A 263,402-nucleotide genomic window follows, 5' to 3' on the forward strand; every position below is an offset into this window, starting at 1 on the left:
TTTAAAATGGTACAACATTACTGTATAAAGCCATGGTATTTTCAGCCACTAGAGGACGCTATAGACCATTGAATTGCAGTTTCAGGCAAAGTATTTGTAACTGGCTTGTTGATGGGCCTTCAGTGTCATCACCTGTGAGCAACAGAAAGTTTGACACCGGATGCAAATGTTCAACAATTCCAAAAAAAAAACTGCTTCATGAATATGTGATTTTAATGAGATGTGTAGAAATCTTGCACGCTAAAATGCCAGAAAAAAGCATCTGGATTTTCCATATTTGGACACTTCTCCCAGGTTTGCACGGCTCTGTGCAGTGAGACCCTGATATATAGCTTAATGCATCAGTCCAGAACTCAACGCAGCAGCGGACGACACACACAGTGCAGGATGCTGGCAGAGGCCTGTTTGTTGCGTGCCTGCGTGCAAATCCAGCAGGCAGCGGTGAATACCAGCATATGCAGCTGGGATCAACTCAGCTCACCCTACATAGTAGGACTAGCTTATGTTCCTCTTTATTTAATTATTTCCCCAACTCTTTACCCAGGAAGCTTATGGCGTGCCTGTGCTGTAAATACAAAATGGCAATTAAAGTGGTTTGTAGAACAGGTGACCCTGGTAAGACTGAGGGATTAGGCTTTGAAACACTGGTGATGTGGAGTCGCCCGCTGAACCATCTGTGCACAATCCTCAACATACTCGCTTCTGGCAGCCGCTCACGCTGGTTAAGATGCACTGACACATTCTCAAGACAAAAGAGAACATCCTTGAGTTTGGACTCGCCACAGCTTTTGCTTTCGCCTTGTAAAACAGGCCTACAAGAGTTATGTGTGCTTACATGCTGGGTTTGTTTTCTGGAGTTTATTTGTTCTCCCTGAAAATAAGGTTTATTGCACCAAAACAGTAATTTAATGTTCATGACGATTTTCATTCTCTCTGATTTTACAGTTTAGACTTTAGATATGTAAATGACATCTGTTATGACTGGTGGAGTTTATCATCCAGCAACGAAGTACAAGTTGTTAATACTTTTATTAAGCAAGCATGCATTAAATTGATCAAAAGTGACAGTAAACACATTTATAATGTTACAAAAGATTCTATTTCAAATACATGCTTTCTATTCAAAGAATCCTGAAAAAAATGACCACAAAACATGAAGCAGCAACTGTTTTCAACACTGATAATAATAAAATATATTTCTTGAGCAGCAAATCATCATATTAGAATGATTTCTGAAGGATCATGTGACACTGAAGACTGGAGTAATGATACTGAAAATTCAGCTTTGATCACAGGATTAAAATAGAAAACTGTTTTAAATAGTAATAATATTTCACAATATTACTGTTTTTGCTGTGTTTTTGATCAAATGCAACCTTGGTGAGATTTACTTCAAATACATTAAAAAATCTTACTGACCTCAAACTGTTAAACGATAACGTACACTCTAAGAAATGCTGGGTTGTTTCAACCCAAATTTGGGTCAAATATGGACAAACCCAACCGTTGGGTTAAAAATTGAATTGGAAAAAAAATGAACTCAATGGCTGGGTTTGTCCATATTTGACCCAAATTTGGGTTGAAACAACCCAGCATTTTTTGGAGTATATACTGGGTTACTATGCTGGGTCAAAAACAGCCCAAGTTGGGTTGAAAATGGACAAACCCAGCAAATTGGGTTGGTTTAACTCAATGGTTGGGTTAAATGTTTGCCCAACCTGCTGGGTAGTTTTATTTAACTCAAATTTTGTTTAAAAATTACTGCCAAACATTTAACCCAACTGCTGGGTTAAAAAAACCCAATCGTTGGGTTTGTCCATTTTCAACCCAAATTGGGTTGTTTTTAACCCAGTATTTTTTAGATTGTATGTGTTTATGTTTCAATAACTATTGGACAGAAAGTTTTAAAATTCAAATTCAAGTCATGTCAGAGAGATTATATTTACAATATGATATGACACACTCTAAAATATACTGGGTTAAAAACAACCCAATTTGGGTTGAAAATGGGCAAACCCAGCAGTTGAGTTAAATGTTTGCCCAACCTGCTGGGTAGTTTTATATAACTCAAATATTGTTTAAAATGACTGTATTGCTTGTTTAAAATGATCCCAAAATATGTTGGAAATTAACATTTATTAATATGTTTAATAAATGAACATTAATAAGTTTAATGATTAACAATAAACATTCAAATTGCTTATTAATAAATGTTCACCTTTTGATTATTATTGTTACCTTTAGTAATTATGTGTCTGATTTTTAATTTCCAACCTATTTTGCATTAGTTATTTTTAAACAATTGTTGGGTTAACTAAAACTGCCCAGCACATTGTGCAAACATTTAACCCAACTGCTGGGTCTGTCCATTTTCAACCCATTCAACCCATTTTGGGCTGTTTTTAACCCAGCATTTTTTTTAGAATGCAGGGCTTGTGCAACAAAACTACATTTCCCATCAGTCTCTGTGGCAGCAGCAGAATGATAAAATACATATAGCATAAATTAAACACCTAATCTTCATACTTTGCACTTCATTTGGTGGCATGCTAAAAAGCATTCTGTGTTGTTAGCAAGTAAAAAGAGAAAACAAAATATAAAATTGCAGGAAAGAAACCAAAAAGAGAGGCCTTGGTAATGTCAGCAGAAAAAAGGAAAGTCGCTTCAGACTTAAAGTTTTTCTTTGGCATAACATGCACACATGAATCATGCACAGTAACTCCAAGAACATGCATTAAGGAAGTAAACAGAGTAAGTTTCATGTTGACTCTTAGTTTAACAGCAGTAATCTGTTTAAACAACTCTGCTTTTCTCTTCTCTGATTTACAACTCAACAAGCATATCATCAGACTGCAAAGACGCAACTTTTCAATTGAGCTTCAGTCATGGAGCGAAAAGGAAATGTGAGCAGATTGAAACTTCCACGTACAGTCTGTTTCCAGTTAACTGCGTGTGGACTTCAGGAAGAAGTGGAGGAAGCTCAAAATGGTGCGTCGCTGGCACTCTCGGAGGCCTCCCAGAGTCATGTCCCACAAACACAGAGCTTAAGAGGAGTAATGCAAAGCAGATTTACTGCAGAACAAATGAATAACAAGGGATGAGAACAAGTGTACTGGGCCTTTCATCTGGGTTTGGCAGCAAACGCACTCTTTCTTTCTGACATTTCCTTATTTCTTTCTGATTTAGCGATCTGGTATGTTCATACTCATCTGTCATGTGATCAACTGACTAATACAGGAGCACAAGGGCTCTTAGTGCAATTAAAGTAACATGCTTTATTATCTGCCGCCCTCCACCGCATGCAGCTGCGCTGCTGCCAGACCCTCTGCAGACTGCAGCTTTATCTAACGCTACACAGAGGTTTCCTCTCAAACCTGAGGGGCTTCTGGAATGTTACCACTGGGGATTCTTTAATACTGAGGATTTTTTCTTCCTTTAAAGAAGGCAACCAACAGATGCAAGAAGTCAGGGAATTCCACAAATTCTTGTTTGTCACTGAGTAATCCTGTTACCAGCCCTGTGAATATGAAACGGTGTAAACATGAAAATAAACACTTTCTTTTTTGCTTATTTATTTATTTTTTTCCGGAGGGGTGAGCATGCACAAGAAGGCCATGCTTCTTTGGGAGACAGACCTGTTGTGACATCCACATCAGATAGCGGAGAAATCTCCACAATGTTTGCTTTACAAGAACAGATTCAAATGTTGTACTGCATCTCAGGCTGCTAAAGTGCACAAGTGTTCATAACTTTTCAAATGCACATCATAAGTACATGTTTACATTTTCACATTTACAGCTCACTCATATGACATTTTTACTCATTGCAAACATAATGCTTGGGCATTTCCATGCACATCAAAATAGCGCACTAGATTTTCTTAACATATTTTCTCATTGCCGCCATAATGCCTGGGTATTCTGGGTAGTTACAGGGCATTTCTATGCATATTAAAAATGGTTGCTAGGGTGTTCTGGATGGTTGCTAGGGGGTTACTTACTTGCCCAGCCCACTCATATGTGCATATTTACATTTTCTGAACATATTTTCTCATTGCGGCCATAACTCACTTAAAAATGTTGGGTTAAAAATAATCCAACTATTAGGTTAGTACAGTACCTTCCCAACTGTGGGTCATTTTAACCCAATGCACTGAGTTAAAAAGGACCCAACATTTTTGGTAAATAACCCAACACAGGGACCCCATATGTGTGACCCAACGGTTTTTTACTGTATACCATGGCATTTCTATGCACATTCTAAATTGTTGCTGGATGGTTGCTAGGTGGTCAATTGCCCAATCATATGTACATATTTACATTTTCTTATATTTACTGATTGCAGCCATAATGATTGCGTGTACTGGGTGGTTACCAGGGCATTTCTATGCACAAATTGTTACTAGGGTGTTCTGGCTGGTTGCTAGGGTGGTTATTTAGTAGCCCTGGTCAAATTAGCCCACTCTCAGGGTTCATTTGACACAAAAAGGTTCTATTTGAAGAATCATTCATATACATAACACAAATGCTTTAGGATATACACACCAAAGTTTAATACTTAGAATATTAAACAATATTAATACACTCTAAAAATGCTGGGTTAAAAATAACCCAAGTTGGGTTGAAAATGGACAAACCCAGCGGTTGGGTTAAATGTTTGCCCGTAGTGCTGGGTAGTTTTATTTAACCAAATTATTGTTTAAAAATTACTATATTGCTCACTTAAAATTAACCCAAAATATGTTGGAAATTAACATTTATTAATATTTTTTTATAAATGAATATTTATTAATAAGTTTAATAAATAATGATTAAATAATAACCATTTATTAAATTGCTTATTAATAAATGTTCACCTTTTGATTATTATTGTTGCCTCTAGTAATTATGTGTCTGATTTTTAATTTCATTTTAAGTGAGCAATATAGTCATTTTTAATCAATAGCTGAGTTAATAAAACTACCCAGCAGGTTGGGTCAAACATTTAACCCAACTGCTGGGTCAAAACATCCCAATCGCTGGGTTTGTCCATATTTAACCCAATTTGGGTTGCTTTTAACCCAGCATTTTTAGAGTGTAGGCTTTTCATTTAAGGATGTTGAGGTCTGCTCAGACACCAGACAATAAAATGTGATTTTGTAACATAATCATGTAGCTTTTTTTAAAGCACAAATATTACATAATTCTTGAGGGTATTTAATAGATTTTTTTTATTACTGATGATTGACTTACAAACACTGCTTGTCAGTCTAAAAGCACCTGTAGTTGCTCACAATAATTTGTGGCATTGTGTCATTCATTGCCATTTACTGTTAAGAGCTTTGTCCATTTTCCTTTAAAGCAGTCAAAATCAGCTCAGATAAAATGCATTGCATTAATATCACACTTGTCCGTCTGTCCTGTGTATATGTTAATATGCCATTCTAACACACACACATGACATGATTTCAAATGCATGTGCTGCTTCCAGGCCATTCGGGTGCACGGAGATACGTGCGCGGCCTGTAGACTGTAATACTCCCGGTGGGATTTAAAGGTTCCACTCTCCTTTTGCTTTCATTAGATCATAATAACACACAGGGCCTATCTTCAAACACAGCATGCTGATGACATGCAGACCTGAAGCAGGGCCCTATGGGGGCCAGCGCTCCGAGGTGGGTGTAACAAATACGGGGGGATTATTAGAGTGTAGTGCGGCTGACGCTGGTGCCCACCAGCTGGGCCGATCCTCTCGGCTTATCTTCAGAAACGTGGCCCCTCCGGTTCAGCCAGCTTGAGGTGTAGAATATGCCAGGGCTTTTGCTTGAGCACCTATTTAACTGTTTAATGATTTTCTATTGATTTTTAGGGGCAAAAGAGAGTGGGATAATCCACAGCTACAGGGAGAACATGTCACTAATTGCACAAGAGTACATATCTACAAGTCGCCAGGAATATTTCTGTGATTTGTCACTTTATAAATAGAATCCTTATTAAAGTTTTATTGAAAAATTCACAGAAGAGGGAAATGCAAATGAGATCTCTTTAATATCTTAATCGTGAAGTTAAATAAAAGAGAAAAAATTGAGAATGTGGCTTCAGTTCCTGCTTCTCGGGTTCTTCTCTTGAGAAAGAACACCTCACAAATCTCACATCTCACATCTGGAGTCTCAAAAAGTGCTCAGATATATGAGATATCAATACAAACTCAAACATTTCTCAGCAAATTCCTCAAAGACTGATTATCTGAGCTTTTCTATCCACATCAATTAGTTGTGTTTGCTAAAACATGCATCAGACTTAGATCTAGAGCATTGCTGAGTGCCATATTTGATACATCAGGCTTTTATGGCTCTTATAGTATGATATAGTGAGAATATGAAGGGAAAAAACACTTTAATTTTATTCAGAGGCCCAAACTGAGCAAAAATATGCATTTTGGTGCAGTTCCTGATATTTATATGACGAAAAAATAAGATGAAATTCTGATAGCTTATATAAATTAATGAGATCTTTATAACTATAACAGACTACTTACATAAAATGCATATAAATATCAGTCATCACTCTATATCTCCCAATATGTCTTAGTAAGATGATATTTAAAGGCACAATATGGATTAAAATATCCAAAAGCCACTAGAACAGTGTTATATATTTTGTTGACTTGTGTATTTACATTATCCCAGATGTTTCCAAGAATGTTTAAATCCAGAGAAATAAGCAATTTTAACCAGAAAACGGGCCATGTCCGTGCGTCGCATATCAATGACATTATACCCGCGTTACCCTCGGTTTTCCAGTTTTATTTTGTAGAAACCATGGAAACACCAAAGATGCTTTAATATATTGTGTTTTATTAGACAAGGGAACAACTGTTTGGATACATTTATAGACAGAAACTAATCATTAGCCAGGTTTCCATCCAAGGATTTAAAGGTGCAATATGTAAAAATTTTGTCCAGTAGAGGTCGCTAGAGGCCTATTCAAAACAAAGGCGTAGCTTGATGACGCCAAGTTTGAGCGCGGAATCTTGGGTCTTTACCTCAACGGACGGTGCAAAAGAACAGGGATAGGACTCGGGAAGAAATCATGTTCATGGATGCGATTATTAACGTTATTGTAGTATGAAGCAGAGCAGGACCGAGTGTTGTGGGAGCTGAACGAGGCCGCTGGAGCGATTGCGCAACACACGCCTCACGAGCAGCGGAACTTTTATTATGCCACAGTCGCCGGCGCCACTTCCGCTTTTCTGGTCATGAGTATGAGGTAACACAGCTCTGTTTATTATATTAGATACATTTGAGAGTGTTTAAAAAATGATGTTATAACGTTACTCTGTGCGTTCGCTCTGCGGCTGCTGTGAGACACTTGTTTGAGACACACTGCAGTAAGCTAGATCGATTTTGAATATCATATTAAATGCTGGATGGCTTGTGTTGATAAATGGCATGCAATGCATTTTAAAACGTATTGAATGATGGAGAAAATTCTGTATTACTGTTACTAAAAATAAAGCTGCATCTGATTATGCTATGTTAGCTACTTCAAAATAGTGTCTTTCTCTGAGGCATGGTAAAGCATGGTACTCGCAAAAAATCAAGAAAATTAGGTTTAAACAATAAGACTAAACATGTTGAGCTATATAACAACAATTAGTTTTCTGTCTATAAATATATCAAAGCAGTTGTTGCCTTGTCTATTAAAAAGTGTAATATATTAAAGCGTCTTTGGTGTTTCCATGGTTTCTACAAAATAAAACCGGAAACTGAGGCAGACTGAGGGTTAATGCGGGTATGACGCAATTGACAGGCGACTCCTCACACGCCACGGAGCCTTGTTTAAAATTGCAATTTTCTCACGATTTACAAATAGTTGGAAACATTTGGGATATTGTAAGTACTCAAGTTAACAAAATATATAACACTGTCCTAGTGGTTTTTGGATATTTTACTGCAAAAATATTACATATTGCACCTTTAGAGGTTTAGCGCTTTAAAATGTTTAGCGACATAGCTGATGGAAATGCCATTTGTCGATAAAATTTCTCCAATGTCGACACAATCTTTTTCCATTTATTTTTAGCTAAATGTGGTGTCACATGACAGAATTAGCCTAAACTTGAAGCGTCCACACTTGTGTGTGTTGCTCCCGTTAGATCATAGTTCAACATCACAAGGATGAGGAAAATACTGAAAATCTCTGCAGCTTGACCAAAATAAGCAGGGTGTCTTTTAAATTAAGGAAGACTGTTGACTGTTGACTGCTGAGTTTTCAACGCTGACAAAAAGAAAGGTAAAATAAAATACAGAACTTCTGTATCTGAATAAATAAAAGTAATGTCATAAAATCATGAGTCTGTTTCGACTTCATGATCAAAAGCGGTTCTAGGCTACACGACAAATGAAAATCACAAACATGACACTTGTAAATAAAATCATTTTATAAGTACAATTTATTAATATAGAATTTTATCTCAAAAAACACGTTTTGTCTTATTTTTTGAATCTTGTTTTCTTGATTTTCCAGGCGAGTACCATGTATTTATCATGCTTCAGAGACAACACTATTTTGTCAAGTGGCTAACATAGCATAATCAAATGCAGCTTTATTTTAAGTAACAGTAATGCAGCATTCTCTCCATCATACAATATGTTTTAAAATCAATTGCATGTCATTTAACAAGCCATCCAGCATTTATTAATATGATATTCTAATATCAATCTAGCTTACTGCAGTGTGCAACAAGTGTCTCATAGCAGCTGACAAGCGAACGCACTGAGTAACATTACAACATCATTGTCAGCACACTTAAATGTATCTAATATGATAAACAGCACTGCGTTATCCCACATACGCTTGACCAGAAGAAGCGGAAGCAGCGTCTGAGGCATAATAAAAGTCCCGCTGCTTTTGAGGCGTGTGTTGCGCTCTTCTCTCATTAGCAATCGCTCCAGCGGACTCGTTAGGCGACCTCTAGTGGCAAAATATTACATATTGTGCCTTTAAATCTCCTGTTATGTGTAAATTTCAGCAATGTTTTTGTGTAGGGTCAAAATGCCCCCAGACATCACCGATTGGGTAAAAATGTGTACAGGCATTTTGAAAACTCTGTAACACAAGATATACATGTTTATGAATTCTTCTAATAAATACAATTAGCATATTTTTCAGAGATGTCAAAGCTGTTTTGGGGTCTGTAGTTTTTATTGTGGGGGGGGGGGCAAACATACAATGCAATTCAATGATGATTGAGATTGAAAGCAAAAAGACACATGAACCACGACCCAAATGGGGACGTTTTTACAATTATACCAAAAGGCCTGTGCCGTTTAAGTTCTGTCATGTGCCGTGGTGCTCATGTGGGTGATGCAGGTTCGAGTCTGGTGCGCGCTGCTTTCCGATCCAGAATTTCCTGCCACCAGTCCACTTTCTAAACAATAAAAGTGGCTTAAGGTCAAAAATAAAGACGGCTGACTTTGATGTGCTTCTGGATGGCTGTTGGAGACAGCTGTGTAAGGGATGTGGCAGGTGAGGCGAGCAGCTGCCGCCCCCATTGTCCTGAAATGAAGTGCATGACAGATCATGACATCACCCTCCCACACACAGACGCCCATCACACGATAGCTGTCTTCAGCCATGTAACACGCTGGCTCCTCTTGCTTTATGTTGTGCTAAGACTAATATAATTTGCTGTAAAACTCCCAACTTAAACACATATGGTGTGTATCAGCGGCCGCCCTCAACATGCCATTTCTTTCGGACTAAAATCTGTTGGCGTTTTCTTTCAGTCACGCTTGTGCTGATCTGATGGGGTGAGAGAGAGGATGGACAGAAATCATTCTGTTAATACTTGGCTACATTTACATGTTCATTCACAGCTGATTATGGCGGACAGACGGTAGTCTCACCCACTTGCTTATATTAAAATATAACTCATGCTGTGGTTTAAGTACAGTCAAGTACAAATTAAATGAACATGTAAAAATAGGCATCCTAAACCTTTACTTCAATAACACAACTGCTAGATCAGTGGTTCTCATTCTTTATTGACTCAAAGGCCCCTATACTCTAAGATATTTTATTACTGTGGTTTTCTTGTAATATAAAAGTCGTGGTAATCACCAAGTACTTTTTGTTAGGTAAAAATGTTCATTTCAATTCAATGCACTATATATATATATATATATATTCATATTACACCATATTATCGCCACAATAAACATTTAATTAAACAGTATCTTTTCTAAAATCCTCAACTATCATCCTCTAATTCTAATCCAAATGCTTTTAACTCAGTTGTAATGTATGTAGGCCTTTAATTAATGCTTCAGGGGTAAAAGTTAACTTTAAGCCTGGAGTATTAAATATTCCCTCGATCACATACATATATGCACACACAATATTGCTGATATCTTAATTACGTCTTCAAAAAGTAGAAAAGAAGAAAGAAAACTACTCTATATTTGGATTTCCACTTTAAAGACATGGACGATACACGTCCCCGATTGGAAATTTTCAATGCGGTGACAGAAGCCAGCTCACTGTCTCGAGCAGATAAGAGCCCAACCATCAGAACTAAAAAAAATAAACTCAGATGATCAGTGTCCTCCTCAAGCACACAGTGGGAGTGGATCAGAAACAAATGGAAGTCTTTGAATCTCGCTCTCTTTAATATCTCCCGCACTGTAACATCAGTAAGGTGACATTTCAGCGGCGCCATCAAGATCCAACACCAGCCTTGGCGCTTCAGCAATCAATTTTCCATGCATAATAGCCTGCTAGTGTGTACGACATGAATCAGGCCAGACCAGCCCTCTTCTCCACCCTCCTTTTTAAGAGGAGGACATTTACTCTGAAAAAAGAAAAGGTCTGATAAGGCAGAAAGCAGGGAACTTATATGGTAAAGAATGGACAGATATCAAAACTCTTTCTTTACCATCTTTTACATAAAAAAAAAATACTATGTGTCACTGAAAAACACTAACTTTAAAAAGGTTGGGGTCATGAAGATTTTGAAATGAATAGTTTTATTTATCAAGGATGCATTAAAAGTTCTAAAAATAAATGACAGTACAAAAGATTTCAAATAAATGCTGTTCTTTTTTAACTGAAAAACTATCAAAAAATCATGAAAAAGATATCATGACTTCCACAAAAATATGAAGCAGCACGACTGTTTTCAACTGATAATAATAAGAAATGTTTCTTCAAATCAGCATATTAGAATGATTTCTGAAGGATCATGTGACACTAAAGACTGGAGTAATAATGCTGAAAATTCAGCTTTCCATCATAGGAATAAATTACATTTTAAAGTATATTCAAGTAGAAAACAGCTAAATCGTAATAATATTTCACAATATTACTCTTTTAAATGTATTTTTACTGTATTTAAATGTCTACTAGTCTAGTTTACTCTAATGAGAGGTAGTTGACATTTAGTTGCGAAGTTACTTATAGTTAGTGGACCATCAAAATAAAGTGTAACCGAAGTAGGGCTGTAACGATTCCTCGATTAAATTCGAATACTCGATTTTAAAAAATCCTCAATTTCAGTTTGCCCGTGTCGAGTAACCGGTAAAATATCGGAAGTTGCGCTTTCCACGGACGAGAATCCATGAAACGCATCATTAGACCGTTTTCTAAGGCTGCACGATATTAAACCCGTTTAAAAATAAATAAATAAATAAATAAAACATAATGCTATTGTGACTTTACAAAGGCTGTGAATTAATTAAATAAATGTATGTGCTGCAGGTTTAATATGCGCTGTATTTATTTACATACGTGTAGGTTATCCACGTGCGTCTCATGCGACTCCATTCACAGTAAATGCTGCTTCTTGTGAACTGTTATTTACATGAGTGGCGCGTTTCAAACTCCATCTCTGCATATGCTGTGAGTTCGGATTGCTTTTAATGTTCATCTGGAAACGCAATGTGCGACATTTAATTAGATTTGTAAGGTAAGTTATCTATAAACCTTAGCAAACGCAGGAGAATACATTATACAGTATGTTTCTACTGTGCTAACTGCTCGTCGCGATTTCAAAATAAATGTTTGAGCCCTCGTTTAAGTCCACATGTTCTTGTTCAAGAAATTACAGTGGTTGTAGCATTTCTGTCGCAAAGAATGGCCAAATGTTAAAGATTAATTGGACAGTTGAAATAAATGTTGTAAGCCAATATTAAACAAGGATTAGATCACGTTTAGAGTGTAAAAACAATCGTCAGGCCACTGGCGCCCTCTGCAGGCATTTGTTATAATACATAAAGAACATTAGTTCAATATATTATGTATTTTGAGAGAGAAGGGTGAGGATGTGTGTGCCACTTTCACAAGATGTAATATAAGTTTCTGGTGTCCCCAGAATGTATCTGTGAAGTTTCAGCTCAAAATACCCCACAGATCATTTATAGCTTGTCAAATTTGCCCCTATTTGGGTGTGAGCAAAAACACGCCGTTTTTGTGTGTGTCCCTTTGAATGCAAATGAGCTGCTGCTCCCGGTCCCCTTTCCAGAAGAGGGCGGAGCTTTAACAGCTCACACTTCGTTTGCTCAACAACAACAAAGCTGGAGAATCTCACGCAGCCAAAATGAGGATTGTCAGTAACAGTGTTTATCCTTACATTGTTCAAACTGGAGTCGGACACTGATGGAGAGACTCAGGAAGAAGTTACAACTTTTAGAATGAAACTGGACATATCTGAATGGTTAGTGGATAAATTTATGTAGTTGCTGTGGAGTTGATTCAACTCATCGACTAGCATGTGCCGTCATGTTAATCTTTTGTGCAAATCCAGTGTTGAATTGACCCTCGTTTGTGAAGCAGTCCGGTGTAAAATGACGGCATGGTAACAACACTCTACTACAACAACTCTTCCTCTTCTCTAAAGCAGCCCAACACGGCCTCACCCCCTTTGTTGCATGTTCTCGGGGGTGGGGTTTATGTAAATTTTGGGGTTTGTGATGTCACCAACCCGGGAATAAGCTTGTTGTAGTCCCTACCAGCCATTTATTATAGTCTTTAAACAGTGAATTCTTTAAAAGAAAATATTTCCCTTTGCATTGATCTTTGAGCGTCGTAACTTTGATTGCAGATGTTGTTTATGCTCAAACAGCAACATTACACACTAACTAAAGTTAAACTGTGTTTTCTAAATGCTTTCTTACATGTCATATGTTTGGATTTTTATACGGTTGACCTGCTGGTCAGGTGAATTATGTCAGGGAGCGATGAAGACCAACCATCTATCAGCGGCATGTTTAACAAACAGAGCCACTCTTTCTCCTTATTTCCATCTGTATACTATCGCAGGGCTGTCAGCACACGGATTGGCCTGCGGTTCAGCGGATGAAAGGGGAAAGATCCTGTTGAGTGAATAATCTCTGCAGTTTACAGACAGAGGAGCTGGTGTCAGCTTGACAGAGTCTGGGTTGCACACAGGTTTGAGGATTCACACACAATCCCGTCGTCTCTTTAAGTTTGGACGGGTGAATGTGAAATCAATGGTACATCCATGTCAGAGATTGTTTGTGTGGGACTCACTGGCTCAGAAATGGAATAAAACTCACATTTTTTGCCTTAAAGAAAACAGAATGTGCTAAAGAAGGGTTGAACTTGCTTTTTTTTTAGTACAAACTTGTGTGGATCTCTGTATTGATTTAACATTTCTGAAGTTTAACAACTCTTGATGTCAAAGAACTATAGCTTTGCTAAAGGAATACAGTGAAGAATGCAAAACAACAAATATTAATAGTATTTTAAGGGACTACAACAGTGAATTTTCAACACTTTTAAGACAATTTTAAAATATATTAATTTAAAGAGTCTCAAATCAAAATCCAACTGCAAGTATGCCTGCAAGTAACATTAATAGTGACTCATTATTAGATAAAATTAGGGTGAGATTCATTGATTGACCTGCAGGTGGCACTATTACAAAATGTCAAATTTAAAACTTATCACATAGGTAAGAGAGAATTAAATGGGTAAAACTTTTTTAGATTATATTTGTGATATCACTAAACTTGGCTATCACTTCAAGACAACAATTAAAAATACAATTTGATTTTAACATGACACTAATGTGATACTGTAACATAAAAGCAGGCTACACAGCACCCACAAATATAGTATATTTTAATTAGACTAAACTTTTTATTGATAGCATAACCATTTGAAAAACCCTACTGTAAAAGCATAAATAAATCAATATTTTAAATATTTTAAATAAATCAATATCAGTATTTATTTTATAATATTGGAAGAATTATTGACAAAACCCATTGCAGCACCTCAGACGTCCTCTATTTAGCTATAATGAAACTTCTCAGTTAGACACGCTTGTCACACGTATTGCACAATGATCTCGCCAGCATTTTGCTGCGTGTTGTAAGTCTATTGACACCCTGGTGTGTGAAAGCAAAGTTCTAGAAGAGCTCAGAGCATCTCTCTCTCTCTCAGTAGGGTAGCAGTTTAAGCTTGGCTTCTCTCTAACCTGCCTCCACTTCATATGCAAAGGAGAGAGAAAAGCGCTACAGTCTTTGGCTAAAGCACTTTCCTCTTCAAATAACCTAAAGTGACAACAGCGGCAGGATCACGGCCAAGTGCGTGGTGCCACTCGGTGATGTATAATGCATTTAGCGTCCTCTGTGGCCTTGATTGTGCGCATTACGGGGGGAATCGAACAGGCGGCAAAACAAATGTTACTTTTCATTCTGTTTTACATAGTGGGAAAACACAAGTCTTTTAAGTTGCCCTCTCTCTTGCTTTCCGTGTTTCTGTCTATCTGTCGACAGAGAAGTGAATGAACAGAGGAGATTAAACCTGGTAAACATAGACAAACTGAGCTACTTCCGAATATAGTGGCCCCAAATGTGTTTGAACTAAACAATATATTGGCTAAATAAAACTATTTACAAATTTTTTGTTAATTAAAATAAAGTTGAAATACAATAAAATTAAAAATGTTGCCTCATAAATAAGTTTATAGGGCCGACACCATTTTTAACTAAAAACAGAAAACTTTTTAGGCTATGCGCTTTGGCCGTTCATTTACACGACAACAGAGTTTTGGGGGCCTGAAAATGCAAACTTTTGAAAACAGGTTTCAAAGTGCAAGTTTTTGAAAATGATACCATCTCCATTTAAACTACAAAAACACAAATTTGTGAAAACGGTGACGTCAAGCACGTGTATTACACGTTCAGTCTTTAGGTGTGTAGTGTGTCTTTACAAAGTGACATCGCCATCTACTGGCCTGGCAGCAGAATACATACATAATACTTTTTTAGTCGTTTTCTCTGAACCATGTGATCGGGATCGTTTTGACAACGTTGTCGTCTGTACATGAAAAACTCAAAGGAAAAACTTTTCCTTTTCAACTTAAAACGGAAAACCTTTTGAAAACGTTTTGGCCGTTCTTTTACAAATTTGTGAATGCGCATGCATATTATGTGTTGAAAATGATACTGTTATCATCTCCATGTAAATTATGTAAACTGTGACATCATGTGCATGTGCATTATGTGTGATTCTTTACAAAGTGACATCGCCAACTACTGGCCTGGCGGCAGAATACAACGTTTTTAGTTGTATTCGCGGATCCATATGAACAGGGATTGTTTTGACAGCGTTGTCATCTGTACCTGAAAAACGCGAAGGAAATCCTTTTTCTTTTCCACTAAAAACGGAAAACTTTTTTTTGCATTTTGGATGTTCTTTTACAAATTGGTGAAAACCGTGATGTCATGCGCATGCGTATTACATGATTTTCTTTACAAATGACATCTAACTACTAGCCAACTACTGGCCTTGCAGCAGAATACAGTGTTTTTAGTCATTTTCACGGATCTGTGTGAATGGGGATCGTTTTCACAACGTTGTAATCTGTACACAAAAAATGGAAAAGTTTATAGTACATCGTTTTGTGCAAATGTACCCCATAACTAAAACTGAAATATAAATAATTTAAACCCAAAAAAGATATATCTAAAAAAAGGAAAGCTAATTCGAAACATTGATAAAAACTATAATAATATATAAATAATACTAAAATAACACTGATTTAAGCTGCTCCTAAAAATCATGAATGTTATTGCATTAGCAAAATATCAAACAAAGTGTTATCTCTTTGTCTTGTTTATTGTTTAATCATTTCAATCTTTTTTTGTTTTTTTTAAAGTCGGCATGAAATGGAAGTTGTGATTGTCTTTTCTTCCCTATTGTGATGTATATCTGAGCGAAACAGCTTCTCGAATGAGAACAAATGTAGGGCGGGACTTGATTTTGTCCATGGGGAATTGATTGGATGGTTGTGGTTTGTTATTGGTCGATCTCATGTGAGTGACAGGTTGCCCCGCCCTCACGCCAGTAAACACGTCATCAGAGAAGAGATGCTGCAAGAGGGAGGGGGAAGTTATTTTGATTAAAGATTATGAGGGCACATGAAAAAAAAAGATAAATCATTTATAATAAATACTACAATATTCCATAAAAAGACATTTGATTTGATTTTTTTTTTTTTATCTAATGCAATGAAAATCAGTTTTAAGTCTCACTTAAATGCCAAAATACCATTTGGGCCACCATATACCATATATATCTTTGACCTAATGAGATGAAACATTCCTTACATCAATCCCGGACAGAATAGCCCTCACCAGTGCTGTTCCTCAGGGTCCCGCCCTCGGCAGTGTCTCTTAATAAATAAGCACCCCTGAAGGCCTGCAGGTAGCTCCCAGGACCACGCCAAATTAGGGCCTGTTTGGTTTGAGTTTTTTTTATTAGAGTGGATCGAGACTTAAGCTCCATAACGGTGCCGTAGTGATTCTCCCAGACAGAGGCCCCCTTCCCCCGCAGTACAGACCCTCGACGAGCCCATATCAAAACACTGGACCCTTTGAATCCTACAGCAAGAGCTCTCTGTCTCTCTCTGTCTTTATCCCACAATAGGAATCCAATATCTTGGAATTCAGTCATTTGCTTTATTATTAAGTGCATTTAGCCATTTTTATAATTGCTAAACCAATAGATCTTTTTTTTTTCTGAATTAAATGCGGAAGTGTTTTCCTATGCAAGGGTGTTCTGGGTGGTTTATAGATGCATATTGGCTCTCTATTATATTCCCTCCTTCATGTCTATGATATATATGTATATTGCTTTTGTTATATTTAGGAGAGAAAAAAACAACTTTTTATCATTTAGTCTACTGTTCAAAAGTTTAGCGTTGGTAGATTGTTTAATGTTTTTGAAAGAAGTCTCTTCTGCTCACCAAGGCTGCATTTATTTGATCAAATATAGAGTAAAATTGTTAAATATTATTACTGTTTTAAGTAACTGTTTTCTATGTTGATAGACTTTCAAATGTAATTTATTCCTGTGATCAAAGCTGAATTTTCAGCATCATTACTCCAGTCTTCAGTGTCACATGATTCTTCAGAAATCATTCTAATATGCTGATTTGCTGCTTAAGAAACATGATTATTATCAATGTTGAAAACAGTTGTGTTGCCTTATATTTTTGTGGAAACTGTGATACATTCCTCTTTCAGGATTCTTTGATGAATTGAAAGTTCAAGAACAGCATTTATTTGAAATAAAAAACTTTTGTATTTTGTAACTTTTGAATTTTAAATGTCTTTACTGCCACTTTTGATCAATTGAATGCATCCTTAATGAATAAAAGTATTCATTTCTTTCAAAAACTGACTCCAAACTGAACAGTTGTACATATTATTTTTCAAAATTAGCATGTTGCAATTGCTAATTTTAAGAATTAATAACAGTGATGCTTGATTTAGCACTAATAATTTGTACTCTACACACACACACACACACACACAGTAAGCTGACCAGACACACACACACACACACACTCACAAAAGAATGCGCAATAACATGCCTATGATTCGGGCCACGGGAGCTCATTGGGAACGGGCGGCGTTCCAGAAAGATCCATGTGGCCGCCCACTTCTTACATCACCGTGCCATTCTCATCACACTCACTAATGCTCTCAGCTGCCCCTCTGTGACATCATTTCCTGCCCCAGCTGGGTCTGTATGGTGACATAAACCTACAGCAGAACTTCCCCTCTCTTTTATAGCTTTAGATCAGGCTTTTATGGCAGAAACGGCGGACATGGGAAAACACAACATGTTGGCACTGGAGCCACAGATGAAGAAAGTAGAAAACACGAAAGATCCAGCTGTTAGATTTAAAACATCATGGGAAAATGCTTGTTCTCTCATGTCAAAGTAATTTACTGATTCCAAACAAAAATAAATTTTAGATTTATATCATCAGTTCCTGTTTCATATGTATATGTGTCACTATCATGAGCTGTGATGTCAAAAGTTCATTTCATACTCCAAATAGGGAATTGGTAAAAAATCTACAACAATATAATTTTTTTTTTTTTTAAGATTTATATGCATCTAAAATTTATTATATATATACTCTACTGCTCAAAGTATTGGTAAGATTTTTAAAAATGTTTTTGAAAGCCTCTTATGCTCACCAAGGCTTCATTTATTTGATCAAAAATACTTTTTATATGTTTTTAAAAGTAATTTATTCCTGTGATCAAAGCTTAATTTTCAGCATCATTACTCCAGTCTTCAGTGTCACATGATCCTTCAGAAATCATTATAATATGATGATTTGCTGCTAACATGATTATTAATGTTGAAAACAGTTGTGCTGCTTCATATTTTTGTGGAAATTGTTTTTCAGGATTCTTTAGGTTCAAAAGAAGAGCATTTATTTGAAACAGAAATCTTTTGCAACATTAAACATGTTTTTACTGTCACTTTTGTTTAATTTAGTGCATCCTTGGTGAATAAAAGTAATTTCATACCCCATAACTGAACCATGTTAACCCTTGATGTTTCTGATATAAGTGAGTATAAAGTGAGACCTTTTTTAGTTGGGATAAAGTTTCAGTCAGGGAATCCTCGTCTGAAGTCTCAAAACAAATATTTATCTTTCAAATTTAAGTCAGTTTAATTTGAGACCCATCTATAACATATTCTCATCTCAAGCGTGTTATGCAGCTCAGATAAACTAGTTGCCTCTTGATAGAACACAATTACCATCCAAGACAGACAAGTCGGCCACTTCACCCGAAGTTAGTAAACTTCACAATTTCCTTATTGTTCCACGGCATGAAAATAACTCCCTAACAGCCATACGTTTTCATTCTCCTGCCTCTGCGGAGGACTCGAAAATGAGACTTTATGTTTCATACACGCCGCATCTCAGTGGCTTCAATAATCCTGCAAATGAAATCGATTCTCTCTCTCCCTCTCACCAATTCAGATCCCAGCTGGGTTTCCCATATGTGGCCGTAATGAGGAACGGCAAAGTCAATCCCTTATATCGGCATACCTGCTAAAGCTCGGCCTCAGCAGAACATCCAATCCTTCTGTAATTACCCATAATGCAAACAGACGCACTGTGTCAGCCCCATATTTTTTTGAATAACGTCGTCTGTATTTCCATAAATATTGACGCATGGATTTAATGCAGTTCATTACATGCTTCTCAGAGGTGTGCTGTGTTATTCTAAAAAGAAAAGGAAAAAAAGTAGTGAATCCAAACAGTGTAGAAAGTAAACGAATAAACATGCACAAATCATTTGTTTCATCTCAAAATTCTAAGTGTAAATCTCAAGATAGAGTCAATAATGATTTTCTCAACATTTCAAATAGTTAATGGTGGTCTCCAAATGGGAAAAGAAACAGATTATCTGTGCGGTCTGCTGTGCGTTACCCAGAAATGGCTCGTTTCATGTGTATTCTGCCAACTGTGAACAACTGTGTCATTTTTTTGGCTGCTCCGGACACCCAAATTAGATTATGCCGGCCAACCCACACTTTAGCATCTCTACAGGTTTAAACTCCAGGAACAGAGACTTCACATGAAAAGCCCTTCCCACTCATTCATGTTCTCATTTCCTGTGTGTTCAGCAGGTGGAAGTGGTCAAACGCTCTAAAACACGACTGCTGTCTTTTGTTTCTATTAATCTGATCTTCAGTATTTAGTGTTTTACAGTTTTTAAAATTGCTAGGACACATCTCTCAAGGTCATTTTTTCAAAACTCTTCACACAGTTCTCCTAACCAACTTTCTCCTTTCCAACTTTTCATTCAAAATGCACTAAAACTACCAAAACACTTCATGTCTCAAATAATCTCATTATTCCATAACACTAGCAAATGTTTTCAGTCAACAAACACACTTTGTCAATCATAAAACACTGACCTAAAAAACACTCATATCAGGTAACATTATACAATGTTTTCTTTTGTAAAATATCTTTACAAAAGAATAAAACTCTCTACTGCTTATAATTCAGTGATATAGTGAGTGTGTGTGCGTGTGTGTGTAAGTGAATGTGTGTGAGTGAGTGTCTGTGAGTGAGTGTGTGTGTGTAAGTGAGTGTGTGAGTGAGTAAGTGTGTGTGTGTGAGGATGTGTGAGAGAGTGTGTGTCTGTGAGTGAGTGAGTGTGTGTGTGAGAGAGTGTGTACGTGCATGTGTGCATGTTTTTGTGACATATCAGGATGCAAATTTGTATAATGACATGGGTATGACATAGGTATTACAAGGAGAGGGTGACTTATGAGGACATTACCCCATGTCCCCATTTTTCAAAAGGCTTATAAATCATACAGAATGAGTTTTTTGAGAAAGTAAAAATGTGCACAGTTTCCTGTGATGGGTAGGTTTAGGGGTAGTGTAGGGGGATAGAAAATACGGTTTGAACAGTATAAAAACCCTTACGCCTATGGAATGTCCCCACAATTCACAAAAACAAACCTGTGTGTGAGTGTGAGTGTGTGTGTGTGTGTGTGCGTGTGTGCGCGAGTGCATGAGAGTGTGAGTGTGTGCGTGCATGAGTGTGTGTGTGTGTGTGTGTGCGTGCATGTGCGAGTGAGTGTGTGAGTGAGTGCGTGAGAGTGAGTGTGTGTGCGTGCATGAGTGTGTGTGTGTAAGTGAGTGTGTGAGAGAGTGTGTGTGTCTATGAGTGTGTGTTAGTGAGTGTGTGTGTGTGAGAGAGAGTGTGCGCGTGTGTGCGAGTGAGTGCGTGTGTGGGTGCGTGAGTGTGTGCGTGCGTGAGCGTGTGTGTGAGTGAGTGTGTGTGTGTGTGTGAGTGAGTATTTGTGAGTGAATGTGTGTGCATGTGCGTGAGTGTGTCTGTGTGTGCGTGCGTGCGTGCATGCGTGAGTGTGTGTGTGAGTGAGTCTGTGTGTGTGTGCTTATTTTACTGTGCCGTGTAAGTCCGTCAGCTCAGTGGTCTCAGGTGTGTGTTATCTCAGTGATCGTCCTCCACTCATCCGGTGCTCGACTCACTAAATGGCCTGATGCTGGATTGTGCTTTGAGAGGGAAAATCGATTAGGCTATTCGACCCCCTGTACATTTCACAGCACATTCTAAACATGATCGGGTCAATTAAAGCCTGCCAGTGAAGACCACTCTATATGCATTTCCCACAATGACCACCATCGTTCTGCAACACTAACTGCCACTTTTCCCCTTTCCAGCACTAAAGACGCCGCTAATGTGCCTCTCGGTGACAGGGTGAACGTTCCCTGTCCACTGCAGCCGGCATCCTGACAGCAAGGATGTGACAGCCCTAATGGAAGCTGATTACCGGGAGGCATCTATTAATTTACCCCTAATCACAACAAAGAGAGAGGCAGCACTTAACAGCTGTGAAATGGCAGCCGCTGTTCGGAAATGAAGCCAGAGGACAGGGGTTAGCGCTGGTGCCGTTATTACCTGCTGCTATTGTGCTGATCGTCAGTCCGGCTTAGCCGCCGGTAACTCTATAGGTTACATTTGCCATCCACTTTAACAGGGAGCTCTCAGTAAGCTGAGGGACGGTGGGAAAAAAGAACATAAAGGCGATTGGTTTGCACGCGGAGTGCCGGAGAGATTGTGATCCAGGTGAAAAGCTGACAGTAACAGGTTTAAGCTCTCCGGCTTTATTTGTGGAGGAGAAGGGATTGTCGCTCTGACCCGATTGCGAGTGCTTGACTTCCTATCCGTTTTGTTTGAGAACAAAGTATCCAGATGACCTTTGCCTAGCGAGGCTAAAGACAAGAAAATACTGTTAACAAGCACATGCCAATCCTCCTCTTAACTTAAAAGATAGTTTACCTACTAATGAAAATTCTGTCCTCATGTTGTTTAAAATGACACTTCTACTGTGGAACACAATGTTTTTGTTGCTCTTTAGTTTTTTGCATACCATGAATGAAGTGATGCAAGCTCCTAAAAGAAGAACAAAGCACAATAAATCATCATAACAGTATTGCATATGCCTGTATTCCAAATCTTCAATTGTCAAATAATAGCTTTGGATAAGGAAACAGTTTAAAATTTAAGTCGGTTTACAAATATCATTTACGCAGGCCTACATTTACATTTCAATTACTGTTGCTGTTGCCAAGATGCATTGCACCAGGTCTTACATCAATAATACTGGCAAATGATGGATATTTTGGCCAGATTTGGACATTATTATGACTAAATAAATTAACTGAATTTTCATGTTTGGATGAAGTATTTCTTTAAATTCCAAGATGGGCTGGTTATGGATCCACTATGATTCAAAAGTGTGGGGTCAGTAAGATTTTTAAATATTTTTGAATATCTTATACTTATCAAGGCTGCATTTATTTGATCAAAAATGCACTAATTATTATTACAATTTTAAATAACTGTTTTCTATTGGAATATATATTTTAAATGGTAATTAATTTACTCCAGTCTTCAGTGTCACACGATCCTTCAGAAATCATTCTAATATGCTGATTTGCTGCTCAAGAAACATGATTATCAATGTTGAAAACAGTTGTGCTGGTTTTGTGGAAACCATAATACATTGTTGTTTCAAGATTCTTTAATGAATAGAACAGTCTTTTCTGTCACTTTTGATCAATTTAATGCATCCTTGCTGAATAAAAGTATTTTCTTTCAAACTTTTGAACAGTGCTGTAGACCAGCTTGACCAGCGACAACCAAAATGAAAGCTTCTTAAATACATGGTAACCAGCAATATTGTGTTATTCAATATCAGTGTTGCCAAGTCCGTGGTTTTCCCATGGAATTGGCATACTTTATCACTGTTGCTGCAGGTTGTTTTTCATGTCCGTGGGTTGAAGAAACCACAAATAACATGATATTTAGCACCTGGAATGCAAATTTTACCAGGATTTTACCCCCCAGAACACGATTTTTAGCAGGGGACCCTCTCTGAAATACGATTGGGCTAGTTTTGGGCTAGTTTTGAGTAGCAATTGGGCAGGTTTTGTTGTGAAAACCTGGCAACCCTGTTCAATAGTTTGTTTAAAGCCAATTTTCTTTTTTCCACCAAACCTGTTGCTATCTGTGTTTCAATCGCGGTCTAAAGTACCGCAAAGAACAGTCCGGCGGCGTAGGACTGCCCACGACTTTTCAGTTCCTGCTGGATTTCGTTCTCTGCATATAAGTTTAAGCCTGAACGTCGTCGGTAGCCCATTGGTTGTATTTTTTAAACTCCATTGTTGATTCGAATAGCAAACAACTCTTACTGCACGCGCCGCAATAGACTTTAAAAAATGGTGGTTGAAATAAATTACGGCATGGAGTCAACCAATCAAAATGCTGCGTGAAATCAACCAATCAGCATGTTCAGCACCCAAGTCCCACCCCCGTAAGTTCCTGAACTTTGAAAAAGTACTACCTCATGAGCAGGGACTTTTTGAGGGGGAATTTTTACCCGAAACTTCATTTAGACCAGGGGTGTCCAAACTCGGAGTTTAGCTCCAACTTGCCTCAACACACCTGCTTGAAAGTTTCTAGTATGCCTAATTAGACCTTGATTAGCTGGTTCAGGTGTGTTTAATTGGGGTTGGAGCTAAACTCTGCAGGACAGTGGCCCTCCAGGACCGAGTTTGAACACCCCTGATTTAGACCCTGGTCCCTGCAGTCGAAACACACCGAGTACCACCCCAAAGTCCCTAGTTCCTGGGGAAAGTTACTGTGTTGGAAACGTGGCTTAAGTCTCACCCTTTAAAATAAAGGTTCCAAAAGGGGGGGTTTGCAGCGATGCTAAACAAGAGCCATTTTGGGTTCCTCAAAGAACCTTTCAGTCAACAGTTCTAAAAAGAACCATGTTTTTCTTAGTCTAAAGAACCCTAAAGAACCCTTTCTCACTATAAAGAACCTTTTGTGGAATGGAAAAATTCCAGGTTCTACATGGAACCATCAATGCCAATAAAGAAACTTTATTTTTAAGAGTGTAATCAGTGTAAGGAGCATCAGGCCAAGTTTGAGGTTATTAGCATGGCGTTACGTTTGTTGTGCCAGTGTCGTCTGTACTCCAGCCCTTCCCTAAAGGACACAATTACGGATCACAGGACATCTCTGCCGCTGTGTTTGTAGCATGCAGACACTGTTATACAGTGGCTAATAGGTTTTACGGGGCCTTTGGGAGCCCTCTTGTGCCAGCTATTGTGGAAGTCATGAGTTGTATGATCTTACAATTATAAAAATACACTAAACCAGCACAAGGCGGATTTCCCTTTCTCCTAATTATCTTCCTATTGTGTGTCACTTGGCCAAGGAGGGGCACTGATGCCATAAGCTGGAGAAAGAGAGAGAGAGAGAGAGAGAGAGAGAGAGAGAGAGACATCCATAGCCAGATTTGGCTAGTTGGCAGCGGCTTCCAGCCAGAGCACAGTTACCTTTTATTACAGTCATAATTAGAAACTCACGCTGCCAGCATCATGAAAAGAGGCTTTTGAAGTCATGCGCTCGCAGGGTGTCGGCTGGAACCAACCGGAGGCCCACAAAGTGTTCAATTAACAGAGGGAGCCAGAGCTCTGGGCAGCAATAATATGACAAACAAGCCAGAACATTCCGTTTGGCGTCATATGAATTAATCAGTCAAACAGCGGTGGACATGTTGGGCTTACAGACGTTTGATTCATTCCTGGGGACTGATGAGGCCCGTGATTAAATTAGGGAGCTCTTAACCAGCCCGTCGGAGGGGGGCAACAGAGAGGTGTTTGAAAGAGTTCAATACAGGCTGACAGGCAGATCGACTGGAAGGGTTCAGACCCCATTCAGCACCGCACTAATTACCTAATTACTGACACACATAACAGCTGCATCTGCTTGACCATACACACACACACACACACACTCACACTTATGCATGAAGGTAAATGCAATCTGTATTTGAATCTTGTTTGGTGATTATTAGGGTTTGATGATGACCTCATGCATTTAAAGGGATAGTGCACTCAAAATGTAAATTCTGTCATCATTTGGGCTACTCACCTTTGTGTCGTTCCAAACCTGTATGACTTTCTTCTCCTGCAAAACAGAAAAAAATGTTTCTTTTCCATCTTGACTAGCCAGGTTTATAACTAAAACTACTGAAACATTAATACACTCTAAAAAATGATTTGTTTCAACTCAAATTTGGTTGGGTTTGTCCATTTTTGACCCAAATTTGGGTTGAAACAACCCAGCATTTTTTTTTTTTTTTTTTACAGTGTATTAATTCAAATAAAGCAGAAATTAAACAAAATATAAATATTAGATGAAAAATTCAACGAAAATTAGAAATGTTGCATTGGCAACTAAGTGCAATAAGTTTAAGTTAAAGCACTAAAATGACTGAAAATTAACTCTAAAACTGAAATATAAAAACAAATTAAACCTAAATAGTAATATTTTAAAATAACAAAACAAATAAAAATGACAAAAGCACATAATAAAATTACTAAAAATGAAACTAAAATGAAAACTGAATTTTAAAGAAAGATTCTGAATGATCCGAAGAGATCCCTTGGGAAACTCCTCCTGACCCTGATGTAAATGCAAGTAATATATTTCGTTACCCAACATAAATCAATAAATGAGGAAAAGTGATCTTGGTTTAAATATCAGCTCCTCTCAGTCCAAAGGGCAAGTTCATTATTCAGCTCATTTACATTAATTATGCCTGTTTCATTCAGCATTGGGCTCAATTATGATTCTAAACATCATTGGTGTCATTTTGGAATCATTTTACTTGACCGTATCTAATTTCTAAACATCTGAGATCAATATTAACCAAAAAGAAGAAATTATAGTAATAAATTACAGTCCTTAATAATACCTTAAATATGGAATTGATTTCAGCCCTTAAAGGGACAGTTCACCCAAAAATGAAATTTTTTTTCATCATTTACTCACCCTCAAGTTGTTCCAAACCCGTACGAATTTCTTCCTTCTGTTGAACACAAAAGATGATATTTTAAAGAACCAGACAGTTGATGGCACCCATTGACTTCCATAGTATTTTTTTTCCTACTATGGAAGTCAATGGCTACCGTCAACTGCTTTGATTACCAAAGAAGCAAACTCATACAGGTTTGGAACAGTAAATGATGACAGCATTTTCATTTTTGAGTGAACTATCCCTTTAAGTTGAGAATATATTCACAACATAAATATTTATATTAATATTTAAAAATGACGTAATAATGGAGCATAATAGCCTAAACGTTTGGTGTGGTAAATCTTGTGTACACACTATCTATTGACAATGCCATTCTTGCAGATCCGGCGTACAAACACACTTTTGCCATCTATAATTGAACACGGGCAAATTTAAATAATAATTAATGTGATGATTTTTGCATTTCGAGGGCCTTTTGCTGTCACACACCCTTATGTGCTCACAAACACACACACAGTGATTTACCTTCGTGTGATGCTCCAAGCTCACTTGAGCGACCAATAAGCCACTTAAGCCTGGTTTCCATGGCAACCTCACACAGGCTTTTAACAGGCTGTTGCTTCACCATCCGTGTCTACTGTATTAATGAGATAATTACACGAGCATACATCCCGACTGCTGTTTAGAAACACTGGATAACGATGCCTATTTACATAAGTTAATTACGACAAACTGAGAAGTCAATGCCTCAGTTAGTTTGTGCCTTCGTAAAGCGCTCAACCTGAGTGAAGCCGAGAGTCTTGAATATTGAATAGCTGATTCATTTAATGCAGCTCTGATAAAGGAGTGTTAAGCATCTAAATGGGAAATTTGCCCTTTAGAATGTTCATTTAAATGTTGCTTTTTTTGGAATTATACAACGAAGAGTTCCAGTTCTAAACTCTGATTGGATGAAACATGTTAGAAGGTGTTTTAAAACAGCAAATAAATATTCGATAGACATGCACTACTGGTCAAAAGTTTGGAATCATTTTCTAATGTTTTTTGTCTCTTCTGCTCACCAAGACTGCATTTATTTGATCAAAAATACACTAAAAACTGTAAATATTATTACAATTTCAAATAACTCTTTTCTATTTGAAAATATAGTCAAATATAATTTATTCCCGTGATCAAAGCTGAATTTTCAGCATCATTACTCCAGTCTTTAGTGTCACATGATCCTTCAGAAATCATTCTAACATGCTGATTTGCTGCTCAAGAGATATTTCTGATTATTATCAAGGCTGAAAATAGTTCTATACCTTCTATATCAGAAACAGCTCTACAGAGCAGGGGGTCGAGGAACCTTCCCATGATGCCCCCATGCTGTGCACCCAAGCATTGCATCTACAGCGGTGAGAGGCGCTCCCCTGCTAAGTTTGAAAAGACCAATTTTCGGCTAATATGGAGGTCGTGACAGCGGCATAAAGGGCCTGGTAGGACATTATAGCGGCGGAATTGTAAATATTGGTTAGAGACAGACACAAATGGAGGGGCAGGCTGTGGGAAATTTCCATACAGCGCACTGTGGCACCACTGGTGGCCCACCGCGGCGGAATAGATTTTCCATTCTAGTGTGTCACATTAGATTTTCGGAGGTGCTGGGTGGCAGGTACATATCATTAGTAACACTTTAGCGTGGTAATGAACCTTTTTATTTATCCTCCACTCTCCTCATGAATGCATAAGGAGTCTCTCTGCCGCTGCCCCCCAGAGAGAGAGAGAAAAAGAGACAGACAGCACTCATGGCATTTTGAATGACTGCTTATAGTGAGCCAGTTGGGAACAGCTGAAGAGCTGCTAAAACACACAAATAATATACACTACATGCCATCACACACATCTTGGCCTTCATGCATATAGCACTGAATGATGAGTTACACACCAAACTTTAAAGTGACTCTATTATGCTTTTTCGAATATTACCTTTCATGCAGCTGTTTGTGAATGCATAAGGTCTGGAAAGTTTTAAAGATCAAAGTGCATGACAAATAAAATTATTGTCTCCTAAAAGAAAGAATCAATTCTGAACTGTTGAAACCGTTTCCTGTTACATACCCACGTATCAATGTAACAAATTTGCATATTGGTCTTCATTGGCTGCCTGCTAATGACACTCAAACACTGTAGTTGTAGCTGAAACTGGAAGAGTTTGGTTCATGTTGTCGACAAGTCGAGAAGACGCTGTTTTTTTCTGTGCTGTGAAGCCACATTGCATGTACTTCCAAAGGATGGGTGCTGAGGAAGATCTGGAGCTGAAATTCAGATATGGAAATGGACGTTTCGTTTCTGACCCATGCTGTGACACACATCTGACCAATCAGAGCAGAGAAGACCAATCACAACAGACTGGGCGTCTGACCAATCAGAGCAGAGTAGACTCGGAAAGGAGGGGTTTAGAGAGAATGAATCTTCAAATGAACTGTTTCAGACACTGTGAGAAATGTATATTATGAGAAGATGTGTTGGATGCATGTAAACCTACTGAGACTTTAAAACAAATTTAGGAGCCTTTAAAATACCATAATAGGGGCACTTTAAAAGTTGCACTGAAAAAAAAAATATATATTTTTAAGTTGTAAATAAAAAGATTATTGTAGTATGTTTCTGAAAAAAATACCATTTCAGTCTTTCTACTTCAAAATCGAAAATGTGTTACTTGTGTTTCTATGTAATTAATTGTGAAATGTACTAGCAATTTCTGCTGAAAAATTGTCACTGTAGGGTTAAGGATTTGTCAAAATCAAATCAGCAAGCTTAAAGGGATAGTTCACCCAAAAATGAAAATTTGATGTTTATCTGCTTACCCTCAGGGCATCCAAGATGTAGGTGACTTTGTTTCTTCAGTAGAACACAAATTATGATTTTTAACTCCAACCGTTGCGGTCTGTTAGTCATATAATGCATTGAAACGGTAACACCATCTATGAGAATAAAAAAAACATGCACAAACAAATCCAAATTAATCCCTGCGGCTCGTGACGACACATTGATGTCCTAAGACACAAAAAGATCGGTTTGTGCGAGAAACCAAACAATATTTATGTAATTTTTTACCTCTAATACACCACTATGTCCAGAACCGCACGGAAGTGATGTCGCGCACTCATTGAAGTATAGGCGCGGGACATCACTTCCGTTGTCAGAGCGCGTTCAGACCTCACCAACCGGATGCGCAAGGCAGTTGGACATAGTGGTGTACTAGGGGTAAAAAATTATATAAATACTGTTCGGTTTCTCGCACAAACCGATCGTTTCGTGTCTTAGGACATCAATGTGTCGTCATGAGCCGCAGGGTTTAATTTGGATTTGTTTGTGCATGCTTTTTTTATTTAATGCCGTTTCAATGCATTGACTGACAGACTGCAACGGTTGGAGTTAAAAATCATCATTTTTTTTGTTCTACTGAAGAAACAAAGTCACGTACATCTTGGATGCCCTGGTGGTAAGCAGATAAACATCAAATTTTCATTTTTGGGTTAACTATCCCTTTAAATTTACACTCTTAAATATAAAGGTTCCAAAAGAGGGTTTTCGTCGCAATGCAATAGAAGAACCACTTTGAGCCTCAAAAAGAACCTTTCAGTCAACAGTTCTTAAAAGAACCATTATTTTTCTTTTTGTGAAGAACATTCTAATAATCTAAAGAACCTTTATGCACTATAAAGAATCTTTTGTGTAATGGAAAGTTTCGTGGATGTTAAAGGTTCTTCATGGAACCATAGATGCACTTTTAAAAACAGGTTCTTTATTGGCGTCGATGGTTCAATGAAGAACATGGAACCTTTACATTGCACAAAAGATTATACCACTTTATCTTTAAGAGTGTGGGGTCATTTTTGAAATCTGATTGTTGTTTTGATGTGGACTTAAGAGTTCCTCGGTAAGCTATAATTTTAAACTAGCTCCCCAACACTGTTAACAACCACTGCAGCAATTTCACAAGCTTCAGATCCAGTAAAAATACCCCAAAACAACCAGGCCACAAGCAATCAACTGACCTCATTGTTGTGGGCAGATCACTGGCTAAATGCCCCCTGACAGCACTCAGGAGGACTGATGACCCCCTCTGTGTGGGTTTAAATGTGTGAATAGATCCCCTGCCTCAGCATCTCTGGAGAATCAGGCATATCACAGCCGTTACATGAGAGTCTGTCTGCCAACAGCTCACACACACACACACACACACACACACACACACACACACACACACACACACACAGGAATAGTTCACCCAAAAATGAAAATTCTGTCATCATTTACTCACACTAAAGTTGTTCCAAACATGTATGAATTTCTTTCTTCTTCTGAACACAAAAGAAGATATTTTGAAGAATACTGGTAACCAAACAGTTGATTTTTTTTCCATACTATGGAAGTCAATGAGGTCCATCAACTGTTTGGTTACTGACATTCCTCAAAATATCATCTTTTGTGTTCAACAGAAGAAAGAAATTCATACAGGTTTGTAACAACTTCAGGGTGAGTAAATGATGACAGAATTTTCATTTTTGGGTGAACTATCCCTTTAAATAATGAGGCAATATATCATCAATCCTTCTTCCAAAAGATGTTTTTGTCTTACCCTGATTCACTATAAGCCTTTTATTACTGTTTAAATTTTAGACCTGATGGAATGATTTTCAAGGGAAACTGCGTAACCATGTCTATTGAATATTTTATGAGCAGTAGGATAACCTCTCTCTCTTTTTCAGTTATGTGAAAGAACCATATTCATTTTTTTTTTTTTAAATGTAATCTAATCTATTAAAGCACATATGACCTGGCTTGAAAATACATTTCATACTACTAGTAGTTACTCCGCAACACTAGTTTCATTTCAACAGTCAAGCTCTTTCTCGCCATACTGATGTTTGTTACCCTGCTGTGGCTCTCAAAGGCCTCTCAGTTGCTCTCTCCTGTCCTGATGTTAGCATGGAGGTCAGCACCCCTCGCCCCTCCATCCTCAGCTATGAGTGCACTGGAGCGGCTCGGACTGCACTTCTCCGCCCGGTCAGGGCCTCTCCGTCACCCCGGCGTCCTGCCTGTTCATTTCCCTTTCATCTTCAGTGTGAAATTGTTGCCGGTGCGGCGCTGACCCCGGGCATTAAGAGGTCAGCTATTGAAATCTGATGTGCACCTCTGGACGACAGAATCTCCTTCACGAGGAGAAAAGAGGAGGGAGGGAGCCGAGCAGGATTTAATGGGCCCACTGTCCACATCACTGTCAGAGCGTTAGTCCATTTTGTCCAAGCATGTGATAAGGAAGAGGGGGAGAAGAGACAGAAACAGCTTCTGGAGATTCATCTCAGCAATGACTGGAGGAGCAATCAACTTCAATGGTTTACTACTGCTTGTTTTCTTTTTAGAAAATATAAAAAATAAAAATACACTCAGTAAATACAAAAGCAATCATACTCACACTCATATTGTTTCAAACTAGAGGAACACAAAAGGAGATATTAGGCAGAAGGTTTTATGCCACAGCTAATAAATCTCATTTCTGCTTTGTTAAACTTTAGTTACAGATCATAAGAACTCAAGGATCAAGGTTTGGCTTGTTAGCCCCTGCTGGTAGATTCTTGTAACTACATCATCTGGCTGCAAAAAGCATATTTTTTTCATTGATGGCCATTCAAAAATATCCGTTGGCATTGATGATTCCACGAAGAACCTTTAACATTCATGGAATCTTTCAATTAATTGCACAAAAGGTTCTTTATAGAGGAAAAAGGTTCTTTAGATTATTACAGTGATCTTTACAATGAGAAAAACGGTTCTTTTAAGAACTGTTCACTGAAAGGTTCTTTGGGGAACCAAAAAGTCGTTCTTCTATATGGTTCATCGCTGTGAAAAACCCCTTTTGTAAAAAAAAAAATCCCTTGTGTATTTTTAAAGAGTGAACTTAAATTTAAGTCTGTTTCACACACAGCTATTTCATGGATTGTGATATAGTGCAAAATGTTTTAAAGGGTGGTTAATCATGATTTCACTTTTTTATCTTTAGTTAGTGTGTAATGTTGCTGTTTGAGCATAAACAACATCTGCAAAGTTATAATGCTCAAAGGTCAGTGCAAAGGGAGATAGTTTCTTTTACAGAAATCGCTATAACAAAAGGCTGGTAGGGACTACAACGAGCTACTTCCTGGGTTGGTGACATCACTAACCCTAAAATTAACATAAACCCCGCCCCTGAGAACACGCAACGAAGGGGGTGAGGCCATGTTGGGCTGCTTTAGAGAAGAGGAAGAGTTGTTGTAGTAGAGTGTAGTTGTTGCCATGCCGTCATTTTACACCGGACTGCTTCACAAACGAGGGTCAATTCAACGCTGGATTTGCACAAAAGATTAACATGACGGCACATGCTAGTCGATGAGTTGAATCAACTCCACACCAACTACATAAATTTATCCACTAACCATTCAGAAACATCCTGTTTCATTCTAAAAGTTGTAACTTCTTCCTGAGTCTCTCCATCAGTGTCCGACTCCAGTTTGAACAATGTAAGGCTGAACACCGTTACTGACAATCCTCATTTTGGCTGCGTGAGATTCTCCAGCTTTGTTGTTGTTGAGCAACCGAAGCAAGAGCTGTTAAAGCTCTGCCCTCTTCTGGAAAGTGGGCTGGAACAGCAGCGCATTTGCATTTAAAGGGACACACACAAAAACAGCGTGTTTTTGCTCACACCCAAATAGGGGCAAATTTGACAAGCTATAATAAATGATCTGGGGGTATTTTGAGCTGAAACTTAGGTCTTAACTTAGCATAATAGGTCCCCTTTAAGATACTTTTATCATGTTTTTTGGTCGCAATATGCTTTCATTATATGGAAAAGAGCAACGTGAACATTCTTTCTAACATCTTTTTTTCCACTGAAAAAATAAACTCATATGGGTTTGAAATGACATGAGGATTAATAAATGATGACAAAAATGTTTTCGATTAACTATTCCTATAAACCCGGATGATGATGATGATGATGATGATGATGATGAGTGCCTTCCTGTACGGTTCTCTATACAATTTCATAAAACATGTTTGAAAAAACGAACCAAAGATGTCAGATAACGAATAAACATGAAGCACACACTAACAAATAAAAGAAAAGGAGAGAAAGAAAACGAGGCAGCAAGAAAGAAAGACTGGAGATCTTGCGATTTTGGGCCTGTTACTCTATAGATCTGCCTCGAGCGTACAGAAACTTATCTGCCGTCATCTGAAAGAACCTCTAAAGTTCAAAATCCAGGGAAAAGTCTGGCTCGCCTCCACAATTATTTATTTTCCAAAGGCTGTCCCTAATCACAAATAAATAAATGCTCAGACAGAAACGTTGAGAGAGAATGAGATATCAGGAGGAGAGGGTGTCTATCATAGCGGCAGATAACTGCTAGATATGATTGCCTTGATAAGAAACCATAATTTGGCTTTTAGAGATAGCCACAGGGGTTGCAGAGCCAGCTACACTGATTCAGTGTGTGTGTGTGTGTGTGTGTTTGCCTTCCTACACATTTTATCTTCCCCGTTGAAGAGCTTTTTATCTCTGATGATTTTCTCTCCTTTTTTATGTGTTTTTTTCTCCGCCAGAAGGTAAGATCACATACCCACAGAAGCCAAGAGTGGCATGTTTTAAAGCGATGGACAAAATACAAATATTTGAAAATGTATTTCATGGCAATTATGTCAAGTTTCATGGCCCTGGCGCTGCACTGAGCCACAGCCTGGATGCCTTAATTTGTATAGAAATTGTAATCATTTGTTCATTTCAAGGTGAAAATTGCATTTTTTAATTTAAATTGTATCCTGCGTGATAGGCTATTATCTAGAAAAATTGTCTCTGTGTATTGCGCTCTATGCCCAGGCGTTACGGCTGTTAGCAGCCCTCTTACGTTCAGAAGAGGCTTATGTGTGAATCCCGAACAAAACCCCGGTTTGTTCTTCCGTAAGGGCCTCCTCTGTCTGAGTTCATTTGCATTTTAGTTATTAATATTAATTAGTCTGCGAGCCAAGCTCACACAGATTTTTATATGTAAATCGAACCTGGCTTCACAGCGGCATTATCTTGGCGAACCATCTCTCAGATTCCCAACTTCAGTGGCCCTTTATTCTTGTGCTAACCGCTTATCTACAGAGCAGAGAGGTGTGCGAGCGTGTGTGCTCATGTGATGCGATCCGTGTGAAAAACAGAATGGGAAAAATAAATAATTCCGACGTGCATATGCGATACGTTCCGTGCTGAGACGTGCTCACGAGAAGTGGAGAACTTCTTCAAGCTCTGCTTTAGAAGTTGAAGATGCACTCGACTTCAACGAGGGGACAAAGTAAGACAGCGGCTGGTCTCCTGAAGACTTATCCCAATCCGCCCCGAGATGACAATGACACATTCAAAACAAATCGACTTGAAATATCTTACTTCGACTTGCTTTTGCAAATTTAAGGCCTTACATAAAAAGGCAATATTGGAAGATGTTCTTTCGGAGATCTCCCGCTGCCAAAGATGAGACTGAAATCCCAGCTTACAGGGGCCTCTGTCTGTGCAAAGCTGGAGTCAAAGTAGGACGTCAGACAGGCCGTGGCGCAGGTACATTATGTATCGCAGAATAATTACGGGATTTAGAGAATTACGGGTCTCCGTAAGTGCTTTCACTGTGACAGCCATGACAGTCGGAAACAGCGCAGCTCTCTTAAGACACATAAGCCTCAGAGAAGAACACCTCCAGTGTAATCTGACTGGATCAAGTCCTCTGTGGCTCTTTAAACCCTCATTTTCTTACATATATATGTAGATATAAAAAAGGCTCACGGCCAAGAAGTGTTCAAATGAAATCATGCTGATTTGTTGTTTTGTTTGCATCCATAGGCCTAGGTTAAAAAAATCACATATGAGATCTCTTTAGTATCCTAATTGTTTCGCCTAAATGGCAATTAGATTAAATGGAGAGCATATGGAGAGTTCCAGAAAAGATCTCAACAAGGTCTCAAAGGCCACATTTACACTGCAGGTCTTGATGCCAAGTTCCGATTTGTTGACTAGGCCTATATCCGATTTTTTTGACCACCAGCTCACATCTTTAAAAGAGACCCATTTCCGATATCTGCATTTATTGTACACTATACATGGCGAAACAACCCAAGGTAGACGAACTGACCCAGAAAAGCTTTGGTCGAAAAGGAAGTAAAAATGATGCAATAAGCAATGGATGCAGATGAAATGATAATACAAGCTTTTGCTTTCCACACCATCTTTAAAGGCCAGCAAAACATTGGTCTCTCAAGGCAGAGAAAAAAAGAGGAGAGCCCTTGTTGCAGCCTGGGCATTGCAAAGAGTGATCATGGTTGATGTCCACCTGAGTTGATGTCATTCGCCACCATCGCGTTTTCAATAATGTATGACTTGCATTGACAGGGGAAAATCTGATCTGTCCACTTACATTGCAGATGCAAATGCACATATCTGATTCATATCAGATTTATTTCCATATATGAATGAGGCCTGAAACTGATCTGAGAATATCGGAATCCATGTTCTTTTTTCCTGCTTACACATTTGTGGGTCATATCTGATCTGTGCCACATGCATGGGAGGAAAAAATACGAATTGGGTCACTTGAACCATGTAATGTAAATGCGGCCAAACTGTGCTCAGATTTGACAAGATACCAACCTCAACAATGACATTGTAAAAACAACACACTGTCCTGATTTACTCGAAAAATTGAGGCAAATTTTTGAGTAACCAATTTCAGTTTAGCCAATTTGACTTTACCTGTTATCGACATGCATCTTTAAGTAAAGCAAACACAATTTACTATTTAAACATGCTAAAAATACTCTGTGACAGAAACAAAACTCAATTGAACAAGCTCCAATAAACCTGTTAAAGCATCTCAAACAGTAATAAGAGCTTTTGACTGTTACTCTCACTAAACAAACCAAACAACAACAGACGCAGTGCTTCCTCAACTATTGCTCATCAAATATTATATCATAGCAATTTCAACCCGTCCTCAACCTAAGCACAAGTACCACTCTTCACCACAGTTGTAACCTCAAAAACTCCAACAAACTCTTCAAAATCCAACTTTAACTGGGAAAAAGTCAACGTTCATACTTGAATGAAACATAACTGAGAACTCAGGTCTCCTAAAAGTATGGAAGCACATCATGAAAACAAATGAAGTCTGTAATTAAAAGTCAGAGATTTTATTATGGACTCAAATCAAATTCTTCCAAGACTAAAGGCCCATTCACACCAAGAACGATAACTATAAAGATAACTATAACAATAACTATATTTGCGTCCACACCAATGAACGAAAACGGTCTGTTTATTCTAAACTCGCTGCGGTTTCAAAGTGTGTTTTCAAACATGTTTTTGCTCTTCTTGTTGCATTTACATGACTTTAACCAGCAGATGTCCTCAGCTATGTTTCGAGTGAATAGCTAGTGAAATCGATCTAATCTAACAGTGAATTAGCTGACGAAGTCAATATAGTGGAATAAAAACAATGCCTAGTCTTTTTCACTGCGACTTCAATGGAAGCAAGACAATATGTTGTCGAAACTAGCGGTGGATACCTGAGGTAATTTTATTTTACACTGTTTGCTAGCCTGGCATAATGATATCATCTCTGTTAATACTTATCACCATTTATTAGGGTATGGCTGATTGTTTTCCATATATCCATTTTCTTAAAAGTATCCTTGATAACAATCGGCCATACCCTCGGAATAAATGGTGATAACAGAGGTGGTTTGACTTGTCAAAAAGTGGTGGCTTTTTCTGGACCTCGGCGATTAACTTCTCCGCAATGTCGTCTGCCATTTTAAATGCACAAGCCCTTAAATTAGAACGGATTCTGATTGGCTGTCAGTGTTTTATCGTTCAACAGCTGGAAAAAAATCGTTCTGAAAGAGATCCCAACGATATTGTTTCTCTATATCGTTATTGTTATAGCTGTGGTGTGGACAGTGCTATTCTTTTATATTTATAAAATTACTTAAATTGAAGTCTATGAACTACATAAGAAATGTTTTGCTGTTGTTTGGTATATTTCGATGGCTCTTTTTCTCAACAACTCTGAAAGTGGGGCAATAATGGCTTCATTAAACTGTCCTTCACTCAGTTTGTTGGCTCTCGCTGGGCCAGGTCCATCAACCTCCTCATTCTCCATGCCTGTCCAGTCCTGCTTCCTCACCTCTAGCTTTCCTGAGCCCTCGCTCCCTTAAATGAGATCCAAATCTATCAGCCCTCCTCTCGCTGAGCGGCCAGCTCAGTCTATGCAGATGCCTCTCGCTGTGGGGCCTGCGTCCTGGGAGATAGGAGTCCACCGGCATCCTCCTCTCCGCGGCTCAAGAGTTTCATTTCCATCCCTCTGATCTAAACAAGCCCATTACCGGCAGGACACAAGCCCAGGCCCCTGGAGAAAGCTTGCGGCTAAGCCACCGTGGCTCATAGGCACCTTCAATGGCCATACGTCTGGTGTAGGGACCACATATACGGCCCGGCACTTTATCAGAACCTCTCCAGAGAAGCGAGGGGAATTGGCTCTTGTGGGTCTCGTTGAATCCTCCTCCTGTAGTCAATCAATTACAGGATCAAAAGGGGAGAGAGGAGAGGGTAACAAAGACGAGGACACACGGTCGACTGGGCGGTGCCTCGTGGAGGAAGAGAATTGAAGAAAGAGCAGTGACGGAAATGCCTGAGGATCGGTGTTAGAGCTGACGGGACAGCCAGAACACATGCTTTGGCTTAATCCAAAAGAGACTTGAAACATCTCACACATGCATCCAAGGGAGGTTGACGACGGAAACACAAAGCATATAGGATAAAGAGCACATTGTGAAAGACCATAACACAATGTGGCTGTCAAGAGGTTAAAACACCAGCTCAACCTATAGATTTATGCTCTGCAAAGCCATTGAAATGAATGGCACTAGCAACGTCAAGGTCATGGGTTCCATTCCCAGGGAATGCATGAACCGATCAAATGTATACCTTGAATGCAGTGTATGATGCGTTGGATAAAAGCATCTGCCAAATGCATAAAATGAAAAATGAATCACAGAGGTATGATGTTCTAGAAGGTACTTTGGAGATACTTTATGATTGCAGCTACAAATACTATAGATATGGGTTTACAACAAGGATAAAAAGTACACATTTTGTGCAATGAATTATTGGCTGCTGAGAGCATGAAACCATTAAAATTCGCCTCATGCCTCGTGTCATGTTAATAATTTTTCTATGTTGTTTTGCCTATGCATTATAATATTAATATGTCTTGAATATGTTTTATTTTAAGGACATTTTGTTTTGACTTTTGATTTATATTTTAATGAACAAAACTTGATCATTGTGCACACATGCATGAGTCAGAGCAAAGTATTATATAATAATATCTAAACTGGAAAAGGAATTTGATTTAGAAACAATTTTCACTCTGAAATAGTATTTTTCTGTAATACTCCAATAATCTGTTTTATTTGCAATTTCGAAAAACAACATGTGTTCTAAAAATCAGCTCAAAATATCAAACATGTTTGATATCCTTTGACTGGATGGAATCATAAAGCTAAAAAATTGCATTGTTAGTCTATCCCTCACAGCCTTATTTTCATTCCTGTCAAAAAATAATGCCTTTTAACTTGAACCTTACCTTTCGCTCTCCTGGGCGCCACAACAAAAATGGCTGCCCACTGCTCCAGGTGTGTGTGTTCACTACTTACTACTCCTAATGTGTGTGGACTATCTTGGATGGGTTAAATGCAGAGGACAAATTCCGAGTATGGGTTACCATATTTGGCCTTCACATGTCACTTTCACTTTCACTAAGGTCTGTTATGTGAAACTGTGACTGTGTGGTGATAAATAAAGATTCAAAAATGCATTATATTTAAGTTTATCAAAAAGAAACAATGGATGCATTGAGTTATCATCAACGTGATCAACTGAAATCACCTACAGTATGTGTAAAGTATCCGGTAGGTCAGTGTTAGGACAGCAGCAGCTGGTTTTGGTATCATGTGGTTTGGAATCTGCATCCATGCAATCAGCAAACCAGCAGTTCCTCTGTGACAGCGTGTCCAGCAGTCATTCTTCAGAACCTGCCACATGAGTACAGGCCAAACCAGACTACAGACAGACAGCCGTTCAGGAGGAATGTTATAGCTGGACAATGGTAGAATGAGTGACTTCCCAAAGCTGTGCACTAACTTAAGTTCCAGAGTCTATTCATGTGCACAAAGAATCTATTGAGAAAAAGGATTTTAAGTCATTTTAAGGTATTACAGATATGTTCTTGATGCACATGCTGTAGCAAATGGTATAGTATACTTTCTTTTTTCCCAATTCTAAGTAATAACATATATAGGTGCAGAAGATGAATTGGCATCCACCAAAAAAAAAAAAAAAAAAAAAAACTAGTAGATGATTTAAAGGATTAGTTCACTTCAGAATTGAAATTTCCTGAAAATGTACTCATCCAAGATGATTATGTCTTTCTTTCTTAAGTTGAAAAGAAATTTTTGAGGAAAACATTCTAGGATTCCAAATGCTCATCTTGCACTGCTCTGTGATGCGCCACACATTACGTAATCACGTTGGAAAAGTCACGCGTGACGTAGGCGGAAGCACCGATCCAGTGTCTACAAAGTGAACGTGCAAAGACCAAGTCAAACGCCCTTTACAAAAAAGGTAAAACAATGATGTTGGATGATTTTGAAGTTGGAGGAGAAAATGAGTTTTTTTTGCCCTACCTCCTACATCACACGTGACCTTTCCAACGTGATTACGTGATGCGTGGCACATCGCAGAACAGTGCAAGATGAGCATTTGTGGTTAAAAAGTATATACATTTTTATTTTGTTTTAGAAAATGACCGATCTTTTGCTAGATAAGACTCTTATTCCTCGTCTGGGATCGTGTAGAGCTCTTTGAAGCTGCACTGAAACTGAGATTTGGACCTTCAACCCGTTGGTCCCTTTTGAAGTCCACTATATCGAGAAAAATCCTGGAATGTTTTCCTCAAAAACCTTAATTTCTTCTTGACTGAAGAAAGAAAGACATGAACATCTTGGATGACATGGGGGTGAGTAAATTATCAGGTAATTTTAATTCTGAAGTGAACTAATCCTTTAAAGAACAGATCTAGGGGAACCTGATACTCTGATATTTTCTGAAAGGAATGGTGCAATCTTATATTTTCCAAAAGAACAGAGGGTGCAAACCTCATCAATTCATAGTTTTCACGTGACGTCACACAATGCCGACCTGGAGGGCAAAACAAGGCTTTCCTCCTCTGCCCACCAGTTATTTTTACCCGGTTTGTACTGACCTACCAATGTACTTACTTTAGTACTTTGACTCCTGGTTTTCATTGAGCATATTGGTCTCTTTATGTGGCTTTCCCTACAGTACTAAGTACTATGAAGTAAGACAGTGATGTTAAAAGACAAAGTTAAATATATACACCTTATTGATGATGCATACTATGTACAGGCAATCAGATGAACTCAAACGCAACGCACAAAGTTTCATGTTAAGCGGTTTCTCTTTGAAAACCATTATAAATCCTCCTGAGACCCAGACATAGACTTTTGTCCCCATTAGAGGACATTTTATTTATTTATTTTACTCATTTTTTCCTGTGTAGTTATACATTAATGACAGAACAGTATTCTGTTTTTAATTACATGTTGTCCCAAGAACACATTAATATGCAAATTAGATACAATGTATAGACATATTGTATAGAATGGGACTACTTATGGCCATGTTTACACACATATTGTATAAAGTAAAATAATATATCAAATTGTTCTATCTTTCATAACATATTTGAGAATCATCTTTATACAGTTTAATTAAAAAAATAGCCTGAAACCTAAAAATTGATTGATGAATGATTTTTTTGTTGTTTTTTCCTATAAGGGTCTTTTATTTTTTTTTAATAACTGAGTTTTTAGTGATTGAAAAACTGCAGCAGGTGATGTATATGGATCACAAGTGCCCAAAACTTGCATTTTGTTTTTGAGAGGAATATTCTTCTAAATATTCATGGTTTGAAACAGATGGAACAGGAGTCACGTGACTGAAAACTATGAATTTGATCATTATTACACGAAACAAAGAACTTTTGCATACAAATACACAATATTTATAGTAACATTATGCATAGACAATTTCAAAGTTGTCTTCAGTTCCAACAACAAAATGTTTTTGCATTCTATAAACATTTACCACATAAAAACACGGCAATATGCATATAATCTAGTACAGCTTTAAAAATGTTGTCAAACAAAATCAATAAATGGTACTTTGAAATAAAAGGCAAACTCTGGAACGGTTGATCCTTAAGTCAGTTTTAGATCTTTAATTGATAACATTTAAGCCAGTGTTACAGTAAAGACACCAACAGGCTGAAGGTAGTAAATACCAAATACAAGGTTCCCACTAAAGCTACTACTTCATACAGCAGAATAAATTATACCATGGTAACGTACACACATGCTGAAAGGAAATGGGAGGAAAGCATAAACACAAATGCTAACGAAAGCAGGTCCCCAGTTTGACGTCCCAGAGGGGCATGATGGATAATATTTTTAATATCCAAATGTTGATTAACAAAGGTGTTAGCCGTGGATGCTCTACACTAGAAGTCATTTCATTTTCATTGCTCGTTTGATGAAGATATCGACAGCTGAAAGTGAATGGGGCGGGGTTTGGGTCAGGTGGTTTCATTAAGAGTTCTCGTTTGCTCGAAGATTCGTTGAGGGATTCATTGAGTCAGTTGAAGCAGTCAGTTAGCACCAAACACTGCTGTGTTTCCCACAGTCCGTTAAATAAGCCATCAATCACTTCCATTGCAAGGTTTCGGCCTCCAAACGGTTCGAATGTCAATATTTCATCCTCACTATATGGATCCACGAATGTGCTCTTCCTTAAGCAGAGCAAATTTGAAGCAGAGAATCATAAGCAATACGATTCACATTCCATTTAATTTTAAGTGTGAATGTCTTTTATCGAGAGCTTCTCACATACACTTTGAATCCTAAGAAAAATGATACATAATAACTATTGAAACCAAAGAAACCAAAGCAGTAAATATAAACACAAAATTACAATATAAGACTTACAGATATCCCCTGCTTCATCTACCACACAACACCTTTCTGTTTTAGTATAAAACATATTCTTTATAAACAAACAATAAACGATCTGCTTCATCTACTGTACAATTCCATTTATGTGTCAAAATGTCACCTGCAAGTGCTACACAAATGTCGAAAGTTCACAACTTTTTTTGTACAAACTTGTGAATGCAAGAGATCTTAATTACAGGAGCCTTGGGTGTGTTTTTGTATCAGTTTGTAAAAGAGAAAATAAAAACCAGAGAGAAAATAAGAAAGCAAGAAAGATGTTGAGGAATGTTGTCAAAATTATACACTATACCGTTCAAAACTTTGGGGGCAGTTAGATTGTTTGTTTTGTTTTTTGAAAGGCGCTAATAATTTTATTCAGCAAAGATGCAATAAATTGATCAAAAGTGACGGTAAAGACATTTACAATTAATACAGTTCTTTTGAACTTTCTATTTGTCTGAAAACAAAATGTATCACGGTTTCCACCACAGCAGCATAAACTGTTTTCAACATTGATATGATAAAAAAATCACCAAATCAGCATTTCTGAAGGATCATGTGACACTGAAGACTGAAGTAATGATGCTGAAAATTCAGCTTTTGATCACAGGAATAAATTACATTTTAAAAGTTATTCAAATAGAAAACAGTTATTTAAAATTGTAATAATATTTACTGTTTTTACAAATAAATGCATCTTAAGAGACTTCTTTCAAAAACATTTAAAAAAAAAAATCACACCGAGCCCAAACTTTTGAACGGTACTGTACTTGGTCTAAATCAAAATCATAATATTCATGTTTGAAACAGCATCTCTTGACTTGATTTTTTGTCTTCTGTAGTTTGAGGGCAAAGTGTTGCTTCTCTCTAGAAAATAAACGAATTTAAAAAGTCACAATTGTTTTTCAAACAATGCTGTTTTCTTCCCCCCAGATGATCAGTATGGACAAAACGGGCATTTGAGGTGAAAGAAAAATGGCTGGTCCTCTAAAAGCACTGCTAATTCCCAGCAGAATGCCTAAAGCCAGACTTCCTACAGAGTGGCCAGGTTCGCATGGAATGTCAAGTTAAAAATGAAGGCGGAGAAGGTCAAACCGCTCGGGAATATTACGGCTCTTGGGGTGAGGGGAACCTGGAAAGTGGAAAACCAGCAGTCACACTTCCAACACACAAACTAGCCCACTGCTAGCATTTCACGTAAAAAACTTCGGGTTCAAATTAGTAAAAAATGCTACGTGTGGATCTTGAAACAACAAAACGTAAACAATAGTTACGATAATCATAATTACAACAACTGTAAGGGCAATCGTAATAACAATACCGATAGAAAACAAGCGAGATTATCCGTTGTAATGACACTGAGATTCATACACGACTATGCACAGCAAGGTGAAAGTACGTTTTGGAAATGGCTCGGAATGCGTTCTTGCTGTCCGTCGACGTGCTTGCGGCTGCTGTGTGGTCCTCTTGTCTGAGTTAGAGGTTCATGACAAGCCCAGAATCACAAGAACAGGTCACGTCAAATGGAATGGCAAGAGTTTGTCTTGAAAATCAGAGAGAAACCTCTCACACGCTTGTGCCTTCTGATGCGGTAAACAGCTCCACCTGGTCGAAGGAGGTGTGTGTACATCTGAGAGCGTTTGACTCAGTAAGCCTGTCCTGTCTCCACCTGCAGAAGTCCCAGCACCGCCGAATGATCGGCCAGCTTCATCCTCCTCTGAGTCGAGAGACTCACATTCTTGGCCAGATAGTCCACAGCGGCTGTAGGAAACGAAACACAGACACACTGGCATGAGCAGGAAGTTCCACATAAAAGCAATCTCACACCAATTTATGCATTAATAAAACACCACGAGCATACGGAAGGCCTTCATTTTGGTTCGTTTAAATGGTTTGTTTCAATGAATCGGTTCAAAAACTGATTCGAATGTCCATTGTTAAATACTGTGACTGTTGTTTTTTAAAATGGACAGAGACAAAATCACACAAACACATACAAAATTACAATGCTTTTCAATTTTAGTTACATATTGTTTATTTTTACCGTAAAAAGACCTGTTTATGCTCACAAAATGAAAAACAAACAGTGCAAAATTATGTTATTTATGGTTTTAACATGTTTAAATCCCAACACTGCAAAAAGAATGGTTGGTTTAACTTAAAAAAGTAAGTACCTGGATGCCTTAAAATTTTGAGTTCACTGAAATTGCAAATTTGAGTTAATACAATGAAGGCGATTGATTTAATCAACAGAAACTTAAAATATTATGTTATCTGAACCACATTAATTATCTAAGTTGATTTGACAAAACAAAAAATGTTTTGATAACAAATCATGAAAATATATATATATATTTTTTTTTACAGTGAATGCTTCATGAATCCAGAGTTATTTTAGTATTATTTATTTACTATTATAGTATGTATTAATATTTTGAATTAGTTTTTATTTTTGTATTTTAGTTTAAATTTTAATTATGTGCCTTCATTGTTTTTTTAGACTTCTATTTAGCTTTTTTTTTATTTGTTTTGTTTTAGTTTTAGTCATTTTATTACTTCAACTTATATCAGGTAGTCAGTACAAGTTTTTTAAGTTTAAGTTTTTCACCTAATATTTATATTTTATTTTATTTCAGCTTTATTTCAATTACGGAAAGCAATTTGAATTGCTTTAGTTAAAAATAACAACACTGGTTCAACTGAATCACTCAGATAGAACCGACTCATATGAATGATTCATTTGTAATTCAAACATCAAACATCACTGACACAATCCACCACATGTGTAGTACAACATTACACGTTTAACACAGTCATCGGTCACTTCTTTAAACTTCTGACTAGAGTGTTTACACAAATAAAGAGTAATGAAAGTTAATGCATACATTAAAATGGGCATTTAGTCATTCAAGGGCCAGAAAGATGGAGAACGCCTGGTGTCATTCATTCAGCTCTGTATATGTGTGTGTGTGTGTGTGTGTGTGTGTGTGTGTATGTGCCAGTCTTTATTACTCCAAGCGTTTGAGATTTCATGCTTCATACTCGCCTCATTTTCAGCAGCTCTCTCATCTGACTCATTAAACAGATCAGTCCTCTCAATCTCACTCATAATTAACCTGACATTCGCTCGTCAGATCTCTTCAATCAAGCCTCCTGCACCTTCTGATGGACCTGACACTACTTCACACACCCACACGTTTACCTAGTTATCTCACTGCAGACAAACCATAGACCTCTACTGTTTGTATTTAAATCTCATTATGACTTCAGACTAATCCAAACTAGCAGTCTACACCTTAAAAGAAAACTTTATGCTTTTTTAAATAACAAAAACTAACATTTTGAACCATTTTTACCTTTCAAGACATCTTCAAAGAGAGTTTTGTTAGATTTACTACCATTCAAAAGTTTGAACACAATTACTCAAGTTTATGTTCGACATATTCACAAACACACATCTAATAGCGGTAGATAGAAGCCAGTGACTTCTGTGACAACATCAGCCTCTGATTATGTTAATTTAATCAATCAATTCTTTCCTGTCCTGAAGCTCATGTGTGTGTGTGTGTGTGTGAGGTGACTAAAAGGACATTAGGACCCTAGGGGTGTAAAAGTGGGCTTTGAAGTGCCCGTTTCCCAGTCAAGGGAAGAGTACTGTGACTAACAGAGAAGCCCGGGGCTGATGCTGGGGTCTTTATCAGGAGCATGTGTCTGCCCTGCTCTGATGGGCAGAGGGGTCAGAGTGTCCTGAGATGGTCAGCGACGGGCACTGCTCACTCTCAGCGGCAGAGAGGAAATGGACAATAACTCAGCTAGGCATCAGTGTGATAAAACAATAATGGCTTCCCTACTGAAAAGATGGGCACGTGTTATGCTACAAAATACAGTAATATTGTGAAAAAATATTACAATTTATAAAACAAAATTTTTATTTGAATAGATTGTGAAATGTAATTTATTTCTGTGATGCAAAGCTGAATTTTCAGCATCATTACTCCAGTCTTCAGTGTCACATGATCCTTCAGAAATCATTCTAATATGATGATTTGCCACTCAGGAAACATTATAAACGTCTTTACGGTCTTGTTTGAGCAATTTATTGATTCTGTGCGGAATAAAAGCATACATTTCTTTCAAAAATAGTTACACAAGCAGTTTGAATTGTTGAGATAATTCTCAAATGTTCTACATTGCTTTTGCACCAAACACAAGCTATAAACTTAACTATAAAGTAGACCAATTAACGGTTTTCATTACTTTATCATTATCATATAATTTCATCTGTTAGGCCTTATCAGAGATACACTTTTCTTTAAAAGTTTGGGGGCAGGAGGATTTTTTTTTTTAAAGAAATTAATACATCTATTCATTAAGGATACAATAAATTGACACTGTGACACTGAAGACTGGAGTAATGATGCTGAAAATTCAGCTTTGATCACAGAAATAAATTATATTTTAAAATATATTCGGAATAGAAGACTATGGAAGCTTGTTTCCACCATGACTTTATTTCTCAGAATTCCAAAAAAAAAAAAGAAGTCAGAATTGCGAGATAAAAAGTTGCAATTACCTTTGTTTACTTTTTATTCAATGGCGGAAACAAGCTTCCATAGAACACAGTTATTTTAAATTGTAATAATATTTCACAACATTACTGTTTTAACTGTATTTTTGATCAAATAAATGCAGCCTTGATGAGCGTAAGAGACTTTTTTAAAAACATAAAAAATCTTACTGGCATTTACAACAACAGAGACATATAGACATATATACAGAGTGTATGATGGAGGGACGGTACGTACTCTGGCCGTACTGGCTGTACTGGTATCCAGCGGTGACGGGGTCCACGCTGTAGCTGGTGGCGCTGTATGTGGGGGGACAGTAGGACTGAGAGGAGGCCAGACTGTCCACACTCTTGATGGGGTCTGAACGTTGACTGCAGCTCGCTGAGATGGGGTTAGACGCCTCCAGACTGCCGTGGAGAGGAGAAATGGAGAAATCGTGCTGAGGCTGGGACGGGACGGCACTGGGGTTACTCAAAATACTCATCACCTAGAGAGACACAGAGACAGGTGTTTAGAGATGGATCTGCAGGTTTGGTCCACTAATTCTGCCCAACACTCTTAAAAATAAAGGTTCATTATTGCCATTGATGGTTCCATGAAGAATATTTATGCATACGCATTTCTATCAAGCAAAAGGTTTTTTATAGTTAGGGTCAGTAAATGGCGGGTACCGGTGTTTCGGCCAATCAACGTACACTTACGTCACTGGTAGTTCCTTGTTGTGCTGGGTTAGACCCTACTCTGAAGTAGGAGCTAATTTAGTCCCCCCAAAAAGGTGTTCCAATAACTAAAATCATTCCAGTTCCTGCAGTGTGAACGTGCCAAAGAGCAGGTACTTCCACCAATAGTTATAGGAACTATGAAAATGTTCTTCCGATGGGAAAGCCCCTCATGTAAAATGACCAATAAACAACAGTTAGCCTTTTATGCAACCATTAAACAGAAGAGTATTTAGTTGTGCTAAAGAATAACATCAGGTCATTCTCTGAGTGCAAACAGAGGGAAGGGACAGAGAATGAACTTGTGCCAGGCACAGAGCACAGCCAGCGTCCCAGAGTGATTAGCAGTGGCCAGAGAGAGTGATACAGCAAAAGAAAGAGACGGGGGAGCGAGGCCAGACCCATCAGACCCCAGCGGCAGTGCCAAACAGACCCCTGTACCGAGGCCTCCAGCACAACAAGCACTGAGGGAGAAGATAATCCCGCCCCCAGGCTCCAGAAACACCCCCACGCTCATGAATAATAATGAGCAGCGGCCTGAACAGAGCCAAGTACGTGATCTCCCATCCCTAACACACAGGCCCGGCTCTTAAACTAACATTAATGTGAGCTCAAGCTGCTTGTTTATCTGTTTGTAAATTGAGAAACAATACATTTACATTTACAGTTATTATCATTCATTGGCAAACTCAATCAATGACTACGTTTGAATAGTACCATATTACTTAAAGGCATATACTGTGCATATATATCTACTAATTTTCAGTATGCACTAGAAGACCAAATAAATTCATCAAAATGTGTATACAATCAGAATACACTGTACATAATGTATCCCACAATGCAATGCGCTTGACTTGACCCTTCATTCCTAGTGTGAGGAATGAACTGGAATCGATAACAACCATGATTTTAACCAGACACACACACACACACACACACACATATATATATATATATATAGTAATATTATAATAGTATATATATTACTACATATAGTAAACTAGTATTCCATTGCAAAGCAGTCAGTTTCATCAACTATATTCTAGCAATGCAACATAGAGCAAAAGGTCTGGTGAAAAGGCCATGCAAGAAAACGTATCATGTAAGAAATGCATAAGAGAGAAAGATGAAATAGTGTTTGGGGCTGGAGAAGTGTTTTCCAGGAAGCCCCACACATGGTCTTCCCTCACAGGCGACAGAAAGCATCCTTCCCAGCATCAGGTTCACGTTGCGTTCTCGATACGCTACGCTGCCCTTTGACTCCCTTTGGCTGCTAAACCAATTAGACCATCACGGCGCTGGTTAAACACACACAGACGTGACACACACAAACCCATACCCGTGTGAGTTTAAACACAGTTCACATGGCGACATTAGCACACCAAAGGAAAAAAATCAACCTGCAAAACTACGGCTTGTGCTCGGTGGCAATGCAGCGCACGCAAGCGGACAGGCAAAATTAATCATATTATGATAAATATTCCCTAAATGTCTCACAGGAAATATGGAACACTTGAGGCACCTCGGATGCATAACTCTGGTTAGTGGTTTCCTCATGCTAATTCTATCAGTATGGAAGCCCGTTCCACGCACATGTGACATGCATCCACATAAGTGGGAGATTCATTGCCGTGTCTTTATAAGAGACACATGAGATGTGGCCATATGGCTGGAAGATTCATACATTTCCTTATTATAGCAGATTAGTGAATGGAAAGCACAAGTAGCCCTTGTTGGTGGCCACACGAGGGGGCCGTGACGGCAGCTGCAGGGGTGGGAGAGATTTAGTCATCGGTTAATTGAAGCTTGATTACACTGCTTCCTTCTTTATATGCACATTAAATTAAAGCGGCAGACAATCAGGACTGACTCCTCTATCAGCGCTTCTAATTATAAATCACAAAATTCCAGCAGCGCTTCCTCAACAGAGCCGCATTGACCTCCTTTGGAGAGTGAATGAAGGGAAATCTCTGGACCTTTGTTGGAAAGATAGAGCGGTTATTTTTTATCACATTTTGTAATGTTACACTCCTCATTTCCTTACGATAAAATACTGGTATAATGCTGCATTGACATCACGTTGTAGAAACCATCCTAAATGTCTCATAATATAATTGGGGGTACATTTCACATTGCCAAAAAAGTATGCTTTCTCAATAAAATTACTATTGGTTTCAGTTTATATATTTAATCAGTTAACAAATCTGTTTTCACTCGTGAATTTGTCAACTATGTTACTGGACAAACTGTTTGCTACCACACACTCTAAAAAATGCTGTGTTAAAAACAACCCAAGTTGGGTTGAAAATGGACAAACCCAGCGGTTGGGTTAAATGTTTGCCTATAATGTGATGGGCAGTTTTATTTAACCCAACTATTATTTAAAAATTACTACATGGCTGGCTTAAAATGACACCAAAATTAAAAATCAGACACATAATTACTAGAGGTAACATTAATAATCAAGAGGTGAATATTTATTAATAAGCCATTTAATAAATGTTTATTGTTTAATTATTATTCATTAAACTTATTAATAAATGTCCATTTATTAAACATATTAATAAATGTTAATTTCCAACATACTTTGGATTTATTTAAAGTGAGCAATACAGTAATTTTTAAACAATAGTTGAGTTCAGTAAGACTACCCAACAGGTTGGGAAAACATTTAACCCAACCGCTGGGTTAAAACAACCCAATCATTGGGTTAAAACAACTCAGTCGCTGAGTTTGTCCATTTTCAACCCAACTTGGGTTGTTTTTAACCCAGCATTTTTTAGAGCGCACACAATTGCACCATTTTGAATTTCCATTGTGTTAAAGAAATGTGCTTAGTTGTATTGAATGCACATTTGCAGTGTATAGTACTTAGAATCTGTGTATATTTAAGTATATTTTAAAAAAGCTATACTTGCAAATAATATAATATTAATGAAATAAAAGGCCATTAAAGGGATAGTTCACCCAAAACTGTTCAGTTTAACACTTTCTTCAAAATATCTTCCTGTTCAACAGATCAAAGAAAATGATACAGATTTTGAACAACTTGAGGGTGAGTAAATGATGATAGAATTTTCATTTTTGGGTGAACTATCCCTTTAAGTATACTTAAGCTTTTATCAAAACAGTAGTTTACCATAAATGCTTGTCAGTACATGATACTTTAACCATATTTCAAAGACAATAGAAGTATTGTGACGGTTAGTAACATAGTTGACAGAACTTTTACATGCAGTCAAAACTTGTAAAATGACTCAATTACAAGTAAACACTGAACTTATCTTGAAGCAATCTCATAAGTGCCTGATTTGGAGCGCTACACAAAATAGTACTAGAAAAGCGGCTCCACTTGATTCCAAAGGAGTTTAACATTAGCATATCGCTAAGCTAACAGCGCAATACTTTGAACTGAACAAAATCTTAGAAAGAAGCATCGCACCACTACTTAACTTTTGGGATAGTCTTCTCAACTATATAATGACTTAAAATGCTGTCTAGGTATAGGCAGCTCAGTAGGATTTGGAACAAGGCTAATGATTCATTCATCATTTTGTGTCTAATATGTGTGAATGTTTATGCTATGTTATACTAAAAACAGCAAAAAGTAATATTTTTGGCATTATCTTTATAGCTAAGCTGTGTGTTTACTGCATTAAGAGCCCTCCAAAAAAGTCACTGGCAAAACATCTAGTATAACATAATGAAATATTTGCAGTTTATAGGTCGTATTTAGTGACAGCTACTTTTGAATGGACATCAATGAGGAAAGGTCTAGTTATTGTATCTACCAAAGGGACTATGCTAAACCTTGACTTCTAGGATTCAAACAAGCACTTTAAAATCAACTTAAAGGAGAGAAACTGACCAGTGGCACATTTACTGACCAATAGCATTTCATTTGTGTTGTTCAGCGTTTTAAACTGTTATAGTTCCACATTGTTCAGGGAAACCTTGACCTTGACGCACCTTGACCAGAAGAGGCGTAACCGCTGAACTTCGCTGCAGGGGAAAGATTAAGCTCAGCTGAGATTGTATTACAAATCTATCCAACCCAGAACATTAACGCAGCTAAATAAACAAAAATCAATATCATTCAGACTATTAATCTGATATGGGAGTGTGTGACATATCAGACTCGATGGCAAAACAAGCACCTCCGGCAAACGCTGGCTGATAATACAGCTCAGTGTAGTTCACCAACTAAATAAAATCTCATTTCACATACTTGAATTCCTTTCCCCCCCAAGAAAACTATACATTTCTTTCCTTTGTTTCGCTTTTCTCGTTTGTTGTGCGTCGTGTGCGCGGTAGATAATGGAAGTCAGGGCTCCAGTGTTTAAAGGACACAGCCCAGAGGCAATGCCTTCCTCTCTCCAAATAGATTACTCCATAAATAATAATAAAAAACTAATTAATTCTCCAACTTCTGAGACCCTCCAGCCTGAGGCGGCGCAAACCCAGAATTGTAAATTGATACAATGTGCATCCTTTCAGATAAACAAATAGTGCATGTGCAACACACTAAAAGGGATTCTTTCATACCACTCTAATTTCCTTAACAGTCAAATTATACTTTTTTTGTCTGCTTAAATGTACGACGAGTCCTTTCGTGTTTAGTCAAGCTCTGGAGAAACAGCTCGACAACTGCGGAGCTAAAAGGAATCTATCTGGTGCAGATGACAATGTTTCAAGAGGCAATTTTCCCAAAAGCCAAACATTAAGCTCGCGCTACAACTGCACATGCACTCAATTTGACATGTTCAACAGAAGAAAAGAAATAGTGCTGGAAACAAATTTGTATTGGAAAACGGGACTCTTACTTCCTCTATATTAAGTACTAAAAATATTCATTTGTCCTTATATAGAACCTTTTTGGAATGAAGTGTTCTTTAAAATTGAGTCAAGAACCCTATAGAACCTCATTAAATGAAATGAGTTTGTTTCACTCAAACAATAACGAAAGTTAATTGTAAATAATAGAAAAAAGTTGCGTGAACTCAAGATTTCATTGTAGTAAGCTGAACTTAATATGATTGAGTTGAGCTGCAGCAGATTTCTAATTCCCAGCATGCTTTGCATTAGACTGTATAAATAATTTTTGAAATTAAGTGTTATTTTGTGTGCTTTTGCACAAGATTAACATAGGGAGACATAAGTTAGTGTTTAATGTTGTGTTATGTTGGGATTTACAGGGGGTTCTGTTATGTTCCGTTATGTCACAAAAATTTTAGTTCTACTAACTTAAAAAATGAATTAGTTTACTCAAATGTTTTGAGTATTCTGAACTTATTGAGTTTTACAGTGTAAGAGTATACACACCCAAAGAATAACTTCCACAACGTCCAACAATAACTCAAATAATGTCATATTTAAAATAAGACATTAAATTAAAACAATTAAAGTATGACAAATATATTTTAGTGTCTCATTCTGACCTCTGTTATATTTGAAGTTATTCATTATTACAAATATGCACTTGTACTTTTTCTTTCACTGAGCTAAAAAATAGATATACAACATTTTAAAATTAAATGAACTTAATATGCTGCAGATAAATGAAGCAGCAGATCCAAAGAGAGCAATGCAGGGATGTCAGACAGATAGAGAGGATTTGAGGAGGGGGTTCGGGTGCAGAGAGTGAGAGAGACAGCGGGTTTTTAAGAGTACAAAGACTCCAGTAGGACTGTGTTTGCCTTAGGGCCAGCCTGCCAACAGAGCAGATAGCACAGGCCTCTGCACCCTCGCCAGGCTCTCGGCCAACACACACACACACACACACACACACACACACACACACACACACACACACACACTACTCTTAATCTAGCCCAGAGTGGATTAGAGAGTTCCTCTCACCACTAACTCCCCCCTACCCTAATGCCCTCCAGTGGTACCTTCAAGTTTAGTGCAGGTCAGGAGGGCAGACGGAGGGGAATAAGCCCACTCAGTGTGTGTAAGTTATCTGAGACTGACAGAATATCATCTCTTCCCTTCACAGATCTGTGCAACTGATAGTCGCCTGCACTGGAAATTGTGAGCGGTTTTTCACACTCCTGCTGTCGATTGTTTGTCTGTGTTTCAAAGGACAGTCCTGGGGCCAAGATTATGGCAAATAACGCTTTCTGCAATTTATCAACCCCTTCGACTGACACCCATTCAGGATTACTGCAGAGTAATGTAAAATAGAGCATCCTGGGAAATAATTCAGCAATCAATTTAGTACAATTATGAAACATATTTCAGGCACACCAATGTCAATATTTAGTTTAATACAGCAATTTTTTTAGACCAAGATATTGACTAAGGATAGACTGATAAATCGGTTAGTCCAATTCATTGACCAATATTTGGCAATTTTGATATTTTCGTCATCAGAAATGTTAATTCTTTCTCATGTCAGATGTCAAATGATAATACAAATTTTGTTTTAAAATATTTTTGAGATAAGTTTAAATAAATATTGAGTAATATTTATTTTAAATAAATGTAATTTTAAAATATTTTAAATATGAAATTTTAATAATATTTTTTAAATATTTAATACTTTATTATTGTACATTTTTAATACTTTATTATTGTATTTTTATTTAATTTTTCTTACTTTATTATTGTAAATAAATATTGAGTAACATGTATCTAAAATAATAAATACTGAGGAATAAATAATACTTTTATTGTAATATAAAAGTATTATTATAAAAATCAATGCTAACAATGTTAACAAAACATTTGTTAATATGAAATATCAAAATGCTTTTTAATATTAAATATGAAATATTTTTATTGGTAACCCTGCTTTATATAAAAACACATTCCATGTTAAATTATGTATGTACATTAAAATATGCTGGGTTAAAAACAACCCAAGTTGGGTTGAAAATGGACAAACCCAGCAATTGGGTTGTTTTAACCCAGCGGTTGGGTAAAAGTTTGCCCAACCTGCTGGGTAGTTTTATTTAACTCAAACATTGTTTAAATATGGCTGCTTAAAATTAACCCAAAATAGGTTGGAAATGAACATTATTAATATGTTTAATAAATGAACATTTATTATATCAATAAATGTTCACCTTTTGATTATTATTGTTGCCTCTAGTAAATATGTGTCTGATTTTTAATTTCCAACCTATTTTGGGTTCATTTTAAGCCAGCCATATAGTCATTTTTAAACAACATTTGAGTTAATAAACTGCCCAGCATGTTAGGCAAACATTTAACCCAACCGCTGGGTTTGTCCATTTTCAACCCAACTTGGGTTGTTTTTAACCCAGCATTTTTTACATTATATATATATATATATATATATATATAATCCACATGGATTGGCTGGTAATCAGATGCTTTTTAAACAAGACTATGGCTTAACCGCTCTCCTACACTTCCCATAGTGGTGCTCATCTGAGACAAAATGACTATTTAAAAATAACAGTGGTTGCATAAATTCAATTAGAGGCTTTTGGTCACGGTGGAAGAGGAGCGAGGGCCAATTAACCAGCCTGGGAGCCCTGAGCCAGCCTGACTGCTGACACAGAACAGATGACGGGGGCCGCTCGCTGTGTCACAGCCGTAATTGGCCAAAGCACATTAATCAAAACTGAAAAGAGGCTTCCGAATAGAGAAGAGAAAGAGAGGGAGAGATGAGGAAGAGAAAGGGGTGACAGAAATTGGGGAGAGGGGGTGAAAGTGAAATGAGAAAGATGGATAGAGAGAGGTGAGAAAATGAAGGAGTGGAATACAGACGAACCTCTTGCGACGAGTATACTGGGGAAAGATGCAATATGACACAACCTGTTACAATAAACTAAGCATTCTAGTTTCACAGTAGCTCTGTCCAAAACATAGTGAAGCTGCCTAAATAGTCAGCAGCCTTCTAAGACAGCATAACCAAAATGGAACATAATAAGTGACTGATTTGGAACACTCTTGATTTTCATTAGAGTTTTTTATATAAGCATTTTTCTAAGCTAATGAATGGATAGATGAAGTGACTCAGTGGGTAGCACTGTCGCCTCACAGCAAGAAAGTCGCCTGTTCGAGTCCCGGCCTTTCTGTGTGGAGTTTGCATGTTCTCCCTGTGTCTGTATGGGTTTCCTCTGGGTGCTCCGGTTTACCCCACAATCCAAAAACATGAATTAGAGATGCCAAATTGTCTGTAGGTGTGTATGTGAATCCCAAGCCATGTAATGGGAAGGGTTGGGGAAAGATCTAGTGACCTACCCCAGAAAAATCATTGCCAAGAAAATATTGTTTTATTGTTTCCACAGTGCATTCTGCGATCTTTGAATCTTTTGGAAGTCTTTTCGCAGAGAGTGCTCATGATTCTAGGTAGGCAGCTCACTAGGTTGGAACAGAGCTAGTTTGAAGCAGGGCGGCAGGTCCTCTGGAGGAGAAGGGAGCGTGTGATAATCGTGCTCAATTAGATTCTGATTGACACTGACAGAATCTGGGCACTGACATACAGGACACAGATGAAAGCCATTATCAGCTGCTGAAACAAGCTGTCACTCCTCAGAGGATGTTTACTGTACTAAATAGTGTGCATATGCTCTCTACCTCTCTCCTCTGGTCAGTCACACCTCACGTCAGCAAACACACTGACAGCCGCAGACAAACGCTTCTCAAAAAAGCATCTAATGTAGGCATGCATGATATACTGGAGATCATATCGGCCAGGATTAGTGTTTTAAAATTATCACTTGATTAGGCGACATTGGAAGCATACAAAATCAGGACTCATTTCAATTCAGTCAGCACACTATATCTGAACATATAAGCATGAATTTATATATATATGTACAGTACCGTTCAAAAGTTTGGAAAAATTACTATTTTTAATGTTTTTGAATGAAGTCTCTTATGCTCATTAAGGCTGCATTTATTTAATAATAAATACAGAAAAAACAATAATATTGTGAAATATTATTACAATTTAAAATGATGATTTTCTATTTTAATATACTTTAAAATATAATTTATTTCTGTGATGCAAAGCTGAATTTTCAGCATCATTACTCTAGTCTTCAGTGTCACATGATCCTTCAGCAATCATTCTAATATGCTGATTTGATACTCAGTTATTATCAATGTTGAAAACAGTTGTGTTGCTTAATATTTTTTTGGAACCTGTGATACTTTTTTCAGGATTCATTGATGAATAAAAGGTTAAAAAGAACAGCACTAACTAACTAACAATATAAATCTTTACTATCACTTTTTATCAATTTAACACATCCGTGCTGAATAAAAGTATTAATTTCTTTCAAAAAAAAAAAAGAAAGAAAAAAAATTACTGGCCCCAAACTTTTGAACGGTAGTGTATATTGTTACAAAAGATTTCTATTTTTAATAAATGCTGATATTTTTTTTTAACTTTTTATTCATCAAAGAATCCTGAAAAAGTATCACAGGTTATAAAATAATATTAAGCAGCACAACTGTTTCCAACATTGATAATAAATCAGCATATTACAATGATTTCTGAAGGATCATGTGACACTGAAGACTGGAGTAATGATGCTGAAAATTCAGCTTTGCATCACAGAAATAAATTATATTTTAAAGTATATTAAAATAGAAAACCATAATTTTAAACTGTAATAATATTTCACAATATTATTGTTTTTTATGTATTTATTATGAAATAAATGCAGCCTTAATGAGCATAAGAGACTTTGTTCAAAAACATTAAAAATAATAATGTTTCCAAACTTTTGACTGGTAGTGTATATATATTGCATATTGTATCGCTCAGAATTTATATATTTCTACAATGCATCTTTGATCTGGATTAGGGTTAGATCCGTTTTTGCAATTTTTGCATATTGCATAGCCCAGAATTTCTTTTTTCTATGCATTTTTTCCATATATAAGAGATAAACAGATAAATTCAAAAACTGATAGAATGTCAGAATAAGAGACTTTATCGCCATCGCCAGTAATAACAATAATGTTTGCACATTGTTTCACCCAAAAATTGTTTATATTAGCGAGTTTTGATCACAATAATAATTAATAGAATGTCACATTGGGCCAGAAATACATAATAGAATTCTCTCTGTTTGCTGGTGAAGTTCACATTCAGTCGCACAGATCATGGCCACATTCTATCAGCTAACTGAAGGTTAATATGCTTTCTGTTTGGTTGCACTGCAACGTGTGGAGGCACAATCGGCTATTCTCCTCACTGATATGCTTGAGTGAGTATGGGATGGATTCAGCCACCAGGAACAAGCAAAACCACACACACACACACACACACACACAGGAATGCACACCAAAGCTCCTCACTTTGCACTGTGCCTCAACTGAGAGAGAGAGAGAGAGAGAGAGAGAGAGAGAGAGAGAGAGAGAGAGAGAGAGAGCAAGGAGGTTTGTTTGCTAAAATCAGCAGGGGATCAGCACAGTGAAAAATGTCAGGTCAAATTGTTCTTGACAGTGTTAATATCTGCACCTCACAGCAATAATTACATGTAAATAAACAGCGAAATAGTGCTCAGCTGGAGTCTAAGAGGAAAGAACTGCTTGTGTGAGATAGCCAGCTGAGACTCCAACCACTTACACAGGCGCATTTTACAGAGAGTGAACGAACGAGAGAGGAAAAATAGAGAAACTCAACTCAAAAAACAAGCATCACAATTATTATTACTCATACTCAGAGTCAGTGATTTGAACAAACCCCAAATACTAAATATTAACCCTATAAAGCCTACTGTATCATATTTGATACATACATTTCTAATTTATCAACATGATCAAAACTTTGCTGCAAAACCTGTCGCACACAATCTACTACAGTCCTTCTTTACTGATTTTTATATAAGAATAACGTTTATATTGTTAGTAATATTTCAAGACGAACACTTAAATTTCAATATTATTTCACATGTCAGGATTTACAGAGTTAAACTTTGGTGCGTAACGTTTTGTCCTACATGATTACAGTTCAAATCATTTTCCCAAATCACTTTTCATGATCACACGCACAACTTTCATCTGGCGGATGATAAAATGGGTGAAAAACAACTTGCATTGAATGCACATGAGACAAAGACGACAGCTGTCCCGGCTCAGCCAGAGAGGGTCAGTCCGAAGACGACCCGAGACATCAGACAGCAGGTTGCCGGTCTTTCGGTGTAGACGTATATGGTTGGCATGGTGGGGTGGATGGGGGTTTGAGTTGGGTAAAGTTAGAGCAGCACTGCTCATTGGAGTATTAATCACATCAGTGCACCTGTCAGAGCGGCATGTGGAACTAACAAGACACACATTTCACAAGGACGACATCCAAAAAGCCAAGGGATACCGAGGGAGGCTTATCGATGTCTGTTTAACCCCACGGTGACCTCTCCGAGCAAAGGTTACCTGGCAAAAAATGCCTTCACCTGCTAATAGGTGTTAAAATCCACTTTTACAACAGTGGCAATAAATTGTAGCGGCAGCAGCCAAAAAGATACCAGACATGCCTCTGAACTTGATACGCTTAAGCGTTGTAAATAATGTTTTACTTATAGCTACAAAAGTTTTTGTACTCACCCTCATGTTGTCCTAAACCTGTATGAGTTTCTTTGTTCAGTTGAACACAAAAGAAGATACTTTAAAGAATGTTGATAAGCAAACAGTTGACGGAAACCATTGACTTCCATAGTAGGGGAAAAAAATATGGCTACCATCAACCGTCTGGTTACCAACATTGTTTAAAATATCTTCTTTTGTGTTCACAGAAGGAAGAAACTCGTACGGGTTTGGAACAACATGAGGGGGAGGAAATGGTGACAGAATTTTAATTTTGGGGTGAACTATCCCTTTAAAGTCCCACTGTAGTCAATAATGTTACTCATCTTTGATCACCAAAATGACATATTTAAATGTTTTTTCCTTGAAAAAAAATTCTTCATGCCTTAAAATAGCTTGAATGTAACTCTACACCCTTGCCTCATTTAGTATTCACAGTTCTATGAATATGCAAATTAGTCCCACCTCCACTCACACCAGTTCAGAGATCTGATTGACGTGATTGGTTACAAGGTAGTTTGTGACGTCAGAAACACCAGCGATTTCAAACTGTGTTTTTGAAACTGTCTTTAGATCACTGCAGTTTTAAAGAGAAAATACTCAGCAATGGTGTTGACGTATGAATTTACACATAGTTTGTCTTAAAGCATATTAAAAACACCAGATAGACATATAAACAACATTAAAAACATGATTTTCACCACAGAGGGACTTTAAGTCACCCTTAAAAATGGCTGAATGTCATTGCATTAAATATCAAAATGTGCTACAGGATCTTTTCTCTTCACTAACAAAATTTTTCTTCATCGTTTTTGCATAATGTCTTTTAATCAGCTGGTGTTTTGGTGATTTTTAGTGGATGTATGAAGTCAGTTCTCAAGTTTACACAGATGTAGTTCATCACAGCTATTAACATGATCCACTAACAAACACAAAGTCTTCATTTTCAACACTACATCAGCTGTTTTAGCATTTCAAATCAAGCAAGTTTGGTAGTTTATCTAATGCAATGACAGTAAGACATTGATAGAGGGACTTCAGTGCTCAAATACTTCTTTGGGTCACTATAAATCTGTTTTAATAGAAAACTTCAATTACACTATATGAAGTATAACAGATTTGGCTTGCGCTAAAACAATAACAATAAGTCGTTCTGCATGTTGTGGTCTCTAAGTAATTGACATAGAAGATACGATCGGTGCATTTGTGTGTGTGCGTGTGTGAGTATATGTGGCTATACGCTTTCCATTCTCCATATTATGGGCATTTCCAGTTGCGTGGGACACACGGCATGTGAATTGGTCTCAGTCGTTCCCTCCTTTAAATCCCTATCTCCTAGGATTTGCTGAAATTTATATTGGCTGCCTCTGCAAGATAAATGTAAATCGCATTCCCTTATATTTGCTATTTATCAGGATGCGGCAGCTCACTTTCGGCAGGGGAAAATATCTCTCACCCGCATACAAACAGCCTTGCATTTAAATAGCATTTTTATTGTCCGCCGTAGCCTTTCATCTGAACGGCGGGAAAAGCATCTTCCTCTCCAGGGGAAGGAGAGGGAGGGAAAAAGAGAGACCAACACAGAGTCGTCTTGAGCAGCCTTAAAGGAAGCGGTCGGGAAGGAAAAAGTGCAGCGAAATAAATAAATAAAGCGCAGAACTCTTTTTCTTTGAGATGAGAGAGTATGTCAGTATTGGACTCGACGGGTGACTGCTGGGAAGCCAAAGATGGAGGTTAAAGAACACAGACAGGCGTGGAGCATCCATGACCTGAACTCTTGAGAATGACCACCTCTGAAAACACCTGACAGTCTCTGCTGTGTGTTGCATCATACAAAGAGTCTTGAATTAGATGCCTAAACCTTTATACTCTTTTTTTGCATTTTATATACAGTAAATGTGAGAGGTCACCGTCTTACTGTCACGAAGTTTTGTGAGCGGCTCTGAGTGGTTTCTTTCTGGTCCAACTCAAAAGTCAAATATCAAGTGAAGGTTCCTCCTTCAATCTAAATCTATTTTTTTTTTTTTTTTTTTGGTATCATCCACCAAGCAGAAATTGTAAGTCTGACTGATTTGAGCATCTTTTATATTCAAAAGTTTAGGGTCGGTAAGATTTTTAAATGTTTTTTGAAGAAATCTCTTCTGCTCACCAAAGCTGCATTTATTTGATCAAAAATACAGTAAAAACAGTAATATTGTGAAATATTATTACAATTTAACAGCTTTCTTTTTGAATATATTTTAAAATGTAAATTATTCCTGTGATCAAAGCTGAATTTTCAGCATCATTACTCCAATCTTCAGTGTCACATGACCCTTCAGAAATAATTCTAATATGTTGATTTGCTGCTCAAGAAACATTTCTGATTATTATCATGTTGAAATGATTGATTATTATTATGTTGAAAACAATTGTGCTGCTTAGAAAGTTCAAAAGAACAGCATTTATTTGAAATAGAAATCTTTTGTAGCATTATGAATGTCTTTACTGTCACTTTTGATCCATTTAATGCATCCTTGCTGAATCAAAGTAGGCCTATTCATTTCTTTTAAATAAACAAATAACCTGACCCCAAACCTTTGAATGGTATATTATAGAGTTTAAGACTTAAAATGAATGATCTGAACAAATCCCAGTGCTAAGTATGAGAAACAGACCAAGTGATTCTATTCTTAGAAAAGAACGCTAAAAGTTCCATTTGGAGCCTAAAAGAGTTTCCCTCCACTTTAGAGCCTTTTTAGCTTCCACAAAGAACTTTTTAGTTTTTAGTTTATATGTGTGAATTCAGGTTGACTGGGACACTTTTTCCAAGTCATCTCAATGGCAAACGTGTCCCAATCACCCTGAATTCACCACTATACTGATGCTTTAAAGAATCCAGAAACCATCAGACTGACCTGAAGAACCTGTACAGTGAATGAAATTAATGAAATGTATAGAAACATATAGGCTCAAACTTAGTGCCCAAAAAAGGGTTTAGAAAAGATATTAGCCTTCAATCAGGTAGGTTTGACATTGGCACAATCACTTTCCATTGTCATAAGGCCTAAGACTATATTTACACACTCCCGTCTTCAGAGACGCCTGAATCCGTACCAAAACTACAGTTTTTTGTTGTTGTTTTTTTGCCTGTAGCGACGATTTTGGCTGTCTGATGTTCTTGGCAGCTGCCAAGCAGGTCTTGTTTTTTGGAAAGCCTCTTATAGGTCTTTTCCATTACTGCCAAATATAAACAGTATCTGTTTTAATATGGCTTCTAATTATTAAGTATCAATTCCCCCCTCTCGCAGCGAGAGTGCGCGGGGTGCGGATGAATGCCGCGCGCTCATCCGCTTTGATTCGTTCGTCGGGAGAGCGTGCCAGCTGACACGGTGCCCAGTCTGCGGCTTAATGCACAAGTTTTTAATAATGTGTGGGACTACATGCGTCTCCGCGGCTCATTGATATTCACGTGCCTAATGTCTTGTCAAAACTGCGAGGCGAGGGAGACGGCAAGAGAAGCGAGCACTTTAAATTTCTGAGGTAGGTTTCTTTCCTTTTTAGTCAACGCCAGCACAGGGTTCTTAAACGTAATTCATCCCCTTTTTTCTGAGAAGGACTAATGGAAGAGGGAGAGGGTTGAAGCTTCTCTGCGCTTATCTCTGTCTGACAGTCGCGAGCAGCGGTTGGCGAGGGCTGGTGTTAGCGCGCGATGCTGTGCGGTACGGTGCAGGCGAGCAGGCCCGGGGACAGGGATCAAAGGGAGGCTCGGGTGAGCGCCGTTTCTCTCTCTGATCCCTCCGGTGGTGAGACTCAACCCCGCTCGTGCGCTGCCGTGCGCACTCACCCATCCGTCCGTCCGTGAGCAGAAGAAACTCATTCCACAGCACAAACACACTCCCACGGCTCTCATTTACACACACACACACACACACACGCACGCACGCACATGTTAGGTATTCCTACCCCTAAACCTACCCATCACAGAAAACTTTCTGCATTTGTACATTTTCAAAAAACATAATTCTGTATGATTTATAAGCTGTTTTCCTCATGGGACAAAAAAAAACAAACAAACAAAAAAGGTCCCCACAAATGTCCCCTTTTGAGGACATTTGGTCCCCATATAACAGAGAGAATACCAGGTACACACACACGCGCACACACACACACACACACCAGCAACATCTGCTTTCTAATGTTGATAGGTCATTGACCAAAAAGGTTTTTAAAAGTGTAAAAGAAAACCTAATGGAGATATAATTCATTTTGAAGTTTTATTAAGTGTTAACAATGAGATTATGTGGTTTTTATAATCAATTAACACTGCTTCTGTCATTTTTTACAAGATGGACAAAATTTGTCACCAAAAAAGTAATTCGGTTTAACCAAAATTTCGGTTTTACCGAATGACACTTTTGGTTATACCGAATGACAGTATTTTCAAACAATGCTAACAGGCTGATATCTAGCTAGCTAGCAAAAGAACAATCAAACATTTTATATTTACTACAAGTTTTTAAAATATTACAGCATTTTCCATGTTTTGTAACGGTTGTACCGAATGACCTGATGTTTCGGGACATGCGTATGAGCAAGTGAAAACATTAATTTTTCAAATAGTTAAAAGAGAGTTAGTTACTTTGCTTCATGACCATGTAGCCCTTTGCAAGTGTCTGAATGATGTCACATCCTGTCACATGATATTGACCGCATGACTTGATCTAAAATGGTCCCTTTATATTGGTTACTCCGAATGACATCAATGAAATTAATTTTTCCGGACATTCTTTCTCATAACAAAGCAATGACTTCTACAAATTATTTTAATACCATTTTGCAATATGTTGATATATGATGTTATAAAATCATGCCAGAATAAAAATATATACATTTATTACATTTTAAGATATTTTAATCACACATGAAATGGCTGTATTGGCCTTTAGACAGTTATAAACCGAATGACCTTTTGACACTTGAAAATCTTTAAAATACTTTTATATGTAGCAAAATATAATTAAAACATTTTGGATTCAATAAAAGTGATCTAGTTGTACTACCTTATATACTTTGGATGTCATATCTTTGTTTTTTTTTATTATTAAGGCCTTTGGACAGACAAAAAAAAAAAAAAAAAAAAGACCTGTCACATCACTGACCCTGATACACACACAAAAAGTATTGGTCACACTTTATTTTAAGGCGTCTTTGTTACACTGTAATTATATATTTAAATATTGAGTAATATTACTTAACTAAATGTACTACATTGTTTGGATTATGCATAATTTGTAGTTATTACTTTTCAATCTTTAATCACAATGTACTTCTAAAAAACTACTGATAAAAGTAATACCATGTTTTTTGGACTAGTATTATGATAATGCCATGGTATTTTTATTGGATGTAAATATGTATATAAATATGGTCAGCGAAATTAATTCCAAGTAAGCCACAGTGGTAATTTTTTTATTTTGTAAGCATCCCCCACTCAAATAAATATTGAAATTCAATGTAATTTTCATAGGGAAACAATTACTTCTCAGCTGTCTGTGAGTCTGTAGAGCCATGCTGTTTCCTTCTCTCTCCCAGCAGGTGTCCCTGTCAGGCAGAGCAGTGGAATCCACCTCAAACGGCTCTGCCAAGGAACACATTTCCCAGGACCACTCTTAAAAACCCATTTATAGAGGCATAATAGCCAGCATGAGCACCTGACATCACGTTCAGTGTGGTCGAGCAGCTCTAGCTCCATCTCTGCCGCTACTGTTCTCTGCAGAGAAACAGGAAACTTCTGCTTTATTTTCTCTAGATAACATCAATTAGAGATTTTCTGCTTGGTTATAGGACATCGAGGCATATTAGCTATATCAGTAAGGATATTTGAAGGGTCATCGGGACAAAATATAAAATTATATAACTTGTTTGTAAAATAAACACAGCTGGAGATTTTTTTGTCTATTGGAAACTTGCATCTTCACATACTTTTGCATGACCTATACCAAAAAGGAAGGAAAGGAAAAAGAATGTTTTCCCCGTCATCTCCCAGAGTATATGTTCTTATCCATCACCTGCTGTGCGACAAAATGAAATGGGGCGATATGGCTCACCTTAACCCAAAAGCACACCTGTGGACCAGCCAACTAATGCCTAATAGAGCCCACCTGACACTGCATCACTCCCAGAGCAGCCTAAACTTCTAATCAAGGACTACGACAACAACAACCGCTGGTGGATGGCTTTTCTACTGGCTGGTAATGGGAAAATGTGCGCTGTCTGGATGGGTTACACCAAGACCTGTGCTGAGATCAGCAGGGGTCCATTACCGCCCGCCACTTGGCCACCACAACCCATTTACAGCCAATCGCCACATTTTGGTCAACCAGTAGCCCATCAAAAGTACACGTTAGGAGAAATAGGTCTTTCGTCTGAGCACATGCGCCTATCTCCGCCAGACAGGTGTTGTCTGCAAACTTCCAATATAAGGGAGTTATCTTTCATCTAAAAAATAAACTCATTTTATTTTAAAAAATAAGCTTTTTTGCCATTGTCACAGGAGGCAAGGTGACATCTGATGTTTTGGAAAGGGAAAAGGTTACCGGCAGTAACAGATCCACTTTCTTTTTATTGAACAACCAGCTTTATTTTACTAAACAACTACTGACATACGACCTCAAGTGCCTTAGTGCTTTTAAAACATATATACATAACTAGAAGTGAGTATTATACTATTAGGTATCATGTATATGTAATGGTTTCACTTTACATATACCATTACATACCATACATAACAAATGTATTGCTCATTGTTAGTTAATGCATTAACTACATTGTAAAAAATATGTTGTTCAGGTAACATAATATTTTGAGTTTCTGTTGATTAAACTAATCGCCTTCATTGTATCAACTCAAATTTTTCATTTTAATGAACTCAAAATTTTAAGGCAACCAGGTAATTTACTTTTTTAGGTTAAACTAACAATTCTTTTTACAGTGAATGTTAACTAATGGCACCTTATAGTAAAGTGTTACCTATATAATATATAATACCTAGTATATAGCATATTAGCCAAACTGTGAACAGAGTTAATCAAGGTTAGGGTCAGGGTAAGTGATGTCTGACCTCAGCAGATGCTCTCGCACCTTGTGAAACAGAGATGAGGATTTTCCATGTGAAAGCTGCTGTGGTTGTGCAGACAGTTTGAATTGTGCCTGAACTCTGTCTCTCCTGTCAGAAACTGCATTTATCTCCTCACAATGAGAGCTTGATGACTCTCCCATATGGGCGAGAGACGCACAGAGAGAGAAAGAGGGGATCTAGATCAGAAAAATTAAGAAATTTAAAGTGAATAATTAAATTTGAAATAATTAAAAACACTTTGTTTTGTCAATTTGCAATTATTATGACACCACTTTCTTCTAGCTGCTGTACAGCCAAAACAAACTTTGTTGCACGATTTTCAATTTATCACTGTAAAGCTGCTTTGAAACAATCTGTATAGTAAAAAGCGCTATATAAATAAAGGTGACTTGACTTGACAAATGTTTGATAATAAAAATGTTCTTGTTCATGCTAGCTCACAGTGCATTAACTAATGTTAACAGATGTCACTTTTGATCTTAAAAATGCATTAGTAAATGTTGAGATTTACATTAGTAAATGCTAATTAATTGTTAGTTCATGTTAACTAATGTAGTTAACTATTATTATAAAATGAAGCTTTATTGTAAAGTGTTACCAAACTATCAAACGATCAAAACAAGCATTCAATCTTTTTAGAGTTTGTATACAGAAATATAGTGTTAAAATTTTCAAAACATGGCCATTGTAGAAAATTGAAATCTATTTTTTCCTCTATTTAAATCCTGCCGACCTGATCCACGGCATTAGGCAAGAAACATTTACTATTTAGTAATAGAAAGTGTTTAAGCGCAGCTGAGAAGGAAGCAAGAGGCAAGCGTCTCCATCGCCTGTGTTAAATGCTCCCATTAATAGAAAAAAGACCTCCATGTCTGCTGGTATTTACGGAGGTTTGGAGCGAAGGCATTAGTGCTCAAAGCCCCTGTGCCACGATTAACAATCTCTCTCACTGTAAGACGCCCATGTTATCCTTCCGACGTTGTAGTTACGAGGGGAAAAGCTCTTTTTTGTCACCAAATCCTTAATTCTTTCTTCTCCGGAAAAAAAAGAGGGTAATACAGAGAATGTTTCTCAATCTGCTTTGAGAGAGCAGGGAAGAGAAAAGGAAACCCCCAATAAAACATGTGTGAACGAAAGGGTAATTGTGGACAAATGCAGCATTGAAATTCATTTTCAACTCTTTACACACCATTTCAATCTTATTTTATGCTTGTTAGCCACATCTTGTTGGTGAGGGTCGGCAAGACTGCCCAGTATTGATGGATAATTGTGTATAATTCACTCCTTACATGCGATTTGCATCAATACGCATTATTTTTTAATGCTGGGTATTTAAGATAGAGCCATTTCTGGAGAAACTCACCCTAAATACTCATTAATGGGGACCAAAGAGGATAACTGGGAAATTCTAGCAAGAACAGAACCACAACAATCCAGACATGACACAACAAGAGATCCCCAAAACAAAGCAATTTCAAGTCAAACGGCACCTACTCGCTCTCATGTACAAAAATACATATTCTCCAATGCTTTACAGGAAGAACAACTTAGCTGTGACATTAATGAACATGGACATGACCGTATTTACTTTCTTTTTCTGACATAGGCTGCACAGGGATTGTCCAGTAGCTAGACATTGTTTTAGCACACTTTTGATGATTCCCATCAAGTCCCATATTCCTGTACATCACATAACGAAAGTAAAATGAAAGCCATTTCATGCTGACTTTGAAGACTGGGTCCTGATATAAAAAAAAAATGGCAAAAATTTGGGAATGATTATCATAAAGTTTTCATGCATGAAGCAGGTGCTCTCTATTTAAAAGCTGACTTTAAACTTAATTAAGTTTAAGTGCCTGAAAGAGAAACTAAGCTGGGTTTGTGCCTTCATTTCTCCATATCAGTGCAAAAAATGATCTGTTTCCACACAAGAAGCTGATGCTAGCTTAATTCTACAACGTTCTTGATCTCTGAACCGTGCTGGCGTTCATTCAGCGTGCCTTTCATCATTCTCACACTGGAAAGAGGCCTCTGCACTAACCTGTGGCGAAAGGCCGTTGCTCACGGGATTCATGTGGTTGCTTGAAGCTGACGGGCTCATAAAAGTTTCTGAATAGCTGGAGAAGGTGTGGCGGTTGGATGAGAGGCCGTACGCAGAGCTACTGTCAGCCGAGAGCCCACCCTGATGCATGGAGGAAGGCGGCAGAGGCTGCGGCCGGTGCAACGTACTGCTGCCATCTGAGACACAAACACAGAGACCATGAGATTATCATCTAACATTAATAGTATATTTTTGGAACTGGCACTATGGTAAAACCATATTATTTTGGTTATGTACCATGGTATTAAATCTCTTATATTTACTCACTAGGGGTTGAACAACTTCAGATTTTTTTACTTGGACATTTATGTGATTATAGTCGAGCCATTGTTGAAAATGATGTCAGTAATGAACAAATAAGCCTGAACCCTCGAGCTGAGACTCAAACACAGGTTGCCTTGTGCACAGCTATGGCATATGACATAGCGCTACTCAGGCTATTGTTCTTAGCCTTTTTTTATCAGTTCTTTTGTCTTTGGGTCGTTATATTTCTCACAGATTTCTGCTCGTTCTAAATCATATACAGATAAAGCATAGCACAGGAAGGATTACATTTATATGAATGCATTAGTGAGAGAGTGATTGCGTGTGTGAATTAATTTTGCCTGGCAGCGTCTCTGGACTAATAATAAAGCTGTGGGTTTTAGTTACTAAGAAATATATGCTATATAACTTTTCAGTTTTTAAGCTATTTTATTGATAAATCACAGAACAGTGTTGACAATGTACATTTCTGCGCTACTGAATGTTTCTGTTGTGTGATGTGTGAGCTATACTGTATGTGTGTGCATGTTAGAATGCATTAGCGCATTAGTTTAGAACGGCATAACATAACATATATGTACAATAAGCTGTTTAAAATGTGCATTCACCCGATCGTTATTGAGCATCTAGATGGTATAATCAAACATATCTTGTGGAGCGCTCTTGGAGCATGCATTTATTTGTCATTTTAACTGTTGGATAAGGAGCGTAAAAGTGGACTTCAAAGATTTCTTATCCTGTTGCGCCCTCTATAGGTCATGATCAGCAACTAGTCGAAGTCAAGCTTAAAGCGTCATGAGCTCATATCTCGCAATTCTGACTTTATAACTCACAATTGCGAATTTATATATGCAATTCTGAGAAAATAACTTGCAATTGCGAGAAAAAGAGAGAATTGTGTGATTAGTCACAATTATTTTATTTTTTTATTCAGTATTGGAAACAAGCTTCCATAGTTTAATGCATCCTTGCAAAAAATGTAAATAAAAATCTTACTGACCACAAACTTTTGAACAGTAGTGTGTAGGGGCTGTGACAATAAATCGATTCATCCCAATTCGTGGATCTGAGATTATGAGATTTTCTGAATACATCGCGATTCTCTTTTGAATCGATTCTGAGCTTAATTTTTAACAGCAGATGGTGCTCTAGGCTAGTTTTTAACTGCACGCTTAAATGCTCATGAAGAAGAGAGCTCGTGCGTTCGGCTATGTACTTGCACCTCAGAATGCTTTTATGATGTGAGATTAATGTAAACACAGCCCACTGCAAAAACCCTTGTAATTCGTTTCAACCTTTTCGAACTTTATGAATTATTATTTCAGGTTTAAGTGGTGTGTGTAAGGAATTGGAAGCAAGCAGAGTACAGGTGTTTCTAAAGCACGCAGTGCCATCTGCTGTTAAAAACTAAGCTCAGAATCGAGAGAGAATCGCGATGCATTCGGAAAATCTCAGAATCGATCCAGAATCATTTCTCGATTCACGATTCAACGATTTATTGTCCCACCCCTAGTAGTGTGTATCTATAGAGCGTTATGGAATACTGTGTATTACCTTGCGAGAGAGTGGTGCTGGGATACGTTGACTCTGGAAGCTGATAGGTGGGTAAGGTTGGCATGCCGGTAGGCGGAAACCCTCCGGGCAACAAGTGGTTGAAAGCTGCCAGCTGATTTGCTCCTGCTTGTTTGCGCCACCGTGCTCTTCGGTTGCTAAACCAGACCTAATAAAATAACATGGAAGTACAATTTAGAAAAATAAACAAGACAGACAATTGTGCAAAGACGAATACTCGTTTTTTTAAACAAGTTTTAATCCACATAACGTAGTTGAAAGGGATCTTCCAGACAGGTTCATGGGCATGTGTGTGGCAGAGAGTGCGTCCTCATGGGAAACTGTCTCTTAGCTCGTGGTGAGGTCCCTGTTGTTCTAGTTAAGTGGCTAAAGCTGTGATCTGTATAAACAGGCCGCTTTGAGCTGCCATCGGAGACGAGAGGTCGTAAACAGGTCAGAGGTAGCCCACACATCTCCTCCACAGACATCTTGAGTATGTTTATCTACCTGTCGGACACTTTAAAGACTTTTCCTGCAGCAGTGTTGTCTGAAACACACATGGACAAGTACACACACATACATCTTTCACATTTAACCAACAGTACTGCTATTGTGTAAGCTACTTGTGTGGATGAACTGTTTGGCTTTACTAAATTAATGTAGATAAAGTAAATGAACAATTGATAAAAATCAAATGGTTTTGAGCTTCCCTAAAAAGCACTTTATGGACAAAAAGTTTTATTTAAAAGGGTCCTTGATTATGATTTCACTTTTTTAACTTTAGTTAGTGTGTAATGTTGCTGTTTGAGCATAAACAATATCTGCAAAGTTACGACACTCAAAGTTCAAGGCAAAGGGAGATATTTTCTTTTACAGAAATCGCTTTTTAAGGACTACAACAAACAGCTGGTAGGGACTACAACGGGACTATTAACATGACGGCACATGCTAGTCGATGAGTTGAATCAACTCCACTGCAACTACATAAATTTATCCACTAACCATTCAGAAACGTCCAGTTGCATTCTAAAAGTTGTAGCTTCTTCCTGAGTCTCTCCATCAGTGTCCGACTCTGGTTTGAACAATGTAAGGCTGAACACCGTTACTGACAATTCTCATTTTGGCTGCGTGAGATTCTCCAGCTTTGTTGTTGATGAGCAACCGAAGCACGAGCTGTTAAAGCTCCGCCCACTTCTGGAAAGGGGGCCGGGAGCAGCAGCTCATTTGCATTTAAAGGGACACACAAAAACGGCGTGTTTTTGCTCACACCCAAATCGCACCCTATCACAAACGGAGGAACTATTTTATTACTAGAGGCACTTAAATGGCCAAAAAAAAAAAAAAAAGTACTTTATACATTTTTTCAGAAGAAAATGGTTCTTGCCCATGCAGGGTGTTCTGGTTTATTGCTAGGTAGTTATTTGCCAATCCATGTCAAAAGTCCCAAACCAACAGATCCAAACAATGCACCAGAGAGTCACAGTGTTTACATTATTCAGGAAGTCAGTCTTCAAATGGTTTATTTATAATAGTTGTCTGCACATTATTTCTTTTAAATATTTTAACATTGAAAAAATGACACACTGTACCTTTAAGTCAGACCAAAATAAACTTCCATTCAAACCAGACTGACTTCAGACAGTGGTCTTAAAACGAGAACAATTTGCACATTTTAAACAGCTTCTCCTCCATCAAAACATGAATATAATTAGCGTCTCTGAAAGCAGCCTGCTCTATTTCACAGGAGCAAGACCGCGGCCCTGCGTATGTGAAAGGTTGGAGGACATTGATCTATGCCATGCACTGGCAATTCATCCGCGTTTAATACACTGTCAGGGCAGTTCATCTACCGTTGTGTTTAAAACGGGCCGGTCCATTGTGCGTCCAGATGAAAGGTGGGGACAAAGGCCTCTCAATACACCAGGCTGAAAAGTGTCCACAAAGAGTGGGCGTCCCTTTTTAAACGTGCCTTTAAGAGCTCCACTTTCATGGTACGCACACAAGGACACACTCTATTCTGATGCAACGACACCGTAGACACACTCTACAAAACACACTGGCCCTTTCTTACAAAGCGTTGCTTACATTGTCCATGTGCAAAACTGTCAGGCCACTAACAGCTAGCATCTCATTCAGATGAGTTCAATGGCTCGCCAACGTTTGATGGACTAAAGATGACTCTTACCCATCTGTCATGCGTCGGATTCGAATCTTTCTTTTTTGCACTCTCAAAAAGTGAAACCCCCACCCGACTGTCATCCTCTCAAAGGGTTTAGGAGGAGACGCTTCACCCCCTCTGTCTGTCTTGAGCCTAAACCTGGTGTTCCAGACAGATAAAGGATGGTCTTGCGTCCTGAAGAAACTCTGGAAATGCATGTGCTGGGATTCGAACGGATCTCCTACTGGGAATCGGACAAACTGTTTACGAAGAATGGAAGAACGCTGTGTCCTTCCCCCACAAACCAAAAAGTGTCCCGTTCTGCTGTGCCTCCTGACCCTTGACCTCTGAACCCCACGCTCTAGCCCTTCATCCTTTGACGGCATCTACCTTCTTTCTTCAGCCGCAAAGTGCAGACTCTTTCTTCTGTGACATCACAGAAGAACATTTTATTGTTCATAGCATTGTTTTTTTCATGCACTTGTCTATTTTGAGCCATTTTGTTTCCTCAACATGTCTTCTTTCAGACTAGTGGAACAAAAACATCCAAATGAACATTTTTTATCTTTATTTTACTACACTATCTCTTTGCATCTGTAGATTTCAATTACATTACATACCTTTCAAGGTTGTTCTCTCAAAATGAGTCATAAATCTCAACTTTTTTACAGATTGATTTATATAACATTTTATTACTATAAAAACATGGTGATTTTTTTTTCTGGCTGTTAATTTATGGAGTGGTAAAAACAGAAATCAAAAACTTTTAAAACTAATATGTCTGTCAACAAAATTAAACAAGATTTTTGAACCTGGCTTTATCCAATGATCAGATATCTGGTCTGGAAATGTATGAAAATGAGCGCATATTTAATTAGATAATGCTCATTTGCATATTTAAACATACCATTTCAGAAAACTTAAAGGGTTAGTTCACCCAAAAATGAAAATAATGTAATTTATTACTCACCCTCATGCCGTTCCACACCTGTAAGACCTTCGTTAATCTTCGGAACACAAATTGAGATATTTTTGTTGAAATCCGATGGCTCTGTGAGGCCTACATAGGGAGCAATGACATTTCCTTTCTCAAGATCCATAAAGGTACTAAAAACATATTTAAATCAGTTCATGTGAGTACAGTGGTTTAATATTAATATTATAAAGCGACGAGAATATTTTTGGTGCGCCAAAAAAAAAAAAAAAATAACAACTTATATAGTGATGGCCGATTTCAAAACACTGCTTCAGGAAGCTTCGGAGCGTAATGAATCAGCGTGTCGAATCAGCCAAAGTCACGTGATTTCAGCAGTTTGGCAGTTTGACACGCGATCCGAATCATGATTCGACACACTGATTCATTACGCTGCGAAGCTTCCTGAAGCAGTGTTTTGAAATCGGCCATCACTAAATAAGTTGTTATTTTGTTTTTTTGGCGCACCAAAAATATTCTCGTCGCTTTATAATATTAATATTGAACCACTGTACTCACATGAACTGATTTAAATATGTTTTGAGTACCTTTATGGATCTTGAGAGAGGAAATGTCATTGCTCCCTATGTAGGCCTCACGGAGCCATCGGATTTCAACAAAAATATCTCAATTTGTGTTCCGAAGATTAACAAAGGTGAGTGTGTGTCTTACGGGTGTGGAACGGCATGAGGGTGAGTAATAAATTACATTATTTTCATTTTTGGGTGAACTAACCCTTTAATACAAAACTATTGTCTTAATGTACTGTGATCAATTAATTGGGGAAAGTATGGTGATATCTATTAGTTATATATTTTTAAATATAAACTTAAATGTGTATTTTGGATGTTTTGGCTGTAGTACCTTGGCTTAAAAAAATCTTAAACTTTTTTCTTAAGAAGATTTTCAAGAATCCAGTCCCAGGAACATCTACTGAGAAAGTGAATTCAATCATGTTGACTTTAAGCAAAAGGTCATTTAATCTAATCAAAGTCTAAGAGGTTTTGTCTTCTACAGGAATATGTAAAAGCAAACTTTTATTGCATTAAATATTGGCTTGTTTCTTCTCTGGCTTTATGTTCGATCTCCTTTCCCACAGTGATCCTCACACATAAACTAATCTCTGCACATGCAAGACCACACAATCTGTAAGATGCATTATGCTTTGACAATTCATAAAGAGATTTCGGATGCATCGTTCTAAGAAAGCTTGCATCCCTGTGGCCAGCAGATCTTGTGGCTTTACCATGTGCTCGGCAAAGACTCTCGTCTGCCTTAATCACACCAGCAGCCTGTGAAGCATATCTGTCTAAGTGAATTTGCTGCTTTTGAAAGCAACGTGGCGTCACAGAGGTACACAAGTTAACTCTTATCAAGTTAAACATTATGCCTAAATAAATACAGTTCTGTTTTATAGCAGGCAGAGATGCGTCACCACAGTGCCTGGCTGAGATTATGTGCGAGTGTGTTTTCTGGGTCGCTCCAGTCGTACCCTCTGAGCTGGATTTGGAACCCAAACACAAAGTCACCTTGAACAGTCCCAGATTCCCCCTCTCGCTGTCTGCAATCCAGCCTAATTCCTCCACTGAGACGGTTTTCATCCAGCCCACACCAAAACCACATGAGGAAGAATTTCAGCGCCGTCCACTGACAGCGATTCTTAGCATGTGATGACGGGCGAGAGGGAGACTGCTGAAACAATGGGGCTGATACAGGATAAACAGTTTGAAATAGCGATAAATATATGAAAAAGTTTGGTTTATGCTGGGTTATGCATTTGAATACATTTGCACAAGCAGTGATTTAAAAGGATAGTTAAAAATGACTAATGACTAAAATTCTAATGACACACAAAAGAAGATATTTTGAGCGCTTTATACAATATATATCATTTCAAAGCAGCTTTACATTAATAAACAGGAAAATAATAGCGTTAATGCTGTAAAATTCACCAAAAATTATGAAACAAATTCAATTTCAGCGGTAAAGTAGCTCTGCAGAAGGCAATGGCGTCAGTATTCAGCTGAAATCAGTTCAATGTTGATTCAGTTCAGTTCAAGAACTGAACTGCAAAGTTAGTGTCATTATCAAGTGCAATCCAGTTTTGTTCTCCTCTGATAGCATTAGTGCAGTTAAACTGATAATATTACTGAATATTAATGGTCTTTTAAACCCCAATGTCAATGAAAGTCAGTGTTCTTTAAAAATGCTTCTTGTAGTTCTGCAGAAGAAAGTAAGTAACAGAGGTTTGAAATTAAATGTGGGTGAGTAAATAATGACAGAATTTTCCTTTTTGAGTGCACTACCCTTAATCAATCAATCCACCTCAAATCATGAAGTGTGTGCGAAGTTATGGTCTTATGTGTCTGGCTGATCATGTGTACATTTGTTTCAATCATTACGGTCTATAAACCCAAAAACAGAGCAGCGTCTGGGCTCAACGCTGTCCCTGTGTCCAATGCTGGTGTCTGTGGAGATTTGTGTTTACGGCACACACCTGTCACGGATAAACAGGATAAACCTGTGTGCACACGCACAATGTTTCTTATTCCTGTCTTTTACAGGATGTTTCCTGCACCGCAAGTCCCTTGTTTGTCCACTGTGTACACCAAAACACACACAAACACCTGTGCACTCAATAAGTCACCACAAACAGTCGCCCGTAAATCCAGGATAGACTTGGATACAACAACAGTCTCCTCTGAAATCTGTTTCTTCTTTAGGAAAATGTTGTTAAGGGATGCTTTTAAAAGGTTTCAGGCCGTTCACCTCGTGTTTCAAAGGAATAAACATTAAACAAGGGCGACATCTGTTTTTATACCAACAAATGCGATTCAGTCTAACAAGCAAAGTGTTGACTACATCAAACAATCATTTTTTTCTCTTTCTTCTGTGGCCTGCTTGAATTCTCTCGCTCTCTTTCTCTCTGTCTGGCGCTATGCTAATTAACATTACTGGGAACGCGAATTGCAAAAAGGAGACTGGGATTACTTAGATAAGAATCAACGAACACAAAGCGGCTAAAAGAAAGTCATTTAAATTCTAATAATACGAAACTGTTAGAACATTCTCACTGATGCATTGCAACAATTTTGCTCTCTACAGTCTTCATAAATCCTATTTATTCTTTTATGGTGCACAAGCTAAGACTCTCAGGAACAGAGTTGCCTTTTGGGCTGGATGGGATTTTCTTGCTCGCATTTTCCTGGTCTCAGGGTGCAAGGAATTGCTGGAATAATATATGGAATATTGCCACAAGTTTGCATGCAGTATGTATTATCAAAACTGTAGAGGAACCATAAAGAGACAACACCAAAACATAATGCCTTTACAAAGTAATATATTTATTTTTGCTAAATAAATATGCACTTTACATGCTAAATATCTTCAGCTATATCCTGGCCAACACCTCAAACTACACAGCCTCATTCCCTTCATAGTCTGCTAGCAGTTAGCATTAAAACGCTAGCATTAAAACCGACAACTCCCAGGTAGATAATGGCTAACTTCCTGCCAAATTGATTTCTACGCTTCATAAAAGGAAATGCTTTCACCTTATTAGATTCTACTAACTATAATAGCTGCATGCTAAATACGCACTGCTTGTGAAAGGGGATCTATGTTAGAAAGGAGGAACGCGAGCCAGCAGCACGGCTCTCTTATGACTGCTCACTGAAGTGAAGCCTGCCGTAGCCTCTTGAAAACTTCAGACTGAATTAAAACAGAATGCAATTCACTTAATCGTAGATGATTTATAACAATCACCAGCTTTTCTGCCTCTCTTCACTTTATCTATTGCTTTGTTTCACCTAACTTACACAAATTTGCTCCTTCTGCTAATGGTCTGAGCAGTGGCTTGGCTTCCTCAGATGTCACATGGCATTTATGTGGTGCTCATTCACGGAAGTAAAGCAGCAGGACTATGAAACCACAGGGAGAAAGACTCTGCTAGGCTACACAACCCTGTCACAACCCTTTAACATCCCAGCTACAATCACAGCAAACTGAAACCGATCCGGGTGAGATATAGTTTAGATTACCTGATTTGTCAGATAAAACCACAGAGGATCTGAGGAAGGTTGGTGTAGCTAGATGTGCTAAGGTATTGATAAAGATGGACAGGATGGAGATCTTCAAATAACAGGAAAATCTCATTTGTTGCTCATCTGATTATCTGTTGTCGGCATTTTAGAACAATTTAGGAATAACTTCATAACATTTATCAATACAACAAAAATGTTCTATATACTCTTTAATGGGGGTGAGCAAAATTTGGAATTGAATAATTGGCTTCCTTTTAATTCTTGGATGGAATGACAGGAAGAGGAATGTATTCAATTGAAATTCAAAGAAATTCGAAACAGGACACATTCTTCCACCCTGGTCATATAAAATTATTTTATTAAATATTAAAGTGGTAGTTCACCCAAAAATGAAATTTCTGTCATACTCACCCTTATGTCATTCCAAACCTGCAAGACCTTCGTTCACCTTCAGAACACAAATTAAGATATTTTTTGATGAAATATTTTTTATCTCCCATAGAAAGCAAAAAAATTACCACATTCAAGGTCCAGAGAAGTAGTAAAGACATCTTAAAATAGTCAACAAAACAAATAACGACTTTATTCAACAATTTTTCCTCTTCCCTGTCAGTCTCCTATGCATAAAGTGAATAAAATCGATATTTTAGTTCTGTTTTTTGCACACAAAAAGTATTCTCATTGCTTCATAACATTAAGGTTGAACCACTGTAGTCACGTTGACTATTTTAACAATGTCTTTACTACTTCTGTGGACCTTGAATGTGGTAATTTCATTGCTTTCAATGGGAGATAAAAAACCTCTCAGATTTCATCAAAAATATCTTAATTTGTGTTCTGAAGATGAGCAAAGGTCTTGCGGGTTTGGAACGACATGAGGGTGAGTACTTAATGAAAGAAATTTCATTTTTGAGTGAACTATCCCTTTAAGAAATATACAAACTAAATACAATCTAAATACAATTTAGATCTATTGATCTAACATACAAACCTTTAAACTTCAAGGGATTTTAACCTTTTTTTAAAACTTTCAATCACGGCTTTGCCAAGCAAATAGTTAAAAATTCTAGTACTAGTTAAATCTACTTCCTTACATTAAAATGGAATTCTGCTTCCTCTTTGCTACCTAAATTTGGAATTTAAAAGGCATTCTTAGTTTAGAATGGTGCAACCATTTTACTTGCCATATATATCGTTGCCCCAAGACTGCAGAAGGAGGGTTTTCTAACACGCTCTGGAGTTGATGATACAAGGGTGGAGAGGCCCCTCTTTTGGCCCCAGTCTCACCCCAGTGCCCTCTTCTCCACTCCCCACTACACTGACATCTGCCGGATAGGGTCTGCACAGCTGTGGCGGAGCAGGTCACCAGCCGGGCCAAAGGTCTGATCTCGCTCTGGCCTGGGAGGAATCTCTATACAGAAACCTGCCGACATACCCAAAGCCAAACCAGTGGGAACTTCTGCGAAACACCCCAAATGGTAACTGCATGAAGAACACTGCATCCTTGCCATGAAATAGCATGTCATATTTTATTAGAACACTTGAAAAAGTCTCTGCCAATACAGCTGCCATAAATTGGCATGTACGAGTCGTGGAATGTCTTGTTGGGTCTCATGCCAAACTCGGACACCTCGCTGAATTAGTGTTTTGGGTGGGTTAAACGCATCAAGCGCCCTTTAATGTCAGTCCAATGAGAGGTCAAAGTGTGAGCTACAATGAACTGCACTTTTATGAGTAAATCTACATGAGTACTCCACCAGACTGACTCCTTTAACAGTTAAACGTCAATGGCAAAACCACATGAAATCCCCATTTGGAGGGGGGCAGATTTGGGGAGGGGAAGAACTTTCACAATAGACTCCACAGAGAAATGGCACAATCCCTCCTCAACACTGGACCAAGCACCGAACAACATTGAAGACCTATGGCCATTATTTACCATGCTTAACCAGAGTCACTTTCTTAGGGTGACCTTTTCGGAAGATTCAGTTTGAGTTGACCTTTGGAGATTTTCAAAGTGTTCCAGAATTAGATTATGAGAAAAATTGCATTAACAAATTATATCCATGACTCGAATACCTCAGCTTTTCACATGATATCCCTTTAGCCCTATTATGTGAGAGGGAGGAGATGTGTCCTTTTCGTTATTTAGCCTTGTTCAAGGTTTTCTTCTGGTCCTATCTCTTGTCATTTGCATCAGTTACCATAAATACACTAAGCACCCCTGGAGATTCTTGCAGGCCAAGAAATGCACAAATGACCTACAAATATGGCTCATTCTTTGCCATAACATGCAGGAACACAAGACGCCTGGCTTTTCATTGACCAATTAGAAGTGTTTTTTCACACTCTTGTTCTTACGCTCATTATCAGCACTGCTAATATGGATCCTCCAAGAGTTCTAGTTTTTTAACTCTGGACTTTCCCTTTCACCCTTTCGAAATCCCCAAGACGCCGCTATCTTTTGCAATGCTGTTTAAGTAATAATGAATGCTTTTGCATACACCAGAGCTTAGCAGACATAAACCTACAATCAATGCAAATCGGTCTCCTAAATACATCATGTGTGAAATATTGCAAGAAAACAGGCATAGCATAAATCTCTCAACATTCTCCCAAGAGTGTGGAAGCAACCATTTAGACACATATGTCTTCTTCCTTGAATGCTAAGAGACAGACAAAGACATATGTTGAATCAGTTACCCTGCCTATTTGTAGGAACCTAAGTATAGGTCGTCGAGATCTACGGAGGACGACATGAGGATGAGAGTTTGGAGAAACCTAGACCCCTACCCCCATCTTGCCGAGTCTTTTACAAGTGCTTGATTGATTAATGTTGTTGTCAAGGAACAGAGTCCCCAGAGAGAACTAGAGGGATCCTTTCTGATATGTAGAGGGATTTACAAGTAGCGGCCAGCTTTTAAGTGCTGGGAAGCGATCGCCAGCCAAGGGAAGAGATGAGAAATCCATCAGGAATGCATTTTGTCTGTTCTTCTTTCTTCCCTTCTCTTTTTCCCCCATCCCTCTTTTTGTCTCCCACTAGCCCGGAGTGCAGCTGTTGCTATAATTCTACTGTATTTGCTTTGCGATGTTACATAAAACTACAGGGTTCGCAAACTGTCAGGAAGTGTCCCAAAGACTCGGGGTGAAAGTAATAGGGCTCCAACTGACATCTGACCAAGAGTGATGTACTCCCGGAGGTCAAACAATTAGTCTCTGCTGAGTAAATAAATATAACAAACGCCGCCAATAAACAGAGGGATCTGGATGACAGGAGAAGAACTGACACCAACAGGAGGTAAATCAGTACTCAAACGTAACACATTCAAGGTCAATTGCAAAACCGTCCATGGAAATCTGTGCAAGTGGGCATATCTCACCTGTACACGAGCCTCGGTCAGTTTGGTCCTCTGTGCGAGCTCCTCTCTGGTGTAGATGTCGGGGTAGTGTGTCCTCTCGAAGGCCTTCTCGAGCTCCTCCAGCTGCTCCGCCGTGAAGGTGGTACGGCTGCGTCTCTGTTTCCTCTTCAAGGGCAGGTCTGGCTCCGACTCCACATCTGAACCTTCGTCTGTACGGTTACCTGCATGCACAGTTTGGAAATAAGTCTTTTGAGTGGCTTCAAACATCAGCACCAAGTCACAGATGCTTTAAAAAACCGAGTTATTTTGAACAGCAATTGGAAAATTTCAGCTGTCGTCAAGCACCAGTATTGCAGCATGCCACATATTTGTCAACGGAAAATGATCCTGAAAGCCAAAGACCGGCTATCACGACGATATTAATGCTTCCGTTATCTCGACGTGTCAATGGAGCCCTAGATACCGTTTCATTGGGTCTTATTCATATGTGAGAAGTCTTCAGACACATAATCCTGCCACTGAGCCCTGGAGAGGCCTGGGGGACGTAACTGTGAGGGTTAGGGTAATCTACACCAGACACCTTGCTCTAGCACGTCCGCCTTATTCTCTCTGTAGCGGCCTGGGGCTAGCTCCTAAGAGCAAGTGTTTGAAATAAGAATGTATGAGACTTCTGGGCCATTGAATCCCTCCCTTTGTGTTTCGAGCTAGTGTTCAAAATATATTACAACATATTTTACATTACTTTTTTTTTCAGGCATGCAGTCAAAGACAAGTGCAGATCGCAGTTGGCAGTTTGCATTTTAGCCAGAGGAGTATTTCCCCGGCACAAAGACGAACACTACTACGACCGAGCCAAGAGAAGCGTTTGTAAGGAGAGATATGGAGTGTGTTAAGATATATTACTGAAATACATTACCATGATAATTGATTCTAAAATTGCATCATACTTTATTTGTGAGCCACCTCTGTATATCTATTCACAGCAGCAGAAAGCTCGTGAAAGGTCCTGTCACAAAAATCACACTTCTACATTTGCTTTCTTAAAACGCATGAGTGCTAACAAGCAGCGTAGCGTGAGTCTTGCTCCAGGCCCTTTGGTCTTGCATCATCCACGGGGGAAAGACAGAAAGAAGGGCTCCGAGCTCCTTCCCCCGCAACGCCACAGCTGCCACGGCGGAGACAAATCTCCTTTGAGCCATCGTGCGCGCTCTCTGCCCACTGCTGATCAGCAGGTTCCTGCACCCTGGACCACTTCACACGAGTTTTCCTGCATCTCCGTTTCCTTCTGCCAGACCAGAGCCTGATCATCTCTCTCAAACTCCCATCTGCCAGGCCTCTTCTACGGCTGATAGGCTGCCAGGAAAAGAGGTTACAAAAAGGCCTGTGGGAGTGCGAGAGTGTGTGTATATTAGTATGTGCATGGGCGTGCGAGTATGTCCGTGCGTATCGCCGAATGCAGTCTTCTCGGTGCATGTGCAAGTATTGGGTGCACTTGAAGCTGACAATAGAGGAAAAACAACCCCCTAACGCAATGCAACAATAATAATACTGCAGGCGTACGAGTCATTTTGTGCATGCATTCTTCTTGGTGCATGTCAGTTAAATACTTGCACAGTAGAAGCAGCAAAATTGCTAATTATCAGTAAAAAGAAATGTTAGTGCATACTTGTGTATCAAGAAATGCATTCATCCTGGTACATGTGGACGTGTAAATTATAAATATAAAAGACAAAATAAACTAGTGCACATGCATTCTTCTCGGTGCATGTGCAAGTATTGGGTGCACTTGAAATTGTCAATAGAGGAAAAACAACCCCCTAACGCAATGCAGCCATAACAATAAAAAGAAAGTAATTTTGTGCATGCGTTCTTTTTTGTTGCATGTTAGTGTAGGTGCACCACATAGAAGAAGCAAAACTGCAAATTATCAATAAAAAGAACCAAACTCTGGACGTACAAGTATGTTGGTGCATACTTGTGAATCAAGAAATGCATTCTTCCTGGTACTTGTGGATGTACATGGAAAATATAAGCATAAAAGACAAAACAAACTAGGGTTTTGTGTATTTATTTACACATGCGTTTTTCTTGATGCATGTGCAAGTATTTGGTGCAACTACATCAACAATAGAAGAAAAAAACCCTTCCGCAATGCATCCGCTTCAAGATGAACCAAACTGCTGCAGTCTCCAGACCGGCTCTGGAGTTTAATTAAACAAGGAATTAGCGGATTATATGGAGACTATCATTACAGACCACTCGAGCAGTCTTCACAGAATGTCTTTTTGTCTCCCCAAGCTCTGGCTCAATGATTCTCAATGGATTACATGCGACCGCAGGACATGAGTCCGCATTCATTAAATCAATTCCTCCATCTTCCCCCATTTAATAAAGATTGATTTTTTTTTACAACACTGCCTGGCACTCCAGCACATGAAAAAAAATCTTGAATATACAAAGTTGAATATGTACATATCCTGGATATCCCTTTGTTGGTTTTCATGAGGATGCGCCAGAGCGATTTGTTGCTAACACACCATGACAACACTTGAGACTGGCGCAGTGGTCTACGGATCACTTTCCAAAGTCACCTCGGCATCCTGAGGGGGAGGGAGAGACGTGCCGCTGTGATTTTTGTTTCATTGCACAGTTTCGCCACATGATTCATGAGGCAAGATTCTGTCAGCGTACCCTGCCCTCGCGTCTCTTTGTTTTCTTTCTGTCCACACGTTGGACACATCAAAGACTTTTTGCTTTTACTTACAAACGTACTGTAACCGTATCAAATCCCACCGCACGTCTTTTGTACTGAAATATTTTTGCAAAACACATGTAATCAATGGGCAAAACTCAGAAACAAAACTCAGGTTGTTGTTGCCGTCTCACAAGCTCTAGCTCAGCCGTCTTGCGAGCCCAAGACTGAAGGTCAACAGGCCCCCTGACAACAGCAAAGGATTATGGTAATGAAACAGATGCTGGCAGAGATAGAGCAGCGAGAGGGGCATGATACAGGCCTCATCTCTGTCCCGAAGAGATCCACTGATTGGGATGCTAGCTTTTATCAAGGGAACAGAAGCCCCAAATGGGTTCAGATAGGTTATGGCAGTCATGTAATGTAGCATACGGTCCCTGCTAGCTGCTAATGTGAGCGTGAAGGCTGATGGTTTAAGTGCAAAGTTAGATGGCTGAAAGTATATGAAACGCTTGTTATAAACTAAATTATCGCCATTATTTCATAATATATATGGCTTTCATTCCTTGTTTAAAATGCACTACATTTAACCACTGTAATTAGGGGTACAAAAAAAGCAGCAGTTAATTTGCACTTTAAGCCCAAGAAGATGTGAGGTCAATTCACAAGAACTCTTCCCTGTTTTAAAACAATAAGGTACATCCTGACTAATCCGCCACACAATAACCGAGCTGTAATTCTATTTGAGGGTTCTGGGGATATTGATAAAGTCCTCTGCTCATTTATCAGCCAATTAAAGCCTAATTATGTTCCATTCATTCTGTGCTGCAGCCTGAATGTTTTTCCTCCAGGGCCCAACGTGATCTTTAACAAAATGTTGACTTTGTGCCGAGTATTTAATTTGCAACAAAATCAGGTGCGTACAGATTGCTCTGCCGAATTTTAGATCGTATTTCATTTAAAAACCAAACCCTTGTGGAGCTGAGGGCTAGAGGCAGATAAACCGTTACAAGTAGGTTCTCTGCTTCTTGGATGCATGAATCACTAAAGCCAAATCTTATCCATTTAGGGCCCATTATCTGCAACAGTTAAGCCAACATACACATTTAGCTCAATCGTTTACGTTAGCTTACATTGGCTTAAAGGGATAGTTCACCCAGAAATGAAAATACTGTCATCATTTACTCACCCTCATGTTCCAAACCAGTATGCATTTCTTTCTTCTGAGGAACACAAAAGATATTAGACCTTTCATTGTATTGGAAAAAGAAATAATCTTTCAAAATATCTTCTTTTGTGTTTGATAGAAAAAGAAATGCAGACATGTTTTTCACATTTTGTGTGAACTATCCCATTAACAGTAATGTGACCATATCACAAAAGTCCTATCTATTTAACTGATGAATTAAAGACTACTGTATGAAATGATCTTGTCTATTCATTTTTCGTGCTTATATTTCCCATTTTAAGGAGCTTACATACACTTTTAAAAATAAAAGTGCCAAAAGGAAATTTTCGCAGCAATGCCATAGAAGAACCATTTTGGGCTCCTCAAAGAATCTTTCAGTGAACAGAAAAAGAATCATTTTAATAATCTAAAGAACCAATCAGAATCCAACTCCACAAAGAGGCTTGACCAACAGAGAGATTGCAAAGAGAAAACAGTTCATATGGTAATTGGCTAAATAAAAAATATAAACTAAATTATTTGGTCTGCTAAAAAGAGAGATGACACTAACTGGCTTTAAAACAACCCAAGTTGGGTTGAAAATGGACAAACCCAGCGACTGCGTTGTTTTAACCCAGCAGTTGGGTTATTTTATTTAACTCAACTATTGTTTAAAAATTACTCTATTGTTTGCTTAAAATGAAACCAAAGTATGTTGGAAATTAACATTTATTAATATCTTTAATAACTGAACATTTATTAATAAGTTTAATGAATAATAATTAAACAATAAACATTTATTAAATTGATTATTATTGTTGCTTAATTCTATGTCTGATTTTTTCATTTCCAACCTATTTTGGCTTAATTTTAAGTCAGCCATATAGTAATTTTCCTAAACAATAGATGGGTTAAATAAAACTGCACAGCACGTTGGTCAAACATTTAACCCAACTGCTGGGTTAAAACAACTCAGTTGCTGGGTTTGTCCATTTTCAGCCCAACTTGGGTTGTTTCTAACCCAGAGTGTACTTTACTCATTTAGTAGCATGGTCTGATACATCACTGTACCATGCTTTATAGTACCTTTTTGTAAGCGAAACACATTCATGGATTACTAACTGCTTAAAATCCCAAGCTAAAAACAGTCTCTTTGTCCTCATGATCTATCTATATCATTTTAATTATATCACCCAACAGCATCAAAAGTGATTTGCGCAGCTCATCTGAAAATAGAGTATGGTATATCATTACCAAACCTAAGATCCTAAAAGGATGTCAAAGATCCTTATAGGAAAAAAAAAAAAAAAGACAATTGAGAAGCACGATTGAGCCAGAATTCAAAGTGCAGCTTTTGACATCATCAGAATCCCAGGAATTAGTCAGGGATGGCGGATAATAAAAAGCCTCTATGACACAGTGAGAAGGAGGTAGAGGCGTCTCCAACCTCATCTGCTAAGATTGCCTTTGAATCAGTATTAGCTCAACATTACGGCAAAATTCTATGCAGCCTTTTTTTTTAATACCGTAACCAATGTCCTCAATATCAGCTGTACCTTGCAAACTACCCAAGACAGAGTGACAAAAACAGACAGGGCTTTTTGCAGTGCGGCATTAGCTCATAATGGCTCATTTTGAAAAGCATATTAGTTCCAGCATAATTACAATCAAGTCTTACGCTTGCTATTTTACAGGCATTCAATAGGACCAGCCTCGGAGCTGCAAATGACACCAGTTGAGTGTAACTGACAACACATCTTCCCCTTTTTTTTCCTTCGGCATCTTCCTAAACCCCCCACATTCCCACAGGACAAAAATAACTGCGTCCCTGCTTAATTTTTGTTTACATGTTTATTTTGTACATGCCTTTGTGAGAGTCACTGGAGCAATTATACTTTTTGTCACTCTAGGAGGAGGAGAGGGGAATCATAATGCGTAATGAGCCGAGTTTTCGCCGTGCGATCTGATTTGATATCTCTGACATCCATCTGCCTCTCTTTGCAATCTCTCTGGCTCGCGGCCTGAATATAAAACTCTGCGTGTTTCCTCAGGTCTGTTTAGGGATTGAACCTTTGATACTGGTGTGCCTACGGTGGGAGAGGGAGGTGGAGAACTGGGGGGTTCGCAGCGAGATCAAATAACTGACAGAAAAATTTGCATTGTTGAAGACAGAGCTGGAACGTACTTTTCCGGTCCTGCCCCCACAGGGTTAAGGCAATCTGACGAAATGTTGTTTAAAAAAAAGTCCATGAAAAGACTTGGATTAACAAATACATATCCTTATATATACACTATGATGCAATACTGCATGCAAGAGAATCCCTAAAGGAAGGGTTGCTCATTCTTAGTTCAGTTATCAATCAAGTTTCTCCTAAAATGTCTTAAAAAAAATCAATGCAAATGAGAGAATTGTTGACATACTTTAAGTGTATAGAGCTATATAAAATTAGTGTGTATGGCAGCTCAGATCATTTGGCCTTGGAAAAGTGAGAAATGTTCATATTGAGATCTCTGACCTTGATTGCAGGCTTTTGCATCTTGTAAAATTTGAACAGCATTGTTGAGATTTTTCTTTAGGAGAATTATTTGAGAAGCAGGAGATTTGCTCTCCAATGAACCTCATCTATGTCTAGAAGAAACAATTCTGATACTACAGACATATATAAGTTCGCTTTCTTACAGACAATACCAGAAAGAAACAATGCCAGTGTCATCAAGGGCGTTTACATGCATTTTTAGTTGGAATAAAACAATAAAGTATTTTAAAATGTCATGTACAGTAAAGTACAAGTTAGACTGACCGATCACCTCATATATATATATATATATATCTTGACATTATACACTTGCTTTTAAAATACAAATGAAACTATTTGACTACTCAAAAACGTGTAAATATACTCTACTGCCTTAAAGGATTATTTCATTTCAGAATTAAAATTTCCTGATAATTTACTTACCCCCATGTCATCCAAGATGTTCATGTCTTTCTTTCTTCAGTCGAAAAGAAATTAAGGTTTTTAAGGAAAACATTCCAGGATTTTTCTCCATATAGTGGACTTCAACAGGGACCAACGGGTTAAAGGTCCAAATTGCAGTTTCAGTGCAGCTTCAAAGGGCTCTACACGATCCCAGATGAGGAATAAGGGTCTTATCTAGAGAAACGATCCGTCATTTTCTAAAAAAAATAAGAATTTATATAAGTTTTAACCACAAATGCTCATCTTGCACTGCTCTGTGATGCGCCACACATTACGTAATCATGTTGGAAAGGTCACGCGTGATGTAAGTGGAAGTACCAATCCAGTGTCTACAAAGCGACTAAGTCAAACGGCCTTCACAAAAAAAAGGTAAAACAATGATGTCAGACGATTTTGAAGTTGGAGGAGAAAAAGTTTTTCGCCCCCTACCATGGTACTTAAGACCACGTCACACATGACCTTTCCAATGCGATTACGTAATGCGTGGCGCATCGTAGAGCAGTGCAAGACGAGCATTTGTTGTTAAAAAGTATATACATTTTTTTTTTTTTTGAAAATGGCCGATCATTTCTCTAGATAAGACCCTTATTCCTCGGCTGGGATCGGTAGAGCCCTTTGGAGCTGCATTGAAACCCACTGGTCCCTGCTGAAGTCCACTATATGGAGAAAAATCCTGGAATGTTTTCCTCAAAAACCTTTTTTTCTTTTCGACTGAAGAAAGAAAGACATAATCATCTTGGATGACATGGGGGTGAGTAAATTATCAGGAAATTTTAATTCTGAAATGAACTAATCCTTTAATGAGCCAAACACAACCAGATGCTAACATACAGTAACTCAAATTCTCTTGTTAACAATCCAACTTTCAATTACATATACAGCCCTGTTTCTAATGCTAAAGAGAATTTATACTTTTTCAGGCAGTCGAAAGTTGCTTCAAACTTCTGCTATTGGAGTTAAAAGTTAATATTTATGCAAGGTAGCCTATAAAAGTCAAGAATTCCACTTTGAGCTTTAGTTGAACAGTCTCTTGTGTCTCATTGCCATTGTCAAAAGCAGTCTCACAGGAACGTTCCTCTTTTGCTTCCCCTTTCACAACATTCGGGATAAAAATCACATCCTTTAGAAATGACGAGAGCGGCGGAGAGAAAGACGAGCCCAAAGAAAATAGACGAAAGGGAAAAAGAGCAAAAGGAGGGGAGGGTCTATAATCTTTGGCTCCCACAACAAACAATTAGACCTTTTTTTCTTTCAGAGAGGTTGAAAAAAAGAGATTTAAGAGAGGCGCAGAAGAAGCAGCTAAGGCGTTGGTCTTTTATAGCTCTTGTCATGTGGGTGAAGGCGCAGGGCGGCCATAGGAACACACGCCTAACGTCCAACAACAGGCTAGGCCCCGGGCCCCTTCGCGCTTTCAGCCTGCATAGACGCTGCACCTCAGGGGGCCATTAGAGCCTGAATAGGGCCCTGACAACCCTGCGTAGCTCAGTGGGGTATCGATAAATGCTGACATATTGACTCCCTATGCTCCAGTGCCAGGGGACAGGCGTGCCGAAATATGAGCGTGAAGGACTTGAATGGCGGGATTTTATACATAAACACTGACACAAATATACAGCGGGGTCCAAAAGTCTGAGACTGATAAAGAAACCTTTACTCTTTTGCATTAAGTTTTTTCGCTAATGTTTATCAGCATAACCATTTCAGTGAGGAGTCACATCATCTGTTTTATTATTAATTTACATTTGACTATTTTATTAGTGACTTAGTATATTCTTGTAAAAAGTACTCTACTAATCATTGCTTTATTTACAACCTTGAAAAACCTATTTCAGTCTTCCTAGCTTAAAAATTTCACATTTAATTTAACTGCAGTTTATTTGTAATTATTCGTGAAATTTACTAGCAATTTCAAATTTCGTCCTACACTATTATTTTTTCAGTGTAGTGCAGAACATTTTCTTTAAAGCAACTTTTCTTTGTTTTAAAACTTTCCTAAAACTTCCTAAATACTTTTGGTGCCCCTTTAAAAAAAATTGAGAAAAAGTTCTTGCAAACGTTGTCTTGGTTTCCACACTATTTTAGCGGTTGACATCGTAATTACATTTTGATTCATCAGAACTGTGGGGAGAAAAATTTTGAAAATAAGCCATTTATCATTATATACACAACGTAAAGAAAGCAACTACATATTTTCCACTTTACGGGACCTTTCTAGTCACAAATACTAAGAAATGTGAGTTACTAAAAACACAAAAATGACAGCTCAACTTATTGTTACTAAATGAAAATTGGTAACACTTTAGTATGGGGAACATACATATTAACTATGACTTTTCCCTCAATAAACTCCTAATTTACTGCTTATTAATAGTTAGTGAGGTCGTTGTTAAGTTTATGTATTGTAAGGATTAAGAATGTAGGATAAGGTCATGTAGAAAAAGGCATTAATATGTGCTTATAAGTACTAATAAACAGCCAATATTCTAGTAATATGCATGCAAATAAACAACTAGTTACCTGAAAATTACCTGAACAGGAAATCTGTAGTTTTCTTTATGAATTTATTTGCTGAATGAGGCATTTTGCATTTAGCGAATGAACAAATTCAAACTGACAAAAAGTAGTGTTACTTAGAACAATTTTTAAAACAATAGTTGAGAGAACTTAAAAATCTGAAGTTGCATAGAATTTTCACGACAATTCCCTTTTTGCACAGTCCAAGCAGAAATATTCTGAACGGAGTCCTTTTGAATTCCTGTCACCACAGGGAGCGAGAGAATTGAGAAATGGAGGATGCTTCCCTGAGCCGTTTTCTTGAGGGTCACCCTACCTACCTCTGTTCCGAGGGAGCGAGGCTTAGTTTTCTCTGCATCCTCCCTTTTTGCCAAAATGGGATTTCGTTTCCTGGGGTTAGGTCCCTGCTAATTAAGGTCACAGCTAAAGTAATGAAATTAAGAAGGACCACAAAGCAAAAAAGGGAACCCAAGGGGTCCGTGCCAACAGTGAAGAAGCCCCTTCAGAGGGCTGTGAAAGGAAAAAGCAATGCAGGAAATCAAATACTAACTCTGAGAAGCGTATGTTTATTTTATCCAGAATGTAAAAGGATGGAGTTTAGGTAGGAGACAGAATGCACTCAAAGGTTGAGATATGTGCCTGAAGGACGGCTTCGGAGTCAGGGCATATAATTCTTTCATCATAAAGTGGTTATATAGTACAGTCAAAACTCAGTGTGAGTTCACTCTGGAGGAGGATATCGCCATACTTTTCCTCCCAAAAGATATTATGGGGGGAAAAAAACTAATTTCCAAACCAATTGTTAATCTATTGAAAGATGCTATTCCTGGAAGGTACAAAACTTGCATGGATGACCCATAGGTTGCTTTTTCAAAGCTCAGGAGATCTCTGTTTCGTTTCATCAATGTATGCTAAAATTTCTTTTAGAAATCTCCAGAAAAAAAGTAAATTTTAACCATATTTTACAGATATAAAAAGTTATATAAATCAACACATAAACCGTCTGTAAAAAAAAACCTTCAGAATATAGATACACTCAAAAAATTCTGGGTTAAAAACAACCCAAGTTGGGTTAAAAATAGACAAACCCAGCAATTGGGTTGTTTTAACCCAGTGGTTGGGTTAAATGTTTGCCCAACCTGCTGGGTAGTTTTATTTAACTCAACTATTGTTTAAAAATTACTGTAATGCTTGCTTAAAATAAACCCAAAGTTTCTTCGAAGTTAACATGTATTAATATGTTTAATAAATGAACATTTATTAATAAGTTTAATGAATAATAATTAAACAAACATTAAATTGCTTATTAATAAATGTTCACCTTTTGATTTTTATTGTTGCCTCTACTAATTATGTGTCTGATTTTTAATTTCCAACCTATTTTGGTTCATTTTTTAAGCCAGCCATATAGTCATTTTTAAACAATAGTTAAGTTTAATAAAACTACCCAGCAGGTTGGGCAAACATTTAACCCAACTACTGGGTTAAAACAACCCAATCGTAAGGGGTTTGTCCATTTTCAACCCAACTTGGGTTGTTTTTAACCCAGCATTTTTTAGTGTGAAGGAATAAAACTGTAAACTTTGATATATATATACTATAAATTGAAGTGGAGATTTCTGACAGCCTTTAAAGAAATGTATTGTAATTGAAATCTACAGATGCAAATAGATATAGATGCAAAATGTGATATAAAATAAACACTGAAATGTGTATTTTGAATGTTTTCCTTCCAGTAACCTGAAATAGGACATGTGATGGAAGCCCAAAATCAATCCCAAAGTCCTACTTTTTTCTGCTTTTGATTCAGTGGATACTATGAAATTCCCAAGACATTCTTCAGGACATAAGGAGGTCTTTAACATTTCCTGTTTTTGGAGTTTACATCAGCGAACAGTCGCAGCAGCTGATGGTAAAGTCAGAGATCAGCACTCTATATTGTGTCTTCAGACCGTAAGGGCATTTCAAAATGAGAGTGTACATTCCCCTAGGGAGGGTCCGACAGGGGACGCCTTAAATAAACCCATTAGTTAAAAATGGAAGGCTTGGCTTTTTCCTTTGAAGTTACAGGGATTTCTCGCTCTTCGCTGTTCGCTCTCTCTAAGCTCACCGGTCAACGCTTGCGTATTTTTTAACTTGGTGGAAAGAAGAAACACATTTCTGATTTGCAACACTCTAGGAACGTGTTTATTGTCTTTCTGCACAGCCTTAAAAATGAGCGGCCACACGTTACATGAAAATAATGAAGAATCCATTTGCAAAGCAGGTCAAAAGCATAAAATGGGCGATGTTATGGCCGTAAGTAGCATGGGCTAATGGTGATTTTAAAGCAGTCGAGCATGGTGTGAATGGCTCTAATTCATCAGCTCTGCGACTGGGCACACGGCTCCAAACTTAATTAGTGTTGCACATTATGTGGGGCATTTTCTCCATTGTAATAAAATTAGAGAGAATGCTTGCTGTACTTTCTAACACGCCTTGCTGTAACGGGGGATGACAATAATCCGCCGGTGTCTGTGCCAACTGTCAAAAACTTTGACATCTATGGCAGACGGGGAGAAACGCGGGGGGGAATTTAGACATTTTTTTTAGACATTTAGCTCTATTATGATCCTGTGTTTTCTTCTAACATGGGTAGTGAAGAAACTCTTGAACACATAACAATAACAATTTCTCCCCCAATGTTATGTCTGTCACTGAACATGGCACACATTTCAAGCGAATCCCCTCTGATATATCAGTCAAGAAATCACAACGTGCCGAATGTTTTCATAAGCAGTGGTTGAATATAAATATACCACAAATATAACAGACCACACAGATCTTAAGAGACACCAGATCCAATCAAAACAAAGCCAAATTTTTAAATATGCTGCTTTGTTTATAAGGGTAAAAATGATCTGATGTTGACAGATGGAGGATGGGTAAAAAGATCTTTAGATGTTTATAACACTGATACATTTATATTTTATACAGCATCTTTTACAGACTTATTTACAACCCTAATTCTGCTTTATAGTATGAGTAAAATGGACCAAACTTTCACTGATGCTTCTCTGTTTTAAACAATGCAGCAAATTTAAAGACCTTTAGTTAAATAGAAACATGATGCAATGAGTTAAATCAGAAGGTCAATCATGTGTCATGCTTTCAAATCACACCAAATGACAAACAGACTATGCCAATAAATGACCAAAGTTATGCTTGCAGAAGCAAAATTACAAAAGAAAGAGAAAATGTCTCTTTTTCTAATCCTGTGAAAACAAATCCCATCAGTATCATCTGTTTTATCTGTTTTGTAATGAACATTTAAAGCTCTGCGTTCAATATCATCATAACCAGCAAGAAGCATTTTTTTTAAGCCAGACAATTTAATCAAAATCTTCACAATGTGCTTCACATAAAACCCTGGAGAAAGCAAGAGACACTTTTCCTTTCTATTTGTTTTCGGAGAGCTATCCTGAGTGTGTGACAAGAAAGGAGTCTAAAACAACCAATTAAAGCAAAATTGCCTTCACTCCAGGAAAAACATCGTGTCAAAACCCCATGGGAACTACTATAGAGCACTGAGCACACTTGTCCTTTCCAATGGCACGGTCAAGATCGACCAGACGAGCACAGATAGAAAGATGACTTTTGGAAACCTTGTTTTTCTTGTCAACACAAGCACTTACATGAGAATGCAACCCTGATGTCAACTCATTGCTTTACCAATATCTCCTCCCGCTTTTGAGTAAAAACTTTGTAAAATGAAAGAACACTTTCTTGACACCTGACTGAGACCGATTACCCCTATGATTACAGAATTTGTCCAATCTTAAAGTTTTCAAAAAGTCCTGTGCTTTAGAAAAGGCCATTGCAGTAGGGTGAATACACAACAGGAATATGAAAAATATGAGCTCTCTTTAATATGGCAATGAGATTACATGGAAAGCTAATGGAAGTTTTAGTACAAACTCATTTCTCATCACGTTTTGCAAGAATAAATGTGACCCTGGACCGCAAAACCAGTCATAAGTCACACGGGTATATTTGTAGCAATAGCCAACAATACATTGTATGGCTCAAAATGATACATTTTTCTTTTACGCCAAAAATCATTAGGATATTAAGTAAAGATCATGTTCCATGAAGATATTTTGTAAATTTCCTACTGTAAATATATCAAAAATGTATTTTTGTGAGTGGATATGCATTGCTAAGGACTTCATTTAGACAATTTTAAAGGCAATTTTCTCAATATTTTGATTTTTTTGCATCCTCAGATTCCAGATTTTTAAATAGTTGTATCCCGGACAAATATTGTCCTATCCTAACAAACCATACATCAGTGGAAAATTTATTTATTCTTTCACATGATGTATAAATCTCATTTTCAAAGAATTGACTGGTTATAACTGGTTTTGTGGTCCAGGGTCACAAATGATATGAGCTTCTATTCACATTTATTTTATAGCTGTATTGTATGTCAACAATTGACTTCTGTGTGTATATTTTAGGGAAACAAAGTTAATTGAAAATGTTTCTGAGCTATGAAAGTGCAAACTCTACAAAATAAATCTTTAAATGTATTCGCCCTACAAGTGTCATAAATGTGAATTCAAATAATCAGCTGAATATATCAAATACGCCTCTTATGATTTGCGCCCAAATTGGATTGCCAATATCTAATGTCAAGAACAACATCTCTAAGGAGAATGAAAATAATAATAATAATAATAATAATAATAAAAGAAAAAAATGGATACTTGAGATCCATCATGGCTTAGCCTAGAAAACTAACACATTATTGATCTTTTCTTGGGTTTCTTTCTCTCCTCTGTTTGTTTAGAAAAGCCTCATCCCCACTAATAGCTGTCTCAAAGCATAATCTCCCTCCTCCCCTCCATAACCTCTTCACGGTCCTCTTTTCATGGCATCTCACACAGTTAAAGTTAGCCGCCTCGCTGCAGTGAGGCTCCGAGAGCCAATTGTGTTGCTAATGTTGACACCTGCCAGAGCGGAGCAGAGCGAGGGTTGTTTGTGCTTTGCTGCAGCCTGATGCAGATCATCTCTAAACTGGGATCTCTTCAGCAAGATTACAAGTACTTTATGATCATCAACCACATGATTTATTCTACAGTCAGATGGAGAAAGAAGACATGGCAAGAAAAGTTGAAAGAAAGAGATCCAGAAAAGTCTGTATGGACTATCAGATTGTGGGGTTACAAACCAGACAATATTACTAAATGTGACTAAAAAGTTATTTGACATCAATATGCATGGGGGAAAAAAGAATTATTTAAACACAAGGAGTTTGTGTTTAAAAATGACATAAAATAAAGAATGTTTAACATTGTGCGCCATTTATATGTCAAATAAGAAAATGAGTAACGTGACTCTGTATATACCGTCAGATTTTCTTGCTTCTAATAAAGCAAAAGACGCTCTTTGAAACATCTCAAATCACACTGGAGAACATGATCATCAGGTTTTCTCATGTTGTGAATGCTGCCACACACTCTAAAAAATAATGTGTTGGCTCAACAACAAAAAAATTAACGCAACAGTTTGCATTAATTTTTTTGAGTTATGACAACTTTAAGTTAATTTACGTTCAACCAACAAGCTACACTGAGTTAATAACTTAAAAATTTGTAGCTTAAACACACTCAAAAAAATTAAGTCGCTCCAATAAATAACACTTAATTTCAACGTTTAGGGCCAGATTTACTAAACGAGCGCAATTCCACATATGCGCCGATGGGAGTGGCAAGTTTTGCGCGTGATCTACTGCTGACGGACAAAATAAAGAACACAGACACAGTCAAATCATTTACATAATGACCAACGCAATCTAACAAGAGCAGCGCAAAGTATCGTTGGGTTGCAAATAAGTAGAGCTGATGCTCATCAGCTGCGAGTTGACACAGGCACAACTTGTTACATGTAATATACGGATAATGTCTTCCCTCTGGCATTCCAAAGAAATTAATACGAGTGGAAAATGTTTTCTTCCTTCTACCACATGCTCTCTGCCCTCTGCGTGTCTCCTCCTAGCAGCAACAATTGCAGCTATGTTGCAAAATGGGTTAAGACATGCTTTTTTTGGGTGTTAAATAATGGCGCAAATACCAGTAAATTGACTAGCGCAAACATTAGTAAATCGTGATGATCAACATTATTATGTCAACAGAACTTAAAAGGTTTAATTAAAACAATAAATTAGAATTTATAACTTGCAGCCATGCATTTTTTTAAGTTGTGGTAACAGGTTCCCTGAATTACTTTTTAGAGTGCAGAAAACACTAAGGATAACTTGTGTAATTAAATAAGAAAACAGTGTAAAATAGATGCATTTCCACTAGTAGTCTCAAACTTTTGGACTCCACCTCATGTAAAACTTTCTTTGTACTGTCATCATGACAAACGTTTAAGCATCATAAAACTAAAATCTATTTCTGTTCATTCAAATTTACATGATGCACCAGTGTTTATCAGTACAATAATTGTCTATGACATTTAAGGCAGCTGTCTTCACTTACACTGACTTGGTACTCTTAAATAAACGTAAAGGTATAGCACAGCAAAACATTTCCAAAGGGCTGGAAGGAAAAACAGCTCTTCATCGCTTCCATCTCAGTGTGTTGGAGTGGGGATTCACCCCCAGTCCCTACAGATGTACATTAATGCAGACAACACACTGAGCCTGTCTCTTCCACAAGCCCTCTTCACCAAACAGGCTGCTGTCCAGCCCCATCGTGTCAGTTTGAAGCCCCCATTCAAAAGTATTCATGCATCTGCCTTGGAGGCACAATGGCCGCTAGTTTATAAACTGTCTGCCCGCGAGCCCAAAGGCTTTAGTCCACATTGTTTTCATACCCTTAATAAACTTTTTGAAGGAGTTCATCAACTGGCCTGAATAGCCTGTGCACTGAATCTCAAAACAGAAAATAACAGAGATCTTTTTTCTTCTGCTCTTTTCTTTCTTTTTTTCCTTTTTAGGAGCAGTTTCTCTGACAATGGAGAGAGAAGGCTGTTAGACATCAGAGGAGTCTTAGACCCAACACAAGAAAAAAAGGCAGCATTCAATTAAAAGAACAAAATGCTTTCCATAAAGGGGAAGGAGACAATTGATTTTTTTCCTCCATTCAAAAGTGAGAGGATGATCCGAGCATCACTTCATATCTTATTCCAAAGGAGAAAAACACACATTCAAATGCACACAAAGTGTGGGGATGCAAACAGAGAGTAAATATGTTCACAATGCACAAAGAACAGACTTCAAATCAACCTACAAGATCATTTCAAATATCATTAGCCTATAAAAAAAAATAGGATGCATAAACCATCACCATTCTACGCTTGTGAAATCTTTATTTATTTGTTCATTTTTCTAAGTGCTTCCTGTGACACCCGTTAGACAGGCAGGACAAATTTCAAAGAGGCAATAAATTTCAGTATTGGCTATAAGCCATTAATCCATTCTCATACCTTTAAAATGTGTGGAAAACTTAAAGGTCTTAAACGGGTGTCTTCTCTAATGAATTTCATCCCCAATTAGAACGGATCGCCAGAGTCCAAGTTGCGTCTCGCCTTTTCGCCTGTGGGGTCCGGAACGACTCCAAAAAATTCACAAACTTGCTAAATTAACAGGGCGAACACCCATGAAATGTAAGGCGCAAAACTCCGCCTTCCGTGCTCCGGTAGTAAAATAAACTATTTAAAAATAAAAATAATTATAAAAATGTTATTAATAAAATGAAGTAAAAGTAGTTATATAAACAATTGTAATTATTATATTTAAATATTTAAATATATAAACAATGACTAATAATAATAATAATACAGGAGAGAAAAGAAAATACTCAAATACATAATCGTTCGTGTCTGGTTGTGAAAGAAGCGTTTAATTAGATTTGACAAGTTCAGCGCGTTCGTTTCGGTCTCTGAAAGCCTGGTCAAGTTTGAGTTCCGAGTCAAACACGGTGTGCCGCCCTCAGTTTATCAAATAATAATAATAATAATAAAGCAATATATTATTAATAATGAACATGTAAGAAAAAATGCTACTTTATCAATAAATAATTTCATTGCAATAGTTACAACTAATACAGATAATTAGGCCTATACTTGTTCTTATTTTTTGGTTTATTTTGTTTTCGTTTTATTCATATTTCTTATGTGGATTTATATGTTGCTACGACTCCGTCTATCAGTGCGATTTCACGTTCGAATATACAATTCTATAAATATCACTTGTTGCTGAGATGACTTTCTCAGAGGTGATTCTGAGCTCTATAAGCTGCGCTTACTGAAGCGCGATGACCTGCCCGAGTGTGAGAGAGGTTACCGGTCACTGCCATTTACCGCATCCCGGGATCCTCTATTGTTCCTAAAAGCCACTTGAACGGATCTCTAAAACACCGACCAACGGGACTGAAACGCTCCATTAATTAAATCCACGCGCCCGCGCTGGAAAACAGTGCGTAAATGATTGCTAAGACAAATGCGTAAAATACAACGGAACAACAAATACAATTCTGCAATATCAACGATCCAGACTATTGAACAATTAGTGCACTGTTTTATATTCTCAAAAGCATAAACACATACATGTCAAAAAAAAAAAAAAAATGATGATGGCATATTCTTAAATTATATGCTCAGCAGGCATGCCTTCTGACACACCATTTGGCATAAATACCTCGTTTTTATCACATAATTAAGAATTTTTACACTGCACATAAGAATGTTGCGCTGTGATTCTGGAACACAAAACTATTGTGTGTTCTGAAGCACAATCCATATAATATCCATGTGTTACTGACTACAATACAACTGCAACGAAATAAAATATCTCTGTGAAATATTTTAGCAAATAAAACGCACGAATCTTAATGTGTTCAAACGACAGTAAAATTAACACGATTGCGCACTATATGTTTTGGATGCATTTTCAGACCCCCTCCTCTCTCACTCACACACACACTTTAATGAGGCCTGTGCTCATCCGTATCGCAGCTTGTGTGTGTCAAGTGTGACCCGCCCTCGCAAATCAAATGGCTAAAACGGAAATGACAATTTACATGTCAGAATCAATTGTGTATTTAAGCCCCCATTACAAACATTAACCAGATACGAACGCAGCAAATACAATATCCATTAGAACTGCTCGAACGGAGAGGGAATTACGCACAAAGATCCAAGCAGATATACAGTATTATGTGTGATTCATGTAGACCTATTACATTCGGGGTTCTTCAAAGCACTTAAAAAGTTGAAAAATGAAATCCTCTCTGGTTATTAGCAGGAGCAGATAATAGCGTTTATGTGCGTAAAAGTCTTCTGCGCACTCCAGAATTGTGAAAACCGCACCATTACACGAATTCTCTCAGATATAAGAGAGTGATATTTTCTCCATAACATCTGTGCAGAGATTTGCACCGTCCCAGATGGCAAACCGCATTTAATGAACAGTCAGGCAGACTTGTCAAGCTAATATGAAGTCGCTTTGTACTGCAGTAGTCTCAAGTGTTTCTGATAAGCAAAAGACATCCACGGATCAAAGATCATAAGCTTCTCAATTTCCCTTAACTGAGCCTGAGCCCTCATTCACATCATCTCTACCCGTTTTTGGTTATTTTTAAACATCTCTGCAACACATCAAAACTCAAATTCAGGCCGTGTCTCGAGTTCACAGGTCATCCGCAGTCTAAAAACGACATTGTTAACTGGACTATAATCCCTGATTACAGCCGAGTCAATAAAAGACACATTAAAATACCAGCCATTTTCCCATTCATCATAGCTGGATCACTAGCAATAATTATTAAGTACTGATTTTGTTCATTTCCTCACATATCATTAAATCTATATTCGTGCCATGGAGTGATAAGGTCAGTGTTGTGAATTGTTACAGGGGCTTTTAAGCTGTTACCTTTCCAAATACTGTCCTATCAAACCAAAGCGTCAAGACACAAATAGAAACAATTATACTAAAAAAAATAATACATTAAGAAACAATAGGCTGTATACAGTAATCATGTTATTTAACAGGATGTAAATTAGTAGTAGTAGTAGTAGAAGTATTTTGAATAAATAAATAAATAAATTCAAAAATGTACACATCTAATGCCCTAGGAGAAAAAACAACAACTTGTAAGTAAGTTGTTCTGGCTTTGAAAAAAAATGTCACGATCAACAATGCTTGAATCCAAATCATGGCCAATTGCATCTGGTTCGGTAAATTTGATTGGTTCTAGGAATTAGAACTGCCTTTATCTGGATTTTAAGTAATGAGCAGTGTAATGGCGAAATGGACGCAAGCGTCATAATCAGCAGCTGCAGTGTAATATTATTATGAGCTTATATCTGTTCTTTTAATACGCCTGTCAACAAAAAAAATGGTTAATACCAGAGTATAAAAAGAAAAAAAAAAATATATGTTTAGCACACACTCACACACACACACACACACATTATATATATATATATATATATATATATATATATATATATATATATATATATTAGTGTTCCTTTACGCATGAAACCCTGGAGTCTATACACTAAAGAAAATCCCTCGCCAGTCAAATTGTAGCGCTGTGTTGAGACAGGGTGACGGGAGAGAAGAGGTTAATCCGTGTTTAATGCAGTGATGGTCCACACTCTGATGGTTATGTTATCTCTGCCCAACATTTGGGTCTCCTACAATTTCAGCCCAGCCAAAATAGCTGCAAGAAAGTGCAGATGGAGTCACTCTCGACGCCTGAGGAGAAAAAATATTAATAGCTAAATAACTTCCCCTTACTTTCACTTAATCTTCCTCTCTCTCTCTCTCTCTCTCTCTCTCTCTGTGTCCCTGTAACATATTCTATTCCAGATGGATTTGTTTAAAATGTCTCCCTATGCTTCGCTTTCAGTGCGGCTTTAGGCTCGAAAGTATCTGCTTTATTTTCATATAAATGTAGGAAGAGAGAGAAAATGTCCTGCTGGTGCGCGTCTAACCGAAACTCTACTTTTCCAGAATACTATCGCCGTGATATATCATAGGAAAATATTGCGTTTTAAAAATATATATTTCTATTTATCGCTGAGTTCGTGAACAGTGCGTACAATAATAGGCATCAGACTGCGCAACGCTCACTGCCATCTCGCCTACAGGTTTTTGATCAGCATTATCCCATAACAACACTCCTAAACCCCTGACTGAAGTCTGTTTGATTAGTCTGGAAACCTCAGGTAATCCACAGATTTGCTGAAGTGTCCAGTGCCACTCTCACAGATGGACGCGTGGTCGCGTTTAACTGATGCTCCACCAGACAAAAAGAGCACCAGGTGAGCTGTCAGACGCGGGGCTGCAGGAGCCCATTAAAGACTAATTAAGTTTGGCAGGTTTGCGCTAACTCTGCTGTCGCTCATCATATTTTTTTATTTCCGTAACGAGGATGGCAGGTGCACAAGATTATTATTATTGTAATGGCCACTAAACCAAATGTGGAAGTCATAGTTAAGGCTATTAAGGTTAGGAGATCTGCTCAGGGTGGAGGCGATATAGACAGCATTTATGTCGTTTGTTTTTATTAAAAAAATATATGTCGTATGCCAAAAAAAAATCTACAAGATTTTTAATTAATACTGCGTAATCAGACTAACGCCTAATAAACACATGCCACTAAATAAATAAATAAAATGTTTGCATGGATTTTATATGCCCCAAAAAATTAAAAATGTAAGGTCTGACTTTTTTTTTATTAACTATAGATTCTCCACTTTGTAATTAATTTAAGAAATTACAAGCACATACAATAAGTAAATAAATAAATAAATAATGCATGTTAAATATACCAACACATTTACGAGATTACGAGAATAAATAAATAAATAAATGTTTGCATGTATTTTGTATGCCAAAAATTTCAACAAAAATGAAAATATGAGGTCTGACTTTTTTATTTAGTCTACTGTGCAAACAAATTAACACCTTATAAACACATGCATTAGATAAATAAATAAAATGTTTACATGTATTTAATATGCCCCAAAAAGTCAACAAAAATTGTGAGGTCTGACTTTTTTATTAACTAGATTGTCCACTGTTCAATTAATTTAAAGCCTTACAAACACATGCAATAAATAAATAAACAAATAATGCATTTTGTATACACCAACACGTTTACGAGATTCTTTCAATGTAATAAATAAATGATTGCATGTATTTTTCTATGCCAAAAAAGTCAACAAAATGAAAAATGTTCTGACTTTTTTATTTAGTCTACTGTGTAATCAAATTAAAACCTTATAAACACATGCATTAAATAAATAAATAAATAAAATGTTTGCATGTATTTTATGTGCCCCAAAAAGTCAACAAAAAATTTAAAAAAAGTGAGGTCTGACTTTTCTTTATTAACTAGATTGTCCACTGTTTAATTAAATACCTTACATGCAATAAATAAATAAATAAATAAATAAATAATGCATTTTGTATACAACAACACGTTTACGAGATTCATCAGTATAATAAATAAATAAATAAATAAATAAATAAATAAATGTTTACATGTATTTTGTATGCCAAAAATGTAAAAATGAAAAATATGAGGTCTGACTTTTTTTAAACACCTTATAAGCACATGCAAAAAAGTTTACACGAATCCATCAATGTAAACAAACAAACAAACAAACATAAATAAATAAATAAATAAATAAATAAATAACAGATCATATAAAATAAACAGCAAATCTCATGAATTTACGCCCTGGGCGAGTCACTGTGAGCCGTTTAGAGATGAAAGTGAAAAGAAATAAAGGGGCTCAGTTTAATCAGGGCTTAAAAGCTCTTCTACATTAGGTTTGCGCGCGAAACCCCGGCGAGAGGAGCTGCTGGAGGATCAGTATGTTTCTCACCGGTGCCTCCGAGCTATTACACTCCTCAGCGACACAGACGCCCATTCAACACACGGCAGCTCTAATAAGTCTTAACATTATTAAATGTTATCCGGATGGTAAATTTAAAGAATCCCTTCAAAGAATTTAACAGAGAATTCAGTGTTGTGCCGAAGATGAGACACTAAAAATGACAAATTTATGGAATCATTAACCCAGACATGACGCACTCATAAACATTCCCAACAAATTAACAACCACAACCAGTGGAGAGCAACAGAGAGTTATTTTTCATGCATTTGTTTAATAACGAATATTAATTTTGCCACGTGTATAAATGCATATAAAATATTTATAAATGAGCGTATAACTTTGGAATAATTTAAATATATAGATATTTTTATTTAGCAAATTAATTGATTTATCACTATCATTTTATAGCAATTAAAGAAACTCAATGCGTCAGATAGGCTATGCGTAAACGTAAAAGTTTCACGTTGTCTTAAACCAACTGCGCAGTTACGCACAACTAAACGCGCACAAAAGACGCCGTTTTGCACCATGAAATGTTGAGCTTACAATTCTAAACGCTCCTTCATATTACAAAACTATCTAGCAGCAGGGAGCACTGAATAATTTATCTGCCTTTCTTTTCTTACTACCCTTTGTACAAAGTTTTCCCCTCTTTTCTGGGATCTTTGAATGGGGGGTCACCGGTCCGGTTACTCTTTTTGCTGACCGGCTCCAGTGCTTTTTCTCTTTTTGTATCTCAGTCTAAAGGTTACAAAGGCTTAAAACGAGATTGTTCATAACCACGTTTAGAAAAAAGGCCAAAAACGTATTGTGACCTGTTATATATATATATATATATATATATATATAATACAAATATGACATTTTAGAATTATTATATTTCGAAATAAAATAGTATAGTAATATATACATATATATATATTTTTATATATATATGGCTTAAAAATTATATATATATATATATATATATATATATATATATATATATATATATATATATATATAAATGTAATAAAATTACATTTTCTCAAATATATGAAGCCTTGCGGTTGCTAGTTATGCAATTCAATTTGAAAAATTCAAATAATTATTTTCAGCTCACAATATTATGAAGATCATATATAATATAATATAATATAATATAATAATGCAAAATGTTGCCAAAACAAGTCACTGCACCGCGTCCACATGTCTCGCGTAATGTAGTTGCTTAAACTGACATCGATTCTCAAATGGGTCAAACTGTCAGTTGTCGTTTAGGGGGTCGTTAAAACGCGAGGGAAATGGAATGTGCCACACAAATTAATTTACCAGGCTAAATACCTGACGTCAGGGCTCACATAAATAATTGAGTAAGTACCGAACAGCTAGCAGCATGAATAATGAGAGCTATTTGTACCATTTTTTCCAAGGGGGCGCACAGATTCCCCCTGGCGAGAATGAAGGACTGCAGCATCTGTCCCTTTCAAATACCTACTTAATGAAATATCAATTGCAACAACAGCACCAATTATAGCACCAGTCCATCATGATCTGTCAGTACAACTGATCCACACCAGAGTTTTAATACACAACTTTTACGCATCTGTTCGCACACAGTGAGAAATGTAAAGGCCTCTGACCTTTGTCCCCGAGAATCCCATCGATGCTGTGCTTGGTTTTCTTTTCTCCGTCTTCATCTTTTTTATCACAGTCGTCATCGTCATCTTTCTTGCCAAAACGAGCTCTCAAAACCCGACTAATGGAGCTAACTATAAAGAGAGATGATAATCACTGTAACGCCCAGTAGGCTATAAAAATCACCACACTAATAATGTAATTGTGAATATTTTATAGAGATCAAATTTTTCATTTACTATATAGGTGTCAAAGCGCACTAAAATTCCAAATCCAAAATTCCAAATCGAATGTTAGAATTAAAATGTTCGTCCTCTAAATTGTCAGTAAGAAAGAAATGCTGCTTACCGGAAGAGGCCTCACCTGAAGGAACCGTGCCTCTGTCACACACCCCGTCCTTCAGCAACTTATCCCGGATTTCCCAGCTGAACATCCCTGGATTCTCGCGTTTGTATTCCTCAATTCTCTTTTCAACGTCGGGTGTTGCAACTTGCTTTAGTGTAGAACAAAAACAAATTGTCGAGGAGGAGAAAACACACAGGGGAAAGAAAGAAACGCGTGTTCTGTTTACTATAAAACATTCGAATTCCATATAGATTTAAGAACTAAACTCTCCGTTACGAAATCGTTCACTCACCCTGGGTTTACTTCCACCTATTGCTCCCGGGCGAATGGAACCGGTCTCCTGGTACCGACAGAGGATTTTGGACACGCATCCGTGTGAGACCCGCAGTTGTCTGGAGATCACGCAGGGTCGAATGCCGTGATGGGCCATTTCCACTATTTTGTGTCGAATGTGATTTGGCAGTGGCCTTCCGTTGATGAAAACTCCACCGAGTTGGTTCACGCGACCTTGACCCAGAGGCGTTGAGACTGCGGAAAAACATTCAGGCCCAAAAAAGGAAACAATATCATACTCTGTAAGATAAAGAAAGTGACATGTTTGTATAAGTAGCCTACTTTGTGATATGAATTACCTGAATGTACATTTGTTGAACAGCTTTAGTTGTAGTGAAATGTAAAGTGTCGTCAAAACACAATAGCACTCTTTACTTGTGGATAATTTTATCTCAGAGTCTTGAGGGGTAAATTCACAGAATTTATCACATGCTGTCATTCTGGTTAATCAGCTAATATCAAGAAGCTATTCATGCTTAATGTCTGTTTATCGGAGGATGCGAATAATGATTAATCAGAGCCTGCAGAATCAATCCAAAAAATCTCATCCTGTTCACACATTTTCTTTCCTGAAGAATCCCTCTCTACTATCAGCCTGATGTGCTACGAGAGGATGTAACACTTGAGGACACTAATTGCCATTCAAGAGGCACTTTAAACCTCGATTATTCCCAGTCATGCAACACAAATATTAGTGTGATGCTTTGAGCCAGCTCTCAGCTTTGTGTTTTATTTCCCTTCACTGCTGCGAGATACTTCTGCAAATCCCACAGATTGCAGGAGACGTGGGTTGGAAGGCTTTCTTCAAACTGCTCTTAAGCACGAATTCACTCGATCTCGGAAAGACGTTCCCATTTAATGCGCGAATAATACGTGAGGACCGGAACATTTTACTTATAATGCTGCAAAAATTAATAAATCATTGATTGAAGTATGAGCTTGCTATTTTTTAAAAATTTTGTTCGGTCATGTAAATTATTAAATTCGATTTAAATCGATAATTTCGTTCTTTTAACCATCACTGTCGCGTAAAAGAGTGTTAGACAAACTTAACTTATTCAAAATAAAATATTATCTATATATTTTTTTTTTAATTATAAAACATTCTGTCAGTATATGTGATTAAAAAATAATGTTTTTAAGAATAAGAATCAGAAGTTACCTTCTAATGGGAATCCGGTTCTGGGGTAGTTCTGGCCTGGCGCTGGCCGCATCATTCGAGGAACTGTTCCTGGTAAAGTAGCCATTCCAGCTACTCCCAAACAATTTAAACTCTCACTAATAAATTAAAGAAATCAATCACACAGAAAGCTCCAGTGTTGTTTGCGCCGTGGAAACAGTAACGGATCCAAAGAATTTAAAAAGCAATCCAAACACACACACTCACACACACACACACCAGTGGACAATGCCCAGTGTGCAGAAGAAAAACTCAAGATTTGTTCTTACAGTGAATACCCAAAAACAAGAGCAGAGTAAAGCATGAAATGTGCTCTGAAGCAAATATTAGTGAGATGATCTGCTAGTTTTGATTACAGCTCCTGTTTGCTGCCTGAGAGGAGTTTAAGTGGCCAACTTTGGCGCACATAGTGGGAGGAGGAAGCGCGCGCTGCGATAGGCTCTTCAGCACTCTTTTATTCGGCATGGAGAGAAAGGGTAATGCCCAAGACCTGCCGTCCAATCGGGTGCAACTTTGCAGAAAACACACACGCACACCATTCCCTCCCACTCTCTCTCTAAATCAACACAGGAAATGTTACAATGAGTTTTCATTCATCTCTCATTTGAACTGAAACGTCAGTTTAATGCGTTGGACTCTCTCTGTACTAGGGAGACACACACACACACACACACACACACACACACACACACACACACATTTAATATATTATTATCATATAAAGCTACTCTAGAAATAAAAAACGAACACATTTTTGTGCCATTGTAGTGGGAAAATCTGTGTGATCCATAAATGTGTGCATTATGTGCTTGACATTTGTGCATATATCATAACTTACTATTTTTTATTAATAGATTCATAGTGTGGAATTATGTTTATTGTCATTATTAAATAAGAGAAAGTGATTTTGAGTATACAGAAAAAGAGAAACACGAAGGATATCCATCAGTTTGCAGTGTTGTATCATGAAAAATCTGATTCTAATGCTATTTTTGTGTAAATAAAGAACAGAAGGAACAAGAGTGCATCGAAAACAAACTTCAGCACACTTACCTGAGATTGAGGTGATGATGATGTACAAGAAGACTTGGCCTGAAACAACTGACATATTCAATATAGATAGAATACTTCATATAGCATTGATGATACTAATAATAATGCATCTGATATACAACAAAAATAAAGGTTTTTCGATTCTGAAACCCTCTTCTTAACAAGAATTTTACCTGGATAGAGTTGTTCTTTAGAGATTGAAAAAAGCTATTGTTTCAAAGGTTCTTCAGGTCAGTGTTTTAGTTTTGAAACACCGTTAAAAAAAAAAAAAAAAAAAGAAGAAGAATTGTTGGTTTAACTTAAAAATTTTGAGTTCATTGACATTAAAAATTTGAGTTAATACAATAAAGGCGATTGATTTAATCAACAGAAACTCAAAATATTATGTTATCTGAACCACGTTAATTATCTAAGTTGATTTGACAAAAGAAAACATGTTGTGATAAATCATGTTTACAATGGATGCTTTTTTCTGAACAACTAGAAAATGTTCATAATGGTCGAAAAACCATTGTGACTCTTGCTGAAACTTTATTTTAACAGTACAAGTCGCTTTAGCTGTTTTTCCGCGAGATCTGTGAGTCACATATGCACATATGATAAAAATCCTCCAGAATCTTTAGGTTGAATGGCTGTGCGCGTGCTCAGCTCTGTGGGACCGCCGCGCGCTGAGATTGTGTGGAAATTGCCGTGGCGAACACTCCTGGTGGAAAGCAATTTCACAAATAATTTTTACAACAATTAGGGAGTGTGGCGGGGTGAAATGGCGATTTCACATGCAGATGTTCCGGTAGGGAAGGACCTGGCGCCCGGCAGCGGAGCTCTGACCCTCAGTGTCCGGGTGTGGTGAGCTGCGCGCGGGTCAGAGACGCACCGGTGATAGATGCAGCATATCGATAACTATCAATTACAATAAAACACAGAACTTTAGGATTTAGTCAAAATAAAAATAAAAAAATAAAAAAAGATATACTTTTAAAAAATTAAACAACTGCACACTAGCCTTTCTCTCTCACTACATCATTTTTGTTAAAATATTATGGGCTACTTGACTCTCCAAAGTGCATAGGCTACGTCCCGTTTTGAGATCATTTAAGGAAAGATGATCATAAAATAATGATTATTGAGGTTGTGTGTGTGTGTTATCTCGTTTTGATTATTGTAACTTTACACTGTTCCATTTGGAATAAGTAAAAGCAAAGATTTGCCGGTATAAAATGCTCAGATTTCTTTCCAGAGACACTCAAAAGTGATGTCATGGATAATGTTATGAAAACATGAAACTTTAAAGTTAATATCCGGTTGACTTGAGCGTGGATAATTTATAGGTAACCTTTGAGTCGATTATTTATAGAGAATATATTTCAGCTTTATATGTCTGCTTTTTATTTAAACATATTTGTCTAAATACCATCCTGGATTGTTCGTTAAAAGTGTACAAAAAAGATTTTTGTCTATCTGAACAAAAAAAACAAAAAAAAAAAAAAGCGTTATCTAGGTTTAAAAATCAATTTATATGGAAACATCATTGCAAATAAGTCCAAAGAATGTTAATTTAAAGAAAAACAATATAGGGTATGAAAAAAATAAAGAATATTTTTATTATCCACCGCATATAATGAATGGAGAGTATCGCCACTAGAACTACCTAAATACAGCTTAAAGAATGTGGATTAATTGTGCATTAATTATTTAACTATTCAAAACCTGAAATAAAGCAAAAACACCTGCACAACAGCCATTGACAATATTATTGGACTGAAGAGGAATTCACTCATGTGTAAATGAATGTGTGTCCACTAGCAGGCGATATAGGTTAACTATATATGTCACGTAAGATGCTGCAAATCTGTTTTTACATCCTTCTTGCAATGGAAACATTGCATAAGATCAACACATGAAGCATGATACTATTTGTTCACCTGGTTACTTACATTAGAGTGAAGCACCTTTCTTAAAGGCAAAAGCAAACCTGAAATCCTGAAATCAAACCAGAACAGACTCATTATCAAAGTTCTTGTTTAGCATTACTAAGGGTGTGCTTTGTGGTCATTTTTTTCAACTCCAGTAATCTTTGGTCTATGTTAAAGTTGTGTAACCTGTGCTGGATCTGTTGTGTGTGTGTATATAGACACTGGAGAAGCTCCAGACTTTGCTGCCAGGTTTGAGAAACACTGGGGAACCCTGTACACAAACCGCAGGCTGGTAGGCCTCTTCCTCTCTCCTTCACGCTGTCCACACTCCCCACGGACTCTTGTTAACTTGCTAAGGCATGCTCACATCTGCTGAGAATTATCACAATGTGTTATTGCTTCCCAAGCAGAATTATTTTATCAGACGAAGAGAGTGAAAGTGTGTTGAGTTGTGTGTGAACAGGGTCGCTGCTTGTTTAACTTCACAGTTTCTCTGGCTAGGAGAAATGACACGTGACATGCACAGAAATCACACATGAGGACATATTAAAATCTTAAAGAAGCAAGATTAAGCATCAAAAAACTAAAGTCAAAACAGATATTTCTACTGGTTATACCTTGAATTTAATAGCCTACTGTAAATTTACAGATAGTACCAATGTTGACTTAAAAAAACGTCACTTTAAATGAAAGAGAGTGGACCAAAAAGGTATGGTAAACTACAATATAAACACTAAACATTTGCTTTAGTTGATAATGCATACACTGTGAAAAATAATTTTCATGATTTGTTATCACAACTTTTTTTCTTTCATCAAATCAACTTAAATAATTAACGTGGTTCAGATAACATAATATTTTGAGTTTCTGTTAATTAAACCAATTGCCTTCATTGTATTAACTCAAATTTTTAATTTCAATGAACTCAAAATTTTAAGGCAACCAGCGACCTTACTTTTTTTAAGTTAAACCAACAATTCCTTTTTACAGCGTAACCAAAAAACAAACTAGTACATTTTTTCAAAAAACAATTTTAATTTTCTGTCAAAATTAGTGTACTTGTCCATGCAAAACCATGCAAATTTATGGCAGATATTGGCTGAAATTGCATACCTTCTTGAGTATGTACTTATTTTAAATAAGTAGAATGAATTCTGGTTGATTGGGACACTTTTCCCCAGTCATCTCAATAGCAAAAAGTGTCCCAATCAACCTGAATTCACCCTATAATTACTTTATGGCCGATCTATATAGTATGAATGTGTGTAGTATGAATGTAATGACACTCACCATTTTGTCACTGTCATGTGACCTACCAGCGTCACTTCACTGCCTTTCACAAATCCTCTCCAGTGGCCTCATGGGATAGTAAAGTGTCCATTGTATGCGCACTTCAGTGCTGCATCCAAAATCTACTACTACTTCCTGCGAGATTCTGAAGACACTTTACTGTCCCATGAGACCATGGGAGGGATTTGTGAATGGCAGTGAAGCGACGTAACTGATGCTGCAGGTCACATGATAATGACAATATGGAGAATGTAGGCCTACATCTGGATTACATTCATACTACACACATTCATACTATAGAACATGCTTTTTTAACAGTCACAAAGTAATTACATATTAAAAAAATAAGTACCTGCTCAAGTGAGTATGCGATTTTGGACGCATCCCAGAATCTTTCCAGAAGTAGTAGGTCATCCGGGTACTTTTTGCTTATGCTTTTGAATTTTCCAACTATATAGTAGGGAAATATGTGGTATTTTAGATGTAGCCATGGTCTCTTGATAAGTCCCTCCTTCAATCCCATGCTTTCATCCACTATAAGTTTGCTCACTTCTTGGTGAAAGGTAAAAACAAAAGTGAAGCCATTTGTGTTGCAACATGCATTAAGCATCACATCTCATGTTCACATCATTTTGAAGTTTCTCTTTTTTCCAAGTACAGTTTTGAAAAGTAGATGTTGCAATTCCTAAGCAAGCAGAGTTTATATGGAAGGCACAAGTATATACTTACATGCCTGGAAGCACATGCAGCTAGCTGGAGAATCCCCCCTCTGACAGGCTTTAGAGGAGGCGCAGTAGGAGGCCTGCTGGATTGCAGAGATGGATTGGAGTAGAGGAGAAGAACCCCTCATGTTTGAGGGGACTCCTTAAGGAACACAGGAATGTGGGGGCCGATCAAGGCGAGCTGCAGACGTCTTAGACACTTATTGGTAAACAGCAGGTGAAAAGATAGTCCTCTGCATTGCCAAAATGCCTTATCATCTAAAAGCAGACATGTCACCTGTCTTTGTCATTTAAATACAAACGAATCTTGCTTTAATATGTATAAATCTAAATGGAATGTCAGGGCGCTTCTTTAGACCATGATTAGAGTGAGCAATGAAAAAGTATAGCACATAAGTGATTGTAGAAATTCACCCGCAGAATCCAATATAGCTTTAAAAAGTCAAGAAGGCAATGCCCTGCACTAATAATCCTCAAAATGTGCAAAGACACGAAGCGCAGATATTGACCTATTGGCCCACAGCGACATTAAACTCTATCAAAAGCAACTTCCATTAACAGAAGAACAATTTAGCTTTGTCTGGTAGCTTTTTTTAGTACTATCATTCGTATCATAAAACAGCGTTTTATTTATTTATTTTCTTTTAAACATTTACACTGACTAAAATGACCTGAGATCAACCCAAGTGCATGTTTCCATTACAACATGCTGATGAATATTTTAATTACATTTTACCTTGCAAATGAAGTGGCAATTATGAATTCTGTCTCAAACATATTCCAGTGGCAGAAAGAAACTAACAATATGAAAAGCATGAAACATTTAGTTCAGTTTTAGTCATTCATTAACCATTTCAGTCGTATCTGACTCTTTGGGCCATCTCTCACCATACACGAGAGACTGTCCATGAATTTTCTTGGCGATGATTTTCCTGGGGTAGGTCGCCAGGTCTTTCCCCAATCCTCCCCATTACATGGCTTGGGATTCACGCACACACGTACGGACAATTTAGCATCTCCAGTTCACCTATACTGCATGTTTTTGGATTGTGGGAGAAACCAGAGCACCCAAAGGACACACGCAGACACAGGGAGAACATGAAAGATTCTGTGTACAATTTAGGTACTAATATGTACACCTTTGGTACCAATATGCACTATTTAGGTATTAGGTATTTAGTCTTAGGCCACCATTAGATGTTGTTTTAGCAATGATATAATGACCATATATAATTATTTCTCAGTCTCTTTATTAGAACATAACCAGAAAATACAGTAAATTTGTATGCAGTATTAAAAAAAAATTATAGGCTGAAGTGGCAAGTATTTAGTGACCTCCCCTTACACTTGAGCAATAGGAACCTTGGAATGGAAAAGAACTGGAAGGCCAAGAAAACTTTCAAAATCTGATGAGAAGTTTCTCAGAGTTTCTTCTTTGAGAAAATGAGTCCAGGAGACATGTGACAGGAGGTCACGCAAAAACTGATTTTTGCTTAAAGAAACAATTTTGTTCAGAAATTTTTTTACATTTTGTTTGTATCATAATAAAGAGACTGAAAAATTTATATGGATGGTCATTACCCTAATGACCCTAATATGGAGGGTCAATTTTTTAAAATTAAGATTGAATAAATAAGCTTTTCATTGATGTATGATTTGTTAGGATAGGACAATATTTGGTCGAGATACAACTCTTTGAAAATCTAGAATCTGAGGGTGCAAAAAAATCTAAATATTGAGAAAATCGCCTTTAAAGTCCTTAGCAATGCATATCCACTCACAAAAATACATTTTTGGTTTATTTACGGTAGGAAATTTACAAAATATCTTCATGGAACATGATCTTTACTTAATATCCTAATGATTTTTGGCATAAAGGAAAAATCGATAATTTTGACCCATACAATGTATTGTTGGCTATCACTACAAATATACCCGTGCGACTTATGACTGGTTTTGTGGTCCAGGGTCATATACATATATATATATATATATATATGCAAATTGTTGACCTAATGTTGTTTTTTAGGGTTATAAAAATATACTGTAGCAGGCAAATCTTCAGTAAAGGAGTCGTTGCTCTGCCCAGAACACCATGGAAATTAAACTGATATGAAGATCTATTGACCCATATTAAGATCCTGCTGGGTTCCTGATTACCCCTTTTGACATCCTTGTGTTGGGATAAAATTGCAATTTTCTTAAAAATGAACCCATTCTATTCAGTTTCTGATTTAAAAATCAAAACAAACAGTTTTATGATTTTTAAATAAGAAATGTTATAGTATAAAATGAGCAAGAAATAATCAAGTTAGAAAATCCTGCAGTATTTCTAGGTTAGTACTAAAAAAAATAGCAAATTTGTGACATTACAAAGAATATAAATATGAACATTTCACAAGCAGAATCAGATTTTTGAATCCACACTCGTGCATATACATACAGATGCTCTTTTCAGCTTTTTAATTTATTTGTCATTTAAATGTGAAGAATGCCTCAGATGTATTGCATTAGATTTATGTATGTTTTTGAAGAATACGACCTTGGTTTTCAACAAAACTGTCTTTGTGATCTCACAGAAACTTCAGACGAACAGACAGGCTATAGGGCCATATCCTCTTGCGTCCTGCGAACTGAAGTCTGACCTCTTGAACTTGCGCGCTCAAACAGGGTCTGGACACTCCAGAGTGTGATCAGGTCGCGACCCAGCAGGGAGGTCACAGTGAGTTAAGTATCCTTCTTAAACGTAGGGGTGAGAGCTCTTATCTTTAATGAAGTGTGACTATCCTGTGCTGCCACTGTCTGGCCTGACCGCCCTCTCAGCTAAAGGCACGTTATGAAGAGGAGCGGAGAGCTCATCTAATCTGCACAACTCAAAAAATAAAAGGCTTTTACATCCATAAAGCCCTTTAAAGTCAATGGGAATGATTTGTTTCCACCATCCTCCAGGACAAATCTACGTATATAAAGCCACTCGATCTGATCTGATCTGATCGTGGCATCTCTGGATTTTTGTGGTTTTGTCAAATTTACAGATTACAAATTGCTTGATGAAGGCCATTTACTAAAAATAAGATTACATCAAGAAACAAAATGAATTTAAAGTTGCAATGTTACAACTCTCAGATTGTTGCCATTATTAATGGATTAATAGAAATGGTTGGTTAAATAAACTTGCTATGCTATAAAGTGTAAAATCATGAGCACTTTGGTTTAGTTGATGGTTTAGTTGGTTTACATGTCATTAATGCATATTTAATATTTATTTGCCTAATTGCCTAAGAGTTCTGACAATGCTATAGAGTAAAAAATGCTGTATAACATAGTTTTTTGTTTGCACCCTCTGATATAGAAGTGTAGACTCATCTGTGATGCCTGCAAAACTAAAAAGGTTACAAACATTAATGTATAAGCTTATGTTTTGCTCTTAAATAAAAGAGTCATGAGACTCTTACAAACCTTAATGACATGTGATAAACATACCGACATGTCTCAATCAGTTAAGACATCCCTCTTATCACCAGAATGAAGGAAACTCTCTGTTTACCCATGATAAAAGTGGCAGGACCCATTTTGCATGCAGTCCGAATTAGTTTCAGTGAATCCGTCCACAAACCCATGACAGATAAAACAGATCATTTGATCCACGACACGTGAAGCCAAACTCTCTTCACCCTATGAGATAACAAATCACATGCACACACATAAAACAATCAAATCTGTAAAACCGACAGGTAACCCAGTGAATGCAGGTATATTATCAGTTATCCTTTAACTAGATATTCTTATTTCAGGTTTAAATCATCAAAGCAAAGCTCCAAAGGCTTTCAAAATAAGTGTATACACAATCAAGCTACTGAACACATTGTTCTGTTTGTGACAACTTGCCCCAGTAGCTGGTATCTTGTCACAGTAGGATCTATTAAATTATTAAAACAATTATGAAATACAAACAGCAAAAGTTTCCATACAAAATTAAGTAATCAACTGTATAAAATTACAAGAAAAATGCATGTGACAACTTGCCCCAACCACACCTTGCTAGATCAATCATTTGTTTAATATCTATCCTTATTATACACTGTATATGCATATACTGTTATATACAGTACTTTGATTTAATGCATGTCAAAGTGGCTTTACTGTGTTCACTTCACTCTAAAAAATAGCTGTAAAAAATTAAATGAATTTACACAGTAAAATACCGTTTTCCATCGAAACAGTAATATACTGTAAAAACAATGCATTATTTGTCATTTTCAAGAAAGTAGCCTATAGGTTATTTTCTACAAAATGACAAATATTACCCAGAATGCATTGTTTTTTTAATGGTATATTACCGTTTTAATGAAAACTGTATTTTCGTTTTTTTACAGCTATTTTGTTAAACTAACATTAACTATAACATGATGATACTGTAATTTTTGACTTAGGTGTTTGAATCCAACATATAAAACCACTACTAAAACAACAAAAACATTTGTGCATTTAGACGCTTGAGTCAAAATCTTATAGTTACTGAAATATAGTCCATAACCAGTTAGAAAAATAATGATTAAAACCTTTATGGTGAAATGGTGGCATATAATATGTCACTCATCTTGAGCTTGGATTGTATTAGTGATGGGCGTAATAAATTAGGTGGATTTGGTTATTTTCTATTCATTCTGGGGGATTTTTCCACTTAAAAAATAATTGCATTGATATTTGGTACAGAAACAGTGGATTAAAGGTGCAGTTCAGCTAAAAAGCATTTATTTATATACAATATCAGCAGATTTATGACGTATCTACAGTTTGCATCTCTGCTGGGGTCTCACTAGTGAATAACTGTTTAAGATTATCATCTTAAACAAATCATTTACCCCTAATTACAAAATATCTAAATGATTTGACACTGGCTCAACCACTTATATCCTTGTCATGTATAAACATACTACAGAGGGAATATCAAAATCTTGTTTCCTGCTTGTTGTTTTAAACAGACCTTGTCCTTAAGTGAGGAATTCTCTTTTTTTCTGGTGCGTTATCTGGTCATCCGAATAAGCTGGAAAGGACAGTCACGGATGATTATGGCCGTAAAAGCTTGTCTTATGGTCCACAGGAGCATGAGATCTTCACAAGAGCATCAGCCAAAAGTGAAAAGAATGGGAGTTTTCAGCTCAACTTTCTCTGCTGATCCACCATAAAAGATGCATTTGGTTTGCCCTGCATCTGTATCTGTTCATTCACATTTAAATACTTACTTCAATTTTACTGGACAAGTTTAATGATGATAAACTTTTAACAGTGACGTGGCAGTGCTCCATTAAAGTAAAGGACCAAGACCAACTTAGAGCTGATCTTTTCCATGATGCTGGTGTGATGCTACTTTAGTTGTTTGACAGCCAGAAAAGTGTGAAAACAATATACGTCTGAATAAATAAACTATTCGTATTTTCAAAAAGCAAAATACAAAACAGATCTTTGTAGAACAAAACTGCCACCTAGTGGCCGAACTTATCACATTCCATCTACGCATGAATATTAATGACGTTGTGTTGCGGTTGTATTACATTCCTAGAACGTACACACGTAACGTACTTAATATTCATAAGCAAAGCCTTCACAATAGTAGGATCGAGAAACACTCTTCCGGTCCGGGAGAAAAACATGTCGGCGCCCTTGCGAATGTCATGTTGACTGTCTTTATGTAGTATGCGTGTTCTAACGCTACCACAAACACGTTAAGCTTATATTTAATAATATTACAGACGTTTCTGCATGCAGTTACCGGATATATAAGGTATGTGTTTTTTTTTTTTAATGCGAAATATGGTTCATATAGGCTAACGCATGCTCTCATAAAGACTAAATTATTTTGTGTAAGACCTTATTTGTATGGCAAGTTGGTAATATGGTATTGCATAGAGTTTTATAAATATGTTCTATTTACTTATTGTATTTTGTTGTCAACAGAATCTGTCAATCATGGTCCATTTATGTAAGTACTCTTGAAGCCCCAATGCTAATGCTCTATTTTGGTCCTGGAGACTCCTAAATAACGCACATTTTGGATGTTTCCCTGTAAAATGTGGTCTTCAGGACCATTATTAAGTCTCACTGCTTAACTTCAGAATTAAAGCCTCATGTTTGTGACATAAAAAATTATGCATTATGTCTTTTGTCTTAGCATCTTTCCTGCTCAAGAAATATCATGGTGGGCATGTGGTCATCAGGCTGGCATTAGGAGGTGTCACTAACAGACCCTTCTACCGCATTGTGGCTGCTTATAATAAACGGGCGAGAGACAGTAAATATATCGAGCAGGTGGGATCATATGACCCTCTCCCGAACATTCACAATGAAAAACTTGTTGCCTTCAATTATGAAAGAATCAAGTACTGGATTGGATGCGGCGCCCATACGACAAAACCAGTGGCCAAACTTCTAGGTAAACAGGATTGGAATTATTACTCATTATTTCATTTAAAAACAATGCTTAGTGATTACAGCAAAAGGCACTGACACTGATCCTTTTTTTCTCTGAGCAGGATTGGCTGGATTTTTCCCACTGCATCCAATGACAATAACAGAAGCAGAGCGGAAACGAAAAGCCGCTTCGACAGAAGAAGTTGAAACAGAAAGTCAAGACCACGAGGAGCAATAAAACCAAAGAGGCACTGTAAACGTAAAATAAAATGTTAATGATTACTTTGCATCTCAATAGTGATGATTACCTCACATTGAGCTTTTGTTTTAACTTTTATGATGTATTATATTTTGAGGGTTTTGGCAACAAGCTTCATCACAGGTTTAAACTCCAGACATGATTCAAATTTCCTGGAAATGGAAACAGTTTGAAAGATAAATGAGGGCCTTAGACACTGAAAGTGAATTCTGTAATCATTAAGATTGAGAACCAACGATCAGCTAATAAAATTAATGAATGATCTGGCCTGGGGAATCTACACTGAGAGTTGAAATGAACATTCTTCCTTGTTTAATTTCAGGCCAATTTATCTCAACCTAATGTTTACACAATTGTGTAACTCCTTAATAGCAAGCAATGTACTGATGTATCTAACTGTATACACCCATGTTCTCGTATTAAATCATTTTTATAATTTGTCAGAGGACCCAAATTCTTTCTGAGGTCAGCTTATGAAATACAAGAGTGATAAATATGAGCTATATGCATTGTATATGTTTTTAAATAAGTCATCTGAAGTAATGCTTATTCTTTTGTCATACTGTATTAGTGAAAATGATTGATTTTGCTTGGCTCTGTAATTGCTGCAATATTGTTAAGTATGTACATACTGTTGAGACTATAATGTTACAGTGTAAATGTAGTGAATCTGATTGCTGTTTGAAAGATCAGATGCAATACAGTTTGAGTAATCAAGAATCTTATCTTTTATGAGAGTTGAAATGTTATATATTGCTTATTTCAATTTACCAATGGTGTGTTGAAGGTTTTATAGATGGGCTGTGCATTCTGTGTATAGTTATGTAACATCAGATTACACAAATGAATCAGAATGTTCTTTTTAGAAAATCACAACTAGGCGTTTATTTTTTAATGAATTTATATTTTACATTAGTGTTTCCTGTAGGGAAGGAGGTTCATATATGAAATCTATCAAGTAAAAGATTTCTCAGACTTCGCTATTAGAGCAGTGTTGTTGCTGTTAAGTAAAACTGTTCTCTGTATTGAAATAAAGCTGAAATATATATGAATATTAGATGGAAATCTTAAAATGAAAAAAGATGCTAATAAAGTTGAAGTACTAAAATTACTACAATGAAAACTCAAAAATATATTTTTAAAAACTAATAAAATTGACAAAAACATACAACTACTCAAACTAAAATAAAAATCTAAAAATAAATGATAATTCAAAATACTATAATAGTATTATTCTAAAATAACACTGGTATTGGCCATGCATGCAAAGTGATGAAAACCCCTTTTAAAGCAATACAAAATACTCTAAGAGTTGGTCTTCAACAAAAAGAAAAGAAACATTCATTTAAGGTCAGTCCACACCCTAAAAAAGACCACATGCATGTCCACATGGAACAAGGAAACAATCAGATTTACTTACGTCAACTCGCCGTTTTATAAAGCCATTGATGTCAGCTAGTCTGACTCAATATTTATGCAGTTTTGTTACTTATTGCTACAGTCTAAAATATAAATATCTCGTAAATACAACTGAAAGTAATAACAGTTCTCAATTTATCTGCAACACAGATGCAAGTGACAAATTAAATCACTACTTTAAAAAAGACCTTAAAAAACATGGTTTTGTATGGGAATTATTGGAAGATATAAGCAAAGCTTGACTTCACATGAAATGTGAAATTAAAAGCAATAAATACTAGTGTATCAAAACATTTGTTTATAATCATATCCACCACCCCCCTTATTTTTGTGACCAATGTGACAAAAAGGATGCTACCTTTTGGGAGACAATACACTTTCTACAAACTCTTATAAATTGAAATCCACAATTCAGAAACAAAAATAAGCACAGTACTGAAACTTACGCAAGAACATCAGTCAGTCTCACTGTTCCAATCTATTCCTAAAGTGTTCAGTGGTCTTCAGGTCTGGGCTTTGCTCAGGCCAGTCTAGTTCTTCCACACCAGACCACATTTTTCTTGCCACTGTCGCCTTTTGGCTTGCTTAGCTGGGGACAATTAATATTCAGCAATATTATTGACTTGAATGCACTGACACTATTGATGAAAACTGAACTGAGCTGGATGATGACATCACATTACATAACTGATGAACACACAGTTATCTAATCAAAGTGAATCAATACTGAAATACAAAGTTCTGTCATGAAAATCTAGGTGGCAAAGGCCAATAGGTCCTCAACCCAGTCTGATTGCCATCACATCATTCTCTATAGGGCACAGCTGATTGGTTCCTGCTGTAACAGTAGCCAATGAGCTCACTGCTCAACCTTCAAATACTTGGTCAGTATTTGCTGTAGCAGTTGCAGTTAGCTTTTCAGAAACCCTCCATCTTCCCCATCTTCTACCTCCAACATCTTAAGGCTAAAAGTAGCCCCTAACTTGCCGATTTAGGAGAAACTCTTAAAAATAATGAGTGTGTCAGTCCTTATTTTAGGACTCCTACATTTTTGCTCTAAGAGTATTTCACAAAGCCTAAGTCACTGAGACCAAATCACAAACAATCCTAATCCACCTAAAGATACGGTACACTATTGAGGCAATAGTGATAGAGCCTCAGGTGCTGAACCTTTTCTTCAAATGCAATACATATTTTGATTTATAGATTTGAAAATTTTTTTTATATATATAATAAGTGTATTTGGCGTGCTGTCCAAGGGGATCAAGGACTCCAAGCTTGGAATTTAGCCCAAACCCAGAGTTCTCCCCATATCCCCAGCCAAGAGTGAGGAATGGGGTGGCGAAGGGATGCAGAAAACCATGGAGGTAACTATAAGTGAGTCGGCTCCCATCTGTGTAAATATACCTCCACTCAAGCTGATAGACCGTTCGAACGCGCTCCTCCAAAACTTTGTTTATAAAACATAATTTGTCGCTTGAATTCTGCAATCTCTTGAGACACAGACATGTAAGAGGCTCACAATTAGCTGAACATAATAGTTTAATTAATTTTAAAACCTTTATTTGAATATGGCAACATTTTTATTAAAAAATCTTTTTAATTGAATATGGCAACATTTTTATTTTAAAACCCATCCATAGCATACCCAACCATACCCTTCCCTTTCTCTTAGCTTAAGACTTCTGTCTATTCCAATCTAATCAGATCTAAACAAAACATATCAACATTGTCATACCCATTACTATGCCAAACACTGCGAGAGTTGTCATAACAGAACTGATTTCAACTGAATAACCGTTTACTTTATAGAGCTGCTTTACACCAGATTTGAATTCTGTTTGCATCATTGAATCATTATTTTCCTGTTTATCACTGTAAAGCTGCTTTGAAACTATCTGGGATGCATTTCCCAAAAGCATTGTAATGGTCTCTACAATCAAATTAGCTCACTATGCTTTTGAGAAACGCAGCCCTGTGTTGAATAAAGAGCTATATATATATATATATATATATATATATATATATATATATATATACAGGTGACTTGACTTCAATTATTTCTGCAAAGGTGCATTGTCATGCTGGAATAGAAAGGTCCCATTCTCAAAACATTTTGTTGCAACTGTTGCAAGCAAGCAAGTTAAAGGCGAACAATTCAGGATGTCACTGTATGGTGTAACATTAGAAGTTTCAGTAACAAAACCTGTTATGGCAAAGGTAGTATATACTCTGCTGAAAAAAAAAAAAAAAAAACAAACAAACAAAAAAAAAAAAACATCTTAAACCAGCCCAAGCTGGCCTTAGCTAGTCTCTCAGACTGGTCTGTTGGCAGGTCAGAATGGGAACCAAATGATTGCTTAGCTTAACACCAGTTTGGCCAGGCTGGGAGAACATCTTAAACCAGCTAAGACCAGCAATCCAGCTTCGACTGGTTTAAGCAGTTTTTTTTAACCAGGGTATGTTTTTGTCTTTCTTGAAAATGCTTATTGGTAAAATTTACTGAGAATACAGAACACTTTAATCCATTGTTTGAGCTGAACTTCTGTGATGGATAAACACTGTAATGTCTTTAATACATCAATTATAGCACTCAAATTTAAAGGTGTTTCCTCCGTGGTATGCTTTCCATTTCAATTGAAATGCCCTTTGGTTTTAAGCAATCCATATGACTAATGATTTTCTCTATGACTCAAAAATTTTAGATAGCAAATAGGTGTGGAAGACATGACCATAGGTCAACATATTCTATGCCTATTGTAGAATCAGTGTTTTCCTGTGGTTGCCATATGAAATCGATTAACACACACTATTTATAGAGTGTCACAAGGAGGAATGAACCAGTGTGACTAACCTCAAGAATTACATTTCACACATAACTCGTTTTTTTTGGGGGGGTTTTTTTGGGGTTAATTTTTCTTGTGATAGACATGAATATCTCAAATCATGTGGCTGGTGAGGAGAGACCTTTTTTATGACTTTTTTTTCTAGCAGATGATAAAACGGGTGGAAAAATCTCATAGAGATACAATGAAGGAATGACGCAAGTCTGTACTGTATTTATGCAAAACCTAGCAACCTCATATCAACTGTTAACTGTTAAACTGATAAGTTTCTAAAGAGTGTAATATGATAGTGTGAAACAGTTGTTTAACACTTTGTTGCCTATTAGGCTATAACAAATAATTGTTGAAAGTAAAGCAAAGCATCAACTCAAAATGCAGCTCAAAATGCAGTCAACTAAATCTCCTGTCTGTTTAGTTTTGGAAAACAATTTATTTAGATCTAAGAAAGCCAAACTTTCAGGTAATCTTTGGCTTTGTTTTGAGTGATTTATTATTCACCTTTTAGAATTTATCATGACCTACAAAATGTTAGATAACAGTACAAGCAAAGGGTATTTTAAATTGAATTGCAATATATTAACTGGAATAGTTAATGATCTTAAAACTATGACATGTCATTGAATGTACAACTTAATCTTACCAGTTTCTTATCTTTTTTTTTTTTTTTTTTTGGCGGTTTCTCTTGTCTTTAAGTACCTATAAAGAGGAACAAGTAAAACTGAGAGCAAAATACAATATTTAAAAAGACAATGAAAAGAAGAAAGTTTCGTTTCTCTCTCTTAGGTTTATTGCAGTACAGCACGTCATACTGAAAACTCCTTGGAAAGGGCTTAACAGGTGAAGGTCATATAACTGTTCGGGCATTTCATAAGCACACGCGCTCCCACCCAGTGTGGTTTACAGAAGGCGTGAACTTACCTTTTTTAACACAAAACTGGCCATACTTGATTACATTTATTGCTTGCAGGGAACACGTACACATCATCTTCATAAGATTGATGTTGAAATTTAACTGAGGAGAAACGCTGATGGCAGGTGCATTTGGCTGACTACTGTCACATGAAAACTTCAGAGCAGATATTTTATAACTATTTATTCATTTTAAACAAACAACCATCTAACAGAAACAATCTCAACATGAATTTCTGGAAAAATACTTTCTTTATTGCCTCAATCCTGCTGGTACATTTCACAGTAACATCAGGTAAGTTTAAAAAACCTCTCATTATTTATTTATTTAACTAAATTGATTACTTAAAACCAAAATGTTGTTGGCGGGGGGGAAAAAGAATGTCAATAGCTGGTGGAAAACAGAAAAAGACAAAGCTAAGTAATTGCAGTAAAACAATCTGACTACATCTTCACATTTCATAGTTGACTCGAGAACATATAGTTATTTTGTGAATTTGTATTATATACAGAGCTGGGTAGATTACTTATGAATTGTAATCAGTTACTTATTACAAATTACATGACAAAATTTGTAATTTTGTCACTAATATAATTAATATAACACATTCTTGGTAATGTAATCTGACTACTTTTGGATTACATTTAGATTACTTTTGTGCTAACCCTTATTTGATGTCACATACTGTATATTGTAGGATAATCTTGTACTATTTTGACAGATACAAAGGAAAAATATATTCCAAAAAATATATTCTATTCACTAACAAGAGCCTCAACAGATTCTTTTTAAAGTGCAATGTATGGACAGTTAATACTTCAAAATACTAATGTACCTGTTAGTGTTTGCTGATAGTAACACTGAATAAAACAAAATCACATCTTATGATTTTAAAACATATTTACTTAAAATTAAGTACATTTAGAAAACAGCAACATTACAAAACCAAAAATTGAAAAACATGAAATTGCATTTTCACTGCTGCATCAAATATTTCATCTATATTTCATATATTATTATTATAATAATAATATTATTATTAGTAGTATTATATTATTATTATTTCATATATATATTTCATATATATTCATCTATATTTCATCTAGCCTATATTTCCCCCTCACTGCTGGAAAAACTCATCACACAACAAACGTATATAAGCGGCATGTTTATTTTGAAAAAAATATAAATGTTAAAAAAATGAAAAATTAGGAGAATCAGTGAATTGTGAACAACTTACTGCCATTGTGTAAATAATATGTAATCATGTAATCCATAAAAAAGTAACTGTAGTCTGATTACGAGTATTTAAAAAAAAAAGTAGTTTACTCTAATTACAAGTACTTGATTTTTGGAATCTGATTATGTAATCCAGATTACATGTAATCCGTTACTACCCAGCTCTGATTATATATCACAGGAGTTTGAATGATGTACTACATTTATCACAAATACAGGTTGTATAAGTAGTAGTTCACAACAAATTCTCCCATGTCTCCAAATTACAAATCATGCACTGAAATAAAAGTATCTTTGACAGGAATGCAGTGATAAAATTCTCATTTATTCAACATTTTTTTAGTCTAAATCAGGGGTGTCCAATCCTGCTTCTGGAGGGACAGTTTAGCTCCAACTAGCTCCAATACACTTGCCTGGAAGTTTCTAGTGAGTCTGAAGATCTTGAGTAGTTTTGTTTAATTAAGGTCGGAGCTAAACTCTGCAGGAAAGTGACCCTCCAGGAGAAGGTTTGGACACCCCTGGTCTGAATATTTAAAAATTTGCCTCAAACATCTTTCACAAATTAGCAGTCATTTGTTAAATTTATAATTTAATGAAGTTGGATGCATTTAAACTAATACACAAAGGTTGAAGTAATAAAATATTCAAGACACCCATGCTATTCTAACAGCGGTATGTAATGAATTTACTCACTGACAAAGCTCTATAACGCAAATTTAGTACACATACATATAGTAATGTTAGTCAATACAAAAAAAATATTAAAACACTAAGATTATGAAAGACAATAGTGACAAATACACTACCAGTCAAAAGTTTCATAATAAATACAGAAAAAACAATAACATTGTGAAATATTATTACAATTTAAAATTATGGTTTTCTATTTTAATATACTTTAAAATATAATTTATTTCTGTGATGCAAAGCTGAATTTTCAGCATCATTACTCCAGTCTTCAGTGTCACATGATCCTTCAGAAATCACTGTAATATGCTGATTTATTATCAATGTTGGTAACAGTTGTGCTGCGATACTTTTTCAGGATTCTTTGATGAATAAAAAGTTAAAAAATATCAGCATTTATTTAAAATAGAAATCTTTTGTAACAATATACACTACCGCTCAAAAGTTTGGGGTCAGTAATTTTTTTTCTTTTTTTGAAAGTAATTAATACTTTTATTCAGAACAGATGTGTTAAATTGATAAAAAGTGATAGTAAACATTTATATTGTTAGAAAAGATTTATATTTTGAATAAATGCTGTTCTTTTTAACCTTTTATTCATCAATGAATCCTAAAAAAAAGTATCACAGGTTCCAAAAAAATATTAAGCAACTGTTTTCAACATTGATAATAACTAAGTATCAAATCAGCATATTAGAATGATTGCTGAAGGATCATGTGACACTGAAGACTGAAGTAATGATGCTGAAAATTCAGCTTTGATCACAGGAAATAATTATATTTTAAAGTATATTAAAATAGAAAACCATAATTTTAAATTGTAATAATATTTCACATTATTATTGTTTTTCTGTATTTATTATGAAATAAATGCAGCCTTAATGAGCATAAGAGACTTCGTTCAAAAACATTAAAAATAGTAATGTTTCCAAACTTTTGACGGTAGTGTATGTGTGTATATATATATTGACCCTTTATATATATATATAATATATATATATATGGACGGGATCAGGGAAGATCCGCAAGCCAGGACTCGAACTTGGGTTGACCAAAGTGCGATGGCACTATATGTTGGCGCGTTGCCCATGAGGCTATCAGTGTCGACATCTTAAATGATATTTTTAGTAGTGAAAATTTTGCTAGCTATAATAGCTAATTCAGCAAACTAATTGGTAACACAATGCTTTGATAACATTAGCATAGCATTCTCCCTTTCAAGTGTCATGGCAAAGCATGCTGGGAAATAAATCCCAGCCCAGTTTCAGGTAAATTTAAGTTCGTCTAAATTAAAAGAAACAAGTTCATAAAACTCAAAACAATGAAATGATTCAGATTACTTCAAATATGTCAGTTTCATGAACTCAAAAGAAGAAGAAAGTTCTAAATACTCATAAAAGTTAATTTAACTGAACAAATTTGTTTTATTTGAGTTTCCCTATTCAAACCAATTAATTATTTTGAGCGTTAGAGTTTACAGTGTGGTAATGTATAAATTTTATATATATTTCTATTTTATATTCATTTATTTTATTTTTATAATAATTTCATGATTAGAACTGATAGAACGTAGTCAAATATATTTATTTTTATATTAATTCTATATTAACATGTTATTTATTTATTATTTTAATCTCACTTATATTGTACAGATGCCTCACATCCATGTCAGAGGTTGGCGTGTTACAAAAATTTTGCTTTCTTACTTCAAGAATGTACTGTAAGTAAAAAATAAGTGACATTGTTTGTATCCATATAGATTTTTTCCCTTCTGGAAACATTTTTTAGACTAACTCTTATCATGAGTGGTATATGGCACACATATGCGATTAGTTCCTTAAAGACGACCAAACTCCTTCAAGAGCCTCTTTAAAGCATGCCAGCATAATCAAACGCACCTGTCCAGAATGGGTCAGCAGACATAGCTTTACACAGCCCACATTTGAACATCCTAGTCAACACACATATTTGTGGATGTGGGTCTTTTGTGGATAGTAGTTGTTTTTACAGTTCTAAATAGGGCAGTTGGCTTACCAGAGCTGTTTTCTTTATTCATTTCAATACAAAATGATTCTGAATATGCCTCCAAACACATTCCCACTTTATAATGGCCTCTTTGTTGTATTTGTTTTGCTTTGTGGAATGGAGGTCTTGATTGCTTCAGGTGACAGGGTCAATGATATTAATAATTTTAAGGGAGTTTTTGTTGTTCTGGGCAGATACAGGATGTTGTCTGACATTCTGATTTGTATCCATGTGTGGCGGCTTCCTTTTCCGTGGGGATGTTGATCAAGATTTAGAGAGTGTATGATGGAATTCTTTGCCCATTTTGGAAAAGGGATTGTACTTGTCACCCTCTTTTTCTGAATGTCCACTTTTGTGTATACTTCAAACAACTCACATTGTGCCTTTATTTCACAAGTTCACACTTAAAATAATCAGATTGATTAAAAGCGTGCGTATATGGTGTGCTGTCCGAGGAGAGTGCTCTGAGCTCGGTATTTTGGCCCGAACCCAGAGTACTCCCCCCGTATTTCTGGTTAGGAAAGTAACCAGGCGAGTGTGAGGAGACTGGGGGATAGGTGGAGGGATGCTGAAAACTGAAAACTGTCCAGGAACATAGGTGAGTCGACTGCGTGTATATATATTAATATATAAATATAATCTATATAATAGCTGGCCTCCACTCATGCTGATTGGGCAGACATGTTGATTGCTTATTGATTGCTGACTGTTGATTGGACCAGATCATTTGAAACGTGTTCCTCACAACCTTTGTTAATAAAACATAATTAAAGCAATAGTTATAAATAAACTGATACAGAGTAAATGAGAGTAAGTAAATAAATGACAGAAATTTCATTTTTTGGGTGAACAGTCTTTTTAAAACATAAAAATACCAAATTCTATTGAATGAGAATTACTATATTACCCTCTACTTAAACCATCAATATGAGGCTTAAGGCCCGTTCACGCCAAGAACAATAACTATAAAGATAAATATAATGATAACTAATATATATAAGCATCCACACCAATGCAAGATAACATTCTGTTTACTGCCGTGATGTCGCCTGTCACTTTAAATGCTCTAGCTAGCCTCTTTATAAGCAGGATGGATTGTGATTGGCCTCTCAGTGTTTCCTTTGAAAGTGATTCCAATATATCTTTCCTCTGTGCCATTATTGTAATAGTTGTTGTGCAGACTCTATTCTTCTAAATTTTGAATGATTTTTAAAACTATATATTATTGTTATTATTATAGTCAGGGTGCTATTTGCCAGGGGGGATGGAGGGGATGGATGGATCTCTCCCTCCCCCCCCAATATTTTAAAAAATGGATTTAAATATTCCTTTGTTGAAGTGTTCATATATTGTTTCATTAAAGTACATAATTATTCTATAATTTGTTACTTTAAACAGCTGCACGAAATACCCACTGTGGTTTCGGGATTTATTTTCATGAATAATAAAAAAGTTTCAAAAACATCCCCCCCCCCACGCCCCCTGCTTTTATCACAAATCGCACACCTGATTTTTAATTATCAACCTGGTTTGAACGGGCCTCTATCCGAGCTTATTTGCTTTCTAATAAACGCCTACAGTAATGTGAGTTATGTGTGTGGGTTGATGTGTGAGTGTTGGGAGCACTGGGACTTCTTCCCCTACTTTCAGTGATTTTTTAGGGGAAATATGATAGATTGTGGGTCTTGCCTGCCATAAAATATAGAGATCACATTTGTGAACAGCAGAGCTTTTGATAAAGCTTTACTGCAACCATTGACCTTCTTGTCAACATTATTAAGCTCACAGGGCTTTGATTTTATGATGATTTTATTTTGGGTGCTTCAGATCAATCGTTCAGCCTTGTCTTGAAGTTTTTTCTCATACAGCAGCACCTAATTTATAGGGATCAGAGGGAGCCGAGCGGGACAATGGACTGGATGTCCTGTGGCGCCCTGAAATGTCTGAAATGGGATTCAGACAGGCTGTGAAGTGAAGCTATTGTGTTGATTCTGTTATAGTTACTCAATGTGTCGTGGAAAATATGTACAACGAAACCTAGTAGAAATTTCTCATGGTGTGCACTATAGGTGCTGATGTTCAGAGCCATTCTGAGACCCCCTACGGCCCAGGATCGAGTTCCAAACTGGATTTGTTTAATGATATATGCAGCATTGACCACAGTTTGACTGCAACCCTTGATGCATTGACCTCAAGTGAAACCATGAATGTGTTACTGAAAGAGGAAGGCACCTCTGAGAGCTGATTTGTGGTTTCTCTTCCAGCAGCTGAAGATTGGTTTCATTACAGTTTGTCTTTGGTCAACACTAAGGGGTTTTCTATCCGGTGTGGATTATATAAACACTGGCAATGTTAATTTAACACTAACAGTGGAGGTTTTACTGTGTGATGGCCCTGAAGCAAGAGTATTAATGTGTTGCGTGTTTTTCTGATAGTGAACAGATTAAACAATAAGCATCATGCCATTTATCAACAATCGGGCTTGTTGGCTGTCTGCTTTTTCCCCTCACCGTCTTATTCCTGCTGTACGACCTTTTTTTAAATCCCTCTCTCCAGACTCCTCTCCTGTTTTGCCCCTCAGCTAATTTTGGTCACTGTGTTCCCCACTGCATGAACCCTCATTGCATGTGAATGCAATCACTGTTGAATCAAGTGTGTGAGCTTAGCAATTGCTAATCGTAAGTGAGTTTAACATATTGATTCTGACATCCTGACCCAGGGTGATGTTGGGACAGAAGCAAGCATTGTCTGGTGTGGACGGCACAGGTGATTGACACTTGATCATTTGACTGTGAACTCCTGCTGATGGGCTGAGTGATTAACGAGCTCTGTAATTACCCTGCCAGATTGGATGAAGTAACTATTATCATCCCTTGGTAACTAAATACTCTTAACAGGACCCAATGCAAACAGGCATGAACAATTATCATGATGTACCCTGTTGAAGACTTTACGTTAATTTGGGTGTGTCCTGCTCTTTGGTGTGTCCTGCTCTCAATGAGATGTAGGCTTAGTTCTCCATTGAACACTGCTGTTTTGTAAACTGGTGCACAATGGAAAGGAAGGCGCAGAAGGCATACAATGCCTGAGCCGAAAACACTAATGTTGGGGAAATGCTTCGTCTACGTACATAAACATAGTTGTTCTCTCAGGCTGTTCATGTTCAGTCCAGCTGACTCCAAAGCATGTGACTTTTTTAAGTTTTGCTGCATGGAATACATCTTATTCAAAACTTCCCTTTCATCGGTACACCTCTTCCCCCCAACTAGATGCTCGCTGGAGAATTTCTGCTAGAAGCTGGTACAATTCTCTCAGTTCTCCATGGAGGAAAGTCTTTTAAGACTGAGAGAGTCATGTGGTTGGAAAAGTGAGTGGAGACATACAGAGTTTTCCCAAAAATATCGTCCTCCCTCCACTGGTTAGGGCATCATGACTAAGGAGATGTAACAGATGGCAGAAAGCTTTGGATGAAGTGGTTTAGAAACTGGATCTGAGATCCAATGCCAATTCAAATCACAATGATCAAACAAACTAAAGCAGTCTTAAGTAAGAGACTCATTTCCCTTCAATTTGTTGACATCCTGAGTAAAGATTCTCTCTGTATTTAAACCAAGGCCAGTGTATTTAAAGCACCTCACATCATGTTCACTGTCCTTGGGTTATTGTGATCAATACTAATACTATTCTGAATCTGCTCTATGAAATGTGATCTTATTTGGTCAAGCTTAGTGAATATAAGATTCACTGCTTGTTAGCAAACTCATCCTCCATTTTTGCAATCACATTAAAATTTCTCTTTGAGAAACTCACCAGTTTGTAAAACTTTTCCTTATGCTCCTAAATTTGCATGATGCAGCTCTACAAAACTTTCTGAAATGTGCCAATCCATCAAATACAGCTGTTTTAAAACCATTCAGTACTTTTTTTGTTTGTGAAGAGTGGAAGACTCTCGTCTTCCATTGGTTGTCAAACAGATAGCCCCACCCCAAAACCTGCTCTTGTCTGGCTAGTCAGGGTGTTCAAACAAACAGAACAATGTTTTGATAGTGGCACAGTGTTTACACTCTTTAGAGGAGTCAATCTGGAACAGGAGAAAGTATTTTTAAATGGCCCTTTAAATGAAGACGAGTATTTGGTCTGGCTTGGGGTTTGTTTTTCACAGCACAATCCTGCTTCCCAGACTTGTGTGGGTCAGAGTGGGATTTGTGGTCTGCTTTGACAATTAGCCAGTTCCACTGAACACAGAAGGCAGTGGGACCATGAGTCTGCGTGTGTTTTATTTGCACATGCTTAAGCCTGCAACTAACAGCAGTTTTTTTGTGCTCTGTGGGGTTTAATCTCTTGGCATGTTGACCATCATCTGCCCTGCTACAGAAAACCTGCTTCTGTTGCTCATAACGAGTTTAGTGCTACTATATGCTGTTAAAACAATGATGTTGAAATTCTGTTAGATCGCTATTTTTAAGGCCAATGACTTTTTACCCTTATCCTAGGTACCACCAAAAGTCCAGAGTTTTGTAACCTTAAAGAGTGTGATGGATTGTAGGGCGATAGAAGATCAGTTAAATACACAGGAGCTGAATCATTTAGGGCCTTATAGGGTAGTAGCAGTACTTTGTAATCGATACGGGACTTAATAGGTAACCAATGTAGAGATGATAAAATTGGTGTTATCGTATAATATTTTCTTGACCTGGTAAGAACTCTGGCAGCTGAATTTTGGACTAACTGTAGCTTGTTTGTTGAGGATGCAGGACAACCATCTAGTAATGCATTGCAGTAATCCAGTCATAAATGCATGAACTAGCTTTTCTGCTTCAGATAACATGTTCCATAGCTAAAGTGATGTTTCTGAGGTGGAAGAAGGCTGTTTTTGTAATATGTGAAATATGATTTTCGAAAGACAAGTTGCTGTGTAGTGTCTAATTTAACACTCAGGTCTTTAACTGTAGAGGATGAAGTAACAGTTCATCCTTCTAAATGCACATTGTATTCTAAGAGATTCTGTATATAGGTTTTTGGCCCAATTAGTACTACCTTAGTCTTACCTGAATTTAATAGAAGAAAATTACTGGTCATCCAGTATTTTATATCTTTAACACACTCTGTCAACTTGGATAATTTAGAGATTTCATCTGGTCGTGAGTATCATCGGCATAACAGTGGAAACTAATTCCGTGTTTTCTAATAATATTACCAAAGGCAGCATGTATATTGAAAATAGCAGAGGGCCTAACACTGACCCTTGCGGTACTCCATAATTTACTGACGTTAACTTGGATAATCACCCCTATAAATAAACAAAATGGTAACTGATAGGTATGATCTAAACCACCTTAATGCCTGTCCCTGATTTTTGAACAAAAACAAGTAAATCTCTTGTACACTTGTATTATCAACCTTTTGCATTATGAATGTGTAAATTTTTTTATTTTGCTAATGTTATAAAATATATTTGTTGCATTTGTGCAAAAAACGTTTCAATGTTTTTTCTGTCATGGGTGTGGTCCTGTATGATCCGGTCACTGTGACTTTCCTTTGGGGAAGTCTTTGGCTTCGTATTGTAATTCATGTACATGTCAATGGTTGCGACTCCACAGCCAGATGATAACATCTGGTTTTCACATGCTCCTTGACGCACATTGTTCTTCCTGTAGAACACACTCCAGAAGGATGTATGAGCACTTAAAAAAACACACTTGAAACATTGTCATTTCTATCAGTTAAGGTTGTTCTGCGGTTTACGGCACTCTGCCTGTCAAACATTTTGACTAGTGGTTTCAGGATATTAATTTCAATTCATTGGCTCAAGACTTCCTAACATCAACGCATCCCGAATGCATCCCAAAATTTCAGTAGTCACTCATCGTTTGTAGCCTACAGCAAGTTTCCTCACAAGACCTAACAGGGTCTGATAAAGAGAAGTCAATGTTAATGCAGTCTTTTGTGTACATGTACAGAGGAGCTTTTGTTCGTCTACAGACTTCATTGGGATTTAGGGTGACCCTCAGCAGATCGGTAGAGAATAGTAGTGCTCGAGTGCTCCTTTGTAAAGCCAAAGGCATAAAAGAATGGCTTGTTTGAAGGAGCGCTTTCCTGATGAACGGATACAAACCAGAGGCTGTGTTGATGTCTAAAGGTCGTCTCTAAGGAAGCAGCTGTACAGGGGAAACTCCTTCCCGAGCAGACACTCACTCTGAAGGGTTGAGCTACTGATGCACTCTGTGACACTGTATCTTACGGTTATCCTGAATATGGTTTTTGCAGAATTGCTGTGATTTTAATGCCCCTGTACTTTCTTCTCTTTCCTCACAGATGAGATTATGCAGCAGGAGATCAGGCCATTACTGGCTGTCGACATAATTGAACAACTTCACAGGCAATTTGCTCTTCTTTCAGGTGAGATATGAATGTCTATTTGCTTTTTAGGTTGGAATAAAAAGGCTTTTTTTTTTTTGTTTGTTTGTTTTCAAAAGCAATGCACTTCCCTACTCACTAGCCGTTGGTGATGTTTTGTTTTTGACCCTTTCTCAAACGTGGGTCAGGTTTCAGTGGTGGCGGTTAATTGATGCTAATGCTCACAAATCACATCATGTCAGTACAATTCCCAGCCCTCCATTTCCTCAGATGCTCATTAATGCATAAAACCAGAGAAAACAGACTTCTGCAGTCTCATTTTCCCATGATGAATAGAGAAATATCCAAGGGGTAATTGGTGATAGTTAATGAATTGAGAAAATTTACCAGCCATAAATATTTGTTGCTGGCCATGATGTTTTCCTTCATTAATGTCAAATAGCAGAAATCATTATTTCACTCAACATGAGACTGTCTCAGTCACTGAGTGAAATGAAATCTATCACAAAAACATGACTTTGTTTGTAATACCAATACCATGCACAATTTATCAATTCCATATTGATTATCTATATTGGTATTGGTTGATATTGGATATTTAAAGCTACAATATGTAGATTTTCGCCACTAGAGGTCGCCTATTCAAAACAAAGGTGTAGCTTGATGACGCCGAGTTTGAGCGCGGAATCTTGAGAGATGTCGTCTTCACCTCACAGCCGGTGGAAAAGAATCGGGATGGAACTCGGGCAGAAATCATGTTCATGGATGAGATTATTAATGTTACAGTAGTATGAAGCAGAGCAGGGCCGAGTGTTGTGAGAGCGCAATGAGGCTGCTGGAGCGATTGCTAATGAGAGATGAACGCGACACACGTCTCGAGAGCAGCAGAACTTTTATTATGCCACAATCGCCGCTTCCGCTTCTTCCGGTCAAGCATATGAGGTAACACAGCGCTGTTTATCATATTAGATACATTTGAGTGTGTTGAAAATGATGTTATAACGTTACTCTGTGCATTCGCTCGGTGGCTGTTGTGAGACACTTGTTGCACACTGCAGTAAGCTAGATTGATATTAGAATATCATATTAATAAATGCTGGATGGCTTGTGTTGATAAATGGCATGCAATTAATTTTAAAATGTATTGTATGATGGACAAAATGCTGTATTACTTAGCTACTTGACAAAATAGTGTTTTTCACTGAGCCATGGTACTCTCAGAAAATCAAGAAAACTAGATTTAAACAATAAGACTAAACGTGTTGAGCTATATAACAATAATTCGTTTTCTGTCTATAAATGTAACCAAACAGTTGTTCCCTTGTCTAATAAAACATGTAATATATTAAAGCATCTTTGGTGTTTCCATGGTTTCTACAAATTAAACCGGAAGCCGAGGGTAACACGGATATAACGGCATTGACAGGCGACTCCCGGACACGTCCCGGAGCCTTGGTTAAAATCACAATTTTCTCACAATTTATAAATAGTTGGAAACATTTGGGATATTGTAAGTACTCAACTGAACAAAATATATAACACTGGCCTAGTGGTTTTTGGATATTTTACTGAAAAAATCTTACATATTGTGCCTTTAATTGTGCATGCTTATTTCCACAATTTTTAAAATTAGATTTATCTTTGCTGTTAACTAATGTTCAATTAACGTTGATCTTTAAAAGCTTTTTAGATAAGTTAATGGCAAAGTTACAGTAAATGAAAATTTCAAAATTAATATCCATTCTACATGTTGTACAATTAATGCCTAATTCACCTGGTTAATTAATTTTTTTTAGTGTTTCATGTTTTATTTATATTTAGAAGGATGTTTGTATGCTTAATAATAAAAATATAGATTTAAAATGTTAATTTCTGCCGGTGAGGTTGTACTATAATTTTTTTAATACGTTTTTATTTATGTTAATTTACACAAAATGGTATAGCATTTTAATATTGGCCATTTATTGGATATCAGGCATAACCTGAAAATAACGAAAAATGTAATATTGCTGCATCCCTATAATACATTATAATACTGTAATACCATTACAGATCAACTAATATAATCATTATATGTAAAAGTGTTTAAATGACAAACTACATTTGCTTATATGTATTCGAGAATCTGAATATTAGATATTTCATGATATTGTTAGCAAATTTGTGAATATTTTGAATAAAAAGGATAAATGAGATAAAACTGATACATCAGTCATACAGCTCTACTGTGGCAAGCTTGACGAGTTTACCAGCTAATGCCTTTAACCACTAGGCTACGCCACCATCCTGCTTAATGTCACAGATGAAAATGGAACAATTAGGCAACCGCCAGATATGTAAACAGCTGGTGACAGATGTCTGCAACACATATAGAATGTATTTGACTCTACTTTTAATTAAAATGCAAAATGATTAATATTAACTAATAAAACAGCAGTGTTTACCACTTTCAGCACACAGCAAGCTCTCTCAAAACAGGGTGGAAAAACTTACACGCTGAACTGATGTAAGTGGGAGGGACATCGTAACTACAGACTCGCTGCTCCTTGGAGAGCTTTTTCATTCCTTCCCACCCCAGTCAGATCTCCTGAGGCCTGGCCTGCCTCCCTGTCTCCTCATCTGCCAAGAAGCCTGCACCAGCCATCAAAACTGCACCGGTTACGTAATGTTAAAAACAATCCCAGCATACTTTGTGCAATCTATTTAGCTGACTCCTCTTGTCTTGAGTGCTGCTTTCCGCTGAAAAGCATGTTGTCGTCCATTAGGCCTCTGTGAATCACAGGGGACGATCAGAAATTTAATAGAATAGACTTCAAATGTGTCTCATTCACTAGTAGTCTGAATTGAAGCATGAAACAAGAGCCTGTCTGTGCAAGTGAAACAAGCCGGAAAGACACACAGAAGTGTATACAGTATATACACACACAGATGATCCAAAACATTATGACCACCTACCTAATATGCTGTTGGTCCTCCTTGTGCTGCCAAAAACAGCGCCAACCCACTGAGGCAAGGTGTGCTGTTGGATCTGATGCCAAGATGTTAGGAGCACATCCAAAAAGTCCTGTAGGATGTGAGGTGGAGCCGCCGTGTCTCGAACTTGTGCAGCATGTTCCACAGATGCTCAATTGGATTGAGGTCTGGGGAATTTGGAGGCCAGGGCAACACCTTGAACACTTCATCATGTTCATCAAACTATTCCTCAACAATGTGTACAGTGTGGCAGGGGTGCATTATCCTGCTGAAAGAGGCCACTTCCACCAGGAAACTCCACTGTCATGAAGGGGTGTACCTGGTCTGCAACAATGTTTAGGTAGGTGGCACGTGTCAAATGTACGTCCACATGAATGGCCAGACCCAGGGTTTCCCAGCAGAACACTGACCAGAGCATCACACTCCCTCCATCGGCTTGTCGTCCCCCCACAGTGCATCCTGGTACCATCACTTTCCCAAGTAAACAGCACACACGTACGCGGCCGTCCACGTGTTTTAAAAGTAAACAGGACTCATCGGACCAGGCGACCTTCTTCCACTGCTCCAAGGTCCAGTTCATACGTTTACATACCAATTTCGACGATGGACAGGGTCAACATAGCCAGGGGTGGATCTAGAAAATTATTTATAGGGTGGCATGAGGTCTATGAGGGGTGGCAGCACCAAAGCAAGCACCCATGCATAGTTTTTGGAGATTCAATTGTGTTCACAAATATTGCATTACCACAAAATAATCATCTATACAGTTTAAAATTAAAAATAAATAACAAGATTTCAATATCCATCATTGCACCAAGTCAAGACACTATATGAAAAACATCAACAGATTATTATTTTGAGCTTGTATCACTAAAGGAGATGAGCAGTTTTATTTATATTTCATAGGCTACTTCGATGGTATAAATCATGTTTTAGTGCAAGTTAAAGAGCAACAAAAACTTTTGAATTTCCACAGTTTTGCAAACAATTTTTGAGTTTCTGTTATTAAAGGATTAGTTCACTTTCAAATGAAAATTAGCCCAAGCTTTACTCACTCTCAATCCATCCTAGGTGTATATGACTTTCTTCCTTCTGATGAATACAATCGGAGATATTTTAATATCCTGACGCATCCGAGCTTTATAATGGCAGTGAACAGGGGTCACGAGTATGAGCTGAAGAAAGTGCTTCCATATTCATATACCGCCTTCCGTATTCAACGTACGAAGAAAGTGTAAAACTCTTGCAGTTCAAAAGCTTACGCTACGCCTTCCCTAATCAACTTACGGAAACTTGAATACGGAAGGCTGTCTGGCGGAAGCTAGATATTTTTACTTCATAACTTGTTAAAATATGGGTATTTTTTTTTACACAAACGCATCGCTTTGCTTCAGAAGGCCTTTATTAACCCCCCGGAGCCTTGTGGAGTACGTTTATGATGGATGGAAGCACTTTCTTCAGCTCATACTCGTGACCCCTGTTCACTGCATTATAAAGCTTGGATGCGTCAGGATATTTATTAATATAACTCCGACTGTGTTCATCAGAAAGAAGAAACACCTAGGATGGCTTGAGGGTGAGTAAAGCTTGGGATAATTTTCATTTGAAAGTGAACTAATCCTTCAACAGCCACTGCTTAATAGTCCCATTAAAATTGATGTCAAAAATATCAACGGAAACATAGTTATTTCTAACCTAATTAAGGTGTGGAAACAAATTAAGGTACATTTGAATGTTCCAGATATATATCTGGATACTCCTATTTGTAATAATCATGCTTTTCTTCCGGGGTTGCATGACAAACTCTTTTTTCAGTGAAAACATATGGGTATTGTAACAATTCAGGATCTTTATAGGGAAGGTACTTTTTGTTCTTTTGAACATCTAAAACAATATTATGCTCTTGTTTCGGCACATTTTTTCCGTTATTTGCAAGTTAGAGACTTTGTTAGAAAGTATATTCCAGACTTTGAATTCCATTTTGGAGAGAATTGTCATAGTACACCCTGGTATGAGTGGTAATGTATCAAACTTTTACAAATTACTGCTAGAAAAAGTGAACAACAACACTCAGAAAATAAAACATGATTGGGAAAAGGAAATGGGTTTTGAATGGTGCCCCGCTATTAGAACTATTCTATACAGTTGTAACGCAGTGTTACAACGAACCCTATCTGCACAACTGGAATTTAAACCTGGTTAGTGTCTTCTGATATTTAGTTAAGCATTAAAGAACTATCTAAACTGCTAAACAACAGATAGGAGATTAAAATAATATCAGATTTGTCTAATTTTAAATAAAAACAAAAAATATACATGAAAAATTAGCGCAAGTAAGAAATTTACTTTTGCTATTGTTAAATATATGTTCAGTGATATCTTCCAAAGATTTTTGAATTTTGGCGCAATTTTTTTCTATATATATTGTCAGTATTTCTTCATGCTAGCGTGTGTGGAAGTATTTAAACCATGTGTGTTACAACTAACCCCGCGTTAGTTTGTGCCCCGTGCTCCCCTATATATATATATATATATATATATATATATACATACATACATACAGTTGCAAGAAAAAGTATGTGAACCCCTTGTAGAATCTGAGAAAATGTGAATAATTTTAACAAAATAAGAGATCATACAAAATGCATGTTATTTTTTATTTAGTACTGTCCCGAGTATGATATTTTACATAAAAGATGTTTACATAAAGTCCACAAGACAAAAAAAATAGCTGAATTTATTAAAATAACCACATTCAAAAGTTTGTGAACCACTGATTCTTAATACTGTGTGTGGTTACCTGGATGATCTATGACTGTTTTTTTGTTTTGTGATGGTTGTTCATGAGTCCCTTGTTTGTCCTGAGCAGTTAAACTGAGCTGTTCTTCAGAAAAATCCTCCAGGTCCTGCAGATTCTTCAATTTGAACCCTTTCCAGCAGTAACTGTATGTTTTTGAGATCCATCTTTTCACACTGAGGACAACTGAGGGACTCAAACATAACTATTAAAAAAGGTTCAAACATTCACTGACGCTCCAGAAGGAAACACAATGAACAGGATAGAGATGTCCCAATTTGTCTTATTTTGTTTAGATATCATTGTTTTTCATTTAGTACTGCCCTTCGGAAGCAACAAAAGATACTTGCATGTTTCCCGGAAGAAAAATTAAGTACAATTTACCTTGATATTCGAATTTAAAAAATGTTCACCCCCCGGCTCTTAATGCATTGTGTTTCCTTCTGAAGCATCAGTGAATGTTTGAACCTTTTTTAATAGTTGTGTTTGAGTCCCTCAGTTGTCCTCAGTGTGAAAAGATGAATCTCAAAATCATAAAGTCACTGCTGGAAATGGTTCAAATACACAAAAAATGCTTGAAAACTGAAGAATTTTCGGAATTTCCAGGAAATGACACACAGTATTAAGAACCAATGGTTCACAAACTTATGAATGGGGTTATTTTAATAAATTCAGCTATTTTTTTTGTCTTGTAAACTTTATGTAAACATCTTTTATGTAAAATATCTTATTCAGGACAGTACTAAATAAAAAATAACATGCATTTTGTACACTGTAAAAAATAAATGTGATTTTAACAGTAAAATATTGTAAAAACGCTACGGAAAAAAATTGTAAATAGGTTAACAGTAAGTTCCAGTACTATATACAGGGAAAAACTGTAAAAGCTCTTACCAGACATTTTATGTAATTTTCACAGTAAAATGCTGTAAATTTTAAAAAAGAACAAATCAATGTATAATTTACAGTCAAAAACTGTAAACTGATATTCCCACAATTCCCTGTGTGACACTCCACATTTGAATGTATTTTGTTTAAAAAAATCATGTTTCTTAATAGTTTTTGTTATCAGTTATGTACATTAGGGTTTTATGTTACATCTTCTGTTGTTTAATGAATGTTTATTGCATTATGTAAGTGTTGTGGGTTACCATGATGGTGTTTTGCGTTTGCGTGAATGACTCTTTGCACCCTCTTTACATTAGTATATACTTCAGCCAGTGGAAAAGCTATTTGTGATGAACTCTGATTCTTCATGTGGCTTTCTCTTTTATCACCTGCATTATTATGGTGGTTGTCAGTATATGTTAAAGGTACAAAACAGATTTTAGTAGTAGTGTGCATTGTTGAGTTTACTTGTTTACATTCAAATTGTCTTGTTTGTAAATTACAGTGTTATACTGTAAAATTGACAGTTTGTTCTGTAAATGTGTTTACAGTTTTTCTGTATTTTTTACAAAATTATTCTGGCAACCACAGCTGCCAAAATTATTTTGTAAAAACTACGGAATATTTTTTACAGTGTGGCCAAAAGTGATGTCTGTAGAAAATGTTTTAAAGATCTTGTAAGTATATATGTCTAACTGACAAAGTCAAACTGTTAAACCACAAACTAGGTCAATGTAAGATGGAGGCTGTGGCGGATGTGGGCTGAGGGATATGTGTGCTTTGTAAATATAAATGTAAAAGAAACAGGCACTACTTTTAAAACATCACCTATACATCATCCGAGTGAGAAGTTGTGGCATCTAAAGTCTAAAAATGGATGAACATGTGACCTCTGAGTGGATCTGCCTCATTACTGCAAACAAACACATCTTTCTCCAGAATTCCCCTCAAGAATGAACACAATGCACTAGAAGAATCCCTGTTAAATAAGGCAATTACATATTCACACTGACATGGACAGTGGAGAATATTTTGCTAAAATTATTTTAATTATTTAAAAATTATATTATAATCTCTTATCAGAGTAATTCTGGAGATACGTCAGGCTTTGTGATCCTATAGCAGGGGTCTTTAATGTTTGATCTCACTTTTTTTTTGTAAAAATATGACAATATATGTTAAAAGTAACAAAATATTTTCCCCCTCACTTTAGATTTTCTCCAAATAGACAGAAAACATCATACAATTACAGAAACCCCTGATTGATAACATATATGTGCTTATAATTCTTATAAAAAGGATTAGTTAAATAATGTCATTTATTACTCACCCTCATGTCGTTTTACACCCGTAAGACCTTCGTTCATCTTTGGAACACAAATTAAGATATTTTTGATAAAATCCAATGGCTAAGTGAGGCCTCTATTGCCAGCAATGTCAATGAACCACTCAAGATCCAGAAAGGTACTAAAGACATATTTAAACAGTTCATGTTTTCATGAGTACAGTGGTTCAACCTTAATATTTTAAAGCGATCAGTGGTTCGGAGCACCAAAGTCACGTGATTTCAGTAAACGAGGCTTCGTTTACACGATCCAAACCACCGATTCAAAACAAAAAATTCGTAATACTTCAAAGCAGTGTTTTGAAATCGGCCATCACTAGATATTGTTGAATAAAGTCGTTATTTTGTTATTATTTTCATTTTTTTTCCCATTTGACATTATTTTCATTTTTAGGTGAACTAACCCTTTAAAGGTGCAGTAAGTGATTTCTGAGAAATGGTGCCGATGTTTGAAATCACCAAAAAACACGCCCACACCCAAAAGGATCACACCCCCATCCTGTTAGCTCCGCCACCAAATTCACGAACACGCCATGCAACACAGGCGCCTCCCCCATCATGAGAAAAATGGCAAAATATTAATCAAAACATAAATATTTCATTGTTCCTTACATATTAAATTATTAAGTAAAATTAAAATGTAACACGCAAGTATATGACTCAAATGTACTTCAATAATAATTAATTTAATGGTTTTGCAGTGTAAGCAGCATATGTAAATATATGCAAGCATGAAAATGTATCAATTTTATGTTATAAGTTACAAGATTCGTAACCAGTTTAATTTTATTCGGGTCTTTTTTAGTCTGATTTGTTAACAAGCTAACAAACATTTTTAAAACAGTATGTAGTCAGATAATAATTTATGGGTGTGTCAGAACTCAATAGAAATCTCTGATTCCACTCCGATTCCACTGTCGCCCCCTTGTGGAGTTGAGGTTCTTATTTTCTGAAAATCAAATGAATATATTAATCAAAAATGTAAATATATGAAGTCAAATGTAGAATGGTGTGATGAATACTTAAGAATTATTTTGAGGATAATGCCAGATGTATGTCCCATGAATGAATTAAACAGAAATGAAAGAAGTATATTTGAAAGCTAGTGTGAGAAAAAAATGTAGGTCATGGTTTGAATCTCTTCACACCTGATTTCTACAGCATGCATCTTCACACAATGCACATACTAGTTTCTGTTTAAATGTGAGAAAAAAAAAAAAAAGACTTGGTATGTAAACTCACACCTTAGGGCTCATCGAGATGCTCAAACAAATGTTGTTTGAAAAGACAAATGTTTTTAAAGTACCACCGAGTGCCATTTAATGTTAAACCTTCTTTTTCTCATGTTTAATAACTATGAATTAACTAGGCGCTAATTATTTGCAGGAGGAAGAGGAAAAGATGGATCTCCTATCATCACCTTCCCAGAGTTCTCAGGTTTTAATGAGGTGACAGACGAAGATTTCGTTAATGTTGTCACATACCTGACCAGCATACCAAGGTAAAACCTCATTTATCTTTTATCTTTAGGTTTATTGTGATAAAAAGTCACACTGAGAATGTTTTTCAAAATGTGTAGTGAAACCAACTGTAAATAGAGGCAAATTGCAATACTTTGAAATGTTTGATTTCTGTCTAATGGTTGTGGTTCCAATGCCCGACTAGTCTGTATCTGTTCTTCATCCTTCAGCATGGATGCTGCTAGCATCGGCTTCATCATCATCCTGGACCGCAGGAAGGACAAATGGAACTCAGCAATCACTTCTCTGGCACGGATAGCGGTTTGTACAGGCTCTTGCTGAAGCCTTCAAGTTAGAACAGCTCTTCAACATGATGTTTACAGATCTCAGTGCAGTTCAGAGCAAAAAGAACAAGATGTACAGTATACAGGCCTATCATTTAAAAACACGCTAAAGGTTTAAAGGGTTAGTTCACCCAAAAATAAAAATTCTGTCATTTATTACTCACCCTCGTGCCGTTTTACACCCGTAAGACCTTCGTTGATCTTCGGAACACAAATTAAGATATTTTTGTTTAAATCCGATGGCTCCGTGAGGCCTACATAGGGAGCAATGACACATCATGATTCGGATCGCGTGTCAAACCGCCAAACTGCTGAAATCACGTGACTTTGGCGCTCCGAAATGCGGATTCGACACGCTGATTCATAACGCTCCGAAGCTTCCTGAAGCAGTGTTTTGAAATCGGCCATCACTAAATAAGTCGTTATTTATTTATTTATTTTTTTTTTGCCGCACCAAAAATATTCTCGTCGCTTTATAATATTAATATTGAACCACTGTACTCATATGAACTGATTTAAATATGTTTTTAGTACCTTTATGGATCCTGAGAGAGGAAATGTCATTGCTCCCTATGTAGGCCTCACAAGCCATCGGATTTAAACAAAAATATCTCAATTTGCGTTCTGAAGATTAACGAAGGCCTTACGGGTGTAAAACGGCATGAGGGTGAGTAATAAATGACAGAATTTTCATTTTTGGGTGAACTAACCCTTTAAATAACAAGTCAACATTTCATCAGCACTTCCTCGAATATGTATTTTTGTTTTACCCTGATTTACTAGTATTCACTGGTAAGCCTATTATGAGTGTTTATATTTTGGACCAAGCAGGATGGTTTTCGCTGAAAATTGTGTAAATTGTGTCTTAAATTTTATAAATTAAATTGAAAATGTTTGACGTGTTCATGTGGTTTCACAAGGTATAGTTAATGCCACAGCATTTTTAGCAAAAGGAAATGAGTCAAACTTTTATTTTTACTTACATGTTTCATTTCCTTTCATGATTAAAAGGGCTCCTTCCCAGGAAATCTGCAGCTTGTTCTGGTTCTCAAACCTTCACGCCTCCTCCAGAGGGCCATTGCTGATGTCAGTATGCGGTTACATAGGGATGATTTCAAATTGAAGGTACCGGTAAGCATGCTTCTGTCTGTCTGGACCCTCAGCATGCCCGTTCATTCGCCATATAACGCGCATGGCTCCTCTGGAGTGTTTGTAACCATGATCACTCATCCACTAAATTATTAACACAGCTGGACACCCTGTTGTTTTATGCATGTCTGAAAGGGTGTTAACCTACAGATTGTGTGCAGAATGTCTATCACTGGTGTAACAGCTCTTTAGCGGGTGTACAGTGTACAAAACATACAGCGAGAAACAAGTACTGCATTGTGCATTGAGGATATGCTTTCTCGCTGCTTGTCGTTGAAGCCGTGGCAATGTGTGAATTCAGTAAATGCCACTCACCCACAACCATATAATCTTGTGTGTGAGATTTTAATCTGCATGCAAATTCCTGTGACGTTGAGGAAATTTGCACTGTACATTTCACATGTCATCTGCAGATTCATTAGACAGTTCATTCATCATTTACAGAAATATTTCAGATTTAGGTCCAGTTCTGAAATGCTTATTTTCTTCTAAAAAGCAAAAATCTGGGTTACAGTAAGGTATTTACAAGATCGCGTCTGTTTGCAGTGCCAATAGCGACAGTTGAATATTTTCTTAATTTTAATTTTAAATACACACTATTTCAAGCTGATATGTGATTTGTTAAAAGGCGGAATCAAACTCGGGTTGGTCCGTCGTGTCAAAAGCTAATGCCATTTCCATACCACTGATTCCATTGTCAGCAGGATTTCTTTTGTCTGGCTCAATCAGACAGTGGTGGGTGGAGTTAGTGTAAATAACCTCTGCCAACAAGGTGGGCTATTTGCACTTGGTGTAAATAGACACTCCGTATTTTACAACTGACGTGAATAGGGTTGGTTCATATGTAAGCAATAAGGTACAACAGGCTGTGCTGTATCGTGAATAAGTCACGGCTGAAGGGTGTTGTTAGGCACGACGCGAAGCGGAGTGTCTGCAACCCCTTCAGCCATGACTTATTCATGATACAGCACTAGCCTCGAGTATCTTATTGCTTTTATAAAACGGTTACCACACAATACAAATATTAAAGCCAGAAATATGTATCAATGCAACTTTCATGAAGTAAACTTTTTCTAAAAGCCATCCTTCCGCCAGAAAAAATAGTCCCTGACCGTGAACAGCAACAGAAGTTACATTTTCACACCATTAGATGGCGGCAAAGACTGTCTTTATGAGTGTGTCAGTCAGTAGCGAAAACTTTTACATTGAAAAGACTGAATTGTTTTGAAAATGGAACAAGACGCAACTGACAAATGCTGTGACTAGCTCTGTCAGTCACGGAAAACCCCTTAACTGTTAAAAGGACAAGATAATACATCAGACATTTAAACAGATTTTTTATTATGAACATAGGACTGACCTGAAGGAAAATGCTAAATCTGAATGCAGGTAATAAACTCGCTCACTCGATCTCTTTCTCACGATATTCTTTACATAATACAGTAAGCTTCAATGAACAATATCAATTGAGAACAAACAGTTTACATTGCTAAGAGTGGTTGCTAAGGGTGTTGCGTACTGATACACAGAACCGTTGGGTGAAGCGGTCATAGCCGTGTTTTATCGTGAATAAAAAACAGATATTGACCAATCAGAATCAAGAACAGGAACTAATCATTTTATAATAGTTAAAATAAAAAATAAAAATATGGGTATTTTATATGAGTGATTTAAATGTGATGACATGGTTTTAGTGTGAAAAATTGCTTATTAAGATTTTTTTGTGTGAAGTTATATCCAATTTTACTGCTTTGTTGCCATAATAATGTAACACCATAAACTCTTAAATCCAAGAATGACTGTAAAAATGATGTAAACAGTTTTACAGCTCAAATAATACACATTTTAACAGAAGAATAAAATTATAAGCCTCACAGTTATGCTTTTAAACCTCTAAAAACTGTCCCCAAAACTTCAGAGGCAGAATTTTCTTTTACCCTTCCCCCACAGCTGTTTTTCACCATATATGTTCTGTAAAATGTTTGCACACACATGCATACCGGCAGCCAACCACAGGTTCTGAAAATATTAGTTCCTGTGAAAATGGTTTGAGGTTGTGGCAGTATACCAACTCTGCTCAACATAACTGACTGTTAACAACAGCAACTTTTGTCTTTAAAGTATTGTAGAAGAAAAAATAGTTTCTGTTCCCCAAAAGTTACAAAAAAGTCACTTTCATATATATATATATATATGTGTGTGTGTGTGTATGTTGTGTGTGTGTATATATATATATGTTTGTTCTTTTCTTTTATCTTGTAGATAGTTATGCTAAATTCCCTGTCAGACTTGCACGGCTACATTGACAAAGGCCAGCTGACCTGTGACCTGGGGGGAACCCTGGACTATTGCCACAGTCAATGGATTCACCATCGCACAGTGAGAAGTTGTTTTTTAATAAATAAAGCCTTAATTAACTTATTTAATTAAGTTTTATTTTTAAATGAAATGTTGTGTCCTAGGCCGTTGAGAACTTTGCGTTAACAGTGAAGAGCACAGCACAGATGCTGCAGCAGTTTGGAATTGACCTGGCAGAAACTGAACTTCCCAATGATGTGCAGTGCACTAAAGATTTGCTTATCACACACACCGAAAAACACGATAAGCTCAAGGTAGCCATTCACATTTATGGAACAGTGGTTCATGTTGTTCTAATGTTGTCATATGATTTGTTTAATCCATGTTGTTATAATTCTGTCCTTTATTTTATTGCTTGTATCTGTGAGATCGGTCCATTATCTTTTATCGGTTCATTGACTTTCAGTGAACAGTTTCTGACATAATGGAGCAGCAAAACATCATCTGTATTTATCTTGATTTACCTGTATTTTGCCTGTATTTTGCATATATACAGGTTCATTCAGTATTCATATGCCACATTCCTTCTTTCTGTACAGGATGAGCTAAAATTGGCCGTAAAACAAGGAAATACCCTGCTGTCCTGTATCAAAGACCAGGCCAGCAAAACCGAGAGCCGCATTTTGAACCCAGATGAGGTAGAGAACCAAACAACTGTTGAAAGGTGTGTAAAAAGATTTTGCCACACACAAAATGTTACAGCATTAATGATGATAGCTGAATCAGAATTATGATGTAACACATTTCTGGGCTGCTACGTGACATTCCTACTTGACAGCAAAACAGAATGTTCACTTTGTAAGGGATTTTAACCATCAGAAATGCAAATAGAGATATGGATGACGTCAGCCAAAAAGGAAAGTTCCAGAACATTCTGATGAAAGATCATGAGCATTTTTAACTTGCACCATGAATTATTCACAGTATAACCAAGAACATTAAAGGGTTAGTTCACCAAAAAATGAGAATTCTGTCATTAATTACTCACCCTCATATCGTTCCAAACCCGTATGACCTTCGTTCATCTTTGGAACACAATATTAAGATATTTTTGATGAAATCCAAGAGCTGTCTGACTCCTCCATAGACTGCAATTTAACCACCACTTTCAAGTTCCAGAAAGGTACTAAAGACATCATTAAAATAGTCCACGTGACTGCAGTGGTTCAACTTTAATGTTATGAAGCGACGAGAATACCTTTTGTGCACAAAAACTAAACAAAAATAACGACTTTATTCAACAACATCTTTTCTCTGTCATTCTCCTACGCTTTTTACGTCCAGCGCTTCCAGGTTCTACGTCAGAATGCCGACTCGTTATTGGCCGCCGCTGTTCACGTGAGCAGTACGACACATTCGACTAATGACTCAGCGTTCTGACGTAGAACCTGGAAGCGCTGAACGTAAACAGCGTATGAGAATGACACAGAATAGAAGATTTCAACAATGTCTTTAGTCCCTTTCTGGACCTTGAAAGTGGTGGTTAAATGGCTGTCTATTGAGGAATCAAAAATCTTAATTTGTGTTCCGAAGATGGACGAAGGTCTTACGGGTGTGGAATGAGATGAGGGTGAATAATTAATGACAGAATTTTCATTTTTTGGGTGAACTAACCCTTTAAAGTAAAAATAATGTTGATTTTTATATATATATATATATATATATATATATATATATATATACAGTATCTCACAGAAGTGAGTACACCCCTCACATTTTTGTAAATATTTTATATCTTTTCATGTGACAACACTGAACAAATAACACTTTGCTACAATGTAAAGTAGTGAGTGTACAGCTTGTATAACAGTGTAAATTTGCTGTCCCCTCAAAATAACTCAACACACAGCCATTAATGTCTAAACCGCTGGCTACAAAAGTGAGTACACCACTAAGTGAAAATGTCCAAATTGGGCCCAATTAGCCATTTCTCTCCCCAGTGTCATGTGACTCGTTAGTGTTACAAGGTCTCAGGTGTGAATGGGGAGCAGGTGTGTTGAATTTGGTGTTATCGCTCTCACTTGCTGTGTTCGAAATCACCCCCTATACCCTCATTCACTATTCCCTACATTACTCCACTAATATAGTCCACTTGAAGGAGTGAATGAAACGAGTGAGTGAATTCGGACACTGAGTGCGCCGGAAGGGCTGCCGATTTCGCATAGTTTGTGCTACTGTTTAATAATCTTTTGAAATGTAGCAAACTGGCAGCTCCAGTAGTATTTAATATTTATGTTGAACTAGCATGTTTAAACCTTTTAAACGATTTAATGATTAATTAAAATATGATAATGCTGGACCAGCGCGGTTTGGAAAATGAATGGATGATTGATTCAGCTGCGGGCGCCATCTCCTGGCGAGACGCGTTAATTCATTCAGCGCGCGACTCTCACAGTGCATTATGGGTATTCTTTAGCCGTTGAGCGTGCATCGGTTGTACACTCGTTATTGCAGTGCATTGTGGGATTGAATGAGTGCACTCAACATCATCCACTATGGTTTCGGACACCACTACAAATGGCTGTCTCCTCAAATAGTGCCCTATTTAAGGGTATAGGGGGCGATTTCGGACACAGCCACTCTCTAATACTTGTCACTGGAAGTTCAACATGGCACCTCATGGCAAAGAACTCTCTGAGGATCTGAAAAAAAGAATTGTTGCTCTACATAAAGATGGCGTAGGCTATAAGAAGATTGCCAAGACCCTGAAACTGAGCTGCAGCACGGTGGCCAAGACCATACAGCGGTTTAACAGGACAGGTTCCACTCAGAACAGGCCTCGCCATGGTCGACCAAAGAAGTTGAGTGCACGTGCTCAGCGTCATATCCAGAGGTTATGTTTGGGAAATAGACGTATGAGTGCTGCCAGCATTGCTGCAGAGGTCGAAGGGGTGGGGGGTCAGCCTGTCAGTGCTCAGACCATACGCCGCACACTGCATCAAATTGGTCTGCATGGCTGTCGTCCCAGAAGGAAGCCTCTTCTAAAGATGATGCACAAGAAAGCCTGCAAACAGTTTGCTGAAGACAAGCAGACTAAGGACATGGATTACTGGAACCATGTCCTGTGGTCCGATGAGACCAAGATAAACTTATTTGGTTCAGATGGTATCAAGCGTGTGTGGAGTACAAAGACAAGTGTGTCTTGCCTACAGTCAAGCATGGTGGTGGGAGTGTCATGGTCTGGGGCTGCATGAGTGCTGCATGTCGGCACTGGGGAGCTATAGTTTATTGAGGGAACCACGAATGCCACCATGTACTGTGACATACTGAAGCAGAGCATGATCCTCTCCCTTTGGAGACTGGGCCGCAGGGCAGTATTCCAACATGATAACGACCCCAAACACACCTCTAAGATGACCACTGCCTTGCTAAAGAATGTCTCCAGACCTAAACCCTATTGAGCATCTGTGGGGCATCCTCAAACGGAAGGTTGAGGAGCGCAAGGTCTCTAACATCCTCCAGCTCCGTGATGTCGTCATGGAGGAGTGGAAGAGGACACCAGTGGCAACCTGTGAAGCTCTGGTGAACTCCATGCCCAAGAGGGTTAAGGCAGTGCTGGAAAATAATGGTGGCCACACAAAATATTGACACTTTGGGCCCAATTTGGACATTTTCACTTAGGGGTGCACTCACTTTTGTGGCCAGCAGTTTAGACATTAATGGCTGTGTGTTGAGTTATTTTGAGGGGGCAGCAAATTTACACTGTTATACAAGCTGTACACTCACTACTCTAAATTGTAGCAAAGTGTCATTTCTTCAGTGTTGTCACATGAAAAGATATTTACAAAAATGTGAGGGGTGTACTCACTTCTGTGAGATACTGTATATATGTGTGTGTATATATATATATATATATATATATATAGTGCCATTTCCTCCATTTTAGCTGCTCTATTAGCAGGTGTTGGACTTGTGTAGTTCTTGTTACAGTTCTGTTATTATTCTTTAAAGCCTAGTATCATCTAACCTTCCTCTGTGAAATCTAATTCACTCTAGTTCCTCTGAAATACTCACTGTAAAAGCATTTGTTTGTTTGTCTCAGGTTGTTAGCGCAGCTCGATGAGACGGAGAATGCGTTTGAACAGTTCTGGTCGAAGCATCACCTCAAATTAGAGCAGTGTTTACAGTTACGGCACTTTGAGCAGGACTTTAGAGAGGTACGGTGCAATGGATGTGCTCAAATGAAGTCTCTGTGAACTTAATAGGCAGCCATTATACCAAATATCACCTGTAGCGGTTGTCCAGTCAATCAAGTTGAAATTGGTCTGTTTTATCCATTGACATCAGGTGAAAGTTTCTCTGGACGGCCTGATGGAAGCCTTATTGGGGCTGTCCGACACCGGGGACTGTGTGGCTCGAGTCGATCACCTACTGGGGGATCTGAAAACCTTGGAGGACAAAGCTCAGGTCAAAATCTTTTGAATCTAAGACCAGACCTGATATGCAAAGCATCCCATTCAGTTCAACAGAATAGAGGGCTCAACAATTGTTTTTTGCTGGTTAAACCAGTAGTTTACATTTGTATTTTTTCCAATCACTGGCCCCACCACAAAGAAAGACAGAAAGACAGAAAGAAAGAAAGAAAGAAAGAAAGAAAGAAAGAACAAATAAATAAAATAGATAATACACACATAATACAATCTGTATTGTATAAAGCACTATATATGAAGGTGACTTGGCTTGACTACTGTAACAATACTGCAAGTCAAGTGGCAATAAAAGTCAAGATAGCACTGTACATTGTTTGTATTCTGTTAAGATTTATTGTGTTTACTGATCTCTACAGGAGTCCTTGGAGAAAGCTCAGCTTCACGCTCAGCATGGGGACCAGCTCATTCAAAGTAACCATTACGCCGTAGACTCCATCCGCCCAAAGTGTGTCGAACTGCGTCGGATCTGCGATGACTTCAGCAATGAGGCAAAAAAGAAACGTGACATTCTAACCAAATCACTTGAAATCCACAAAAGAATTGACGAGGTTTGTGAAACAACTCACATGTGGTCAAATTACTACAAAGGCACCTTAATATTGAGTTTTCAAATGGGATGATTGAGTCGAATGGGTGATTTTGAGAGATGACTGAGAAAACTTAAACTTAAATACATGGGGAGGGTAATGAAGGAAAAACAGAACAGGTGTGTAAATTAATTAGAAACTATGGAAACTAATAAGCACAGCGAACTCAGGGAAACCAGAACAGGGAAAACAGAACCAAAACACAATGAAACTGCATAGACATAGAACTACATGTTACAGAAATAATGAGTGCAAGATTGGTTGACCATTTGGCCAAAAATGATGTCTGGTATGTTTTGAAAAAATGTGAAACGTATACATTAGTTTTACACTCCAAGTACTTCACAACATGCAAAAAGTGTGAATAAAGTGCGAAGAAGCCAATTTTCCTAGGTCGGACATCACTTCTGGCCACTACTGTATGTTATAAAATTAATTTAAAAAAATATTTTTATTATAAAAAGTAATACAAAAAATAATATCAACATTATTACAGCAGAGCTATCTTTTTTCATTTCATGTTTTGGGGTTTAGTGGTTAAAATAAAACAAATTAGATAACCTGCACAGTTCACAGTTTTCTGTGATTAAATGGGGTCCATTAATGTGCATCTATGTTTGTATGTTGGCAGGTGATCCAGTGGTGTGAGAGTGGAGTGTATCTGTTGGCCTCTCAGGCTGTAGACAGATGCCAGACCCAGGAAGGTGCAGAAGCAGCACTGAAGGACATCGAGAGGTACATGAAAACAGCCAAAGATCAGCAGCTCAGTCATCTCAAAGACCTCAGCAACCAGTATGAGATCGCCCTCTCAGAGCTGGTCAAGGTACAAATCCAAAAGTTTGTTTGTTTGTGTATATAAATATATATATATATATATATATATATATATAACATAAATCATATTATCATCATAACAACTTGATTGATGTCCTGTTGCTATAATGACGGCAGCAGCAGCACTTATGCCTTGACTCTCATTATTCAATGACTGACCTAAAAGTAGTACTAAAAAATATTAAACATTTTCTTATATATTAAATAATGTTCCTTCAGTGTTTCAAGCCTAAGGGCCACATTTACTAACAGCTTGCACCAGCGCAAACCCCCTTTGGCATTAAAAAACTACTGTCTGGATTTAATAAAGACACGCAGTGGAAAATTGGAGCTGAAAAGATGTGGACTGAGTTGTTTTTGCGGCTGACCTTATTGCATATGCATTTGTAGGAGTTTCCCTTTCAGACACTAAATTTATGGGAGGAAAGTATTTAAATGAATCACGCAACGCGATTTACTAATGTTTGCGCTAGTCAATTTACTGGTATTTGCGCCATTATTTAACGCCCCAAAAAAGCATGTCTTAATCCATTTTGTGACATAGATGCAGTTGTTGTGGAGTTTGGGTTCCTTGCCGCTGTCGCCTCTGGCTTGCTTAGTTGGGGACACTTGACTTGACATTTGATATTCAACAGTGCTTTGATCTGCCTGCATTGACACTATTCTTTAAGAGCTGCTGTGCAGCCAAACAATGTACCAGTTATCAATGTAAAGCTGCTTTGACACAATCTACATTGTAAAAAGCGCTATATAAATAAAGGTGACTTGACTTGACTTGACTTGACTTGACTGTGTAATGCTCAGAGAAATTGCAGACACCCCAAGAACTACACCTCAGACTCTACAGGCTTCAGTTAACATGTTAAATGATAAAGTTCAAGACAGAACAATTAGAAAAAGACCAGACAATATGGCGAGTTTAGAAAGGTTTCCAGGAGGAAGCCTCTTATCGCTAAAAAAAAAAAAAAAATGGCAGCACAGCTTAGGCTTGCAAAGTTGCTTCTGAACAAACCATAAAACTTCTAGAACAATGCCTTTTGGACAGATGAGACCAAAGTGGATATGTTTGGCCATAATGCACAGTGCCAAGTTTGGGTGAAAACAGAGCATATCAGCACAAACACCTCATAGCAAAAGTCAAGCATGCTGGTGGAGGGGTGATGATTTTGGCCTTGTTTTGTAGCCACAGGACCTGGGCACCTCACAGTCATTGAGTTGACCATGAACTCCTCTGTATTCCAAAGTATTCTAGAGTCAAATGTGAGGCCATCCGTCTGACAGCTAAAGCTTGGTCAAAATTGGGTCATGCAACAGGACAATGATCCAAAGATCACAAGCAAATCTACAGCAGAATGACTGAAAAAGTAAAGAATCAATGTGTTGCAATGGCCCAGTGAAGTCCAAACCTCAACTCGACTGAAATTCTGTGGTGAGAACTATGCATAAATAAATGCCCACAAACCTCAATAAACTGAAGCAACATTGTAAAGAAGAGTAGGCCAAAATTACTCCAGAACGATGTGAGAGACTGATAAAGTCATGCAGAAAATGATTACTTTATGTTATTGCTGCTAACATGGTGTGATATGTCATGTGTTGTTGTTCCTCTGAGGTTTTATTTTCCAAATTTTAAGACCCGCCAAGCACTAGATGATTTTTTAATATGTCCTGATACAGAAAACCATGGAATTCAATAGAGTGTCCTAACTTTTTCACATGACTGTATATATATATGTACGTGTTTGATTACAGATTACGTGTAACAAGCTGCGCCTGTGTCAACACGCACCTGATGAGCATCAGCTCTACTTATCTGTGACCTAACGCTAATTTGCACTGCTCTTGGTAGATTGCGTTGGTCATTATGTAAATGATGTGACTGCGTCTTTGTTCTTTAATTTGCGCGTCAACAGTAGATATCACGCGCAAAACTTGCCACTCCCATCGGCGCATTTGTGGAATTGCGTTTTCACGCTAATTTGCCCCGTTTAGTAAACCTGGTCCTAAAACTGTTTATACAGTTTTAAACTACATTTTGATTTTTATATTTTAAATTAGGTTTCAGACTTCTGGAGCTCACTGTAGCTTTAATGATTCCATTCATCTGCTCCTGATTAATAAGTGAAATAAACCTTTTATCTCTTAAATCTTTAATCTTTTCCTATGCAGAGCAAAACCCAAACTGCACTTAAAAGGCTGGATGACGTTCAAGAGATGTTTGAGAAAAGACATGCAAGTCTGAAAAAGCTGTCTGCAAAGCAAGCAAGGCCGGTGCAACCTGTTGCACCTCGACCAGAATCATCACCAAAACGCACTTCGCCTAAAATCCCGCATTCTACTCCACCTGGTGAGTTTAAAAGAAACCAGGTGTATGTTGACAGACTACACCACCAGCGGTTAGTGGTATTTGTTTTTCTTACCACACTTTTTTTCCCTTCTTTTTTCTCCAGAAGTGTGTTCTCATTTCAGGTTGATAAACTTTCAGTTTGAGTGCAGTTTTGTTAAATGTTAAATGTACCAGTGCTCATATTTATGCAAATATACTGATGTTTCTGACAGGAAAACATTAAAGTTATGCTTTGTATCCTGAATTATTTAAGTGGAAAATATGAAGGTTTTCCAGCTTGTTTAATTCTGTTCCAAACTCTACAGCATCAAATCGCAAAGCTGCAGATAACTCCTGCGCCAATAAGCAGCCCAGTGACGCAGAGCTGGCAAAAAGGAAAAATATTCGCAAAGCCAAAGGTGGCATCAAGGTACATCAGTCTTTCTCAGCCACAAGGTCATGTCTGAAATAAATGAAAGTTTTTAAAAACATCTAAAAGTTGTATAAAAAACGTTTTAGCCTGGGATTAGTTCTGGTTACATATTGTTTCTATAGTCTGTTTTAGACATTCTACTAACTTTAAGTAACTTTTCAACTACATGTCAACTAGCTGTTATAGAGTATTAGTAGAGTTAGGGTAAGGGTTTGTAGAATAAGTTGACATGTAGTTGCAAAATTACTTATAGATAGTAGCAGTGTTACTGTAAAAAAAATTCCGCTGTGCTGTGGTTTCCAGAACTGACAACTGTGGTTTCCAGAATAATTCTGTAAAAAAAAAAAAATACAGTAAAAATGTAAACATATTTACAAAAAATTTAGCATTTTAAAAATGTAATTAACAAAAACCAGTAAATGCATCAGCCCTTTTCTGCTGAATTAGCAAGGCCAAGTTGCTACTAAAATCTGTTTTGTACTTTTAACGTACACTGACAGTGCTAAAGAGAGAAGCCGCACGATGAATCAAAAGCCGCTTTTCCACCGTCGGGCCGAACGGTTCTTAGAATGATAAGGAACGGTTCCAGTTGTGTCTCCACCTGAGCCTGGTTCAGCACGGCACGATTACAACCCGTTCTGGGCCCGGAATTCTCTGAATCGTGCTGGTAGTTGCGTTACCAAGGCAATGACAGACCTTGGCCATTATCAGCCCCACAGTGAAAAATGAAACCATAACCATACTAGCTGCCCCGGATCAGCACGGAATGGAACGGTTACGCAATGAGAACCGTTCGGCCCAATGGTGGAAAAGAAGATCAGAAGTAGCTTTTCCACAAATTGAGTAATACAATGCAAAACTAATGCAATAAACAATAATGTAACAACATAAGATGTAACATAAAACCCCAATGTACTGTACATAACTGATAAGAAAAACCTAAGAAGAAACATAATTATTAAAATTAAAAACCATTAAAATGTGTCACACAGAGATTTGTGGGAATGTCAGTTTGTGGTTTTCAACTACATGTCAACTACTTCTTCCTTTTAAAAATTGATCTTTAACATGCAGTTTTCTGTCTTTCTGTGGTTTCTCACAGATTGAAGTCATGCATGAAGGAGGCCAAGGGGGGTCGAGTCATGTTCTCATAAACAATGAAACTGAAGAGTCGCTTTCAAACAGACGCAGGTAAGAATATGTCTTTTGAGAAAGAGCGTCTCACACTACACAAGAGATTTCCAGGCAAAATCACAAAAAGGTGTGGAGCGGTGTCAGAAATTATCTTTATGAAAAGGACAACACTGTATTTACCTACTGGAATTGATTTTCAGGGACTTCATTTTATAGCTAGATTAAAATGTGTCATTTTTGAAATAAAAAATGGCAGAATCTTTTTTTCTGGCTAATGATAATTTCACAGCTATCATGTTATGTACAATTCAATTACACATAATTAAATAATATTTTCCCATATTTCATGTATTACTGTACAACTTTTTCGAAATTACAACTTGATTGAAAACGATGCACAATAAAAAAATATCCTGTTCCCAAGTAATATTTACCTTTATTTGGCTTTATTTTCTTTACAAGGTCTTCATTGACACTGTTGTCTCCTTAGTAACCATGTAGACTAATGTTTGAACACTTTTGACATCACTTTTGACATAAACGTGCCTATAGATGACACATTCAACAACACTTATATTTCTGACAATGGCCTATTGTGTTTTAATTGGTCTAAATCTTTTTAAATTAGAAACTACACCACCAAAGCAGTGATTCACATACTAACGGTTTCTGTTGACACACAGATTAACTAGTTTGTCAACTACTATCTTATATCTCAGTGGTTTTTTTTTCTCACCGCTCTGCATTGTTCAAACCTGCCGTTGCTGGGTCTCATGATTGTTTTCAAACACTGATATTCCTCACGATGTGCTTGACGTGGTCTCTTTTGTAATTTGCACTACCATGACTACAGTTTCTAATTTCACAACAGATTAAATTTAGAATTTTTATATTGCTTTTAGGCTTGCTGCTTCTTCTGCTTTTTACTTTTTTTATTTTGACACTTACACCAACTTTTTTAGTGTGTTGTTGGTGAATTTGTTTATTTGTACCATCCTTTTTGAGTTGTGAAAACTCAAAAAGAACAGTGCAGTGCATTTTCGTCTTGTAAAAGTGTGAGGACACACAAACAGGTTTATTAATTAATTAATTAATTAAGTTATTTTTAAAAGAAAAATGGCAACATACTCTTTCATGTGCATACTGATGTCTTTAAAATCAACATGAGTCTTCTTGAGAAGCTATTGTGGCAGTAGCCTATTTCTGTTCTGGTAAGTAAGAGATAGATCAGGGGTACACTATGTAACTTTTGGTGCTCTAGCAGTTAATAAACAAAACTGCATGTGTCTTGCATAAGGACATTGTAGCCTGAGCTACTTCTCTCTGCTTATGTATATGACGAGTCACGCAGGTACTGGGCTGCTCCGCAGCGGTTGTTGTCCCGTCCAATCTAAAATAGTCAGATTATAAACACTTATTATAGGCATACCGTAGTAATTCAGGGTAAGTACGGTGACTGAGAGAGCTCAGTGCCCTACAACTGAAGAAAACAAATGCAAATAGAAAAAACACCAGCAAATTAAGAAAATATCTTCATCAGTTGGACAACGCTTGTCCTATAAATACTCACAATGCAACCAAATACAGAAACGGACTACAAATACTCACAAAGCAATCAAATATAGAAATGTGCTGCAAAACTCACAACGCAATCAAATACAAAAATGCACTGCAAATACTCAACGTAACTGAATACAGAAACGTGCTGCTAATACTCACAACACAACCAAATGCAGAAATGTGCTGCAAATACTCACAACGCAACCAAATACAGAAACATGCAGCAAATACAATGCAACCAAATACAGAAATGTGTTGCAAATACTCACAATGCAACTAAATACAGAAACGTACTATAAATACAATGCAACCAAATACAGAAATGTGCTGCAAGTACTCACAATGCAATCAAATACAGAAACATGCTACAAATACAACGCAACCAAATACAGAAATGTGCTGCAAATACTCACAATGCAACCAAATACAGAAACATGATGCAAATACTCACAATGCAACTGAATACAGAAACGTGCTGCTAATACTCACAACATAACCAAATACAGAAATGTGCTGCAAATACTCACAATGCAATCAAATACAGAAACGTGCTACAAATACAACGCAACCAAATACAGAAATGTGCTGCAAATACTCACAACGCAACCAAATACAGAAACATGATGCAAATACTCACAATGCAACCAAATACAGAAACGTGCTACAAATACAATGGAACCAAATACAGAAATGTGCTGCAAAGACTCACTACGCAACCAAATACAGAAACATGCTGCAAATACTCACAATGCAACCAAATACAGAAACGTGCTACAAATACAATGGAACCAAATACAGAAATGTGCTACAAATACAATGCAACCAAATACAGAAATGTGCTGCAAATACTCACAATGCAACTAAATACATAAACGTACTACAAATACAACGCAACCAAATACAGAAATGTGCTGCAAATACTCACAATGCAACCAAATACAGAAACGTGCTACAAATACAATGCAACCAAATACAGAAACGTGCTGCAAATACTCACAATGCAACTAAATACATAAACGTACTACAAATACAACGCAACCAAATACAGAAATGTGCTGCAAATACTCACAATGCAATCAAATACAGAAACGTGCTACAAATACAACACAACCAAATACAGAAATGTGCTGCAAATACTCACAATGCAACTAAATACAGAAACGTACTACAAATATAATGCAACCAAATACAGAAATGTGCTGCAAATACTCACAATGCAACCAAATACAGAAACATGATGCAAATACTCACAATGCAACTGAATACAGAAACGTGCTGCTAATATTCACAACATAACCAAATACAGAAATGTGCTGCAAATACTCACAATGCAATCAAATACAGAAACATGCTACAAATACAATGCAACCAAATACAGAAATGTGCTGCAAATACTCACAACGCAACCAAATACAGAAACATGCTGCAAATACTCACAATGCAACCAAATACAGAAAAGTGCTACAAATACAATGGAACCAAATACAGAAACGTGCTACAAATACAGTGCAACTAAATACAGAAATGTGCTGCAAATACTCACAATGCAACTAAATACATAAACGTACTACAAATACAACGCAACCAAATACAGAAATGTGCTGCAAATACTCACAATGCAATCAAATACAGAAACGTGCTACAAATACAACACAACCAAATACAGAAAAGTGCTGCAAATACTCACAATGCAGCCAAATACAGAAACGTGCTACAAATACAATGGAACCAAATACAGAAACGTGCTACAAGTACAATGCAACCAAATACAGAAATGTGCTGCAAATACTCACAATGCAACTAAATACAGAAACATGCTGCAAATACTCACAATGCAACCAAATACAGAAACATGCTGCAAATACTCACAATGCAACCAAATACAGAAACGTGCTATAAATACAATGGAACCAAATACAGAAACGTGCTACAAGTACAATGCAACCAAATACAGAAATGTGCTGCAAATACTCACAATGCAATTGAATACAGAAACGTGCTGCTAATACTCACAACATAACCAAATACAGAAATGTGCTGCAAATACTCACAATGCAATCAAATACAGATATGTACTACAAATACAACACAATCAAATACAGAAATGTGCTGCAAATACTCACAACGCAACCAAATACAGAAATGTGCTGCAAATGCTCACAATGCAAAAAATTAAGAAACATGCTACAAATACAACACAACCAAATACAGAAATGTGCTGCAAATACTTACAATGCACCCAAATACAGAAATGCACTGCAAAAACATGCTGCAAATACTCACAACGCAACCAAATGCGCTTCTTATCTATTCTAAGTATGCTTAGAGTACATATCTCACCCACCCATATATCTGCTCATCAGTAAGGGTGTAAGCAACTCAAATACTGTGATGAAGCATGTAGCACTGTCTGATCACTTCTTTTGACAAGTCAGCATTTCCTATCACTGAAACCAGATATGCAGTCAAAAAGGTGATGATACACAAGGCAAATTTTTGAGCAATGTTGCTGAGCGATGTTGCTTGGGCACTTTCCCATTGAGAATTGGCAACAAATTTCAATCCGGATACTTTAGATCAAAATTTGTTGCCCATTCTCAATGGGAAAGTGTCAAAGCAACATCGCTTGCCAACATTGCCTGGCAACATTGCTCAAAAAGCTGCCCTGTGTATCATCACCTTAACATTCTCTTCATAAATGCTATATCCATGACATCAAGTCAACATCCAACATCTGTTGATGTTGATATTCATTACCAGGGTAGATTATGAGTTTCCAATGGACTTCTTATTGGCCTTCCCAAAAAACTATTAGACATTTGTAGCTCATACAAATTGCTGCTGCCAGGCTCTTGACCAAAACCAGAAAAACTCAACATCACCATTTCTTAGGTCATTATACTGGCTTCCGGTTTTATTGAGGCTTAATTTTAAAGTACTTTTAATTGTATACAAATCCCGTAATGGCCCTAAATACATGGCAGATATGTTGGTAGAATACAAACCAAATAGTGCTCTCAGATTGCAAGGGTCAAGCCAGTTAATAACACCTAGGGTAAATGTTCATCAATGTTGTACATTTAAAGGAGTTCCTTTAGTCCCATAGTATGTATTTGCATACAAATGTGTTTGCATGCAAATAGATTGAACAAAGAAGAAATTACTTGTTACTGACTTTAGTACAGTTGATTCTCATTGAGCTAAGCAACATACAAAATAGTCTTTAAGAGTCTTTAAGACTCAACATACAAAATAGTCTTTAAGAGTCTTTAAGACTCAACATACAAAACAGTCTTTAAGAGTCTTTAAGACTCAACATACAAAATAGTCTTTATATACTCTTCAACAGTGGCGTGCACAGACCTCCGCGAGAGCAGGGGCGCAATCGCGTTCCCGGGGGGGAGAAATGGAAACGCGGGGGCACCGCGATGCAACCGCAAAGGGCACTTTCACTTTCGCGATCAAATGAGGCGTGAGATCTTCCCCCACATTGGACACTTTTAAATCTAGCCTAAAGACTCATTTATTTTCTTTAGCTTATGATGTTGCCTGAATTATATAAGGGGTTTTTGAGTGGTTTATGGCCTATCTTGCATGCTTTATATTTTATCTTATGTATTCGTTTATTATCTTTTATCTTTTGTGTAAAATTGTACAGCACTTTGGTACAACACACGTTGTTTTTAAATGTGCTTGAAAGTAATTTGAAAGTAACTTTCTCTCCCTATTCCAACCACATCTCTTCCCTGATGATGTGTTTTCAGTGCGAGGGTAGTAAAACCTGCAAAAATTGCATAAAATAGCAAACCACAAGAAACAACTTTTTTTTATTATTTTTTTTTTATCACAACTGTAAAACAGTCCCAGTTAATGCACCAAAAATTATTAATCAAGTCTCAACACAAATGTATTGACTCTTTCCCCATCATTGCCAGAATTTTCACTGTCATATAGTAGGGGGCGCAATTACGCATCTTCTGAAAAAATACAGAATCTCCGGGTCTAAAAAAAAAAAGTGAAGAAGCAGAAACAAGCAATAGAAACAATGGGTATAAATAAATTATAAAAAAAAAAAAAGAAAAAGAAAAAGAAAGAAACAATAGGTGTGTTCGACATCGGCTGCGGCTGGATGTAACCGATTGGCGAGAGTAACCGCTTGCAGTCGGGGAGGAGCTGAAAACTGAGACGTGAAGTCGGACACTTTCTGTGAGTGACGCTCATGCTGTGTTTGCATACTTTATCACAGCTGAAGTGAAATAAATGCAATATTTGTCAAATACAGACATTTTCATTTTATACTTTATGCACTGCTTAATACAGCGTCTGTTTGTACAAGAATAAAGTTCAACAAGCCTCTATAGGCTACTACTATTAATGAAGTGGGGTCTACATGTTTTTATTAGTTTTATTTTGATAAACATGACGCAATATAATATCGCGACTACATGAAAAGAGGTTTTACTCTAAAAAAAAAAATGCAGATATGTGAGCATTAGTGGAACTGAAGGTGTCAGAATAAACACAAAACACACATGATCGTTGTCATGCGGTAGATTCGGCCAATCGTGGAACAGCTGTGTCGTCATCAGCCTGAGTCCTCCGTCTACTCTCAAATCGCTCTCACGGTACTTAGATGCTATAAGTCACAGTCATGTGGTCGGCACTGTCTCAAGTCGGACAAAATTTCTAACCGGCATGCATTGCTTTACGCCGATCGGTCTGCGCAGCACTGCATGAATTCGAACAAGCCTTCTGCTTACACATATGTAAGCTAATGCTATCATCAAACAGCATATAAATCAAAATTACCTAGCATTACTGAATGAAATGTCGAACCCAGGAAGAACTATAGGACTGTGCAAGCATTGGGGGTGTTGATGGACTCGATCTACTCGATATATATAATGTGCAGGTAGAGACAGAAATGTCGAAGAGAGTCAAACTGCTTTAAAAATGATTGAAATGAACACTTTAATTGATTTTTATTTCAGAATTATAGTGGGGAAATAAAAACATGGCAATCTACATTTATGGCATTATTTTTTGCAAAGACTGAAGCATATTGAAGCAACATAACTCATTCTTCTTGTAGCAACATTTTACTGTAATTCTTATTCTCCGTGGAGATTCTCCTTATATTCTGTAATACAGTAATTTCACATTTACAGTGTCAAGAATTGTTGTGCATGTGATGAGATTTGAGGGTAAATTTATCATCATAATAATGTCAATATGCAATAACTCTTAATAAGTTTTGCTTTATTGAAGCAAAATATAACTTGTTAAAAGTCTCTTTTACCAGTAGCACCATTTTTATCATCTGTTCTATCATCAAAATGCCCTCTTGCTGTTTGAAAGCTTTAAGCAGAAGCATATGACAATTTCAACATCGAAGATATGAAATGATTCCATAAAAGAAATCAAGACATTAGTTATTAGTTTTCTAATAACATGCCACAGTGAAACATCTTATCTCTCAGTATCTTATAAAGTTTTACTTCGTTATGATGGTGCAATACATAGAAACTGAAAATAACATTGTTAAAACTGAAATTGAGATCTCACAAAAACATGTCCAAGCCTATTTCACCCTACAAAAAAAAAAAAAAAGGGAAATGGCTATTATAGGACCATAAATATATTTTCTTTGCCTTTTGAAATTATTTTCATTATGATAAACAGAAATTATTAATTTTATTAAATATTAATATTGGTTTTAATAATATTAATTAATTTAATATTATTATTCATTTCATATATATATATATGTAATTCTTATGTTATTTTTCATAACTATAACTGAAAATTAAAAATACTGCATTTTTTAAAAAGCATACAGTAAAATGACTAACATTTTTTTTTAAATTGAAATATAAATACTATTTAAATATTATATCATAATTTATCTCACATTACAAAGGCGAGGAAAATTTTTTTTTTAACTATGATAATTGGTGGGGAAAATCTTAATGGTTTTAAAACCATTTAACTCTATTTATTTTTAGTTTTTATTTATTAATTCTTTTTTTTTTTTAAGTGAAATATGACCTTGACATGTTATGTGAGATTCAAGCCATGAGTTTGTTTGTTACATTGTACAAAAAAACAATAAAAATAAATAAAAAAGCAGGTGCTAAACAAAAGCTTACAACATACAGCTTTTACCTTTATTAGGTCACAATATTTAACATTTAAAGCAAAAGTAAACAACAACAAAAAAATCAAATACTGCTCGGACTTCACAGAGCTCACAGTGCATTATGTAAATGCGGCCATGCATGAATACGTGCTTGTAAAGTACGGCTTACAAAGCAGCGTCATTTTCACAGCTGTACAATACAGTTTCCCCACCAATCCAGACGAAATACGTTCTACCTGTGGGGCGGTCGCAACCTTCCACAGATACCTGATATCTTCCTCGTGTCCATGAGAGGTGATCATTTTTTCATAGATGCACGGGTGATAGGGCGTTTTCCCCTCCCCCGAGAAGTAAACATGTTCCTGAGGCGAGACTCCCGCTGCAATGGCACAGATACCCATGAAGACATCATCAATATGCATAGAGGCGTTAAGAGACAGCATGGCCTGATAGATTTTGGCTGCTACGTCGCCAGAGACCACATACCCAGCCCCAGCGGTGTAATCTGGGTAGGATGACCACTGGTACATGTCAAAGGACATGTAGTACTTGCTGTCCCTCCGGCGAATGGGAGGCGCCCCCCTGTGCACATGGCCGACCCAGAGGTTGCGCACATCCTGTCTTCTGAGGTCCTGAAGGTAGTGCACCAGATTGGGTAAGTGAATGAAGACATCGTCATCCGCAGTCATGAGGAAGTGGGCATGGGCACAGTTCTCATGCGTCCAGCGGAACTGAAGCAACAGTTTCACAGTAAGGTTGTGGAATGTGTCAAGGAAGTCCTGCTGAATCAGGTCACCGTGGTTCATGTGCTCCCTGTGCAATTGCTTCTGCAATTCTTTCTGCAGAAACTTATTAGTGGATACAGCAGGGTGAGCTCCCATAGCAAACACTACCTTCACGGTAACACCCAGCTTGTGATTTATGTAGGACTCGTTGCCCCAGGTGGAGCGAATGGCCTGCCGTCTTTTGAAGTTTGCTGGAGAGGACTTCACAAAGAGTAGTAGCAGCACGTCTTTGTCTTTACAAATGTCCTTGTTGTTTAGCAAATATGGGAAATTTCCAAACCTAGCGGCTTCCTCTGGGCTGACGCTGAGGCTCTTGTTGATAAAGTCATAGCTGTTGATCAGGTAGCGGTAGGAGTATGACTTCACGTGGCTCACAACATGGTGGTCCACCTGGTCCCAGCAAACCATGAGGATTGACATCACACAGCACATTGAGACAAGCTGTAGAAAATGCCATTTTTTCACCCTTCTGCAATTCATGAACATTCTGCTAAGCTGCGCACACCTTCAAACCCTCTCTCTTGTCAAGTCCAATAATGCAAACCCGATTTACTGCTCTCTGTGATTTTCCAGCAATGAGTTTGCCTGAGTTCCATTGTAGTCATCTCAGTGCCAACCAGAAGCATTAACCCAAAACATTTTCCTTTTAGTGTCTTTTTTCTTGCACTTCTTTTTACAAAAACTTTCAGTCCTTATTTGTTTTCGAAGTGAAGACAATCTGCTGTATTTCATTGATGCCACATTTGTGTTCTGTAAAAAAAAAAGAAGAATGATTATTTCAAAAGTCTATATGCAGGGATTGCATATAATCATTATTTAAGCTGCATAAACCTTTATTGTAGCGATTTATGTAGATAACTTTATTGAATTGACTCTTGATTGTCTGCATAGAATTTGCATAGATGATTTGGCATGTTTTAATTGATTAATAATAATAATAATAATAATATGTAAATAGTTCATTAATAATAAATTAATATATACATATTTTATATTCCATTTAAATTACTATATATACTATATATATTTTTATGTTTTTGAAAGAAGTCTCTTATTCTCACCAAGGCTGCATTTATTTGGTCAAAAATACACTAAAACCAGTAATATTATTAAATATTATTAAAATGTATAATATAATATAATATAATATATTGTCAAAACTGTGATGAATGTATTTTTTCAGGTTTCTTTGATAAATAGAAAGCACAAAAGAACAGCATTTATTTGAAATAGAAATATTTGGTAACACTTTATAATAACTGCACACTATGAAGCATCAGTTAAGCATTAGTAAACAGTCAATTCATCATTTATAAAGAATTAATAGACATTAATAAGCAGTTTATAAATACACCTATAAATGCTTTGTTCTTGATTTATAAGCATATCTATAATGTGTTTAATAATTGTATTTTCATACTTTGTTAATGATCAATTTAGCATTTCTAAATTAAGTATTACATTATTTACAAACCAGTTATTTAGGAGTTGTCAGTGGTTCATAAGATCAGTTATAAAGTGTAAGTAAATGATTAATAAACTATTTAAACATACACTTATACATCTTATTATTTAGACATATAGTAATAGTTACTCAGTGTGTTAATAAATGCTTTATTAATACATATTCCTACTGTAATTCATGATTAATTCAGGCAGTTATAAAATATTTAGAAGTGGTCAGTTAACTATTGTTGTGAGCTCATCTAAAGTGAGGACTATTCATGCCTCATAAAGCTTTACAAAGAAGATTTAAAGGCTCAGTGATCTTCTGCACTGCTGTTCTCTAATGTTTTAAAGTTAGTACTGAGGTAGTTTTGACACTGTGAAATATTTTATTACATTATTAATGTTTTATAAAAACATTATTTGTTGTATTTTGGCACTCCTGTAATCCAGTGTTGGCACTGGTAAAATTTTATTCAGCAATGTTTACACTTTACAGAAATGTATTTTTATATCAGACTGCAAAAGCTTAGTTTCATTTTACTGCACAGTTATGTTTTCTGGAGGAGTACAGGGATTTTTACTTTCTGTGAAATTGCAGAGGTTTACCTTTAATTTTATATCTAGTTACCCATCGTAAAGTTTCATTTTTTTCCTTGAAATAAATATTTCTATGTTCTGTATCCTTTAAATCTTCTTTGTAAAGCTTTATGAGGCATGAATAGTCCTCACTTTAGATGAGCTCACAACAATAGTTAACTGACAACTACTAAATGTTTTATAACTACCCGAATTAATCATAAATTACAGTAGGAATATGCATTAATAAAGCATTAACACACTGAGTAACTATTACTATATGTCTAAATAATAAGATGCATAAATTTAAATTGTTTATTATTCATTTACTTACACTTCCTAAATGATCTTATGAACCACTGACAACTCCTAAATAACTGGTTTGTAAATAATGTAATACTTAATTTAGAAATTATAAATTGATCATTAATAAAGTATGAAAATACATTTATTAAACACATTATAGATATGCTTATAAATCAAGAACAAAGCATTTATAGGTGTATTTATAACTGCTTACTAATGTCTATTAATGCTTTATAAATGATGAGCTAACTATTTACTAATGCTTAACTAATGCTTCATAGCATGAGTTATTCTAAAGTGTTCCCAAATATTTTTCAGTAATGTAAGTCTTTTCTGTGCCTTTTGATCAATTTAATACATCCTAGCTGAATAAAATTATTGTACTGAATAACCCCATACATTTAAACGCTGTGTGTGTGTGTGTGTGTGTATATATATACATATATATATATATATATATATATATAATATACAGTCAAACCAAAATGTATTCAGACACCTTGAACATTTCATTCATTAATACAGTTTATTCACTACAGTTTAAAAAAATGGTAATAAAATATGACAAGAGTTAAACTGTGTCAGAAAAAATTACTCTTAATTATGTCAGATAACACTTGGCAAAACATGGTCAGGTCAAAGTGTCTGAATAGTTTTTGGTTCCAAATTTTTATCAATTTTACTGGTAGTCCACTGTATGAAGACTTTTTTGGGTATAATATGTCACAGTTTACTTTATTTTGCTATCCTCGCTTACATAAATGAACTATAGTGTCCTGCACCCACTTGTAAAAATATATAAAAAATGTCTAAATAATTTTTGGTTTGACTGTGTGTGTGTGTATATATATATATGTGTATGTATATATATATATATATATATATATATATATATATATATATATATATATATATTACTGTTGCGATACATGTTTAGCCAATTTTTTTTTGGCAGCCACCTACTCAAGCCACGGTATTTGCTTTCAAAACAACATTCCTCTCTAACAAATGCTGCCTGTTTCCACCATTTGTTCAGCAAGAGCTGATTCAAAAACTTGAACATGTGAGGGGACTTGCCGAATCGATCTTGTGATTGAAAGCAATCGTCAACTCAGCGCAACCTTAAATAAAAGAAGGCTTTAAACCACCGAACACGCTGATCTGCTGAGTGCTGTACAAAACATTCACAACCACGAAAAGATCATTACAGCAGCAAATCTACTCAGAGGCACGACAACAATGAAGGTCATATCACACACCCAAAACTCCCGAGTGCCAGGATCATTTGTCAGACTAGATTACCGGCTTACACCAGCTGGGCTGTGCATTTATTTAGTTTCGCAAATAGTCTACATGACCGTCTATTCCATTTTTTCTTCATTTTTTCCCCAAACTTGCCTAAGAATGAAACACATCAGCTCTTTGTGCGTAATCAATGATTACAGCAGTACAGTTATACAATAAAAAGAATTATTCATGGAGATTTCAACACATTTCTGATTCACCACCTTCACATTCAATCATTTCAACACTGATTTGTGCTTTTTGTACATGCTCTTTGTACATGCTTTTTGTACATGCTCTTTGTGCTTTTTGTACATGCTCTTTGTACATAAAAAGTAGCTGCATTTAATTTTCATAACCTGTTCAACTTGTCTATTTAATATGTAAATTTTTAATCAGTATTTACTTATCTTAAAAAGTTCTGCCCACTTTATCTCAGTGATTACTAAGTAATTACTGTAGAAAATAAAACATTAGCATTACTTGAATTTTTTTTATAGATTAAATGTCATTAATATAATCAAGATACTCCCAAAGAGACTCTTTGGAAAAACACCCCAAGCTAAACTTAATTATAGTACCTCAGATAATCATGTGATTGACAGCATATTTAAAAGACTAAAATGATTTCCCTAGAAAAAAGGCTTGGCACTCTTTCGTTTTTCCGTCTATCAAATGAAATACTCAAACCTAACAGTTACAGTGTAAATTTAGCACAAGATCTCTAACGCTTGACATACCAATGGAAAGACATTTTGTACTTTGCTTCCAGAAGTTAAATCTCTTGGGTGTTTTCTGCAAGAACTCTGAGCAGAAACCCTGTAATGAACTTAAAATATAAACGACTTACCATTGAGACAGTGGCCCATCCATGATGTAGTAAAACATGCAAAAGTCTTTGTTTTAAAGCCCAGGACTTCAGTTGTATTGTTACAGCAAGATTGAAAGCAGAAGTGTGTACCTACAAGAGGAGTTTGCATTTGAGCGGGAGTGTTTTCTGATGTGTGGGAGGGGACAAGTACATCCCTCTTTTTAAACATTGGCCAACTTTATCATATGAACAAACTGTGAAAAGGGAGACTTCTTTGACTGGAACATGAAATTTGGGTCATCTGATTCACATAAGCAAGGCTGCACCTCAGCACAATAAATGCAATTCATCAGCCATGGTCTGAGTTAGAGGAGAACTACACAAAATAAGATAAAATAAAATCTGATACCTTGAGGGTCTTGGAAGTGTTGGAGGTGGAGGTGGTATATCATCTAGCATTTTAGGGGAAGTTAACAAAATGTGTTGACATTGAGAGTATAGACACGGTTAGTTACTGAATTTCACCAACAAACTAGTGTCGACTCTTGACACAAAGACGGAAACTGAGCTGCCCTTTTGTTTGTTAGCATGTCAATGCCCCAAATTTGCAAAATGCCAAATAGTTTAAGTGGAACAGCCATCATCAGATATTTTTAGCTTATTTTCTGTTATTAAAAAAATATTTTACCAACCTTAATTAACGTTATGGCTTTCTGAGAGTGTTGTTCTGAAGCATCCATCAAAAAACACCAATGTGCTGACCTTTATATGACCAAATACTGATGGATTTTTCATCTTTCTCAACAGCCACATAATGAATGAATTGATTGAGACGGAGAGGCTGTACGTGGAAGAGCTGCAGAGCATCATAGAGGTACATACATGCATGTGAAAATAAGAAAGGAAACAGTAAATGATCATGTTGTTTTCTAGCACATCAAAAATACATAAACTACCATTCAAAAGTTTAGGGTCAGTATATTATTTATTTATAGAGAAATTAACACTTTTATTCAGAAAGAATGCATAAAATTGATCAAAAGTGACATTAAAGGCATTTACATTGTTACAAAAGTTTTCTATTTCAAATAAATGCTGTTTTTTAAACTTTCATAAAAAATTCCTGAAAAAAAGATTCACGGTTTCCACAAAAATATTAAGCAGCACAACTGTTTTCAACATTGATAATAATTAGAACTGTTTCTTGAGATCCAAATCAGCAAATTGAATGATGTCTGAAGGATCATGTAACACTGACTGGAGTAATGGTGATGACAATTCAGCTTTAGCTACTATCGCATGAATACATTTTTCCATTTCAATATATTATAATCAGTGCTGTCATATCGATTAATCGCAATTAATCGCATCTAACATAAAGCTTGTTTACATAATATACGTGTATATATTATTACATTTATATATATGTGTGTGTCTGTGTGTGTATATATACATACACCCACACACACACACACATAAATAACTTGAGAGGTATAAATTACTTAAGAGGCCTTATCAATCACTTTATTTTTTTAGGTTGTTTTAATTACTCAATATCTCACACAGACCTGTTATAAATCACTTAAAATTATGTAGTTTTTTTGTAAATAATAAATGACTCAATCTCTCACAGATCTCATACAAATCACTAAAAATAATTTGAGTCCTAGTACTTGTGATTTGTCAGAATAATAAGAAAACATTTGCTAAGAGCACAAGTGTTCAAATACTGTAAATGTTGTATGTGAAAGCAAGTTAAATCAGTTTAAAATTTGTTGTGAAGTGCTGAAATGTGTGACAACTGTTGTGGTTGTGTTTATTTTTGTGTCTGTGGCTACAGGGATATGCAGCTGCACTGGATGACCCCGAGCTGATCTACCTGATCCCACCGTCTTTGGAAAACAAGAAGGAAGTACTCTTTGGCAATCTGCCAGAAATCTACGAATTTCACCAGAAGTAAGGAAACTGATTTTCTGACCCATGCTGGAATATCCATCTTAAGGAAATGATATTTGATTTTAACCTGTCAGAACAAGTCATGTTGCTTGTCCAAGATAATCTGCCAGCTTGAACATGAAACCAGCCGCCATGTTCCAAAACACATCTAAACAGCTTGAGCTGGAATTTCCAGCACCCCTTTCCTTTTGTCAAACCCTCCCCCAATGTGCTCCCACATTCCTGGAATGACTCTTAGGACAACTGGTTAGGTTAGTTTCTTTTCTTGAGGTTAAACTCCACACCCATTCAAGGAATTAGTTTTAACCACACTTTTTTGTATGTAATGAGTAAAAGAGAACAACAAAGTGTCTGGGTTGGGGGTAGGGGCTTGGATTGTATTGTAAAGTCATTGTTGCTAATAATCTATAGGGGTTACCAGGTCCGTTGTTCTGCTGGCCTCACGCTAGCGATTATTCTTCTAGAGTTCATTGTCTCCTACATGGCATTGAGTTACAGCGAAGACCAGGGATGACAATAACACCCCCCCAAGCTGTGTTGTGTGCCTCTCCATATGCCGTTTCCCAGCACCTGTTTCTACTGCGTCAATCAGGTGGAAATAAACATGGCACAGCATTGCCCATCATAGCTGTAGCCTTGGTTTTGTGCTTTTACAGTCACTGAAACACAACCTGTCATCATGTTAGTAATGAAAAGTCAGACTTCTCCAAAGGCTTTTGTCTTTGTTGTTGATATTGGATGTTCTGTATTGATTTGTTTTTACAGGGATGAAACGCATATAGGTTTTGCTTAAATAATCATACAAAGAACGACAGAGGGATAGTTCACCCAAAAATGAAAATTCTGTCAATATTTATTCATCCCAGTGTCATTCCTCACCTTTCTGAAAATGAATGGTGACCAAAAATGAGACTTTATGATTATATTATATTATATTTTATATTACAAAATTATAAACGCAACACTTTTGTTTTTGCTCCCATTTTTCATGAGATGAACTCAAAGATCTAAGACTTTTTCTATGTACACAAAAGGCCTATTTCTCTCAAATATTGTTCACAAATCTGTCTAAATCTGTGTTAGTGAGCACTTCTCCTTTGCTGAGATAATCCATCCACCTCACAGGTGTGGCATATCAAGATGCTGATTAGACAGCATGATTATTACACAGGTGTGCCTTAGGCTGGCCACAATAAAAGGCCACTCTAAAATGTGCAGTTTTACTGTATTGGGGGGGTCCCCCCAATACAGTAGAACTGTAATATGACACATCTCCTTCGCATAGAGTTGATCAGGTTGTTGATTGTGGCCTGTGGAATGTTGGTCTATTCCTCTTCAATGGCTGTGCGAAGTTGCTGGATATTGGCAGGAACTGGAACACGCTGTTGTATACGCCGATCCAGAGCATCCCAAACATGCTCAATGGGTGACATGTCCGGTGAGCATGCTGGCCATGCAAGAACTGGGATGTTTTCAGCTTCAAGGAATTGTGTACAGATCCTTGCAACATGGGGCCGTGCATTATCATGCTGCAACATGAGGTGATGGTCGTGGATGAATGGCACAACGATGGGCCTCAGGATCTCGTCACGGTATCTCCGTGCATTCAAAATGCCATCAATAAAATGCACCTGTGTTCGTTGTCCATAACATATGCCTGCCCATACCATAACCCCACCACCACCATGGGCCACTCGATCCACAACGTTGACATCAGCAAACCCCTCACCCACACAACGACATACACGCTGTCTGCCATCTGCCCTGTACAGTGAAAACCGGGATTCATCCGTGAAGAGAACACCTCTCCAAAGTGCCAGACGCCATCGAATGTGAGCATTTGCCCACTCAAGTCGGTTACGACGAAGAACTGCAGTCAGGTCGAGACCCCGATGAGGACGACGAGCATGCAGATGAGCTTCCCTGAGACAGTTTCTGACAGTTTGTGCAGAAATTCTTTGGTTATGCAAACCGATTGTTGCAGCAGCTGGACGTGGAGGTGATGCTGGACGTGGAGGTCCTGGGCCGGTGTGGTTACACGTGGTCTGTGTTTGTGAGGCCGGGTGGATGTACTGCCAAATTCTCTGAAACGCCTTTGGAGACGGCTTATGGTAGAGAAATGAACATTCAATTCACGGACAACAGCTCTGGTGGACATTCCTGCAGTCAACATGCCAATTGCACACTCCCTCAAAACTTGCGACATCGGTGGCATTGTGCTGTGTGATAAAACTGCACATTTTAGAGTGGCCTTTTATTGTGGCCAGCCTAAGGCACACCTGTGCAATAATCATGCTGTCTAATCAGCATCTTGATATGCCACACCTGTGAGGTGGATGGATTATCTCGGCAAAGGAGAAATGCTCACTAACACAGATTTAGACAGATTTGAGAACAATATTTGAGAGAAATAGGCCTTTTGTGTACATAGAAAAAGTCTTAGATCTTTGAGTTCAGCTCATGAAAAATGGGGGCAAAAACAAAAGTGTTGTGTTGTATAATTTTGTTCTGTGTATATTATATTATATCTACTTTTATGGTGCTTCTTTGTGAGTTTTGCAGCAGTGAGAACTTTCTGCCTTCATTGCTTTTCATTGAAAGAAAAAGCCTAATGCATTTAGAAAAACATGGAGTGTTCTTTTTCTACGCAGTTTCCCTGCCAGCTGACCGCTCAATTCCATTAGCTTCTTTATTTTGTTTCTGTCCTCATTTTTTCCATCTATTGTTTTGACAGGACATTTCTTAGAGAGCTGGAAAATTCTGCAGAAAAGCCAGAGTTGGTAGGAGTATGCTTTTTAAAGCGGGTGAGTGACATCATGGAAATGTGGTTTGAGAAACAGTACAACTACAGTATGTGAAATGGGATCCTAACACTTGTCTTTTGCTGTCTTACAGAAGGAAGAGTTACAGATTTATGAGAAATATTGTCAGAATAAGCCACGCTCTGAGGCTCTGTGGCGGCAGTGTGGGGACAGTATGTTCTTTCAGGTGATGCCTATATATACATTATTCAAAAGTTTGGATTTGGAAAGATTTTCCCCAAAAATTATAGTTGTACAATGTGTGAGTGAAGTCAGTAAAGGCCTATTCACACCAAGAACGATTACTATAAAGATAATTATAATGTCAAAGATATTTTTGAGTCCACACCAATGAACAATAACGGTCTGTTCATTCTAAGCTCACGCGCTGCGGTGTGTCCAACATGTTTTTGCTGTTCTTGTTTCATTTACGCGGCTTTAACCAGCAGATGTCCTCAGCATGCTATATTTCAAGTGAATAGCTAGTGTAAACGGTCTAATCTAAGGCTCTGTCCACACGAACATGGGCAGGGGCGGATCTAGAAAATTATTTATAGGGTGGCAAAGGGGTGGCATGAGGTCAATGAGGGGTGGCAACACCAAAGCAAGCGCCCATGCATAGTTTTTGAAGATTTATGGCCTGACATACACAATTGTGTTCACAAATATTGCATTACCACAAAGTAATCATCCATACTGTTTAAAATTAAAAATAAAGATTTCAACAAGATTTCAATATCCATCATGGCACCAAGTCAAGACACAATATGAGTCTTAACTTGTATCACTAAAGGAGATGAGCAGTTTTATTAATATTACATAGGCTACTTCGATGGTATAAATCACGTTTAATAGGCCTGTCACAATAATCAGTATATCGGCTTATCGCACAATACATGACCTCAATCATTTTTGGTGACGCAATATATCGTCCATTATGTTTACATGATAATGAATGTCACCAATATTTTGCCGATCATGCTGTCATCTGCAGTTCCTACACAGAGCAGTCATTGACAGGTGAAAAAAAGGCATTATTTGAGGCGTTATAGTGTTTTGCTGACAACTACAGACAGTTTGAAAGAACAAGTGCAAATGTTCTCCACTTCAAAGCCACAATCTACTGTTCTGGTGCAAATATATATGTCACAATGCACACTAACAGCAGTTGAGAGTGCAGAGTTCATTTTCAAAGAGAATGCATTTTTTGCATTCCACTGCAGTTTTTCAATTGTATTTTCTATGTAAACAGACACGTTTGACCGTTATGCTCGCATCTTTTGCAGCATCACATGCTGCATCATAATCATGTGGTGCTTAAGTTAAAAGAAGTTAAACTTTTAAAAAAAGCAAGCCTCTAGAAAATAATTTTAGCAGCAGATATGGCCTTGAGACATCTGTGCCTTTGTTCATACTGACATCTGACTGCTAAGTAGGGTTTGTGTTTTCAGCAAATTTCATTTTTTTTTTTTTTTAACTTGTTACTTTGCAAATTTTTAGAAAATATTTACCATTTATTAAAGTTTTTTATTTTGGATATTACATTTTTTGATCCTTCATTTCCATGATCTAAATAATTAAATGGTTGTTGTTTTTTGAAAGTGTCTAGGCCTACTTGATTTATTACGCTGTTATATTATGATTATATATTCAGTGGCATAAAACGGTCTTGAAATGACAATAATATCGTTTATCGCAATTATTTCTGGAACAATATATCGAACAACAAAAAGTAGTTATTGTATCAGGCCTATATTTTAGTGTAAGTTAAAGAGCAAAAAAAACTTTTGAATTTCCACAGTTTGCAAACAATTTTTGAGTTTCTGTTATTAAAGGATTAGTTCACTTTCAAATGAAAATTAGCCCAAGCTTTACTCACCCTCAAGCCATTCTAGGTGTATATGACTTCCTTCTTTCTGATGAACACAATCAGAGTTATATTAATAAATATCCCAACGCATCCAAGCTTTATAATGGCAGTGAACAGGGGTCACGAGTATGAGCTGAAGAAAGTGTTTCCATATTCATATACCACCTTCTGTATTCAACTTACGAAGAAAGTGTAAAACTCTTGCAGTTCAAAACACTTACGCTACGTCCTACGCCTTCCCTATTCAACTTACGGAAAAAGTGTAACTGACGCAACGTCAGTTTACACTTTCTTCGTAACTTGAATATGGAAGGCAGTCTAGCGGAAGCTAGATATTTTACTTCATAACTTGTTAAATATGGATTTTTTTTTTTTTTTTTACACAAACGCATCACTTTGCTTCAGAAGGCCTTTATTAACCCCCCAGAGCTGTGTGGAATATGTTTATGATGGATGGATTTTTCTGCCACCCCGTGTCACCCCGGTAGATCCGCCCCTGAACACGGGTATTTTCAAAACCGCAGCTTTTTCTATGCGGTTTGGCCGTTAGTCCACACACGCAAACGCAGTAACCGGTAACTGAAATCGAACTTTTTTTGAAAACTCCGGCCAGGGTGAAGATTTTTAGAAACTCCGGTTACAGCGTTGTCGCGTAGACTGTGCAATCGGAGATTTTGGCCAGTGACATTGGAGTGCACGCTGTTATTTCCTTTTTTTGACATCTTTTTTTGTCTCCTTTGTTTACCTGAGGCGAGTTTATGCAATGAAGGACATAGCCAAAATATTGCTGCTAATAGCTGTGCTAACAGGGCTTATAACATGTATAAATACATGCACAATTCTCGCATTATATTGCGGAACAGATGGTCAGAATGCAATACTACGCCCTGACTGGAAACATTCTAAAACGCTTAACGTGAAAAAGCTTAACGTGGCTTTGTTTACTAAGACAGTGTTATTAGCAAACCAAACTTAGCAAACACCTTAGCATAGGCTACTATGTACAGAAAAGCAGATGAGCTCATAATATGAATGCAATACGTTTAATTACACGCTAAGCATTTTCCTCCCATAAAGAAAACGCTTAACGTGACATTAAAAGTCCAAACTTAGTAAACACTATACTAATAAAGCATACTATACAGAAAAATTGGTTTGTGCAGAATTTGATTTTTTAATATCACTTAGCAGGCTACATTAAGTGACTTTAAGTGTTTTCTTTATAACGGTTTACTATGTTAGGAAAACGCTTAACATGTAATTAAACACATTTGCGTTCATATTATGGGCTCATCTGCTTTGCTATACATAGTACGGTTTATTAGTGTGATGTTGTCACAGTCACGTCTCGTTCCGTTTGTTTTGATCGTCTTGTGCTTCTTTGTTTTCAGTTCCTGCCATTCACCATGGATAGCTGTTTGTCATTTGCATTGTGTATTTAAGTTCCTGTTCTGTTCAGTGTCCGGTATTGTTGTATGTTACTCCTGTTTGCTGTTGCCTGTGCTTCCATTCCTTGAGATTAAACTACGTTGTAGGACTTGTATCTACTGTCCTTGTCTTCCTTGGAGTATACCTGTAACAGATGTTTACTGAGTTTGGTATTTTAATATCACTATCATTAAGCCAAGTTAAGCATTTTTCACGTTATAAGTTTTAGAATGTCCCAGTCATGGCTTATGACAATGTTTTTTTGTTTCGTTTTTTTACTTTGAATTAATATGTCACATTGTATTGCTCTGGTTCATAGAATTAATAATAATAATAATAATAATAGTAATAAAATGCTTAATAAAATGACAGTGGCCTACCTGAACCAGTAATAAACTTTTTTCCAGGCTTCTGATTGACCAATATGGATTTTGACAGCGTTTCATAGCGTGTTTTTGCATTTTCATGTGGACAGAGATTTTTTTTAAAACCGTGCTTGTGTGGACGCATTTTTTTTTAAAAACGAAGGAGGAGCAACGTTTATAAAAAATACCCGTGTACATGTGGACTAGGCCTAACAGTGAATTTACCTGACAAAATCAATATAGAGGAATAAAAATACCTTTTTCACTGCAACTTCAAAGGAAGCAAGACAATGTTGTCGAAACTAGTGCTGGATACCTGGAGTAATTTTATGGTACACTGTTTGCTAGCCTAGCATAGGCTAATGATCTCATCGTTAATACTTCCCACTATTTATTCCGAGGGTACGACCGATTGTTTTCCATCCATTTTCTTTAAAATATTTTCATTAAAGGGCTTTTTTCTGGACCTCTGTGATTAACTTCTCCGCAATGCCGTCTGCCATTTTAAATGCGCTAGCCCTTAAATTAGAATGGATTCTGATTGGCTGTCAGTGTTTTGTCGTTCAACAGCTGGAAAAAAAACATTGTTCTGAAAGTGATCCCAACGATATCGTTCCTCTGATTTGTTATCGTTATAGCTGTGGTGTGGACAGTGCTATTCTTTTATACTTAGTATGATTTTTAGAACTGTATCTTTATTGTTATCTTTATAGCTATCGTTCTTGGTGTGAACGATAAGTTAAGTTTTAGTCCAATGTGATAACATTAAACTAACATTTAGGAAAATCTGAAATGGACATAAACACAACATAAGGATTAATGATTTTCTATTCTTTTTTTAATACAGGAGTGTCAGAAAAGGTTGGACCACAAGCTTTCTTTAGATGCGTATCTGCTAAAGCCTGTGCAGAGAATCACCAAGTACCAACTGATGTTAAAGGTAAGTCTTTCAATCTTGTACTAGTTTGTTTGTATATTAAGGTGATGACCTCTCAATTGTCTTTTACTGTTCATAAAAAAATTAAACTTAAAATTAAACTAATACACTAACCCTGAACTTTTATCTATTTTACATGTAAAATGAGTCCTTCTAGGAACCACAAAAGGCACAATACTGGATATGGGGATTATTTGTGTTTTGATAGTTATGTCACTGAACCGTTTTTTTTCTGCTCATTTTACAGGAGATGTTGAAGTGCAGTAAGAACTCAGAGGGCACCGCTGAGCTGGAGGAAGCTCTGGCCACAATGCTAGACATTATCAAATCAGTCAATGACTCCATGCATCAGATTGCCATCACTGGTTTTGAGGTTTTTGCACATTAGATTATTTTTATTTCAACAGTTTACATGTTGAGCAGATATAGCATGTGAGGGTCAATATTTGGCCCTTATGAAGCCTCTTTTCTGTGTGCTAATGTAAATCTGGTGTGTGATTTTTGTTTGTGCCTGTTATATGCTTGTGTCTTTCAGGGCAATCTGAATGATTTGGGAAAACTGCTCATGCAGGGCTCGTTTAACGTTTGGACAGACCATAAGAAAGGTCACAGTAAAGTGAAAGACTTGGCACGCTTCAAACCCATGCAGAGACATCTCTTCCTCTACCACAAAATCCTTTTGTTCTGCAAGAAACGTGAGGAGACGTCTGATGGTCATGAGAAATCCCCTTCCTACAGTTTCAAGCACTCATTAAAGGTGGGACAGACACCATCACTGACTGTCAGATCAAAAGCAAAGTATCTGCATCTCAAAGACAAAGTAGCAAAATGGTTTACATCTGGCTGTACAGAATGAGCCTTATTTACTCTGAAGGCATATTTTGCTGTTTAACTTTATGTTTTGTAGTAACTTCCAATTTGCTGCAATGTGTTACCTCAAGATAGATCAATGGTTAAAGATACGCGTTAACTTAATTAATTAGTTATGGGAAAAATAACGCGTTAAAATTATTAACGCACCCACCCAGCCCCAGACCTACTTAGTTCATCTTACATTTCATAATGTTGATTGGTGACGAACATGAAGCAGGGCAACAATTCACTGCGTGATGAAGCCTTTATGCAGTTATATGCTCCTAAAATGAAAAAAAAAAAAAAAAAAGAAAAAAATGGTGAAAAAAATGATCAATGTTGTGCTTTTTTCAGATGAGCTCAGTGGGAATCACAGAAAATGTAAAGGGAGACATCAAGAAGTTTGAAATCTGGTACAATGGCAGAGAGGAAGTTTACATCGTTCAGGTACTGACTAATGGCACAGGAACACTGTGACACAAAATTGTGCTTTGAGTATATGCAGTGGGACCCCTGCAGAAAAGTCCAGCATTGCTGGAGGTATGATTTGCATTCTGGGAGCAGTATGGGATGATAGTTGCTGGTCTCCAACATGGGTAGCGGGAGTTTAGCTCAGTTTTGCTTGAGAACAGCATGATTATGGTGGTCCACTGCAGCTAGAACAGCACTTTGCCACCTCTAACTAGCATAAACCAGCCTGGATCAACATGAGATCCATGCCTGGATTTTTCAGCAGGGTAGTCTGTAACAATGTAAAAAAAAAAAAAGGTTTCTGGTGACCAAATGTGAGTCTGTTATTATATTATATGGTGTCTGTTGTGGCTGTGTTTTATTGTGAACGGTCCTGGGTAATCTGTAGATGCCCTGCCAGCCTAATTGTTTTATCTATCTATGTTGTTGTCGAATTGCATCCTGTTGTTCCATGTCTTGGCCATGAGAGGGAACTGTTGTCCCATAGCAGGAAGGTTCCCACTGTCATAGCATATGTATTTTCCTGTATTCTCTGTCAGGCTCCTTCCATGGAAGTGAAGAACACATGGGTGTCAGAGATCCGCAAAGTCTTAACAAGCCAGCTGGAGGCCTGCCGAGGTATTTCTGAGCAAACATTCCTAAACCTCATCACACAACCCTAGTCTGGTAAAAACAGAACTTTAACTAACTTGATGCAAATTATCCAGGAAGAAACATGATCCAACTAACATGTATAACCAAAATTAATTGTAAACTCACAATGACAAACTTAAATAAACTCACCCTCTAAACTCATATTTTTTTCTTTTTGCATCCTTACCCTGTATAACCTGTTTCTTCAGTGCTTAGAAACCCAAAGAGAGCATGTGATGTGGGTCTATCTGATAGAGAAGACATGATGTTATCTAAAGTTTTCCGTTTTCATTGTTGATTAGTAAAGGTAGTGAAATCGACATCAAAGACCAAACAAATCCTGAGGTGTTTTCTGTGGTATCGCTTTGTGCTGCCTGAATACAGTACGTGAACATTGACTAGCCTCTGTATGACCCCTCTCTCCCTCTCTCTATTATTGAACAGAAGCCAGTCAACTCCATCAGAAGATTACAGAGAACATCTACCATGCTCCCATGAGGTACGTTTTGCGAATTTGTTTGTGTGCGGTCATACATAAAAAATATAGATAACATTTCAAAACAAATTATGCTAATCTGCAAACAAATGATGCTCAACCTTTTCTGACAACTAGAAAAAAAAAAAAAAAAAAAAAAAAGTAAACCTCAAGTAAACCTGCATGAATTTCTTTCTTATGTTGAATATAAAGGAAGATATTTTGAAGAATGTTGGTAACCAAACAGTTACTGGTCCACATTGACTTCCATAGTATAAAAAAAAAGAAAAGAAAATATCTTCTTTTGTGTTCAGCACAAGAAAGAAATTAATGCAGGTTTAAAACTACTTTAATTTTTGGGTGAACTATCCTTTTAAATCATTCTAATATGCTGATTTGGTGCTCAAGAAACATTTCTTATTATTAGTGTTGAAAACAGTTGTGCTATACACACATACACACACACACACACACACACACACACATATTTATATATATATATATATGTATATATGTGTGTATGTATGTATGTGTGTGTATATATATATATATATATATATATATATTATAAACGCACACATTATGAGGATTTTTAAAAAATCTTTTTTGAACTTGAAAAGTGCTTGTGCTTGCCTCTTTCTTTAAAAAAATGACACTTGGTTTGCTATTTGGTTATTTAATGCATTGACATTCATACATTTTTGTTTGGTTTATGTGTTGAAATACTGTATAATACATATGCATATTCTTATGACATTTTCTTCTGATTTTCACCATTGTGTTCAGCTGACTTTGCTTGTATTTACAGAAATATGCGCAAAACAGCTCTCCGACAGTCGGATTCTTCTAGTCCTGAAACAGGCTACAGACGTGACACAGGCCCAAATATGCGTCAGAAACGAGGTGAGAGGCCTTATAAATCTCATACCCAAACAGCGCAAACCTACCAGTTCTCTAACCAATCAGCACTATTCGTCCTTCAGAGCCTGCAGCGGTCAACAAGCACTCCGGATTTGTGGTCATTTGTAGAGATAATCTATTTATCACGGAGTGTTGTCTGTCTTCCTTTCTCCTGCTTACTTTTTAACCATTTAGTGCATTTTCTTTAATTAGGACATTATCTCTAATCTCTGCTGTAATGGCTGTAAAATTGCCAGTGGGTAATTGGTTACTGGTAAGCACTTCAAAGCTTCATTCCCCTTGGCGAGGTGATTTGAGATGAAGCTCAGTTAAAATGCGGTTAACATCTGCATGAGTGTGATGAATCTTCCAATCTTCAGTTGGTCTGACCTGGACTGCTCCCATGTACCTCACCTGTGTTTGTAGATGGAGGCGTGGTTTTGGGTAAATATCGCTCAGTTTGGTCTTGCCGTCCTGTCAGGTTGCAGATTTTGAATGAGTAAAGTATTGTGACAGGTGTTTAGTTCCTCTGAGGATAGAAGTCCTCTGTGTGCTGACCCAGCGCCCCTGACAAACCCAGCCTGGAGGCAGTGCTGTGTTCAACTGCAGCGGAGGATTACGAGTCTCTGACCTGAGCTGGAGATGTTTTACACTCATAAATCACAGACTGTGGTTCCCCTATGCTTTTCCCCCCCTTTTTTTTTAAAGCCAGTGCCAATGCAATATCTACAGAGCATAATACAATATAGTGCAGATATTATACAATTTATTGACACAAATTAACACTTATTTACTCAGAAATTCTACATATTTTTTATATTATTATCTGTCTCAATATTTACTAAACATTTTTTGTTACCTATGGTACTTCAGGCTGTGAAGATAAAGGGGTCTGGTTTGGGGGTCTTATTGACTCCAGACTTTTAAATGGTAGTGCATATGGTTTAGTTTAGTTGTATTTTGGCCAAAATATTTGATTAGTCATGAAACCAATTTTTCATGAAAAATGAAAAAAAAAAAAAAAAAAAATCATCAGAGCATTTCTCACCTCTGACCTATTTTGAGCCCAGATTGGTAATTTCACATAAAATATGTGTCTTCTGCTGTATGTTTGTGTACCGTATGGCATAATTTATACATGTAGAATGAGATCTTGAATCTTGATTTGTTTCCATGGAGGTCAAATACCTTTGACAACGCTATCGGTTATCTACAGTGTGTTGCGTTGTATTATTCACTTAATTAGTTCACTTTCAAATGAAAATTACCCCAAGCTTTACTCACCCTCAAGCCATCCTAGGGTGTATATGACTTTCTTCTTTCTGATGAACACAATCGGAGAAATATTAATAAATATCCTGACGCATCTGAGCTTTATAATGGCAGTGAGCGGGATCGGTGAGTATGAGCTGAAGAAAGTGTCTCCATCCACATCTATCCATCATAAACATACACGGCTCCGGGGGGATAGTAAAGGCCTTCTGAAGCAAAGCGATGCGTTTGTGTAAAAAAATCCATATTTAACAAGTTATGAAGTAAAATATCTAGCTTCCGCTAGACCACCTTCCATATGTGAAATATGAGTGGATGTGGATGGAGACACTTTCTTCAGCTCATTCTCATTGATCCCGCTCAGTGCCAATATAAAGCTCGGATGCGTCAGGATATTAATTAATATTTCTCAGATTGTGCTCATCAGAAAGAAGAATGTCATATACATCAAGGATAGCTTGAGGGTGAGTAAAGCTTGGGGTAATTTTCATTTGAAAGTGAACTAATCCTTTAATAAGCTTTTTGTTTGCAATTAAAAGATATATGCGTTTGTATATAAGAGGAGACGCAACACCTAATATCACCTGAAAGGGTTAGACAGCATATTTGAGCTAAAAGTTTTTTTATTTCATGACAGATCCTTCTTGCTCTTGTTTCCCTGCTGTTATTTATTTCCTACCTGCTTCTTTAACCGCACTCCTCCCCTCCTCTCCTTTTATAGCTGACGCTTCAGCCAGCCTCGGCTCAGAGCGATCTGCTCTTGCTAGAAAGCGTTTCACCTTACAGGGCCTGTCAAACCGCAGGTCTCTTCCCGCAGGTAACGGCACAGCATCATGGCTCATCTCTATTTGGACTCATCTGTCATCTCATTCTGATGTGTGCCTGTTGTCCCTGTTGTTAAAATTCACTGTCATCACTCTCTGTCAGCTGTCTCTGAGATCACTTATTGCCTTTTTTCTGAAGTGAGTGACTTCTGAAAGGAATGTGGGAACCTTAAGAGCTTTGTCATCGTAGAACATTTAAATTCTCAGAGGAATCTGAATTGTGTGCAAAGCAGGTCAGCCTCTGCTGAAGACAACAGAAGAACTAAGATACTTCAAGCTCAAGCAGACGTCATAGTGTAGTGTTACACTGAGCTTACACTATTCTCTTGACATTTTCAAAACAGTGTTGGCATTTTTGAGTAGGATGTTTCATAGGTGCCATTGACTTAAATTGTGAATCTATCTATCTATCTGTCTGTCTGTCTGTCAAATCTTTGTCAAGTCAGCATCAAGTTTTGTAAAATTACAATTTCAATTTATTTTAATTCTACATCTTCCAAATACATTCATTGTCATTCTCTGCTATCCTTTTTACTTCCTTTTGTGTTTAAATACACATCTGACTTCTCACCATCGCTTTATTTTAGTAGATAGGAAAGTACAGAGAGAGATCAACAGGAAAGTAATGATAGAGAGAGCAGGAAACAGTATTAAGCAATGATGTGAGGCTTGAACTCTACCATCCATATGAGAACCCACTCAACATGTCAGAGAATGTGCACTAACGTCCATCCTCCTTAAATGTGGCTTTTACAAATGAACCCCCGTCTCTCATTTCACCAACTTCATCCTGTTTTCTCTTAAATCAGACCAACTTTTAACCATACCTGCCTTTCACTTCAGAACCCGCACCTAAGGAGACTGAAGTCACACGGCGCTTTTCTTTAGCCTCAACCGTCAGCTCCGCCTCTGCACCACGCACTAAAGGTACAAAAACTGCTTGTGTGGTTTTACTTGCGTGCATGTTCACATCTTCATCATGGCACCTGTTAGTGGGTGGGATATATTAGGCAGCAAGTGAACATTTTGTCCTCAAAGTTGATGTGTTAGAAGCAGGAAAAATGGGCAAGCGTAAGAAATTTGAGTGAGTTTGACAAGGGCCAAACTGTGATGGCTAGATGACTGGGTCAGAGCGTCTCCAAAACTGCAGCTCTTGTGGGGTGTTCCCGGTCTGCAGTGGTCAGTATCTATCAAAAGAGGTCCAATGAAGGAACAGTGGTGAACCGGTGGCAGGGTCATGGGCGGCCAAGGCTCACTGATGCACGTGGGGAGCAAAGGGTGGCCCGTGTGGTCCGATCCAACAGACGAGCTACTGTAGCTCAAATTGCTAAAGAAGTTAATGCTGGTTCTGATAGAAAGGTGTCAGAATACACAGTGCATCGCAGTTTGTTGTGTATGGGGCTGCATAGCTGCAGACCAGTCAGGGTGCCCATGCTGACCCCTGTCCACTGCCGAAAGTGCCAACAGTGGGCACATGAGCATCAGAACTGGACCATCAAGCAATGGAAGATGGTGGCCTGGTCTGATGAATCATGTTTTATATCAAGTGGATGTCCGAGTATGTGTGCGTTGCTTACCTGGGAAACACATGGCACCAGGATGCACTATGGGACAAAGGCAAGCCGGCGGAGGCAGTGTGATGCTTTGGGCAATGTTCTGCTGGGAAATCTTGAGTCCTGCCATCCATGTGGATGTTACATTGACATGTACCACCTACCTAAGCATTGTTGCAGACCATGTACATCCTTTCATGGAAACGGAATTCCCTGGTGGCCGTGGCCTCTTTCAGCAGGATAATGCACCCTGCCACAAAGCAAAAATGGTTCAGGAATGGTTTAAGCAGCACAACAACGAGTTTGAGGTGTTGACTTGGCCTCCAAATTCCCCAGATCTCAATCCAATTGAGCATCTTTGGGATGTGTTGAACAAACAAGTCCGATCCATGGATCACAATACCAAAATTTCCAAAAAAAAAACAGTTCCAGTTTCGGTGAAATTTGCTGATTCTTAATACCACAGTAAAAATGTATTATAAAGAATACACACTTTTTTTTCACAGATATTAAATTAAAGTAAGCAAGGCGATATAGACTTAATTTGTCAATTAAATATGTAATTTATTTAGCTAATTGGCTCTTTACTATTAATTTTTCATTGAATTATTAAACATTTAAAAAAATACTAAATTTAATGGATCAGTGGTAATTTTCTCTTTTTCTTGTCAGTATTGTTATTTGATTCATATATACACTACGGGGGCAGTCGTAGTAATATATTTTTAAATGTAATTTGAATTGAATTTTCAGCATAATTACTCCCGTCTTCAGTGTCACTTGTTCCTTCAGAAATCATAATATGCTGATTTGATGCTCAGGAAACAGTTGTGCTGCTTAATAATTTTGTGGAAACTGTGATAAATTTTATTAGGATTCTTTGTTGAATAGAAAGTTAAAAAGAACAGCATTTGTTTAACATAGAAATCTTTTTTTAACATGATAAAAGTCTTTATTGTCACTTTTGACCAATTTAATGCTAAATAAAAAAATACTTTAGGTACTGACCCCAAATCTTACATGCAAGCATTTACAAGAAAGCAGCCACTTGTCAGTCAAAGAGCTCTTCAGATTTAGGCAGTATTCAACTCTACCGATACTACTACAGGTCCAGCCCGCAGAGGGGGGGGGGGGGGCTGTCCCACCTATTCAGTGGCCTCTGGCCCACCCTGAAAGCCCTGTAGCCCACCTAATACCTCCTTAGAACTGAAACTAGGCTTTCTACACAGAAACTGGCAGTGTTACATTTTAGGTATTTTACTATCAACCTTTGACATCCCAAGCTTCTTCATTGCACCTCGTATAAAATGTTTGAAATGCATAGAATCAAACTGTGCACTTTGTAGCAAATTAATCCCCTAAAAAACATGAAGAGACAGCTGCAGTGAATAATAAATACTGACTCTTGATAAGCTGACATTTGGGATGTGGCATGACATTTAACAGTGAAGCCCCGCTGTGCAGCTCTGAGAATTTAGATGCACATGAGCCTTTTGTTTCTTGTGGCCCCATTATTCTCTTTTATTGTGATGAAAGCATTGCAACTGGAGGGCAATAATGAAAAATTATTGTGATTATTAATCTTGGATGGATAGGTTGAAAGAATGTGATAGATGAGCTGGACTTCTTTTCTAAAAGAAATGCATGTTTGTGCTTAGTTCCTCTCTCCGCTAGCCTTAAGAGCAAGAGGCATCAGATCAAGAGCGACCCTACACCATTTGGCTATGAAGGTACCACATGGAAAGCACGGCATGTTGCATGCTGAAAATTGTCCTTGTAAGATGTTTTTTGGTTTGTTTTTATTCATTTATTGTTTATAGTAAGTGGCAAGATGGTTTTTATTTAAAGCGACAGGACACTATTTGCCAGGAAAGATGTTCTGGAAAAATTACCATGCAAGTTTGTGAACTTACAAAATCTTTTCAGTTTCAGGGTCACCTCTATTGGGACCTTTTGGTTTACATCCATTAACAGGGCTCTAAAAAAGTTTATAATGTTAATGTATACTTTCTAATTTTTAAATATAAAATGTATTTTTTATATTTTCTTATATACTTATATATTATCTATTACCAGGCCTCAATAGAAAAAAAAAAATTAGATTAAATTTAAAATATATTATAATGAATGACATTTTATTTTTTACATGCATTTATCATTTTATAAGTTGTATTATTATTATTATTATTAATAATAAAATCATTTTAATTCATACTTTTTAATTTAAAATATATTTGTACATGTATTTCTTACGTTAATATTTATTTGAACTTTTTTCTTTTTTTTCCATTGAAGTTTTCTTTACTAAAAAATGCAAGAACAGTTTGAAATTATACATTTATTATAATTATACAAGAAACTCCAAAAAAGCCATAAATACATTGAACACTTTTATTAAAAAAAAATGGCAAACATGGCCAAACATTACTGATTTGTAATTTCCAAGCGATGCTTACAGATGCTACCAACTCAGTTTTGAAAAAGCCTTATCTGTTGTTGAGCCTGCATTAATCTTGTAGATTTCATGCTTGTTTTTTTTTTTTTATCTATTCTGATTTCAAGTGTTTATGCTTGTGCTGTGGTGTTGTGGTGGTGGTTTTCAGCTCATGTCAAGTGTGTATCATCCTCCAAATCCATAGTCTCTCTCTTTTTTTGTGCTCTATATCTGATAAGGTTGTGTTTAAATTTCGATGGTTGCAAAAGACTTCCTGTTGTTGTTTTTTTTGCATGATAATGTGAGGTTTTGCTTCACATGCAGTTCTACCATTATAGAGATCATGTTTGATAAAACAGTGAATTTTCTCACAGACACCATGCGAGGTGCACATCCCACTGAGAGCAAAAGTAAAGGTACCGTCGGTACCAAGCCCGCTGTGCCGAGGTCTGCGTCTCAACCAGGTAATCATGTGAAAAAAGGCAGCGATATGCCAGTCATATTGGGTTCTCTCGGGTGTTTTCGTCTATTTTCATTCCTCATTCGATGCCTGACAGTGACAGAAAAAGTCAGAGTTATTTTCATTGAGTGCTTCAACATCTTGTCTACCTTTAACAGAAGATTTTTCCGGAAAACTCAAGCACTAGACTATTCCCTTTGCGTCATCTCTCATAAATTTTTTTACTGAATGATATTAACTCTTGTGTACTATTTTCCAGGATGGAGTCAACGGCGTCTGCCGTCAATGGATGCTGAGGATTTTGAGACCATTCCTTCTAGTGCTGAAGAACTCTCCATTTCCTCAGATGGAGAAGATGAAGGACATAACAAAAACGTAAATGTCTTCATCCTCATTTTGTCCACATATCTCACCTTACTCTCATTTCATCGCTCATGTCAATAATAATAATAATAATAGGTATTATTAATACTTTTGCAATTTCATTTCAAAATTGATTTTTACATTTATTTATTAAGTATTTTAAATCATTTTAAAACATCATTTACTATTTACTCTCAGTGTTGGGGTTAACTCATTATAAGTAACTTGAGTTACATAATCAGATTACTTTTTCAAGTAACTAGTGTGATGGAATTTTTAATTAATCATAACTAACATTTCTTTTTCTATGCAGGAATAACATTTATATGCTTTTGAAACCTAAAGGTCCACAACATTTGGGCCTAAGTCAGTGTGTGTCTGAATCATGTCCAAATATAAGAAAAGTGGAAATGAAACTTAGGGACAGCTAGACAACTATCTAAATATAATAGCCCCATGATATTGAGTAACCAGTGAACTAATAAACACATGATTTGGGCAGATCTTGCTTTATCTAGTAACATGAGGGTTTGACATATGAAGAAACAATCATATTGTAGAATGCTTTACCATGCTCCTATCCTATATAAACTGTTGTATTCTTTTTGCTGGTGGGATTCTCTGTGATTGATACGAGGTCCTCCGGCCGTGATTAAAGCATATTCTAAGGCATAGTCTGGAGTCTGTTTGGTTTTGGTTTTTAGGCTGCACAGCAGACTAGGCACTAGAGAATCTTATTTCTATACTCAAGTGATAGTGTTTAGTGGAGCACTAAAGATCTTATTACCAGGTGATAGTGCTCAAACAGACCGAGACGTCGGCCGACTCGAACAGGTATTGAAGTATGCTTAGTAGAGTATAAATTCATAGGTGTCTGGGACACCCGGTTTAACTTTAAGTCAGGTGCGTAGGAGAAAATCTACCACACTAGTAAAGTAACAATTTACTTTTTCAATTTACAACAAAATATCAAAGTTACTTTTTCAAATAAGTAACGCAAGTTACATTTTCACTTTTATTGACTGACAGCTCTCCTGTCCCCACGTTAGTTCAAGACTAAATGTGAACATGCATTTACTCATCTCACTTGCACGAAGACATTCAGTATTCTTCAAAATGAATAAAAACAGTGAAATGCAATCTCAGAATTGTATGCAAACCTGTAATAATGAACTATATTAAATTACACAAATATACTTTATGTATTTAATCTCACTTTATTAACCAATGTCTGACATTCAATGATCTAATTCAACCTTACTAATAAGCAAAAATGACCTTAGATTAGATTTAGATAAAAGAGTGTTGAACTTCCATCTCCTGTATCCTATTCTTCTTTAATCCAGAATGGCAGCACAGCTGAAAGGTTTGTTTGAGCTGCGCCCTCTACTGTACAGTCATAAATATGCATTTCCTTCAGCCTGAGACTTATTCATTTCATTTTGGTCTGAAAGGGTTTTAACATTTGCCAAAAATAGAACTTTTTTGTTGTTTTTAAAAAACAAAGAAGCAAGCCCAGCCCAGGTGAGAAAAAGTAATGTAAAAGTAATGTAAGGAATTACTTTTCATAAAAAGTAACTTAGTAATGCAGTTACTTTTTTAGGGAGTAAAGCAATATTGTAATGCATTAACTTTTAAAAGTAACTTTCCCCAACACTGTTTACTATTTCACACACATTAAATATTAAAGTAGAATATTATGTTTTCTTTTTAATAAATTGGCAAGAATACCCGTAGTTTAAAATTATGCCGTTTAAAAAAAGGCAAAAAAGACATTTTGAAAAAAGTCCAATGTCATCCTTTTCAAAATATCTACCACAGAAGAAAGAGAGAGAATAGGTTTGGAATGGCATTAGTTTGAGTAAATGATGACCAAATTTTCACCTTTGGTTTACCCGTCCCTTTAAAAGTAAAAAAAAGAGAGATTTTTTATTTTTATTTATTTATTTTTTTTGCTGAATTTAAGCAAGCTCAGATAAAAGATAGCAACATTTTACAATTAGTAGAAAGGAGGCCAGATTATGTTTGACTTTTAAACACCCAGAGGAGTTTCTCTGTGTTTAATCCTCCTGCCTGATGAATGAGGAATCTAGATCTGCTTTAAGTGAGGCTTGATAACAGCTATGCAGCAAAAAGTCATTCAGAACCTCTTTAATGGTGGCTAGAGGGAATTAAAGTGCACATACATGGTTCCTACCACCAGAGGGCATCATTGAATAAACAACAGATAAGATTTCTAAGACAAGATTGACTAAACACAGACCCCTGCATGAATCTTAATTTTCCTGCCCATTACCTCCCAGTTCCAGGAAACCCAAAAACTGGTGCCATGACCCTGAAATAAATTATGCACCTCTTTGTCTCTCTCTTAAGGGGGATAATGAGCGCTATCAGGTGCAGCTGACGTACGAGTCAGGTACCGCTCAGGATCTTTCCGTGGAGGCGGGGGAGTTAGTACAATTCCTAGAAGAGTCGGAGAATGGCCACTGGTGAGTAATGAGTGAAGTCGCCATCCAGATATATTCCTGCAGGCGTCACATGCTGCAGTCAATATAGAGGGCTTCACTAAAAACCTGACAATCACTAATGAAACTCACACATAGCTCACTTTGTTTGAGATCTCATTGTTGGTTCTCTTAATATCATTATTCTAAGTTTTGCTTTAAATACCCCACACAATTAAAATAAGTGTTTCATAAAAATTTTATCAGAATCAGTAATTTGTTGATTTATTCAACAAAGCCATTCTCTAGAAATTAGAAATTGGGTTAATGACATTTCTTGTGTCATTTTGTTTATTTTTTTAAAAAATACATTAAACATTTAATTGACTTAATATACCTATTTTATGATAAGCTTCATTTTAATTTCAATAGTAAAATTATTTTTTGTCAGGGTGATAAAACTGCCCTGATGTTAATGAAGAAAAAAAAGGGAAAAACGCTCTTTTGAATGAATGAGTAATATACTTGAAGAGAAAAAATATTGCAAAAAATACATCTTATTAATATTTTAAAAACCCAAAAGGCATGTATATATAATTAAGATGAGTTGAGTACATTCACGTGTGCAATATGTTATGTTATTGCACCAAATGACATTTTCAGAGTTGCTAAATTGAAACTTCTTGAAAATGGTAGGTGAAACCAACATTTCTAAGTGCATTTCTAAGAAATTGGCATGTGTTATTTGCAATATATTTTTTCTTCATTATTATTTTTTCTTTTCTCTTATTTGTCATTTAACCAGTTGCCTTAAAAAGCCGAGATGAAAGAGAGGTTTCACAGGGGTCTAATGCACCTCATTTTGGGGATGATGAAATACCACCTAATCTAACATTCCTAAACTAAAATGAAAAAGCCAGCCATACTCTAAAGTATCTCATACATATTTAATCTTGAAAACTGTCTCCAGTCATTTTTCTGCTTTGTAAAGTGTTTCAAAGTTTTCTTTGCTCACCAATCAACCCCCTCAAACCCTTCATAAGAAGTTTTCAGGCTTTCATGGATGTGGATGTTTTGACATTGTGCAGTGATGAGCCAAAGTTAAGGTAGCTTGAGCCACAGGATGCTTTAGAGTTTGCTCAGTTGTGTCAGGAGGAGTGTATGCAATACACAGCCAAGAAACTTGTGGATGGGCTGTACTGTCTACATTGATACTGATCGCCAATATCACAACATAATCCCAATAAAACTTAAAGCTTTATCCTAAAAAGTTCAGCTTTCACTGTGCACTCTTATTAAACTTGACCCAAACAGGACATGTTCTGCTGTATTATCCATGTTGGTCCTGGAAAATGATCAAGATTCAAGCTCCTAGAAATCAGGGATTAAACATTTATTTCAGTCGACATGCTAATAATTTAATTTACTACGGGCTCTACAGTATTTAGAACATTAGTGACTCTTACTATGTAATTGCTTGTATTGTACAATTTCTAACAACAGGTAATAGTTATGAAGCTCCCAAGGGAACATGGTAATGGAAAAAACTCAATTATATTTAAAAAGTTATTTAAAAAGTAAAAAAAGTTGTGTGTTCCCCCAAGAAACTTTGCGTTTGCACACAAAAGCATTAAAATAAAGGCTGTGTCTGAAATTGCCCTCTAATAGGGCACCATTTAAGGGGACAGCCATGTGTAGTGGTGTATGAAATGATTGCGGATGTTATTGAGTGCACTCATTAATCCCATAATGCACTGCAATAACAAGTGTATAACTTCCTCCCATCTCAATTTTCCCATGACCATGTCCCTTTATGGGTTCCGTAAAAAATGAATAAAACCTAACTGAATGAATGTAGGTGCACAACACATTAAAATTTTTTTAAATACAATGAAATTCAAGCCCAAAGTATAGTTCACTTTTTACGCGTACACGAGGGTCAGCGTACAACGCACGTGACGCGAATTTCGTCATCAGAAGACTTGTACGCGCAGGTCCCACATGCGCATTAAATTTTTTTTGTAGTAATTAGTTTATCCACTAGGTGGCAACCATGCCCTGGGGGCGTCGATTCACAAGGTAGTCAAATAAAAATGCATGCATGGAGGCCTACATAGACGAGAGATTGTGCGAAGTGGTTAGAAAGTACCCTCATTTGTACAACTCTAGCATGAAAGAATACAAAGATGTTTACATGGGTTGTAACTCGTGGCGAGAGATTGCTCAAAACTGCGAATGCTTCGAACACCTATGTATTCGTACGAGTCAAATGAAGTATACTTTCCAATCTGTGCGTTCGACTGTGCACGTACACTAGTGAACGTGTAAAAAAACGAAGTGGACTTAAAGGAACACTCCACTTTTTTTGAAATTTTTTTGAAATTTACCATTTTGGAATCCATTCAGCCGATCTCCGGGTCTGGCGGTACCACTTTTAGCATAGCTTAGCATAGTTCATTGAATCTGATTAGACTGTTAGCATCTCGCTCAAAAATGACCAAAGAGTTTCAATATTTTTCCTATTTAAAACTTGACTCTTCTGTAGTTACATTGTGTACTAAAACCGACGGAAAATGAAAAGTTGCGATTTTCTAGGCCGATATGCCTAGGAACTATACTCTCATTCTGGCGTAATAATCAAGGAACTTTACTGCCGTACCATGGGTGCAGAAGGCGCAATGATATTACGCAGCGCCTGTGACGCCCTGATTGCACAGGGAGCGTGCCTTGCAACCATGGAGACAGTGAACTAAATAGGAAAAATTTTAAATAGGAAAAATATCGAAACTCTTTGGTCATTTTTGAACGAGATGCTAACGGTCTAATCAGATTCAATGAACTATGCTAAAAGTGGTACTGCCAGACCCGGAGATCGGCTGAATGGATTCGAAAACGGTAAAACTCAACTGTTTAACTCTAGGGGAGTTGGAAAATGAGCCTATTTACAAAAAAAGTGGAGTGTTCCTTTAATGCTGCCTTCACAAGCTATCGGAAATTTGATAATTCCCACTTCTGAAGTCATGATTACGAGCTCATCTCATTCAAGTTTCGAAATGGGAGGGCGTTCATGTGCAATTTTACCTAGGAAACTTGTATTTATAATAATTCCGAGAGCACGTGAAGGCAGCATAAGCCACAAAACCACGAAAATGCTCCTGACCACAAGGGGGCAGTGTCAACTTGGAAAATTAAGATTTTCACAGTCAATGTTATGGATTTAAGTTAACTAAATATATGTTTTAGGTCAGACGTTCGTCCTGCTGGATTAGATTAGCATATATTGTCCTCCAATTCTACAGCAACTCCTGGCTAGTAGTCGCCTGCATTTATGTTGTGTTGTGGCTTAATTTCATTGTGTTTTGAACTTTTTTGATAAGAACATTAGCTGTGTCTCATTTTGAAGGCTGCGTCCTCCGGAGGTCACATTTGTTGGCTGCATACGTCATTGAGGCTGCTTCATTTCAGTAAACTGACCACTACATTAAGAAATTACAACAATTTATGCTTCACTAGGAATAATGGTCAATTTTATAATGGTTACTGTTCTGAAATGAAACATCCTTTATGATGGCCGACAAATGCGACACATTTGAAATGAAACACAGCTGTTGTTTGCTGTTATGGGCCACCATATATAACAGGTCCACCAAACCTCTTTCGTCGTTTGAATGAAAATTCCGAGGAGTCAGCCAATCATATTGACCCCTTGTTGAGCTCCAGGTTCTCTAGCACAAATCTGTATGTTCGTGCTGCCGTTGAAGATGAACACTGTCTCTCATGTTCTAGGCTAGTCAAGAACCTTAGAACTCAGAAGACAGGACTGGTGCCACCCACTGTCCTGCAGTCCACAGCAGAGGAAGTAGACCTATACAGTAACTCTGGTACCGCACACCAATCCCAGGAAGAGCAGCAGAAGGGCATGACTGACATTACCACTCTGGACACATTTAGTTCAGACTGATGGTCCCCATAAAATTCATTCACAGATATTTGACACATATTGTATGAGGATTACATTTTTTGTGGCGATGCATTAGATGATGCACTTTGAGCTCTCATGTCACTCAGTCCCTTCTTGCTGTAACACATATCTTACATGTGAATGCACACAAGACACCACCGTGAAACATACCGGCTGTAATTTAAGATCTAGGTCAGTGGACGGCAAGACTGGCGGAGGCACCTGTATGCATTCTGCTTTTTTTTTTAAAGAGGTGTGCATGACATCACCTCCACAGGCATGCACTTCATTCTATGAAACCCTGGCGTGCTCACAACGCCACTTTTGTTCTTGTTTATCTGTTTTTTTCAAACTTTTGCTACTAATAACAAGGGGCTGCATATTCCCTTAAAGCTTTGACTAAGAGCAGAGGCAGCTCTGGACTCAACTGTAAGGATTTTTGTCCTGTTAAAGGGTTAGTTCACCCAAAAATGAAATTTCTGTCATTAAGGACTCATCCTCATGTTGTCCCGCACCTGTAAGACCTTCGTTCATCTTCAGAACACAAACTAAGATTTTTTTGATGAAATCCGAGGGTTTCTGAACCACACATATGCAGCATCTTTGTTGGGTGAACTAACCCTTTAACACTGACCACAACATATATACATACAGTAAACATACAGTAAAAACGGTAATAATGTGAGATATTATTACAATTTAAAATAACTGTTTTCTATTTTAATATATTTAAAAATATATTGATTAAAACAATCACTTTTGGTCAATATAATGCATCTTTGCTGAATGAAGGTAATAATTTAGGTTTAATAAAAAAAAAATGTACTGACCCCAAATTTTTGAACGATAGTACATGTATATATGCCAATAATATTATTACATTTTATGTATTATATATTTTGCTAAATATAATTGTATAATTTTAATATATAAATAATACATTTAAAATGTAGAAATGAAAATACATAAATTTAGTAATGTTACACAAATGTGATAATCTATAAAAGTAAATATATTTAAATATAATAGATATAAAATAATAAATAAGATAATAAATAAAATAATATAATAAAACTGTGTGTGTATATACACATGACATTTATATACATTTATATATTTACACACACATATATATATATATATATATATATATATATTTACTAACAATTAATGTCATAAATCAGAGGACTATATATATATATATATATACACACAAACACACACACACACACACTGACAAAAATAATGTAATTTATGTATATATTATATATATAAGATAATAAATAAAATAATATAATAATATAATAAAAGTGTGTGTATATATACACATGAAAGTTTTAAATATAATATAATATAATATTTCTATAATATAATATGTATCATCATAATAATATATAATATAATAATATGTAACATTATATATACATACATACATATATTTACTAACAATTAATGTCATAAATCATAGGACTGTATATATATATATATATATATATATATATATGACATTAATTATTAGTATATTTATGTGTATTATGTATGTATATTGGGAAAATTACTTTTGTATTAATGTATTATGTATTTTATCATATTACATTATATTAAAATATAGTTTTATTTGAATAAAAACTAACATTTTCTTTATGACAAAAATATTTTATTGCTTCATCCTTATCATCCTATAGATTCATCCTTATTGTTGAGTCCTACAGCTGTTTTGGGCTGAATATATACACTGAAGTCTCTGTATGCTTTTCATGTTGCGCTTCAAGCTTCTTCACCTGTGCTCACGAGCAGGAACAAAACTGCCTCATCCCATTTCAAAAGACGTAAAGCACAGCAATAACTCTGAAGGTTTGCGTCTTTGTCATGTCTTTTCTGTTTTCTTGTTTGTATGGATCTTGTCCTTGCTATGATCGAGTGCTATTGCAAGGTCTGGTTTTGTTTGCACCTGTTTCCTGTTGCTGTAGATGAAAAGACTGTACAGTACGTTACTTAACTCACCTTTTTTTTAATTTTAGATATTTTCAGTGACCTCTGCACCGCTGCCCTCACCGATACAGAGGACGCAGACGACAGCACCTGGCCGTGTCCCGCTCAGGACAGCAGATTTGCATGCTGAACGTGCCGTGATGTGTCCTCGCTTTCCGTAGTGCCATGCTTATACATCATACTCGACAACAGCTCGATATCTTTTGTAATACTACACAGACATCTGCTCCGCTGAAGGAATAAGTAAACTCTGCTGCTATATGACCGTTTTGATGAGAAAGACTGACCAGAACAGATTCCAGTCTTTTCTGGCCTTCTCCAGAGCTGATGTGACATTGACAACATTCTGCAATCGTGAGTCAGAAATTCAACATGCAGCCTTCGTGCGTTCACTCTGCTGTGCCTTAACAGCAAATGCAGGGGTATTTGAAGGGAAATATCTGGATACAATCGCAACAGACTTCTGTGAACACCAGACATTGTGTGGTATGATATCTGCACCGAGATGGCCATCTGACAACACTGAGAGGAAGAGACTCTAGACCGTTCCGTCCTGCTGAAACTTCTACTGAAATGCTTAAATATACTTGATTGTTTTGTTGTTTATTTCTTATTTGCTTATGAGACTGTTGGTCAGAAACACAGCACTTTTGATGAATTAATATTCTTTAATGTACAATATTTATACTCTCTTTTATATTCTGACATGAAAGCCATCTGTAAAGTTTCGTTCCTCTGCTGTTTGGAAAGCTGAATATCTTTAATCCTCTTCACATATTTGCCTCTACTTGATATATTCATCTCTATCATGGTGTGGTTGTACATAAAAAAATCTTGAAACATAGTTTAAATGTGTAATATTTACAGATTTTTTTATATTTCAGATGATTGTTGTAGCATAAATATTCCAGCTTTGCTGTTATTTTACAGTACTGCTCGTGAATGTTGTCAGTTTGTGCTAAAAAAATAACAGAATCCAATACAGAAATCATATGTACTGTATCCTTCCTGCTATGACATGAAGAACCAGACAATAGTTTGACAGTGAATGTAGTAATGATGCCAAATGTTTCATCTCATAACCGTAAATATCCACATATGATTGTGATTTAAATATAATTAGTGGTTTGATTACTTTCCATATCAACCTGATCTTACTGGTTTGCTTTATTTGTTTGTATGTAAATATCTAAGCACAAAGATTTGATATTGAATGCCGACGTAATTCTTGGTAGTATCATCATTCTGTGTTCATATACATATGTGAATATTTTGCTTTTACAGCTTCCCTATGGATAATATTACAGCTGATGTGAATATGTATTACATGACTCTGTACATTTTCAAATCCATAATGAAATACATTCATTACAAAACCATATATGACTTTTCATACGGAGACTATGAAACCTCAACCAACAAACAAGTTAGATAGATAGAAATGCCAGGAACTTCCGCTTGAAAACTGTTCCATCAGACTGTTTTTTGGTTGTAATTGGAAGCTTTATTTTTAAGAGAAGTGCACGTCTGAGAGAAGGGCAGCGAGGAGAGAGAGGGACAGGCAAGATTCGCTTGGCTTTGTTCTACAGAGGGTGCTTTCAAACTCCCAAAAACTCCTGAGGGGCAGCAGGAGAGTAAAGCAGAAGAGAGAGTGGAGAGAGTGGGACACAAAGACCCAGAGAGATGTGACGAGAATTGAAACCGAATTTTAAAAAAGTGCACTCGAGCAGCCTTCACTTTGTCCTTCGGTTTGGCTTCAGGTGTCTAAAGATTTTGAAGACACCTGGCAGTCTATTTATCATGAGTCGTTCCCGCCCGAAACCAGGCCGGGCAGAAGAAAATGAGACTTCTGTCAGCAGGAAAGGGGCTGCTCTTTTGGACGAGAGGAGGGCAGGCTGAGTCTCAGTGCACTGTTTGAAAGGCAGTTAATGGGGCGAGATCACATCAAGACCGCAGGATGATAGATTTTATTTCTATAACATAGCTTTTGGACAAAAGAGTTAACATTTAGGTTATTAATGAATGTGAAACTTTGCATTCGCTTATTTTCATACCTTGTCAGGGGCGCGCGAAGATGTTTTAGGTTGGGGGTGCAAATAAACAAATAAAAAGTAGGCTATAAAACGTTTTTTTTTTTTTTTTTCAGTAGCCTACATCCGAGATTTCCATGTTACACTTTTAAGTTACATGTCGCCTAGCCCTAGCCACCTACAGATCCCAGCATAAACGGTGATACATTATAATATTTGTTATTAAAGTATTAACAACATTCAGAAACATAAAAGCAAGCATATGCAGTGCTGCGCGTATGATTTGGCATGGCAGAATGCGCGCAACGAGCATTTCTTTATAATCACTAAAAAGATGAAAGTTCGTCGCGATCTCACAACGCTTCAATAACTGCACAATGATTCTTTAATAATAATGTCTACACTTTTTTAATCAGGATGCATTCAGCGCTGAACAAAAACTCCGGCGCTTTGAGCGGTGAGTGGATCATAACGTCTTATTGCGTTCCAGAAATCAACAGATTTGTCTGTGATTGGCTACACTGCTCAACGCTGCAAAACACGTCATTGGAAACTCCGCCTATGCTTGAGCCCGTAAAGCGTTTTTATTATATCTTATTTGTTCTTAAAAAACAACAGCAGCAACAACATTTTTATAGCCCATTTAAAGTGTTTATTACAAACAAATTATGAAATGATAAAAATGAATAAATTTCAGTTGCATTTACTGTCCTGTGAAAACAGGGGGTGCTGCAGCACCTCCAGCACCGCCACTTCCCTTGTCTTCTTGATTTAGTTTATTTACTATGGTAACCATAGTTTACATTAAAATACAAATGTTACTACAGTTAGTTGATACTAAAAAACCATAGGCTAATAAATTAATATGGGATTTTCCAGTATGGGTGTGCATTTTTTTAAAAAAATAGGCTAGTATAATATAGGCTAATTCTTTTACAATCCCAATTAAAATCTTATAAAGTTTTTTTCACGGAAATTATGTTTAGCACGGTAAAGTTTGTAAGGCTAAACAGACATTTGTCTGTGAAGCTAAACAATGATTTTCATTGTTTTATTGATTAACACATTACTTTTAGTTCGCCACTTTCTTTGTGTTTTTAAGAATTACATTGCAGTTTTATGTTTTACACCGGTATCTTGTGTTTTATTCAGAAGCGATTTAATTAAACAATTTTGTCTCACTGTATCACGGACCGAGCTGCTCACTCCACAGCGCGCATCGCCGTTTGAATTCAAAAGCCAATCACAGGCGCCGCTTCAGAACTTCCGACGAGCTCTTCACTCTCAGCCAATCGGCGTTAGGCTCTCATGTTTGCTTGCTTTTTTGAATTCAGAGAGTGAGTTGAGCAGAGCCACCTATCAAATGAGCGTATACAATGGGATTAAAATTTCAGCTAAACTTATTTTCGTAACTTAATCGTATTATTTTGCACTTTGGGCAAACTTTACGTGTCATTGCGACGACAGCGGTGTTTATGTTTGCAAGCGTTAGTTTTAATCAATAGTTTGGCTAACATAAACTCAGATTGCTCAGCTGGTTCGGCAACCAGCTGAACTCTCAGTGTTTCTTCATTCATCAGAACATTTTCCAGCACAAATCTGGTCTAGAGCTTTATACGGTAAGTTTTCATCATATATCTGCTTAAAGCTAAATACAAGGCTTCGTTTAAGAAGAAAATCTTTTGTTTAGAAGTTAGCTAGCCACCCCTATGCTAGCGCATGTCATTGAAGTGCATTGCAGCTGCCAATCAGCTGTCACAGCATTACTCTCAAAAAAAGCTGTCAGATCTTTACAAAATGTGATACTTTAGTTCATTACCTATTAAAATGCATATATGTGCTATGTTTTGTTACTCATTTGAGGGAGTTAATGAACTACAACAACAGCATTTTATTACTGTAATGCTGCATTCAGAATAATTACCCATTAAGTTTATGCAGCTGTTAAGCTGAATTTTTTTTTAGTTGATTCATTTTAAGAAGATTTATTTTAGTGTTTGTATGTATGTATGGGGGTGTGTGTGTGTGTGTGTGTGTGTGTGTGTGTGAAATAGATAGACAGATAGATAGATTCTCATCTTCCTTTTATACTTCATTCCCTCATAGAAGCTCGACTGTTTGTCTCTCTTTTTTTCTTGCCTGTGCCGCCCTTGTTCACTACTTTCTCTCTGGCCTCCAGCTCTTGATATTCTGGACAGGACTGGGTCGCCACCCCTTGTCACAGCGCCATGGCTGACAGCAGCATAGTTACTTTAGGGCCGGGCCGCAGCCTGCTGGTGGACTCCTCCGTTTATGACTCCCGGATGGCCGAGACCACAAAGGAGCAATTTTTCATGGGTCTACACGCAGACGAGACAGAGGGTAAGTGAACCGCTCTCTTTCTCGGTCAACCTTATATCAACTGACATTTCTGTAGGGTGGACCGTTTTACTGCGCACAAACATAACAACAGAGGTTATTTTCTCCCAGTCTATTTGGTCTATTTCCATAGAGATTCACCTTTGCCTATGGTCTTTTTTCTTTTTCAGATGTATTGCCCAGAGTTGAGACCAGGGTGGTGTTGGTGGGGGAGGCCGGCAACATCGCAGAACTTGAGAAAGCCCTTCAGGTACTGTAGAAGAGAGTGAAGCTATTCATATAGATTGATTTCACTGTGGACATACACAGATGCAAAATGAGACTCATTAATGAGATGCAATAATTTAGAATGGTCTGATTTATTTTAGGTTCAGTGTGAGTTCTGAATCTGATGGCGGAAAAAAAAAAAAAAAAAAAAAGTTTGAAGATCTTCTAATCTGGTTAAAAGTAATCAGTTCGTTAACAGGAAGTCATTTTGTGTTGGCCAGCTTAGTGCCAAGTACTGTGCACGAAAGATAAACATTACATTTTTCCGTTTGCCTGACTGAAACCATTTTTGACTGAATTTTAAGATAGTCCTGAAATTAAAAATAAAATTTAAAAGGATAGTTCACCCAAAAATGAAAATTATCCCATAATTTACTCCCTATATGGATTACTTTTATGATGGATGGATGCGCTTTTTTGGGCTTCAAATAAAATGGTACCATTCACTCCCATTATAAAGCTTGGAAGAGGCAAGATCATTTTAATATAACTCTGATTGTGTTTGGCTGAAAGAAGAAAGACATATACACCTAGAATGGCTTGAAGGTGAGTAAATTATGATCATTTAAATTTTTCAGTAATTTTAATTCAGATACACGTGTGTCCTTGACTGATTTAAAGTCTGAGCAACAAATGTAGTACACTTACTTGTATACTTACATGTACACTACTGCTCAAAGTTTTGTGGTTGGTCAAATTTTTGAAAGAAGTATATTGTAAAATATAATTTATTCATGTGATGAATTTTCAGAAATCCTGAAGGATATATAAACATTTCATTATTATTATTATTATTATTATTATTAATGATTATTTCATTATCAATGTTGAAAACCGTTGTGCTACGTAATATGTTTTTGTGGGTTCTTTGATGTATAGAAAGTTCAAAATAGTTCAGTTTATTTGTAACATTATAAATGTATTTTCTGTTACTTTTGATAAATTTAATGTGTCCTTGCTGAATAAAGGTATTCATTTCCTTAAAACAAAATTTCACTGACCCCAAATTTTTGAACAGTAATTTCATTTTAGCATATGTGTTTTTCCTTGGTGACTTGGAAATGCTTCAACCAGGGTCCAAATGAAAGGGTTAGTTCACCCAAAAATAAAAATTATCCCATGATTTACTCACCCTCAAGCCATTCCAGGTGTATATGACTATCTTCTTTCAGACAAACACAATCAGAGATATATTTAAAAAATATCCTTAGTCCTCCAAGGTTTATAATGGTTGTGAATAGGGGGCCGTGTTTTGAAGTAAAAAATAATCCATCCATAAAAAAAAAAAAGGTAATCCATACGACTCCAGTGGGTCAATAAAGGCAGGTTCTGAAGTGAAACGATGTGTTTTTATAAGAAAAAAATCCATATTTAAAACTTTATAAATTCAAATAATTAGCTTCCGGCAGACGACTGTACGCAGAATGCGCAAGTCGATTTGCGGCGGAAGAGTATCCTTTGACCTGACGCACAACGTAATGACGAACGCAGAGGATAGAGCAAAACAAATCACTGGTCATGGATTATAAGTCTAAAACGATCATTTTTAAAGAGAAGCAAGGCATTTTATTTCTAAAGCACATTTAAAATAGCTTCTGCTGACTAAAGTGCTGTACAATCTTACAACACAAAAAGACTGCAATACAATAAAGTACATAGACTGACAGGAAAACACACTGATTCACAACATTACATTAATTCAAAAGCCAGAGAAAAAAAAGATATGTCTTCAGTGAGGTTTTAAAACCATCAACATTGGAAGACAGCCTAATGTGAACCGGCAAATCATTCCACAAACGTGGAGCGGCAACCGAAAAGGCACAATCACCTTTTAACTTCAAACGAGACCGGGGCACAGTCAGCATCAACTTGTTTGTGGACCTTAAAGGCCTAGAACATTGCCGGTGGAGAAGATCAGTAATATATTGTGGAGCCTGGCCATTTAACCCCTTATACACATGCAATAAAACCTTAAATTTCACACGATATTCAACCGGCAACCAATGAAGTGAAGCCAAGACAGGCGAGATATGTTCCCTCTTACTAGTTCCAGTAAGAAGCCTGGCGGCAGCATTTTGTACTAGTTGCAGGCGGGAAGGAGAGGATTTAGCCACACCTAGGTATACAGTAATCCAGCCTGGAGGATATAAAAGCATGGATTACTGTTTCCAAGTCCTTAACTGATAAAAACGGTTTCAATTTAGCGATGGATCTAAGATGGTAAAAGCTATTCTTCACCACTAAATTTATTTGTTTGTTAAATTTAAGGCTGTTATCAAAAATCACTCCAAAATTTTTTGCATAAGGATGGGAATTCACAGATAAAGGACCCAGTTGGTTATTTACCTGTGTAACAGCAGCTGGTGGTCCAAAAACTACAATTTCAGTTTTTGAATCGTTCAGTGTTAAAAAATTGGCTGCCAGCCAGCATCTTACCTCCGCAAGACAGTTCAATAAAGCGTGTACATAATAATTATTTGTTTGAACCGCGAGAGGTGTCTAAGCTTACAATACTCCTACATCCTGCGTCATACATCGCGTCAGAGGATTACTCATTTGGCACAAGTCGACTCGCGCATTATGCGTACGGTCGTCCGCCAGAACCTAGTTATTTTAATTTATAAAGTTTTAAATATGTGTATTTTTCTTACAAAAACGCATCGCTTGGCTTCAGAAGGCCTTTATTAACACTCAAGTCGTATGGATTACCTTTTTTTTTTAATAGATGGATGCATTCTTTTTTATTTCAAAACACGGTCCCCCCGTTCACAACCATTATAAACCTTGGAGGACTAAGGATATTTTTAAATATATCTCTGATTGTGTTCATCTGAAAGAAAATAGTCATATACATCTAGGATGGCTTGACGGTGAGTAAATCATGGGATAATTTTCATTTTTGGGTGAACTATCCCTTTAATGTTTTTGGCACCTTCTAATGGTAGAATAGTATTAAAATTAATGCATTTTTTTTTATCTTAAAATATTTCCTTATGTCTCTATGACAATGGAATGTTTTTGCTATTTAATTAAAATATATATTAATAATATTATCATTATTATTATTATTATTATTATTATTATTATTATTATTATTATTATGCATCCAAGGTGATTGTGTCACTTACAGCATCTTATACAAGAAAACAAAAATGTAAAGACATGTAGTGATTTTGTTGATTATATTTTAATTTGGTTGCTTAATAACGTCACGGTGAAATTCTGGAGAAACGCCACTAGATCCCAGATTAACAGATGGTAAATTTTCTAATGAGATCAAATTTAAGATGCCTGAGTTGAAACATTAGTATATAGTAGACATTCCCCTGGTTTCACAGACAAGGCTTAAGCCTAGTCTCAGAATAAAATGCATGTTTGAGCAATGACATTCTGCCAATTTTTTTTGCCCTGTCTGTGAAACCAGGCCATAAAGTCTTTGTTTTGAATCATGCAGTGTCTGCTTGAGCCGTTTGAGCCCAAGACAGATGTAGAATTTAGCCAAGTCTGTCAGTGGTTTGTACAGTACCTTTGAGAACAGTGTTTTCACTGATTCTGTACTGGACTCAATGGTGATGAACATATTACTCAGCATTCTTGCACTGAGATGTGGTATGTCGCGGTTGGGAGTTGATGGACGAAAGGTTATGAATGTTATGAATGTCATTTGCTCTAACAGCTGTGTTTGGAGGGAATGCAGGGTAATGATGGGACATTTAGGCTCAGAGCTTGATAAATGATAAAGCTGGAATGTTTGTGGATTCAGGATGAAAACTTCTCATGTAGTGCTTGGGGGAGGAAGGGGATGTTCCTGAAAGTCTCCTTTCTTTGCCCTTGACATGATGTGAGAGGACTTAAGATGTTGTTGCTTCTTTTAGTAATCTATTCTCCCTGCCCTTACGCAACTTATTAACGTAGCAGAACTTCCTCCTAGACTGTGCTTGACATTTGTTTGAAGTTCTCATCTCGATTCTGACAATGTTGTAAGGCCCTCCTGCGTCCTGCCTGGGAAATTTATCAGCTTTGGGTTGCCAGGTTGACATCAATTCTTCATTTTTACAGGCCATCACAATAATGGAAGTCCCAGTGGTAAAGATTAAAGAAGGGCAGCCGGGCACAGAGGCGCGTGAGAAATTGATAAAATCTATAGTCAATATGGTACGTCTCGGGACCCAGAATCTTTGCATGCTTGAGAGCACTGGGGGATTTGCAGCATGGTGTTTTAAGGGGGGATTTGGTGTGGCACTGCACTGTCTAATATCAAACTCACTCACACGGTGGTCTGGACTGGAAGTTCTAACATTGTGATCTAACAACTTGTTCTGTGTTTGTCCAACAGGTGGTCTTTAATCCATTGAATTAAGAATTAATTCAATCAATTATGTAATCAACCCTTTTGTGATTAACCCCTTTTTTTAGTGTCATTAAATTGTTTCTTTTAATCTTAATTTCTGAAAGTAAATCCCAAATGACAAGAATAATAGAAGTTTCTGCAGATCTCCCCTCAGTTCCCTTTAAAAATGTAAAGGGCTGTTCACACCGAACACATGCTTTTGTATTGTTGGTGGTACAATAATTTTATATATAATATAAATTGTATATAATTTATATCTAACAATAATTAATTTATGATGTTGAAAACAGTTCAAAAATGAAAATAGAAAGTTAAAGGGTTAGTTCAACTAAAAATGAAAAATCTGTCATTAAATAATTACTCACCCTCATGTCGCTCCAAACCCGTAAGACCTTTGTTCATCTTCGGAACACAAATTAAGATATTTTTGTTAAAGTCCGAGAGCTATATGACTCCTCCAAAGACAGCAATTTAACCACCACTTTCAAGGTCCAGAAAGGTACTAAAGACATTGTTAAAATAGTCAAGGTGACTGCAGTGGTTCAACCTGAATTTTATGAAGCGACGAGAATACTTTTTGTGCGCAAAAACAAAACAAAAATAACGACTTTATTCAACAATATCTTCTCTTCTGTGTCATTCGCATATGCTGTTTATGTTCAGCGCTTCTGTGTTCTACGTCAGAACGCTGACTTAGTCTTGGCCGACTGTTTTTTTTTTATAACAGCGGAAACAACTTAAAATACATTTTGGTCATACAGATAAGAGTAATACATCATTCGAAACTAATTTTATTTGCGTAAACTCACAATAACAAGAAAACGTTGTGCCTTTGCAAAATAAAGAAAACAAAGAGGGCGCGCTCTCTGCCGTCTCAGTCTCCCTGAACTGGAGCACGTCACAAAAATGAACCAAAACTCGGCGTATAGGCTACTTGCCACGCAGACACGAGAAACATGTCTATAGAAATGTCTAGTTTTAAACAAACCAATTAAAATCGAAAAGAAATACTCTCTACTTATGTAATCCGTATGAAATGTGCATTTCCCTCTATAGGTGCGTTCACTATACTGCGGAGATGGCGAGGCAGCATCATCAACTTTATCTTTGCAACCGACAATGAGTCTTGCCATCCCCCCCCCCCAAGCTTTATGCGTATGCTTGAGCGCGGAATAGGCTATATTACGCCTATATATTAAAGGCTCATTATGTTTAGTATTCTCCCCAGTATATATTTAAGTAATTAAATTAATATAAACGTGTGATTAGTCGACTAATGGTTTAAATAACTAATAGTCGACTAGAAAAATCTTTAGTCAGGGGCAGCCCTAGTAATACAGGGTGCACGGAGGTATGGAAATACATATGTTGACAGGCAGGTAGGACATCCTGTCATTGCATTCTGAATTCAGTGATTGAACATACAATTTTTTTTATCCTGAGACTGTTTTTTTTTTTTTTTTTTTTTTATATATATATTTAGACCACTTCTTTTATTGATTTCTATCAGGATGTGAAGAGAGTTTCAACCAGTATAACAAAAAGTGAAAAAGGTTTTTTTTAATGAAAAAAAAAAAATTTGCCTACCCTACCTTAAAAAATTTCAAGTGAGTGCATGATAATGGCAAAAAATATATAAAACAGGCATAAATTAGCATGTACAAGTAAATATCCTATATTGGCCAAGGCCGATCGATTGTTCGTTTGTGTAAGACACCATGTGAAGTAGAAAAACGGATCTCCTGCATTCTTTTTTTAGTATTATTGTGTCTAGCTGTCCTGTGTGAACTGCCCTTGACACCTGTTTTTATATCCACGAAATCTACATGTGACAGATGACTCCTGTCTTTCTCCAGTGTGTCATCTGTCAGAACACTTTAACATCTTTGAGATCCCTTATACTAAAGGAGAGATCTCTTTGCATTTGAGGAAATGCGGATCACAATCCCACTGATGTTTATTGATATTGTTTTCATTTTCAATGTGTCATTTTTATTTCAGTTATGAATTTTCCTCTATCCCATTAGGATATAAACACCCCCTGTATCAAGACTGACAATGTCAGAGATTTTGGTGATGGCGAGAATTGCGAGTTCGAGAATGTGTTTGTGTTGAAAGACTTCCAGGCTCCTGAATACAGCTTCCTATACAAGAATGACAGCCGTATCCTGGGGCCTCCTGCCGTGATGCACTGCGCCAGCAAGGGAGAGGTAAGACCTGAAATAAAACAACACAAGCAAACACAGAATCACAGCTATCTACTGGGTTTTTTCCTCCCCGAGGCGGTGAAATAGTTTGATACTGCTATAGCACCTGCTCGCCGTCACGGGTTGAGTAAAAGCCTGTTGAAATAAAGTTGTTCTTCCAACTGAAACGGATTCGTAAGCAGCTTTGATTGCTTCTGTAAAGCCTGAAAAATGTTGCAGGCTTATCTGAGTGTACGCAGGAGTGTCTGCTTGACTCCTTCAGATATTCCAGAGCAAAACCAACACTTGGCTGGCTAGCGATCGGTACCGGACAGAAAGATTAAGTCTGACGCATACTATAATATAGATATGACTGTGACACTCAAGTTAGAAATGAGGGCTTGTCTTATTTTTGTTAAATCTTGTGGTACACAGCTTAGCTGCCACAGTACACACTCCATAGGCTTACTACCCGAGTGGGCACACAGAAATGTATAAATCTAGAAATACATTTATAAAAATATAAATGTAAATACAATGAATAACATTTAAAATGTATTATAAATGATTGATGAATAATAATAGTAAATATTAGTGAACAATTAATAACTTGTTATAATAAAATATTTATTTTTTATTGTATATAATGTTTGTCTATATGTAAGTGTCTTAAAGGGTTAGTTCACCCAAAAATGAAAATAATATCATTTATTACTCACCCTCATGCCGTTCCACACCCGTAAGACCTTTGTTCATCTTCGAAACAGAAATTAAGATATTTTTGTTGAAATCTGATGGCTCAATGAGGCCTGCATAGCCAGCAATGACATTTCCTCTCTCAAGATCCATTAATGTACTAAAAACATATTTAAATCAGTTCATGTGAGTACAGTGGTTCAATATTAATATTATAAAGCGACGAGAATATTTTTGGTGCGCCAAAAAAACAAAATAACGAATTATATAGTGATGGCCGATTTCAAAACACTGCTTCATGAAGCTTCAGAGCGTTATGAATCAGTGTATCGAATCAGCGGTTCGGAGCGCCAAAGTCACGTGATTTTAGTAGTTTGACACGTGATCCGAATCATGATTCGACACGCTGATTCATAACGCTCCAAAGCTTCATGAAGCAGTGTTTTGAAATCGCCCATCACTATATAAGTTATTTTGTTTTTTTGGCGCACCAAAAATATTCTCGTCGCTTTATAATATTAATATTGAACCACTGTACTCATATGAACTGATTTAAATATGTTTTTAGTACATTAATGGATCTTGAGAGAGGAAATGTCATTGCTGGTTATGGAGGCCTCACTGAGCCATCGGATTTCAACAAAAATATCTTAATTTGTGTTCTGAAGATGAACGAAGGTCTTACGGGTGTGGAACGCCATGAGGGTGAGTAATAAATGATATTATTTTCATTTTTGGGTGAACTAACCCTTTAATATTATGATTGACAAAAAATGCTTGTTGTGGCGTAGTCCTGATCTGGTGATTTCTCAGTCTGTTTTTAGTATGCATACTCAGATTTGTGATTTGATTTTATTTATATTAATGATGTTTTCCATCTTTCTGATTCTCCACGCCCTCTTTCGTAGCCTTTGCCATTCTCCTCCAGGCCTCTCTACTGTATGACCATGCTCAACTTGTCTCTCTGCTTTACCGGATTCCGTAAAAAAGACGAAGTGGTGAGTTTTGCTTGTCTGCTCATCTGACTCAAAAACATACCATAATGTCACTGTCAGATTATTTGCTCCAACTAACTGTTTTTCTACAGGTTACCCTGGTAAATCTCGTCCATCACATGGGGGGTACCATCCGAAAAGACTTTGACAGCGCTAAAGTTTCACACCTCATCGCCCATTCAACCCATGGTGAAAAGTACAGGGTATGTATCCACCCCATCCACACACACACACACACACACACTATATATATATATATATAATATAATTCAGCCCCACTTATTTTTATCTATACTGAATCATCAGGGGGAAAAACAGATTTTCAGGTGTGAAATCCTTTTATGGTTCTGACTCACCCTACTGTAATTGCCGTATTTATGATTGCTGCCACAGATCAAATCATATACACCAGTGTAAATATGAGTCAAAAACATGGCTCTGTGTTCTAGAGTAGTAAAATATATGCATACAATGTACACATTGATCAATATACAAAAAAAGTACAGTGTAGATATACTTGCAATACACAGATGTTCAAAATGCGTAAAGTACTTTTTGATATTGTGGACAGTAATGAAAATTCTGATTTTCAGAGGTGGCATAATGTTTGGGGTCAGTAAGATTTTTCTTTTTAAGAAATTAATACTTCAGCAGGGAAACATTAAATTGATCAAAAATGACCAAAAATATGTATATAAAGATATTCTCTTGCTGCCTAAAGGTGATGATACACAAGGCAACTTTTTGAGCAGTGTTGCTGAGCAATGTTGCTGGGCAATGTTGCCGTCAATGGGCAACCTGGTGAGATACAGGGCAACTAATTAGGGCAATGGACAGTTGGCAGCAACCAATCAGAGTGGAGAAAATCTATTGCCAACCCAATAAATACTTTATTAAAAACACTTGTTAGGCGCTTTATTTCAACTTTTCAAATATTTTCTTCGTTTTTATTAAATATAAATGCCTTTCCGATCTGATTTGTGATAGGAAAAAGGAGAAGAGCGAGTCTGGCAAAAAGGCGGATTCGAACCTGTGTCGATCGCGTCAAAAGCTACTTTCACGTGCCATACGCCCTACAGCCTACGCCACTACAGACGTTAAACATAGCGTGTCTTTTTAGTTTTTAACTGAAAACATTCAATGGCTAACTTACAGCCTACGCACATTAAATTGGACACCTGTTGGTATTTTAAGCATTAAATGAGGTAAATTGCCTGTTTTGGGTTGACACATGACAGCTTACCTGCGTAAAAAGAAATAAGTTCACGCTCCTTTTCTTCGCGCCACTGCCACTGAGAGGCCGCCATCTTGTTGAATTTTTTTCTGAAATCTCCAAGCTGGTCACGTGATCGACTGCTAGTATTCTGATTGTAGGATCTCAAAAAATTGCTCACCAATCTAAAGTATCCAGATAGAAATGTGTTGCTCATTCTCAGTGGGAAAGTGCTCAAGCAACATTGCTCGGCAACATTGCTCAAAAAGTTGCCCTGTGTATCATCACCTTAAGTCTGTGGTTCTTGACCAGAATAATCAAAATTATGGCCTGAAAATCAGGTGATGTAATACTGGTTAAATTTGCTCTCATCTTCAAATCCCAGAAACCTTTGCAGTCTTGCATTGTTTAGGAAAAGTCAATCACCCAGACTGTTAAATGCATTGATCTTTATTCTCTTTATTTCCTTTATTAATCACATATTAATTTTTAAAAATCAACCTCAGTAAAGAGACTAGATAAATGTCTTTTTGTTCATTGATGGCTATTTCCTGATGGCTCCTCAAACTCCAGGTGTGCTCTCCGTAACGTGGTCCACTGTCTGCTTTTGACGTGTCTGCGTTATTTAGAGAGGGTTTGATTAAAACAGTTCTCATGTATCTCTCCTCACAGCGTGCTGAATTGGGCTGAATCATTCATTAGTCTCTTGCATAATGCATCGAGCAGGCTTTGGTGAGGGGATCTCTTCCCCTCTGATGCTATTCACTGCTTTTTCTCTTTTTTTTTTTTTTTTTTTTTTTCTAGTTGGCAGTGTGCATGGGCACACCCATACTCACCCCTGAGTGGATACGCAAGGCATGGGAGCACAGAGATGACATGTAAGATTGTGTGTGTGTGTGTGTGTGAGTGAGAGAGAGGCACAAAACTACCCCCTGTGTCAATCCCCCTCACTGTGTGAGTGTAGAGGAGTAAAAACTGTGAATGATGAGGCCAAAAAGTCCAGCCACTGGTGCGCAAACCAGACGAACCCTCCCTGCTTCCATATTAAAAGTGGTTTCCAGTGCACTTGGGTTTTGACATTTTCCACACATGTATTGAACATTAAACCTGACCTTTCACATTAATGACCTGCCTCTCTGGCTGGATGTTGCCTCAAATGGTCTTTTTTTTTCTTCTTCTCCGTACTGTCCCCTCTGCACCCGTAAGACTTAATGGAGATAGACTTAAAGCCAATATGAAATCAAAATTGACCTTGTACTGTCTTAATACATGTTTCTGTTCTTATTGTTCAGAAGGGGATAATCTTTCATCAAAATATAATTTGTTCTTCCTTTGAAATGACACTCCTTTTTTTAACAGTGTTACCTTAATTGCACAGGCTAGTAGTTAATGTTAGACAAGAGGGCTGCAAGAGCAAAGGCAGCGGGGGCCCCAATAAGTCTTAGATTATTCCAATTTAGTTAAATGAATATAATCCAATTTAATTGCTGGTAGCACTTCAGTTTGGGGGACCAATTTTCACTATTACCTAGTTGCTTATTAGCTTGCATATTGGCTGTTTATTATTACTTATAAAGTACATTTTAATTCCTTAATCTGCATTAACGTATTCTACATCCCTCAATCCTACCCCTTACCTAAACTTAACCACTATAACAAGTACCTTACTATTAGTATGCTGTAAATTTATTAGTTTGAGGCAAAAGTCATAGCTAATAGTGAATGTGTTCCCCAAACTAAAGTGTAACTCAAATGCTAATGCACTAAAAGTAAAGATGTATAACATCATCAAACTAACATCATAGTTTTAGTTTATTTTTATTACAACAAAAATACCAGATCTTACATACAGTAGGAAGGCCTTTGAATATTGGCTTGGATAAAGATGGGCCTTGGAGTCAAAAAGTTTGGGAAACACTGTTCTAGGGGGTCCACCGAAAGTTTCAGTTGCAAAAAAAAGGTCAGATTTACGAAATGGATTTTTTAGGGCCGTCAAAGTTACGTTCATCGAACATGGGTAGAGAAAAGATAAACATTATATAAAATCAGTATTTTTAATTATTTGCTTTGACTTCTGTACCGTAACAATTTAACTAATTATTTATGTGCAAACAGCTCATTTTATATTAATAATTATTAATAAAAATATGAATTAATAATATTACAGTTTACGAATGTATAAAGTATAAATGCGACTGTGAACATGAAAATGCATTGTTTTAGATTTTTCGAAGTGGCTCTGTTGCAAAGGGGTCAAACTGTTTAAAAGCCTTTTTTTAATTAATTAATTAATTTATTTTTATAAGGCTGCTGTATTTTAAATTAGCAATATTAACACTAATACTGAATGATAGATTTGAAAAAGAACCGTCAAGATGTTCTTGATGGTGAACTGGACTTAGTAATTCATATCCTGGTCCAGGTCTGGCTCTATTCTGATGTTGAATGCCCACTTCTACAATTCAGTCTTCAAATATCCTATCTGATAATGGAAGTCAAATGTGTTGAACTTTAATTTAATTCGCACAGACAGAATTATAACTATTTTAACTATAAAACCTGCCCATCTTTAATAGTCAAAAGTGTCTTCTAAAACTCCCAAAAGCATCTTTACACTTCTTTTTGTAGCATATGTTGGTGTTGTGGTGTCTGATTGCTGTTTTTTTGGGGGGGGATTTAGTAATTTCCACGCAAGCAACGAGGAGTTCCGCACAGAGTTTAAAGTCCCTCCATTCCAGGACTGCGTGTTGAGCTTTCTGGGATTCTCTGAGGAGGAGAAAATTAACATGGAGGAGAGGACTCAGAAACACGGTACTGAACTCTCACGCATCTGTGTCTATTCTGAAACAACAAATCTAAAACGTTTCATGTTTTCAAATGTCACACAACTCAAATAATCCTCGATTAACCAAACCTTTTCATTCTGGTGTATCCAAGACGTTGACCCCAGGATATGTCTCTGTATTTTATTGCTAGACCTTCTCTGTTAAAGCCTGACTTCTGCTTGAGGGGGATTTTTAAAGGAGCTTGTACTGTTTGTTTTGTTCAGGTGGACGGGTCCAGGCGGTGGGTGATGAAAGGTGCACTCACTTGGTAGTTGAGGAGAACTCCATTAAAGAACTGCCCTTTACTCCCTCGAAAAGACTCTATGTTGTGAAGCAGGAGGTATGAACTTGACTTAACATCTCACAAGCACATGCTGGGCTTTGTATGGGTCCTTAGTAATAGTGTGTGAAAATACACTCTGTTATTTATTTTACGCTGTTTACTGTCTGTAGTCCTTTATCAAGTATGTTGCGAGAAGTGGGAATCTTTTTTTTGGCACACGTTAAGGGTTTTAGTAACTCAGTTACAATCATAAATGCCTCAATATTTATTTAAACGTGTTAATAAATGGTTTAGTGGAGGTGTTTTAAATGAATGCATCTTAATTTACTTCTCATTCTGTGTCTTTCTGCAGTGGTTTTGGGGCAGTATACAAATGGACGCCCGTGCTGGGGAATCTATGTACTCTTATGAAAAGGTGAGGAAACCTTTAAAATATCAGCAGTTGTTTTTATTTGTTCTTATTTGTTTTCTCTTTTAAAGGATTTTTTTGTTGTTGTTTTTTTTGGTTGGAGATTAACATATAAACCTTTCAACGCAAACCTTACAATTAGTTCTAAAGTGATAGTATGTGCTTTTTGTTTGATTTCAGGTTAATAAAAAAAAAAAATTCCATAAATTAATTAGGGAAGCACCAATGTATTGGCCGATAAAAGCAATTATTTTCACTAATGTTTAAAAAGAGCCAATGATTAGAGGCGATTATATCCTGTCAATCAAAACAGGCGGAAAAACGTGTTAGACTGCAACTGGTACTGTGTGTGAAGAAAATGTCTCGTGTTGAATTTAGGGCTGTCGAAGTTAGAGTGACAATAGCGCATTAACAGTTAATGCCTTAAAGCAGACTCTATTTGACCCAATCACCCGTGGTGAGCTGCAGCTATCTGTATCGTTGGAGAAATTTAGTATTGTGCATCTCTAAAGTTAATTGAATAAACTACACCACCCACAATCCTTAATCTTCATCCACCAATCGGAGAAACCACGCCCACAGCCTTAGAAAGGCTACTTCATTTGACTTGTACACATACACAGGAGTTCGACGCATGTGCAGTTTTGAGCAATCTCTCGCCACGAGTTACAACCCATGTAAACATCTTTGTATTCTTTCATGCCAGAGTTGTACAAATGAGGGTACTTTCTAACCTCTTCGCACAATTTCTCATCTGTAGGCCTCCATTGTCGCTGTAGCTTGCATGTGTTCCAGTCTGTTCTGTTTATGCAGGTTTTCTTTGACTACCTTGTGAACTGACGCCCCCAGGGCACGGTTGCCACCTTGTGGATAAACTGATTACTGTTACGATACCGCTTGGTCTGTTGGGTTGGTCTCTAAAAAAAAATAAAATGAGCATGCGTGACCTGTGCGTACAAGTACGCGTGGTTACAAAAATCCGGTGGTCGGCGTACAGTATGCGCATACTTTTCGGCACACGCATTGTACGCTGACCCTCGCGTACCCTGTAAAAAGTGAACTATACTTTGGGCTTAAGCTTCCGACGACAACTTTAGTTTTTATCAAAAAAACAAAATAAAATTCCCTGAAAGTTTGAGTTAAAATAGTTTATAAGAACACAATTATAAGCTGTTCATAGTCCCATTTAGCCACTTGTTAGCAACATCCTTTTTCAAGACAATTAAAAGCTTTAAAAAGTGAGAATTGGATTTCACTTATGTTTTTTTTATGTCGTAAAATAAAACATGAAAATATCTTATTTCAGGCATTTAACCAAAAACCTATTTAAAAACCCCATTGACTTAAGGACGATAAATCCAGAAGTCCTAAAATGCTAACTAGTTTCAGAGTTTCGACCTACATATCTTATCTCTGCAGCACTTTATACTGCCAAAATTGTGATCAAATTTCATGATGCATTGCATCATTTAATAAAGAACTGTGATTGATTGAATTTACATCTTCATTAAAGTGCAGTGCACTTATATATGTTGTCACCGTGTCTTCCTCTCAGCCGGAGAGTCCTGCGATGAAGAAAGCCGTGTCTCTGCTGTCTCTCACAACACCCAACAGTGGCAGGAAACGTCGACGTCTCAGAGAAACATTGGCTCAGCTCACCAAAGAAACAGAGATTTCTCCCTTCCCACCACGCAAGAGGCCCTCGGCTGAGCACTCCCTCTCCATGGGCTCCCTGCTGGACATCTCCAACACACCCGACACATGCAAATCCAGCGGAGGTGAAATGAATGATCTGGCATGTCATGTGACTAAAGCAGCTAAAAAATATAACGCTTCCCCTGTCTTCCACTAGTTAGACACATGGATAGAAGATTGTTTAACATTCAGTTGAAGAAAACATTGCCCTGTTTGGTTGTCTGAAAAGTTTGCAAAGTTCCCATTGCATTATGTAAGAGTTCTATTCCAGAACTCTCCAGGCTTTGATCTCTGAGGTCCATGGTGATCCCAGGCAGGGCTGAGATGAACCAGAAGCGTGGTCAGGGTCTGTTTTAGATGAGTGAGGCCACTGTCTTTTGCAGAACTCAGGTGCAGGAGGAGCAGCGGTAGGCGGAGGAGTGCCAGACAGCGTAGATCAGAGCAAGTGTGGCCACTGCAGCGTACAAGTACTCCTGTGTGCAGACAGGAAAACCAGAGAGGTGAAATTCATATGGCTTTAGCCCAGGGTGTAGGATGAATTTAAACGTCTACTGACGATATTAATGTAGATCTTTTCACTAAATGGAGAAAAGGTGGTGGCTTAAATTGATCAAATTTATCTATTATTCTTAGTATTGATTCAAAACACATTCTGTTTATTATTATTTACTTTAAAGTAATGCACAAGGTTGAGTATAATTTAGGATGTGTTCACACTTGTTCAGTTCTCTTGTTGTTGTTTTTTGGTCCAGATCAAAAAAGAAAATGATACCTTTAATTCTGGTTCGCTTAGCATTCACACTGTCATTTTAAAGACCAAACCTAAAGATTCAACAACAACAACAAAAAAAAAAAATGCTTTTAAGGCGGATATTTTGCGATGGAACTTACCGAACAACCAAAATGATGCTTTGTCCTGGGCTAAATGCTCTTGTTGTATTTGCGTACATTTGATGGTATGTTTACCAGCTGAGAACTCATGAAGAGCTTAAAAATGTGTAACAGACTCAAACACACGTTGCACACAAACAAAGATCTGCTGCAAGAATACGGCGGTTCTGATGCCTGTACCGAACTGTAATGAGCAACAAGTCTCCCATGACGAGAAGAACCAGGTAAACCTTGAGCATTCGGTCCTTTTTAGGATCGTATCTTGTGGCATCAAGTCCTGTTTTAATGGAATCGGAATGCGCATCTTATTGAATCCACGGTTCATGGAAATGAAAGTGGAAAAATGGAACCAGTTCTCGATACTCAACCCTACGTCTCGGTCCTGCTTGTTTGGTACACACCAGGGTTCGGATGGCAGCGTTCACTCTTATTCAAATGAACCGCTCTAACAGAGCAATAGAACCAGAGTTCCTTTTAATTGAACTAAACCTGCCAAGTGTGAGCACACCCTTTTAGGGCATTTTCAGACCAGTAGATCGTTTGCTTCTTTCCAGAACAGGCACTTAATTTATTTCAATGTTGCATTTACTTTTTGGTTCACTTTCACAAGGCAATATTTCAAAGCATACCAAAATGTGTTTAAGCAAGTCACATGTGGGTAAAACTGTCCTCTTTTTGGTTAGAGTTTCCTCTGTGTCATCTATCAAGATGGATTGACAAGTTCACTCCACAAGCTTATTGTTGCTTTATCTGTAGCCGTCAAGACACGTGCAAACACTTGTATATCAGTTGGTAATGATGGCTATATATATATATAATATAATATTATGTAATATTATGATACCACTTGATTTGTTGTTCTGTTGGGTTGGTCCTTTTTTTTTTTTTTTTTTTTTTGTAATTTCTACCATTTCACCAAAGAGAACAGCAAAAATGACTAAAATTAAAAAATCATTTAATTATTACACCACCTGTACTTAAACAGATAGTCCACCCAAAAACTTTAATTCAGTCATCAATTACTCTATCTCATATCGTTCCAAACCTGTATGCTTTTCTTTCTTCTCCTGATCACCAGTCAATACAATGGAAGTCAATGGGAACCAAAATTGTTTAGTTTACAATATTGTCTTTTGTGTTCCACAGAAGAAAGAAAATCATGCAGGTTTGGAACGATATACAGTAAGGGTGAGTAAATGACAGAGAATTTACATTTGAGTGGATTACCCCTTTTACATGAATATAATTTGATTCAAAACAAGTGAACTTAATTTGGATTAACTGATACAATGGTGCATTTTACGCTTTACTTTGTGTCCCTGATTGATTGATTATTTTAATTCCTATTGAACATGGTACATTTTATTTGATTCCTCAATTTTGTACTTAAAACTATATTTTTAACTCTTGATTTCATATATTAATTCCTATAGACTTTTTTTTTTTTTTCTTCAACTCAACATCAAATATATTTCGACAAAGAGGATGAAACATATCAGAGGATGAGAAGTAACAGTGTGTGATTCATAGTGGCTCACCCCTGCATGTCTGCTTATGTGTTTCAGAGAATGCCAAACCCCCCAAAAGCTCAACTCCCGCCCTTCCCAAGCAGTCAGCACGATGGCAGGTCTCCAAGGAGCTCTACCAGACTGAGAGCAACTACGTTGATATCCTGGCCACGGTCCTGCAGGTTTGTGTTCAGTGTACAGTGTGTTCTCTTTCTCCTTCTTACTCACACACACATAGGAAAGTGGCAATCCACAGTACCTGGCTGTGGTCTTATCAAACTGAACCAGTGCCTCTGACCAGTAGGGGGGAAAATGAATTAGATTTGGGCACCAATGCCATGGGCATTTGAGCTTTGCTTTGCACCCCTACATGTGGAGCTCATACAACACACACATGCACGCACACTTGTCTGCTTGCATAGTAAATGCCACATCAAATGCCCGCAATCAGAACCCAGCAAATTTCACTGAACAGTGGACTCAGATCATCAGGCAACACTGAATAGCCTGACCTTTCCATTGTGGTCCACTGGATCTTTATTAAGTTTATGGAGTAGCTGTCAAGTAGAGGTCCTCATAGGACTGATTTTTCCAGTTTCATTCCACTCTCGCAGAACTGCACATTGTTTCCGTATTGAATGTTCAACAGCTTATTAAATTAAAAATGTTTTTTTTTTTATTATTAATTATATATTTAATTATTTTTATAGTTTTATATAACATTATATTGTTTTTATGAATGTATTTATGCACTACTGTTCAAATGTTCAGTAGATTTTTATTAAAGAAATTAAATTATGCTTTTTCAGCAAGGATGCAAAAAAAGAAACAAATCAAAAGTGACAGTAAAGACATTTATAATGTTACAAAATATTTCTTTCTTTTTTTTTTTTAAGGCTGTTATTTTGAACTTTCTATTAATAAAAAATATCCTAAAAAAATGGTTGAGGAAAATTCAGCTTTGCCATCACAGAAATAAATTGAATATATTTTACAACTTTATTTAAATACGTTATTTTAAATAGTGATACTATGTCACAATATTATCAGTGTTTTTACTGTATTTTTAATTAAATAAATGCAGCTTTAGCAAGCATAAGAGACATATTTAAAAAAAAAAACATTTTAAAAATCTCAAACTTTTGAATGGTAGTGTATAAACTGCAGTTTTAGGGTTTATTTTAAAATGATGTCAGAAGACTGAAAAATATTGAAAACTATCACCCCACTCTGCTATAAGTCTGCTCACTTTGGCTGACATCTCTTAGAAATAGCACCCTCTCATGCCTACAAATCAGAGGTTTAGTCTAGTGCTGCAACAAATCTAATCGGGTCCTTTAGTGATCCTGCAGGAATGCAGACTTCTACTGTCAAGTCCTGCTGCATTAGTGAGTGTCTCTGGATCCTTCCTGGCTTCCTGATCTAATTTTCCTTTATTCATCGGTTCTTTCAGCTCTTCAAATACCCACTGGAGAAAGAGGGGCAGGTGGGCGGCCCCATTCTAGCTCAGGAAGAGATCAAGACCATCTTTGGCAGTATTCCAGACATCTATGATGTGCACACGAGAATAAAGGTAGGCAATAACCTTTCCAAAACGCTGAGCAAAGGCTATGTTGAACGTGTTAGCTGATGAATGTGCTTTGACAGGCGGATCTCGAGGAGTTAGTGATGAACTGGTCTGAAGAGAGGAGCGTTGGAGACATTATCCTGAAATATGTGAGTGTGATGAAGCTTTGAACTCGACCTCCTCCGGCGTGAAGCTCGTAACGCAGTCAAAGACTGAATGGCAGCTTTTGTGATCTCTCTTTATTTTTTAAAATTCTCTCAGTCTAGAGAGCTGGTGAAGGCCTACCCACCGTTTGTCAACTTCTTTGAGATGAGCAAAGAGACCATAGTGAGATGTGAGAGACAGAAGCCAAGGTTTCATGCGTTCCTGAAGGTACTGTTGTCTCTCTTTATTGTTTGTGAGGGCTTTTATATTCTAATGAAATTGATATATTGGGCAGACCTTCTTTTTTCTCTTTTCTTTTTTTAACAAAGCCCTCAGGGTGCCAATTCTCTGATCTTTTTAGCGTTACCAGTAAAAGTACAGTCAAAATCTACTCTATATTTAAGTGGTTTTGTATGGCCATTTTTTGTGAAGGCCATTAATCTTCTTTCATTTTGTTATCCAGATTAATCAGTCTAAACCCGAGTGTGGCCGTCAGACTCTCGTTGAGCTTTTGATTCGCCCAGTGCAGAGACTGCCAAGCGTCGCCCTCCTGCTGAACGGTAACGCATGAATATGGCTGTCGGCATGATGCAAGTGAAAGTCACACAAACAGCTGTTTCTTTTTAGTAAATCTGACTGAATCCATGATTTAAACAGTTTAAAGACACTTTGGAGTTTGTCTTTGTTTCATAAATTGTTTTTCCACTACATGGAAAAACAAGATTGTTGGTCAACCTCAGAAAATCCAAACATTATTCTATAAGCGGTTTATGTTTCACCTCTGTATCCTGACACAAGAAAACAAGATTTGTGGATTTTGTTCTTTGTAGATATAAAGAAACATACATCAGATGACAACCCAGATAAAGTGACACTTGAAAAGGCCATCGAGTCTCTCAAGGAAGTGATGACGTGAGTCCTGTGATTAACACCTAAAATTTTCGTTATAATAAATTATTTAAATGTTGAAATTAACATTAATTTTGATTAATAAATGTTGTAGAAATATTGTTAATTCTTAATTCATGTTAAATGAAGTAGTTAACTAATAATGAAACCTTGTTGTAAAGTGTTACCATTATCTTTTTCAGCCAAAACTATTTTAGTGAGCTGAAATCAATGACTGAAACAGTGACGTTTTTCTCTAGCTTTCTCTTTCTCTTTCTCTTTATTTTCAGACACATAAATGAGGATAAAAGGAAAACGGAGGGACAGAAGCAGATATTTGATGTTGTTTATGAGGTGGATGGCTGCCCTGTGAGTAGTACTTTTCTGGGAATAGTTCAACCATAATTCTGTCATTTACTTGCCTTCAAACAAGTAGAGATATATTCCAAGTCTTCTAAAGCTTTGAGTCAACAGATTGCAATGAAAGGCGTTATTTGCTGAAAATCGCAGCCCTCCGTCACAGCTCTCAAATAACTTCTCTTCATTTTCACATTCCCAACCAACACAACTGAAGTCACCATATTATGACCAAGGGATTTTTCTCGCTCTTTTAAAATAAGAGTATGATGTAAGCACACTCCAACATTCACCAAGGAAATCTCCCCCGCCGGTCCACTCAGATGATAAAAACTATAAAATCGGGTCATTCAGAAATCATCACAGTGTTGAGGTCAGAACCATGAGCACACTGAAACCATCCATTTACACCCAAATAAAAAAAAAATTAAACAATTTTTGCATAGCCAATGGTAGGAAATGTCTTTTACATATAGATGTTAAAGTTCCTCTATTATGCTCTTTTGGACATTACCTTTCATGTAGTGTGTAATATAGCTGTTTGTGAATGTAAAAGGTCTGCAAGTTTCAGAAATCAAAGTACACAATAAATGGAGTTATTGTCTCCCAAATGTAACAACTGATTCTGAACTGCCTGAAACGAGTCATCAGTAATTCCAGTCTTACATCCTGCATGAACATATATAGGTTTGTAACAAATTTGCATAATGCCAGCCTGTGGTCTTCATTGGCTACTCACGAATGACGTCTCCTTTGACCTGCCGTCAAACACTGTAGCTCTAGCTGAGAGTTTGGTTTGTGTAGTCGACACATAAAGAAGACTGTTTTTTGTGCTGCAAAAGCAAATCCACTGTGCATACACTAAAAAATGATTTGGACTTGAAATGATATGGTAAAACCGATACTATCAGTACTGTTTGTATCAATGTGCTGAGGAAGCCTCCGGAGCTGAAATTCAGATGTGAAAATGGGTGTTTTGTTTCCAACTTGCGCTGTAAGGTCATACACAAGACGCTGCAAAAGACGTGAGCGCAATGGTTAAAGACATCCATCTAGCTCGTTTTTACATTGAAAAACAATGGAGCAATAGCGCAGTGAAATGGAAAAAATGCGTTGTGTGTGAATTCCCCCTAAGCGGTAGACTAGTCACAACAGACTGGGCCGTCTGACCAATCAGAACAGAGTAGGCTCTCAGAAAGGAGGGGTTTAGAGAGACCCGATCTTTATTGATCGGTTTTAGACACTGTGAGAAAATAGGTGATGCTGCAAATATATATTATGAGAAAATAGAGTGTTCTTTTTTTTATTTTTTTTTATCTTAGATGCATGTAAAACTATTGTAGGAGACCTCTAAAACAATATTAGGAACATAAATTGCACAATATAAGGACACTTTAAAGCAAAATTTTAAATTTTAAAGGTACAGTAACAAACTATCTGTTTCTAAATGCCAGAGAAGGGCGCTAATTGTCTTGTAAAACTAAATGAACCATTTTTGTTGCTATAACCTTGACTAACATTTATAAGTGGACTTCGAGAAACAAATTAAGTGTGAAGCTGTATTGTTGGCTGCTGTTCTTCTTTCTGTGGTGGGAGATGCAGCCATGCTGTCTGAAACTTCCTCTCACCACTAAATCGATCAGAGTGAGTCAGCTCATGTTGTCTCCTGTCAGACTCGCCCAAGAACAGCTGCGTCTAGAGACGGGACTGCCAAACCAATGATTGCCCCCAGATGGGGGTGCTTTTCCTGGATCAGTTTGGTTTTTGTAGCTCATGGGAACTGAAGCAGCATGGACATGCCTGAGTCTGATCCAGGAACAGCACTCAGAGGAATCTGAGAATATAAGCCTGCAGGCTCAGAGACAGGAAATGCAGCATGTTCATCAGGCGCTCTGATTGATTGAACAAAATTCTGCACACCAATCACTTATAATTAATTAATTTACTGAAAAGGTTGTAAATGTGTTTGAGAAGGAAACTGATTTTTGTGTATGTGTTTGTGTGCACCTGCAGGCCAATCTGTTGTCGTCACACCGGAGTCTGGTTCACAGGGTGGAGACCATCGCTCTGGGTGACAAACCCTGCGATCGGGGAGAACATGTCACACTCTTTCTTTTCAACGACTGTTTGGAGGTAAAGCTTAGTTTTTCCATGTCACTCCACCTTAACTGCTCTTCTGAATGTGTTTATGGAAATATTACAGATAGGCAGATCTCCCCCCTCTTTTCTTCATTATGAAGGTTCCCAAAAGCAGCGCCACTATATGAAAGACATCAGTCTTGATTTCTGGTCTTGTTTTTAATTTAAAAAAAAGCCTTATGATGTCAAACTACTAGCTAGATTTTCACTATATTGTTATTATTACACCCACATTTCATTTGAATAAACAAATTGATAAAAAGTGAATGTCAAGTATCAGAATGACTTTGGAGCTATTCAGTTTTGTGAATCCATTAGGTGTTATTTATTATTATTATTTTTGTGTGCGTGTATCTGGATCTTTTTGCTAATTTTCATGAAATGTTTTTATGAAATGCACCTCTTCTATGATAAGCATGTTCTTCTGAATGAAAATACTGTTTGATTATTTGAAATTCTCTGGGAAGTGTAATTATTATGTAATTTCCCATTTAAAATGCAGAAATTTGGGGTGTTGTTTTTTTTTTTTTTCTTAAAATAAGTAGAATTGTTTTCCAAATCAAAGTCAGTGTGGCATTTACCAACATGCAGTTTTTTCCATTTTAGTTAAAAACAACAAAGTCTCAACAAAAACTAGTATATCAACTAGTATAACACACTATTCATGATTCAAGTATAAATATAATTCATATACTCGCGTGTATTCAAAGCGACAGGAAAATGTTGCTTCTTGCTTTACACCATTTTTTTTTTTTTTTAATTCAATCAGAACTTTTGATAAATGTATTTTTGTACCTATTCTGAATATTTTTGTACCTTTCTGAGAAACGTGCTTTTAAACTTAGTTCAAGTTCAAATACCAACAAGAATAGACCTTTTCAAACACTTTTTCATTTTATTACTTTAAAAATAAGTATAATATATATGTATATTAAAATAAAATAATAATAATATTAAAATTAAATAAATAAAATTAAGGGAGGATATGTATAAAATATCCTCCCTAAATTTTCTCCCTTTCTCTTCTCTAAAATTTCAGCAACCTCAACAATTGTTTGTTCAGTTTACGGGTGAGCGGTACCGTTGAAGAAAGAAATGTGTATAATTTATGCGTGTGCAATCTGTGCTTGCTGACTCGACTCTGGCCTGTTTCTCCAATTAGTGAGGGGATGCATTTAAGCACTGTGGAGGGGTTTGCTCGTGTGTGCCGGCACAGGGCTGTGGTCCTCTTCGCCCAATGCTACTGTAGCTCTGGCCTGGTAATGAGAGCAGGGAGAAGGGAAAACTCTGAGTGATCAATTATTCATTTTAGGAAGTCCTCTGTATGCGTATCTGCCACACCAATCTGCACTACACATTTCGGCTCCTCTAAAGCACCTGAAGGACTCCCCACTGTTCCAGAAGAGAACATTTTACATTCCTGCATTACATTCCTTAGCGTTTAATATATATATGTGTGTGTGTGTGTGTGTGTGTGTGCTTTTTCCTTCTGCGTCTTCATATTCAGATCGCCAGGAAGAGACACAAGGTGATAACCACGTTCCGGAGTCCATTGGGTCAGACACGGCCGCCCGCCCAGCTCAAACACATAGCCCTGATGCCCCTGTCCCAGATCAGAAGAGTCCTTGACATCCAAGACACAGAGGGTGAGGGGACCACCTGGCATTCTGCATCCTACCAAGTGCACTCATGCATATTTTAGTTTTCTGTGTTCTGAATTAGCACCCTGGAGAGGGAGGTTAAGTCTGGTATGTGTAAAGTGTGTCAATTCACTGTAGAGCTGGCTGATGTAGTTAAAAATTAATTGTATTTTGGTCTAAAACATCTTCCAAAGGACACTAAAACCTTAATCTGATTTACTTTCACAAACATAGCAATATATAAAATAGTTTTATTAAAACATTTCATGAACATTTTAGGTGAGGATGTAAACAAACATTGAACAAGAGTTTTGATTTGATTCTTTGAAACCAGTTTAGATAAATGAATTAAACTTACCAGCTCTTTTGTTATTGTCTAAAGCAGACACGCTATTAAAAACATGTCTTGACACTTTTATGCCAAACAAGGAAATGGAAGGATCACAAAACTAATCTAATTCTGTGGTCTTTAGGAAATTCAATGGCCATAAAACGCACATAAAATATTTGCAATATTCACAGCATTATTTTATATTGCCAGCAGAATCATTGTGAATATTCAATAGATCACCCAGCCCTACTTTACTGGATTTTGATGAGCTAAAGACACAGTAAGGCCATAATTTTACACCGTAATAGCACATTATTGATGATCACCACATTCTGGAGCCTGGAAATTTCTGAGATTCAAATCTGTGCGTCCACAAGAGCAGCTCCTCGTACTGGAACCCATTTCATGTTTCAAATGAACTAATTTCCCAGTAGTCCACTCCCATCACTGAATAAAATGAACTCCTGCCCTACATTGATTCCCACTGAATATTGTTTCGCTTGGAAAGACGACAAGTTAAAGACGTTAAATGTGTTGTGAGTGTTGTTTTTTTTCATGTTTTCTTTAACCAATCAACATAAAAAAAAAAAATTTTAGATAGGGTTGGGGCATTGCATTACCATGAAAATGGCACATCACAATTTTTTTTCCTTTTGTTGGAAATTCAACAAATTCAACAAATGTTTTATAACCATGTAGTAATAGGCATTACAAAGAAAAGTTAGTTCATTTCATTTGCTTTATCTTTTTTGCACGCAAACAAAATGTAAGTGATAAATTACAGCCAGATGGTCATTATCAAAAAATAAACTCTGATAGGATAATTGATCAAAAGCCTGTCTCATATCATCCTGAAGGATCATACCGCCCAGCCTTAGTTCTAGGTCACATCCCTGATCTTACATTTTTTGCGTGTGTTTTTGTGTTTATCTCTCTTAGATTGTCAGAACGCCTTTGCCCTCGTGGTACGTCCTCCTACAGAACAGGAGAATTTGTTATTCAGTTTCCAGTTGACGGCCGAAGACACCCTCAAATCTGCCTGGCTCAAAACTCTCTGTCGACAAGTGGCCAACACGATTTGCCGAGCTGATGCGGTGAGTGGACACACACACACATATAGAAACATGGCCATTTCCTCCTTAGATCATCCCCCTCAGGCCTGGAACAGAACTCAATTATTTATTTTATTAGCTCTGCTTTCTTTTTATTGTAGCTATAAATTAGGAGGTTTGTGTGGGCCTTTTGGTATTGGCTAATCCTATTAGATGCTCCTGTGTGGTTAAACTGGGAGGCAGATTAATGTAATTAAGAGTGGAATTGTACTTGAACTTTACACTTCAGACACAGACATCTTTATCTTCATGCTGCAGAAACGCAGGTCCCGCCCAGGCCGTCCACCACGGCACATGTAATTGGTGCAGGCGGACAGATGCATGTATTTCCCTTTATAATTAAACATCCAGACCAAACCCTGCGGCTAAGTGCAGTTTGATCTGGCCTGCAGTTCTCCCATCGACCATGAGGTGGCGACCTATCCACACGTCACTGCGTGAAATGCGGCCTCATTCACTCTCTGCTCCTCTGAATATCAAGAAGCCCCAGCTGTTTGGAAAGCTGAACAGTGATGCTTCTCTTTGCATTTTGACAAGCCAGCAGTATTGCTGTGTATTTACGTAATTTTCCGTGTCTTAAACAGGAAGATCTTATTCAGAGCACTGATCCTGACTCCGTCCAAGTGAGCACAAAGGACATGGACAGCACGCTCAGCCGAGCGTCCAGGGCCATCAAAAAGACGTCAAAGAAGGTAGAGAGAGGAACCTAAAACTATTGAAAACGATGACATGACGCGCATGCAAATTTGGTCTTGCTGTCAATGTTCTGGATGCTTTCTTGAGAATGACATCATAAAGTAACTATTCTTAACCCAGTGCCTTGTAGAAAACACAGACAAATTGTGCAATTTTGTGTGTTTAGGTCACAAGAGCGTTTTCTTTCACTAAAACGCCCAAGCGTGTGCTTCAGAGGGCATTTATGGCCAATGGTACCCCAGATGAGAGGAGTCCTGGCCCAGATGCCGATCACATGGGGCGAATGTCCAGCAGCTCCACACTGGCTGTGAGTCCACACACACACTTTCTCTTTCTTTCTTTTTCTTCTCACAAATCTATTGAAGTAACATACGAATGAAAGACGCACAACCGGGTCGATAATGCATCAATAACGCACTCACTTTAAAGGCCTATTCACACCATCATCATGTTCAGAAAAACATGCACAACAACATGATGCATCTATAGTATGTGCTCCTTGAAGGCTAATTCACTCTAAGAATAAAGCAAAAAAAAAAAAAAAAATTGTTTTTGTAGCTTGACAGCCCTGGTGCCTATTTTTTGGGGGGGTGGGGTATGGGTGAGATTTTTTTCAGCTGGTGCATTTATTTAAACAAATACAGTAAAAAAAAAAAAAAAAAAAAAAAAAAATACATATATTGTGAAATATTATTTCAGTTTAAACATTCTATTATTTCAGTTTAAACATTATATTAATATTTGGTGATCAAGAAGCTGTTCTTATTAGTGTTAAAAAGTTGTGCTGCTTTTGGAATCAGTGATCCTTTTTTTTTCCCCCAGTATTCTTTAAATAGAAAGTTCAAAAGAATGGTATTCATTTAGAATGTAATTGTCTTCACTGTCACTTTTGATCAATTTAATTAATTCTTGTTGAATAAAGGCTGAAATACAGTACACGACTTTTGCTCAGATTTTTGCCCCAATTTCTAGATGAGTTGACAGTAGTTGCCGAAAGTCTAAACCAGTCTGCATATTTTGGGCAGTTGGAGTTGAAAAATTTCACAGAAAATCGCATTGTGTATGATGGGCACAGACTTTGATTTTATTACCATCAGACTGATTCAATCCAGTCAGAGGATATTGATATTTTGACCAGAATTAGAACACGTATCGTATTGTATGTAAAATACAGTACAAATACAATAATACAAAAAAAATAAATAAATAAAATTTTTAAGATAAACCATTCACCTCTAACTCTGAACTCCCGTTGTAATCTGTAGAATCCATACTAACTACCAGAGCTGGGTAGATTACTTATGAATTGTAATCAGTTACTGATTACAAATGACATGACAAAATTTGTAATCAGTAATATAATCTCTTAGATTACACATTTTTGGTAACGTAATCTGAATACTTTTGGATTACATTTTGATTACTTTTGTGCTAACCCGTATTTGATGTCACATATATTGTAGGATAATCTTGTATTTTGACAGATGCAAAGAAAAAAAAAATATTCTATTCACCAACAAGAGCCTCAACAGATTCTTTTTAAAGTGCAATGTATGGACAGTTAATACTTCAAAATACTAACACTAATGTACCTGTTAGTGTTTGCTGATAGTAACACTGAATAAAACAAAATCACATCTTATGATTTTAAAACATATTTATTTAAAATTAAGTAAATTTAGAAAACAGAAACATTACAAAAACAAATATTCTTGTTGTTGCTGATTTCTGTGCACGATTCCACACCCCTCCCATGAAAAAACTCGAATCACGAACGTATATAAGCAGCAGGTTTATTATGAAAAAAAATATAAACGCTAAACAAAAATCAACTTACTGCCATTGTGTAAATAATATGTAATCATGTAATCCATAAAAAAGTAACTGTAGTCTGATTACGAGTATTTTAAAAAGTAGTTTACTCTAATTACAAATACTTGATTTTTGGAATCTGATTACGTAATCCAGATTACATGTAATCCGTTACTACCCAGCTCTGCTGACTACGTCTACCAGCCCAAGACTGCATTCAAATGCACTTGGCTAGTTTTTTCTTTTGCGACTTAACAAACAAGAGTTGTTACAACAACTACTGCGGTCATCTCCTGCACATATATGTTTGTTTGGTAGTGTGGTTTAGTGTATGATGAACAGTTTTTATTTGTAACCGTTTACAAAGTCGGCAAGTGTATGATGCCTAATGTTTTAAAATCTGTTCAGATTTTAAGTCATGTAGTGTATTCCAGCCTCAAAAGTATTCATTTCTTTAAAAAAAAAAAACACACACACACACACACTTAACCCAGACTTTGAGACCAGTGACTACCAATGCCAGACACATGACCTAAAAGCTAATTGGCAGGTGCATTTCTTTTGCTGGACAAAGGGGAGAAAAAATCATTTTGAAAAGATTTAAATGTATTAATAATATATATTTGATATTTGTCTTTTTTTAAATTTTTTTTATACATATATTCATGTCTCATAAGGCCAATTCACATTGCACAGACAAGTTGGCCGTTGGATTTAGAATTTTATGAAAAATAACTGTCATGTTCACACTGCCGCAACAGACACCAATAAACGCTGATTGAACATGTTCACTCGAGTGAAAACAAACCCGAGACCAATGCCAACAAATGCTGACAGGGGTAACAAACTGTTCCAACAAAACCTAACAAACGTGTTTGTTGGCGTTTGTCTGTGTGGTGTGAATTGGCCTATACAGTCATATTGCTAATTTTAATCTCATTTTCCACCATTGAACCTTTACAATATGACTTGGCAATTCACTTGGATTGAATTTCCCTCTCAGAAGATTTACAGGTTGCCTTGGTCATTCACTCCTGCTTTTCTTTCCTTCAGCATCTGGCAGGGCCCCAGACTGCTACCAAATGGTTGCATTTTGCAACCTTTTTTGCCGCTGCGAGTAAATTTTGTTAGAGGTTGCACTGGTGCGACCACCACGTTGCCCATCTGATAAAAGCTGCCATTTCTGTTGCATATGAAAAACATCAAGAGGCAAATGAAACGAAAGCGGAAAGAAACCACGCTTCTCGCTTGAGCTGCGCAGCGCGAACAGTTTATCAGCCAATCATGTAACAGCGCTAGGAGATCCAGCGAGAAAGTGTTTGAATTCACTGCAGTATTAATAACATCGCTGTGAGATCTAGTGAGAAGCATTCAAATTCTGCACAGAATTCTCTGTCATAAACAATAGATATCAGATCAAACAGCTCTGACGTGGAAACCAGGAGAAACATTGTGCCTTTTCAGTCCACAAATCACCAACATTTTCATGGATTTAATGTAGTAATGCTAACTGTAGACATCCCACTCTGCAAAAAATCATTTCAGGGAGGTAGCATCAACCCCCACCCACCCAATATTACTGCATAATATAATATGTCTACATTAAAATATAATCTGTTTTTTTTTTATTTCATCACGTAGTAGTAATACAGTAAGCCGTATTACCAGGGTTGGTTCATTCAGTAGTATTCGTGCGTATAGCACTTCTGCGAAAGTGATGTAGAGTGTGAAGAAATCTGAACAGAAGTTGTCAAAGGAGACGCACAAAAATGCATGTTGGAAACGTTAATGCATCTTGGCTGACAACTTCTGATTAAATCACAGAAAACACACTTAATAGCCTGGAAACAGGGCTTCTCTCTCTCTCCCTCGATTTCCGCAATAATGTATATAATTTGCGGGTGTCAGACAGCCGCTATCAATATGTGGAATACTCCCGGACCTTCCTGGAGAAGTGGGATTTCTGTAACTGTAACCATGGTATTGTGGCAGAAATAGTCAAATGTTTTTACCTTATTCATTTCAGGATTTGGACAGCCTTTTGAGAGTGAAGTTCTTCACTTTTTACAAGCTCTAAATATGATACAATTTAAATGTTATTTTTAATGTGATGACCAAAAAGATAAAAAAATATTTACATTTTTCCCTTTAAAAATGAGGTTTTTACATGTTACTATTGTTAATATGTTAATTTTATCTGCATCTCAACTCAAGCTTAGTGCTTTACTGTCAAATCGGAATTTTTAAGAAATAAACATGTAATATTATTAGTTACTGCACTTATTAATGGGATAGTTCAACCAAAAATGAAAATGATCCCATAATTTACTCACCCTCAAGCCGTCCTAGGTGTATATGGCTTTCTTCTTTCAGCTGAACACAATTGGAGTTATGTTAAATAATAATCCTGGCTCTTATCGAATTTGTAATGGCACCATACGACTCCAGTGGGTTAATAAATGCTTCTGAAATCTTCTGAAGCGAAGTGAATAAATATCCATATTTAAGACTTTATAAACTATAATCACTGGCTTCCGGCAACGGCCGTGCACTTGTTCACGAGAGAGTTGAGTTCTGGTGGAAGGATGACCACTGAACCTACGTAGGACGTAGCTCCTCTTCTCTTATATCAAAATCCTCTGACATTTTACTTTAAAACTTCTCGTTTTAGACTTCTAATTTGTTAGTCATTTTGTTTTGCTGTATCCTCTGCACTTATGCATTCGTCAATTCTCACCTAATCTAATGCTACGCTTACGTCATACGTCGCTTTTTTTTTTTTTTTTTACATCATACATGTGCTTTTTGGAGTTTCAAAAACTTGAACACTATTCAATGCCATTACAAAGCTGGGAAGAGCCAGGATATTATTTAAAATAATTAGTTCAGCTGAAAGAAGAAAGTCATATACAAGGGTGATAAATTGAGGGTGAGTAAATTATAGGATTCATTTTTGGGTGAACTATTCCTTTAATGCAAAGTAATAGCAATTTTATTACCTTTACCTTTTATGATTAAAAATCCCCCCAGCTCTACCAGATCAGGTGCTGGTGCCACCATCTGTAGAACTTAGTGGCACCGGTGCTATTGCTCTCAAATGTTAGTCTGGAGCCCTGATCAGGGGTGTCTCGTTCTTTAAAAAGGGATATTTTTACCTTTTTCATTAAGGTGATTTATGCACTGCTAAATATTTGAGAAATCCCTGCGTTCGTAACGAGATCACGCTCAAATTTTTCACTTCCTATTTCAATTTTAAAGTGAGTGATTGTGAGGACATACGATGCAGCGACGGAGCCTGATGAGGTTAATGCGGTCTCTCTCTTTCTCTCCATCTCCCTCTTCCCTCCATGTGAGTGTAGATGTCTCGTTCAGCCTCTACGTTCAGTCTGAGCGGCTCTATTAAAAGTGCAGTGGTTCAGCGGTCTAACTCTCTGGACCATGCCCCGCGGCCTAGAGTCCCGATGTGTGTCCGCACTCCGTGCAGTCCAGAGAGAGCTGATGAACCAGCAGCTCCCGAAAGCCAGCTCAGACCATCCATCCTGTCCCTCCCAGCGGCTCAGCCCGTAGCTCAGTGCCGAGAGCTGCTGGCGCCCCCAAAGCCGCAGCGCAGGTTCCCTGGGTCCCCGCGGCGGGAGACCCTCCTGTAGGACTCTTAAATGTGAGCACAGCAGTTCTGCCTCTTTGACTCACTGTGACTTACTAACTCGTACTGTATCTGGGGATGGTGTCAACACTAACTTACTAGCACACGGATGGGCTATGGTGGCACTCATTTATTATAGATGATCAGAGGACATGTTCAGAGGGATCACTTAAAAATGAAAATTGTCATTTACTCACCCTCACCACCCTGTATGACTGAGTTTGAGTAACTTATTGTAATGGTGAGAAATGTACTTTTTTTCCCCATTATGAGTGAATGGGGGTCTAGATTGGCAACAAATGACAACTAAAGCTCCATAACTGTAACTTAACTGAAATTTTGACCATTGTTAGCTTGTCCTCACCTCTGAAGTAGCTAGTAATGATCGACAAATGTGCATCACATGATCAATGATAACTGGCCATCATATCAATGTCATGTCTTCAAATTTGACGTGTTGCATTACATTAAATATTATTTGTGTACTATTATAGAGTTTATTAATATTTTGAATTGGCTTTATTAATTGTATTAATAATAAATACATTTAAAATAAATTAATTTTATTTATTACTTCATTTTAGTACTTCAGCTTATTTTATTTCAGTTAGTTGCCAAAGCATAAATTCAAATTTTTCAACCATTTTATTTAATTTCAGCTTTATTTCAATTAATGAAAACAATTTTTATTAGTTTAACAATAACAACCCTGGGATTTGGACAGCAAAGGACATACTTATCTAAATTTCAGACTTTTTTTTTTTTTTGTCTAAAACTGTTTTATTTCTTTAGAAGATTTGAAATGTATCATAATATTCATATGAAACACTCAAAAAAGGTCCCCATCCACTTTTTATTGCTTGGTAAAGAACGACGTAGAAATTCTGCTAAAACATTTTGTGTTCTAAAAATACATAAAGTGTTATGTAACAGGACAGACAGAATTATCCTTATTTTTGGTGTACTATCCCTTTAACACAGACCTCAGATCATTTATGATGGGTGAAATATGAGACCAGCTGACACAGATGCTTTTATAGTTCCATGATTCCATGAGTATAATGGCGGTTCTCACATAAAGACGTAATTGTTACTGTGGCGTACGATGTGATTTTTCTTTTTTCCATAAATCTCATATTTTTTACTGTTACGAGATTACATTGGCATGATCTATGGGCGTGAAAGCTGTAAAGTGGCTGATGACCATGATTTAATCTCCTCCTATTTCTAATTTAAACCCATAAAGTATCATCTGTATACTGGAGTGTGCGCGCATGTTTCTTTTAGCACACTCGAGGCAATTCATCAAATGGCTTTTCTTTTTTTCCCCTTCATTGCCATCGGCCACCTTTATTGATCCTGAGGCCTCCAATGGCAGTGCAAGGCCACCTTAATTCTTATTAAGCAATGCTAAGTAATAGGATTATTCGTGTGCGTGTTTGAAAGCAGCCTGGTGCTTGTTACATCTGTGGGCTCATTAAGAGTAAAGCAAAATAAATTGGGTTTGTGGTTTGCTAACCTCCTTTTCACCCTCACATATCTGTTTAAAGAAGAGAATATAGTATTATCCTCTGCATGTAGGTTATTCCTTTGGGTAAAGCTGTTGGTTCTGAAGGGTGAACACTTAACTAGGGTCAACTGTGTGCATTCTTACCTCAGCGAGCTTGTAAAGCCAATATCATTAACACGGATTTCTCCTCTCGCCTCTTCTAACCCCTCTTGAATAAACTACAAAAACCTGTGAAACTCTGGCTTCTGCTAGAACACTTAAAAAAGGCCAAACACTGGCCTTTATTTAATGATTAGTTCCTAATGTAAATTTATTTCCTATCCTCAATCGATGAAGATGAGCTGTTGTTGTAGGATTCAGTAGGGTTGGGCGGTGTGATGGTGAATATACTGTGAACTGTTAATCTCATCAACAAAATTAGAGATAAAAATGTTATTTGACAGAGTTTTGAAAATATATATGAAATATATACTATTGATGAAAATCTAAAGTACCTTAATGCTCTATACACACACACACACACACACACACACACAGTATCTCACAAAAGTGAGTACACCCCTCACATTTCAGCAACCATTTTATTATATGTTCTCAAGAGACAATACTATAGAAATGAAAACTGGATATATTTTAGAGTAGACATTGTGCAGCTTGTATAGCAGTACAGATTTACTGTCCTCTGAAAATAACTCAACATACAGCCATTATTGTCTAAATAACTGGCAACAAAAGTGAGTACACCCTAAGTGAACATGTCAAAACTGTGTCCAAAGTGTCAATATTTTGTGTGAGCACCATTGTTATTTAGCATTGCCTTAATCCTCCTGGACATGGAATTCACCAGAGCTGTACAGGTTGTTGCTGGGATCCTCTTCCACTTCTCCATAATGACATCACGGAGCTGCTGGATGTTAGACACATGGTGCTTCTCTACCTTCCGCTTGAGGATGCCCCACAGGTGCTCAATAGGGTTCAGGTCTGGAGACATACTTGGCCACTCCATCACCTTCACCTTCAGCTTCCTCAGCAAGGCAGTTGTCATCTTGGCGGTGTGTTTGGGGCCATTATCATGCCGTTCAGCCCAGTTTCTGAAGGGAGGGCATCATGTTCTGCTTCAGAATGTCACAGTACATGTTGGAATCCATGTTTCCCTCACTGAAGTAGAGCTCCCCAGTACCAGCAGCGATCATGCAGCCCCAGACCATGATGCTACCACCACCATGCTTGACTGTAGGCAAGACACAATTTTCTTGGTGGTTCTCTCCAGGGCGTCGCCACACATGCTTGACACCATCTGAGCCAAACAAGTTTATCTTGGTCTCATCAGAGCACAGGACATGGTTCCAGTAATTCATGCTCTTGCGGCGTATGGTCTGAGCACTGACAAGCTGACCTTCTGCTTCTGCAACCTCTGAAGCAATGCTGGCAACACTCATGCATCTGTTTTTTGAAGCCAGCTTCTGCACCTGGTGCACAGCACAAGGTCTCAACTTCTTTGATTCAACTTCTTTGGCCTGTTCCGATTGGAACCCGTCTTGGAAAACCTCTCTCTATGACCCTGGCCACTGTGCTGTAACTCAGTTTCATGGTGTTACCGATCTTCTTATGGCCTAGGCCATCTTTGTGGAGAGCAACAATTCTAATTCTCAAATCCTCAGAGTTCTTTGCCGTGAGGTGCCATGTTGAACGTCCAGTGACCAGTATGAGAGAATTGTACTCAAAGCACCAAATTTTAACTGCTCTAATACAAGATCCACACATTTGTTTGGTCCTGTCAAGCAGACAAAAACATGAACATGATGAATAGGATATGTGGCTTTGCATGGTTAAACAACTGTTATCACTTAGGGTGTACTCACTTTTGTTGCCAGCTATTTTGACAATAATGGCTGTATGTTGAGTTATTTTCAGAGGACAGTAAATCTGTACTGCTATACAAGCAGCTCATTGACTACTCTAAAATATATCCAAGTTTCATTTCTATAGTATTGTGGCTTGAGAAGATATACTAAAATGGTTGCTGAAATGTGAGGGGTGTACTCACTTTTGTGAGATACTGTATGTATGTGTGTGTGTCTTTATATATAATACATACATACATACTGTCAAACCAAAATTTCTTCAGACACCTTGAACATTTCATTCATTATTAGTTTATTCACTATAGTTTAAAAAAAAATGGTAATAAAATATGACGATCTCAGAGTTAAACTGTGTCAGAAAAAATTAATTTTAATTATATCAGATAACACAGTAATATGTCAGTTTACTTTATTTTGCTGTCCTTACATAAATTAATTATAGTGTCCTGCACCCACTAGTAAAATATATCAAAAATTATATCTAGTGTCTGAATAGGTTTTGGTTTGACTGTGTCTATATATATATATATGTATATGTGTGTGTGTGTGTGTGTGTAAAATATGCACAGTATGCACAGTAAAATATGCACATACATAATAGAGAGGGAGAGAGAGACCTTATTTGTATATTTTTATTAATTTTTTATACTTTAATGGTTATATATATATTTTTTTTTAAGTGGTTAGTTCACCCAAAATTGAAAATTCTGTCATCTACACACCTTCATGTCTTCCCAAACCTGTAAGAATTTCGTTCATCTTCGGAACACAAATGCAGATATTTTTATAAAATCTGAGAGCTTTCTGTCCCTCCATTAACAGTCTACGCAACTACCACTTTGACACTTCAAAAAGTTCATAAAAAGATTGTAAAACATTGATCAGAGAATATAAACAGAAGCTCAACTGAACCTGCTTGATGCCTGAGAACAAACCTTATTGGTTCTTGAGGAAGCTCAAACGTGCTGCGTAACACACGAGAATGAACCTCATTGGTTCTCGAATGAGAACCAAAAAACATGCTTAAGCTTCCATTTACACAACTGATATCTGCATTGATGAATATTTATATGTGACTATTATTATTATTATTATTATTATTTGTGTCTCTTAAAAAAAAAACGCTCAATTCATATGGATTAGTTTTACAATCTCTTTATGAACTTTTTAAAGCGTCAAAGTGGTAGCTGCGTAAACTGTCAGCGGAGGGAGAGAAGTCTGATTTCATAAAAAAATATATCTTCATTTGTGTTCTGAAGATGAAAAATCTTACGGGTTTGAAATGACATGAGGGTGAGTAAATGATGACAGAATTTTCATTTTTGTGTCAACTAACCCTTTAACGTTTTGCCTGTAATAACGTTTTTCTTTTTGTGTTTGTTTTTCATCAACACATGTTTGATGCCAAATTATGTGCCAGTTTAAACCAGACTAAAATGAATGACAAAATATTGAATTTAACTAAATTTAAACTTTTTTTTTTTTTTTTTTTTTTCCCCAAAAGGCAATAAAAAAGTAACAAACTATGTGACTGTGGAAATGTCAACACTGTGCAGAGCAATATCCCAGCTCGACAAAGTACTTCAGAATTCAGTTAATGTGTAAATTCAATACAACATTTAATTAATCTCTTTCAAATCTTGTTCAAAGCTACTATAGCACTACATTTTGGATTGTTTCTCATCTAATCAGAATTTAGGGTCAGATTTATCAGTTTTTATAATGTTAGTTTAACTGTTTTGAGTCTATAGTGTTTTTTTTTTTTGTTTTTTTTTTATAAACTCATGTTACATAATGTGAAATCGTTTTTATGCTAATGCCAGACTTACAGTATTAATTTCATTCGATTTTCTCTTTTTCAACTTGAATGCAAACCAAAAGCTTATTCATAATAAATGTGGATTTGGATTATCTAATATAGGCATTAGTAAATGGGTATTTATTGTATGAGCTATTTCAAAGTGCTCCTAATTAAGCTTTTTCAAATTTTACCTTTCATGCAGTGCATAATATAGCAGTTTGTGAATGTAAAAGATCTGCCAAGTTTTAAAAGTGCACAACACATCGTCTCCTAAAAGAAAGAATTGATTCTTAACTGCCAAAACGAGTCATCAGTAATTCCAGTCTCATATCCTGTTACAAACTAATTAATACTACAGTTAGACCTTATACTTTATGTTGTATTTATCTATTCTTGTAATTAGTGTACAGTATTTGTTCTTTTTATAGTCCGTTCACTTGCCTTTAATAATGTATTAGTTAGGCTAGTAGTTTCTGATGTGGTATCGGGTTAGTTAAAGTGGGCTAAGTAATAAAAGCAAAGACCCCCCCCACCCCTTTCAATTTTATTTTTTTGTGCTGATCCGAAAAATGATCCGATCCGTGACTTAATAACCGTGATGTGATCCGAACCGTGAGTTTTGTGATCCGTTGAACCACTAACTTGGATGCATGTACACCTAAGAAAATCTCCAAAACAAAATGAGGAAACTAAAATAGCACTTTAACTATATCATTGTAAAATGATAGTGTGATTATAAAATAAATTTTTTTTTTTCATACCGCCCACTCCTAGATTTTAAAAAGTACCCTAAAAGCCTTGCAGCTCAACGAACACTCAAACCCTACATTAAATCTTTATCAAGGACTCCTGAGTATGAAAATGCACCAAAGGTTAAGACATCCACCACGTACAATTCAGCACTCTTGAGTCTTAAACTAATTACAGACTTGAATGGAAATAACTCAGAATAACCCTGAAACTATCCTTTCATTGCTATATTAAATTTTTTCTTTTCCATTTTCTTTTTTCAGGCTAGTCATTCCCCATCCATGATCAACCTCTCCTCTGCCTTTGAGAGGAAGTACCATACCTTCAGCAGATCCACAACTCACCTGATCTGAACTTTGCATCCTCCACTCTACAGTATTGTAATTAATTCCACACTATGGTACCACGTCCGCCCAACGCCTGTAGCCCATGCCCCCCACTTGGGTTTAATTTACAGGTCCAAAACCCACCAAATGAAGGAACGGCTTGTGTTGATGGCAATGTCTGGGCGCATTTAATTAACATAGAGACATTTATGTAACACATTCTGATTTTATTAGAGTAGAGTTTTCACACAATTATTAACCACTGAAAGTATTTCTTAATGTTTTATGAGATAATCTAAAGTAATCTAGTTTTCAGCTTTTATAAAGCTATAGACATCTGGCCATTGCATTTAAGTGGACATGCACTGCGCTACCACAGTAATGCAGCCTTGTACTTTTAGAAGTGATTTTTATTGTTGATTCAGGGGTATTGGTTTCTAAAAGTCAAAAGAGTTGTTGCGGTCAGCCTGCCATATTTATTCTCCGGAATCACTTCTATAAATGTTTATGTAAATCCTTCTTTCTGTCTCTATTTATGTGTAAATATTGTATTTTTCCACTTGTGATTGTCATACTAGTAACAGTTTGTCTCTGTAACTTTCTGGAGTCTCTGCACTTACGTCAACACTAACATTAACATTACTTCACGTGTAAAGCAAAATTCACTTTTGTTTGTAAACGGGATTCATATGTCCTTGCCTACTGCAGATTTGTTTGGAGTGGGTTTGTTTTATGTTATTGGTTTGACTACTTTTGAAGGTGACTTCATTTATTCTTTATCAATAAAAGAAGCATAAAGCCTTCATCGTGTTTTTGTGTCTGTTTAAAACGTTTAAAAAACATTTTTATGAAGAATGTTTGAAATGGGATGTTCTATAAGATCTCAAATGAAAATGTTACATTGCAATCCATTTTCCTGTCTTGCACTGTAAACTGAGGCACAAAGTTTACTTCCCTTTTATTTGTTTTGATCAGTCTGATGGACTGTGCATAATATATTTTTTGTCACTGGCACAAATCTTTTTTTTTTCGTTTCGTTTGTGTGTTCACCAGTGGAGTTCTTTGAAAGACTTGTGCACAAGACTGCGTGGAACACGGACAATGAAGTATACCTGGGCCTTAAAGGGTTAGTTCACCCAAAAATGAAGTTTCTGTCATGAATTACACACCCTCATGTCGTTCCAAACCCCTAAGACCTTTGTTCATCTTCGGAACACAAATTAAGACATTTTTGATGAAATCCAAGGGTTTTTTATCCCCCATAGAAAGCAACGTATTTATCGTCATTTGAGGTCCAGAAAGGTATTAGACGTCGTTAAAATAGTCAACGTGACCACAGTGGTTCAACCTTAATGTTATGAAGTGACGAGAATACTTTTTGTGCACAAAAACAAAATAAAAATAACACTTTATTCAACAATTTATTCTCTACCCTGTCAGACTCATACGCAGTGAACGCAGTTCAGTGTTTCTGTGTTTAAGTCCGAACGTCAGCTCATTATTGGCCGGCTCCTGCGTCAGCATGCATCGTGCTGCTCACGTGAACAGGCAACGGCCAATACTGAGTTGGAGTTCTGACGTAGAACCTGGAAGCGCTGCAATGAAAATAGCATAGGAGATTGACAGGGGAGAGACGAATTTGTTGAATAAAATCGTTATTTTTGTTTTGTTTTTGCGCACAAAATTATTGTCGCTTCATAACATTAAGGTTGAACCACTGTAGTCACATTGACTATTTTAACAATATTTTTACTACTTTTCTGGTCCTTGAATGTGGTAATTTTGTTGCTTTCTATTGAGGATAAAAAAAAAAAACCTTGGATTTCATCAAAAATATCTTTATTTGTGTTCCGAAGATGAACGAAGGTCTTCAGCTCTGCAGAGTTTAGCTCCAACCAGCTCCAACTCACACCTGTTTGGAAGTTTCTAGTAATGCTGAAGACCTTGATTAGCTGGATCAGGTGTGTTTGATTAGGGTTGGAGCAAAACTGCAGAGCTGTGGCCCTCCAAGGAATTTCAAAACACTGCTTCAGGAAGCTTCGGAGCGTTATGAATCAGCGTATCGAATCATGATTCGGATCGCGTGTGAAACCGCCAAACTGCTGAAATCACGTGACTTTGGCTCTCCGAACTGCTGATTCATAACACTCTGAAGCTTCCTGAAGCAGTGTTTTGAAATCGGCCATCACTATATAAGTCGTTATTTAGTTTTTTTTGGCGTACCAAAAATATTCTCGTCCCTTTATAATATTAATATTGAACCACTGTACTCACATGAACTGATTTAAATATGTTTTTAGTACATTAATGGATCTTGAGAAAGGAAATGTCATTGCTGGCTATGGAGGCCTCACTGAGCCATTTAACAACTGCGGATTTAAACAAAAATATCTTAATTTGTGTTCCAAAACTCTGAGTATTCTGCATATGGTCGTCCGCCGGAAGCTAGTTATTTGAATTTATAAAGTTTTAAATATGGATATTTTTCTTACAAAAACGCATCGCTTTGCTTCAGAAGGCCTTTATTAACCCCATGGAGTTGCATGGATTACTTTTTTTTTCTTTTTTTTTTTTTTTATAGATGGATGCATTATTTTCGGCTTCAAAACGCGGCCCCCCATTCACAACTATTATAAACCTTAGAGGGCTAGCAAGGATATTTTTAAATATATCTCTGATTGTGTTCATCTGAAAGAATATAGTCATATACACCTAGGATGGCTTGAGGATGAGTAAATCATGAGGGCGAGTAAATCATGGGATCATTTTCATTTTTGGATGAACTATCCCTTTAACCCCTTCACACAAGCACTCAACATGGGCATCTGTTGTTGGAAATTGATGAAATATTTTGAATGATACTAATCCACAATCTGACTTCTGCCTGGTTTCTGGTTTGGCATTGCTATGTGAAAAAAAATAATAATAATAATAATAATGGACATGATTAGAAAAGGCTAAATAGTCACACTTGTGCTCCTCAACTATGCTGATGACATTTACGTATACTGTGGTGTGCGCATAAAAAATGTAGTATACTTTAGGCCCATTACAAGTGTCTCTGTCCCCACTGAAGCTCTTATCCAAAACCAAAAAATAAGTCCTATATATTCTATTGATAGTTCACCCAAAAATGCATATTCTTTCAATATGTACTCATTTATTCTCCCTCATGTCGATCCAAATCCCTATGACTGTTTTGAACGATTGTTACCAGAAAAATAGTTTAGGCTTGGATCGCAGTCAACAGAAATGATAGTTCAAAATATTTGGATCTATTCCCAGATTGTTTGAGAGCTGTTTTGGGTGATGTGCGTCACATCTGAATGTCTCTTTGCTCTTTAAATGTGTGATTTGACTCATTGGAAGAAGAACAGAAGGTTCACAAACATAACTGTGATGCAGCCAAACAGCTGTTCGACAGAAGAAGCCAATGGCATCACTTGCAGATTTATTTATGGGCTTGTAAAGAAACTCATGAAGACCGAAATGGACCATTGAGTCTGTTTACAAAAGCATCAAACAGACTAATCATTATGCAGCGTACCTTTAGTATACCATTGACACTTTTTCAACCCCTTAAACAATAGGTTTAGAGGCTTAAGCAGCTCCGTCCAGTCTTAAGCAAATCCGCTGTGCCATTCCAGGGTGCTCATTATTGCACCAGGAGGCCTTTGCTGGATACTTGTGCTGTTTTTTCTTCCTTCAAAGCACAATACGGGTTTTCGTTGTATTAACGCATCTGTGCACAATATTGCAGCCTTCATTTCCCCTAACTAAAGGCATAGATGTTGAATAGTATCCTGGATACTGAACTAACACTGGAGCCCTGAGGCAAAGAAAGGCCAAGAATATAAAAAAAGGATAACAGAGGTCTTGATTTTCTTTTTATATTTGCCTCTTTTACACTTCAAAGCCAATGAATGCCTCTCGTTTATTGTCGGATAGGCAAGAATAGGCCCTTTGTTCTCAGTTGTTTCGTAGACAAGACCAGGTCGCTGTCCCAAGCTTGGCTCTCTCCTCAAAGCAAGTTTGAAAGAGAATTTAACACAGTAAAGATGACCTGACCCAAGGTGCGAACAAAGATATGAATCAGCATTTGTTTTGTAGTTTGTCCGATTTTCTAATTTTTTGCTCTAATATCTCTGCTAAGACAGGATGACTTTAGGATACAAGCTAACAAGGCCAACAGGGTTTATACAGAGCAAACGTTGCATCATTCTAGTTGTGGAACGAAGGCTCTGGAGCTTCACTCGCATGATTTCATATGGCAAAACGAAATGTGTCTGATACAAACTCCTATGTCAATTTCATCATTTCGCACTTATCTCTACAGAGAGAGCAGAAAAACGCTAACAGATGTTGTCGAATAGCTGCTTCTGGCAACTTGTAACTTGGGGTCCATTTACACCTGCAGTTTTGTTGAGCAAATCGGGCAGCAAGTTGCAAATGCATCTAAGATCATTTCGGATTGCTGAAGCCACATCCTGGCGGATTCTGACCACATTTGACAAAGGTGTAAATTTGAATACAGAGGTTGCGCTACAAATAATGATTGCTTTGATGGACTGGGTTGTGAATTTTCATCATGCTTTATTTGTATCTGTAAATATTGTGATGCTTGGTGTTTTTAATGTGACATTAATTTCACAAGAACTTCTTCTCAGTGACCAGAGCTCTTTTAGTCATGTGAAGTCATGTACTGTTGCAGATTCATTTCTTTTGATTTTGTTCTCGCAATGTGAAATACAACAGATACTGTAGTCTTATGATCCCAAGCACTATCTCATGAATTATTTCTCTACAGGAATCATTCACACATCTCCCCAAATCCTTACTCACATCTCTCTCCTGGTCTGTTTTACTCAAGGTTCTTTAAAACTTTTTTTGTTCCGCTTCTAACACCAGTTCATATCCTTCTCAAAGCAAGGAGATGCAATAGACCAGATACCTTATTTCTGATGTCAAAATAAAGCATTTTGAATTCTCTGTGAATGCGTTTAAAATAAATAATATAAAGTAAATAATGATATTAAATTTTTGCATGTAAGCTGGAGTCCAGAGAAGCCTTTTCATACCTACATAACCAAGCTTTTTTAATTCATCTAAATTTACAGGTTAAAATGTATAAGACGAAAATTGCAATATATATATATATATATATATATTAGGGATGTAGGGATTTTTTTATATTTATTTATTTATTTATTTTCTTACCTATACCGATTGAAGAGTTCATTTGCAAAAACAGTTCACTCCATTTTTATTAATTCTCACAAATCATGTTTTTTTATTGTGCATTCCAAGTAATATCAGTCAAACTGCAGTTGGGTTGTTTTGATTAAGTAATAATAACTCAAAAAATACAGGTAAATTAAAAAATTAAAGTTCATTGAAAGTATGTTTTTATATATATATGTTTGTATATTTATTTATATATATATATATATATATTAAAGTATTAAAAGTTTGTTTTTTGGCAAAAGCAGATAACTCCACATTTCATGTTTCAGAGTTAAACAAAACCAAGTAATTGCTATGTAATTGCATTTAAAACACACAAACGCGCACACATCCACGCACTGTGCGCGCGCACACACACACACTAATAGATCGGCACACATGTACGCTCACACACACACACACACACACACGCAAAAGGATAACCAGTTTCAGCATATATGTCGTGTATGGTGTACAAGGACTTACAGGAGTCGAAATTATAAATCCTCGATCACTTTTAGTCAGCTTTGACAAAACTTCCCTCAGCTAGCGCGTCTTTTTTAAGTGACTAGAAGCCTTGTCACCTGACCTGAATACTGTGCGCTGATTAGCTAAAACGGACTTATCAGTTTCTGTACACAAACAACAAGGGCGCTTGTCGGTTTCTGCTGTAAAACGTGAACTTGCGGTGCATGACAGTGGACAAAACCGGCTTTTCTGACAAAATGGATTTAGGGTACAGAACGTGCTATATGTGGAAAATAATGCACAGCACTTAGTTCTTTTTTTTTTTTTTTTTTTTTTTTATAAAAGTGGCGTTTATCGGTTTTTGCAAATGTACTCTCCGATACTGATATTTGTCAATTACTCTCTTATTTGAACTTTTGTCATTAAAATCGCAAAATTAGCCATTTTAAATCAGCAAAGTTCAAAAATTCATGCATTAAGGTATACCAGCTAGTTTATTGCTGCATCAAATAATTTCAATTGAAAATTGATTGGATCCATTTAACATTCAACAGGCTAACATAAATAGAACAAAGATGCATAAAATCTGATGTAAAATATATTCTTCATTGTATAAATTAAATGTACATTAATCCTTATTACAGTTACAAAAGTTAATTAGTTAAGAGTAAATTTTTTTATTTTTTTTGTCCTTTGATTAACATTTGAAACAGCAGCGCAGCAGGAATATTAGGCTGCTGTCACTTTGAGAGCTGCACGGATCCAATATACTGATACACAAGTGTTTTATTTCTCAACTGTTTGCGTTCATTTAAGACATAACCGACTATGTTTACAAAGATATTCGTCAAGGGGCATTTTGATATAATTTTATGTGAATTAGAAAAAGAACTCAATTCAGTATTTGCGAGCTGTCTAAAACGCGGATTTCAGACATCGCTTTGGATGTGTGCACAAAACTTCTCACACAGTGAATAGAACTGAGTTCTCTTTCGTGTCTTCTTGCACTAAAATATATAAACTTGCAAGGCTTAAAAAAATACAAAGGATAAACTTTTGTGAAGATGCAGCACTGATGGTCAGATCGGGACAGTGACAGTTCTTATTGTCCAGCCCTGCTGTATTTGATTTCATTTTTGTTATTATTTTACCAGAGAAAAACGTTGGATTATGCAACAGACATTATAGAACTACTCTTTGCCTTCACACAATTAATTAATAAATCACTGGTTTCATGCTATAACCGATATGCCAATGGTTTTAAATTAAAATTGATCAAATATCGGACGATAAATGTAGCTACACCTCTTATATAGATTGGCCGATACATGTGTGTGTATATATATATATATATATAATGTGTGTGTTTAATTGTTTGGACACTGAACAATTTATTCTGGAAATGGATATGGTAGTTTTGGTATGAAACTGAATTGTTTGCAAACACATTACACTTTTTAATTATGCGCGTCTTGCTGTGAAAGGGCATTTTCCCAAGATAACACAATTCTAAGATCGACTGAGATTGGCAGAGGGCAGTGGGACTCTTCTAGGAGGGTTTGTTTAGGACATCGGACAAGCAAGGTAGTTCCTAATGTTCCTACAATCACTTTGTCTTCTCCTATGCTTGCTGCTTAGAATCAATAATGAAGAAATGTGCAGCTAAATGATGTATTAGTACACAGCTGCTGTTGTAAGCCGAGTACAAATAGCTATAAGAAGCTGTTGGGTTGTTTATAGTAGGATCGTGGATTGTGTAGTCTTTCATTAGAATGCCACGAGTTTTCTCTACAAAAAGACTGTAATGATTTATTGATGATGTATCCCAATGAGCTCCAGGCTTCCTGTTGAAGATCTCATCACAGGTGAGTCTCTAGTGGAACTGGGAAAGACTGAAGGTCGATGTAGATGAGGAACATGAGGTGCGTCTCAATTCGCGTACTTATGCACTATTCTATGACGTTTTTAAATACAAATAGTGCGAGTAGTGCGTTCACACAGAAAATTTCAAAAAGAAAAAGTGTACTTTAAATACCCGGATGATGCACTAAATTAACGGAAAAAACTAATGCTGTGTCCGAAATCGCCCCCTATACCCTCATTCACTATTCCCTACATTACTTCACTAATATAGTCCACTTGAAGAAGTGAACGAAACGAGTGAGTGAATTCGGACACTGAGTGCACCGGAAGGGCTGCCATTTTCGCATAGTTTGTGCTTGCCGTATAATAATAATTTGAAACGTAGCAAACTGGCAGCTCCAGTAGTAATGAATATTTATGTTGAACTCTGCCATGAAAACTAGCATGTACAAACCTTAATTAAATGATTTAATGATCAATTTAAAAAGGAATTTATACTATGTTGGACCAGCGCGGTTTGGAAAATGAATGGATGATTGATTCAGCTGCGGGCTCCATCTCCTGGCGAGACGCGGGAATTCATTCAGCACGCGACTCTCACCGTGCATTATGGGTATTCTCAAGCCGTTGAACGTGCGTCGGCTGTACACTCGTTATTGCGGTGCATTGTGGGATTGAATGAGTGCATATCGTCCACTATGGTTTCAGACACCACTACAAATGGCTGTCCCCTCAAATAGTGCCCTCTTTAAGGGTATAGGGGGCGATTTCGGACACAGCCTAAGTGTGTAATGTTGGACACTTCATGCACTCAACTGTCGCAGCTTTAATTACGTAGCGGAGAGTAATTGCTATGTAATTGCATTTAAAACACACAAACGCGCACACATCCACGCACTGTGCGCGCGCACACACACACACTAATAGATCGGCACACATGTACGCTCACACACACACACACACACACACACACGCAAAAGGATAACCAGTTTCAGCATATATGTCGTGTATGGTGTACAAGGACTTACAGGAGTCGAAATTATAAATCCTCGATCACTTTTAGTCAGCTTTGACAAAACTTCCCTCAGCTAGCGCGTCTTTTTTAAGTGACTAGAAGCCTTGTCACCTGACCTGAATACTGTGCGCTGATTAGCTAAAACGGACTTATCAGTTTCTGTACACAAACAACAAGGGCGCTTGTCGGTTTCTGCTGTAAAACGTGAACTTGCGGTGCATGACAGTGGACAAAACCGGCTTTTCTGACAAAATGGATTTAGGGTACAGAACGTGCTATATGTGGAAAATAATGCACAGCACTTAGTTCTTTTTTTTTTTTTTTTTTTTTTTTATAAAAGTGGCGTTTATCGGTTTTTGCAAATGTACTCTCCGATACTGATATTTGTCAATTACTCTCTTATTTGAACTTTTGTCATTAAAATCGCAAAATTAGCCATTTTAAATCAGCAAAGTTCAAAAATTCATGCATTAAGGTATACCAGCTAGTTTATTGCTGCATCAAATAATTTCAATTGAAAATTGATTGGATCCATTTAACATTCAACAGGCTAACATAAATAGAACAAAGATGCATAAAATCTGATGTAAAATATATTCTTCATTGTATAAATTAAATGTACATTAATCCTTATTACAGTTACAAAAGTTAATTAGTTAAGAGTAAATTTTTTTATTTTTTTTGTCCTTTGATTAACATTTGAAACAGCAGCGCAGCAGGAATATTAGGCTGCTGTCACTTTGAGAGCTGCACGGATCCAATATACTGATACACAAGTGTTTTATTTCTCAACTGTTTGCGTTCATTTAAGACATAACCGACTATGTTTACAAAGATATTCGTCAAGGGGCATTTTGATATAATTTTATGTGAATTAGAAAAAGAACTCAATTCAGTATTTGCGAGCTGTCTAAAACGCGGATTTCAGACATCGCTTTGGATGTGTGCACAAAACTTCTCACACAGTGAATAGAACTGAGTTCTCTTTCGTGTCTTCTTGCACTAAAATATATAAACTTGCAAGGCTTAAAAAAATACAAAGGATAAACTTTTGTGAAGATGCAGCACTGATGGTCAGATCGGGACAGTGACAGTTCTTATTGTCCAGCCCTGCTGTATTTGATTTCATTTTTGTTATTATTTTACCAGAGAAAAACGTTGGATTATGCAACAGACATTATAGAACTACTCTTTGCCTTCACACAATTAATTAATAAATCACTGGTTTCATGCTATAACCGATATGCCAATGGTTTTAAATTAAAATTGATCAAATATCGGACGATAAATGTAGCTACACCTCTTATATAGATTGGCCGATACATGTGTGTGTATATATATATATATATATAATGTGTGTGTTTAATTGTTTGGACACTGAACAATTTATTCTGGAAATGGATATGGTAGTTTTGGTATGAAACTGAATTGTTTGCAAACACATTACACTTTTTAATTATGCGCGTCTTGCTGTGAAAGGGCATTTTCCCAAGATAACACAATTCTAAGATCGACTGAGATTGGCAGAGGGCAGTGGGACTCTTCTAGGAGGGTTTGTTTAGGACATCGGACAAGCAAGGTAGTTCCTAATGTTCCTACAATCACTTTGTCTTCTCCTATGCTTGCTGCTTAGAATCAATAATGAAGAAATGTGCAGCTAAATGATGTATTAGTACACAGCTGCTGTTGTAAGCCGAGTACAAATAGCTATAAGAAGCTGTTGGGTTGTTTATAGTAGGATCGTGGATTGTGTAGTCTTTCATTAGAATGCCACGAGTTTTCTCTACAAAAAGACTGTAATGATTTATTGATGATGTATCCCAATGAGCTCCAGGCTTCCTGTTGAAGATCTCATCACAGGTGAGTCTCTAGTGGAACTGGGAAAGACTGAAGGTCGATGTAGATGAGGAACATGAGGTGCGTCTCAATTCGCGTACTTATGCACTATTCTATGACGTTTTTAAATACAAATAGTGCGAGTAGTGCGTTCACACAGAAAATTCCAAAAAGAAAAAGTGTACTTTAAATACCCGGATGATGCACTAAATTAACGGAAAAAACTAATGCTGTGTCCGAAATCGCCCCCTATACCCTCATTCACTATTCCCTACATTACTTCACTAATATAGTCCACTTGAAGAAGTGAATGAAACGAGTGAGTGAATTCGGACACTGAGTGCACCCTTCCGGCTGCCATTTTCGCATAGTTTGTGCTTGCTGTATAATAATAATTTGAAACGTAGCAAACTGGCAGCTCCAGTAGTAATGAATATTTATGTTGAACTCTGCCATGAAAACTAGCATGTACAAACCTTAATTAAATGATTTAATGATCAATTTAAAAAGGAATTTATACTATGTTGGACCAGCGCGGTTCGGAAAATGAATGGATGATTGATTCAGCTGCGGGCTCCATCTCCTGGCGAGACGCGGGAATTCATTCAGCACGCGACTCTCACCGTGCATTATGGGTATTCTCAAGCCGTTGAACGTGCGTCGGCTGTACACTCGTTATTGCGGTGCATTGTGGGATTGAATGAGTGCATATCGTCCACTATGGTTTCAGACACCACTACAAATGGCTGTCCCCTCAAATAGTGCCCTCTTTAAGGGTATAGGGGGCGATTTCGGACACAGCCTAAGTGTGTAATGTTGGACACTTCATGCACTCAACTGTCGCAGCTTTAATTACGTAGCGGAGAGTGAGGGGGTATCAGACTCCGATGTTAAATGACAAAATAATTCACGCACTACATGGATGAGTACATAGTGTATAAGTGCATAGTGCGTCATTTGGGACGCAACTATGGTTATAATTTGTTAGCATTCCTATTCATCTCAAGTTTAGCTGGTGCAGGATCTCATGAAAATCTAGTTAAAAACAAAACTTGCCTTGTTATAAAATGGTCAAATTATGTTATTTTTGTTTATTATTGTTTTTTTGTTTGTTTGTTTGTTTGTTTTTTCTGACAGATACTAGCTAGCATCTAGCAGCAGGGGCTAACTGGTCCGTGCTAACCAGCCAAACCAGCTTTAGGTTGGGCCGAGGTGCTAATATCTTTCTCCTGCTGATTAGCGCCCCCATTCCTCATGCGCTTCTACTTTTTCTCCACCAGCTCTTTCTCTGCTAACTGCTTTGTGCAGGAAGTCCGTTGAAGTGTTCGTTACGTTCAAAGGACTCTGATTATTCCCAAATGAGCGCGTACCACGTTAACTCTCACAAGGCTGCGATAATGACTGTAGCCCGAGACGGCTCTCTTCTGAAATTCAGACAGCACTTCTCATTTCAGAGAATGAGTTTGTTCAGTCTCCAGGAGACAAAATCAGAGTGCGCCTCATAAATGCGTCCAATTAAATATATTTTCGGAATCTTCCTGCGCGTCTAACGAGCATTAAAAACATAACCTTGAAAATTCTGTCAGGATTATAAAGATGTAACACGCTGCCTCGAGAGTGACTGTTAAATAAATCCTTTTGATATCCGGAGTACAGACAGCTACTACTCAGCTCACTGCGTGCCATGTGCGATATGCATGCGCAGAACCTTTGTACCTCGATTTCCATCCACTCTTTTGGCATAGAGCATTGATAATTCGCCGGTGCTACACAGTCTGAGACAATTTAAATTACTGCCACCCTGCGCCTGCTTTCAGATTATCCAGAGACGCCTGTTTATGTGTTCTGAATCTCCTGTGGGTGTCTTCAAAGATGCTACTTCAAGACTTGGTAAAGAAACTCCAGCAGAGGATTCAAACTCGTCCCTTTTGTTTGGGGAAATAATTAGAAAGTCTAATTTCCGTGATCTTCGCAGGCAGGCATTTCTGAGTATAAAATTGCACAAGATCAATAGTTCGTGCTGAGGAGAGGCGTAATAAGCTGTAATTGTTCATCTATTCAGTGCTACAAATACCTCATCCCTTTTACAAAGCGCAGTTACTGAAGTGTACCAGCTAAAGGTCACACATGAAACAGCTTTTTTGATGGTTTGCACGGTGGCATAAATGCTGCAGGTATCATGAAAATCTTAGAGGCATTGCACGCTTTAATATTCTATATAGCCATAAATATTGCCGTATTTTATGCTTTAAATGCTTGAGAGTTGAACATATCCGTTAGCTTCCTATTTTTCCCATTTGCATGGCATTTTGTTTTTTATAGACTTAAAGACTTTATGATTTTGCAATAAAAAGGTTTATAAGTTAATATTTGTCAAGACTTTAATAAATCTCATTCAGTGCCCTTAATTTACTACAACCGAGCTGTAAAACTGAAGTATTACCCTTTCCACAGATTTACTGGAAAGTCCCTTACATAATTCAGCAGTGCGTGCTTTGATCATAACCCTGCAGTATGGGGTATGAAAGTTACCAAAAATCTTGTCTCCTGATCACATTCATTCATTCAAGTTTATGCAGAATGGCCTTAAGTCTGATTTCTGCTAATGCACTGATCTTTTATCGTGATGTAAAATGGTTGAGGGTCAATTTTTGTCAGTGATTGTCAAGCCAAAAGAGAGAATTATTATTATTATTATTTTTTTTTTTCAGGTTCTTTGATCTTATTCGACCACACAAGAAGAAAGAAAGTCATACGAGTTTCGGATGACGTGAGGGCGAGTACAAAAAATGACAAGTTTCTTTTTTGCATTCCTTTAATCTGTCTCTGATAGTTTAAATGTGGCCTGATGGTTTGATGTTGAATGGTCTCCTGCTAAACCATTCCCTTTTAAATGTTTCACGACAGCTTGAGAACACAGAGTAGCCTATTTCCAGACAGATCCTTCATGAAGCTTGTGTCGTCTTTAAAGCGTGAAGTTCTTCTGAAGAACCCTGTTTGTTCTGATAGTGGAATAGTTTGGAATGAAATGGGCTCAGATCAGATTTTGTACTCCACACTCTAGTGACAGATTCACACCTGTCTCTACCTTTCCTCTTGGAAATGAAAGATGGGGAGAGAAAGAGAGAGAGATGAAAAAATGAAAATCATACTTCTTCGGTCCCCCAAGTTCTAACTACAGCAGCACTTCTGTGTGCACTCTATTTGATCAGAAAGATCTCCCAACTTCTTCCTAGAGCGAGAGAGAGAAAAAAAAAAACCATGGCAGGAGAGATGTTTACCTGCATGCTCTCTTGGGCTCAGAGCAAACAGTTTATTCCACTGAAATCACAGCAAAACCAGCACCTCCTTCCACACCGGGATCTGTCAGCCAAGTTCATCTTCTTTCTCTCTGACAACTGTATATTTTAGTCAAACAGCTTGGCTTTCCATGTACTTATATACTAAAGTTCTGTATTTTCATGTTGCGACTCTCTCCACATGCTCATCCCACCCACGTCTAGCTTATTCCTGTAAATATTCATCATATACAGTGGTTTAGCAGTTTGATACATGGCTCCAGGAGCTGGGCAGCGTTCAGAACAGCAGGCGGTTGGTTTCAGACCTTGCTGAAGCTCTACAGGGTGTTTAACGATTTCATAATATGCTTCTGAAAGATTATTTTTTACCATATGGAGTTATTATTGATTTGTGTTTGTTGTTTTTTCGTTATTATATAAAGTGGATAGTGGTGGTCCTGGATGCCAATTGGTCAGTACAGCACTTCAGTCGTGTTATATATATATATTTGACCCGTTTACCATATCACTGCACAGCTCCCATAATGGATCGTTATGTTTGGTGCATAGCAACACTCTATTACATAAGAGGCTGTATCTTCAGATGGATACTACTTAATGAATTTGCTTGAACATAACATTTAAATAAAAATGTATTGAATGATAAAAAAAATAAAAAATATTTAAAAAGATGTTTAGCTAACACAGTGTAGGAATAACGGGGACAACAGAGTGATTGGATGTACAGTTTTTGTCTGTCGGATAATACATGAAAAATAATACATTTCAAAAGTTTGGAATCAGTAAGAAGTCTTTTATGTTCAACTTGATCAAAAGTAAAAACAGTAATAATGTGAAATATTACAATTTAAAATAACTGCTATCTATTTTAATGTATTTTAAAATGTAATGTATTTCTGCAATGGTAAAGTTGTGTTGTGCTGCTTAATATTTTTGTGTAAACCATGATACATTTTTTTTCAGGCTTCTTTAATGAATAGAAAGTTCAAAAGAACATTTATTTAAAATGGAAATATTTTGTAAAATTTTAAACGCCTTTAACTGTCCTTTTTGATCAACTTAATGCGTCCTTGCTGAAAAAAAAAGTGTTCATTTCTTTCAAATATATTTTTAAAAAAAAGTACCAACCCCAAACTTTTTAATAGTAGTGTACATTAAAGGAGCTATCTGACCAGAATATTATAGAGACCTAGCAGTGGATTTTATTGACTTGGCAACCCAGAGCTCCCTAGCAACCACATAGAAATGTGTTAAAAAAAAAACAAACAAACAAAACAAAAACAAAAAAACACTCCAAACGTCTTAGCAACTGCATAGTAACACAATCAAATAGAATCCATTTTCTTCCAGATAGCAGTTATTTTAAATTGTAATATTTTACATTATTACTGTTTTTACTTTTGATCAAGTTGAACATAAAAGACTTCTTACTGATTCCAAACTTTTGAAATGTATTATTTTGAAAGTGTAAATTAACTCACTGAGCCATCGGATTTCATCAAAAATATCTTAATTTGTGTTCCGAAGGTCTTACAGGTGTAGAACGACATGAGGGTGAGTAATTAATGACATTATTTTCATTTTTGGGTGAACTAACCCTTTAACTCCACCCACCACTGTCTGATTGAGCCACACAAAATTACAAAAGAAATCCTGCTAACAACAGGAGCAGTGGTGTGGAGAGTAAGGCGGATGGCGTTAGCTTTTGACATGACCAACCTGACTTCAACAACTCATTCTCCTTTTCCCTATCGCACATCAGCTCGAAGAGGCATTTATTTTAAATAAAAATTAATAAAATATTCTAAAAGTGGAAATTAAGTGCCTAACAGATATTTAATAGTGGGAATAAAGTGTTTAATGGGTAGGTTTAGGGGAGGGCTTTATAGGGACAAGTAATGTTCCAATTAGGCAGCATCCATATTATTTTAATAAATACAATCATGTATATTGAATATGTTATTTTATAATATACTACAATACATTGAGGTGCAAATAGTATCTGCCACTATTTCCACTAAGTATAAATAGCTTCTAACTATTACAAATTAAATACTGCTATTTTCTTATTAGTGTAAATAGCATCTATCACTATTTAGAGTAAATTGCATTTTGTGCTATTTGCACTTAGTGCAAAGAAAATACTTTTTGTTGCTATTTAGACAAATAGATGCTGTCTTTATTAAATTAATTCAGTTACATTTATTTATAAAGCACAGTCAAAAACAACAGATGTTGGCCAAAGTGCTGTACAAAGTTTAAGCAAATAATATTAAAACAGAAAATATAATCGCAGGCAATGCACAAAGTATACCACTGCACCTACTGATGACTATATGCAGTAATAAATAGGTAAAAGGGATTTGAAATCATCATATGTCGATGCAGATTTAAAGGATTAGTTCACTTTCAAATGAAAATTACCCTAAGCTTTATTCACCCTCAAGCCATAGGTGTATATGACTTTCTTCTTTCTGATGAACACAGTCGAAAATATATTAATAAATATCCTGGCGTATCCGAGCTTTATAATGAGAGTGAGCAATACCAACGAGTATGAGCTGAAGAAAGTTCCTCCATCCACATCTATCCATCATAAACGTGTACTCCACACGGCTCTGGGGATTAATAAAGGCCATCTGAAGTGAAGCAATGCATTTGTGTAAAAAAAAATCCATATTTAACAAGTTATGAAGTAAAATATCTAGCTTCCGCCAGACTGCCTTCCGTATTAAACTTAGGAAGAAAGCACAATGCCTCTCGCAGTTCAAAAAGCTACATCCTACGCCTTCCCTTTTCAATTTACAGAAAAAACTTAACTGATGCAACGCCAGTTCCATTTTTTTTTTTTTGCAACTTCAGTGAAGAGATACCAGCATTGGTTGAATATTTAACCTATTCTTTGTTTCTGTCAAAAGTCTATTGGCAGCATTTTTGACAAGCTAGAGACGTGACAGTAAAGACTGTGAGAAACCCAAGTACAATACATTGCAATAATCCAGTCTGGATGAGATGAAAGCATGTATTACAGACTCCAAATCTGCATAACAGTGTTATGAAATATTATATTTCCTAAAAATGGCATACAAAGGGAGCATGTATAATGAAAATTAAACTGGACCCAAAATTGAGCCCTGGGGAACCCCATACAAAACTGATGCACAAGATGACGAATAATTGCCAATCTCCACAGAAAAGGTCCCATCTTATAAATATGAAACAAACCAATTTAAAGCACAATCCTGGATCCCAATGAGCTGTAAACAATTGAAAAGGATGCCATGATCAAGAGTGTCAAAGGCTGCACTGAGGTCCAGCAAAATTAGAACTGCAGTTTCCAGAATCAACAGAAAACAGTGAGTCATTTAATACTTTGAGCAATGCAGACTCTGTACTGTGCTGTGGTCTAAAGCCAGTACCATGGTCCTTTAAAAATTAAGAAAGCTTTTTAAACACAACCTTCTCCAAGAAGACCAAATTCTGCACCTAAAAGACATTTGCTAAATGTTATTTAAATACAACTAATGTAAACGGTAAACATAAAAGCTTGAAAAATGTTTTTATATCACCTGTGTGTGTTGAGACCCACATCAGTGGTTTTCCTGCATAAAATTGGACAGCATTCTAGTTATAGAAAACTAATAGCTTATCGTGTGAACCACAGAGCACCGGTTATTTTGTAGCAGAATAGAGAAAAGCAAAACTCATCTCCTTTTAATTTAAAACCTTTCCTCTCAAGCTGTGGATGGGAATACTTCAAAATTGGATCAGTACACATTTATCGTGCTTTATCAAAATCCACAGCGTTCAGAAACATCATTATACAATCTAAACACCACCGAAAACAGCATCACATATTCTCTTTATAGTGCTGCTGCCGTGCAGTGAATTCCTCTTAATTTTACATGCAAGAGTGGATTACAATAACTGTTTACCATTTAGAAAACACGCTGCGGTAATTAATCTCTACAACATGCCGATAGTGTGCAATGCAAATGTCTTCCCTTCTCACACCACTCGATGAACGCCTTTAATGTATTGAAATGAATACGCACTAATTGCTGACCCTAACACTGGAGGGGCCGTGCGGACTTGACCAAGGGCTCCTAATTGCCTAAAGACACTGGACGGGCCCATCAGAAACTCAGGGCTAAGCACTATAGTTTGGGACGGTCTATAATTGGGTCCTGGCTAACGGAGATTGCGGGTACTGTATGTTGCAAAGCTCAAGGACTTAAATGAATCAGCACTGTGCATATGTGTGTGTGCATAGAGATTTCCACAGCTGTCAATACGGCTGGATGGCTGAAAACGGCTCCCCCCACGGGACCCCTGTTGTGTGCGTGCGAGCGATCAATCTTCACCCAGCACGTGAGTGACAGAGCCTTTGGTGTGTGTGTGTGTGTGTGTGTGTGTGTTTACTCCTTGTGTTTTGAAGCGCCTGATCAATCCTCCTCCGCCTCCGACTGTAACCTGTGAATTCAGACCATTAACTCCCCTGCAAACAATAATATAGTCATGCTTCGGTGATGTGTTTTCTGTCTTGGCATGCTGGTTTTGCTTTTACTGGTTCAGCCTGTGGTGCATTTGTAATGCTCAAGAATGACATATCATTCAGGTCACATTCCAGACCAAAATCAAAAAGGAATGAATGAATGAATTATTATTATCATCATTACTACATTATTTTTTTTTTTTTTTAAATAAGCGATATATTATTTGTAAATATTGTAAAGTGTTTAAAACATGTAATGACAGCTGCACATGTGCATAGGTTGTCTGTTAGAGGGACCAACTTTTGTTCTCTTCCCTTTATTTTCCTCTTTCTATTTGTGACCTGAGTTGAATGTTTATTTGTATTTTTTCTCACTCAATCCCCATGTATGCAGATGAGTGTGACAGTACGCAAGTCATTTTATTTGAAATATACAGGACTTCACTAGACCTTACTGATTCCCAGGTGTTACTTGAGCTCCCCCATTTTCTGTCTAATGCTGGTTACACACCCAAAGTCATTACACACAAGATAATCGGGCTGATTTTGGGCCGATTTCTCCCCTTCCGACAATAGGTAATGTCCCGATTATCTTGATGGTTCTACAGATTATCTTATCAGATTTTCCTGTGGTGTGAGGTGTGTTAAGAGTGACTGAATCTGCTCGGAAGAACATCGGAGGCGCCACGATCGTGAATCGTAAATATTCAACATGTCAGAAATCCTGATGTGTGGGGGGAACCCCGAGGACAAACGCGTGCACGCTCTGGCGATGTTTCATTTCACGTGAAAAATATCCAATCAGAAAGCGAGCTGACAGAAGACAGAAGCATAACAAATGCAGTCATGGCGCAGCACAAAGTTAAATGGATTTGGACAACAGAGATGGAGGATCAGCTTGACGATTTGTGGCAACCACACGAGTGTTTATACAAAGTGTCCTGTAAAACATACCAAAATCATTCCAAACACTATCAACGCAATTTCTTCCTGCCTATCGTCCGTCATCTTCATTCTGAAGTCTCGAGAGATTTTACGAGATTTCCCGTGTTCACAGTCAGGAAAATCTGTTCGTGTGTGGTGTGCTGTCTTTGTCACATCATGCAACACCACACACTATAGGAGCACAACGGTTAAATCTAGGATTTTTTTTTTGTCCTCTTGTTTGTGGTCTCTCACACTTTGAAAATCTTATACGTTTTCAAAAATCTTTTAGTGTGTGCCCAGCATAAGGAGCCAAAGAAGTGGTTTAAAGTCCTGAGCTCCCATGTTTCCACGTGGGCCCAGTTTTGTTATCTGTTTAGAAAGGTTTTTCTGCCTTCTGATAATCAGGAATGCTTAAATGAGGGGTATCCTAGACCAGATGCCAGACTAACCTTTGCCTACATTTGTTACCCACATGCTGAGTGAATTTTGAAAATGTAGAACTTTATGGTACTGTGTGAACGTCTGTGATGGACCTTCTCTTGCATGCTGTCTTACATATGCACCCCAAGTCCCGCAGTCAGTTCCTGCAGCAAGGCAAATTCATTGTTTCAGGTGTTTGATGCTGGGGTTTACTTCCCATAACTATCCATCCTGTAGACTCCAGAATAGTCTGAATGTGCACTTAGGAGGTAAGCCCAATCAGCAGGTTGAACAGACTATAGAGACGCAGAGTTCGGAACACCCAAGTAGTGTATAGTGGTTACGGGCACGGGTGCCTTAGTTAGGCCCAGGTCGGGAAACTTCAGAGGGGGAGGATGTTTCAGAGAGGAAATCCTCCCCCGAGACAGTAAATGAGCCTCACTTACCTGACTCATCTCAGGCCACTCAGCCTTCTCTTGGTCATGTTGAAGACCTCACATCCTCATCTTACTGGCACACACCTTTCCATGTTCAGGTCAATTTTCTGACGAGTTACTAACGGCGATTCATTCACGAATGTGCACAACATGCTGAAGTGCCAACGCTCCTTTTGTGTGGACACAAGACTGTCATAATGTTATGGATTTCCTCAAAAGTAAACTGACGTCAGTGCCTATCTTGAGGTTTCCGCTGTTTTTACTCCCATTCTTCATTCAAGTGCGTGTGTGTGATGTCGGTCTAGGTGCTGCTTTGATGCAGAGGGATGAGGAAGGTAGAAACTGTGCAGTTGCCAATGCCAGAGGTGCTTTGCACAAGTCTGAACATGCTTACTCTACCCCCAAGAAGGAGTGCCTAGCAGTAATTTGGGCATTTGAATAAGACTGTACACTGAGGGACTGCATGTCAGTTTTTTTCTGCCCACAGCAGTTTGAAGTGGTTGTCACAACCTAACCCCACTGGATGACCATTGGTCTATAGACCATTTTACCTGCCAAGAGAATTTACAGCTATAATTTTCACAGCTGTATATGTGCCCCCACAAGCTTAAGCAAAGCTTGGAGAGGCTGCAGGACATTATCAATCAAAAACTGACTGCATATCCTGATGCTGCTATCATAGTAGCAGGGGACTTCAATCATGCAAACCTTAGGTCTGTTTTACCAAAGTTTTTTGACAATGTGCGTTTAACTACAAGAGGGGAGAACATTTTAGATCAAGTTTATACCAACATTTCAAATGCATATAAAGTCTCACCATCTCAGAACCTTGGATTATCAGACAATCTCTCTGTGTTTCTTAGCCAATCTTCTAAACCACTGATCAGCAGAATTAAGCCTGAGATAAAGACTGTGCAAGTATGGAGGGAGGACAGTATCTCAGCACTGCAAAATTGTTTTGAAAACTCTGAATTGGGACATATTTGCACAGGGAGCTAACTTAGAGGAATATGCCTCATCAGTCCTGTCACATATAAAATGTACTGTACTGATTATGTGACTATAAGAAGAACGAATTGGAAGTGTTTTCCAATTAGAAGCCTTGGTTTAACAGCGAGGTTAAGGCTTGGGATACTGCTTTTAAATCTGGAGACATAAGGCATGGTTACCTTGAACCCAAATACACTCAAATTAATTAAATGAATTGAAGAGTGTACTATCCAAGTAGTAATAAAGATGTTTACTGTCATAATGATGACAGTAGTGCAGACGAGTAGTAGCTGTTCCGTGCTCTGGCATGGTTAGCGCTCACACTGCATGCATACCACGCTCGAGCCGAACTGAACCGTGCTCTGGCCCACCTCTTCCATATGCCTTTAAACGAACTGCACCCAGACATGGTACAGAGCGATCACACTAGTCAAACGAACTGGGCTTTGGGGGTCAAACGTGCTCGGGCAGGGTTCAGAGTGCCTAGTGTGAGTACACCCATTGAGGCATACAAAAATAAAACTGAAGCAGGGTGTCAGGGATGCAAAGCAAGTATAAACAGCAATATTGAGGAGAATTTCAACAATAATGACTCCTGTAGCATGTGGGAAGGGATCAAGGCTGACTACAAGTGGCAATAGCCAGATGCCCAACATTGATACTGCTTTCCCCGATGTCCTAAGCCAGTTTTTTTTGCTTGCTTTGATGATGAAAACAATACCCACCTACCACTTTTACTGCACCATTGCAGACTGAGCAGGCACTCATTGTACACCCAGATCATGTGAGGTCCACCCTGCGCCAAATTGACATCAAGAAAGCGGGACACAACTGGCACATGTGTTCACCAGCATATTCAACAGCTCACTTCAACAGGCTATTGCCCCTACAACTACTATCACCCCTGGTCTAACATGCTGTCAGATGTAAAGAAGTATGTGGAATTGTGCGCTGTCTGCCAATTCACTAAGCCATCCCACGGGACGCTTGGTGGTTTCATGGTTCCAATCCGCCCCCAATATCCCTTGGAGGAAAAGGGGTGGACTTCGTGGGCCCTTTGCCTCAGACACTGAGTGGTAATGCATACATCCTTGTGTTTGTAGATTACATTTCTCAGTGAAATTTTTGCTCAGCTTGGTGCCCCAAAGTATCTGATGTCAGACAGGGGATCTGCGTTTATGAGTGATCTCTTCAAGCACATGATTTCTGACTTGGGTACTGAGCACAGATTCACAATGGGATACCACCCTCAGACAAATGCCACAGAGAGAGTGAATCGAACATTGAAAACATCCATTAGAGTGTATGTTGGAACCAAGCATAATTCTTGGGCTTTCTTCCCCACATTACCACTCAGTGTGCTGTATTGCCGAGAACTGGACACGCCTTTGGATCTGATTTCTCAGCCTGATTCTCTTGGCGTGGAAGATCTGGGTCTGACTTGGATTCCCTCCAGGAGGCATCTGATCATGTCAGGTCTTTACTGGAGGCGAATCACTCTAAGAAAAGGTACTACTATGACAAGAGGCATTGGTTTGCTTCTTTCTTCGTAAATGATCTGGTGAGGATCAAGACTCATCCATGGTCTGACGAACTTACAAACTTCACTGCCAAACTTGTCTGATGTGACTACGGCAGAGGATGCTGGTGTGTTTCTTGTGGTAAACATGGAACTTTTCCGTACATGGGATCCTGGTAATGTGTCAGAGGTTGTGCCTGTGGATTTGCCTCCGAAAGTTTCAGTGGACAGAACCTTGGGGGCTCCTGTTATGCAAGTCCTGGTGTGACATCCTGTGACTATCCTACAGACGATGTTTGTAATCGTGATTTATTTGATGATGTCAATGGCGAGGGCGTGAGTGACACCATATCATACTGTTATTGGTTTTTGTCTAGGTTAACCAACTCTGTTGTGTTTTGTTCTTATAAACATAAAAGGGGAACTTATCTTGTAAAATGTATTTTGCCATTGGTATATGAAATACCTATGTACCTTTTCTTCTGTTTGCTTGTGACCTTTTCATTTGCATCCTTGGGCGAAGTGTTTAGATGAGTTAAAAACTGTCATGCATGGCAGTATTTCTCATAATTTAGCCTTCCTTTTCTATGAAGTGGGAGTATTTACAACTATTCATGTATGAATTTTTCACAGTGCTGTTGGCTGAGGACAGCCATTTCTTCCCCCAAGGGGGACTCTTTAACACTCACCTACAGCATTTACGGTAATTTGTAGTAGAATGACAACTGCGCAAGGGCGTAGAGGGTGTGTCTGTAAGAGGTGTAGAAGATGAGCAAGAGAGGAGATAAATGCTTTGCAGACTGTCGTTCCATTTATTTTACTCTTGCTATTTGTGACCTGAGTTTATATGTATACTTTTTCTCTCAATTCTTATGAATGCAGATGAGTGTGATGGTGCTTAAGTCATATTATTAAACCAAGGGAAACTACGTCAGCTCTCATCTCTTGTGCATCTTTTCCTCCAACACCACATATTGTTTTTCTTTCTGGGCAACCAAATTGTTTTTGTAACTGATTATTTAATAAAAACAACTGTCATT

The 263,402-nt window shown here is 37.1% G+C and overlaps 5 protein-coding genes across 22 annotated transcripts; 3 read left to right on the forward strand and 2 right to left on the reverse strand.

Annotated features, from left to right (window-relative positions):
- Window positions 1-41,590: 41,590 nt before the first annotated feature.
- On the reverse strand, window positions 41,591-107,067 carry pax7a (paired box 7a). Of its 4 annotated transcripts, none has more exons than XM_051912822.1 (9): window positions 106,475-107,067; window positions 105,272-105,552; window positions 104,998-105,127; window positions 104,640-104,768; window positions 80,781-80,980; window positions 70,230-70,395; window positions 68,352-68,548; window positions 47,192-47,441; window positions 41,591-44,147 (listed from the first exon to the last, which is right to left on the reverse strand). In XM_051912822.1, the coding sequence occupies exons 1-9, from the start codon at window positions 106,557-106,559 to the stop codon at window positions 44,032-44,034; spliced, it is 1,554 nt and encodes a 517-aa protein (XP_051768782.1). In that variant the 5' UTR covers window positions 106,560-107,067; the 3' UTR covers window positions 41,591-44,031. The 4 variants fall into 4 exon arrangements, with proteins under 4 accessions (XP_051768782.1, XP_051768781.1, XP_051768785.1 ...); XM_051912821.1 differs by having other exon boundaries at window positions 104,983-105,127; window positions 106,475-107,064; XM_051912825.1 differs by having other exon boundaries at window positions 105,272-105,507; window positions 106,475-107,061.
- A 9,988-nt stretch (window positions 107,068-117,055) lies between these two features.
- mrps16 (mitochondrial ribosomal protein S16) lies at window positions 117,056-118,860 on the forward strand. The gene is made up of 4 exons (XM_051912837.1): window positions 117,056-117,255; window positions 117,429-117,453; window positions 117,643-117,903; window positions 118,004-118,860. The coding sequence occupies exons 2-4, from the start codon at window positions 117,441-117,443 to the stop codon at window positions 118,117-118,119; spliced, it is 390 nt and encodes a 129-aa protein (XP_051768797.1). The 5' UTR covers window positions 117,056-117,255; window positions 117,429-117,440; the 3' UTR covers window positions 118,120-118,860.
- A 12,753-nt stretch (window positions 118,861-131,613) lies between these two features.
- Window positions 131,614-198,961, forward strand: LOC127522650 (guanine nucleotide exchange factor DBS-like). 10 transcript variants are annotated; one of them, XM_051912811.1, is made up of 33 exons: window positions 131,614-133,665; window positions 143,013-143,127; window positions 143,317-143,407; window positions 144,442-144,561; window positions 146,842-146,958; window positions 147,042-147,191; window positions 147,477-147,601; window positions 150,980-151,094; window positions 151,225-151,344; window positions 151,724-151,915; window positions 152,586-152,777; window positions 154,958-155,135; window positions 155,441-155,544; window positions 156,650-156,738; window positions 170,399-170,465; window positions 171,432-171,547; window positions 174,282-174,351; window positions 174,443-174,535; window positions 178,859-178,951; window positions 179,196-179,321; window positions 179,484-179,705; window positions 180,155-180,247; window positions 180,811-180,889; window positions 181,349-181,403; window positions 182,188-182,282; window positions 184,273-184,368; window positions 185,219-185,302; window positions 187,587-187,658; window positions 188,737-188,826; window positions 189,082-189,197; window positions 191,559-191,674; window positions 195,416-195,510; window positions 197,612-198,961. In XM_051912811.1, exons 1-33 carry the CDS (start codon window positions 133,590-133,592, stop codon window positions 197,710-197,712), a joined length of 3,663 nt encoding a protein of 1,220 aa, XP_051768771.1. In that variant the 5' UTR covers window positions 131,614-133,589; the 3' UTR covers window positions 197,713-198,961. The 10 variants fall into 10 exon arrangements, with proteins under 10 accessions (XP_051768771.1, XP_051768772.1, XP_051768773.1 ...); XM_051912812.1 differs by having other exon boundaries at window positions 144,442-144,555; XM_051912820.1 differs by having other exon boundaries at window positions 133,557-133,665; window positions 187,587-187,681; window positions 188,703-188,826.
- On the reverse strand, window positions 163,199-169,797 carry b3gnt5a (UDP-GlcNAc:betaGal beta-1,3-N-acetylglucosaminyltransferase 5a). Its single transcript, XM_051912832.1, has 2 exons — window positions 169,631-169,797; window positions 163,199-165,915 (listed from the first exon to the last, which is right to left on the reverse strand). Exon 2 carries the CDS (start codon window positions 165,649-165,651, stop codon window positions 164,500-164,502), a length of 1,152 nt encoding a protein of 383 aa, XP_051768792.1. The 5' UTR covers window positions 165,652-165,915; window positions 169,631-169,797; the 3' UTR covers window positions 163,199-164,499.
- A 1,909-nt stretch (window positions 198,962-200,870) lies between the features above and the next one.
- Window positions 200,871-240,673, forward strand: ect2 (epithelial cell transforming 2). Of its 6 annotated transcripts, XM_051913058.1 has the most exons (28): window positions 200,871-201,231; window positions 201,792-201,973; window positions 202,141-202,220; window positions 206,297-206,392; window positions 208,616-208,798; window positions 210,379-210,468; window positions 210,558-210,668; window positions 212,483-212,556; window positions 214,359-214,489; window positions 214,728-214,843; window positions 215,139-215,201; window positions 216,751-216,973; window positions 217,274-217,390; window positions 218,928-218,969; window positions 219,347-219,471; window positions 220,743-220,862; window positions 220,937-221,005; window positions 221,118-221,228; window positions 221,464-221,560; window positions 221,831-221,912; window positions 222,179-222,257; window positions 224,259-224,378; window positions 225,892-226,030; window positions 227,295-227,449; window positions 228,052-228,159; window positions 228,330-228,470; window positions 233,335-233,633; window positions 239,808-240,673. In XM_051913058.1, the coding sequence occupies exons 2-27, from the start codon at window positions 201,841-201,843 to the stop codon at window positions 233,620-233,622; spliced, it is 3,093 nt and encodes a 1,030-aa protein (XP_051769018.1). In that variant the 5' UTR covers window positions 200,871-201,231; window positions 201,792-201,840; the 3' UTR covers window positions 233,623-233,633; window positions 239,808-240,673. The 6 variants fall into 6 exon arrangements, with proteins under 6 accessions (XP_051769018.1, XP_051769019.1, XP_051769022.1 ...); XM_051913059.1 differs by lacking the exon at window positions 206,297-206,392; XM_051913062.1 differs by lacking the exon at window positions 233,335-233,633 and having other exon boundaries at window positions 200,872-201,231.
- The last annotated feature ends 22,729 nt before the right edge of the window (window positions 240,674-263,402 follow it).

Source organism: Ctenopharyngodon idella, chromosome 11 (genome assembly GCF_019924925.1).
Source record: "Ctenopharyngodon idella isolate HZGC_01 chromosome 11, HZGC01, whole genome shotgun sequence".
NCBI classification, from domain to species: domain Eukaryota; kingdom Metazoa; phylum Chordata; class Actinopteri; order Cypriniformes; family Xenocyprididae; genus Ctenopharyngodon; species Ctenopharyngodon idella.

What these genes read in the sequence shown, in the direction of transcription:
- ect2 (XM_051913058.1), top strand. Translation starts at nt 201,841, where the DNA reads ATGGCTGACAGCAGCATAGTTACTTTAGGGCCGGGCCGCAGCCTGCTG. An exon ending in ACTGCGCCAGCAAGGGAGAG is followed by an intron (nt 208,799 to 210,378) that starts GTAAGACCTGAA and finishes CCTCTTTCGTAG; the next exon opens with CCTTTGCCATTCTCCTCCAG. An exon ending in TCCGTAAAAAAGACGAAGTG is followed by an intron (nt 210,469 to 210,557) that starts GTGAGTTTTGCT and finishes GTTTTTCTACAG; the next exon opens with GTTACCCTGGTAAATCTCGT.
- LOC127522650 (XM_051912820.1), top strand. Translation starts at nt 133,590, where the DNA reads ATGCAGCAGGAGATCAGGCCATTACTGGCTGTCGACATAATTGAACAA. An exon ending in TTGCCATCACTGGTTTTGAG is followed by an intron (nt 179,322 to 179,483) that starts GTTTTTGCACAT and finishes TGTGTCTTTCAG; the next exon opens with GGCAATCTGAATGATTTGGG. An exon ending in CTCTGCACCACGCACTAAAG is followed by an intron (nt 185,303 to 187,586) that starts GTACAAAAACTG and finishes GTTTGTGCTTAG; the next exon opens with TTCCTCTCTCCGCTAGCCTT.
- mrps16 (XM_051912837.1), top strand. An exon ending in ACCAGTGGCCAAACTTCTAG is followed by an intron (nt 117,904 to 118,003) that starts GTAAACAGGATT and finishes TTCTCTGAGCAG; the next exon opens with GATTGGCTGGATTTTTCCCA.
- pax7a (XM_051912821.1), bottom strand. Translation starts at nt 106,559, where the DNA reads ATGGCTACTTTACCAGGAACAGTTCCTCGAATGATGCGGCCAGCGCCA. An exon ending in AACCGGATTCCCATTAGAAG is followed by an intron (nt 105,553 to 106,474) that starts GTAACTTCTGAT and finishes TTTATCTTACAG; the next exon opens with AGTATGATATTGTTTCCTTT. An exon ending in TGGGATTCTCGGGGACAAAG is followed by an intron (nt 80,981 to 104,639) that starts GTCAGAGGCCTT and finishes CTGTGCATGCAG; the next exon opens with GTAACCGTACAGACGAAGGT.
- b3gnt5a (XM_051912832.1), bottom strand. Translation starts at nt 165,651, where the DNA reads ATGTTCATGAATTGCAGAAGGGTGAAAAAATGGCATTTTCTACAGCTT.